A 288,358-nucleotide genomic window follows, 5' to 3' on the forward strand; every position below is an offset into this window, starting at 1 on the left:
ACACGTCCAAATCGTCCGCTTATAGCAACCTCTCAAAACTCTTGTCATCTCTCTCTCCACATCCACCACTGCTGGCGGCTCACCTCCAACTGCCCAACGCTACGCGCTGTTCACCTCCAACTGCCCAACACTACACAAGCGAATATTCCAGCAATGCGTCCAACCAGCCACAGGCTGCACATAGCACAGTCAGTGATTTTCATACAGAGCGCTAACTGGCGTTACCAACACAAAAACCTAAACAGCCTACTTACAAGAGAAATGATGGCTGATGATTCTAGCATTTCCGAACTCCCTCTGCAGCAGCCGCTTCGTCTTGCATAAAAATGATCCTACCCACCCATCTACGCTCTTGAAGGGTTGGAATGGCATTGGTGCGCAAAATACTCTCATAGTATTTACTGGTACAGGTAACAGGACGCGCAGAACTGACTCCTAGAAAAAATACGCTCCACAATAATGCAGTCATCCCGTACAACACAGTGATCTTTGTAGTATGAAGTCGTACCGGTTGACACTCGTGCGGGATTTCATTTGCCCGTGCTCTGCAGTTCTGCGTAACGACGTGTTGTTGGAGAGGTAAATGTGCTTTGTCTGTCCATAGAATGTTCCAGGTCACTCCTTGTCCACTTAAATGCGAGCGAGAAATTCCAGATCGAACGTTTGACTTGCTGTCAGGTCAGAAGGATGCAACTCCTGAAGAAAGGTGATTTGTGTAAATAGCCGTGAAGGATGTTTTGTAGTATTTTATGCACCGTGCTCGTAGGTATGACCAACGTCGGGGCAACTCTCCTAGGACTGCGTGTTTCCAAGCCACTGCTCCACCCCTGTGGCGACATCAACGACATATGTCCGACCAGCTGCTTTGCTCTCTCTGCTGCACTACAGCTTTTTCGAATTTTGTAATCATTTTCTCCGGACCCGTAGCATATATCGGACTAATGTCACTTTTCATATCCTTGAGTTCGGAACTTCTGCAGTGCTAATGACGTACAACCAGCGTCCTTGTAAAAGAACTTTACAAGAAGCGCGCGATCCATCATGGAGACAATCACTTTGGCCATCTCGAAAGCGAACTGAGGAACAGCCACGTGGCCAGCGTCTGTTGGTGTGATTAATCTGACGTCTATAGGGGCCATCTTTTGGTGAAATTTACGTTAAAAGTTCTTTTCTTCCATGACATCGTCTGCTACGTGAATAAGACGCAATCCAAATTTGACGACATTCTGAGTAATGGTTTTCTTTCCACATCGTTCTGAAATTGGAAATTTAACTCTGGCCATCATGTATAATTTGCTTGCTGCCTACTGATGAACTCTCTAATTTCAATGAATATAATAGCTGCCGCTTTTAAGCAACTGAATGTCAGTGGCAAGTCTTAAGAGAAGAAGACACAGGACAGTGCCACTGTAAGAAATTAATAAAACTAGACTTATTCCTCAATGATGGCTAGTCCACTAAGTTTTGCAGGAGAGCCCCTGAGAAATTTACAAAACGTGATCCTAAAAAGTTTGCTCAGAGAGAGCGATGGTGCATTGTGCCTGGAAAAGACAAATGGAGCTCGGTTTCCAGCTAGAAACATCAACATCTATCAAGAACTTCCAAGTTGCGCAACCTCGCTGCATAGTGTTAATGAATTTCCAAAATTAAACTTACAGTTACGGAAGTCACGTTAAAAACGGGTGAACGAAAGACGGTTAAACATTGTCCAGGTTCAGTCTTTCGTTCCTGAATACTACTTCAGAGGTGGAATGAAGAAGAGTCGGAATGTGAGAGGTAAAGGAGGCGATAAGCAATAGCAAGTGGTCTATAAATGATGGCCGTACGAGGTTTGAACCCTTTTACCTTGAACTGCCCTTCGAAATTCACTGCGTAAGTGGTAGCATTAAGATAACGACGGATTTTGGAAATTCCCTAAATTCGTTTTAAAAAAGTTGTCGCCATTACTCGCCGCGATGAAACAATTCTCCAAATATAGCTGCAACACATGTGAAACACACAAAAATTATTACAAGAATAATCAATGTATTAAACATTGAACGTAGCAGGGCTAGTTTCGTCATTTGCGGCAGCACGCATATTTTTGATTTTGACGATATGATGTTCCTTGTAAAATACACTACTGGCCATTAAAATTGCTACACCACGAAGATGACGAGCTACAGGCGCGAAATTTAATCGACAGGAAGATGATGCTGTGATATGCAAAAAGATTAGATTTTCAGAGCATTTACACAAGGTTGGCGCCGGTGGCGACACCTACAACGTGCTGCCATGAGGAAAGTTTCCAACCGATTTCTCATACACAAACAGCAGTTGACCGGCGTTGCCTGGTGAAACGCTGTTGTGATGCCTCGTGTAAGGAGGAGAAATGCGTACCATTACGTTTCCGACTTTGATAAAGGTCGGATTGTAGCCTACCGCGATTGCGGTTTATCGTATCGCGACATTGCTGCTCGCGTTGGTCGAGATCCAATGACTGTTAGCAGAATATGGAATCGGTGGGTTCAGGAGGGTAATATGGAATGCCGTGCAGGATCCCAACGGCCTCGTATCACTAGCAGTCGTGATGACAGGCATCTTATCCGCATGTCTGTAACTGATCGTGCAGCCACGTCTCGATCCCTGAGTCACCAGATAGGGATGTTTGCAAGACAACAACCATCTGCACGAACAGTTCGTCGACGTTTGCAGCAGCATGGACTATCAGCTCGAAGACCATGGCTGCGGTTACCCTTTACACTGCATCACAGACAGGAGCGCCTGCGATGGTGTACTCAACGACGAACATGGGTGCACGAATGGCAAAACGTCATTTTTTCGGATGAATCCAGGTTCTGTTTAGAGCATCATGATGGTCGTATCAGTGTTTGGCGATATCGCGGTGAACGCACATTGGAAGCGTGTATTCGTCGTCGCCCTACTGGCGTATCACCCGGCGTGATGGTATGGGGTGCCATTGGTTACACTTTGAACAGTGGACGTTCATTTCAGATGTGTTACGACCCGTGGCTCTACCCTTCATTCGATCCCTGCGAAACCCTACATTTCAGCAGGATAATGCACGAGCGCATATTGCAGGTCCTGTACGGGCCTTTCTTGATACAGAAAATGTTCGACTGCTGCTCTGGCCAGCACATTCTCCAGATCTCTCACCAATTGAAAACGTCTGGTCAATGGTGGCCGAGCAACTGGCTCGTCACAATACGCCAGTCACTACTCTTGATGAACTGTGGTATCGTGTTGAAGCTGCATGGGCAACTGTACCTAAACACGCCATCCAAGCTCTGTTTGACTCAATTCCCAGGCGTATCAAGGCCGCTATTACGGCCAGAGGTAGTTGTTCTGGGTACTGATTTCTCTGGATCTATGCACCCAAATTGCGTGAAAATGTAATCACATGTCAGTTGTAGTATAATATATTTGTCCAATGAATACCCGTTTATCACCCGTTTATCATCTGCATTTCTTCTTGGTGTAGCGATTTTAATGGCCACTAGTGTACGTGTGAAGAAATAAAAGACAACAAAAAATCTTCGTGGTGTTAAGCAAAGTGAGTACGTGTACAGAGGCGTGCTTGGTCGAGAAATGACACAGTTAATGGAACTCGTTGTGCTTACGTAGGCTTGTAGACCTGCTAGATCACATGATTGGCGATAAATCATTGGAAAATGTAAGAAACGTAAAATGTCTAGAATAACGCATTCTACAAAAAATTACTTATACACTATGTCATCAAAAGTTTCCGGACTCTTGTCTGAAAATGACTTACAAGTTCGTGGCGCCCTCCATCGGTAATAGAGGAATTCAATATGGTGTTGACAGCTTCCGCTCTCGCAGGCATACGGTCATTCAGGTGCTGGAAGGTTTCTTGGGGACTGGAAGCCCATTCTTCACGAGTGCTACATTGAGAAGAGTTATCGATATAATTTGGTGAGGCCTGGCACGCAGCCGGCATTCCAAAACATCCCAAAGGTTTTCCATAGGATTCAGGTCATGACTCTATGCAGGCCAGTCCAGTACAGGGATGTTACTGTCGTGTAACCACTCCACCACAGGCCGCACATTATGAACAGGTCCTCGATCGTGTTGAAAGATGCAATCGCCATCCCCGAATTGCTCTTCAACATTGGGAAGCAAGAAGGTGCTTAAAGCATCAATGTGATCTGTGCTATGATTATGCCACGCAAAACAACAAGGGATGCAAGCCTCCTCCATGATAAACACGACCACACCGTAATACCACAGCCTCCGAATTTTACTGTTGGCACTACACACGCTGGCAGATCGTCCAGTGTTTACGATCCTTAACACCAAGCGAGGCGTTGTTTGGCATTTACCGGCGTGGTGTGTGGCTTATCAGAAGCCGCTCGACCATGAAATCCAAATTTTCTCACCTCTCTCCTAACTGTCATAGTACTTGCAGTGGATCCTGATGCAGTTTGGAGTTCCTGTGTGATGATCTGGCGAGATGTCAGCCTATTACACATTACGACCGTCTTCAACTGTCGGCGGTCTCTGTCAGTCAAGATATGAGGTCGGACGGTACGTTTTAGTGCGTGTCCCTCCACGTTTCCACTTCACTATCACATCGCAAACGGTGGGCCTAGGTATGTTAAGGAGTGCGTAAATCTCGCGTACAGGCGTATGACACAAGTGACACCCAATCACCTGACCACGTTCGAAGTCCGTGAGCTCCGCGGAGCGCCCCATTCTGCTCTCTCACGATGTCTAATGAGTGCTGAGGTCGCTGATATGGAGTAACTGGTAGTAGGTGACAGCACAATGCACCTAATATGAAAAACAAATGTTTTGGGGTGTGTCCGGATGCTTTTGATCACACAGTGTAGTTATAGAGAAATAAGATCCCAGACTGATTGACATTCATATCGCTTATTCGCCGTCGCATGGTTACACTAAGTACTGCCAGATCCTTCGCGAGAGAAGCGCATCGGCATCGGTTATTATTGTCTTCCTTTTCTCATCCATCCCATCACACGAACAGCCTCACTCTACAGATCTGAGGAACACATTCATAGGTAGTATATTGTTACACATCAGACAGAGATACCAAAATACAAAAAAAGTGAGTTTACAATCTTTCACCAAGAATCATGTTAGTTCAAAAGGCTCTGAGCACTATGGGACTTAACTTCTGAGGTCATCAGTCGCCTGGAACTTAGAACTAATTAAACCTAACCAACCTAAGGACATAACACACATCCAAGACCGAGGCAGGATTCGAACCTGCGACCGTAGCGGTCGCTCGGCTCCAGACTGTGTAAGTAGGCTGTTTATGTTTTCTTATTGGCAACGTTACGTAGCGCTCTGTATGAAAATCACTGGCTGTGCTGTGTGCAGTCTGTGGCTAGTTAGCATTGTTGTCTGCCATTGTAGTGTTGGGCAGCGGCAGCTGGATGTGAACAGCGCGTAGCGTTGTGCAGTTGGAGGTGAGCCGCCAGCAGTGGTGGCTGTGGGGAGAGAGATGGCGGTGTTTTGAAAGTTTGTAAAAATGGTTGGCATGAACTGCTATATATATTATGATCATTAAGGTAAATACATTGTTTGTTCTCTATTAAAATCTTTCATTTGCTGACTATGCCTACTAGTAGTTAGTGCCTTCCGTAGTTTGAATCTGTTATTTAGCTGGCAGTAGTGGCGCTCGCTGTATTGCAGTAGCTTGAGTAACGAAGATTTTTGTGAGGTAAGAGATTTGTGAAAGGTATAGGTTAATGTTAGTCAGGGCCATTCTTTTGTAGGGATTTTTGAAAGTCAGATTGCGTTGCGCTAAAAATATTGTGTGTCAGTTTAAGCACAGTCATGTATAATTTTTCAAAGGGGACGTTTCAACTGTAGCGCCTAAAACCGCACGGCCATTCCGGCCGGCAATCATGTTAGTGTAAGTGAAATGCATACTTCTAATAACACGTACTGTTCTCTACTTGCTACTATTCTCGTCTCTCTCTAATTTCCTCATTTCTTCTTCGCTCTGTGATGGATATCCTGCCTTCCTCATTCCATCCGTCTGTTCTCTGCTTGTCTGCCGCTCCCACAAGGTCCATAATCCCGAGCCACATGTTAGTATACTTTCTAGTACTATTGCCCGGCTCCACAGAACTCCATTTAGCATTTTAATTATTCCTCTTTCCTGATGGATCCTGCGTTCCGTATCTGCTTCCAGCTTTGTTATGAATGAATGATCGATACTAAGTATTTAAATTGCTCTTCAATTCTAAGTATTTTAACTGCTCTACAGGTTTAATAGTTCCTTGCGGCAGTAACACATCCCTTCTGCCTCCTACCACCACTAGATAGCTGTTTTACTCATATTTATTCTTAGTATTCCTCGTTCAAATGCTTCCATTAACTTCCTTATCGTAAATTTGATATCCTCTCTACTTTGTGCTATCAGTACTTGATCATCGGCGAATAATAATGAGCAGATTGTACCGTACCGGAAAGGAATTGGTCTGCGACCTACTGCAGTTACGTCCGTCCAAGTCCTTGCGATATTTGGAGTGTCTTCCCATTTCACTTTTTCCCTACTTTTAACTATTTCGTTTTGCTGGCGGTATAGTCTCCGAATCTGGGATATTTGTTGTGCTTTTATACCAATATAATCCATCGCTTCCCACTGTGGCTTGAATCGTACAGAAACATACACTTCTTCTGAACCCACAGATATTAAGTGTACTTCTGACACCTATAATACGCCGTTTCACTTATCTATCTAAAGTTGAAAGTATGATCCATACAAGATAGTCCAGTAGTAACACATGCCTGTTCCTCACGCATCTTTCCTCAATCTCATTCCTCAAACATGCTGGAAAAACTGTTATGTTGTTCTGTTAAAATTCACCTTACTGACAATAGAAAATGTCTTACATTTGTTAGGAAACGGGAAGGAACCTTCTGACAATGTTACTGACATGTACTATAGCTTTAATTTGCTCATCACTTTCAATTTTTGACCACAATAGTTCACAGTCATTACTCAGTTAGTTGTGCATGTATATTGTTAGAGCAAGTTGTTGTACAAGAGTCTGAAGGCGAATCGTGGCAGTACAAAGCAGTCATAAATGAACAGACGAAGGGACTGAGTCTGGCAACAAAATTGCTGAAACATTAAGTCAGTTAAGGACTAAACATTTAAAAATGCTTATTTTTTCAGTGTTGTAGGCGTTAAATGTGAAGATCGAGTTCTATCAAGAAACTGTAAATGATCTGTTCTGAACATAAGAGTACAAAATGCATGATCGGTGCATTGAATGCCCTCGTACGATGTTTTAATGCCATCACATTATTAAGTCATGAGATGAAACGGGCGAAGGTGAAAGTTTCCCTCGACAGTACGTAAAATATCCAAGCGGCAAGATGGCGGCTTTATAGGGCGCTCTGTCGGTTCCACGAGACGACATCAGAGCCCTTAACTTAGTTCATTCCTCCTGCGATAACAGAACTGGATTCCAGTTCATTTATATGCTGAGTACGTTGCTGGAAGTTTGGCTGTACTGCGCGGGTCCGCCGTGCTCCATTAGGACGAGGATACTGCGAGGTCCGGATCGCGTGAAGAACAGCAGTAGCCCCCTTACGAGATTGCGTTCTGTGCTAACGTCGCATCGACACGGAGGTCATTACGAGCCACGTCTTGAACTTCTAACAAACTAGAAACCAGCTGTCATTGGATCTCACTAAACCAATGCTGGGCGATTTTAAAAGTTTGGAGAGACTCTGCGATGCACTGTTGAGCATTAATCAAGTTTTCTACCGCCCAGTGGCGAAAGGAAAAGTGGAAAAACCGGGACGCCACTGTGATGACAGTGTCCGCTACAAGAAACAGGTACTAAGAATAAATACGCCACACATGATAAACTATCGACAATATTTTGACTCGGGAACATTGGACAGTACTAAACGAAGAGCGTCCTTTCTAAAAGAAACCTTACGTTCTCAACGACGCTGAGTATGATTATTAGCCGGCCGGTGTGGTCAAGCGGTTCTAGGCGCTTCAGTCTGGAACCGAGGCTCGAATCCTGCCTCGGACATGGATGTGTGTGATGTCCTTAGGTTATTTAGGTTTAAGTACTAAGTTCTAGGGGACTGATGACCTCAGATGTTAAGTCCCATAGTGCTCAGAGCCATTTGAACCATTTTATGATTACTAAAATGAATGTGCGTACAAATACTGCTTTCAGTTACAAAATGAATTATATTTAAAATTATACACTGTAACATTTCAAAACATGTGGCTATATCGCATAAATTGCCTTGCACATCTACATGTTTTTGATGTGGTTGTTGTATCACTGGGTCAACATGAATTATTTTCAGAAACGAAGAAAATGGTACAGTGGAACTTATTTCTGAATCCAACACTTGAGCATGCTGCACAATAAGAAATAGTGCACTGTCAACTGAAAATAATATCATGGGTGTGGCTGATCGCGAAATAAACAGGTAATTTGTATATTCATATAACTACATTATTTTGAAATAAAAATAAACAATTTAAAAGAAGCTGCTCTTACTTGTCAGATGCTACTGACACAACACTACGAAACAAAATATTACGTCAAAAAAGGACGATTTTCTGACATTTAATTTATAATTCTCTGCAAAGTCTGTAATTTGCACACTTACAGATGCTAAAATATGATGTGTGCTGTGTGTGACTAGACATAACTGAAAATAATTTTTAACGAAAATCAGCTGCCGCGCTTAAATCCCAGATGGACGACTTTATTAGATTATGGCACGTATAAATCGTAATCACTTTGTTAGGCTTTTTATATGTAATGGGAAACAGTCGATGTTTCTGAATATGAAACAATTACACTCAAGAGTACTTTATGTAATATCTGACTCACTCAAAATATGACCAGATAAACTAAAAAAATTAACGAACTTCCAACATGCTGGAGTAGCTTTGGTCTGAACTTCTGTTAATCAGTAGAGGGGGAAACCAGTCCAAGTCGCAAATTACTACTTTTTATTCATTCGATGACTAGTTTCGGACCAAGATCCATTTTCAAATAATCATAACAAAGTTTAAAATGGCATTTCCGAAGACGTCAAAACCGTGCAGTAAACAGTTACAATCCATACAGATGACTGTTACCTGTATGGACTGTTATTGTTTATTGCACAGTTTTGACATCTTTCGAAATGGCATTTTCGACTTTGTTACGATGATTTTAAAATGGTTTTCGGCCCGAAACTAGTAATCGAATGAATAAAATGTAATAATTTGCAACTTGGACTGGTTTTGCATTCTACTACAAAAATTAATCCTAACTTCATTTCTGATGATTCCTGTTTCTTCTTGATACTGACAAGATCGTACTTCGTTGCTTAATTTCTCAGCCCTTGTGTGTGGTGATTTCTTCTTTTTTCTTTTTTTTCTTTACATGAATAGATCGGTTATTTCTGCTATGGAGAAAGATTCAGATGTATCCATGCACATTTTACTGAGAAATTCAGCAGGCAAGTATTAGTAAGTGTTTTAAATGATGAAGCACTCAAGAACTTTAGAAATAGGTACCAAAGAGCACACTGAAAGGATAGTGAAAAATAATTCCAGAATTCTGTTTCATCCATATCAAATTTCGTAGATAATACAGTATTTGACCTGTTGGTGGAAAAGGAAATAATGAAAATTCGGGAAACCTTAAGAATGGTAGCACTGAGATAGGACTCTGATGGAAAGAAAAAGAAAAGTTACACAAGTTTAATTGAATAGACAGTATACTCAAAACATAATATTGATCAAAGATAAATAAAGCAGGTGCTGAAATGAGGAAGAGATAGGGGAAACTGTCCCTCACTGAGCATAAAAAAATTGTTCCAATATATAATTCAATTATCTAAATATAATAGGGAAGCCTGGCGAAGAGTGAACATTAGAAGCTGACTACAATTGGAAATAAATGCTTCTGTAAACAAAACAGATCTGCTAGCGTCAGATGTGGAATAAAGAAAGAGCCCGAAGCAGGACTTTGTGTGGAGTGAAACAGAGGCTATGTGATATGTGTAAGAGCATAAATGGAAACCATGTGAAATATAATGTTCCAGAAAAATGATAAATGTTAAGGCCTGAGGAAACGGCTAACATCATGACAGTGACGCAGCATTAGACGTTAAACAGCTACTGAAATATGGTGCAAAACAGGTGGTCCAAGGTATTGACTGTATTAAATACGTAGAGACAGAGCACGGCACAGACACAAGACACAATCTTTTATGGTCATAGGGTTCTCTGTTCATAATGTGTGTTCTATAGTGAAAGAATTATAAATCGCTTTCCGATTCCCTTCTAGAGTTCATTTTTGTATGGGTTCGCTGTTCCGAATGAGGCGGAAATGGAGTGACCTCCTTAGGAGGGAGAAACCTCTTTGGGAGTGAACCCCATCCCCCAAGCTGCACAAGAACCTAAATGCCTCTACAAGTTAATCCCAACAACAGCGTCCTTGGTGGGTGGGAACGGTTCCTGCTACTGCCGCAAACAAACGTTATTGTGGCCGCGCGCCCCTCTGCGGCGCTTTTGTTATAAACATTTCATTTGAAAGTCAAATGTGTTAAGAATATCTAAGCTATGCAAATTATTTTCTTCCAGCGATGCTTGCGCAAGACAGCAGGAGAAGTTGGTTCGTAAGTGCCTTTTCTTCTTGTTCTTTTCTTAAATGTCTCTAACCTCCGCAGCAAGCGACGTAAGCACGTGTAACGCAGTAACGGAATTTCAAAATAAACAAGAGCTGAACCTGCACACAGAAACTTAATCATCACGTTCCGCGAAAAAACCACATGCCCGACTTTCTTTACAAAAGGGGCTGTGTCTGAAGTTGGCTGTTGGTCGCTGTATCAAATCATCGCCACGTGGCTTTTGTGATTTGAAAGGATCTAATCTGAAAATTTATCAGACTGCGGACTGTAGAGGGCAATCCAACTAACACTCCAGTGAAGCACTATTTAAATCCAAATTCATATTGACGCAATTCATAGTGCCGTTTACTACATGGGAGAGTTGATATCTTGTCTCCACAGACTACAAATAGTGTTTTTGCTGGGGTCACATTGTTGAAATCACGAAAGGAACATAGTTTGTAGAAGTGTCATGAATCTGTCCCAATATCAACGAAAAAGTCTTGGATTCGAAACAGTCCATCCTCCATATATCGCAACGCTCCCGCCAGTTCCATCTGAACAACTTCTGGGTGACGTAACCAGTAGCATAACAGACCTGAAAAATTACACGAAAAAATATCAAAACATTCTTGTCCTTAGACCTCTACCATACAGCCCATAACCACCGAAGTAATGAAAGCACTATTATTTCCTGGAGTGAAAAAAAATGTTCAAATGTGTGTGAAATCTTTTAGGACTTAATTGCTAAGGTCATCTTTCCCTAAGCTTACACACTACTTAACCTATATTATCCTAAGGCCAACACACACATCCACGCCCGAGGGAGGACTCTAACCTTCGCCGGGACCAGCCGCATCCTGGAGTGAAACTCGATCCGAAAGTAACGTGGAATCGTCACCCAATACAAAATAAAACCTGCATTAGAAAGACATCCGAACTCACATGGGGACTAAAACTTCACGACCTTCATAAATACTCCTATGTCGTACGGATTTCGCCATATCCTAGAAAGACGTGGACGTTGCCTCGCTTTCCATTTTCATCTACTTTCCCCCATTCGCATCCTGCGTCAGCTAATAAATTTCGCACACCTCAGGCATCGAGGATACCTTCATCTGTCCCAACACCTTGAATCTCCAATCACCGAAAAATCAGACTAGCCGCAGCGCCTTATCCACTCTCCCTCCATCTCCAAACCATATTCTCTTTTAGTTATATCTTTAATCAGCTCTGCTAGGATCATGAGATAATATGCTTCCCATCAGCCATTACTGATCTACTCTTTCCTCCCCAAATGAAGGCTCCTTCCCACCTCACCCTACATGAAGCACAATGTAAAAGCCGACCTAAATGAATGTTTACGGTAACTTCCTAAGATGTTACTAATGTTGAATATATTGCACAAGTGTTTTGACTTAAAAGCTCACTTAACTGTAGCCAGATGTTTCTAATTATTACGCCTCATATAATCATTAGTTTACGAAGTTTGGAATCGGGCTGTTTGCTTCATATTTCTAATCCATAGGCTGGATGATTCACCTAACCTTAAAAACATACAGGTGCACCAATGACACTCTCAAGGTGCCTCCCAAAACTGCATTGACCAAATTTCAGTCAAATGAAATCCTAAAAAATTAAAATGTATGTGGAATCTTATGGGACTTATCTGCTAAGGTCATCAGCCCCTAAGCTTACACACTACTTAACCTAAATTATCCTAAGGACAAACACACATACTCATGCCCGAGAGAGGACTCGAATCTCCGCCGGGACCAGCCGCACAGTCCATGACTGCAGCAACTTAGCCAGCTCGGCTAATCGCGCGCGGCAAATGAAATCAGACCACGGTATTAGGCAATCTTTGGATGGACAAACGAGTAATGGCTACCTTCATTTTAGCTGTTACTCTTCTTTTGTTTTACCAGTTCGCTGTCAACTGCTTCCTGAACATCGGTATGGGACTGCTTACTGCGGTACTCCCCGTCTGCACGATATTTACGTTTCTAGTTCATTTGTAATTCACTTCCATGCATTTTAGAGTGAAGTTTTACTCATGCCATCATGATTTTAGAATGTCTTGTCTTCCTATCTAACATTATATGTATGACTAATTTAGCTACTGAATTTCAGCAGCTGCTTTGGTTGTTTCTAACTGTAAGACTGAATGCTGCCGGATTTATCAAAAAACCTTCGTATTAACATTTTGGTAAGCTAGCCGGGATGCCCTGGCTTCGGGTGTCTGGAGTTGCTTTGGCAAGCTGTCAGGTACGTGAGCTCCGTACGCGCCGGTATTAAGACCATGCGCAACCGCAGTGCGGATAAAGGGGCTGAGCAGTACATGGGCAGACAGTCCGCTGGCAGAGGAGTACGTTAAGATTGCTCACCACAGTGATGAGTGCCAACTGGGAAAGTCTCAGGTCTTCCTGCTTGGAGTTGGCTATCTGTTGGGTGTACCTGTTGCTTAGAGAGTACTCTCTTCAGCGGTGTGTGTACTAAAACTGGAACGATAGAAGATTAGCATGGCCCCTGCGCAAGAATGACACGAGAAATCTTAAAGCTTTCCGCATTTTTACCACCGACATGATAGCTCAGCATGTTCGGTCAAAAAGCTGGCTGCATCTGTAATAAAAAAAAAAACAAATAAGAAATAAAAAACTGAATGAAGTATTCAATGATAAAGTTCAAGAGGTGTCATGTTGTAAGTAGGCTGTTTGTGTTTTCTTATTGGCAACGTTACGTAGCTCTCTGTATGAAAATCACTGGCTGTGCTGTGTACAGTCTGTGGCTAGTTTGCATTGTTGTCTGCCAATGTAGTGTTGGGCAGCGGCAGCTGGATGTGAACAGCGCGTAGCGTTGCGCAGTTGGAGGTGAGCCGCCAGCAGTGGTGGATGTGGAGAGAGAAATGGCGGAGTTTTGAAATTTGTAAAAATGGATGTCATGAACTGCTATATATATTATGATTATTAAGGTAAATAAATTGTTTGTTCTCTATTAAAATCTTTCATTTGCTAACTATGCCTATCAGTAGTTAGTGCCTTCAGTAGTTTGAATCTTTTATTTAGCTGGCAGTAGTGGCGCTCGCTGTATTGCAGTAGTTCGAGTAACGAAGATTTTTGGTGAGGTAAGTGATTTGTGAAAGGTGTAGGTTAATGTTAGTCAGGGCCATTCTTTTGTAGGGATTTTTGAAAGTCAGATTACGTTGCGCTAAAAATATTGTGTGTCAGTTTAAGCACAGTCGTGTATTATTTTTCTAAGGGGACGTTTCAATGTTACATTCACCCAGACCAAATGACGAACAAAATGAATATATAAACGGGTAATGTTTCCGAATACTAATCAAAAATCAGTTTCGTGTCCGAACTCTGCCAGTGCTTAAACTTTGAATAAAAATAATTGTCAATGACCAACGAAGACTTCCGGCATAAAGAAGTCAACTTCATTCTGCCAACGGCCTTTTCAAAGCGAGAAAAGGAGTGGACAGAGGCCCAGGCAACTCTCTTGTCCTTGGAGTGGTAAATTGCCCCTAAAAGTGTGAAGAATCAGCCATAATCAAAGACATGAGGACGCAGAAGACAATGGAAACCACTGTATTAAAGACATATAATGTATATTCACAGAAGTTGTGACCAGTAATTGAAAAAGTGTCATGATGACGTCTCAGATGGCAAAAATTCTGGTCCAGCCCTCCATTCGGATGTATGGGAGCTGACAGCCAAAGAGTAGGTGACCGTAAGAAAAATATCCAATAACCAACGATAGGAGAACATTCTACGATTCGAAGCTTGGAATGTCCCAAATTTGAACGTGGTAGGGAAACTAGAAAACCTGAAAAGGAAAATTCTGAGGCTCAGTCTAGAAATATTGGATGTTATTGAATTGAAATGGGAAGAAGACAAGGATTTCTAGTCAGAGGAATATAGTATAATATCAGCAGCAGCAGGAAATGGTACAACGAATAGGAAGGTAGGGTAAAGAGTGAGTTACTGTGTTCAGTGATGGGGCTGTTGTCATCAGAAATGACAGCACACCAAGGATAGTTCATATATACATGCCGAAGTCGGAAGTAGAAGATGAAGAGGCAGGCAAAATGTTGAGGATATTTAACGGGTAATTCGATACGTGAAGGGAGATTAAAGTCTAATAGTCATTGGTGACTGGAATTTGACTATAGGGGAAGGAGTAGAAGAAAGGTTTATGGGAGAATATGTGCTTGGTATTAAGAATTAGAGAGGAGACAGGTTTAAATTTAGTGCAATTGCTGCGAGAGCATTATGACATTACCATCATACGACGGAGGTTAATGATGAGCTCCCGTCTGCTGTACTTCGTCTTAATGGGGTCTTGTTGTGCGAAACGCGAATGACATATTACTCGCGTGAATCAGCCTTGATTGTGCATGTGGGAATTCTGGTGCCCTATGATTTTCATTTCTGTTAATATACAAGTCGTTGAGAAATTATGTATCAACACTTTAGTGCATACCGATAAGTTTCTGTACCCCTTTAATTAAGAATTCAAAGTGAGTGCATGGGGAACTTGTGTGTCTTCCTGTGACTCAGATTTAAGTTTAGTTATTTTACCTCCCGGGTGTTATACTGCCTTAAAGTACTTTATGTTGAACCACCTGAGTTGGAATTCAGTTTCGCCGTGTGCCACCCCGCCAAAGGGGCCGCTTATTTACCTGAGCACTGGAACATAGATTTTGACTCGTCTGCTCACACTAGATTACTAAAAATTGGTTTTAAGTACAAATTTAAAAGAATTAGTCGAAAGAAAGCTGTTAAAATTAACTGGAGCAGACGACCATTGTTGACGGTCGATGCATTTTTGTTAGTGGGCTAACGCACTTCTAGAGAAATACTGCCGAATTTAGAGAAGACTGCATCTTTTAATGCCACCATCAATTTTGCGGGGCCGGTATCTGCTATTTACGGTCGAAATGGAATCATAGCTTGAAGACTGTACACAGACCATTCTACGTTTGTATTCAAGTTTCCAAAATAGCTTCTTGATGATCGGCAGTTAATCTCAGGGACGCTGTAGCAAGTTGCAAATAATAAATTCCAGAATACTAATTGTATTCGGCCAACTCATCTCCAGGCCACGATCCGTTAACCTCGTAATGGTCGTTGGCTGTAACAATAAAACTTTTAAAATGAGAACTCATGAAACTTAACTTATTTACGTGGTTGTAAAGCTAATACCACACAGATTTGACCACACAAAAGAAAGATTAGTTACTGATATGCAAGGAACGCAGCTGTAGTGAGTCCTATGAGTACAAAGGCTAACAGACAAGAGAGACAGATACGAGCAGGAACGCCCTTCATTTACTTCCTAAAACAAAACAAAAAAAAGACATATTGTAACATATTGTAATTGGTCACACTGTCAACGGCTGACTGCTGCTGTATCTTTGAAAGGTTATTTATGATATAATTATATTTCAGAAAATTGATGTACTTAAGTTATTTAGATATGAAGTTATTTACAGTAAAAAATAGAATAGTGAGCATATTTGAGCTATCCGTCGTTTTTACGTTTTTACGACGTTCTATTTACATTAAATTACGTGATTCTGTCCATGTCATGCTTCGATTAGATAATCTCGCTAACGCTGCTGAATTGTGGAAAGGTGAAAAATTGGTACCCTTTGTTAAATTACATGTAATACGTTTTAGATATAATAGTATGTGTGTAATACTGTGGTCTGTTCAGTTTCAGGGCTCCAAAACCTAATTATTTTATTGTACATGAATCCGGTGGATTGGCTTGTTGGGACATGTGCATAATTGACGTATGCTCACTTTCTGCAATTTTTCTCTGCAGATCTACCAAATTTTATAACACTGTGTGTACATTAAAAAAATTGAAGTATCAGAGATAACAATCGCATAAGTGAACAATACTGATAAGAACGTGGCAAGCAACAAATTAAAAGTATCATTGTAGTAAATTAATGACACATTGTAGAAACTTCTTAAAAAGTTAAAAGTATAGTGTAACTAAATCTCTCTCATGTACTGTGCAGCAGGTACTGTATCTAAGTCCTACTGTGATGTATAACTAATATCAGGCTTAATTAATCTCTCACAAATTATTAATTGTGCATAACAATCTTGAATATGATTGACGTTCAGCAACCGTATTCCACTTTTAATTAAGGATGAAAACAATCCTAGGGTTGCACAGTTTTTATTGTACTGACACCGTTTCGATACCCAGTGATGATACATTTATCAGAATAAGTTACAATTACGTGAAGTCTTGCAACGCGCACCTATGTTGCTGTAGCTTATTTTAAGGACGATACCTGACTTAAGGTATCAAAACCAGATCAATGCAATAAAAACTGTACAACCGGTTGACTGTGCTTACAATTCACTGAAACCGTGCATAAATTATTTATCAGAAATAAAAGGAAAAGGGCTACAATTAAGAGTTGAGAAAACATCCCTTTCCGAAACTAGTGTTTTTGTTATAATTTACATTGAATTTTCGTGTACTGAACGAAGCAAACTCGTTTATTACGCCACTGACGTCAGATTCAGCAGCTGTGTCGTATTTCAATAACAAAATAGCGAAATTCAAATGGTTTCAAATGGCTCTGAGCACTATGGGATTTAACATCTATGGTCATCAGTCCTGTAGAACTTAGAACTACTTAAACCTAACTAACCTAAGAACATCACACAACACCCAGTCATCACGAGGCACAGAAAATCCCTGACCCCGCCGGGAATCGAGCCCGGGAACCCGGGCGCGTAGCGAAATTCGACAGTCTACTTTCACTTATAGTGGACGTGAAATAATTTTTCAACTGCATCTACAGCTACGTGAGTTCTCTGCAACTTTCACTTATGTGCCTCGCATAGGTTATTTCTCTACCGTTCCAGTCTATAACAACACGCGGGAAAAATGAACACTAAAATCTTTATGTAAGTCCTCTGATTTCTCATATTTTATTACGGCGATCGTTTCTCCCTTGTAGGTTGGCCACAATGAAGTAATTTCGTATTCAGAGGAAAACGTTGGTGTTTGAAATTTCGCGCAAAGATCTCGCAGCAATGCGAAACGCCTTTGTTTTAATGAGTGCCCCCAACTCGCCTGTCACATCGATAACACTCTCCCCCCTATTTCTAAATGATACAAAACTAGCTGCTCTCCCTTTGGACTTTCTCAGTGTCCTCCGTCAGTCACATCTGGTAACAATCCCGTACTGCACAGCAGTACTCTAGCAGAGTACGAACAACTATAGTGGAGGCCGTGTCTTTAGTAGTGAATTGATAGCCTTTAAATTCGTGTGATTTATCATGTAACCGAAACTTAACGGATTTCTTTTCGTATTCAAGTAGATAACCTCAAATTTTTCATTATTCTGAGACAAATGGCACTTTACGCACAGTACAAATATCTAATCACCGTCATTTTGCAATTATTTTTGATCGTCTGATGTCTTTACTAGGCGGTAGATGACATCATATGCAAATAATCTAAGGGGGCTGTTTAGATCATTCCCTAGATCGTTTATATAGATCAGGAAGAGTAGAGGGTCTATAATATTTCCTTGGGAAACACCGGGTATCACTTCTGCTTTACACGATGCTTTTCCATCAGTAAGTACTTACTGTGAACTTATCTTCAATTAGATGAATCTAGGATCAGAAGATGGTGTAGTCACTAACATTGTCATAAAAATCCTCAAAGTTATTTCTACGTTTCCATAAGTAACACTTATAGGGTTTTATTAGAACAAAAGCAGTATACAACATATCAGTAGGTATGATGAGAAACTGCCGTTGGGTATCATTTTTTAACGTCCCTAAGGAGATCACATGATCGCCGTAATCTTGTGACTTCAGGTAACCTCACAACAGTTAATCATACGGTTGAGATCCGGGAATTTGCGAAGCCAAGTATGACGGAAGTCACTGTTCAGCTCGCGATACTCACAAATGATGTACGGAAGAGGTCTTTCGCACGTAAGTTAAGGTATGGGGTGGAGCGCCATCTTGCATCAAAGTTGCATCTTCAATAAGGTTTTTATCAGCCAGGCTAGGGATTATGCGAATCTGTAACTTTGGCGACGCACCTCGCACCTGTCACGCTGACTGGAACGCAGCGCAACCCGCGTTGGGTTCAAATGGCGCTGAGCACTATGGGACTTAACACCTGAGGTCATCAGTCCCCTAGAACTTAGAACTACTTAAACCTAACTAACCTAAGGACATCACACACATCCATGCCGAGGCAGGATTCGAACCTGCGACCGTAGTGGTAGCGCGGTTTCAGACTGAAGCGCCTAGAACCGCTCGGCCGCAACGGCCGGCGGCCGACAGTTGACGATGAAACTGTATTTTTCACTAATAGCAGTAGACGCATGTGGCGTCAATGACGTGCTGCTGTCCAGCGCCATCTGTTTCTGCTCTCTTGTTTTGATTCAGTAGAACCCCATGTCATTTCACATGTGTGTGTCAGTTTTTACCGCTCTAACCTACATTTTTCCGTTTTCGATGTTGTAAGACTTTTGGATCCCCCTTTTCTTCAGCTCCTGCTGGTGGATCTTTGAAATCGTATGAACCCCCCAGGTAAGTAGTAACACGAAACGCACTGCTGAAGTAAGCTAACTGTGTAGGCCGCAGCTGCGTGAACTAAGCGATACAGCTGCGTGAACTAAGCGATACATACCGCTTCAGTAGTAGCCGTTGGTTCATTATGCTACTTAGATGAAATGACGCTGTGACAACAGCGTGCGTCCGAAGGAAAGGTCTCTTCTTGAATGTGGCAACATGGCTAGGGTAATCTGTGTACCGTTCCAGGTTAATCGATAAACCGTTTTCATTTTTAATCTTTTTTTCAGTTTTTTCGCCTCTTCTGTGGTTGCGCCCTTGCCGGGGATTGTCTCGCGTCTCCCCACCTCCGCAGTACGGCCAAGCTTCCAGTTAGACAATCAGAGCTCGCCCGATTGGCAGAGCGGTCTAACGCACGGGTTTCCGGGCGGGAAGGAGCGCCGGTACCCGGCACGAATCCGCCCGGCGGATTTGTGTCGAGGTCCGGTGAGCCGGATGGTTTTAAGGCGGTTTTCCTTCTGCCTCGGCAAACTCGAGCTGGTTCCTCTTATTCCGTCTCTGCTACACTATGTCGGTGATTGCTGAGGAAACAAGTTCTCCACGTACGCGTACACCACCATTACTCTACCACGCAAACATAGGGATTGCACTCGTCTGGTGTGAGACGTTCCCTGGGGGGGTCTACCGAGGGCCGAACCGTGCAATAACCCTGGGTTCGGTGTGGGGCGGCGGATGGGTGAGGTGGACTGCGGTAGTCGTCGTGGGGTTGCGGACCACTGCGGCAGCGGCGGGGACGGAGCCTCTCCATCGTTTCTAGGTCCCCGATTAACATAACATAACATAATATAACATACACAATCAGATCGTTGCTAATTACTGTAGCGTCCGACCTGAGTTTTCGTAAAGCGAAGAAACATCTGGTGACTCCGCGAACAGTGTCGGCTTGCCAGCGCTGGCCCTGCGGCAGAGAACTCCGCTCATACTGTTCGCTGCCGCACTAGCGCCCCGCGACTTGGACTGCGACTTGTGGCGCCGCCGGCAGCAGACAGCGAGCACTTGGGGGCGGCGCCACGCCAGCACGGCCCACCGTGGGCGGCGGCGACAGTCCGCGATGTATGGCCGAGGGAGGTGGCCGCGCCGCTGTTGTGGCCGCTCGCCTGATGCGAAATTTTCCACTCTACTTACCGCGAATGACTCCACGGGACCAGCCGTCGCTGCGCGCTGCTACGGTGACGGCAATCGGGCCCCTCCTGCACCGCCAAGTATAAGAGGCGTAAAAATATATGGCGCCCTGGGCCAACGGCCTGCGTCGATACCACTTCCTACCTCTGGGTTTCGTTTCAGTGCTTCTTGCCAGTATTTGGAAACTTCCTCTCACTAAACTGAAAAACTGACGTGTTCAAACATTCAGTTTCAGAGCTTGGAAGGAGCGAGCAGAACAAAAGGGAGTCACTGGAAACAGAAAAGAAAAAGAAACAGATAGCGAATATTCTACATCGAGCACACCGGCCATAGAAACAACATTCCCAAGGTTTCTATGTCACACAATCCTACAATAAGTTCCAGATTGTATCAGTACATCTTTCCAGAAGGAGATGTACGAGCACTGTTTTGAAAGTAGTGAACGATTGGTCGCGAAATGCAAACCACAGGGAGAGTCTGATGAAGTGTGCACAGATGTGCTGGACGTGTCTCTAGCGTGCCCGTAGATAACGTCTCGTTGCTCTCCTCAGTCCTGAGTGCACAGTAAGCACATAAACATGGCTGGATAATAATGTCCCCCGCCAAGTACGGAAGCCTGGCGTCAGACATCGCCTGAATTCGTGCAACCCCACTTAACTTAACTGTCAGGCATTTCCTTCTCCATGACAGTTCTCGGCGGCAGACTGCAGGCGTAATAAGGACGTTCCTGCAGCGTCTCCGATGTGAAGCGTTTGTTTAGCCACTGGACAGCTCCGACTTGACTCCCTCCGATTTTCATCTCTGTTCAGATGAACCGTTAGCTATGAAGACAACATCTTGACACGGACAACGAGCTCCAGTTCAGCGTAGAAAATTGCTGGAAAGCACAAGAGGCTGCTTTCGGTGACGAGGGCATTCGAACGTTGGTACAAGATTACGACAGATGTTTAAGTCGGAGCGGCGACTGTGTGGATCAGAAGCTGGAAAGTGATGCTAGCTGTTGCAAATAAAACAGTTTTGATTTTCACTGTTGTTTCTATTTCGCTACCTAACTTTCCTTACTTTGTGACAATCCCTCATTTCTTGCAAGAATTAGCACGCATTACGAAAATACCGCTCTTATATTCAGTTCCCTTGTTTTATTACACACAACATCTACGAAACAGAAGCTACAGGTCAGCTGGTAGATTACATTATCCTAGATACCAGGAAAGCAGTATCACATTTTCGGTTGGTAGCTGAGGTCATACGGTGCATCGACGCAGATACCAGAAAAAGGCAAGTACCTCATACAGGTTGGCGACTGCTCAACAGAAACCGAATAAATACTGGTAGTAGTACAGGTATCCACTCTCATTATTGGTGAATGGTTGGGAGGAGGAGTTAGCGAAAGAGACAAACAGGTTGAAAACGGTGCTGAGCTTATAGGTCATCCCCCCCCCCCCCCACACACACACACACACACACACACACACACACACACACAGCTTCATCCCAAGTACACTGTCCAGGTGTTGTAGCTCAGCTGAGTGTGTGTGTGTGATGTGTGTGTGTGTGTGTGTGAGAGAGAGAGAGAGAGAGAGAGAGAGAGAGAGAGTGTTTTATTATTGTCCGAAAGCTGATCAGAATGTTCAGTCTTGTTTATATGTGTTCTAACTGCGTTGATAGTGTCCATTAAGTTTCTCTAAGTCTTTGCATATGTTTTTGAGATTTGTTCAAATGTTCAAATGTGTGTGAATTCCTAAGGGACCAAATTACTGAGGTTATCGGTCCCTAGACTTACACACTACTTAAACTAACTTAATCCAACTTACGCTAAGAACAACATACACAACCATGCCCGTGGGAGGACTCGAAACTCCGGCGGGAGGGCCCGCACGATTCGTGACATGGTGCCCCTAACCGCACGACCACTCCGCGCGGCTGAGATTTGTGTTGCGCAAACTGTATAGTGTATCTTCAGGTCGCCACAAGCTCTACTCTTGCCTGATTCACTTCGACTTTTACTATAGCTGCAGCATTTAGTAGACCTCCAGACGCTGAGTCGAGTGCAGGTGCCAGTAGTAGCAGCAGTTCCTGTTGCTACGTCTGGAACCGCGCAACCTCTAGAGTCGCAGGTTCGAATCCTGCCTCGGGCATGGATGTGTGTGATGTACTTAGGTTAGTTAGGTTTAATTAGTTCTGAGTTCTAGGCGACTGATGACCTCAGAAGTTAAGTCGCATAGTGCTCAGAGCCATTTGAAACATTTTTTAGTTAAGTCCCATAGTGCTCAGAGCCATTTGAACCATTTTGAACCTATTTCTACCCAACACGCTGTTCTCATGTGCTTCTGTGAAAAATCTAATAGTCTATGTGTGTTTATCTGTGTTGACTAGCATCCATTGAATACTCCCGTTAGCATATTTTTCGAGATTATGTGTCGCGTAAGCTGACTTTATAATGTGCTGATATCCAGAAGCAGCGTAGCATCAGTAGTTAGACTGCAGCTACCGTCGTCTTTAATTAAGTGGTATATTCCCTCAGTAGACATAAACGTAAACTGAATATTGATACGTATGCACGGGGAATGGCTCCCATCCGGAAATAGTTGGAATTTGCGTTAGTCACACTCGGCACGCTTCATTCCACTGTCCTGGACCGCAGTGGCGTAGAGACTCGTCACACGAATGTTGTGGCACCTCTAGTGGCTGTAGTGTCATCTGCGATCAATGATGTCGCTGCTGCGGCTTCCATTGTGCTCGTTCGGGTCTGTCCACACTCACCAGGGTGTGAACAGTGGACAGTGCCTAGGTTGCGAATCTCTGGACGGAAGGTACAGCGTGCAATGGCTGCAAGGATGCCGCCATATTCCTTATAAACAGGTTTGATGTCTTGCTAGCCCCTGGAAGTAAAGGTCGTGGACAAAAATATGGAAACACCTCGTCTGATTCAGTGAAAGAAACTTTTTGGCATTTAAAACGGGTACCAGTCGTCTCGGAATGGATACATACGCGTCCTGTACAGTTTTCAATTGAATCTTGTATCATTTTCCTACAAAGAGTGACATGTTCCTCTAACTACGTTGGAGGTAGATAGCGAGCACTCACACGTAAAGTAAATCATAAAGGCTCAATAGTTTGGAGAAATGAGGGCTTTGGCTGGCAGGGGAGATGTGACAATTTAGCCTTATGCTCACAGACCTGGGTGATTCTGTAAGTAGGCTGTTTATGTTTTCTTATTGGCAACGTTACATAGCGCTCTGTATGAAAATCACTGGCTGTGCTGTGTGCAGTCTGTGGCTAGTTTGCATTGTTGTCTGCCATTGTAGTGTTGGGCAGCGGCAGCTGGATGTGAACAGCGCGTAGCGTTCCGCAGTTGGAGGTGAGCCGCCAGCAGTGGTGGATGTGGGGAGAGAGATGGCGGAGTTTGGAAATTTGTAAGACTGGATCTCATGAACATGTATATTATGGTTTTTCAACACTATTAAGGTAAATACATTGTTTGTTCTCTATTAAAATCGTTCATTTGCTAACTATGCCTATCAGTAGTTAGTGCCTTCCGTAGTTTGAATCTTTTATTTAGCTGGCAGTAGTGGCGCTCGCTGTTTTGCAGTAGTTCGAGTAACGAAGATTTTTGGTGAGGTAAGTGATTTGTGAAAGGTATAGGTTAATGTTAGTCAGGGCTATTCTTTTGTAGGGATTTTTGAAAGTCAGATTGCGTTGCGCTAAAAATATTGTGTGTCAGGTTAAGCACAGTCTCGTATACAATTCTTCAAAAGGGGACGTTTCAATTCGAGCTGTGTGAACAGGAGGCCTGTCGCCTTGAAACACTCTCCACATGGGAACAAACACTGCACAATGGGATGGACCTGACCAGCCAAAATGTTCGCATTATCCTTGGCAGTAATGCGATCTTGCAGACGCCCGCGGGGCTGCCCTAATAATCACCGAACGCCAGCCAGACTCCACTCTTGTGACGTAAACTTGGTCAGAACTTGTGACGCAAGACTCATTCGACGCCGGCCGCGGTGGTCTAGCGGTTCTGGCGCTGCAGTCCGGAACCGCGGGACTGCTACGGTCGCAGGTTCGAATCCTGCCTCGGGCATGGGTGTGTGTGATGTTGGTAGGTTAGTTAGGTTTAAGTAGTTCTAAGTTCTAGGGGACTTATGACCTAAGATGTTGAGTCCCATAGTGCTCAGAGCCATTTGAACCATTTGAACTCATTCGACGAAATTATTTTCCTCCATAGCTCCGTAGCCCAGATTTTACGGCTTCGGTTCCACGTTTTACTGTTATGATCGTTTGCGTCACTGGCGAATTGTTTTGTAATCCCAGCATGCAGTTGCTTATGGAGCTCTCTTCGCGTTGTTTTGATTCTGACAGGGCTAGCGAGAGCGACATTCAGCTACTACTGACTTTTCGAGTTTCGCACTCTTATTTTTCGCCACAGTCCTCTTCAGTGACATTTGTCACGATAACTTTCGTCCGTTTCGTCACTTATCAGATTATGTTTTTCCGCTCTCCCTGTATGCGGTATACATCTTCGAAACGGTGCCCTTTAAACACCGAACCATTTGGATCCACTATACGACCGCCAATAATGTGCCCAAGCTTGAATTCATTTCACTCCGACATAATGCGCTCACAATTACCTAGAACACTTTTTTGACCACGACCGACCCCTAACCGCACGACCTCTCCGCGCGGCTGAGATTTGTGTTGCGCAAACTGTATAGTGTGTCTTCAGGTCGCCACAAGCTCTACTCTTGCCTGATTCACTTCGACATTGAAAAAGAAGGACATGAACAGTTTAGAAGCTTTTGAAATGTGGGCATATAGAAGAATACTTGGAATTAGTTGGGTGTCGAGGATTACTAATCAAGATGTCCTAAGAAGAATGGGAAAGGAAAAAGAATTAATTAAAACTATTAAAGTAAGGAAGCTACAATATTTAGGCCATGTTATTAGGGGAGTAAATTACAAAATATTGCAAATAATACTAGAAGGGAAAATTTGTGGGAAGAGAACGAGGGGTAGAAGACGGACATCCTGGATTGACAATTTAAAAAATTGGTACAACTGCTCAACGTCAGAACTCCTTAGATCAGCCAAATCAAGATCAGAAATTGCCATGATGACAGCCAACCTTCTTAGAGGAGACGGCACATGAAGAAGAAGACCCTTTCGGCGTATGGAGGACATTTCACAGGAGCCGTTGGTAGTCAAATGTAACAGCGCTACCTTCAGGCTTGGCCAGCATATGTATTTATCTTCAAGCATGCTTTTCTGTCGGCATTTTCCATTTTATTTTTTCTCAAGCGCCTTTACGTTTCTTTGGATTGAGATTTACCTTTCAAAAAGGCCCTTATGTCGCAGGATATGCATTTTATCGTCATTTCGGGCTCAAATGGTAGATGAATGATGGAGCCCCATCGCGATCTAGCAAGTAGGTCGGGAAGGAAGATGATGATGATGATGATGTTTGATTTGTGGGGCGCTCAATTGCACTGTTACCAGCGCCGGTACAAATTCTCAATCTTTGCTCACTCCAATCTCGCCACTTTCTTGATTGATGATGAAATGATGAGGACAACATAAACACCCAGTCATCTCGAGGCAGGTGAAAATCCCTGAACGGCCGGGAATCGAACCCTGGACCCCGTGCTCGGGAAGCGAGACCGCGAGCGCGAGACCACGGGCTGCGGACTCGGGAAGGAGGGCCGGTGTCCACAGTGTGTGGTTGCTGACGGTCTCGTCCAAGATGAGGCGAAGGCTCTATCAGCACTGGGCTCACCAGGCTGAATATCATGACTGAAGAAGTGAAAAATTCTGTCTCGGATCAAGGGACATCCTCGGTTCTTACAGGCGACTGGAAATACCTTGAGGACCTCGCGCGCGGGGTAGCAGCTGAACTGACATTTAGCAGCATCGCTCCCGAAACTGCGGTCCTCTACTTTGGAGCCGAGGGGAAGGCTTAAATCAGCAGCCAAAATGATCCTTTCACGAACTTGGATGCAGATTTCTATACCTATCGGGTGCTCATAAGTCAAGCATGCACAACACATAGGAAACGGCTATTAAAAAAGCTGAGTACGTGCGACATACACATGTGTGCACTTCACTTACGAATCACACGTCTGATCTAAGAGCCATTTTTGCGTTTCTTTTTGTCGAATGCTCTGTTCATCCACTTGGTGTTAACTTTAATCCTAGCGGGATCCTCCCGGATGTTACTTCCTCACCTAATTCTGGACTTTCCTCTTCCTCTCAATCCACTGATTGTCCTGCAGAATGTTATTATAGATAGCGTATTCTGCATCTTTCCTGCTCTACGACCATATCAGTTCTATCTTTTCTTCTTTAGCATTTAGAGGACGTTACAGTGTTTGCGCAGCTCTCGTAACTCATTTCTTCTCATCCTACATAGTTTTTTCTTTTCATCTTATCCCGATCGAAAAATATATGTAAGTATTTTCTTCGAACATCAACAGTTGTTCTGCAACTCTGTTTCTAAAAACTAATGTCTCTCTTCTGTATGATATTGCTGGTGTAGTAATCGATTGAACAAGTGAATTTTAATGTCAATACCAAGCGATCTTCTTAAAATTCTTATAAAACTGAAAAGTGTTTTGTTTACTACGTAGGCAAGTCTAGTAACGTTCACCCACTGCAGCGGATTTCTTATGCTACAGAAACGTTCTGTTTTCAGAGAGGAAAAAATATAGCCCCATTAATTACGGACATTAGTGATTATGAAGGTAAATCGAAGAAGGAGATCATTAATATAATATCATGCAAATGTAGGAGCTACCATGGGTGAGTAGCCGCGAGGAGTGGCCGCGTGGTTTGAGGCGCCGTGTCCCGGATTGCGGGGCCCCTCCCGCCGGAGTTTAGAGTCCTCCCTCGGGCATGGGTTGTGTAAGTCCAGGGACCGATGACCTCCGCAGTATGGTCCCTTAGAAATTCACACACATCTGAACATGGATGAGTACCATAATTAGTCTCGTTTATAAGCGCTAATAATGTCACCTGGTACTAGAGACAGAAATCTGTCTGAAACTAACTATTTGTAGTATATAATTCTAAATTCTGGCTGGACACGGTTTGTGTAGTAGTGTTTATAGCCTAAAATAATAACAGCTAATGAGTGGTTCATGCCATTCATTAGATATGATTACATTATTTATGGGTCGGCACAGGCAAGGGCTGTCATTGGCAGACTTAAACCATCGTCTTACATCATAGTACGCACTATTACTCGAGTGTCAGCAATACATACAAGATATATTTAACAAACAAAGCATTAAGCACTAACTTGTTGTTAAGTCGACACAATATCAAGAGAACGTAGAGTACAAGCTGTTAAATGCCCAGACTCGGGTTGGTGTTATCGTTGTTACCTACGTCACTTAATTTTAGGAGCAGAGCGTAGTTGAGCGCTCATACAACAAAATAAACACGAAATAAGTAAAGGGAAATATGATAAGCATACAGAAGTCGAGGCTACCACACAATTAAATATTTGACTACCTTGCCGGACTTTAGAATCATAAGCATAATTCCAGGCTTTACGAAAACAATAATTACACAGCATGGTCACAAAGGTAAGAAGTACTGAGTTACGGCGACGACACCTCTTGCCTGATTGGGCAGTAATTAGCCTGAACGCTCAGTGCTCGGTGCCCGTGTTGGTGCCGATTTCGTTGCCTTCCGCAAGCCGTTCAACAGGTTACCGCACTGGTGTCTAGTGAGAATGTATACTAGCGTACAGGATATTAGACTAGCGTCCTGGCTGGATCGGAGGGGTTTCTAACAAACAGTATACAGTAGGTCAATCTTAAGGGAGAAATATCTCCTAACCCAAAAGTAACTTCTAGCCTATCCCAAGGGTGTGTTATGAGCTCATTACTTCCCACAATGTGTGTAAATGACGAAGTGGATTTAATAACATCAGAAATTTTGACATGTAACATGTCGTCCGATTACGTTAACGAAATGTTGGCATGGAGTTCGAAGATGACGGTATTATAACCTAAACCGTTTTATATCTGAAATGTAAAAGAAATCTGTGTGGCCAGCTCTTCAGAGTGAGGAAAAGCTAAGTAGTGCTCTGAACTATAAACCAGTCAAGAATGTTGGAGGTTAAAGAATACCATATGGCCATAAGGTCAAGGAGCCTTCGTAACCTCATTTCAAATAAGGAAGTTTGAAGGTGAAGAATTTTGCGAAGACTTTTGCATTCGTTATCTCTTTGGAAGTAGTATTTTCCAAATTACTGAATTTCCTCTTTACAAAATACATGTTATATTGACCTTGATTCGATACAAATGCCACTACAAAATTAACTAACTAAAATCCGTTCGAACAGGCTAGAGGTAAACATTTTGGTAAGTCTCTCTGAAGAGACACAATGGATTGTCAGTACGGCCCAGCTCACGTACTCGTGTGGCACTCTCTGAACAACAGTCTTCTGACTACAGGGACCCTCGAAAACGCAAGGCTAGTTGTATGAAAGAAATTTAAGTCGAATAATTGCATATTACTCTAATGCGGAATTCCGTACTATGTACTTAAACGCTACCTGTTTTTTTAAGAAGAAATGGACTGGAGAAACAATGCATCCCACGCTGAAGTATAGACTGCTATGTAGTAAAGAAATGACGACACTTAGGCAAATAACAATTTTACGAAGAGGTGTATGTCACTTGTCAACCATTTCCAGTAATAAAAGTTCATACATGTAAACATGCTAACAGGAAGTGTGCAACGGAGTTTTCAATTCAGTAAAACGCTGCTGTCAAAGAGCAAAACTACCTGTATCTTCGTGTGAACCACAGAGTTACTGCCCTGTCTCTGGTGAGAGAAACCACTCGATACGTCCACCAAGCAAAAATCAGTGCTTCACATGTTATTAATATTTAGAGAGAGAATAACTCGAAATTACCTAGAGTTAAGAAACGCTGAGACCCATCATGTAATCTCGCCACATACGAGCTCCGGAAGTAATACTCCTTACAGGATGTGTAATTGCACGCCACTCTTGTAATACCACTTTACTGTCAGTAACTTACTCTCTTCCTCTCCGTTCTGCTACTATTTGATATATTGGAGCTTGAATATGTTACTTAAGCATTTGGATAAGCAATCGACCTTCTTTTTACGTTAAGACAGAAACAGGTAATTCTCAGCACTTCTCTTCACTAGCCACAGTCTAAAGAAAGGTTATCGTGTAGTACAGTTTCAAATACACTCATCAAAAAAGTTACGTTTATTGCCACATCACCCATCAGTAGTCACTATTCACGTACCTTTTGTGTATAAGTAGGAAAGTGGTTATGAACATGATGCGAACTCGTTCGTCGTTATCGCTCTGTCTCATCAGGGGCCGTGCAGTCACTGCTTGCAAACAAACTCAGTACACCAGACAGTTGTAGTCAATGCACACTTGTCTATATGCCTCATAGTGCAGCACAATGCCTCGGAACAGCCCCTCCATAGCGGACCGTATCGAAATCATCACATTGGTGGGATGATGAGACAACTTGACGATGCGAATATTGTTCACGTTAATCAAAATACTGTCTCCTGATTGTAGAAAATGTTCGAGGAAACGCATCCAATAGCCGATCGGCATCGCGAAGGCAGTCCGCACAAAACTACAGTAGCTCAATACTGGTATCTGTATGGAGACGCCCTACATGGACAGCGACTATTCTGCGCTACGAGCTTCGAGAAGCGACAGGGGTTACTGTAAGTACCCAAACTGTGCGCAACAGTTTATGGGGTTTATACAGCTGAAGACCTTCCAAGATTCCACCACCCATCCGCATCGTAGGGGCTCTCCTGTAAGGTGTGCTAGGGTACATGAACGTTGCACTCGAGAAAAATGGCGACTTGCGAATTGGCTCCCACCCTGACGACAACTCTGTTCGAAAATACAAGTAAACAGTAGAAGGCAATCATCCCTCAATGACTGTGGAACGTCATCAATAATTCGGTGGCTCAATACTATTCTGAGGATGTATTATGTATGGTCGCCACACATCACTCGTACCAAGGCAACGTGGCTGCTACAGTGTCTGAAAACAAAATTCTCTGACCCGTGGTCAATGGTTTTGCAGAGACTGTAGGGGAAAGGTTCAATCTACAGGGTGATAACATCCGATCTCATCGTGTGTCGGTATCTGACCGGACATGGGATCAGAAGGATGGAGTGGTCAACATGCCCACCGGATATGAACTGATCATTCATGGCGCTTGCTCAAAAGAAGGATTTATAGTCGTCAATATTTTCCATTAACGATTGAAGCTCTCATGAATGCTGCCATGAAGAATGGGACAATATCTCACATGAGGCGTGCAATGAGTTGGTACTGAGCATGCCCCGTCGCATTCAAGAGCGCCTAAGGTTTCGTGGGGGACCTACACGTTATTGAACAGTGCACTGAACACATTATTTTCACATGGCGTGTAGAAATAATGATTGTCGCTAACCATCCGTATTAGATCTAATTAATCGGATTCCATCGTTATAGTTGTCTCGCAGGCCGTATTGGTATGGAGGAACTAATATGTTGGCCCAGCCTTCCTGGAATAGAATCTCTCGAAATTTCAGTTGTATACGTTGCCGGTCCCCTGACGAAACGCACTGCTCTTCTCCGCATCGTCTCTATGGCGTCTGTTAATTCAAACTGTAAAGGGTCTAATGGTCATCACCAATACACAATAATTTATCGAATAAAATTTCTTTTGACTCTTCTTTCTTTACAATGAAATGAACACCCTTAGCTGCTTACAGGCGATGACCTACGTCAACGGGGACAGATGAAAATGTGTGCCCCGACCGGGACTCGAAGCCGGGAACTCCTGCTTACATGGCAGACGCTCTATCCATCTGTTCTTTCGGACATGTCCAAAAGAACAGATACCATCTTAGTAAATATCTTCTTTCTTTGATGAATTACATTTCCTTAAGCTTCTTACTGTGAATGCTAGGCTGTTATCTGTTTCTCGTACAGTTCATTGTAAATGGTTATTCCATTCTCCGTCGTTCAGCAAGTTTACTGCTAACCATTTTACTGCCGTTGCTCTTTCCAGTAAAATGCTGCTAGTAGTATACTGGTACAGTAGTGGATGTTTTCGCCTGTTTGTACGCAAGACGTTACATATCTATACGTTCAGAATCAACTGCCAGTGTCTGAACCAATCATCGATCCACTGCAGTTATTCCTGAAATTCCCTACAGTCTCCTGGTGTTGTACCTTTTTATGGATAACCGCATCATCTGCGAAGAGGCTTATGGGGTTCCTGGCGTTATCCACTATATAAGTTACGTATACTGAACTACTGACGGCCTTATCACGTTTCCTTAGTACTCCTGAAATTCACATTACATCTCTCAATTTTGATCCATAAAAAGCGACTCATTGATTTCTAGACCGATACTTATTAAACTCCTATTTCGTCCACTAAACGACAGTACAGAACTGCGTGAATTGCTTTCCTAAAGGGACACGACGTCAACATTCGCGCTCTGTTTTTAGGTAACACTGAAAGCTGGTGTACATATTGCGCTTGTCATGTTCGTACAGGCTGCATAAATTGGCGTCTTCCCAGCACTGCAACTGAATGCCATACATGTGCTACACTAACAGGAATTTTTTAGGTTTGATATTTAATTTTTTTAATTCGGACATTTGTAAAGTATTGCAATTAGGAGCCCCACACTGTAGTGCCAAGACTAGCGTGCTAGCAAGACGTACGGCCACCGATTAGCTTAATGAAGTGAACTTGGGCAAACTGTCTCGGATGGCAATAATTTGAATCTCGCTCGTCAATAAGCGTGACACACAAGGCTCCACAGCAATACTGCTAGATGCTGAACCGAAAAGAAAATCTTAAATCCAATCAAAAGCAGTATGTGTGAGATGTTGTTGTTGTTGTTGTGGTCTTCAGTCCTGAGACTGGTTTGATGTACCTCTCCATGCTACTCTATCCTGTGCAAGATTCTTCATCTCCCAGTACCCACTGCAGCCTACATCCTTCTGAATCTGCTTAGTGTATTCGTCTCTTGGTCTCCTTCTGCGATTTTTACCCTCCACGCTGCCCTCCAATACTAAATTGGTGATCCCCTGATGCCTCAGAACATGTCCTACCAACCGGTCCCTTCTCTTGTCAAGTTGTGCCACAAAATCCTCTTCTCCCCAATTCTATTCAATACCTCCCAATTAGTTATGTGATCTACCCATCTAAACTTCAGTATTCTTCTGTAGCACCACATTTCAAAAGCTTCTATTCTCTTCTTGTCCAAACTATTTATCGCCCACGTTTCACTTCCATACATGGCTACACTCCATACAAATACTTTCAGAAACGACTTCCTAACACTTAAATTAACACTCGATGTTAACAAATTTCTCTTCTTCAGAAATGCTTTCCTTGCCATTGCCAGTCTACATTTTATATCCTTTCTACTTTGACCATCATCAGTTATTTTGCTCCCCAAATAGCAAAACTCCTTTACTACTTCAAGTGTCTCATTTCCTAATCTAATTCCCTCAGTATCACCCGACTTAATTCGACTGCATTCCATTATCCTCGTTTTGCTTTTGTTGATGTTCATCTTATATCCTCCTTTCAAGACACTGTCCATTCCGTTCAACTGCTCTTCCAAGTCCTTTGGTGTCTCTGACAGAATTACAATGTCATTGGCGAACCTCCATGGACTTTAATACTTACTCTGAATTTTTCTTTTGTTTCCTTTATCGCTTGCTCAATATACAGATTGAATAACATCGTGGAGAGGCTACAACCTTGTCTCACTCCCTTCCCAACCACTGCGTCACTTTCAAACCCCTCGACTCTTATAACTGCCATCTGGTTTCTGTACAAATTGTAAATAGCCTTTCGCTCCTTGTATTTTACCTCTGCCACCTTTAGAATTGGAAAGAGAGTATTGCATTCAACATCGTCAAAAGCTTTCTCTAAGACTACAAACGCTAGAAACATAGGTTTGCCTTTCCTTAATCTTTCTTCTAAGATAAGTCGTAGGGTCAGTATTGCCTCACGTGTTCCAACAATTCTACGGAATCCAAACTGATCTTCCCCGAGGTCGGCTTCTATCAGTTTTTCCATTCGTCTGTAAAGAATTCGTTTTATAATTTTGCAGCTGTGACTTATTAAATTGATAGTTCGGTAATTTTCACATCTGTCAACACCTGCTTTCTTTGGGATTGGAATTATTATATTCTCCTTGAAGGCTGAGGGTATTTCGCCTGTCTCATACATCTTGCTGACCATATGGTAGAGTTTTGTCAGGACTTGCTCTCCCCAGGCTGTCAGTAGTTCTAATGGAATGTTGTCTACTCTGGGGGCCTTGTTTCGACTCAGGTCTTTCAGTGCTCTGTCAAACTTTTCACTCAGTATCATATCTACCATTTCATCTACATCTACATCCTCTTCCATTTCCATGATATTGTCCTCAAGTACATCGCCCTTGTATGGACCCTCTATATACTCCTTCCACCTTCCTGCTTTCCCTTCTTTGCTTAGAACTGGGTTTCCATCAGAGCTCTTCATATTCATGCAAGTGGTTCTCCTTTCTTCAAAGGTCTCTTTAATTTTCCTGTACGCAGTATCTAACCTACCCCTGGTGAGATAAGCCTCTACGTCCTTACATTTGTCCTCTAGCCAACCCTGCTTAGCCATTTTGCACTTCCTGTCGATATCATTTTTGAGACGTTTGTATTCCTTTTTGCCTGCTTCATTTACTGCATAGTTATATTTTCTCCTTTCGTCAATTAAATTCAATATTTCTTCTGTTACCCAAGGGTTTCTACTAGCCCTCATCTTTTTACCTATTTGATCCTCTGCTGCCTTGACTATTTCATCCCTCAAAGTTACCCATTCTTCTTCTACTGTATTTCGTTCCCCCATTCCTGTCAATTATTCCCTTATGCTCTCCCTGAAACTCTGTACAACCACTGATTCTTTCAGATTATCCAGGTCCCATCTCCTTAAATTCCCACCTTTTTGCAAATTCTTCAGTTTTAATCTACAGTTCATAACCAACAGATTGTGGTCAGTGTCCACATCTGCCCCTGGAAATGTCTTACAATTTAAAACCTGGTTCCTAAATCTCTGTCTTACCGTTATATAATCTGATACCTTTTAGTATCTCCAGGGTTCTTCCATGTATACAACCTTCTTTCATGATTCTTAAACCCAATGTTAGCTATGATTAAGTTATGCTCTGCGCAGAGTTCTACCAGGCGGCTTCCTCTTTCATTTCTTAGCCCCAATCCATATTCACCTACTATGTTTCCTTCTCTCCCTTTTTCTACGCTTGAATTCTTGTCACCCATGACTATGAAAGTTTCGTCTCCCTTCACTACCTGAATAATTTCTTTTATAACATCATACATTTTATCAAATTGTTCGTCATCTGCAGAGCTAGTTGGCATATAAACTTGTACTACTGTAGTAGGCGTGGGCTTCGTGTCGATCTTGGCCACAATAATGCGTTCACTATGCTGTTTGTAGTAGCTTACCGGTACTCCTATTTTTTTATTCACTATGATACCTACTCCTGCATTACCCCTATTTGATTTTGTATTTATAACCCTGTCTTCACCTGACCAAAATTCTTGTTCTTCCTGCCACCGAACTCACTAATTCCCACTATATCTAACTTTAACCTATCCATTTCCCTTTTTAAATTTTCTAACCTACCTGCCCGATTAAGGGATCTGACATTCCACGCTCCGATCCGTAGGACGCCAGTTTTCTTTCTCCTGATAACAACGTCCTCCTGAGTATTCCCCGCCCGGAGATCCGAATGGGGGACTATGTTACCACCGGAATATTTTACCCAATAGGACGCCACCATCATTTAATCATACAGTAAAGCTGCATGCTCTCGGGAAAAATTACGGCTGTAGTTTCACCTTGCTTTCAGCCGTTCGCAGTACCAGAACAGCAAGGCTATTTTGGTTAGTGTTACAAGGCCAGATCGGTCAATCATCCAGACTGTTGCCCCCGCAACTACTGAAAAGGCTGCTGCCACTCTTCAGGAACCACACGTTTTTCTGGCCTCTCAACAGATACACCTCCGTTGTGGTTGCACCTACGGTACGGGTATCTGTATCGTTTAGGCACGCAAGCCTCCCCACCAACGCCAAGGTCCGTGGTTCATGGGGGGGCAATGTGTGAGTAATGTATAGAAATACTGCACGGACGATGAGAACAAAAATTATATCCTCGTCACTAGTTCACGCTGCTTCTAGGCAACTTATTCTACAAAGCTAAATAAGAATAGATCATTATGTATGTATGTGAAGTTTTAATTATGCATGCTTAAAATCTGTGACTATTCCATTTCACTTAACCTGGAATAATCTCCTTTTCTATATCTCATTAGTGAACCATGGAGCTTTTATGATATGAAAATGCAGGGCTGTCACCAGCTTAAGTTATTGCAGTCAAGTTAATGTTTCAATTTCTACTAGAATCATAAAGAATACTATGTTTTTGTCAATAACCTTGAGGCACATTCTTGAAATGTATTTGAGTGCGAGTTGTATGTGTCGTTTTGTTTATTGTTATTGCCTAGGTACCTGCTTTTTATGGGTGTTGTTCTGTTGTAATTATTTATTTGGTGTACTGTTAGGAGCTAGGAACTGTACTGCTATGCAGTGAAAGTTATTAAAAAGTGCGCATTACTATGAGGATACGGTTCATTAATGTTTGCATTTTCGGTTCAAATGGTCGATTAGATAAGACGGGCTTGCTGCCAAAACCAGATAAGTCAATTTCTAGTCAAAAATGAGATGTTATCGGCATGAGATACAGTATAACACCAGAACGTGCATCTTTTGGTGTGAGAACCAGACTTTCGTGGACTGTTATCCTCTGCAGGAAATGATGATGGTGAACAGAGCCCAAATGAAATAGAGTAAGAATATTTTAAAATGACTTTAACTGTAAATCAAGTAGGTCAACAAAATGTTCTGAGGCTTTAGATTTTATATTTAGTTAATGATAAGTCCTTAAAAAATTTACATAGGGACAGAATAGTTAAGGGTATAAGGCATGCAAAACTGTGTATAATTTTTCTGACAAAAGATATTAAAAAAGGCTGGTAATTAATAAAAAGTAAATTATGATTCATTATTTGTTGTTATTTTCTTTTCATGTTATTTATGTCCGATTTTGCATGCAGTATTTCAGATTTTAAAATCTTTGGTGCAAAAACCAGGTAAGTCCAAATATTTATAATTGCAATTTCGATTTATTTATGTGTATATTTTCAATTTCAAAAAATTATATATTGCACATAAAATACAGGGATATATGTCAGTAACATTGTCTTATATAATTTCTCAAAAATGCACACCTTCTGTAGATGTCAAGCTTTGTATTCCAGTTTTCTCACAATGTGTATTTTGTGACTTGCCTGGTTTTTGCAGTAAACCCTTCATTATATATCAATGAAGTTACTGTTCATTCTGTCTTACCATGTTCACTGGCAACAGATAAAAGCAATTAGATACATTTTACACTTTGCTCCACTTCCGTGAAACAAACACCAGCATTTGTCCAATTCGGAGTGGTCGTGTAAAACGCTTTTAGCCATACTATTCCCGCACTTCAAATACACGCACCAAAAAAAAGTTATGGGTATAACTGTTTGTCGTATCTTGAAATGAGGTAGATGTGTTGTACTGTATTTTTTGAAAATACAGAATGTCACGCAAAGTTTAAACTACACTATAAGCCCTCTTTGAACCGATTATGAAATGAAGAAACAACAAAAGTACAATGTCATACAACATCGTTCCATGAATGTAGCAGGGATGAGGGGATCAGATAGTGGTACCAAAGTACCTCCCCACAAACCGTAGTGGTGGTGCAGTATCGATGCGGATGTGCAGCTACCCGCTAGGAGTTTCGGCCCTCAGACACTGCCTCCTCCTCCTCATCCTTCTCCTCCTACTCCTCTCAGGACCCAGTTTGTACGCTGACCGCTCTGCCTCCCCCCCCCCCCCCCCATCCTCCGCTACCCTTTGCTGGATACAGAGGCATCCCTCCTGAGTAGCCCTGTGCTCACTCCCGAGTTCCTGCAGGGATCCTCTCCGTGCCGTGCCAAAGCCCGTATCGAAATTCGATGCACGGCGCAAGTACGGGGCTAGGTATCGTGTAGCTACTGCTGGGACACCGACAATGGCGCAGCTAAATACTGGTCGTTTTATCCTGATTACTTTGACCGACCCTTCACCTTGCTCAGACGCATCCTAGCCTTAAGAAGGTGAAACCGGCCTATATTTTCTTAGCAGTAAAAAACGAGCGTTGCACAACAAAGGCGACAAAAATAAGAAGTCAGTTAAAGACACAATTTCTCTCATTTACAAATTACCTACAATAAACAACACAGAGACAATCAAATCAAAATCAAGGAGAATATATAAAAAGCGAATTTTGTTCGAAATAGTTGTGTATTTTGTTGTTAATAACCTTTCATGGATAAATGAAATTGTACAACATACTTGTAACGTTTGCGGATCTCAGTAACTGAATTATACTGATCAATAGGAAGCTTCTAGATAATTTGCTAGTAAACGTAAATTTACAAATATAATCCACGTAAATCCAAAGCTTACCTCAATTTTAAAATCCTCCATACTGATGCTCCTCATGCTCCATGTTCCTCTTCTCTCCTCTTCGAATCTGTCTGGCTACTATTTGCATGTAAGATACTGATCTGTTAGCTTTCTTGACCCTGCTCTCGTCGATGGTGTAAAATGCTTCTGTTGTAAGCACACCACGATCTATACCAACTCTCTTCAGCACTTCAATTCTGCTATTATTTCCGTTATTGTAACGTAAAACTACATCAAAGACACCTATTTTTACTTAAAGTTCACAGAATGTCCTTTCTGATAATATAATCCAAATTAAATTATTGAGGCTTTCATTTACATTTGTCTTTCCGTTAAGAGAATTCCTCAAAAAATACGTTTGCAAGAAGCCTGAATGTGTGATTAATTGTTAAGGGGCTCCGGAAAGGCTCAAAATCATGAAAGTTCAATTTTTCCTTTTTTGCGTTTTCTGAATCTGCAGACTATTACCTTTTAATAGATATATAATTTATTCAATTCCTAAGACTACAACTATTTTTAAATTTTTTTTGAAATGTGTTCTACATGGGCGTGACTCACTGTGGCGCTGTTAAACTGCTGTCAAATGGTGTTGTTATTAACGTCCGTGTTCATCAGGTACATTTTAGTGATGTGAGATAAAGTATGTGTTGTGGCTAACCTGTGATGGTTCAATATATATCGCTGGTGTGATTGTCGATTGTTTCATGTTTATTTACTCTGTCGTTATCTCGAAAATATTCGTAATTAATTCCGTTTCTCGAGTCTCTGTTTAGTTGAAGTATAATAATGAGTAAAAGTAAAGTTATTAGAAATCCTCTGAAGGCTTTTAAGAAAAGGAGAAATGTTGGAAAGCCAAAGGTATGTGTTATTACTGTATATAATAACATTCTAACATGGTACGAGCGATGCTTGCTTTAGACAAGGAACGCCTTCGGGCTGCAGACAGGGCTGTAAAGAGTCTAGAAATACAAGCAAGAGTAAACAGGAGGAGGAACAAGAGGAAGCTGGAGGAGGAGTTTGCAGAGGATGAAGATAATCCATCCTATGGACCTGGAATGCACTAAAAAGTTAATCCAATCTTTGTCGCTCGATTCCCAAAACTTTTATTTTCTCATACTAATTACATGTTTTCTAAGGATCTTCCAAACATATTTGTTTCAAACTTTCAGTAAATGTTACACAGTACCTTCTGCATAATTTAACACAGCCTTTTTCCAAAAAACTGTATATTTTTGAATATATAAATAAAAAATTGCAAAAAAATGTTGTGAATTTTCATTACAATTGAAAAAAAATCATCTTTAATAACTGAACTAAAATTTTGTAAAATCCCTGCGTTAAGTTGTAGCTCATATTCCAATAAATAATCTGTAAAAAGTTCAACTTCCTACCTCAAATACTTTGTGAGGAAAGATGTAATTTATAAGCGTTATTTTAACATTGCAAGTATAGGGCGTTCCAGAGCCCCTTAATTGCATTCATAACAGGTTCTGGTAATGATTGTTTGTGTGAAAACGTATCATTCGAGTTGTATAACTTATACCAGTCGTCTTTCGGACACAGATTGTGCATTGGTGTTTGGTCAGTGGATGATTTGTGGAAAAAAAATTGCCCACACAGCACGCCTCCTTGCCTCTAAATTATGTGTGTTTTTCCTGATAGCCCATAAAATAACTGAAAAGAATCAATTTCTTTCAGAGTACGCCTACCTCTTCCTCCTAGTGGCTTTCCATTCACAAGTACATCACTTTCTTCCCTTTCAGGAAGCAACGAGGCCTACCATCAAGCCTCTTTTGGATGTGGCCAACACGTTCCAACTTTTCTATTGGTGCACTCTACGGATTTTTGTCTGTTACAGGTTTGTACGAAGAGGAGTCCATATCACCAATGTATTTAGTATATCTAACATCATACTGGTCCTCAAATACGGAGAACATCCTCACAACTGTAGCCCCCTCCATGCCCCCCCCCTCCTCCCCCGCCCCTTGAGCGACTATAATTTTCAGAGTATTCTACTGCATGTTATTCTTGTCACAGTTTCTCACTGTCTTCATTGTAGGCCATTTTCCTTGTTGCACACTGATGGCAGTATTTAGACATAATTTCTATATCTAAAACTCTGCCTTAGGCAATACTAATAACAGATGCAACTCCACATAGAGATGTGTGACCCTTTTTCATCCAGGTCTCATCTACAGACACACACAGGTCAGTAACATTTGCAGGAGATTCACTGTCAAGAACATCCACCCAAGGATCTATTCCTTTTCTGTTTATTTCCACCAGTTCCTCCACTGCTTTCTTCATAGAAACTTTGGCAGTATCGCACACAGCATCAGACATTTATTTATTTTCTCAAACCTTGCGCAAGGTGGAGGCATGTTCAAAACACCACACAATAAATTATCTACTTCCTTGCCCCGTCCAAGGCATCTCAGAGCAGATGTTAAACTTAAAATTGTCATAGATACCAGTGTCAGCTTTTTCGGAGGAGGAAAATGAAAATTCATAGTCATACGAATTTCAAATTAATTTAAAGTCAAAGCTATTCCCACTCTTCTTTCTTCAACAACAAATCATGTGATTCGTATTTTTACAGCTAAGACATAAATATGAAAACTCTGAATCCAGTGGAATCCATATCAACATCATTCACGCAACTGTACAATTCACCTGCCCCATGTTTCGATGTAGCATCCTCTTTTCTGTTGGTAAACCGATTTCCAAACCGGCGTTTCTTAAACACAGTTTTTCCACCACCCATTATGCATGAATCTTGACTTCGACGTAAAGGTTTGCGAATTCAATCTTCCACCTACTAATATGTGTTAGTATTGTCAAAACGTACATAAACCACCGGCAAGAAAGTTTTCAGGCAAAGATGTCAGCCAGAGATATAGGTGTCAGAAAAAGATATAAAAAGAAAATAGCCTTCACACTGACAAAAACTTAGCTGAAGCAAACAGTTTCCCAAATGTCGGAAAAGGTGGAAGTGGCCGCCAGACCGGAGCTATTCAGTTTAACAATTTCAAGGCATTTCTAAAGCAGCTATCACGATAAAACTCACACACAACATAGATTAAACTGTGTATATCAAAAAAATAACATTTTTGAAAAACAGACTTTTTGGATCAAAATCCATTACATCTCCCCTTCAGTTCAAATAAAACAGAAAGCATATATAACATTCACTCAACATTTCTAAAATTATTGGATGAAAGTGACAACAAAACGCCTATACACGTCGGTGTTTAGGAAGAATCAGTCTGGCAATGTACTATCAGACTTCCAGAAAAATATCATGCATACAACTACGAAGTATGCATGCAACTACGAAGTCTGCAAAAGCTAACATGTGCGAGAATTATCGCACAATCAGCTTAACAGCTGATGCAGCCCAGATGCTGACAAGAATAATATACAGCAGGATGGAAAAGAAAATTGAAGCTGTGTAAGATGACGAACAGTTTGGATTTAGGAGAGGTAAAGGCACCGGAGAGGCTGTTCTGTCGTTGTGGCTGACTGTGGAAACAAGGCTAAAGGAAAATCAAGACACCTCCATAGGATTTATCTGCCTGGAAGAAACGTTCGGCAATGTCAAATGGTGCAATATGTTCTAAATTCTGAGGAGATTGGAGATAAGCTATAGGGAAAGACTTGTACAAGAACCAATAAGCAAAAGGATGCTTCCAGGCCAAGAGAAGTCTACTAGTATCATACCATTCAGGATGAAATTTCTGAGAATGTGCGTTTGGAGCGTGGCGTTGTATAGTATTGACACATGGACTCTGAGGAAACCGGAACAGAAGAGAATCGAAGCATTTGAGATGTGGTGCTACAGAAAAATTAGGTGGGATTGATATTTTAAGTTATGAGGAGGTTCTACCCAGAATCGGCGAGGAAAGTAATATATGGATGACACTGACAAAGACATCAGAGAAAAACTTCCATGGTACTAGAGGAAGCTGTAGAATGTGAAAACTGTAGAGGAAGAGTGAAATTGGAATACGTCCAACAAATAACTGAGGACGAAGATTGCAAGTGGTACTCTGAGATGAAAAGGTTGGCGCAGCAGAGGAATTCGTGACGGACCGCATCAGACGAGTCAGAAGACTAATGAGTGAAGGGAAAAAAAAGGTAAAGAAAAGTTTCTCACTGACAACCGGCTTGTCGCAGTGGTAAGATCGGTTCCTTACGGGTCACAGAAGGTAAGCTCGGTCACGAAAACCGACAACGGCCGGGAGACCAGTGTGCTGACCACATGCCCCTCCATAATCGCTTCCAGTGACGCGAGGGTCCATCAGTACTGTTGGGCATTCCGAGTCCTGTTGGGACGGAAACAGAGAGACAGAGAGGTAGAGAGAGAGAGGGAGAGACAGAGAGAGAGAGACTATGTGTCGTACAATGATATAGTTTTGTAGCTATATTCAGTTGTATATATCGATACGGCTTGCAAATTGTGTCGGAAAGTAAAGAAGTATTAAATGAAGAAGTTGTATCTGATATTGAAGCGTTACTGCATGAGCAGCGGGATTTTAGTAAGCGAGAAACTTTTCTTTCGTCATTTTGGGGGCGGTGAGCTGGGGACGGGGGCGTTCAGCGAGAAAAATGTTTCGAAATGATTTGAAATTATGTGCGAAGTTCATTGGACGTAATTAAGTATTCACCGTTTCAAATACTGAACGTGCGAAATCTTTGTACCATGGGGGTCCTTAGTTGCGCAGTCTCACGATATAGTAGCAGTTTCTAACTACTACACTTGACTTACTATATTAAACCTTTAACGTAAGATTACACTTCTCAGTTAACAGATTATGACATCAGCTGTTAAATTCTGGAAATATTTGTACGACATACTGAAAAGGAAAGAATTTGTTTCCCGTTAGTCATACAACCTGCGACTGAAACCAGGTGCTGCAACAGGGTATGTCGTCTAGTAGTAAAAACGGATTGACAGACCTGGTATTGGCATCTGTGCTTTTCAACATTTCATAACATGTCTTCGACCAATACAAAGAGAATTATATATACTGCTGACTTATACTTGTCAAAAATGTATCAAAAGTTTTAAGTACACCACGATGGAGACTACCTTATTATTATTAGAATAAATTACACGAAACTCTCAAATTCGTATGCATTTGCTTTTCATACGAAAAACGCGGAGCTCGTAGGGATGCTAGAATCTGTCTCGGACGTGAAATGGAATATTGTTTACACTTAAATCCCTCAACCGGGCCGGCCAGAGTGGCCGAGCGGTTCTAGGCGCTACAGTCTGGAACCGCACGACCGCTACGGTCGCAGGTTCGAATCCTGCCTCGTGCATAGATGTTTGTGATGTCCTTAGGTTAGTTAGGTTTAAGTAGTTCTAAGTTCTAGGGGACTGATGACCTCAGAATTTAAGTCCCATAGTGCTCAGAGCCATTTGAACCATTTGAACCCTCAACCGGCCTATGGGACAACACAAGATTTCAGAGAGTAACAACGTTTTTCGCAACCTTTTAGAAGGCGTTGCTACCACAGCCCTTGGAATTTTGCTATGTTATAGGTGAATTCATCAGTCCTACCTGGTAACTAGGCTATATTAAGTCAGCCAGAATTATAACTTGATGTCTACTCTTACAACTATCTACAAGTTTTATTATCTTGAAGGTGCAACACCATTTTCCCCACGGAGTAATATAACAGCTCAATATTAATGAACTGACAGGCAAATCCCGTATTTTCATATGAACTCCCATGGTCGCTGCTAAATTCCCAGACGAGGTTTATATGAACTACTGAGTAACTACCTGTCAGCTAGTCTCGAGGTATGACAATCTAGACCACGGATTAAATGGACGAAGTTAAGGAACGTCTCCCTGCTGATCCGGATATAGACTGCAATATCTGTAGGGTTGTAAACATATCTGACAAGGCGATTAAAGTTGCCAGTCAAAATATTTCAAGTGGGAATCTTAGAAGAAGCTGAGTTCTGGGAATTCAGAAAAACCCAGATGACTGAAGACCTATACATGTACTAGCTACCATCGTCAATTGATACTGCGAAAGGTCTGACGCCACGTCGCAACAAAGCGGTAGCGTGTTACAGCGCCGATCGCATTTCAACCGTGATATTTTTAGTTGTTTACGAAGGCTGTCACAATTCTACAGTAGTTACACATTAAATTCTAGGCATTGAAGCACAATTTATATTTCTTCTCAGTTTAATATATAATTTATCTTAACATACTAGCTAATTTATTGTAAAATTGACAGTCTCTTTACAAAATTGTAATTTTAAGTTCTTCCCGTTATTTCTATTACTTTAATGTTTTTTTCAGTTATATATTTTCACTTGCATTGTTAAATATTTAAATGACATACAGACAGTACAATGTACCGCATGAAAGCCAATATCTATTTGCAAACACTTAGTTGACACTTGACAGAGCTGCACTATGAGGGAAATCATTTGTTGTTGAACAAGAAGACTAAGGGTCAGTAAGAAGTTGGCAGATTTTAATTTTCAAAATTAACTGTAGTATGTAATGGTAGTGTAACTCATAGTTTTAATAACAATTTTAATTGCTTTTTTATATTACTTCGGTGGTGACGTGTTAGAACTGAGAGGAAATATTTAACTGTTGCACTGAAATGCGTCATCTAAGATCATTAACGCTATATGATGCTAAAATATTTAAGAGAATGAGATTTCACTTCATGCAATAATTTTAACAGTACTTCATAATGAAAAGTCGTCAGGCCCACTTCGCTATATCATGATAGTAACATGTTATGCTAGAGGTTATGTTCTTATCAAAATTTCCATGCTGAATAATAAGTGTGCATGAGAGTATGTGCAAATTCTTTTTCGGTAGTTATGTCAAGGCTAATATGTCTTGCTATAAATCACTGACAGTTATTTACATAACATGATTTCATTTTGTTTATTTAATTTCAATAATTACACACTTATTATGCCTGCTTCAAGTTGGTTTCAGCTTCCAGAATTGTTTCAATGATCTAAAATAGATTTCTCTTATAGATTTGATTGGAAATGGCACAAATATAAACGTAGAATTCTGCGTAAGTCATCTGGAACCCCAATACTTGACTAGAGGCAATACCGCAGGAAAACGTAAGTTGCTGAAACACTAATTGTGTGAACACCCAGTAACAGAATAGTAAAAATATAAACTTTTGCATTGTGATGTTACTGGAGACTGCAAAGATTAGTTCAGTGAACTGATGAAGAGATACTGAATCTAATCACAGACAGATTAGTTTTATGGTACAACTTAACTGAAAGAAAGAACCTACTGGTTGGAAACATCCAGAAGCTTTAAGAAATAAGTACACTGGTAATAGCAGAACTTGTGGGTGTAAAAATCGTAGTGCAACACCAATTTTTCAATACAGTATGCAAGCTAGAATGAATACAGAGTGCAGTGGTTACGCAGCGATGCTTGACTTGCCAGCACAGACAGGTTGGAGAGCTGAATCAAACCAGTCTTCAAGTTGAGGTGGCGAAAACTCTCCATTATTGTGTTTACTGAGATTTCATTATGTTATTGCCTTTTGATATATAATGAGAATGTGTTAATATTTGTTATTTTTAGTATTTCTTATTTATATTCACGAATACGTATTGATCTTCGTTACCACATAACACTTTGCTCCAAATATGTATAAAAAATGTACTTTGGATCGGTAGATCTCAAATTGGTATAATTGTCCCCAGAGGGGTAAAATGAAGTTTTCTGAGGGTTAAAAACAAAAGGATTTAACTGAGTTGTAAAACAAATGTCCAACATCGTCTTCCTCATAATTGATCCACTACAACAAACGTACCTTGAACTTTGTACCACATACGTGTTACACTAATTTGAGACATAACATGACGTTTGACTAAATATGTCATGAAAATGTCTTCTCCAACTCCAACTCCTGCAGTGAACCAGAAATTGCTTGATTATTCACTTCACAACAGATAAATGAACTAACTGAAATCACATCATAACAGTAACTATGTAATGGCTTCTACAGTAGTGTATGGCCTACACAGTATTATTATTATTATTATTGTTATTATTAGCATTAAGGTTATTAGTAAGAGCGGTAACACACAAAGCATTAGCAGCCTGAAATCTTACAATTTCTGCCAGTTCAGAGCTACGTAAGGATTCCATCACTCATCTGCTTCACGAACAGTAAGTATAGCACACACATTAGCAACTTTGTTGATATTAAATGAGGTGCAGGAATGTTGGCGAAGCAAGTGTCGCTGAAAGAGGAACGGTGCAGAGAAAGTGTGTTTTTTAATAAGTGCCTACAGTACATGTAAAGCTAACTTTCTTTTCTGAGGACGAGTTGTGGATAGCACTTGCTCCGCTCTGAGATGCATGCTATAAAAATTGTTGCCAGGTATAAGCAGTACTAACTGTCTCATTGAGTCATTAGTTCGTGGTTTAATAAAACAGCTATAAAAACTAATACCATGCATGTTTCTCATTTAAAATTAAGATTCAAATGGAATTCTGAAGTTTAATTAGGTGCTAATGTCAACGATAATATGGGGGAGGGGGAGACGCAAAAGCTAATATCTGGTTTCACTCTGGGATAATGTGCAGAGAGAGGTTGTTTCGCGTACAACTCTCTCGCGGATTGTTAAATTGTTGCTCTTTGGTTTATTTATTCTCTTTGTAACAACACATTTACGAACAGAGTTACGTGAAATACTTTTAGCAATGCTGTGCTTTGCTTTTCTTTATCATCATTACCTTTTAGCGGAATAAAATGTATATATGGAAGTCTTATTGTTCTGTATCTGGCCTACAATTTAAGGAACGATTTTTCATAACTGCAACTAATGCTAAGAATCAATATATCTTCCCTACTTCATAGTGATTAAAAGTTGAAATTACTTTGTTATGAACACTGATGTTACAGTTCGTATGATCGTTCAAAAACACAAGTTCGCAGTGGATTTTATTTCTCGTTAAAATGCTATTTCATACCACGACTAGCCCAAGAACATGAGACTCTCATTAAAAAAAATACGTTGTCACTATAAAGTTTGCCAGATCAGAACGGAGCACAGCAAGATTCCTATCAGATTCTGAAGGCACATTAAATTATTTGCACTGTAAATTATATCCTATCAGCAGCCCGCGTCAACCTGCAACACATCATAAAATCTGCTGATCTTCACTGCCAGTCTGGGAGCTAAAAGAAATAATATTATTTTACTATTATTTTACCGCTTCCTTGCGGTATGCTCGACTATATTGTAAGTCGTTTAAATACGCCGCGGCAGCGGCTCTTCGTTCTCCACGCAGCTCAGCACCACAGATAATATTTATATAACTGAAAATGTCTCAACAGGATGGGATAATATGCAAGCAAGCTTAACAATAAATAATACAAGTTTTCATTTATACAACTCTATTAAAACCTTTAAATATCTCAGTGATTACAGACCTTTGTGAATTCACACGTAATGGCGTACATTGCTTAGTCTCGACAAAAGAGTGCTACATTGGCGTACTCTACGACAACAACAGGAGATCTTACTCGCACAGCTTCCAAATTAAGAAGACAAAGACATTCATATTCAACACGTATTATATACTAGTTCCTTTTTTAATCTCTGTCTAACATTTATCTTCTGTGTCGGTTTTATTACTCGCCGACGCGGACGTTTTCAAAAATAAATAATAAAAAAAAATACATAATTTTATGCAATGACACAATATGATACATCTAATTCTCTAATTACTACATAATATATTGTTTTTGTTTCTCTAGACGTTACAGTTGGCAACCACTGCTCTAGATTATTATCAGATAACGCTTCTTGAAAACGTTATCGAAGACTATCTCAGAATCTATAAACGTCAGTTACTGAATAGATATTGAGTTATAAAAAATGTAGAGCTCTGTGGGCGAGTGTACTTGTGGCTGGTTGTCCCTACTTGGTCCGTGACTTACTGTTGAAGGAAGCGGCCCAACTCGGCCAGAGCAAGTCGTAGCGCGGGCGAGCCTAGGTCGCAGGGGCAGCGCCGCGTGAACGCGATAGCCTGGGTTTCCGGGTCAGGACTAAGCCGGCGACGCTGCGGACTTTATCTGGGGCCCGGAGGCCGGGGGCCTTCCTCCGCCGCGGACAATGGGCTCGCCTGCCGGCAGCGCGTAGCGACACGAGGCGCTGCCGCAGCATTCACTGGCCAGCTCGTTTACTGCGCAATGCTAGGCCAGCTGAAACCTCTGGCATATATTTTCCCTCAGAGATATTAATAGTTTTAATTAATCCCACCCATCTCTTCCGAGGATATTGTAATCTGTTTTTCAGTTAATAACAACAGTCGAATCTCGATAATTCGGAAGGACCACCGCAAAATTTTGAGTAATTGAGAGATAGATGAGACGAATGTTTTACCCATTAAGAAAAAAATCAAAAAAATGTGAAACTGAGGTATCACCAAAAGTAAAATGTTCCATCTTACTATGCCGCGTCATATTCGTCTTCAATTTTTTCTTCCTTGACTGCCATAATCCCTCTACTGAGATCTTTAGGAGTTTCTACGGGATCTTCTGGTGCCCTGGTTAGCCGAAAAAGGACAACAGGAGCTCCTGAGCAAGATCGCAGCAAAAGAGTAGAAACGTAGATCGTGCATCAAGAAATTGATGAGGAACGGTATTCGGTATAGCAACATAGATGGTTTTAGCTTCAATGACGACTGCCACGAAAGCTTGCTGACTTACAAGAGGGAATTCCTTCTTAAATAATTTTTTACTTTAGTGTTTCAAACGAAAGGGACATATAAATTTCAGAAAATACAGAAAAACTTCCATTTTATTTCTGAAAAAATCATTGACACTTTGTCACTACCCTCCAGCATTTGCTAAAGTGCATTTTCTAATGTGACGACAGCCGAAAACTTATCACGTAGTTTCATTTTGAGGATGAAGGCACGTAAAGTTTCTAAAGACTACTTATCTTCTTTGGCATCAGAAACAATCGGTTGTGCTTTCCGTTCTCCTCCTGCTTCGTAAACAGCTATGTTCTTGTCTCCCTGGATAGCCAAAAGTTCAAAATCAGCAAACGCGGCGAACTACCACATCACTGTTAACATTTGCGAGACCATCAAATATAAAATATTTTTTACAAAATGGCTACAATCACTAGCAACGATTTTCGGGTTACCTATGTAACGGCTTCCAGGTGTACCAGTAATTTGACTTTCAGTATTTCAGACAATTTTCGAGCAATTTTAAAATGCTGTTGTAAAGTACCCATTACAATCACATTAAACGGTTAACTCAATAAGTCTGGTATCTAGAGGTCTTCAGGCAACATAACACACGCCGTCCAAATTACTCAACTACAGTTATGCAGTATTAGAAAATTAGAACACTTTACGACTTCCAACAACCTTTACACGTAATTTCAAACATTTTTGAAGCTTATTCGCTTTGACAAACCACTCCCCCCCCCCCTTTCACTCTCCATCCGTTCCCCAAAAAATAAAAATGTATAGCCTACTCCCTTTGCGCCATTCAAAAAGCAAAACTTCAGAATCAGAAATGACATTGCAATTTATTACTTCTTTACTCTTGATTCTATTCGCAATACATTTTGCTGACAGATTACAAATATATCATTGAACGTACCTAAAAAATTGTACCATTGTACGACACGTAGTGCACGAGATGTGATGTCGGAAACACTGAGATGCGTGAAAATCAAGTGTTCTTGTAGCGCAACTTACCGAGACTATACGCAGCCAGTGAAATATCCAAAACTAATAAATTCAACGTAATTAGAGGTTTTACGTCTTCAACGACACAGGTTTCACATGCTTAGCTTCGAACATTTAACATATTAAGTGATTTCTAAGGTAATCAAATGTCTGAAGCTGATTTATACAAGACAGTTCTAGTCTTTAAATATCTGGGACTAGGGTAGTCGTTGGTGGTGCCATGGAAATCCGAGTGCGTTTCACCGCTCTCTTGTTGCTGCATGTGATTCTGTGGCTCGTTAATGAATCTCTGTTTCTTGAAACAGCATAATTCACCGTTGAGGCAACTTTCTCCCATGCTTGATTAGCTTCGGTATCGCTGCCAGAACTACTATCCAAAACCACCATCAAATTCTTTGCGAAACATACTTCTGATATTATCATCAGGCTATTGATTTTCAGAGTGGAAAATAATGAAGTTTTATGCTGTCCAGAGGCAGCGGAGTATTTCGAAGTACGGAACTGTCCAGACCTATAGCCTATATTTGTCAAGGCTCAACTGCCACGCATTGAAAAATTCCACAATTCCACTGTTATCCACAGCGCTTTGCTGAAGCGGAAAAAGACTAGAAATGATTTACACCTGTCAAACATCTAGCAGTTTTTGGTATCAAAAGAGGTTTTAATTTCTGATACCAATACATGTTCACTGCAAGCATCGAAGTTTCTCCTTATTTGCTATATTTCCGCCACGATATTTTTCAACTTTGAAAGTCAATGTGTGGGCGGGAACACTCCAGAAAAATCGTCCTGGGTCGTCAGTACTGAACACGTCACGTGGATCCAAATCTTCCATTTGCTTCCTGACTCATTTTTCCACGACGAACAAACTATGTCTCTATTGCTCGGACTTCCTCCAAAAAAATATTCTTAAAAACGATGTTGTCGGATCCGCATCCTCCTACCTTATAATAACGTTTCCAGCAATCCGATCTCTCTGTTTCAGTCGTAACGAAAGCCTGGATAACGGAATTCAGAAATTTTTCGCTACATCCTTTCACTCCACATTCTCCGGCCTCAGTAACATGCTTTTTTTCTTTAAAGGTGGGACAGCAGTTGTGCTCCTTTCAAGTCATTTGTAGAACTAATTGTCGGTTAAACAAAGGGATGTCACGAAGAGTTTAACGAAAAGCATGGAAACAATTGACAAAAACTCCTGACTCGCGAGTATTAACAACTGTTGACTTGCAATTTCAAATTGCGGACGGTTTCTCATGAGAATCTCTTCGGTTTATCTAGTGTACCGAAACACATGTCCTCTCAGAGGTATAGCTGTTTTAATGGACTGTCACCTATTTCGATTTAGATTCGAATTAGCAGGTGTCTTCTGTAATCAGCAGGGGTCTTCTGTATATGGTTGTAGCCGCAAGCAGTCACGTGATATCGTTATTGCATATACACTGTTGCCCATTAAAATTGCAACATCATGAATGGGTCATGCAAAAAAAGTAAAATTAGAATTCAGTATACTGCACGGCTGGATTGGCAAATGGTCAGTAGTTTACTGCAAACGCATAAAATGAGATGGAATGACGCCTTCTACATTCTGTGTGTACGGGAAGTTAATTTCAGTATTGTTTGTGAGAAGATCGTGTTGCGTCACATGTAACAGAGAAACGCCTACCAACATGAGTCGAAAATACGACACCGTTTCGCGAAAGTTGGTATTATGGTTTACCATTCCGCAATGGTGTTTCTCGGAGTGGTTAGCAAGATCCCCCTCCACCCCCTCCCCCCCTCCCTCCTTCTACAACAGTCTTTCATCAACCGAAATGCTTCGTTTACCGTAACTCTTACATGGTGCTGTGTCTCATAACACTGAAGGTCATTCGACTTTAAAACAGTGATAAGGATACAAGTGCAAGAACCTCAACATGAAAGTGGGACTGAGTGGAAATCGCAGGGAAATATATCCTATTATTATTATTAATATTATTGTTATAAAGGTCAGATTAGTATGCATATTTTACCTTGCGTGTTCCTGATACGGCCTAAACAAACGTTCGTTTGCCCTGCGTGTAATAATTCTACTTCACTATTTCTATAATAGTGGAGATGTTATGACAGAATACTCTTCGTCATATTCCCAAGAAATTAATCATTACTGTGTGTTCATTATTCTATCAAGTAATTTAAATCTACTAACTAATGTAAACCATGTTCTATTGAATTTCGGGCTATCAGTTGGGTTCCGTAATTTTTCGGAGCACAGTATTCTGTCTGGCTTAGATGACCAGAGCACTCTGCGTTGAAATATCGTGACAGGAATGACGAACATGTCTCCTGAGTGACTCAACACTGTGGTTGTAAGTCTCTTCATTTCGAACCACAGGGAAGAGAAGGCTGTGAGAAGTTCGCCATTAGCATCCTGACCGACCTCCCTTCCAATACAACAACGCGACATCAGCTAACATTCGGTGAAGAGGACATAAGCTCCTCGCCCGATTGGTGATGGCCCACTTGGATAGCAGCGTCAACGTTATGCACTTCAATTGCTGCTTCAATGTTAGCGACTTGGATAACAGTGTCAACGACAGCGTCTTCGATACCAGTTCAGGAAAGACTTAAGTCAGTAAGAGATCAGCAGTCACTACGAAGACTGATTATTTCGTATGTCGTCCTTCGCTTGCGACACATCTGTGGAGTTGTCTTATTGAAATAAAACTCATTAATACGAGTTGTTCGTTTGTTTGTCTAGCGAACCGAGTAGGCAGGATTCCTAGACAGTACAAGGAGGCGACAAGGTGAACAAATACCGTAGCGATAACCAGTTAACCAGCTGCCACAGATTTGTTTTGTCGTGGGCTTTTGTGTTTTGCTAGCGCCTTAATTCTACCTCGCCTTTTCTTTGCAGGGGTACGTTTGCATTTTATAACAGTGTCTTTCATAGTGTTTTCTCAATTCAGTGTTTTCAGGTGGGCGTTGCAGAATTTTCTTTGCTTGTGTGCTTACTTTTGCCGGCTGCGGTGGCCGAGCGGTTCTAGGCGCTTCAGTCGGGAACCGCGCGACTGCTACGGGCGCAGGATCGAATCCTGCCTCGGGCATGGATGTGTGTGACATCCTTAGAATAGTTAGGTTTAATTAGTTCTAAGTTCTAGGGGACTGCTAACCTCAGATGTTAACTCCCATAGTGCTCAGAACCACTTGTGCTTATTTTTTTGCTTGAATTGTCCCTTTATAGCATTTGCCTATTCCAAAATGAGTAACCTACCTCTCGCATACGCTCAGGCGCTTCAACTGCAAGCGATAGGTGCAGTGCAGCTAACACAGATGTTTTGTTTTAGATGCAGCTGATTACAGTTCTTTTGTACATGTTGTATATTAGCCGACCGATGTGGCCAAGCGGTTCTAGGCGCTTCAGTCCGGAACCGCGCTGCTGTTACGGTCGCAGGTGCGAATCCTGCCTCGGGCATGGATCTCTGTGATATTCTTAGGTTAGTTAGGTTTAAGTTGTTCTAAGTCTAGGGAACTGATGACCTACGATGTTAAGTCCCATAGTGCTTAGAGCCATTTGAAACATTTTCTTGTATAACAGCCGTCTCTCCCTATTGTAGCCCCTATTTTCATCAGAATTTGGAACATCTTGCACCATGTGATATTGTCGAGCGCTTTTTCCAGGTCGATAAATCCTATGAACGTGTCTCGAATTTCCTAGAGTCTTACTTCTATTATCAACTGCAACGTCAGAACAGCTTCTCTGGTACATTTACCCTCCGAATCAACTACTAATACGGTAATGTAAGACTGACACACGAGCTGCTTTAGTTGTGTGGTCATCTAGGACTTGTAGCAAATGCTCGTCAAGAAGTGATTCTACTTCTGTGTTCCTGTAATAGTGGACGTGATATGACGTCGCTCAGGTGAGTCTGGACGTGCTTCAACGATGTGGCGGAGTACTTGTGTAAGTCACTCCGCAGATGCACTGAGAACCGTTCCTGTTCAGTAGTCGCATGTGAGTATGGGCGATATGAAGATGCAACATAGCACTTCATCTTCTCTTAGGGATAAACCAAGTTACATTCCCCACGTTCTCCAAAATCATTCACACTGGTCGTGTGCCATTCGTGGTGAAATACAGCAACGCAACTTGCAGCCTTGGTTAGTATTTGCATTTACGCTCAGGAAAGCTTTTCTCGCAGTATTTCCGTATTTATTTTCAACCACTGTGGCTTAATGCTCAATTCTCAATGTCATGGTACTCCTTTTAGATAGATATCTATTCTCTGGATTAAGCTGGGGAAGTAATAGCTCCGGTATCACACATTGTGGGTCTTGCTATGTCAGGGGGCTAAAGACAAGAAGATATAAGGCCCCCTTCACGTCGGATTGGCTACCGCCTTGCTGTTGGGCTGTAGTAGCTGTCCATGTACTAACGACAAGTAGGGTGTTGTTGCACGCCATGGGTAGGGAGTCATCTAAAGTGTCTTTCTCGAACAGCCCGAAATTCTGTCAAAAATTATTAAAAAGGAAAGTAGTGAGTCAAAGCTAAATGTTGGTGTTAGACTTTAACCTACCGAAAGCATAATCGAAGAAAGCAAAGTGAACAGTCCTATGCAGAAAAAGAATACTCAAGTCGGCAGGAAGACTAAACACTGGTTTAAATAGAATCTGAGAAAAGGTAAGAGGTCTGGGAGGGGAGGCAATTGTACTTTGGGAATTAAGATGAATTTGCTGTATTTGCTTGTGACATAATTCTCGCCACGTAAGCACCCACGAAAGTGGTGTCCCCCCCCCCCCCCCCTGTTATCGTGGCAGGAAGTTTATTTTTATTTTTCTGAATCATTAGTCTTCCGGTTGGTTTGATGCGGCACGCCAACAAATCCCCTCCTTTGCTAACCTCTTCATCTCACAGTAACGCTTGCAATCTACGTTCTCAGTTATTTGCTGGATGTGTTCTAACCTCCGGTTTATTCTACAATTTTTACTCTCTGCAACTTCCTCTAGTACCATGGAAGTTATTCGATGATGTCTTAATAGAGGTCCTACCACCATGTCCCTTCTTCTTCTTCTTCTTCTTCTTCTTCTTCTTCTTCTTCTCAGTGTCTTCCATACAGTCCTGCCATCGCCGATTCTGCGCAGAACACCCTCATGCCTTATCTTAACAGACTACCTAATTTTTAACAATCGTCTGTAGCACCACATGTCAAATTCATCGATTGTCTTCCGTTCCGGTTTTCTCAAAATCCATGTCTCATTACCGTGCAACGCTGTTCTCCAAACGTACATTCTCACAAAATTTAGTCCTCAAATTAGGCCTACAACTGATACTAGGGTTATCTTGGTTAGGAATGCCCTTTTGCCGGTGCTAGTCTGTTTTAGATGGCCTCCTTGCTCCGTCCGTCAACGGTCATTTAAGTGCCTAGATATCAGAATTGCTTACCTTCATCGGCTTCGTGATCACCAATACAAACGTTAAGATATTCGCTGTTTTCATTTCCGCTACGCCACATTACTTCCGTCTTTCTTCGGTTTACTCCCAATCCGTGATCTTTAACCATTAGACCGTTCATTCTACTCAGTAAGTCCCGTAATCCTTCTTCACTTTCACTGAGCATGTCATTAGCGAATCTTATCACTGATATCCTCTCACCTTGAATTTTAATTCCATTCTTGAACCTTTCTTTCATATCCGCCGTTGCTTCTTCGGTGTATAGATTGAACAGCAAGGGCGAAAGACTAATTCCATGGTATGGATAAAGTGCTGTAAGGCATAAGGTTGGAGCACATGTAGCATCATGTGTCATTTCCTGCTGCTACCTTATTTACATATAAGCCTCTGAAAGAGGTGCACTTTTGGCTGTCACAATTTCAGTTAATTACAACACAGAGTGAGACAATATATCTCAATAATACGGCAATAAAAATAGGTAGGGCTTAATTAGTAAAAGTTTCATCTAACCCAAATTATGAGGTAGCTCTTAATTTAACTAAAATGGAACAGCCAGACCTTTGATACTAACAGCTTCAGTTAAGTAAAATTACCAAATAGTAAACACGTAGGCCTGTTAAGTTAAATGACCAAATACAAAAAATGCAGGCTTTCAATGGTAACAGCCTCAGTTAATCAAAATTACCGAATGCAAAACAGGCAGGCCTTCAATAAATACAGCTTCAGTTAAGTAAAATTACCAAACAGAAAACAGGCAGATCTTCAATGGTAAGAGCTTCAGTTAAGTAAAATTATCAAGTAGAAAACAAGCATGCCTTCTTTAATAACGGCTTTAGTTAAGTAAGACTACCAAACAGAAAACAGATAGGCCTTGATGAATAACTGATTCAGTTAAGTAACCAAGAGTTTGAATTGGCTCCTCACAAGGGGTGCACATGAAGGCATATATGCAAGGATCACAACATTACACCAAATAGGAAGGCTAAGAAATGTTACAATGAGCGGACCGGCCTTCCAAGAACCTATTCGTTGGTTACAGACCAGTAAAAGGAATACTAACACGGTAAGGTTAATTACGTGAAAGCAACAATAACTAGCCAAATTGTATACCCACGTCACTGCAAGATACCGACTCTACAACGCAAGCGAAACGCTCGAAAGAAAACTAAGCTGCAAAATCCAATTACACAGCATCACCAATGGCAAAATTTTGAGACCCAGGCACCTCCTAAGCCAATAAAATTAACAAAGCGATGACGTCCTCTATACCCGAAGGTATCTCGAACGTGGCACCCTCCGTATTACAAGAGAGAGGTACTTATTTGGTGTACGAAGACGTTTGACAGGGAGGTGGGCTGATACCCGACTATCTAGTTACTGCGTGATGATGGGAGGGGGGGTGGGAGGGGGGGTGGGAAGGGCGGAGCATAAGAAAACATGGTACCGCTCTGGCTCAGGAAACACTATCGGCTCACACATTTAAAAGATATTCTGTTAACAAACAACCAAGGCCAGTACCGACTCAGGAAACGTAAACAACAGGCACAATTCAAGGAATCAACTGGTGGTGAAATAGATCAGATAAGAAATCGCAATGATCGCAACAGATCTATAGGTATCAATAAGAAAATAACAGTTCAGACCTCAAAATCCCAAACTGGCTTTGACTCTGTCATCGGTGTGCCACGTCCCAGAGCTGGCTGACCAGGCCAAGCACGAAGACGGCAATCGATGTCAGCCACGGATTCAAATCGGCCCACGGATAGGCCCAGCAACCACTCGCTGGAGTCCGAGCCCATGACTCTTGGCGCTAGTTAGTGCTCGCCTTAGTCGCCGGGCGGACCTCTCACACCGTCTTTCTCGCTTCATTACTGCCCTCCCCCCCTCCACAAACTCACCCCCCCACAACACGCCCTGTGCCCCAACAAGAGCCTCGAACAAAGATCTTAGTGGCCTCAAACCAGAGGGACATCACACGACAGATCTAGCTAGTGACGCCAGGAATTCGAAAGCGAACGCCAGCAACTTCGCCACGGCTCACCCGTCTTACACTCTTTTTAATCCGAGCTCTTCCTTCATGGTCTTACTCTTATTCTTCCCGCTTGGTTCTTGTACAAGTCGTAAGTTATACCTCTTTCCCTACAGCTTACCAAAATTTTTCTCAGAATTTCGAGCATCTAGCACCATTTGACACTGTCGAACGCTTTTCCCATGTCCACAAACCCAATGAACATGTCTTGATTTCTTTTTAGTCTTGCTTCCATTATCAACCGTAACGTCAGAACGGCCACTCTGGTGCCTTTACCTTTGCTAAAGCCAAACTGATCCCCATATAACATATCCTAAATTTTCTTTTCCATTCGTCTGTATATTAGTCTTGCCAGCAACTAGAACTCATCAGCAGTGAAGCTGACTGAGCGATAATTCGAGCATGCGTCGCCTCTTTCAGTCTTCGGAATTGTGTGGATGATGTTTCTCCGAAAGCCTGTCTTCCTCTTTACTGCTCTGGGATGTTACACCAGAGTGACGGGTAGCTGAAGTGTGGTTCACTAGTGCTTGAGCGACGTTGTTTGGAAGACACTGTCCTTGATCAGTATTTCAGAGACGTTTTTTGTAAATGTACATGAAGGATGTATGAGCGACGTCGTTTTAAGCTGTCTTTGTAGTATTACGGTGCTGTCCTCTTTTAGCTGGACTGGGCAGTTTTAATGTTGCCTCCTAGCAGGAGCTCGCTTTTCCTTTCACTAATGTGTTTGTCTCTAGTACAAGTGTGAGGAATTTGTTTAGGATAACAAGATTATTCCTCATTCCTCATACGCCTCCTATTTGAAATAAGTGTTAAATTTGGCTTTCCTTATCAATTACATCCGTTGTAGCAATGAGTCTTTTAAGTGATGTACAGAAATTTGACGTTTGACTGAATGTTTAATTTATGAAGGTAATCAGCATATGATTTATTTTAAACATTTATTGTCCTGGAAGAGACGAGACTGTATGAGAAATGGAAAATATGTAAGGGTTACTGATATAAGGTTGCCACCATTTCACTGTCTTAAAGTTTAGTGTGCTATTTTCGTTATGACTATGTAAATAGTTCAGCATAGCTGAAACCAACTGATGTAGAGTAAATCCGGGAAATCTGGGCCACCGAGTCAGTGGCATACTTCACAAATACGCCACTAGAAGAAGCTCCCGCTATTTGTGAGGAATCTCTCATGAAGTAACAAATGTGTGTGAATTTCTGAGGGACCAAACCGCTGAGATCATCGGTCCCTAGACTTACACACTACTTAAACTAACTTGGAGTAACTTATGCTAAGAACAACAGACATACACATACCCATGCCCGAGGGAGGACTCGAACCTTCGGCGGGAGGAGCCGCGCAGTCCGTGACATGGCGCCTCAAATGGCTCAGCCACTCCGCGCGGCTATAAAGTGATGAGAAATTATTGCTGTTCTTTTCGTGTTAGTTTTCGAGAAAAATCACATTGTCTATTCTGGTAAGTCGTAAAGTTTTATCGTGGGGTTATTTTGTTTTAGTATTAAAGGCTTAGTTTGCACGATATCGATGCCGCTTGTTATTGCGATCTTGAACAATGTGTAGGTACGAAACTAATCTAAAATGGTTACCGAGTTCGCTATCTGCGGATAGAAGTCGGGATGGTCCATCTCCCCCGGGCAATCGGGAAAGATTGACCAATGTTGTCTGGGACAAATACACCACGGGTTTTAATGCGGGAGAGATGGACCGCAATCAAAATTAGTTTCAAGGCACGGGAAATATTGCCACTGAATATGGCCGCTGTCCCAACCTATGCCTGCTTGTCTGAAGATACGTCTGTGCCAACAAATGTAAGAGCAGAATCTCACACACAGGCCAACCAACCACTTCAAAGCTCAACAAAAGGTCTAATAGTCCAAAGCACATCAAAAGAGGTTTACCTGCTCAAGTCAAATTTTTTCACTGATGCAACTTCGGTCTCCATTCCTACTAAACCTAAAACTTCCAAAACTTGCTACTAATACGCCAACACAGACAAAAAGTTTGGAAGAAATTTCTTTCTATTGATAAAACCATTCGGTTTAAGAAGGAGGCAGCAACTGTATCCAAATATCTAAACTCTACTCAAAATATTGGAACTGTAAAATAAAACGGATAGGAAAGGAAAAATGAAAAGGCACAAAAAATAAAGAGGAAAATACTAGTGAAGAGAAAAACGAACCAAAGAAGCTAAAACACTGAAGACATTGAAGAAGATTATGAAAGTAGCTTTGATGAATGGGATGAAGATGAATGTGTTGGGTGTGGTGAAACGAACTACGAAACTAGTGGAAAAGACAACTGGATTAAGCAAATTTCCCCCTCACGATGGCCACTTGAACATTATTCAACATTTGGTAAAAAGTGTAACTGCTGTCGTGAAAGAAACACTGAGCAAAATCAACAACTCATTAGAAGCGCATTGAAGATTTACAGTAAACTGATTAAACTATTTTGGCCTAAAATATTAAATAGCATAATTCTGTATTTATTACAAATTATTACAATTAAGAATATGTAATTTTAATTCAGTCTGTTCTTCATGTACAACCATTTTTGATATGGTCAGTCTCTCTCAGTACATTGGTTCACCTCACACATACACCTGCTTGTCAGATATACCACACAAAGATATTTTCATTTTATCATATCTATTGTATTTAAAGTGGCAATGCGCAATGTTTCAGTATTATATTGTATTTAATTTTATACTCCAGTCTATACGAAAATGATGTGAGAAGTCGAGAATTTGAAAACCACACGTATTTTACGCTGAAAAACATGTGGGCTCTCCCGGTCTTACTGTATGTTATGTATGGTTTTAGAGTTGTGTAGAAGAGTGGTTTTAAAAGAAATGAGGACCTATTTGTAACTGTTGTAAGATGTTGTGGTCTCCTGACCTTCACTGCTTACATTTTTCGCCCTCACAATCATATTCCGCACATAAAGATGCTTCATTCGAACCTGAACTCGAGAAGATAAAGTCAATTTTGTATGAATTCATGTAAACGATATGCAAATAACAAGCATGCACTGGGGTTGAAATAATCGAGGCTGGCGTACACACATACATTCCAGACACGATGGTCACAGGAGCTTTTAGTTCGAGAGAGGCAGACCACACACCGGGATGCCGGTCCCTTCAGAGGACGAGTCAACCTCGGCTGCCCATGGAGCAGACAGCATGTGCCTGAGTGAAAGGGGGAACGACCCTGTGTTCGGCTTAAAAGCAGATTCCGCTACATTGTGTGGGAGCGTCCAACCTATGCATTCTTTACACATAGCACGCAGTTTCAGAGATTTTCACAGGGAGGCAGCAAACGCCAAACGCCGATACTACAGATTTCCGGATTGGTCGCCTTAAACGAAACGTCATTCTGCCGTTTTAGAAGAGCAATGCTGATTGGCAGACGATATTTCTGACGCCTTGAGCTGAAGAAGTAATGGAAGAGACCGAAAGATACACCCCTTCGCGTCTGGCGTGGAGAGGCGCCGTTCTGTTGTCGCTTTTGGAGCAAGGAACAAGTCTCTCCTCAGTACTTCACTGGGAGAGCACCTCTGACGAGAGTGAATCGAAGTGCGACTCTATTAGAGTCCTTGCGATTAAGCGTTGTTCACTGTGTTGGCCGACACACTTATTGTGCTGTGTGAACGGACAGAGTTATATTTAAACGCCTGCGAGCGAATTTTTGAGTGGCATCGTGGTGGACTGGTTATCTGACTGGTGTACCACGCCAATAGTTAGACTAGGGACGAATAGGAATCCTTGACTTCATCAAGGCATAGGGAGAGTTTGATTGGCGAAGGTCAATCCAGATAGAAAGAGAGTTATCTTATTTGTCAGCAGCGACCGGCGCAGACAGCAGTCATCGCAGCTTACAGTATTGTGCGCTACAGCTATTGCGAGCCCCATATTTCCTCCACAACAGTACACTTCACTGCATTTCACACGCGACAGCCTCGACCGTACCTAGCAACATTCTAAAGGATAATCATTCAAGTTGAGTAGGCGCACCTCTCAGCCATTCTGCCAAGTCAATAACAATCTTAAACTTTGTATAGAAATTGCATTAGCGAATCCTATCCTTGAGAGGTAACTTCACATTCCGAAAAGAACCAGGATATAACTTGTTCAATTCATAACTACAAGTGCCATTGTGATTTCTCAGAATTTTTGCAAAATAAATAATAATTTTCATTAGTTTCATGTTTTTCTTACACTAACTAGCACTACTCCAGTACCCAAGTATCCCACTAGTTACGTAAGAAATTTTGTGAATTTTTGTGTCATTTCCTTACAGCGGACGACTCCAGAAGATATTTTTCTGAAAGTTTTTCTGGCATTTCTCTTTAGAACGTTAGGACCGTCTGTCTGACTTCTGTAGTAGTGTTGGAGTGGAAATTGCATCTTGCAGGAGCCACAGGGTAAAGGGTACATCTCAGCTCAATCCGTTGCGCAGAATAACACAATAGCAGATCAACTCCACGCGCACCACACTGCCTTTATTGATTTTCAAGGAAAATTACTTTTTTTTGATAAATGTGTTGAAAGATGGCTGTTAATCCGTGTTGTGATCGACACCGTGAAACTGCTCTTGCCGTGAAGTGTAGTAAGGCGAATGTGGGTTTATCAATAATGGGTAGCGAAACAACCAGCATCATCCATTCCTATAGGAGTATCACGGAGCAGCTTGTATCGTCATAATTAATTTTGCTGTATCAGAGCAGCTAGTCACGTTTTGAACTTTTGGGGTCGCTTGGATGCCAGAAGCGTCTACTTTGCTGCCGAGCTGTGCACTGAGATCCCGATAAGTGCAGATTCCGAACGGGCGCTGAAGTGGCTGGTGCGGCGCAGCCCGTTGGTGTCAGGGTGGGGGGGGGGCGGCTTATACGTCAGCGAGGGGCGCGGCGAGGCCCGACCGCGGCCGCGGGCCTGCCTTTCAGTTCGAGGGCGAAAGTACGAGAAAGTAAGGAAGTGAAGCAAAAATAAGTTCAGTCCAGAAAGCGGATTCCGGAAACCTCCAAAGAACTTGGAAACCATTCTGGAAACTTCTGTCAGTCGCGAGCACAAAAAATTACTTAGGGCTGGGGGGAACCCGGTCTCCTCCCACCAACTCTCTCCACCTCTGTCTCCATCTCTCATTCACCCACTAAACTTTCTCTTACCCACGCCGTGGCGATAATCGAATCATGACGCGAAAACACAAAACGTTCTCAAAGACTTAGCAGCCAAATTCTTAATCAGTCAAGAAGGAATTAAATAGTGGCAGTTTTTCCTTTATGAATTCAGCTGTATACCACATCTCGCATTCTCTGCTCCCTTGCAGAACATGAGGCCTAATGAGTCCTATCTGTCGAACGTTATGAGTGCCTGTAGCACTATCACGAATCTTGCTGCCTTTATTATTGGTAGTAGACACATCAAACTTACTTCGCCTATGAGTCTCTCAGCCGGCCGGTGTGGCCGAGCGGTTCTAGGCGCTTCAATCTGGAACCGCGCGACCGCTCCGGTCGCAGTTTCGAATCCTGCCTCGGGTATGGATGTGTCTGATGTCCTTAGGTCAGTTAGGTTTCAGTAATTCTAAATTGTACGAGACTGATGACCTCAGATGTTAAATCGCATAGTATTCAGAACCATTTGAACCATTTGAGTCTCTCAGACTGAGCCAAGCAACTTTCTGAAAAGCAAGTGCAGTAGCACTTGGCAACTTCAGCAGGTTCCGACCAGGCTCTGGGAGTAATATTAACTTGTATCACCTGTAGGAAGGACTGATCAACTAATTAGTAGAATTCAAAAGTACTGTCGTTACTGCACAAGCGTCTCTTCGCCATCTTAAAAACTTCTTATAATGATCATGGCTTATAGCTTCGAAGACAAACGCAAGAGCATTTCGCTAGTTTGGCTAATGTCATAGGTGAAATTTCCATATCTTTCTGTCCTCTTTACAGGAAGAGAAGGGATACAGCACCACTCAATTCTAAGTTTTGTATTAAATTTTAACGTGTTTTCGAATCTCTGTTTTAGCAAGTTATGCTGCGACTATATTGGGAAATGTCTTCCTAGTGCACCAGTTTGAAGATATATCGATAAACGTCGAACTTGGAACTATGACGCGCAAGGAGTGACCAATTTATCACACTCTGAAATACGGGATGAGGATAAAGTCTTTTCATGGTGACAAAAATCAATTCCTGAGGAACTTTTTAACTGTGCTGCATACAAGCCATGCCATTGGTAGCCTACTGATTGCGTATTAAGCTTAAATCTACCAAGAAGAGTGAAGAAAGACGGCTGAGACTCACAAACAATGAATCTGTTCTCAAATTTGGTGAACTTGTAAGACTAAAACTTCACAAGATCAGTTTTGATAGGAAGCACCAGCGTCACGAATATGGGACCGAATGAAGAATGTTGCTTCCTCGTCACTTAACTGTGGTATTGGACTGGTGACTGGAATTGCATCACACCATGAACACAACACTATCGACTCGGAACCATGATTAAGTAGGATGAAAAGAAACCTTATTGCTGAACTAGTTATTGCCACTGATTCAAAAATAAACTGTACGGTGCAACGATCCATTCCCGCATTTTACCAAACACCGAAGACTGGTAACGAACGCGTGCTGTTTTGGCCGGTCCATCACAAAGTTACCCATCTTGGTACGCTATGAACGTTCCTCGCTCTTGTAGAAGGTGGAAGCTGTTCAGGTCATAATCTTCCTAATTCACTGGTGGTCACTCAAACAACGATAACAGTGGACGCTCATTCGCACGGTCTTTACACGGCATCCGCGAGTTTGGATTTTTCGAATACAGAGAAAAACGCTGAAGTCCCTCTACGCCATTAGATTTTTCGGCTCGGTGGTTTATGCGAATTTGCTGAATTTGGGAGTCAATAAGTCTGTGGAGCTTCAGTTTTAATGTAGTAGAGTGCAGTATTTACTCCTGCAGCGCAATTAATAAATTATTTGGCCAGTATTAATCGTCTTGTCTCTAGTAGACAACTGACGTGTTGTGTTTGACGACTCATCCTTGTCGCAGCATGTCTTCGTCTGCTACCACTACATTTTAATTAGTGACTATTAACTTACGCACTTGGGAATGTCTCTAAACAATAAGGAAAGATCTCGTCTAAAGTAATGCGAAACAGGCTAAGAACATACTTTGTAAATATTATATCTGTAAGGGTGGTCGAAGCGTTGGTATATTTTACCCATAACGCGGTCGCCCAGGCAAAAAGAATTGTACTCTGGTGACGCTACTCGCGGAAGTCTACACGTATACGGTAATGCTTTAGCTGTCGATAATAGGTACAGGCTTTCTCAACATTTCGATATAAATGGAGACTGACATTTTCCATTTCCGTTTAAAGAATAACTGTAGTATTATTTTCGGAAAGTAAGACCGCAGACTTTCTGTCATAAGTTTTCTGAATGGTCTGATGTGGTCCACCACAGTTTCCTCTCTACTGCCAACCCCTTCATTTCAGAGTATCACCTGAATCCTACGCTATCAACTATCTGTTGGACATATTCCGTTTTATGTCCTACACTACAGTTTTCGCTCCATACAGATTCATCTACTACCAAGGAGGTTGTTCCCTGATGTCTTAACGCACATCACATGCGCCTGTTCTTTCTTATTCACAACGCTCTCCAGGTGTTCCTTTGTTCATTTCTAATCATTATACCCAGCTTTCAAAATCCTTCTATAGCACCACATCTCCATCATTTCCATTCTCTCCCCATCCGGTTTTCTCACAATCTATGATTCACATCCATGCAACATTGTGCTTCAAACGTACATTCCCAGAAATTTTTTCCTCTAATTAAGGTTTATTTTGGCCAGTAATAGCATTTATACCTGCTATTTTTGTTCCGCTTTCTCAGTCCCTAGCTTTTTTATGTAGCAGTATTCCTTCACATTGTTTACTTTGTGGTCTCGAAGTATATCGCTACTCCCATTTCTGCTTCTTCTCATTACTTTCGTATTTCCTTAGTTTCCCTTCAATACATATTCTTTACTCATTACACTGTTCATATAATTCAACGGTTCGTACAATTACTCCTCATTTTAACCGAGAGTAGGAACGTCATCACCGAATCTTGTTGGTGGTATCTTTTTCTCTCGAATTTTATCCGAGGCAATACAGACAATACACGCCATACGAAGCAGTAGAAGCTTACTAGAACTGCCAAGAGACATGGAAATTCATACATAAGAGTAAAACAGTCGTAAACCAGTGAGCATGTATATGACAAATGGTTCAAATGGCTCTGAGCACTATGGGACTTAACTGCTGAGGTCATCAGTCCCCTAGAACGTAGAACTACTAAAACCTAACTAACCTAAGGACATCACACACATCCATGCCCGAGGCAGGATTCGAACCTGCGACCGTAGCGGTCACGCGGTTCCAGACTGTAGCGCCCAGAACCGCTCGGCCACTCCGGCCGGCCAACAAATGGTATTGTTCAAGACAGTTCAGGGAAGCCACAATAAATAAATAAATAAATAAATTGACTGAATTACTAACAAGCGAGTTGCTTAGAGTCCAATATTTATGGAGAGGACATAATTTGTTCAAAAGTAAAGTCGATTTTTCATCTGTAACTACTGTAATCTGACCCAATGAAGGCAGCAAAAACAATTTCAAATACTTTTTTTTTTTCTTTTTGTACATAAAATAATTTATGGGCACACTCCTCAGTGCTGGGATATTTCAGCAATTACAAGTAAAGTAACTACTCTTAGACGTTGGCGCAGAAGTGTCGTGTACACGCATTGTGTCGTAAAGAAACTGAAATGCTATTTTAACTAGTCTCTCTACTACGAAACATACTGATGAAAATATTCAATGCAGGAAAAAAGTATAGAAACATAAGTAACATATGTAGCCAAGTATTTACCGAACACAGGTGAGAAGAGGCAGAACGTCCCTGCTAGAGTTATATTGAGAACCGCTTACCTGAAACAGAGAAAACACTTCATTTTATTTCAGACATTCGGGAAAAGCATCTCGTCGACAATAGTTCTAGGCTATGCATGAAGTATTTCATTTAGAACTTCGTCGATATAAAAGCAATTTGTGATGAAGTAATAGCTCAATTTCTGAAAAGGAAAGGGAATGTACCACCATTTGGAAGGAGGAGGAAATAATTTCTAAATGTATTCAGCCTAAACCACATTTCATTTTTCGAAGATTGCATAGTTCGTCCGTCATCTCCCGTTCGGTAGTTTTCTTTGGTGTCTTAGGAATCAAATCAGGCCAAAAAACTGTAATTCGAGTCACAGATATTCTCCAAAGTGTTTTATCTTAATAGTACCATTTCACTTTTCTTCAGCCGAAGAATATAGTTGATGACAGTATTGTTTTCACAAATTGTCTCTCCACGGTCTTTTACATGTCATGCGATGTTGTCAGTAATCCAGCGTGTAGTTATCCATTCGTCTTCAAAATAAACAACTGTAGCCCGTAAACAGGGGTGCTTCGACTACTACCGTCATTGTCCTTTCCTGTTCCTTTCGCAGATAGTGTGTAGGGTGAATGACTGTCACAAACTTTCGAATAACCTCAGTCTTTTTTAACTACCGCGTCATAGTCATTTGTTGATACGCACGTGGAGAAATAAAAATAATTGGTGCACCCCATCTAATTTGGAATTAGGGAGCAGCTCTATTGGGTGCAAAACAATTTCTTATACTAGTACTCCCAGTTAAACACACTCTGGTAACCAACATAAAAAGTCCAAGCCGATTGTGCCTTATCGCAAATTACCATATCATCAGTTCTTTGCTCATTCTGAATGGGGCAAACTGCCAGTAAACGTCCTAGGATATTACACCAGGATACATATGCATGTAATACCTTCACAGACACTGCCACTAACAGCGCACATCTCCGTTTCTTTCTCGCGTGTGGCACCGTAACAAACAAATCGCCACAAGAATCGCAAATACAGTTTCTCACGATCAGCACACAGGCAAAAATCTGTAACCGCCACTCGCCACAGGAGTGTAAAACGTTAACTGCGGAACACTTGTAACAATGAGCGCAAAGAGAGAGAGAGAGAGAGAGAGAGAGAGAGAGAATTAACGAGCCACGGCTTGCTATTACCCTCAGTATAGGCAAATACCATGCGACAATTCTGGAACCATCGACGTGAGCCGCACTCCACGGTAGCACGCATCATCAGACAGAGACAATTCTGACCTTGTTCCACGCATATTGATGATGCACGTATCCCACCACACAAAGACCGTAATTAATTAGTAGCGACCAGTAGCTGTCCAGGAGCTTTCACAGAATTCCGGTCCTGGTTGTTGCACTTGCTAGAGCACCTATTTTCACTATATTTTCTCTAGCCAACAGTCAACACTCCGTAAAGCAGCGAAGCCACGGAGATCGCAGTAAAAGCAACGCTAGAAAAAATCGAAACTGTATATACACTACTGGCCATTAAAATTGCTACACCACGAAGATGACGTGCAACAGACACGACAGGAAGAAGATGGTGTGATACGCAAATGATTACACTTTCAGAGCATTCACACAAGGTTGGCGCCGGGGGGCGACTCCTACAACGTGCCGACATGAGGAAAGTTTCCAACCGATTTCTCATACACAAACAGCTGTTGACCGGCGTTGCCTGGTGAAACGTTGTTGTGATGCCTGCTGTTAGGAGTAGAAATGCGTACCATCACGTTTCTGACTTTGATACAGGTCGGAGTGTAGCCTATGGCGATTGCGGTTTGTTGTATTGCGACATTGCTGCTCGCGTTGGTCGAGATCTAATGACTGTTAGCAGAATATGGAATCGGTGGCGTCAGGAGGGCAATACGGAACGCCGTGCTAGATCCCAACGGCCTCGTATCACTAGCAGTCGAGATGAAAGGCATCTTATCCGCATGGCTGTAACGGATGGTGCAGCCACGTGTCGATCCCTGAGTCAACAGATGGGAACGTTTGCAAGACAATAACCATCTGCACGAACAGTTCGACGACGTTTGCAGCAGCATGGACTATCAGCTCGGAGACTATGGCTGCTGTTACCCTTGACGCTACATCACAGACAGGAGCGTCTGTGATGGTGTACTCAACGACGAACCTGAGTGCACGAATGGAAAACGTCATTTTTAAGGATGAATCCAGGTTCTGTTTACAGCATCATGATGGTCGCATCCGTGTTTGGCGACATCGCGGTGAACGCACATTGGGAGCGTGTATTCGTCATCGCCATATTGGCGTATCACCCGGCGTGATGGTATGTGGTGCCATTGGTTACACGTCTCGGTAATCTCTTGTTCGCATTGACGGCACTTTGAACAGTGGACGTTACATTTCAGATGTGTTACGACCCGTGGCTCTACCCTTCATTCGATCTCTGCGAAATCCTACATTTTAACAGAAAAATGCACGACCGCATGTTGCAGGTCCTATACGGGCCTTTCTGGATACAGAAAATGTTCGACTGCTGCCCTGGCCAGCACATTCTCCAGATCTCTCACGAATTACGAATTGAAAACGTCTGGTCAATGGTGGCCGAGCAACTGGCTCGTCACAATACGCCAGACACTACTCTTGATGAGCTGTGGTATCGTATTGAAACTGCATGGGCAGCTGTACCTGTACACGCCATCCAAGCTCTGTTTGACTCAATGCCCAGGCGTATCAAGGCCGTTATTACGGCCAGAGGTGGTTGGTCTGGGTACCGATTTCACAGGATCTATGCACCCAAATTGCGTGAAAATGTAATCACATGTCAGTTATAGTGTAATATATTTGTCCAATGAATAGCCGTTTCTCATCTGCATTTCTTCTTGGTGTACCAATTTTAATGGCTAGTAGTGTAACTTACAATTTCGGCGAACAGAAAACTGCCTCCAACTATACGGACTATGCTGAAATAAAACAATGGTCTGCCCAAGATACGACGCAAGACAGTCAACTCAAGATAAATAAGCGGTCTCAGAGGCTGGATACGGACGCCGATTAAAACAGTGATCGAGGAAATGTAGACTAAATTTCTTATATACCCGCGAAAGGTGCTTAGACAAGTGGTGTGATCATTGGCGCAAATAAATTTATTATAATCGAACAGTGTTTATTCAATATCCAGATATCTGCCTTTGTCTTCAACGACCCCGTACGCTATTCTAATACCACTCATATCAAACTGATAACTGAAGCAAACCACGTGGAAAGCAAGATGCAAGAACGGCAGGTCAACGATATGGCCGCGGACACCAACCATTAACATCTTTCCCTGTCAGGACCAAGCCAGAGCACACTACTTCCAGGAAGAGCAGGAAAGGTCTTACCATGCCAACAGAGGGATCATTGCCTCGTCCGTGCACCGCGGGTGCGCCACAGAGGACGTTCTCTTGGCCTATAAGCTATTTGCCGCTCAACGCCCCTATACGCTGCAGTTCCCACGCAGTCGCGTGAACTGAAATCGCCGGACGGCGGATATCCAGCACTGGTTCACATTAAGTCGCTCCGGTCGGATACGCCTACATATTATTCAGTTGCTGTGGTTTCCAATCATTGCTCGTCAACAGAGTAACTCCTGTTTGTACGCAGTACGATACATGTATTTACACAGAAGATCAATTGCCAGTCTTTGCATTGTGAGTCAATCCTCTGCCGATCTTCCTATATCACATTTTCTTGCGATGAAACATTCCTATAAACAACATCTTCATCATACGCGACTAACCTTAGTGAGCTTCCAACAGTATCATTTACATAGATCGTTAGCAGTAACGTCACTAGAACATCTCTTGTAGTGCCTACGAAGTTACTTTTGCAGATGCTAATTTCGAATGACTTGTTAACTTACGTATATAAGGAAACCCTGAATCTAAGCACAACGCTGCTCCGATATTCCATAAGTTCATAGTTTGTTCATTACCCTACAATGCAGAACTTCAACGAACCCAAACAGTAAATCAAGACACAGAGCACAATAATGTACTATTTCCCCTTTGAACTAGTGTGTTTATTCATTATTTTTGTTACTTTGCAGCGTTCCACTGAATAATAAACAGAAGACGTGCATGTTGAGTATGTTTCGCCTTTTTTGTAGGCTTTGCATTCCGTGGGTAACACGGATATCTTGGTAACACGGATATATTGGAGGACAAAAAGATCACATATAATTGGTTTACATATGTACGTGGAAGGCGAACGAGATGTCTGTTAGGCTTTAAATAAAATATACTCAGAAATCTGCTTAACATAATCGGAAATAAATTGTTGTCACAGTCAAAAATTGCGTCCAGGTTACTACATTTTTGTCAAAAGCTACTGAAGCAAGTTTATGACAATATCGACGTATACGGGAAGCTTCCATTACTACATGAAGGCTAGAGGTATTTTACACTGACCTGTGATATAGGTATGAAAGTGTTTCAAGAGACAGATAATTTTAATAAAAAAATGGGTCGTCCTTAGTTTGTAGGGAAGAAAGAACGGCAATTGTGTATCATCGCCAACATAACCACAGAAGTTCCAATAAATTTCGTTACCGAAGAAAGTACAGATAATCTCTATCTTGGAACACCATTTTGTTATCTTAGAAGACATATCTCCGTAATTTCGTTGTAGAAATTAGAACAGGCGTTGATCGCAAAACTTTTCCTTTATTTTAAGTCCATCGGTTGAGGCGATCATATGTTCTGTAAGCCCTCGACACCGATTTTGTGCAGCCTCGTCGCCAGTTTTGTGAAGGCTTTGTCGCTACTGCTGTGGAGGCCGAGTTGCCACTGTTGTTCGGAGAGGCCGAGTTTGTGACTCCGTGAAACAGCTTCTGGTACAGTACACTGCTAAGACACTATTACACAGCTATGCCCCAGGGTCATGTAACGGGATAGGAGAACGAAGGTTCTACAATGGTTCAACAGATTAGTAACCAAGTCACACAAATGGGTAAAAAAGGTTTACTTAGCTTTGTGACTTATTGAATGATTACGTCTGCAACATTGCACATAAGATAAAACAAAAAAGGCCCTCAAGGGCTAAGTGCAAATAATCCTAAGTAAACTTCATAGTACATAAGAAATGCAATTTACAACAACTGTCTGTTCACTTCTAAGCGTTCACTGAACGACGTTCCTTGTGTAAGTCAGCCCCAGACGATGATCTATAACCAAGTGTGTGAGAGTTGCTCTTCTGCCTTCCGAGTAGTATTCTGTCCGTTGTCGTCCGGTCATTGGCGGATTGTACTTGGCCTGCAATTGGCCGAGGCGAAGTCGATATCTTTATCCTCAGCGCCGCCCGTGGCGCAGGTGGAACTCGCGCAAGTGGCGAGACTCTTTGGTACTTGCACCAGCTCGCATCTTTGAGCCTGTCGTGCTTTCGCCCTGGCTATATCTTTTTCGAAGGACACAGAAAGACGCACCTGTCTTCCTAAACTAGTAAACAAAACGTAAAAAACCCACATTGGAAAGATGTAAGAACATAAAACTACGATACATAAAATTGATCCTACTCTATGGGTCATGAAATAAAAATTTTGTTATCAAAGTCTGTTTTGACTTCGGCAGATGTTAAAAACTGGGCCAACGTGCGCTTCAATCTGATTGTGTCACACCTTATCTTTCCTCTTTTTCCGGTTCTTCATGACGTGATTTTCCATTGATAAAAGCTGTTTGAAGATGGAAATGTAGTCACCTTTTTGCTGGAAAATTGTTTTCGTAACTTATACGGCTACAGATTGGAATGGACGCTATCTGTATGTCTCCCTCAGCAGAGTAGCAGCAATCTTCTTCACAAAGTCTACGTACAGAAGCCTATTACATTTCGACCTCTTGGTAAACCACAACCAGCAAAGAAACAAGTACGAAAAATCTGTTGTATACACATGACACGTTGTAGAAGGGGACAAATAAAACAGAGGGGGTTTCATTTTGTATTACATTTGCCTCAGAATTATATATGCTTTAATCGTTTCTTTTGAATACAAAATTAAAATCTCTCTCATGTAGTAAAAAATAATGCCTATATCCTCAGAAATAATTAACACTGCAGCCTATCTAGGTCAACAAAAAAGAGCTCTCCGTTTCGTTCATCAAATGAGTAAAGTATCCTTAGCCTTTCAGAACATAGAATCATTAACATGAAGGTGTGACGAGGGCCCAGGCTGCTTTTATAACCGCTGTCTGCATCACCTTCGGACCGGGAGGTGGAATGGTGGGGGGCATATGTTCGTTCCTGCTTTCCACAAACTGTAGCTTCTAAAAAAACTCAGCGGAGTACTCTTAAGTGAACAATCTACGTCACGTAACACTTGTATTGTAACTTCGAGGCCGGTCTTCAAAATGGTTCAAATGGCTCTAAGCACTATAGGACTTAACATCTGAGGTCATCAGTCCCCTAGACTTAGAACTGCTTAAACCTAACTAACCTAAGGACATCACACACAACCATGCCCGGGGCCGGATTCGAACCTGCGGCCGTAGCATCAGCGCGGTTCCGGATTGAAGAGTTTAGAACCACTCGGCCACAGCGGCCGGCTCATGACGGGTCTATTTGTCTTCGGATACACTGCGAAATATCCCAATTTGTTGCATGATGCAGCCACTCTCTTGAAAGGAGCATCTCTCCTTCGAAGTCTACTTGCGCATTTAAGCCTGGTATGCGTAGGGGACTAAGAAAGTCACTTTTATGGGAAATGACCTTACTCTTCTTTACTGTTCATATGTCCATAGATTGACTGCGCTTTGAAATAGCGTAATAGGTGCTGGCAACACTACATGAAAAATGTGGAAAATAATAAACCTCGAAAATCAGATGTCCTGAGGGAAATGGAGGTCACACCGGACCTTATGAATTTGAACAATTGCAGCTATTAATTTAATTTCTTTTTTTTACTTCATAAGAGTAGTCATTATTACCAGTCCATCTGTCCACTAATACAAAGTTACTGTCCAGATGTGAGTCAATCAATCACACTTAATCCCATCTTCATAACTCCGCCATAATGGAAATATAAAGCACAGAGCATTTAAAGGGAGCGAGACCACAAATTCTAACAAATTGTAAGATACAATGGTTCCAAGTGCAGAATCAGATAAACTTGGAAGGCAAAGTAAATCACTTGATAATCGAGAAACACGGATTAACACCATTGTAATTCGATAAACTGTGCGACATCATTCTTTGAAGAGGTTTAAAGCAACAAGTGTGTCTGCGTTACCCAACTGTTCAGTGACCAGCAGAAATTAGTATTTTTTTTTTCATCTCAGAGTAGCACTTGCAACATACGTACTGAATTCTTTATTGGATGTACTCCAGTCTCTGCCTCTACAGTTTTTACCCTCTACAGCTCCCTCTAGTAGAATGGCAGTTATTCCCTGAGGTCTCTCCATATAAGTTACTGCTATTTTCCTCAGAATTACGAACAGTTTGCACCATTTGACATCGTAGTACGCATTTTCCCGGTCGCAAATCCTATGAAGGTGTATTGCTTCCATTATCAACCGCAACATCAGAACTGCCTCTTTGGCGCCTTTACCTTTTTCTATACCTCACGGTAACTTCCCAAGACATTCACATCTGCTTTGCCTTGTACTCCCAGGAAAAACTCTTATTTACGAGAATTGGAACACTATGTGTTCAACGGAAATCGTGGCTGCACATTACATGAGGACCATGACAAAGTAAAGGATACCTTAGAGGAGCCTGAGACTACACTGTCGGTACAGCGTCTGATGATCTGTCGCTAGTGATTTTTCTAAGTAAGAGATGTCACTAGACAAAGAGAGAGTACTATTGTAGGTAAAATACACGTATTAGAGACTGATGTGGAAGAGGCCCAAAGTTAGCGACTGATATAAACAAGTTGTCGTCTGTACGAATCTAAATGTTGATTCACAGAAACTAAGACTGACTATGTGGATGAATAATGTGCCTATCTCACACATAGCTTTCATGATTTTGGAAAAAAAATTGAACAGCATCTGTGCGCACCAGGCAACGGCATTATTCAATTTTAGTGTGGGCCACGAGGAGATATTCAGAGTTTTTTATGTGGTTGCCTACATGGGTAGTGGAATTTCAGAGAAGTCAGAAATTATACTACATCTGATGAAGTACTACTGCCCAATAGACACACACATAGATTGTAACGCTCCACAGGTATCGTTCCTTGGTCCAGAATAGTTCATTCCGTAAAAAAGTCGGTCTAGTTAGCTATGTACAGATAGTGGGAGCGCTCCTATACACTCATTACTGGGCAAAAACGGTGGCACGATGGCTATAGTGAATTAAAATGCTGCCAACTCGAAACCTATCACCAAATATTTCATTTCACATCCTTCTTGATTTCAACACTGGAGTACCATTTTTTGAAATAATATTATCATATGTTGCACGAAGTAACTGCCAAGATTCCTTATCAATATGTTGTTAATGGTACAGGTTTTCAGCTCTACAGATTTATCTTACAATATTCTGAAACTGTCAAGCTATTGTCTGTTCCACTGTACATTTCAAAATTACTTCCCGGTTGCTTTCAGTCAGCAATACTATAACGTATTTCAGAAAACTGGTAACATATTCGTTATCTTTATTAGATTAAACGAGAACTTAGGAGCGTGCGAAAATAGGAAATTTTCCTCTTGGAAATTTATTAAGCTGCAGTACAATAGAGACACTTGCGTGTCTTCGCAGAACTGATTGTTTCATATGTAACTGCCATGAAGAACAGTAAGGGAAACAATTACTCATCGCGTCAGGCTCTGTCAAGCTACTGAAAAGGCGAATACAGTCAAGCGATATTAAATATTGGATGGTGCAAGCCGTGCGATTTTTCCCGGTGCTCTTTAGTGGATGAAACGTTAAATTCCTTTGAAACTGATTCCCTTACGTAAACAAAACTGGAATTAATTTTACAGAAATATTTCCAACTTCATCTCGATATCTCTTAATAACGGAAATATTTACTTGCAAAGATCAAAGATTTCCAACGCTCCCGTCTACCATGAAAAAGAAAGCCAATGACGCGCTCTGTCTCTTTATACTCAGTCCTCAACCATTGCGATCATAGAGTAACTTGTTGCATTTGTCTACTTAGTGTAGTGGTGTTGACAACTGTCACTTTTCAGAAGATGGAAAAATTCTGTGGAGTATCAAATCGCAATAAGTCTACAAGCCAATAACGGGATACTGCAGTATATAAATGTGACTGCTCTTCATTGAATTCCGTGTCTATGATCGTGTAATTTACATATCCATCACATTGTTTAACCTAGCTGTGATATTATTGAGGAGATAGTGTACTCTGAAATATCACTGCAGTTAAATTGTCGAATCTTTATATCATTTCGTAACTGATCTACGGCTCTGCCATTACATTCTATGAAAGAAGAGAAGCAGCATATTTTATTACAGATCTCTGTAGTCAAGAGAAACACTTCACACGACGTCTGGTAGATCTTACAATATGCAAATTACGAATAAATTGAGTGCATACTTTACGCATGAGGAATAACGTAACATAGTGGATGGGATGTTTATAGAATAGTATGTTTGCAGTCTTGTTTGCAATAGGATTGCTAGTAATCCCACTAAAACTGTTACACAACCACGGAGGCAACAAATTTAATTGATTTTCCGTCTTGGATGTATGTATTACACAAAACTGTGAACAACTATCTAACATGGTGTAAGGCACATAGTGGCAGCCAAAACAGGGGATACATTTGCATGAAATATGAATGGTGACTTATAGGATTTACGTCGTTCCTCGCGAAGGAAACATTCCAGATCACAGAAAGATACTGCAAGTAAGTTAAGACCAGCTAATCATTTTCAGATACTACATTCTGCCGAATAATTAGGAGAAAGGTGGATAACGTGTAATTCTACTCTCATGTTGACGTAAGCAGCCTTCGGCGTTTCGAAGCGTGTTGGTATTTTCTTTGTGAAACCTGCACTCGCCTGTTGTGACTAAATCTAAGATAATTTCATACACTGCATACTCTTCGCTGCGACCAAGTACGCATTGAAAACCACGATATAATCGATCTAACTAGTAAACAACCACCGTTGTGATTCAGAATGTAAAGAAGACATTCTATGTTGTAGTCTGATCCTCTTACTCTTCGTCCAGTGACGATAGCAATGACCGGAATAGGGGCTATAATACTGCAAACTATGTGATTTAACTGGAACAGAACAACCTTCCCCATTCAAATCGGCATATATTCAGTAAACCTTGATTCTGAGTTACTCTACACGCTCGTTTTACTTGTTAAATACTTAGAGTAAAAAAAGAAAAAGGAAATAAAAAAATAGAACCTCCATGTTTCTAAAAGCCTTTGTTCCCAATTCCGCATCGACGGCTTTTAAAGGAACTACATTTCTTTTAATACATAATCAGGTTTGTTACTTGATCGAATGTTTTCAGAACAGCGGGACTCCACACATTTTCCGGATGGAGAGCCAACTATAGACGCTGAAGTAATATCTGATTCGCCCTACATGATGCAACAGGGTGGTTCCTGTTTATGTTACACATTATTGTCTTTGTGGATAGTGTTAATCGTTATCTCAGTCGTTTCACAGATGGTGCAGTACCCTGTCATAGAAAATCATCATGAACGATCTGTTAGAACTTGATAAACTATTAAGCAGATGGTAAGAGAGGCAGCAAGCTCTTAACGTAGAGAATACCATCACACTATTGGAGGTCATGTAAATTATTGCAGGAGCACTTCTCAGTGACAGGTGGAAAGACTACCAGAGTGCATTGGTGCTGTTAGTATTTAGTGCTGTTACTATGCCTAGGAATCTAGAAACTATGAAATGGGCAATGCTAAGGCTCAGTTTATACATACCGGGAGTCAGTTAAGTGAAATGGAAAGAAGACAAGGATTTCTCGTCGTATGAGTGTAGGGTAATATCAACAGAAGCAGAAAATGGTGTAAAGGTATTTGTTCTGAGTAGCAAAGTAGGGCTGAGAGTGAGTTACTGCTAACAGTTCACTGTCAAGGTTGTTCTCATTAGAATCGACCGCAAATAAACACCGACAACAATAGATGAGGTATAGATGCCGACGTCGGAAGGAGAAGATGAAGAAATAGAGAGGAGAAAGAGTAGACTAAAACGTTGTTTGAGTATATGAACTTAATACTATCATAATATATGACACTAGATCAACACAAGGATCACAAACGCACTGCGGCTCAGAATAATCCAAAATATCTATAGTGCAATTGGAAAATATAGAAGAACGGAAACTGGTTTTAGATATGTCGTAAGATTATGTCTTCGTTGTTGTGGTCTTCGGTGTCACAACTCCTTTCATAAAGTCTTCCCCGAGAGCCTCTTCGTATCTGCTTATCTGCCGCACCTTCAATCTGCCGCATACTCCTTTTACAATTTTCATACTCGCGCTCCTCTTTCATCATCAACTATTGACATGTGCTTCAGGAATTGTCCTGTCAACCTAGCCCTTCTTCTTGTCAAATTCTGCCACAAAGCCCTAAGCTCTACAATTCGCTGTAGAACCTCTTAATTAGCTACTCGCTCTATCCATGCAATCTTCAGCATTCTTCATTGGCACAACATTGAATTTCATTTGTTTCCTTTTTTGTTTTGATTGTTTATTCAACCTCCGTGTAAGATTAAATCTTGACAAAAGCTTTCAGAAGAAACTTTTAACGATAAAATTTTTATTAATTGCTAACTTCTTACATGAATATTTTTCATGCATACTCCTCCGTGTCAATGAGATTTACCTTTGGCCTTGCTTAGTCCTTAAAACTTTTTTTGTGGTTTAGCGTGTAGTTTAGGATCTAAGTGTGTGTATTAAAGGAGAGAATTAATTTTTATTTTCATAAAATTGCAAATGTATTCTGTGTGAAATATTTTCCAATCTGGTGCTGGAGACAGAGTAGCTCCACAATCTGCACACATATAGGACGTCTCTTTTCGAAGTCCTCTGCTTGTCAATCTTTACACGCTTCCATGTTTGTCTTTTCCTCTTTGGGTTTGGGAAAAATTCTGGAAAATTTCTGATAATAGGGTGAGCCAGTTTTGGTGTTCGATGAGGGCGTAATAACTATGGAGAGAACGGGGGCAATTTTTCCCTTAGGTTAATCATGAATTACGATCTACTTTCTTTACAGCCATATTTTTTCTACAGAACTTATACACTCAAGCATTCCAATGGCCAATAAATAGCGAACTATCTCTGTTATGAGCGTCTCATATCGTTATTATAATCTATGACGACACAGGGCCTTTGAATGATACAATTCTTTGAATTCATTTCTTGAACTTTATCGTCATGGAGCGTGCTGACCACCAAAACGTCTCTCTTATCTTACCATTTCAACTACATTTGCTCATTTCTGTACGCCGTTACGTATTCGCCCGCCTTAAGGTTTTCATTCTTCATGAGACAAAGAACGCCTTTCTGTTTCGCTGTAGTGTGCACACAACGTCGGTGTCCGTACTCAGTGGCGTGCAAATCGACCGCGGTCTAGTGTACTAGTTACAGAGCAACATGCTACGTCTCTTTCGAAGCAAATCACGAACAAGCTCCAAACCAATTCGACTGGTCAGGCTCGGCCACAGGTGCAGAAGTGGAGCGAGTAACAGGAAGGAGTCCGGGAGACTAGGACGACTGACAGTCGCTTAGCAGCGTGTGAAATGCATCAGCAATTGCGGACTTTGAGAAAATCCGACACATGTTCCAGTTATAGCTCTTAGAAATCCGACTATAAATCAAACTTACTTAAGAAATCAAGCCTGAATAAGTGTGCGATCTCAGATAAAAAAGGCACATCCAGTGCGTCAATGACATTTTCAATATCTTTAAAATTACACCGGCCGGCTGTTTAGGGAGCAACTACACCTCAAACATTAAGGTACCTCCTTTCATAATTGACTACTTTTCTTGCTGACTCTCTCAGTCAATCTCAGTCTGCTATACGCGTTTCCTCCCTTTGGTTTTATGTGGTCGTTTCGCTTTAATTTATTACGTACGCATACACTGTCATGACTATTTGAAAGATACACATGTTTATATTTCTTATTGTCAGTCTGGATTTTAGTCTGATAGCGTCAGTTACTTTGTCAGCCAACAATTTTAACGTATTTAGCAGAAGCGATGTAACTCCGGCGGCTCCTTTGTGGAGCCGCGTTGGCCAGGAGCAGAGACGGACTGCCGGCGTCTACCCCCACCCAGCTTGGGAACAAGTTTAGCTGCGGAGCGGCCGCAGCGCAGGCCTCGGGCGGTCGCAGCCTCATCCAAGATTGACGGCGGCCCCGAGTGGTCGCTGGGCTATTGATGGCCGCTTTATTAGGCGGCCGTGGCGGTGGCGGTTGCCGGCGGAGCGCAGACCGCTGCTAAGATACCGGAATCCAATACCAGCTGCGGCCGCCGTATCTGCGTGCCTCCGCGCCTTCTTACGGCCCAAGCTGCGGGCTTCCCCTCGTAGCTGTGCGGCGTAGGCAGCGCTGAATTCGTGTGCAACGCGATAGATAGTTTGTATTAAATTTTAAGTTTTGACTATCTGAAATTTGTTTCCAAAAAGGTACTGTTCTTGGCGTTCCTAAAGTAAGAACTAGCGAACAGTAAGTTCTGATTGCACAAGTTATAGAGACTGTGATCATCGGTACCTTAATATGTAGCCACTTTAGTGTATTAGATTTTTTTCTCTGCGTCCATCACTCTTCCGGCAAACACGTCACATAAATTGATACCTGATGTTCCCTGCACGATCGTAACTGCACCACTGATATTATAGACTAAGTGTTTTGCATCCGCACGTCCACACTTCAGCACCTGAATTGCGGCCCAGTGACAATAAAAATTAACGACTTGCTCTTGTCTCAGGTACTCGGTGGTACTAACAAACCTGACAGCTACAATTATTAATCTGAAAATGAAGTAAATACTGACGTAATGTTGTTCAGTAGACTATCCCCAGTCATCAATAAAGACGTCTGCACTTATACCGCTAGCACCGTGTTACAGTATTTGGACAGTCATAAAACAGCTCAGAACCTAAGACTACGGACCGCTACGGTCGCAGGATCGAATCCTGCCTCGGGCATGGATGTGTGTGATGTCCTTAGGTTAGTTTGGTTTAAGTAGTTCTAAGTTCTAAGGGACTGATGACCACCGCAGTTAAGTCCCGTAGTGCTCAGAGCCATTTGAACCATTTGAACCTAAGACTGTGGCACACTCCTTTTCTTTTTATGTTCCCAGAATTTCTTCACTTGTTGGCTGGCGGTTTCCAGTTTTGACCAGTGTTCTGAAATTTTTCCTGTCCTGTATGGCTTCTTCTGTGACGTTAAATTTTCTAAGATCCTTTCTTGTCTCTTCCAGTGATCCTTTGGATTATTCTAGTTAGGATTAATTTAGATTAATTTTAATTTGGAAACGAAATAAAAAAATTTCTCCGTCCCCCTATTTAGCCTCACTCTGTAAATATGACTGCAAAACCTTAATCTCTTCTTCCATATTGTGTCTGTGAATGTTTCTATGTTTCTCTATAAATCTTCATTTCTTCTCCTCGTCCAGTTGTTACCCTTGTCCTTTTGTGGTCCTAAAAATTTTCTCATTATGTTCCTCCCTTTCTCCCAATCCCTCTTTTTCACCTCTTTTATTCATTGTTAGGCATTCAGATCTGTATTAGATTCTAAATATAATTCTAATTGTCTACACTTGGAGCAGTTAGGCTATGTAGAAACTACTTTACAACCTGGTGCATTCGCCACAAACTGATATATGACAAATTGCTGTATGACGTTATTTTGTAATTTATAAAAGTCTGCAAATATGGCTGCAAAATTATTAAAATGTTTTGAATTATTAAAAGTTGTAGATTAAAAGTTACAAGGTGGGCTTCCGCTGTATCATTTGGACAGAAATCTACCCTGCGGATCACAACCTAAGTAACTATCAGTCATGAAAATAATAAAATAATTACAGTGATAGTGGATAACACATTTAATTCATGTAGTAACAATAGTCATACGATGTGACTGTCCATTCCAGAGTCACGATAGGTGTCCCATTGCGTTCCAGGCATATACTCTTAAAATATATGAACTCACCACGATGATATTAATGAGTAGGCTAAAGTTAGCAACACGTTAAATTAATATGAAGAACGTAAAAATCTCTAGGTAGTAAACAAAGTAAATTCACGAGATAAATGACACCCTTAAAAATGCTGCTCTGCTATGTTACGTTAAGGCTGACACCTCGTAAACTGTATGTATCTTCAATGATTGCAGTTATCATTTGTTGGTACAACCGAAAACGCAATGTCCGAAAAACGTTAGGTGTGGAATGGTGTGTTTCCCGGTGTCTATGTGTGTAAGAGTACCACACCACCTTATTAGAGCACGTTATCTTCATCAGTCAACAACTGACCAAAAATTAGTAGTAGTCGGAAAATATCAGCACCCTGGAATGGTCACAGCCAATAGTTTTGGAGAAGATGTCATCAATGACTAAACAGACTCCAGGACAAACTATAACGAATACAAAAGATAGCTCCTGTATAAAAGTAATGTGTAAGCCGCACTTACGACGCTATAATGTACACGCTTAGTTACATAATACTCAGATAAATAATTCAAAAGCTGGCAAATGGTAACATCATGTTATATGTGGTCCACTAATTTAAAAAAAGGTGCCATTTGAGGAGGGGGCTGACGATTACACATTACACATTTCAGACCTAGCTATCATATGCAGCAGGAGATATTTACTGTCATAATATGTATAGAGGGGAGTGACAACAGCGTGGCTCGAAGTCTACGTTAGGTAACAGGAGAAGGTGGCTAAATTATTGTAAGTACATACATACACCTGAAAGTATGAAATACAACTGCGGTAGGTAAATGTACTGAAACTGACCAATGTAGCCACAATCGTGACTCTGAAGTGGGCGGCCACATCATCTAACTGTTGTTACTACGTGAATTAAATGTGTTATCCTATAGGACTGTAATTATTTTATTATTTTCATACGTGGTAATTACCTAGGTTATTATCCACAGCGTAAATTGCTGTCAAAATAATTTTGTGAGGGCAACCCTTGTAACTTTACTTCTCCATATTTTTATACTTTTCATAATTTTAATAATTTTGCAGTTATTTTGCAGACTTTTATTAATGACAAAATATGTCATACAGCAATTTGTGTATCAGTTTGTAAAACCAGCTTCTACATAGGCCGCTTTGTGCCAGCATATGCAAATTCGGTGCTACAGAAGAATGCTGAAGATTAGATGGGTACATCACATAACTAATGAGGAAGTATTGAATAGAATTGGAGAGAAGAGAAATCTGTGGCACAACTTGACAAGAAGAAGGGATCGGCTGGTAGGGCATGTTCTGAGGCATCAAGGGTTCACCGATTTAGTATTGGAGGGCAGCGTGGAGGATAAAAATCGTAGAGGGAGACTAAGAGATGAACACACTAAACAGATTCAGAAGGATGTAGGTTTCAGTAGGTACTGGGAGTTGAAGAAGCTTGCACAGGGTAGAGTAGCATGGAGAGCTGCATCAAACCAGTCTCTGGACTGAAGACCACAACAACAACGTGCAATTAGAATTGTTTTCAGCTTCTGATTTAATAACTATTTTACAATATTTTTAAAAAATGTATTTCTATCGAAATGTAACTGGAAGTATGCTGTAATTAAAATGCATAAATAAGTTTAAGTAAGAAATACACGAGTGGACTAACGACAGCTATTGGTGCCCAAACTGAACTTTCTGGCCACTATTGACCACCAGCTGCCAGTCTGGCGGTTCCCCAGCGGTAGTGTGTGTTACGAGACAAGAGCATTTGGGAAAACACTCAGTATACTGTAATTCTAACCTGACTTGCCGATGCATCGTTCATCTCGTCTCTCGTGTCTCACAACGTCTCAGAAAGAGTACTTGTACGGGTGCTGTAGGACAAAAGCAACATCCTCTTATCGAAGTAATTCGTAACACTATGTTCCTATTAAAAAGAACTTACTCTTACATACTTAATTTTATCTTCGTGTATATTCAATTTGTATTCACAGATCTAAAGATGGTAACCTTGCTCAGCGAAACCGGCAATCGACAATACAGATCGACTGATGACCTCAGATGTTGAGTCCCATAGTGCTCAGAGCCATTTGACAATACAGATCATTTACAAGCGATCTTGCTCACGAAGTTCACCTTCTCCCAAGTAATTATTACAGATCTCCCCATGCCACCCAAGATGCATAAACTAACCTCCAGTTTAGTTTTTACGGTGAGTTACTTGAGTCTTCGCAAACAACTACCGCTCATCACGTCTTTCAAGCGACGCCCAGAGTCGATGGAAAACGTAGGTCCGTTTCCCGTTGCGAACAAAATCATTTTCAAACTGGAATTTTTCGTGCCCATTCGATGAAGCGCTCCAACATTAGTCTAATGCTATCTATACATGAGACATCAGAGAATGACGTCCGTGGTGCAAGTGGGAGTTGTAGAGGGTAAAAAATGTAGAGTAATTCATTGACTGGAATACATCCAACAAATAATTGTGGAAGTAGTGCGCAGGGGAATACATAATTGGAATAATCCAACAAATAATTGAGCAAGTAGCGTGCATATGCTATTCTGAGCCAAAGGGGATAGCGAAGGAGAAGAATTCGTGGAGAGCCGCATCGAAACTGTCAGCAGAAGACTGATGACACAAAGAAAAAAAAATATAAATAATGTAAATAAAAAAGGAGACTGTTAAAACACGGAGAATATTTGACACTCCTGCAACGACCGAGTTGGACTGCGGCAGAGCGCCAGTAGTCAGTATGGGTCAGCGCTCAATCGCTGCTGCAGTAATGGTTATTCTTCGTGTTTTACGGTCCCTGTTAAAACATACCGAGAAAACAAATAGTGTACTGAGCTAATTCAATCGGGCATGAAAAATTCTCCTTTAAAAATCCTTTTATTGGTAGTGGGAAAGAAACCCACGCTTTCCGTGGGCACTGGCCTTTGCCTGAAAGACGTGACAAGCAGTATCAGTTTGGTATGACTCAAGTTACACACTGCCAAAACGAAATTGCAAATCTCTGTCGAAACAGCAGAGAAAATGAGTCTGACGAGTATTAGAGGGACACCCTCTACATTTACCACCTGACAAAAGAACAGCAACGAAAAAACTGAAGCACTCAGAAGACTTGGTCAGATCTCTATGTAACTTTCTACACGCGCATGTTAGCGTGCATGTCAATCATTTGAGTTGCAAAAGCCGGAGTAGGGAGTTACTGCCCCATAGGTAGCATGCCGTTTGGAGTTGTGTCGTGTCCAAGAAGCGTGGAATGCTGACGAAATGTGTGGCATTATGTCCAGCGACGAATCATGGTTCTGCACTACGGTGGACGATCAACGTCGGTGAGTTTGTTGGTGATGTGGGGAGAGGTTCCCTTTCTTGCCATGTTTTTGAGAGGCACAGCGATGCTACTCCTGCCGTTATGGTGTGGGGTGCAATTGTATATTGTTTAGGACACGAGTGCTAGTGGCTGAAGAAACTTTGACTCCACAACGGTACGTGAGGTACAACCTGCGTCTTCATGTGCACCTCTCAAACTACAGTATCAGGCTGCCGTTTTCCAATAGGACGCAGAGAGCAGTTATCACTATTAACTGTCTGCATAATGTACTGATACTCCATTGGGCAGCAAGATCCCCACAAGTGTGAGATCAGCTCGGACGTCAACGTCCCAGTGCCAGTACACAGTATATCAAAACCAGTAAGAGTAGGTGTGGGCCATCTTGCCGCAGAAGAGGATATAACAATTGACATGCTTCCCAATCGAATTAGTGTATGCCCCTAGGCCAGAGGAGGCCCAACGGCATATTGTTAAAATGGTTCCCATTAGCGAGTTCGTTTTATTCCATCGCTCTTTCTGGGTACTTCATCTTTTTGGCAGCCAATTTATAAATCAGATCCCCTTCTCAGATTCAGAGTGCCACTGATACAATGAGTCACTCAAGATTACTACTTATGCTCACTCACATCAAGGCATATTTGACAAATACGAAAGAAAATCTAAAATATGTTCTTCTGCCTTGAAGAGGTGAGGGAATCTCTTAACACAAATTTGTGTTTGCAACCAGTTATCGTGTCTACAATATTAGCAGCACATTGAGATCTTAGTCCGAGCCGTAAGTCAGTTGAAAGGGGGAGGATCTGGATATGTGGGATCTATACCAATTCTCCATCTGCAGGTTTTGCAGAAACATATTTGAGCTGCTGTAGCGATCTTCGACAATAAAGCACTAAAGAGGAAAATGTTGAAACGTAATGGCTCTTATGCACATGAAGCCATCCTGAGGTAATGGTTACACTACTGGTATGTGCAATAATTATAAGGGGCAGATTATCATCCCTACACTCGTATTCTGTGAGATACGATACTCGTTCTTCATTTGTAGTATCTAAATGAAAGACAGAGAAAGAGAGATAGAGTTGGAGAAAAAGAGAGTTGATACATGTGTGTGGTTGCTTTTCGTGACAGAGACTGAAGTGAAATCCGTAGTTGGTGAATGACAGGTGAATGTAATAGGTGTAAAAATACTGCTATATGACTTGTCACTCACCTACGAAAGCCACCTCATAGTGTGTTTGTTCCAACACTTTAAACAAACTTAACAAAAGTGATGCAAAATGAGTGAAACGCTAAGTGAATACTTTAATAATGAATTTCGCTTTGTACGGCTAGTAGACTTACACTCATTAGCTGGGCTATGTTTACACGTCTTAGGGAACTATCACAGTGCAACGGAGCGCAGAGGCTATACTTTCGTATCAGACGCGAATCGAAATCTTTCAGATGCGGAATGTCCACGAGGGTCTGCAGAAACAGTAGACGTGTGTATCCGTCGTAGAGATTCTTGCACAGTGGCTGCAGACGATTGAACATTCTTGCAATATAGACATGTAACGACGTTTTCTAGCCGTCGTATCGTGAAGCTGCGTTGTTCACCATCGTAAAGTTCTTTTCCAGCAGACGAACAGAGTAATAGAACATCCTTGGAATTCAGCAGTTCCCTTCTAAGCTGCAGAGCAGAGTACAGCGTAACTGCACCGTAAAAAATTTCATTCAAGTCGTAAAAGACGCGCGTACGACCTAATGCAATCTTACAGATATGGAGGTCCACAATTTGTTTGAAGACGTCAAAAGGTGTGGGAATTACAGCTGTCATGGAGTGATGTTCCTTACAGATGAGGTCTGTGCTATCACTGGTTGATGTAGGCCGGCTATTAGGTCCACAAACAATGGATTGTGATTAAAGCTTGTAAGAGTTATGCGCTATATGCGCTGCCTGCAATAGGCAAGGCATAGGAGAGTCTCTGACCAGAGAGCAGTATGTAGTTAGTTGATGCCTGTCGCTAGTCGGCAGTAGTCGGCATTAGTCTTCAGTGGTCGGCAGTAGTCGGCGCGTGTCTGCGCGTGTCGGCAGTCTGCTCTGGTCGGGACTCTGGAGGATGGGTATTATTGTAGGAGGTAAAGAAGCAGCCTTGCGCATATCTAGTAACGTATGTTAACTGTCATCCGATTTCTTTCAAAAAATGCCCCAATAATAATTTTTATAATATAAAGTAATTTTTTTTAAAAAAAATACATTCATTTCAATTTAAAGATTTTATCCAATGAATAATTAATTCCTTTCACGAGTCACAAAGCATAGGCCACCAGCATTGCACGGAGCGGTGCCGAAAATTTTTTTAGGTAAGAGCAGATATATTCGCAGTTTTTATTGAGGTAAGAATTTTTTGCTTTTTTTATTCAGAATACAGGGCCGTGGCGCAGCGCTGCTGTCGTCATAAAATTTACCAGGTTACTGAATTTTCCTTTTTTATTATTTTTGGGTTTAGGAATTTTTCTGTTTCGAACTTAACATTAAATGGGAAAAGAATTTTGTGGGAACATTAAATGTGAATGCATTTCTGCGCAGAGATTATAAATGGGAGCCAATTTTGTTCCGAGGTTACAATATTTAAAATTCATTTAATTAATATTTCTGTGGGGAGGTTACAAGCTCTAGTGTGGAAGTGACTAGATACAACTATGCACCCACTCAGTTCACTTTTTTCTGCAAATTGGGGCTTCAAAACTCCCCATCAATTAGCAAACTTGCGTTGTAGTAACTCACAGGAGAAAATTTAGGCATAGGATCAGGAAGGTCCATGTGTTATCAGCGCAAATCATGTCATAGAGGGACTGGCTTGTGGTTGGAGTATGGCAGAGACGTTATTTCGACGGAAGTAAGTACAGCAAACGAGGGCTCTAAAATGCATACCACTTTGCTGCCTCCCCCCAAAATATGGGAAGCAAAGAGCTTGTACTAGAAGAAATTTGTTTAACAGTATCGGAGATAAGGTAGTGCTTATAGTTCTTAAGGCGTGCATTTGAGAGCCCATGTTAAATACATCTTTTGCTTCGAATGATCGTTCTTCTCCTATTCTCGTATATTTACCAGCCCGCAGGGGTCAGCATTGATTTTCTGGGTACGGGCTTGGCGACCCCGTGGTTCCTGAGGTGGGGAATGGTAAGCGCCGCCAGTCCTTTGTCATCGTAAGCTCTGGGCATGTCTCAGCATGCGGCGCGGCGTTAGAACGTAGTGTGTCTCGGGGAACGGGGATCATGGCTTGACCGTCCGGATCTCTAGGACGGACTAAACCTCTATAAAAACCCCTCAGTCTCAATGTGTGCTGCACACTGATTGGATGAGTGTTTGTTGAGGTGGAACAGTCGTTAGCGGGCAACCTCTGGGGTACCTGCCGCACCTCAGTTGTATAAGGCTTACCTATGCACGCGCGCCTCTGTCTAGGTGGACTTCTAGTTCCCTAGCTGCTCGTGGGACCGAGATGGATCCTTTGAAATCTTCTCTTCCTCCTCCCAGCCGAAAGGGTGGGCCGCTGCTAGGTACCAACACCCAAACAAACGAGAGGGCTCGTGTAGCCAGTCCTCCAGACTTGGAGCTTACACAGACTCTTTCAGGTATGAGTAACAGAACGCATGCTGGTGGCCAGGATGTGTTTCTTATAATTAAGTGGAAAGAGAGGAGCTTTGAGAAAGTTTCACCTTTTTACGTTCAAAAAGGGTTAGAGGGAATAACTGGAACTTTAAAAACTGTCAAGCGCTTGCGGAGTGGGACCCTGTTGATCGAAATGTCCAATTTTCAGCAGGTCAAGAACATCCAGAAAGCTCAATGCCTCGGGGAGTATGCAATCGAAACCACACAACACCTTAAACTACAGCAAAGGTGTTGTGACTTGCAGCGATCTGGTTGACATTCCCTGAGAAGAACAGAAAGCCGAGTGGTCCAGATCATTATGAGAAGCGTGGATGGTGACCTAGAGAAATCGGACTCATTTATACTAATTTTCAGCAGCACAAAACAGAGCACATTAAGGCTGGTTTCCTGAGCACATTAAGTCTGGTTTCCTGAGCACATTAAGGCTGGTTTCCTCCAAATGCGGCCTTATTTCACTCACCCGATGAGCTTTGGTCAAACCACCTCAGGTTGTAAGGGGCCTGCCATGTATGTCAAGTGTGGTAAGGCCGCCCATGATGCTGTTGGTTGTACTTCTCCTCGAAAGTGAATCAAAGCATTTGTGAAGTGAAAGAGAATCAAAGCATCTGAGATGTGGTGCTACAGGCGAATGATGAAAATTAGATGGACTGATAATTTAAGGAATGAGGAGGTTCTCAGAATCGGAGAGCAATATGTGGAAAACACTGACAAGGAGAAGGGACAAGATGATAGGATATTTGTTAAGACATCAGGGTATTACTTCCATGAAACTAGAGGGAGCTGTAGAGGGTAAAATCTGTAGAGGAAAGCAGAGATTGGAATGCATGAACCTGATAATTGTGGACGTAGGTTGCAAGTGCCACTCTGAGGGAAACAGGTTGACAAAGGAGACGAATTCGTGGCGGGCTGCATCAAACCAGTCAGAAGACTGATGACCCAAAAAAAGTATGGTCCAAAACAAGACAAAATTTGCTCTAAAAAGCATACCTTAAAAGTTATGCGCACTTGTTAATTGAAAGAGTTGTGTTTCAAAGTAGCGAAGATGAACATGTGCTCATAGCTCTTAAGGTATGCATTTTAGAACACATGTTGTAACCTCCCCACAAAAATCATAATAAAATAATGATAATGAACCATGAACCAGGTGTAACCTCCCCTCGGAAATAAGAATTAAATGAATTTTAAATATTGTAACCTCGAAACAAAATTGGCTCCCATTTATAATCTCTGTGCAGAAATGCATTCACATTTAATGTTCCCGCAAAATTCTTTTCTCATTTAATGTTAAGTTCGAAACAGAAAAATTCCTAAACCCAAAAATAACATAAAAAGGAAAATTCAGTAACCTGGTAAATTTTATGACGACAGCAGCGCTGCGCCACGGCCCTGTATTCTGAATAAAAAAAGCAAAAAATTCTTATCTCAATAAAAACTGCGAATATATCTGCTCTTACCTAAAAAATTTTCGGCACAGCTCCGTGCAGTGCTGGCCTATGCTTTGTGACTCGTGAAAGGAATTAATTATTCATTGGATAAAATCTTTAAATTGAAATGAATGCTTTTTTTTAAAAAAAAATTACTTTATATTATAAAAATTATTGTTGGGGCATTTTTTGAAAGAAATTGGATGACAGTTAACATACATTACTAGATATGCGCAAGGCTGCTTCTTTACCTCCTACAATAATACCCATCCTCCAGAGTCCCGACCAGAGCAGACTGCCGACACGCGCAGACACGCGCCGACTACTGCCGACTCACGCAGACTACTGTCGACTACTGCCGACTAATGCCGACTAGCAACAACTAACTACATACTGCTCTCTGGTCAGAGACTCTCCTAAGTCTTGCCTGTTGCAGGCAGCGCATACATCGCATACCTCTTACAATGTTTATTGGACTTTTTTTCTTGTTTCGGTCCTTAATACCACTTTCCAGAATATTAAAAGCAAAGTGCTTGCAGTAGAAGATATTTGTTTCACAGTATCGAAGATCAAGAATTGTTCATAGCTCTTAAGGTATGCGTGTTAGGGCCCATGTTTACTTGACATTTTTTTTTTTCAATGATCGTTCCTGTCACGTCCCTGAATATTGATCATCACTTCTGGAACACCCCTTACATGTGTGGTATCTGGTCTTGGTGTATACATTTGTATATGTGTGGTATCTGATCTTTGGAAAACGTCCGAAAGGACACCACAAATATATAAGTGTATCTACGGCTTGACTACCAACGTGACGCGTCGAGCAATGAGTGCGATGGACAGAGGGCGCTAAGTCCTTAGTATGCTACAAGACGGGAATTTGGGGCGGACATGGGTCGTATCCGGATTGCCGAGGCAGTCAAGGTAACCTTTCGAAAGAAGTTGGAAATCCGGGTTCGAGTCCCGTTACGATGCAAATTTTTACTTGTCTATTTTAAAATTATTTCAATGCGTAGCTATTGCCAAACGAGAAACTATTTCATTCTACTTCCTCATACTTATCTACGGCAGCAGTATTATGAATGCTGTCTCTTGTTTCGCACATGCAGTCATAATAAACTTAAGCTAAAATTCGTGAATGTGTTGTGTCTGTTATTTCGGACGTGCCCGAAAGAAGTCATCGCAGCTTTGGGGTGAAAACATATAAGTCACAGTTGTGGCTACGTGATTCTGAATGCTATTTCCACGTATTTAAGATCGATGACATTAAAATATTGTAGTCTGAATCACAGAACTTGAATTATAAGTTAGTATACGAATTATAAAATATTAACAAGCATTCCTTACAGAAGAATCCCACTTTCGAGAAGATCAGTTTGGATTTCTAAGAAATGTACGAACACGTCAGGCAATACTGAATCTATGACTTACTTTAGAAGATTATAGAATTTGTAGGCTTGGGAAAGCTTTAGACAATGTTTACTGGAATACTCTCTTTGACATTATGAAGGTAGCAGGGGTAAAACACAGATAGCGAACTGCTGTTTACAGTTGTGGAGACACCAGATGGCAGCTGTAATAGCCAACTGACTGAGAAAGCAATAAAGAAAACAAAGAGAAATTTGGAGAATAAATTAATGTTCAGGTAGAAGGGATGAAATCTTTGAAGTTGTCGATTACAGTGTAACTCTGGCAGAGATAAGCAAAGGACTACAGGAGCAGCTGAACGGAATAAACATCATCTTGAAATGAGGATATAAGACGAACATCAACAAAAGCAAAACAAGGCTAATGAAATGTGATACTGATAAAATTAGATTTGGAAATGAGACACTTAAGTACTAGATTAGTTTAGCTATTTGGCTAGTGAAATAGCTGATGGTCGCCAAAGTAGAAATGATATAAAATGTGGACAGGCAATGGCAAGCCAAGCATTTCTGAAGAAGAGAAATTCGTTAAATTCGAATGATTGTTCCTATCATGTCCCTGCATATTGACCATCACTTTAAGTGCTAGGAAGTCTTTTCTGAAAATATTTATCTGGAGTGTAGCCATGTATGGACGATTAACAGTTGAGAGAAGAAGAGCATCGAAACTTTTGAAATGTGGTGCTACAGAAGAATGTTGAAGCTCAGATGGATAGATTACGTAACTAATAAGGAGGAACTGGATGGAATTCGGGAGACAAGAAATTTGTGGCACAACTTGACTAAGAAGAGGGATCGATTGTAGGACACATTCTGAGATATCTGGGGATCACTAATTTTGTTTTGGAAGGAAGTGTGGTGCGTTAGAACTGTAGAGAGAGACCAAGAGATGAATACAGTAAGCAAATTCAAAAGCATGTAAGTGGCAGTAGTTATTCAGAGATAAAGAGACTTGCACAGGCTAGAGTAGCATGGATAACTGCATCACACCAGTCCTCGGACTGAAAACCACAACAACGACAAGAACGACAGGTTGAACTTCGCTACTAAATGTAAAGAAAATACGACTGACTTACAACTAGATAAATAAAAAGTTATGGGTTAGCGCCAAATGAAGATCTCGCATTCGCTTTAGAAATATGTTTGTACTACATTTACAAAGATCGTTAGTAAGCATATTATAGGTAGCTCTCGAAACAGCCACAGCTCCCACTCTGTTCGCTTTATAGGCACAGACGTATCACAGTGTCTCCCGCTTTGTATGACGGGAGCTGCTTCAGAAACCTCAGTGTCAGGCGAAAGAAAGACGCGCCGGCAACTTTTCACAAAAATTGGCTGAACTTTCCACAGGTCTCAAACTCCTACGAACCTGGTGATGTTATCTACCAGGTCGCCCAACTGCAGTTCTTTCTTTTATGAGTAGCGTCTCTGGCCGGCAAGTACTACACGGGCAGTCTGGTTGAATAGGTCAGCACGTGAGGAAATTAACAGGTTCCCTGCACTTCGAGCTATTCCTTTATTGCATTATTCTTAAATTTCACACTGTTGCATTCATTTTGTGTGGACCGTTTGTCAGAATTCCGACCAGTTTCCCCGAAAAAAATTTCTTGCCTCGCCAGAATCGCGCTCTGCACACGAAACTTAGCGGACGAATGGCCGATTACTGCTGCTAGTTCGATTGGAGAAGGGAGCTTCCTTCTGCCGTTGTAGAGTTAACTGCAGTCAACAGGTCACCCGACGATACGAAAGCTCACCAAGATTCTGCTAATTTACCGTGCGGCGGGTATATTGATAATTTATTCGCCTATTCGGGTATATCGCTAATTTATCCGCCTATTTCGACATAACCGCCGTAGCAAGTGTCTCTGACGACCGGGTGACTACAAGTGGTAGCGTCGGTGGCGAGGAGAGAGGTTCGAAGGCCCTGCGCGAGCAGCGTGGCGGGACGGTGTTTACAGGTTTTGATGAGTGAGCTGTGTGTGTGACGAGTAGCTCTCCTGGGCTGTTGTAATGAACTTGGCTGATGAGTGCTGGCGGCGGCTGCACTTGTAGTTCTGTTAGTATTTAGAGATCCTGTGGCACGTCTGGCTACTTACTACGGTACTTGTGGAATTGCAGGGTTTACGGGAAGCTCACTTTTAGAAATGCGTAGTTATGAAGCCCGTTGGATTTTCTCGCCTTCCTGTTCACCGCCAGTGTGACAGTAGTGAGGATTGCCTAGGGTAAGTGCGTCTGCCAGTGCGGTAATCTTGTGATGTATATTGCTTGAGCCTGTGTGTGTTGTCAGATATCCTGAGAAACACGTGTTATGTGCAAGTAGAGCCTCATTAATCTAGATGAATCAGATGTAGCTCGTGTACAAAATGGTTCAAATGGCTCTGAGCTCTATGGGACTTAACATCGGAGGTCATCAGTCCCCTAGAACTTAAAACTACTTAAACCTAACTAACCTAAGGACATCCACACATCCACACCCGAGGCAGGATTCGAACCTGCGACCGTAGTGGTCGCGCGGTTCCAGACAGAGACGCCTAGAACCGCTCGGTCACACCGGTCGGCAGCTCGTGTACAGCACTAGTCATTTCCAGTATGGAAATATGTTCGCATTTAATTGAGGCTTCAGCGGTTTTTCTTAATTGCCATTGTTTAGTGTTAAGATATTTTGTGACTGTGTTTGTCGTTATAAGTTTTAGGTGACGTTTACTTCATTTTATGAAAGTTTAAGAATTACTGATCTGGACAAGATTTATGTACCTGTCGTTTGTACGATAACTATTAACGTTCAGACGCAGTTGCAGTGAGTGTAAAGTCATGCACGACTGTTCCTACTGATGTCAACAAGTTGTTGCTAGGGTGACTGTATTCTGTTATTTCTGTTTTACTTAATTACTGAACTTTGATGTGTACTCCAATTTACGTACGGAAGCAGACTTGTGGGCTGATGGGAATCAGTTGAAGCCAAGCGATGATTGTTTCTTGGCTCAGTTTAAATTCGTGCGTCGCCCGCCTTGCGTGGTTGTTTCATCGCTGGTATTGATAACTTTAATTAATGTGCTTACATATCGGCTTGTTGAGCGTCGGGTCTAGTTGACTCGATACGTACTTTAGTTCCATTCAATAGCATTATCTTGGGATTGCAATGCTTGTTTCAAGACTAATTAGTATCATCTAAACAGTGGGCATTCTTACCGTCACAGGTTTGATAGCGCGCATTAATCAAAACCTGTTTTCTGTTATTTGATTACACTACTGAACTAATTGACATTACGATCTATTGCTAAGGCTCCAGTGTGAAGCAGTGATTGTTGTAAAACTTTCATATTGATGCTTTTGTATTAGTTTCGTATTGTACGGTTATCTTGGCGGGACGTAAAGATCCGTGTTTTAAAGCCAAACTTCGATGTAAAAATCTTCTTGTTCCATTCTACTGCGGTGCAGTCTGTGTTACATGATTTTTGCACTCCTGACACTGCTTTTAATTGTTTAAGCGAAAGAACACCTGTTTCATTTAAGGGTGCCGTACCTCACACCCAGCTAGTGTGTGATCTGGAATTGTTTTACTGAAGGTGTTGTGTTTTCTAAATCCTGGGTCACGTCACGTCTAAGCTATATGATAACTTTGGACTCTGGTCAGTAAAGTTCTGTTTTCTTAAATGTGACATACGTCACGTCTAAGCTGTATGTCTTTTGACTGTATTTAATACATTTCCGTTTATTTAAAAGTGGCATACGTCACTTGTAAGCTATATTATGTCTTTGGATTCACTTCAACAAATATCGGTTTTCTTATAGGTGGTATACGTCATGTTTAGCTATATTATATATTAGATTCTGTCTAACTAAATTTGTATCTACCTCCAGTTACGTCCGTGCTTCATTGTACTTTTTAATGTTGTTGGAGTAATCGCTCCATCTAATTAAGGTGACACACGTCACCTCTAAACTTTGGGATATTCATGCATGCTAGTCTTAGATGAATTTGAAGGTCAGTCGTCTGGACCTATTGTAATATAGTACTGTCTCCACGATTTAGTGTGATTAACGTTTTGACATTTTTAATTGTTTCATGAAGATTGCTTATACCATGTCGTTGCCATTTATGGACCAATACCTTACCATTCTCCTCACCAATTACCCTGTGCCATATCACAAATTAATCAAAATAATCCTATTAGCGGTAAATTATCGCCTCTGCAATTATTTGCGTAACAGTATGCACATTAAATCTTGTATTACTTCGCCGATGAAAAGAAAAACGAATATAATTATTGCATAATCGAAGAGATAACAGTACTAATAAAAGTGAAATGACGAAATAGTTCCAACCTGGCTCTTTACAACAAATTTCCGCTCCCGTAAGTATTTATAGTGCCTGACATGAACAAATCAGGAAATGACAACAAATATTAACGTAAGGAATAATGGTAGGAGTATTACAGGGGTGAATGCCGATGCTACATTCTTCCACCTGTCGACGGACAACACCTTGGAATGTGAGGAGCGAAAACAGTTGCTTTCTTCTCATTGCAACTACCCCTAAGAAGCATAGCAAAAACAGAGTATTGCAGTCCTCCCGAATGTGAATCCGGTGTCTTAACATTGTGCCAGTAATGGCAGGTTTCGATCCCAGGCCCTCTTTGAATTTTCAATTAAAATCTTCAGCATAGTCGACAAAGGCTTCCGGCATAAGCAGTCACCGTCGTTCGTCCAATGGCCTTGTCAAAGAGGGAGGAGCAGTGAACAGAGTTCCAAGAGAACCTTTACCTTTTGGGATCGAAAACACCACTAACACACGGAAAAATCAGCAGTGATAAATGGCATGAGGATACAGAAGGCAATGGAAAGCACTCCGTTGAATATATCTGTAATGGAAAAACTGTCACTATGATCTCGCCACCGGTTGAAGATTGTAAATTGAACACCCATTCTATTCTGTAGGGGAGGGATAGGTGTGAAAGAAAGGGGGGGACGGGAGAGTTAAGGGAAAGGTGACCTTGAAAGACGCACTGAATCATCAACGAAAGAGTAAAATTCTAAGAGTCGGAGCATGGGATGTCAGATGTCTGAACGTGTTAGAGTAGCTGGAAAATCTGTAAAAGGAAATGAAAAGGCTCAGTCTAGATACAATACAAGTCGGTTCGGCCCCCAGTGCCCCCCCCCCCCCCCCCCCCCCCCCAGGAACGTCTGAAACCAGACGAGTGTAACCCCAATGTTTGCATGATACAGTAATTATGGTGTACGCGTACGCAGAGAAAGTGTTTGCACAGCAATCGCCGACACAGTGTAAGTTAGACAGACTACGGGAACCAGCCTGCACTCACCGAGGCACATGGAAAACCGCCTTAAATACCATTCACAGACTGTCCGGCACACCGGACCTCGACATTAATCCGCCGAGCGGATTCATGCCGGGGACCGGCATGCATTCCCGCCCGGAAAGCAGTGCGTTAGACCGCACGGCTAACCGGGCGGGTTTGTAGCTGGGTACCCATAGTCCACATTGGTAACAACCAGCAACCCAAACACTGGACTTAAGAAGGGCGTACCACAATTCGACAGTAAGCCTCACAGGACCATCTTCACACTTCAAAACAAATTCGTCGCGTACCAGATCAACCCTCCTTGCAGAGTGGTTGATGCCTTCAGAAAATCTTTAAGTTACGAGGAAAGTTGTTCTTGGCGGAAGATGCTCAACAGGCTGCACTTTGGAGTTTCAGAACGAAAATCTACACGATAAACTGGAGCTGGCCTTGGTCACTCTAAATAATGTGATGAAGAAGAGCCACTGAATCATCTCACTGCCTGCACATACACTCTGTCCCCAGATGGCACAAAGGAAGCATGTGAGTTAGCTGCATACTGTCCTCCCCATACTTAATGTTATTTGTGTAGCATATAATTACTCAACGGCATTAACTGTTAACAGAAATGATCCCCCTTATTTCATCAGTCTGTTTGGACTATTTTTGCTGTTGTTTATGTTATCCTGTAAGTTAGAATATATGTTTCTGACAAGATAAGACAGTCATAGTTAAGTCCATTGTGTTATAGGCGCGGCAAACCAATCCATGTTACTTCTTTACCCGTCTGGATAAGGCTGACGCAGCTCCAACATTACAATAATCAAGCCCGTTATAGCGTGGCCGAATGAATCTTTCGCCACATCTGCGGAGAACATCTTCAAGAGGGTTTATGCCTCTTTAGAAGCTCAGACACACACCCCGGGTCTCTACTGACCGACGCATGTTTCCTGTCATAAAACTTTAAATTTTACAGTTGTAACATTTATGCCACTGCCAAAAATGTATTACCGCATCACATGAGTTGCACTGCTTTTTTTTTTTTCTTTGCCTCTCCGCCAGTGGTACTCCACGGCTCTGTTGGGCGGGAGATTCCAATGTGTACTGGTACTGCCGACCTGCACACATGTAGCTTCAAACAAAAAAACAAAAATTAATTACGTAACTTCAGCTTTTTGTTACACGCAATCGAGTAAAAGTTAATGGAATCGATGGATAATTGAAAACTGCGCTTTTTGCGTCATCATGAAGGATGTAAAGGGTATAAGCGAAGATTTTTTAATATGTGCGCGTTAATATGTATATACATCAGTGTGTTGCTCTTTCTTCTCTGCATCAAACCATCTTCCCACAAACTCGTCACAAACGTTACTATGTGACGTTTGCTGAACGGTCGTAACTGCACCACTAGGTGGAGTACACCTGTCAGTGTAGACTAACCGTTTTGCATTCACACGTCCACATTTCAACACCTGACCTCCTGCCCAGGGGAAAGTAATCATAAATGCTTGCTCCGGCCACTTGTGCCTGGAGATACTACCCAACCTAAAAACATACCACTTGCAATAGCTATAATTATTAATTGAAAATGACGTAAATACTGATGTAACCTTGTTCAGTACGTTGTCTTCAGTCGGCAAAGGAAATATCTACACTTATATTCGTAACACCTAGTATATGTATTCTGTAAATGAATATTTAGAGAAAAATAGAGAAAGGAAAGTTGTAAGACTGTTGCTTATGTAGATATCACATTATTTCTGCGTCGAAGACTGTGCGTTCTCCTTTATTACTGAACACATATACGATTTACTACAACAATTCACTGTGTGTGTGCTCGAGATCTGCAACAAACATTCCGGTTGTCATAGATATAGTTAATGCTGGAAACCATCACTCTCCAAGACGCACACGAGGAGGGAGTACAGTGTCACGACAGCATTGGCTGGTGAGTGTATCGTATTTAAAGATTTGGAGGTGAGTACGCTCACGCAACATTACACCTCCCCACACCATAGCACTTGTTCCACTCATATTACCAATGACCATGAGGGTAGGTAATGCGTGAAGGAATATTATTTTGGTGGTCCAGGTATGATGATGTTGGGAGCATACCGTTGCATGGACCTAATGGCCTCGAAATCTTTGAGTCCGTAGCTCGTGATCTCGCGATCGCTTTCTCACTTCCCGAGCACAAGGTCCCAGGTTCGATTCCCGGCGGGGTCAGGGATTTTCACCAGCCTCGAGTTGACTGGGTGTTTTTGTTGTTCTCATCATTTCATCATCATTCATGAAAGTGGCGAGATTGTAGTGAGCAAAGTTTGGGAATTTGTATGGCACGCATAACCGCGCAGTTGAGCGCAGCACGAACCAAACATCATCATCATCATCATCATCCAATTCTTTGAACGCGGCACATTCATTAGTTACAGTTATTCTGACACTTTACCCCTCCAACATGTGCGTCTTTTCAGGGATGCGTTGGGTTCTTACTTCATTTGTACGGTTGACAATGCGCAACCACGTGGAATGGAGCGGGTGGAGAAGCACCTGGAACGAGAGATTATTCCGTGAACGGACTGTCCTGCACGTTTCCTCGACTTATACCCCTTCGAGCAGGTGTGGAATGCGGTGGAGAAACGTATCACAACAGGTTCAAATGTACCAACGACTGTCCTGTGGTTGTTAACCGCTCTGGTAAAGGAATGGAATGCCTACCACAAAAGCTCTTTCTTGGCCGATGTGGCCGAGCGGTTCTGGGCGCTTCACTGCGGAGCCGCGCTGCTGCTGTGGTCGCAGGTTCGGGTCCTGCCTCGGGCATGGATGTGTGTGGTGTCCTTGGGTTAGTTGGGCTTAGGTAGTTCTGAGTCTAGGGGACTGATGACCTCAGATGTTAAGTCCCATAGTGCTCAGAGCCATTTGAACAAAAGCTCTTTACCAACACTGTGCCCAGCACGGGAGCTTGTATTGCTATCCGTGGTGATCACACACCCTATTACGAATCCTGTCCCGTCTTTTGTAATGTCCAGGGAACCATCACGAATCGAGGTAACTTCAGTGTAATTACTTGCCACGGAATAAAAGTGCCATTTCTGTTCGCCTCATTGCGTATTTCCTTTAGTTACCTTCTGTACTGCATTGTAACAGTTTTTTTTTCTACGTATTCATCGAGCTATGTTACTTGGCAGTGATATATCATAAAACTAATCTGATTAATAGCGTGTTTGTCCCTCTTTGGAGCGTAATACATCAGTGATTCTGCGTATGAGGGATCCGACAGCTTTTTGGTCGCATTTGAGGAAGCTTATGGCTGGGAAAATTTTTGTTTATTAAAACACGACCAGTTTCGCGGCTTCAAGCCAAATCATCAGGTGAACAACGTTAAAAGATCACAGGAATACCCATCGCTCCTAGTCAAAATTTACCATTATTTGCTATTCAGTGACTGTTGACTTTGAGCGGTTGGTATGCGTATGATCTTTTAACATTGTTCACCTTATGATGCAGCTTAAACCCGCGAAACAGCTCGTTTTAATAAACAACTATTTTATCAGCTGTAATAGGAGTCCTTCCTAAAATCATGCCTTTCAAGTCCTGCTGTTACTCGGAATATAAAATAGTTTGAGTTTGTTGGTAAGTTTGTGGATGTATGTGGCATTAGGGGTTTACGCATAGGTCGTGTAATTCGCGTAAATAACGATCCACTGATATGTGTACGTGATGATGGCGCCCGATAGCGACCCATATGACTTTCATACGATTTACATCAGGCGAATTTGGTCGCCGAGACATCAACGAGAGTTCACTATAATGCTCTTCAAACCACAGGAAAAATCACACGCTAAAACATATCGCCGTCGGGGAGACATCAAGCATGAAGACATGCAAGTCGTTAGGAGCTGTCTGAGTGTCTTAGATTACTACCACAGGTCCCTTGCAAACTCAGGGAAACACCTCCCGTAACATAGTACCTCTCCCAACAGTCTGCGCACCGCTGGCACGCAGCACGCTCGAGCCGCCGTTCACCTCGATGACGGCGTTCGCGGGGTCGACTAGCTACATAGTGTAGCAAGATGTGATTCACCCGAAGAGCCGACATGTTTCCACTAATCGATGGGTGAATCCCAATGGTCCAGGACCTACTGCTCTCGTAATCGATGATGTCGCTGAGTCAACATGTGAACACGTTTGGGTGGCCTACTACGGAGCTCCATTTTCGACAGTGTACGATGAACGGTGTGCTCCGAAGCACTTCTGCGTGGACCGACATTGTGCTTTTTCGGCAGAGATGCCACATATGACCACCTACTCGAAGTTACAGAGCAGACAAACCTCCTAACCCGACGTTTGGTGAAGAGTCGAGGACGTCAACGATCTAGCGCCGAGTTGTGGTTTCACTGTCCTACCTGTTTCCGTAGATGCTCACGACAGTAGCACGTGAACATTTGACCTGCTTCGCCGTTTTCGAGATACTCGTTCTGAGTGATAATAATCTGCCCTTTGTCAAAGTCGCTTATCTCGATGGGTTTTCCCTTTTGCAGTCCGTATCTTGTCAAGGGTAAACCGCTGTCCGTGTCTTCTCCGCTTACGTACTTCTTTTACCGCGTCACGTGCCTGCAACACCACCAGGCGACATCCACCGTCGTGTTGGGTGGTAGTCATAATGATCAGGCTTATCAGTGCATGTGTGTGTGTGTGTGTCTACATCTACATCTACATCTACATTTATACTCCGCAAGCCACCCAACGGTGTGTGGTGGAGGGCACTTTACGTGCCACTGTCATTACCTCCTTTTCCTGTTCCAGTCGCGTATGGTTCGCGGGAAGAACGACTGTCTGAAAGCCTCTGTGCGCGCTCTAATCTCTCTAATTTTACATTCGTGATCTCGGGAGGTATAAGTAGGGGGAAGCAATATATTCGATACCTCATCCAGAAACGCACCCTCTCGAAACCTGACGAGCAAGCTACACCGCGATGCAGAGCGCCTCTCTTGCAAAGTCTGCCACTTGAGTTTGTTAAACATCTCCGTAACGCTATCACGGTTACCAAATAACCCTGTTACGAAACGCGCCGCTCTTCTTTGGATCTTCTCTATCTCCTCCGTCAACCCGATCTGGTACGGATCCCACACTGATGATCAATACTCAATTATATGTCGAACGAGTGTTTTGTAAACCACCTCCTTTGTTGATGGACTACATTATCTAAGGACTCTCCCAATGAATCTCAACCTGGTACCCGCCTTACCAACAATTAATTTTATATGATCATTCCACTTCAAATCGTTCCGCACGCATACTCCCAGATATTTTACAGAAGTAACTGCTACCAGTGTTTGTTCTACTATCATATAACCATACAATAAAGGATCCTTCTTTCTATGTATTCGCAATACATTACATTTGTCTGTGTTAAGGGTCAGTTGCCACTCCCTGCACCAAGTGCCTATCCGCTGCAGATCTTCCTGCATTTCGCTACAATTTTCTAATGCTGCAACTTCTCTGTATACTACAGCATCATCCGCGAAAAGCCGCATGGAACTTCCGACACTATCTACTAGGTCATTTATATATATTGTGAAAAGCAATGGTCCCATAACACTCCCCTGTGGCACGCCAGAGGTTACTTTAAGGTCTGTAGACGTCTCTCCATTGATAACAACATGCTGTGTTCTGTTTGCTAAAAACTCTTCATTCCAGCCACACAGCTGGTCTGATATTCCGTAGGCTCTAATTTTGTTTATCAGGCGACAGTGCGGAACTGTATCGAATGTCTAATATTTTCTGGGTCTCATGAACAAATAAAGCGAGTGTGTGTGTGTGTGTGTGTGTGTGTGTGTGTGTGTGTAGTCACTACACTGTACTTCGCACTTCAGTGCCTGGCAGTATGTTAATTGACCACTTTCACATTTGAATAAATTTTTTCTGGGTTTGTGATCGCATTGTCAATATGTAAAAGCCGGCCGCTGTGGCCGAGCGATTCTAGGCTCTTCAGTCCGGAACCGCACTGCTGCTACGGTCGCAGATTCGAATCCTGCCTCTGGCATGGATGTCTCATAGTGCTTAGAGCCATTTGAACCATTTCAATATGTAAAACTACCGACGTTCCGATCACTGTTGCAAGTATTTACAGTAAACAAAAACGCTCTGAAGAAGATCATTTGCAACAGTGACCGAAACGTCGTTACATATTGACAATGCGGTCACAAACCGAGAAAAATTTTATTGACTGTGACAGTTTCCGAGGAAGCCCACGTTTAAACTTTCACAGTATATCCCTACCGTTCCATTCTCTAACAGAGCGCAGGAAATGTAACACTATCATTCCGTGCGCGCTCATATTTCTCTGATATCATTACAATGATCATTTGTCCCTTTGCAACTAAATATTGGAAGGAGAAGGATGCAAATTGTAATTTAGTGAAAAGATAAAAAAATTGTTCTGAGCACTATGGGACTTAACTTCTGAGATCATCAGTCCCCTAGAACTTAGAACTACTTAAACCTAACTAACCTAAGGACATCACACACATCCGTACCCGAGGCAGGATTAGAATCTGCGACCGTAGCGGTCGCGCCTAGAACCGCTCGGCCACCCCGGCCGGACGACAACGTAAAACCCCTTTGTTTTATTGATTGCCACCCCAAATCGCTGTGATATCCATGTTCTGCATACTAATATGGTTTGCAATAGTATACATTTAGGTATAGCACATGTCATGCAGAATATTTCTTGAGACTTTATCTCTCAAGTCTTCACACAAAATTGCGGAGCCCGTCTCCGATAAGGTAAAAAAAAAAACCTATGAGCAGAATCCCGAGTTCCACCGCCAGTAAGGATAAGGAGGTGCCGGGAAGCGCAGAGACGGGAAGTGAATTCGCCGACCTGCGGCAGGCGGCTGGCAGCTGTTCCCACGCAACTACCACTGCCGGCGTGCGAAAATCCTGTTCTGTATAGGCCACGCAGCAGCAGAAGGACGAGGAGGAGGAAAAAGGGAGGAGTAAACGAGACGGGGGTACAGAAGGAGAAAAAAAACGAAAGAAGGAAAGAAACTACACGAAATGGCCGGAGGAACCACGGCAGCTACTCCCAGATACCGTTCCATTTCTTGCAGAATTATGTTTATTAGCACTCGGCAGCAATCTGAGTGCGCAAATGGAGCGAGACAAGGAAGTGCGCACGCACCCGCAAGAATACACACACACACACACACACACACACACAAGGTGAGGGAGAGGGAAAGGGAGAGGGAGAGGGGGAGAGAGAGAGAGAGAGAGAGAGAGAGAGAGAGAGAGAGAGAGGGAGAGGGAGGGAGAGAGAGAGAGAGAGAGAATAACGACGGCCAAATAAAGGCCGCTGCGACGCCACAAGCACGGGCTGCAGGGCGGGCCGCTGAGTGGTTTGAGGCAGCGGGGACGACAACGTTTCAGGGAATTGCGCCTACAGCGTCCGCAGCTGCGACAAGCCGGCCAGTCGGGAGGGCCCTACAGGCCTGGCTCGGCCCCCTTCGGCTTTTTTCGCTTTTTTGTCGGCTAAAATACGCGCCCGGCCTGATACAGTGTGTCCGGCCCGGAGCGCTCGATGCGGGAATTTACGCGCCCGGCCTGGGGCGCGCTACGTTCCTCCCCTCTCCTCGCAAACTCCGCACAAAGTGAAATAAAGAAGCGACCTAAATACCATCCGATACCAAAGGTAGCGGCGCACGACGTCCTTCCGCCGGGACTACAGAGTAAAACAATCCTTCGATTTCTTTCTACTTTCTCTGCATCCCAGGTTTATAATCTGATAACGGAGTGAACTGTGTGCCAATCAATAGTTCATTTGCTCTCACTGACAATCGCTTGGTGAGCAAACTCTACTGCGGATATCTGCTCTTACTATACTGAGCTCTTACCTTAAAACTTCCTGCCCTGACCGTGGCACACACGTCACCTTCCTTTATACAGGGTGGTCCATTGATAGTGACCGGGCCAAATATCTCACGAAATAAGCGTCAAACGAAAAAACTACAACGAACGAAACTCGTCTAGCTTGAAGGAGGAAACCAGTGGTGCTGTGGTTGGCCCGCTAGATGGCGCTGCCATAGGTCAAACGGATATCAACGGTGTTTTTTTAAATAGAAACCCCCATATTTTAGTACATATTCGTGTAGTACGTAAAGAAATATGAATGTTTTAGTTGGACCACTTTTTTCGCTTTGTGATAGATGGCGCTGTAATACTCACAAACGTATAAGTACGTGGTATGACGTAACATTCCTCCAGTACGGACGGTATTTGCTTCGTGATACATTACCCGTGTTGAAATGGACTGTTTACCAATTGCGGAAAAGGTCGATGTCATGTCGATGAATGGCTATTGTGATCAAAATGCAAAATGCCCAACGGGCGTGTCCTATGGATGCTGCTCGGTATCCTGGACGACATCATCCAAGTGTCCGGACCGTTCGCCGTATAGTTACGTTTTTTAAGGAAACAGGAAGTGTTCAGCCACATGTGAAACGTCAACCACGACCTGCAACAAATGATGATGCCCAAGTAGGTGTTTTAGCTGCTGTCGCGGCTAATCCGTACATCAGTAGCAGACAAATTGCACAAGAATCAGGAATATCAAAAATGTCGGTGTTGAGAATGCTACATCAACATCGATTGCACCCGTACCATATTTCTATACACCAGAAATTGCGTGGCGACGACTTTCAACGTCGTGTACAGTTCTGACACTGGGCACAAGAGAAATTACGGGACGAAGACAGATTTTATGCACGCGTTCTATTTAGCGACGAAGCGTCATTCACCAAGAGCGGTAACTATTGGACAACGGAAAATCCACGATGGCTGCGACAAGTGGAACATCAGCGACCTTGGCGGGTTAATGTATGGTGCGGCATTATGGAAGGAAGGATAATTGGTCCCCATCTTATCGATGGCAATCTAAATGGTGCAATGTATGCTGATTTCCTACGTAATGTTCTGCCGATGTTACTACAAGATGTTTCACTGCATGACAGAATGGCGATGTACTTCCAACATGATGGATGTCCGGCACATAGCTCGCGGTATTGAATAGCATATTTCTTGACAGGTGGATTGGTAGTCGAAGCACCATACCATGACCCGCACGTTCACCGGATCTGACGTCCCCGCATTTCTTTCTGTGGGAAAGTTGAAGGATATTTGCTATCGTGATCCACTGACAACATGCGTCAGCGCATTGTCAATGCATGTGCGAACATTACGGAAGGCGAACTTCTCGCTGTTGAGAGGAATGTCGTTACACGTATTGCCAAATTCATTGAGGTTGACGGACATCATTTTGAGCATTTATTGAATTAATGTGGTATTTACAGGTAATCACGCTGTAACAGCATGCGCTCTCAGAAATGTTAAGTTCACAAAGGTACATGTATCACATTGGAACAACCGAAAAAAATGTTCAAACGTACCTACGTTCTGTATTTTAATTTAAAGAAAACCTACCTGTTACCAACTGTTCTTCTAAAATTGTGAACCATATCTTGGTGACTATTACAGCGCCATCTATCAAAAAGCCAAAAAGTGGTCCAACTAAGACATTCATATTTCTTTACATACTAAACGAATATGTAATAAAAAATGGAGGCTCCTATTTAAAATAAACGAACTTGATAACCGTTTGACCTATGGCAGCGCCATCTAGTGGGCCAACCATAGCGTCATCTGGTTTTCCTCTTCAAGCTACACATGTTTCGTTCTACGTAGCTTTTTCGGTTGACCCTTAAATCGTGAGATATTTGGCCCGGTCACGATCAATGGACCCCCCCTGTATATGCAAACATCTACATCTGCATCATACTTCGCATGCCACATAATGGTGTGTGGCGGAGGGTACTTCGGTACCAGTATCTGATCCCTCCAACCATGTTCCACTCGCGAATAGTGCACGGAAAGAATGATTATCAGTAAGCCTCTGGATTGGCTCTAATTTTCGAATTTTCTTCTCGTGATCAATACGCGAGATGTATGAAGGGGGAAGTAACATGTTCTCCTACTCCTCCTGGAAAGAGCTGTCCCGAAATTTCTATAGTAACTCTGTCCATGATGCACAACGCCTCTCCTGTAACGTCTGCCAGTGGAGAAAATTAAGCATCTCTGTTACGCTTTCTCGCCTGCTAAACGATCCCGTGACAAAAAACGCCGCTCTTCGTTGGATCTTCTCTATCTCCTCTATCAGTCCTTCCTGATAGGGATGCCAGACAGATGAACAATACTCAAGAATCGGGCGAACAAGCGCCTTACAAGCCATTCCTTTCGTGGATGAGTTACATTTCCTTACGATTCTTCAGATGAATATGAGTTTGGTGTCTGATTTTCCCACTGTCTGTTTTATATGGTCATTCGACTTGAGGTCTTTCTGCATAGTTCGCCTAGATATTTTACGGCAGACGCTTTCTCCAGTTGTTTCTCACAATGGTGTAGCTATCCAGCAGTGGATTTCTTTGCTATGTATGCGCAACATGTATCTAATAAACCTCAGCCTTTCGCCTAACATCCTAAGTGGGCATGACGGATACATTCGTCCATGGTTTGCTCGGTGTTAGTCCGACGGGTATATTTGTCTTCTACCTAACGGAAAGGCGGGTTCCGAGCAGCTAGATGTTATAGTATTTTTAGTTAATGCTTCCTCCATTAGACGGAAAATCTCGGCAAACTAGAACATATTTCATTGTTTTTACTAGTAAGACGAAAAATTATGGCAGTCATTATCCTGCAGAGAAAGTAGTTTCTTAAATTGTACTGGAGCATGCTCGTGATTTACTTGGACAAGGATTTTCTCTTTACCACGACGGCCGGTAGACTAGTAAACTTTTCGTTGACAAATTAACGAGTGACAACACCGATGTTGTCGCTACAATGCAGCCAAAAAGAAAGACGTTCCCTCATATAATGGAAAATGACTAACTGGTGAAGGACGAACGTGTAACACCGCACAGCAACCTGTACATGATGATGAAGTGGAAGGACAAGAGAGATGTCGTGATGGTCAAGGCGTCCAAGAATTCTAAGACTCGTGTCGTGCGAAACCATCCGTTGTCATGGATTACAACAAGAATATTGAAGACTTGGATACGATAGATACGCAGTTGCAAGGCTCCAAATGACGAGGAGCAGACTGAAAAACTATTATCAAATGATTTTTCACCTTGTATTGGACGATCTTTAATTCTTCATTTTAATGCATTTGATAGGTACTAATAACGATATGTCAAAAGATACACCATGAGCCTACTATTGGGTCACTGCTAGTATATCAGTCATGAGGTTGCAATTATCACATTAAGATTCCTGATGATGGAGGACAACACTTTAATAGAGAATACTATGACGTAACTGGATTTACTTTATTTATTTTCAAGTTCTAGAGCTGTCAATGGAATGTCAGTTACTAATAAAAGCTAAAACATCATTTCGTTTACAGAAAACGTACTGTCATCAGTTTTAGACAACACCCAATAAGGAAACTCAGCACTGCTGCTAGAGCATAAACGCGGAACGTAAACATGTTATACTAATGGACACGGCCGCCTAAACTTATGAATAATAACACGAATTAACTTTTTTTTCCCTTTCTTTAGTCATCAGTCTTCTGGTTTCATTTGGCTAACCACGAATTTCTTGTGCTAACCTCTTCACCTCATGATAGCACTTTAAATCTACGTCCTCAATTATTTGCTGGATGTATCTCAATCTCTGTCTTCTACAATTTTTACCCTCTACAGCTCCCTCTAGTGACGTTTCTAGACTCTGAGACGCTCATCTGCAGAAACCAGTACGGTTTTAGGAAACAGCGCTCATGTGAGACACAGCTGGCTCTCATTGTGTGTGTTATACAACAGGCTCTAAATACCGGCTCCCAGGGTGATGCCATATTCCTCGACTTTCGGGAGGCGTTCGACTCAGTTCCGCACTGTCGCTTGCTAAAAAAAGTGCGCTCTTACGGTCTATCCGATGACATATGCGGTTGGATAGGAAGTTTTCTAACAGACAGAGAGCAGTGTGTCGTCCTGAATTGGGAGACTTCAACAGAAACAAGCGTAACTTCAGGTATGCCCCAGGGCAGCGTAATAGGTCCGCTGCTTTTTACGATTTGCATAAACGATCTGGTTGTTGGTATTGACAGCGGCATTAGACTGTTTGCCAATGATTCTGCAGTCTACACCAAAGTAGTATGACATGAAAGTTGAGAACATAGCAATGATGATTTGTAGAAAATAATGCTGGCAGTTATCTCTCAATAGTAGTAAGTGTAACATACTGCGTAAAACAAAGCGAATATCCCCATTAATGTGCGAGTACAAAATAAATGTCAGTCTTTGGAAGTGGTAACATGCGTCAAGTATCTGGGTGTGACTATTCGAAATGATCTCAAATGGAACGATCAGATTACACAAGTAACGGGTAAGGCGAACTCTAGACTGCAGTTTATTAGTAGAATCCAGAAGCGATGACGTCCTTCAACAAAGGAAATTGCTTACAATACTTTAGTTCGTCCAGTCTTAGAGTATTGTTCGTCTGTGTGGCACCATTACCAGTTGGATCTGATTCAAGAGATTGAGAAGGTCCAAAGAAGAGTGGCAAGATTCGTAACTGGTACATTTAGCCATCGCGAGAGCGTTACAAATCTCATAGATAGTTTGAAGTGGGGCACACTTGCAGACAGACGACGTACTAAACGGAAGAGGCTGCTCACTAAATTCCAAAATCCAATCTTGGCCGAGGATGTAGAGCATGTATTATTACCATCAAATCGCTCAATGATCACCATTCAAAGGTAAGGGAAATTAGAGCTCGTACTGAGACATTCAGACAGTCGTTTTTCCCTCGCGTGATCCGCGAGTGGAACAGGGGGGGGGGGGGGAGGGGGGGATATGACTGGCGCAAATAGTACCCTCCTCCACACACATTTTGGTGGCTAGCGGAGTGTATATGTAGATGTAGATGTATCATGGAAGTTAATCCTTGACGCATTAACAGATGTCCTACAATCCCGTCCCTACTTCTTCTCACTGTTTCCCATACATTCCTGATCAAGATGCTACCCCTAGGCGACCGGTGCAAACAAGGAATTTCCTACCACTTGCATTAAAATAGAATTACGTTTATAAAAAAAAAAAACATATAGGGCGACAGTGAGAATTGTAATTACTGCAAGTACGATAAACGAGTCGGTAGTTTGTGATCTTTCACATAATGAAACATCTTCAGTCCTTATCACATAATGCGACATTTTTCTTCTTTAACCTTAGATCTATCAGAGGTCGAAAACCCAGGCCTTTTAATCTGAAATCTAATTCTTACCCACATAGCCACCTAGCCACAGCAGTTAGCACGATTAATTGTGGGGATTTTATAAGATACCGCAGGGTCTCTCACCTTCAAATAATTTTTGCAACACATCGAAACAGTGAAATGTTTTCGACTCAGACTTCATATCTGCCACAAGATTATTCAGTGCAGGACTGTCGTATCTTACTTAATATAGGTTGTTGCTGTATAAGTCCTTTATGTCAATAAACCAACTAAATATTACTATGCATCCTTTAGTTCAGTCTCTCTCTCTCTCTAAGCGGTAAATCTATGAGCCTTACTTATTTTATACGCAGTAAAATCACGCCTGTCCAGTAAATAAGAACAGAACTGAAAGTTATTAACTACATTTAAAGAAGTTGCTAACGTTAGACGATTCTCCACGTGTAAGACGCCAGAAAAGTCTGACAGCAAGAGGCCATCTGATAAAGGAAATACGCGCTCTCAGAATGCAGTCCCCTCGCTGCGCTGTTGTCACTGCGGAAGCGGCAGGACCCATAACTGTCAAGATGGAAAATCGGCTGCTGCCTACATGCGTTACACTGCTGTCTGAGGTACAACAGTATGCTGACTACGAATATAAGTCTTTGGAAAGCACGTTTTGGGTAGCAGACACACAATAATAATAAAAAAGTTCTAAAATTTTACAGCTCGGAATAACTGTCATCACTTTTCTGATTCGACTTGAGTAAATGTTGGATTTCATTGCTTCACTTAATTTTACAAGATATTAGTAAGTGACAATTCTTAGCAGAGCCATGCGGAAAGCATGCGACTCAGCTCCTCGAACAGACCTACGTTTTCCACGTTTTCTGTGTTGTTACCAGAAATGAAAGCCGTAGTTTCCCATCCCGATTTCGTCTGCTATGGCGCTGTGCCACGCATCTTATACGCCCGTTGTAAACGGTGCATTCGGAATCAATCTTCCATAGGAATTGAACAAAAATATATGAACATCATGAGAAATGAACAGAGATGCAATTTGCGCTGTTGTGTTTGACTACGAACGGCACCCGTGTAATGTCCTCAGTACGTTCCAAGACAACCGCGGTCAGAACCGTGTTCTGTATGGTTCTGATTCCGTTACGTCAGCGCTCAGTGAATTCTAACGTGGGCAAATTGTTTGTGTTCGTATGGCGCATGCTTCCGCAACCAACGTAGTAGTGGTGTTGAATGTTTCAAGGAATACTGTAGCGAAGATTTACACTGCAAACAGGGAAAACGGAGAAACATCATCCGCTAGGTCACAACGGAAAAGAAAGTATATGCTGAGTGATCGTGACTGCCGGTCATAGAAGAGGTTGTGACGAAAAATATGAGGGCGACAGCCGCCAAATTATCGGCAGAACTCGTGAATCCTGTCAGCACCTGCACAACACGAAGGGATCTCCATGAGCGGGGTGCTAGAGACTTGCAACCTAGACTATGCAGCAATGGAAGAATCTTAGTTGCGGATCAGTCTTGTTTCACACTCTTTCAAACTCTTGGCCCAGGTTACGTTCCAAGATTTGATGATGATCAGGACAGCCATATCGTGGTTTCCATGGACTCCATGGCTTCTCTGCAAGATCTCATTACTGTGACTTATCTAAAGCGTTTGATTGTGTGAACCATGACATTATGTTAGAGAAATTACAATTCAGTGGTATAAATGGAACGGCATATGAGTGGTTTAAGTCATATCTACAGAACAGGAAGCAAAAAGGCTCTTTATATGCTTCAAGTGATTCAAAGGAGTTTTCCACTTCACCTAACTGGGGTGAAATTACATTAGGTGTTCCACAAGGTTCGATCATGGGTCTCCTCCTGTTCTTGATATATGAGAATGACCTCCCTTCTTATGTGAAACAAGATGCTGAACTGACCCTTTTTGCTGATGATACAAGCTTAATTATTAATCCAGTAAAGGAAATTCCGATAGAAAATGATACAAATAAGGTCTTTGGAAAAGTTATTAATTGGTTTTCTGCGAATGGGCTTGCTCTGAACTTTGAAAAAACACTGTAAATCCAATTTTATGCTGCAAAAAGTACAATTCCTTCAATAAACATTATACATCAAAAGAAGCCAGTAGTCAGGGTAGAGCATACTAAGTTTTTGGGTGTACATATAGATGAGAATATTAATTGGAAAATTCAAATTTTGGATCTCCTAAAGCGACTAGGTTCAGCAACCTTTACAATCAGAATAATCGCCAATTTTGATGCTGTAGAAATTAGTAAGCTAACACACTTTGCATACTTCCACTCTCTGACGTCATACGGAATGATATTCTGGGGCACCTCAACACTTAGGCTAAAGGTATTCACTGCTGAAAAGAAAGTAGTTAGAATAATGTGTGGGGTTCGTAGTCGCACATCTTGTAGACATCTGTTTAAAAGGTTAGGAATTCTTACAACTGCTTCACAGTACATTTACTCAGTAATGAAATTTTTTCTCTACAACATGGACCAGTTTAAAATCAACAGCGACATTCATGATTACAATACCAGAAAAAAGAAATACCTATACTATCATTTACTTAACCTATTTTTGACACAGAATGGGCTAAAATATGCTGGTATAAAACTTTTCGATAAATTACCAGATGAGATGTCTGACAGACAGCAGTAATAGTTTCAAAAACAAAATGAAAACATACCTCCTTGACAACTCTTTGCATATGAGTAAATAAATCTGAAGATACAGTATGTGCATTTTGTGCCATTTAAGGGAATGGGATAGATAATAGAAATATTTAGTTATAACACTATAATGTGAAAAAAAAGAAACCACCTTGTTTCCTGTGCGCATTTCTTCCGTATTTGACACGTTCCACATCATAACGGTTTTTCCGTGATATTGATCAATAGAACACTTAACTAACTAAGTAACTAAGCCAAAGATAATTTAAGCATTTTGGTTCATCAGGTCCTTCCCACTGTATAGTGTCTTTTGCCCAATGGTAAAGCTGTGTTCCAACAAGAGGGGGGCCCTGTTCACACGACTGATTTTGTGACCACAAGGTGGAATTTTCGCGTCTTTACCGGTCACCAGTCACCAGATCTTACACTGAACCATGGGTCTAGTTTGGAGAGAAGGGCGCGTGATCGCTACCCAGCTACATGATCGTCACGTGGATTTAACAGTCTTCTGCAGGAACAGTAGTATACAGTTCCCTTGAAACCCGTGCAGGACGCGTAATTATCATATCCGAGACGACTGGAAGCTGCCCTGGATGCAATGGTTTTCTTACACCGTATGTGTTGTGCTTTGGGTGTTTTCGTACTTTCGTCTACCAAATGTACAGTCGTGGACAAAACGAGCGAGACCCCTCACCTTTTCGTTATGCTGATCCGCACAGCTTTAAAGTCTCCTTCACAGCATAAAGGGCAAGGCGACGAAGTGCTACCAACATACTATGCACAGGAGTGAAATTGACAAACTATCCGAACTTTGTCAGACTGTTTTCAATCATGTGTAAGACTATATGAATGCTTATTAGTGTGATACACACAACACGTATATATAAGATATAAATGAAAGAAGAAACGCTAACCAGTATGAACTTTACTAATATAAACGAAATTCAGCTTATCGAGGTAACACAACTGTTCTAATAAGACAAAATACCCCAGATCGTTTCGAATTAGCAAAATATTATGCGCATTCGGCCGCGAAACGGTTTGTGTGTACTTTCACACCAGTCATAGTGGATTACCTTTGCTGACCAGCCATGAAAGTGTGCAAATTTAGCAATGCGTGAAGATTCATAACGAAATTCAGTTAAAAATCATTCAGTGCCGCACGTAAGTCAATTCAATTATTGACAGAAGCGGAAAAAGGAAGGCAGTAACAAGTATGAAATTCTACAAGAGTTTCATATTGACATCCACAGGGCGCCAGTACAGAATAAATGTACAATAAAACGTATTGGGTGCGCGAGAATTTCTTAAAATTGCTTTACTGACAGTCTGCCTGCCTCCATCGAGATTAGAACCGAAAACAAACCAGACCTCCCTTGCAGTAGCAAACACCTTTCACTACGCTAACAGACAACCCAGGCAAACAGCGCTCTATTATTACCCCAGACATGAATAAGCCAGCAATTTCGCAATGAAAATGGCAAAATGATCTGCAGTTTCTGTTGCATAGAGCTTTCTGGACTCTAAAACATGAATTTTCTACCTTTATGTCACTGCTTATAGGACAATCATTCGGGATGTTAATCGAAATAACAAAATACTGATATTAGCGAGTAACGGCTACGGGTTCTACACAACGCTGGTGACTACTTTGAAGGACGGTAACAGGTGCAAACATGTCAACACTTTTGTATCGGTTGTGAATAAATAGTTGCCACTATTTAAGTTCCAACCCTCGTATAGTCTTACATAGGACTGAAAACAGTCTGACAAAGTTTGTATAGTTCGTCAATTTCACGCCTGTGAATAGTATGTTCGTAGCGCTTCGTCGCCTTACCTGTTATACTGTGTAGCAGATTTTAAAGTACTGTGTATCAGACTTTAAAGCTGTGCGGATCAGCATAACGAATAGGCGAGGGGTCTCGCTCGTTTTGTCCACGACTGTACGTGCGTAGTGGTCAGTAGGTCCAGTTATCTAGGGGAGGAGTCGTATTCCGTCCCTGGTACGGTCAGTGATATTTTTCATTGGTGGGAATTCTGGAATCGGCTACTCAGCCTTGTGATGCCAACAGAAAAGCTACATTACTACGGCCAGGGAAAATTGTGCTGATCAATAGTGCATGTGAATGACACCACTGTCAGGGGATAACTTGACGGTAGGTCGGTAGAGGTGCAGAATAATTTGGCACCTGTGTAGACATATATTCATCGTTTCAACTCTCGGTCTTAGTTTGCAATCGCCTGCTGAGGTCTTTGCTTCATCTATTAGAAGCGTATGTCTGAATTATTTATGCATAATTTTATTTGGTACTCTATTCAAAGACTGCTGACATACGGCATTATTATTCATTCTGTCAATACGGCTGTTTGTAGAATAACAAGGTGTACTTTTCAGCTTTTGGACTGTATCTAATGTACCGCACAAGAGTTACATGCTGCGTGCCACAGAGCCCCGCCCTCCCTTCAATCACAAATATTATCCTTTCCCTAACATACCGTCTGTGCAGGTACAGGAGAAATTATTTTGGACACACTCTACTGAGAGGCCCGCCAGTGTTGGAACATTGAGCTAGGTGCTAGATTCTGGCATTTTTGTCTGTGTATTCTAGTACTTCGCAACTGGACACTGAGGAACGGCACAAGAGACTTTCACAAAAATCAGGCATGGATGGATTACTTGAATCACTTGCCTCACTTGGGAAGGCCTGTCGCATGTAAAGTACAATGGACAGTAAGACTGGCGCTGCCAAGTGAGAAAACCACAGGCAGCCCTGTTACAAACACACAGCAGAAACAATTCAGTCACTGATGTTAAAAAATTGAAGAAGGCCTTATAGTACCTTGGCCTGGTGTAATTGTTCGGTAAGCAGAGAAAATGTCATTGCACAGGAAGAGTAGTGAGTCCCCGCAGTTGCTGTTCTAAGTTAACATTCTCATAAGACGGACGAATAGTTACTAAACCCCAGATCATACCACTCAAAGATTCTAGACCAATTCAGCTGGTAGGATTCCATGACAGACGGCAGAATTCTCTGGAAATAATTTTCTTTCTTATAATTACAGCAATCATGATTTCACAAGGACTAAATGACCAATGATGTACAAAGTCCTTGCTTTAACTAGTATGTACATAGTTCATGGCCTAGTGATTACCCTTCAGAATATGGATAGGGCGTTGCCCTCTAATTTGTGTCTCATTCAACGAGGTAGAAGAAATGAGGTATGGACTGACAGTAAGCTTAATTCACATTCCATGCCAACTAGTATGAAGGTCTCTTTCTCACCCAGGCTAGTGCTCTATTCACCTGTTCCAATATTTCTTTCAATACCTACAGGGATGGTTGGCTTTTCTTCAGCGCTTGATGTAATATTATATTCTGTCTCGTGTCAGCGACGTAGAAGATCCTTGCCAATTAATGAAATATAGTTTAAGCTTCTCGGAGAATACAGGAATACTGCTGTTAAGATTTCATATGTCTTTAGGAGAGGGGGGGGGGGGCGGAGAAAATACCCAAATCTCTATCCTGTAACAAGGAAACTCATATCCTTGAACCCATTACATGTGTGAATAGTTGGTCTTTCTTTTTTTAGGAGATACACGTAGTTTCTACGTGTATGTGTGTGTGTGTGTGTGTGTGTGTGTGTGTGTGTGTGTGTGTGTGAAAGATTTGAAATTCTATGAATTCTTTGCGATTATAGCAAAATAATTTAACCTTAAATTAATAATCTCATTGTTCGTGTACAAAGCCAGTTTTATACTAAACTCTTATTCATTTCGCTTGTTACAGAATTTATGTGGAGCATTATACCTTAGTCTCACATAAACTAAATGTAATAAGTAGTAGTTATTTTGTAATTCGTGTACTATTACTTTGTTTATCTCTATAATTTGGGCATCCACCTACAGAATGACAAATCAACTCTTTAATAAGCGGAAGTTTTAAATACGTGTAATTCACAAAAAATAGCCACTTTTTCAGCGAGTTTCCGGTCAAATTTTCTACATGCTGTGTGTTGAACCCCACATATGGGGGTAATGGGGCACAAGAAATAAGTTATATGACTCAACAGTACCAATAGTTGAATTTACCACTTTACAGGGAGGCCATAAACTTTTGACTAACACGTAGGAAAACGTAAACTTACGTAATTAATTCTGTGTTTGTTTACAGTTACGATATCCTCAGTCTCGGTATAGAGTGAAATCTGCAAAACACACTGCGGTGGCATACCAGTTGAGGAGCCAAGACAAAATGGCTTCGTACCTCTTCATATTATCTGTCGGACACGCCATCTTTTCTTTGCTCGTCTAGCAGCGTGTTATGGGACTCAGGCGTGCGGATTTTAGGTACAGTAATTATCATACGATTACTGCAGTCTGAACATTTGCGTTGAGACCATTATGCCCTGGTATTTTGCTATTACGTGGTAGTAAACAAACTTTGATGGTGAGAATCCTCTATGAACTTGGGTCTTTTCACTACCCACCGCCTTTATACCTGCTGACAAAATATTAAACTTATCAGTTAAGGAAATATATTATGGCACCATAGTGAGTCACTGGAACGAGGAGATGTACTCACACCATGATAGCGAATCTTGCTTGGCGATCGAAACGAAAGGAAACCACATGCATTCACGCGCATCGCCACAAACTCAGTATTTTCTTCATTGAACATTAGTTAACAAAGTCAGCTTTTTTCATAGGAAAAACTAGGAGGAGTTAATGTATCATAACAGATTTTATACTGCAGTACTACTACGCAGTAAGTCTGTTAAACCAGTAAACAAATGAACATGTTAAGTTACGGACGATGTACGGATGGCTATGAGGTTTCACGAAGTATGCAAGAAGTTTCGGTTGCGGGCCAGACAAGCCAGCTAAGGAGAGAAAGAGCTCACAGCCCTTTCTTCCATTATACTCACTGATGGGAAGGAGTCCGAATCTGTTCTTCTGTGATACTCGGTTTTACCATGCTCTCGAATTTCATTAAATTTTGGAGACGAATCGTTTCATACCGTTTAATTGTAACCGTTTCACGATGTTCGCCAATAAATGCAGCATAATGGTATCCTGGAATTCGTTTCAAGTTGATTGGCCCCCTACAACTTCACCTGAATATGTTTTCGAAACACATTCAACATACGTCCTCCTCCCCCCTCTCTATACCTACCTCACCCACCTCTATTTAGCATCTTTCCTCCCTCCCCCCCCTCTTTCTCTCTCTTCATCTCCTCCTCCACCTCTCTTTTTGTTCAATTTCTCCACCTCTCTTTTTAATAATATCTTTCTCCCCCATCCCTCTGACCATATACTCCTTCCCCTCTGGCTTTCCATCTCTGCCTCGCCCTCTTACTTTTCCATCTGCCCACTACTCCTCCACATCTTCCACCTGCCGCATGCTTCTCATCCTAACCCCTCTCTCTATCTATTTCCTCCTCCCCCTGGCTCTGTCCATTCCCGCTTTGAATGTGTAGCCCCTGCGATACAGTTCAATAAAGCATGCAGATACTACTCCCACATCAGACCTGTCATGCATGGCAGGCTACACATCAGAAGATTGAGCCGGCCAATGTGGCCGTGCGGTTCTAGGCGCTTCAGTCTGGAACCGCGTGACCTCTACGGCCTGACATACAGGCCACCATGCAGGGCAGGTCGACAAAGCAAGCAAAAAACACAGCCTGCATGTAATGCTGGATAGCCTGTATGTATGGGCCTGGGAAACCGTTTCCTGTCCTTGACATGAAGACTACCTTGCAAATCAAGTAGTTTTGGGAGGCTGATGCTGTTCTCACACAACATACCTCTTGTGCAGGGAAAAAGGGTTGGCTAAATTCGTTTTTGCCAGTATCTCCGCTTCTATTGGAGCTATGAGGTCATGAACCGCACAAAGCTGATACTTGTGATGCTAGTTTCTTTTTGGAATCGAATCGGGAGCTAGGAAGGAGATGCTGTACGTAAATATATATCAGAATAGCTACTCTCACTTTCATTTATAATGACAGGTCTCGTAATTGCATCTTACAGTGCTTCCAGAACTGTTTAGAGGGGCAGCAGCAACGAGAATTTCACAAAAAACAGGTAGGAGGAAATCCTACGTGTTGAATCATTAAGGTAATCCAGGGAAGGATTAACTTTACTCGTTCAGTCTCAAGTGGGAAGGTCTGCTATTCTTTCTAGACTGGTGACTAAACAGATAAAATTTTACAGAGGATTGTTTCACAAGGGAATCTTGCACATGCCGTTGGTATTCTGTTAATTAACAAATGGAACGAACGCTTAGAGAACATGTTTCACTGAATTTTCCATTTCGAGCGCAGTACCTGCAACGGAAAGCGTTGGACACGTCCCGTAGGCCGTGAGGCGGTGCGTGAGATGCCGGCTTGCCTACGCGCTGCCCCTGAGGCTGTTGCGCCGACTGCGCGGAGTTTCGCCGTCTGCCGGCCACACCCCATTTGCTGCGGATAGGTCGCCTGGGAACGACTCGGTGCGGGCACTGCGCGCGCGCGTGACCGCGTCTGTGTTTTCTTGTGCGGATGAATGCACGCGCGGCGCTACTGCCCGGATAAAATGGCTCTGGCAACTCTAAACTGAAAGAAACAGCGCGCAGACCATTACGTGGCTGCACTGATGCTCTGAACCTGCGAAAGCAGAACGACCTCTCAGCCGTTAACCGTACTCTCCGAATATTTATTCCTCCTTTCCGAAAATCTCTTGCGGTGTACGCAGAAGAAGTCGCTTTTTCAATGCCTTACGTAAAAGTTACTGAATCATGTCTTGTCCCGTTTGATAACCGTACACATATAAAACCTAAGAGCTGTATTATGAAATTTTAGGTCATCTGCTTCCGTACAGAATGATAACGAAAGCTTCTCGTTCGTTTCCCTCCGTTCTCTTCCATAATCATCCTTCCACGGCAGCTCAAACACAGCACTACCTCTCCCTAAATTACACAGACATAATGTACCGAACAACCCTAAGATTTGTGTTTGTTTTTAATTCTGTTACTACGTAATTTACGATATAGGATATTTTGACGTCCCTGGTGGCAATAAAACACTACGCGACGTTCGCATCTCGGTCCGGCCCATAGTTTTAATCTGTCAAAGCGTTTCTGAAGAAGAGAAATATGTTAACATCGAGTATAGATTTAAGTGTCAGGAAGTCGTTTCTGAAAGTATTTGTATGGAGCGTAACCATGTATGGAAGTGAAACATGGACGATAAATAGTTTGGACAAGAAGAGAATAGAAGCTTTCGAAATTTGGTGCTACAGAAGAATGCTGAAGCTTACATAACTAATGAGGAGGTATTGAATAGAATTGGAAAGAGGAGAAATTTGTGGCACAACTTGACTACAAGAAGGAATCGGTTGGTAGGGCATATTCTGAGGCATCAAGGGATCACCAACTTAGTACTGGAGGGCAGCGTGGAGGGTAAAAATCGTAGAGGGAGACCAAGAGATGAACACACTAAGCAGATTCAGAAGGATGTAGGCTGCAGTAGGTACTGGGAGTTGAAGAAGCTTGCACAAGATAGAGTAGCATGGAGAGCTGCATCAAAGCAGTCTCAGGACTGAAGACCACAACAACAACAACAAGAAGTTTAAGATACGTTGTCTGACAGTGTATGTAAACAGCACGAGAATCTGGTTGGAATGACTAACTAATTGGATGTTATCCGGAGAACTAGAAACACTGTGAGTTACGCTTAAATCTCATATACATGCAATTCGACGAACGAAAAGCGCGACACATCATTTGATCTTGAGTCAGTAGTCGTTAGGACGAGTGTCGCTTAAATAAAAGAAAGAAACCTTCTTTCCTTCCTTAGAGTTAGCAGTTTTTGACCTTTACAGGCCCTTTTTACCAGCCATTTCTGTATTCCATTGTTTCATGCATGTATTTTTCCCATCTAACCGCTGACCTTCCTAGCCTTCTTCTTCCGTGCAACTCCCAGCTTAAAAATCTCTCTTGGCCAACTTTGGCTGTGATCCCTCTGCACATGCTCGTACTATTGAAGCGCTCTATCCATTTGTTTTTACGTTGCTAAACATTAATCTTCACTAAATATCTGTGAAGCACAAGAGAACCGTAAATAAACAGTCCGGAAATGCCTTGCTTTATACTTCCCAGTGTCCTTAGAAAAGATAGCGAGAAATATTAAGTGCTCTTTTTGTTAAAGCTACAATTTCTTGCAATATGCATCTTACCTTTCGTAGAAATTACGTTACAAATAAATATAAGCGACACTGTTAGCATTCATCAGGTATCGTATTCAGTTTGGCGGCTTACAGTCCACTTGGAGCGCTCCTGTCGCAGTGCATAACGAAAATATTACATTAAAGAAAAGAATAGTACAGCTAAGATATGAACTACAGTACATTTAACTCCAAAGCGTAAGTAATTGAAACATCAGGAACGATAAGTTGAAAGTTAGCTCTTAAACTGCAGTTTTCTCTATTCAGTTCTATTACTCTGCAGCCCAATCACGTTCACATACTACTCAAAAATGGTTCAAATGGCTCTGAGCACTATGCGACTTAACTTCTGAGGTCATCAGTCGCCTAGAACTTAGAACTAATTAAACCTAACTAACCTAAGGACATCACACACATCCATGCCCGAGGCAGGATTCGAACCTGCGACCGTAGCGATCGCTCGGTTCCAGACTGCAGCACCTAGAACCGCACTGCCACTCCGGCCGGCAGAGTTTCATAAATTGAGACATTCAGCATGTGATGGTCCACTTCTGACCCGTATTCAAGCATTTATTCGGCTTGGAATTGATGACAGAGGTTTTGGCCAGCTCATACTACTCAACGCAGGTTACCGCCAAGATGAGATTCTGTACCGGGTATCGACTACAACTTCCGAGGTTCGTCTCAGAGAGGTTTACGGGAAGTATGCTTAGTGTTTCCGGGTGAATGGACCAATCGGAACTTTGTCTGCTTACAAGGAATGCTGTGGGTTGGTGTTGGACAGAATTTATGGTAAGAGGGTCTCATGTTGATGAGCTACGTATAGGTGATGCACATTTCCTATATGGTTTTATTAATCATGCACGTCGTGCATGTATGACATGGTTAGCTCTTCCGTAATTCGCACTGCGAAACTGTTACGACTTCAGCGTAAAGGATTCTTATCTCACAAGTGCTTACTGTTTCTTTGTGCCTTTGTGTACGCCTTTGGTACAGATTCTTCTTGAAATCAATTAATTCGAATGGTGGTACAGTCAGTTTGCTTGTATTGCTGTCAGTGAAACTCTCTAAATGCTTTGTGCCGTGCAGTGAACTTTATTAATTTGCAGTAATTACATAGTGGAAGTTGCTCATTTATTTGCTATTTAACCCATTGCCGTGACTTGAAAGATCGCACGATCTAAGACGTATTCTTTGCCTTGATCAGTTAGTAAAATTTCTTACTACATTTCCTATAAAAGCATCCATTACTATAATATTACATATCCCGTGCTTTGCAAGAATTTTCGCAGATAAGGTATGTCTTAATTCTAATATGCTTCACAGAAACGCTTGGTGTAGAAGTGAATACGTTCAGTCCAGCATACACTAGTCACATTGATGTCACCCTCTGTCGAAAGGAGGACAATCATTTTGTTATCACTCTGTAATGTTCAGTAGTTACAAAGAACAATTTTGTCTCTTTGTTGGACTTTTTACAATCGATATTATTTTTCAGTGATTTATTTCAGTTCACGCGAACAGCATTTTTGGGTAATATACACTCCTGGAAATCGAAATAAGAACACCGTGAATTCATTGTCCCAGGAAGGGGAAAGTTTATTGACACATTCCTGGGGTCAGATACATCACATGATCACACTGACAGAACCACAGGCACATAGACACAGGCAACAGAGCATGCACAATGTGGGCACTAGTACAGTGTATATCCACCTTTCGCAGCAATGCAGGCTGCTATTCTCCCATGGAGACGATCGTAGAGATGCTGGATGTAGTCCTGTGGAACGGCTTGCCATGCCATTTCCACCTGGCGCCTCAGTTGGACCAGCGTTCGTGCTGGACGTGCAGACCGCGTGAGACGACGCTTCATCCAGTCCCAAACATGCTCAATGGGGGACAGATCCGGAAATCTTGCTGGCCAGGGTAGTTGACTTACACCTTCTAGAGCACGTTGGGTGGCACGGGATACATGCGGACGTGCATTGTCCTGTTGGAACAGCAAGTTCCCTTGCCGGTCTAGGAATGGTAGAACGATGGGTTCGATGACGGTTTGGATGTACCGTGCACTATTCAGTGTCACCTCGACGATCACCAGTGGTGTACGGCCAGTGTAGGAGATCGCTCCCCACACCATGATGCCGGGAGTTGGCCCTGTGTGCCTCGGTCGTATGCAGTCCTGATTGTGGCGCTCACCTGCACGGCGCCAAACACGCATACGACCATCATTGGCACCAAGGCAGAAGCGACTCTCATCGCTGAAGACGACACGTCTCCATTCGTCCCTCCATTCACGCCTGTCGCGACACCATTGGAGGCGGGCTGCACGATGTTGGGGCGTGAGCGGAAGACGGCCTAACGGTGTGCGGGACCGTAGCCCAGCTTCATGGAGACGGTTGCGAATGGTCCTCGCCGATACCCTAGGAGCAACAGTGTCCCTAATTTGCTGGGAAGTGGCGGTGCGGTCCCCTACGGCACTGCGTAGGATCCTACGGTCTTGGCGTGCATCCGTGCGTCGCTGCGGTCCGGTCCCAGGTCGACGGGCACGTGCACCTTCCGCCGACCACTGGCGACAACATCGATGTACTGTGGAGACCTCACGCCCCACGTGTTGAGCAATTCGGCGGTACGTCCACCCGGCCTCCCGCATGCCCACTATACGCCCTCGCTCAAAGTCCGTCAACTGCACATACGGTTCACGTCCACGCTGTCGCGGCATGCTACCAGTGTTAAAGACTGCGATGGAGCTCCGTATGCCACGGCAAACTGGCTGACACTGACGGCGGCGGTGCACAAATGCTGCGCAGCTAGCGCCATTCGACGGCCAACACCGCAGTTCCTGGTGTGTCCGCTGTGCCGTGCGTGTGATCATTGCTTGTACAGCCCTCTCGCAGTGTCCGGAGCAAGTATGGTGGGTCTGACACACCGGTGTCAATGTGTTCTTTTTTCCATTTCCAGGAGTGTAGTTCACCAAGTTATTATTTTTCGAAGATACGTCATTTCTGTTAAGCCTTTTGACAAAATTTGCTAAATGAGACCGTGTGAGTCACGCCTCCATATCTCACACAGTAAGAGTGTTGTTAAAAAGTGATTCTTAAGTTACCATGACTTGCTCGTTATCCTACTCTTCGCACGCGTTAATTCTTGCGCATGTTTAACCACTCTTTAACACTATGCCGTCCCGCGATACCACAGTGGTGTCGTGCGCGAAATAGCGGTCAACGGCCAGCGACACCACAGTGGTTTCGTATGCATAGTATCGCTTAGTGGCCGCCGACAACACGGTGGTGTCGTGAGCAGAGTATCGCACAATGGGCGGCGACAGCACTATAGTATCTTTTGCGTTCTGTTGGTGTTTTGTTAAGGTAATAAGTTACACACGTCAACAAGATTTTTGTTTTTATAAGTACTTGTGCCCTTTCATCATGGCAGACGAAAGAGACGATAGGATTATTTACGATGAATGCGCGGACGTCTTGTCTGACGTTCCGGACGACTTGGTCGATTGGGAAGAAGACAATGAATATAAAACAAATGAAAGTGAAGCAGAATCGTCGGAAGATAGTGAACAACGTCCAAGAAAAATTTTGCGAAAGCTGCGGGTGCCAGCTGATTCGGATGAATCAGAAGAAGAAGAAACCATTGAACAGTGGTCAGACATTGATTTACCGAGGACCAACCATAAATTTGAAGGATCTCCGGGTCCAAACATATTTTCCAAAAATACACAGTGTGTCGAGGATATCGTAGAATTATATATTGGGAACGATCTGTTTGAATATATTAGCAACGAAACTAACAAGTACTACAGTCAAAATTGCAATAGAACGAAACTGGATAAAATATGCCAAATTTATCGACGTTACGCGACCCAAACTTAGAAAATGGTTTGGGCTTGCTATCCTTATGGGAACTGTAAAAATAAGTAAGGATCGATGAGTATTGGTCAACAAATCCGTTGACAGACACACCGATATTTCACAAAACGATGTCCTGCAACTGATTCAGACAAATATGATAATTTTTACATTTTCCCGACAACAACAATAAACCAGATAATGCCGACCGACTTTTCAAAGTGCAATTCGTAATTGATTATTTTTCAATTTAAAGAAACCTTTAATCCAAGTCAAAACATTTCAGTTGATGAAAGAATGATACCATGGTGTGGACGATTAAATTTTAAAGTTTACAATCCGTCGAAAATTGCAAAATATGGCATACTCATTAGAATGCTGTGTGATTCAAGTACGGGACACATTACCTCATTCAAGATATATTTCGGCGCTGGAAATCCTTTAGCAAAAACAGTGATGAAACTACTGACACCGTCTTATTGAAAGTGCCATCACCTCTACATGGATAATTATTATAACAGTCTAGAACTTACAGTTACTTGGAAAGAAAATTCCAGTTTGTGGAATGATACGGAAAAACAGAGGATTTCCGGAAAAATTAAAGCGCGCAAAAGTCAACGTGTTTTAAGCCTGTCATCAACGGAAAGGTGAAGTACTCGCACAGGTATGGAGAGCTTCGAAAACTAAAACGATACGATTGATCTCTACAATACATAATATCACTTTTACTGACACTCAAAGAAAATGTAGATAAACCAATTAAACAATAAAAAACCTGAAAGTGTATATAGGGCTACAACAAATACATGAAAGGAGTGGCTCGGGCACACCAATAAATGAGTTATTACCCTATATACAGAAAAACTATAAAATTGTCAAAAAAGGTTTGCATGTACCTCTTTAATTAAACATTATTTAATGCATTCGGTACATGGCAATATTTTAATACAGACCACAAGAGTCTCCGATTTCACGATTTTTTATTGAAAGTGTCTGTTTCGTGGATAAAAGACCACGTACGTGCTTTTGAGCAAAATTTGGAGGTTGCCACTACGTAGCGCACGTTTCATTATGATCCGGTTGACAGACTTTCCGGTGACATAAAGCAACACCAGCTAATACCTACTTCCGCAACGAGTTAACGAAAACGAAGGAACTGCCATGTATGTTCCAACAAAAAAAAATAATAAATAAAAAAAAAGAGAACAACAAACTTAATGTGCAAGTCTTGTGGAGTTGCGTTACATCTGGAGACAAGATAAGTAATCCGAATTAGCGCTGCCGGCTCCAAGCGAATACATTTGTATGAGACGTGCGGTCGGCAGAGTGTTAATACAATGGGGTAACGCAGTTATTTTTGACATATCATTTAAAGCCGGTTCAGTTGCGATCTCTTCTTTTGTACTGTTTCCCAGCACGTTGTGATCTCACCATAAATACATTACTTGTAACTGAGGCAGTTTAGTACTTCGTGGATTTCTTGTTAATTTTGTGGAAGACATTAGCCATATTTATTCTTTCCTATTTATGTAGTAGTTTCAGAATTCCTCTTGTTATAATTTAGATAATTAGTTGATCCCATGACACTTGAATATAAATGAGTTACGGCCATCAGCCACATACATGTAAGATGGATATTGTTCCTTATGACAATTTCGTGGTGCAGATCTTCTTTTAAAAACAGGAACAGTTCCTGATCAGCCTAAAGGCCCTCGGACATTTATTGTTGTACTAACCATTGATGCTCAGGCATCCGGTGACCGTTGAATTAAGTCATAAGTAAAATCAAACAGCAACAGCTTACTTAGTTCCTCCCCACGTATTCTTCAGTAATAGACGTCTTTCATTTAGCTCACCCCGAGTGCATATTATTCCTCACATCCTTCTCCGCATAAATCTTCTTTCAATTAGTTCACACCGCCAGTATGTTTAGTTTCACGCCACATATCCATATTGTAATAAACCTCTTTCAACATTTCCAGCCTACAACCCTCTTGTGATTATGCTTAAAACGTAATAATGGTGCATACATACTCTAAAGACATCCTGTACTTACATACAGCAATTTGTAGAGGAGAATGGGGGTGGGGGTAGGGGGGCAGTTCACATCTTTGGCAATTTTTTCAAAGCCACTGCATCACTTTAACGTAGTTCTGGAGAAATCATTTGGCTCAATTGTCGCCTTCCAGTCTTCACAGCTGTGCCTGCCTTGGTAAAATATTGTTTCCAGTCTTTTCTTTATTATTTTATTGACGTGTTTCAAAAAAAATTTTTTAATTTTAGAAAAATGAAAAGTCATCGGCAAATTTCATGGAAACGTAAACGCTGAGGAAAAGAAGTATTTTAAAATCAATGCAGTGAACTATCAAACTTTACTACATTCACACTCGTAATTGGGATTAGGTAGAGGTATAATTTTATTATTTGGCGGGTATGGGCAGGCGGTGGGCGTTGTGCAATAATAGGGTAATTTTTAGAGAAAGGCCATTTATTGGCTAAAGCATGTTGAAAGGGGCTGCATAGGCCTAGGGAGGTGAGGGTAAGCCAGAGCTTAGAAATTGGCAAACATTGTTCGCGAAGCTACCGGAAGTTGTTGTCTGCCAAAACTAAGTCCACAGTGCCGCAGCACCGGGAGAAGCGGGTGATGTTCACTGCTACAGGGCGCGCATCCGACTCGCGGGTGAGCAAGAATACAAGAGAGCGGGCCCGGCAACGGGTATATTCGATGCACCACGCGACTTCCTCCGCCCTGATTGGCCAGGACCGAGCAAACCGTGCGGGCGGCGTGGAACTTTCCAGAGCGTTGCCTGCTAAGCGACGCCTGGGGCGGCGTTACCTCGTCGGCACATGACAGAGGCGCGTGATCAAGGTGCCCTTCCTCGGTACTGACTTCCTGTTACTAGACAGTGGGACGAAAGAATTTACAGGCAGCTAACACTGCCGGCCGTGGCTTGGCCGCGATAGAAATATGAAGTTACGGTTTGGGTGCTCATATAATAAAGTAAAATCCCTTATTGTCTGGCTCATCCTTTATTTTTCTACAGACATGTAGCGTGAGTCTTTATTAAAATTAATACGTAGATAAGTATTTGATGACTCTTGAAATACTGCATTTAGAAGAAATGTGAACATGAACGTGTAATATTTTATGAGATTTATTACGAAATTGTAGAAAAACGAAATCGTTAGAACGTATCTTGCTACAAAGTGAGGCAGCAGTTAAAACTCTCTCACAGAGAAACAGTTGACTTCCTCAATACCGAATGACCCTCTTCCATTTTGTTAACTTATAGGACTTCAAAATCAGTACCCAGACATCAGTTTCCTAAATCAGTAAGACGCAGTTTTCATAGAACCTCGAAAAAATCACTTTGACGCTTAGAAGATTCCCGAGTGCTGTAAAATACATAACTTTGTAGCGGTTTCATCAGTACTGAGTCTCGCCAAACTCAAGGATGCGTATATGCAGCAACTTATCGACTGTCAAATATTGCAATATTAGATTCTTGTATTTCACTTAGGTGCCGAATATAAACGTTAAGTGCACAATTATCTGAACGTTGTGGCACCTCTTGATGAATCGCTTAGTATTGAAAGACAGAGTTTTCACTTTTTAGAGGAATTTTTACAGATATATAATGAAAGTGAATATATCTTGCAGTGATGGGTTTATGTACAGTTCCATGATCGTCTAAGAGTATCAGCAGGGTAATGAGATTTTTGTTTCATTTTTCATGTAATATTACAATGTACGACAATGAAGCGTTCACAGTTGCCTTTCTCCTGATTGAGAATGCCTGTGAGACACTTATGTACTAACAAATTTAAGTTTCTTGTTCTAACTGAAATAATAATAATAATTAAAGGAATTATTTAAATTTCTTTACCTAATTTTCCACCTTCTTATTAACATGAAAATCTGAAGTTAAAAGTGGCCACTGTGATTGTACTAGTGGTAGCTAGCGCGGATTTGCGTATTATTGCTAACTTCATTTCATTAGCATTTTCTTGTGCCTACCGTTTGTCAGAACCCGCACGTAGTTTCATTACTACGAAGTTCGATGAATTTATATGGTCACATGGTCCAGATAATTTTCAGTAAATTGACTTTTCAAACAAAACCGCACAAGCTGAAGCTACTAAGTAACTTTGGCTTGAGCATAAAACCAGCTTGTTTTGGGAGAAATGAATTACATCAAAATAGGAGTTAAAAAGTCTTTGGTACCAGTTTAGTGCTTCATTCAGAGATGCTATTTTCTCATATGATCATTTTATAAATAATAACGAATTTATAACTGATCCTCACGAAGTATTACTGCAACAAAATAATGATTTCATTACCTTCCTGTTGTAAGATAAACTCGGATATTAATAGAGGTCACTTATAGTGTGCTGAATTTGGTTATGAACGGAAAATCATGATGAATAGTATACATTCAAGTCAAATGCAATCTCATAATGACATAAGAGCGTTGATGACATCGTGAAGTCACGAAGATAATTGACATAAAATACAGACTGTTTAGACACTACACATCAGAAGGCATTAGAGACAAACCGATGTTTGGTGTACAGGTCTAAGAGGATAAAATGATATGTTTGAATTATAACTTCTAATTTTATAACAAAAAAGTGGATAAATCACTTTACCTACAAAGTTGGTCTAAATAGTATCATTCACACAAATTTGACGTACTCACTTTCACGTATCGCAAACGATTTTTTTAAGCGTACTTGCGCCGTACGAGCTAACATCCCACAGGAGTTCGGGCTGACATGCGGTTCCTCTTCGTCGAAATGCCTTGGCTCAAACTCATCTACGGGTTGAACTGCACGTATCACATTACACGCCCTAAATTAGACACTTTTGACTCTTTGGTTAAATTGTCTGACTGATGGCTAGTTCGCGAAATACAAAGTTAATATAACATATAATAACAATAATAATAATATCGGGAACTAAATTAACGACCCATAAATGATGAAGGCTACACAGTTGCGACTTGGTTAGAACAATGTTTATTCAGTAAGCAAACCAATAGCGAAAGTGGCCGTATTTAGAACTACTATTACATTCGAGCGCATATCCATTTGACGCAGTTCGATCATTCACAATCTCATCACGAAATACAAGTTATGTACGCGAAAAGTTAGAGTTCACACTAGGCGCGCGGCTGCTCACCGCTCAAAGATGAAGTGCCGCGATACCACACAAGGCGAAATTTTCTAAGTCATTTCACTTCCGAGCTGCCTAAAGACCGACTGTCCGGTTTCACTTCGCAATCCGAACTGTACCCTTTGGTGTTTCCAGCCGGACTGTCCGCTTTCGCGTCTGCACCAGCGCTGTCTCTCTGCCCGTCCCCGGCCGCGTTTCCCGCGCGCCGATTATCGCCCAACTGACTAGTGCAGTTCCCTCTCCTGAAGCCGTCCATCTGACTGGCTACAGCTTGTTCTACATTATTTTACATTTCAACATATTTAAATCATCAAAGCTTGACCTCCTTCGAGTTCTAAATAAAGTAACAATAATATCCATTACATAACAAACGTTAAATTCTTTTACATACCGCCAATATAATTTCCTTCTTAATTTTGAACGTCAAGGCCAGTAGTCTTGTACCAATGTGCTTTCTGATAAATAAATAATGAACAAAAGTAACTATTATGCACTAAAGTTTACAACAAATATTCTATTACCTAATTATTCAATTAGGTGTCACGCTGTTTTCGTTCAATGTGTTTTGTATGGAGGAAAAGATGATCAGATGCTTCACTGAAAATCCTGATAATTGAAATTTACTATATCTTTCAAACAAATAAAGTTACAGAGTTGATATTTGCAACATTTGTCATTTTAATGATGCTCTTCTATATGAAATGTCGATCGTTAAAATCGACTAGGGCGTTCAGATTTTAGCACTCAGGTCTTTGTTTCAAAACTTGTCAATTTCTCTGTAACAGTAAATCCTAAACTATTGTAGATGTGATCAATATGCAAGTTTTATTTGGCTCACCATGAAAATTTATGAAGTATGGTAGATTAAAACTACTGTGGCTTCATTCCCTGCATAACTACAGAATTAAATAGTTTCCATAAATGTTACCCTTTGTAGCCGATCTTAGGTCCGTCATATTGTACAGTACTACGTCTCTTCGGCCACAAACAGTTTCTACTGGGTTCTACTATGACGTACAAGGTGTTTCAAAAATGACCGGTATATTTGAAACGGCAATAAAAACTAAACGAGCAGCGATAGAAATACACCGTTTGTTGCAATATGCTTGGGACAACAGTACATTTTCAGGCGGACAAACTTTCGAAATTACAGTAGTTACAATTTTCAACAACAGATGGCGCTGCAAGTGATGTGAAAGATATAGAAGACAACGCAGTCTGTGGGTGCGCCATTCTGTACGTCGTCTTTCTGCTGTAAGCGTGTGCTGTTCACAACGTGCAAGTGTGCTGTAGACAACATGGTTTATTCCTTAGAACAGAGAATTTTTCTGGAGTTGGAATTCCACCGCCTAGAACACAGTGTTGTTGTAAGAAGACGAAGTTTTCAACGGAGGTTTAATGTAACCAAAGGACCGAAAATCGATACAATAAAGGATCTGTTTGAAAAATTTCAACGGACTGGGAATGTGACGGATGAACGTGCTGGAAAGGTAGGGCGACCGCGTACGGCAACCACAGAGGGCAACGCGCAGCTAGTGCAGCAGGTGATCCAACAGCGGCCTCGGGTTTCCGTTCGCCGTGTTGCAGCTGCGGTCCAAATGACGCCAACGTCCACGTATCGTCTCATGCGCCAGAGTTTACACCTCTATCCATACAAAATTCAATCGCGGCAACCCCTCAGCGCCGCTACCATTGCTGCACGAGAGACATTCGCTAACGATATAGTGCACAGGATTGATGACGGCGATATGCATGTGGGCAGCATTTGGTTTACTGACGAAGCTTATTTTTACCTGAACGGCTTCGTCAATAAACAGAACTGGCGCACATGGGGAACCGAAAAGCCCCATGTTGCAGTCCCATCGTCCCTGCATCCTCAAAAAGTACTGGTCTGGGCTGCCATTTCTTCCAAAGGAATCATTGGCCCATTTTTCAGATCCGAAACGATTACTGCATCACGCTATCTGGACATTCTTCGTGAATTTGTGGCGGTACAAACTGCCTTAGACGACACTGCGAACACCTCGTGGTTTATGCAAGATGGTGCCCGGCCACATCGCACGGCCGACGTCTTTAATTTCCTGAATGAATATTTCGATGATCGTGTGATTGCTTTGGGCTATCCGAAACATACAGGAGGCGGCGTGGATTGGCCTCCCTATTCGCCAGACATGAACCCCTGTGACTTCTTTCTGTGGGGACGCTTGAAAGACCAGGTGTACCGCCAGAATCCAGAAACAATTGAACAGCTGAAGCAGTACATCTCATCTGCATGTGAAGCCACTCCGCCAGACACGTTGTCAAAGGTTTCGGCTAATTTCATTCAGAGACTACGCCATATTATTGCTACGCATGGTGGATATGTGGAAAATATGGTACTATAGAGTTTCCCAGACCGCAGCGCCATCTGTTGTTGAAAATTGTAACTACTGTAATTTCGAAAGTTTGTCCGCTGCTCGTTTAGTTTTTATTACCGTTTCAAATATACCGGTCATTTTTGAAACACCCTGTAGGTTCTCGTCTGCCTCACTCGCACACTACAGCGCTTAGGACGCAATAGACAATAGACGTCTGTGGATTTCCCCATCTCGTGGTGAATCTGTGCACTATGTGGCACACGGTCAAAGACGACTGGTCCGTTTCACCATTCCTGAAGGCTGACTCTTTTGGCTATATATTTAAATGAGAGCGAAATGCTCGTTGACTCACGGCCGTCAGCTGTACATTTGTATTTTTATTATCTACCGGTTTCATTTTTAATGGCCATCTTCACAGGAAAAAAAAAATACTTGTCAACGTATCAAAAATACATTTTGATCAAATACGATACAACCAAACGAAGAACACAGATGTTATAAAAGCCTGTCGGAGTGAAATCCAAATAAACGCGCTGAACTTAGAACAATTACAGCAATGTGTACTTGGTAAAAACTTCACACTAAATAGTTTGACGTGTTGTTGTGTGTGAAGTTGACGTGTTATTAAATGTGAAGTTCTCACTGTTTATACATTAGTGTAATTCCTCTAATGTACAACACGTTCATATGGATTACTTTCAGACAGGCTGTTATGACATGAATATTCTACATTTGGTAGCGTCGTATATGATGAAAATGTATATTTGATCCATTGACAATATAGTTTTTTCCCTGTGAAGATGGTCATTATCAATGATACCGGTGGATAAAAAATATACACTTGTACAGCTGACGATGTAGATATACTATTTTCAAAATATTCAACAGCTGTAGAGAGTCAGGTAAGAAAATTGTATACTGATGAATTTGTTACTTTAGGAAAAAACTTATACCCTGCGACAATTGTTGCAATTGTGCCGTTTATTTTCTCTAATTTGAAAGCAATATATGGAGACTTTCCTACTGGCTTGCTAGGCCTAACGCAAGAAAGGAATTTCTGTTGGGGTTGTCTCCCTTAGCCTTTGGAGTTTCTCCTCCACCACACGGCAGTGGTTCCCTTCTCATTGATTCCGCAGAAAGGAGGGTTGCCTCATCTGCCAGCTAGGCCGTTCCGAAGTCTTCCCTCTCTGCCGTCGCTGCCATTAAGGTCTCCACCCATAACCTTGGCGTGGTTTCCGTGTTATACCCCACGGGATAGGTTCCCTGCCTGAACTCAGCCATCCTAGCACTCCAGCCTACTGAAGTGTAGGATGCCCACCCCCGCGACGTGGACGCGCCAGGCAGGAATTACCCCAGTGGAGGAATAGGAAACCGGGTTGATGATTGCGTGTGGTGCCACAATCAAGGAAGTATTCTATCTCCTGCACTTTTTAATGTTGTGATGGAGGGAATGATTAGAGCAGTTAAAGCAATAGTAAAAGAAAAAGACAAAAATATGATTTTTGCAAATGATATGGGAATATGGGGTAATAAAGAGGTAGATGTACAGTTACATCTTGAGGCGTGGAAGGAAATAATGAAAAGGTATGGATTAAAAATAAATAAAGATAAGAGTGAAGTGATGGTATTTGGAAGAGATGGATCAAATGGCTCTGTGCACTATGGGACTCAACATCTTAGGTCATAAGTCCCCTAGAACTTAGAACTACTTAAACCTAACTAACCTAAGGGCATCACACACACCCATGCGCGAGGCAGGATTCGAACCTGCGACCTTAGCAGTCCCGCGGTTCCGGACTGCAGCGCCAGAACCGCACGTCCACCGCGGCCGGCAATTTGGAAGAGAGAAATGGATCAACAGAAATATTACCTTGAATGGAGAACCCCTCAAAGTGGTAGAAAGTTTCACTTATTTAGGGAGTGAAATATCTAGGGATGGAAGAATAACTAACGAAATTGATAGGAGGTTACAGAAGTGAGGAAATTTCTCCCAAACAATAAAACACCTGATTTGGAATAAGGAAGTTTCAGAAAAAGCAAAACTCCTTATATATAAGAATTATTACTTCCCTATTGTCAGCTGTGGTGGAGAAACATGGACAACACACAAAGGGACTGGAGCAGACTGCAAGCAGGGGAAATGAAATTTCTCAGAGCAGTTAAGGGAGAAACAAGAATAGACAGAGTAAGGAATGTAGAGATTAGGAAGGACCGTAAACAAGTAAGTATGAGAGAAGAAATTGAATAAAAGAGATTAAGATGGTACGGGCATGTTAAGTGGATGCATGGGCAGAGACTCCTCAAAATTATGGAAGAACTAAAGATGGATGGAGAAAGACCTAGAGGGCGCCCAAGAACACGGTGGAAAATGGGAGTGAGAATATCTGTGGAAAGGATAGGTGTGAACTGGCAGCAAGTGGAGGAAGAAAAGTAGTGAGAGGACCGATCCAAATGGAGAGGACTCGTCAAAACCCAGACCCAGCAGTAGCTGGAGCGGGATCCGGATATAGACAGAGAGATTTTCTCTAATTTATATCTAAAAGTAGTTCAAACAGTATATCAACGTAGCATAAGTAAAATGTTCTGAAACAGAAAATTAAAACAAGTTTGTGTTGTTTACAAAATATATTGCTGAAGATACAAAATATGCTCACCTACAGGCTGCCTTTTTATTACTGTTATTAGTATTATTCTTAATTCCATGCTTAATGTAAGTAACTAGACGGGCACATTACTGTCTAAGCAGTTGACGTTCGTGGAGTTAAAACACCCGCTTGATTCACTACCACCGTCTACAATCATGGTATGAGGGTCTGAGGAAGGAAAAAAACTGACCGAAGCCGGTAACCATCAAAGTAAATGTTCTTGCTGTTGAGACTGTAGATGTCAACGATAAATAAACTCAAAAATCATTAAAAAATTACGGTACTGGCGAGATTCGAAACAGAAATTTTACGAATGCATCTCTGTTACTCTTCACATTTACCCAGTGGCAAATACATAAATAAGTCAAGAATATTTTTTACTGAACACAGATCACAAACCTAACTTCACCGACTTTACAATTTGAGAACTGTACTGCTTTAGGTCAGCTTCAAATCCTGTAAGTGAGAAGGTAATGAAAGAGTAAAGAGAGACCGTCATGTCCCCATGTTAGCTTTCAGGTGCGCTTCTTCTTTAATGCGACGTCAGTAGCACTGTGTAGCACCTTAGAAATCCGTAGCCGCAGCTGCTCTTGACACCAGAGCAAGTTCCGCGTCTCCCCTGTGTTTATCTTCCCCGTTCCACGGAGGATGCCGCGACACCTCGCTTGAGACCAAGACATCCGCAGCACGCGTCGAGCTGTGGCATCGTCCAGTGAAAGAGACGCGGACAAAAAGAGGAGAAAAGGGCGAGGAAAAGGGCGGAGCAGGGAAGGGGAGGCGAGGGCAAGCAGGCAGGCGAACGTCCGACTTCCTCGTGTGTGTCCTCCAGCCGGGCACTCTACACACACACCGCGGAGCGGTGCGCTGGAAAACTGGGAAAGCTACCGCAGCGCGGGCTGTTGGCTGCGATGGAATACAAACACCCGTGCTGGTGCCAGCAGGTAGCGCGCGCGACCGAAATTACATTACGCGGTCTGGAAATAAGAGCCGCCGTCAGAGTGGATTCTAGTCCGCACGAGCGCCACTCCGCAGGAGCTGCAAAAACTGCCGCGCTTGCTCGGGCGCCCGTTCTTTACCTGCTGCACTCCAGCGGAACAGCGGCGAGCGAAAACAAACGCGTTACGTCCGCTGCCCGCTGGTGGTTCCCACTTGCCGGTGGGCCAACAATTGTAGCGTCCGTTCAGTGTCAGGTACTGCGGTGGTGCCGTAATGACATTAAGAGTTGTTTAGATCCCTGTGCAACCTACTCGACCAGTATAATGTCTGGGATGACCACGGTAATAGATGCCCAATGCGATTACCTCTGGTGTGTATTCCGTCAATGTTATCTTTGCTCGAGCATGAAGTAATCCGCTCCACTCTTCTGCTTGTGAAATAATCACTGCCAGTGTACTGTATATGTAAAACGGCGATATGTTCTGTTGATTCGAAAATAAGGATTTTAAATTCCCTTTTTTCAACACCAACATCTACATGCATATACTCCGCAAGGCGCTGTACGGTGCCTGGAGGGTACTTTGTACAACTGCCAGTAATTCCCTTTCCTGTTCCACTCGCAAATAGAGTGACGAAAAAGTGACTATTTATATCGCTTCCTACGGTCCCTAATTTCTCTTACCTAATTTTCTCGGAACTTGGGCTGGATCTACACGGGTTGGACAAATATATGGAAACACCGCGAGAAAATCATGCTTAAATATACATGCAGATGCTAGCCACGTCTGCAGGACGCACTGCCGTCTTTGACCACGAATGCCACCTGTCCTATATTCTCAGTAAATTCCAAGTATCAGTCCTGGTCAGAACTGTGCTCTGTGTACCTGTGAATGCTTACATCAGTACTATGTCAATTCTAACACGGGCAAATCGTTCGCTTTTGTATGTTGGCTGCTCCAATAACCAAGGCAGCCGAAGTGTTTGAATTTTCAAGAGCCGTATACAACATACCGAGAAAGAGGAAAAATATCGACTGCTAAGTCACAACGCCGGTTAAAGTGTGCGTGCAGTGGTCATGACAGACATCCACCGGAGAGGGTTATGATGAAAATTAATAGTACGACAGCTACAAAAGTCACTGCAGAACTGAAAGTCACATTGGCGACTCCTGTCAGCACTAAAGCAACTTGAAGAGAACTAAAAATGGCTCTGAGAACTATGGGACTTATCACTGAGGTCATCAGTCTTCCAGACCTTAGAACTACTTAAATCTAACTAACCTAAGGACATCACACACATCCATGCCCGATGCAGGATTCGAACCTGCGACCGTAGCGGTTTCGCGGTTCCAGAATGAAGCGCCTAGAACCCCTCGGCCACATCGGTCGGCTGAAGAGATCTCCATAAGCAGGGAACTGCAGGGCGAATTGGGATTGTAAACCGCCGCATTAGTGATGCAAATACCGTAACATGACAAAGTGGAGCAGAAGGCATAAAACAAGGGTCATGGAGCAATGGGGGAATTTCATTTGATCGGAGGAGACGTTTCACACTGATTCCAAACTCTGGTCAAATTTGCGTCCCGAGAGTGAAACATGACAGTGATACTGTGATGATTTCGGTAGCCACGTTGTGGTAATCCATGGGCCCCATATAACGCGATGTTATGGTGCAATTGACTGTTTCTAGAGTAAAAATTTCAATGTTGTTTTCCGCCGTTAGTGCTGTGGATAAGATCTGGATATCTGCATGAACAAAGATAGCACTTCCATATCTATCATGTGGTCTTTCGATGGCGAGACGCATTTCGTCTGTTTATGGTCTGCACATGTCAAAACTTCTGTGTGTCTCCTGTATTCACAGTATATGGCACTGGTGCTGACTGCATAGTTTTCCTAGCAGGTATTCTTTGGCTGGTGTTATGCCTTCTATGTTAATAGACATAATCGTTAACTGTGGCCCTGAAAAGGGCTCAGGTATATATGTTTCTGGTGTGAATGCAATGGCACTATGCTATTCTGCGGCGGAGTATGCCTGTCGTGTTTGGTATAACTCAGCTCATGCCAAACTGGTGGATGTAGCTCTCAACTTACAGAATTGTACCAGGCTGCTTGAAATCCAGTCCAGTCGAATGGCTTTACAACCTCGCAGGAGTAGCACCACCACCTGTTCGAAGAGAGATAACTGCGAACAAGGAAGGAAAGGCAGTGGAATAGGAAATTATCCTTCTTCTGCATGGGCATGAACAGCATCTGCAACGACTGAAGTCAAGGGAGAGTTTCCTTAGGACATCAAAGGAACTTAGAACCACTTCTGGAAAAGCTAGGTTGCAACTATGGAGGTCTACGACCTACCTTCCCCCTGGTTGGAAAACAGTTGTTGAAGCTTTACCTCCAGGCTATGACGTGGAGTGGACAACTTGGAAGTCCCTGAATAGACTGAGATCCGGAGTTGGGAGATCAAAAGTTAAATTGGCAAGATGGGGATGCACTGATCCAAATGATGTTAGGTGTGACTGTGGAGAAGAACAGACAGTTCGGCACATGTTTCGGTGTCGATTGTGCCAAGTTTTCTGTACAGAAGATGATCTTCAACAGGCAACAGACAACGCACTGGGAGTGGCAGAGTTTTGGTCAAAAGTAATTTAACCATAACTGTGTAAAATGTATGTACATGTACCTGTATGTTTCTGACAAGAGAATAATAATAATAATAATAATAATAATAATAATAATAATGGGCCCCATGGTTACCCTTCAGGGTCAATGATTAGGTGACCATTTTGGCTGATGAGGCTCATCGCACAGTGAGTGTTCCCTAGTAGCATTACTGTGTTCCAAGACGACAGGGCTCCAGTTCAGACAACTCGTATCATACAGGACTGGTTTTGTCAGCACGAGGATGAACCGTCACGTCCCTACCAGCCACGCCAGTCTCCAGCCCTCAACATTATTCAGTCTTTGAAGTCTACTTTACACGGAAGGCCGCGAGATCACTGTCCACCTCTGTCATCGTTATCTGAACTTGACAGTATTTTGGAGGAAGAACAGTAGAAAAGTGTCTTGAACGACAGAAACGATACAGAACCTGTATTTATCCACTCCGAGACAAATGGTAGCTGGTTTGAATGTCAGCTGTCCTCCGACACCATATTGTGCACGGTAATATCTTGCTTTTTGGGCGTTTCTATATTTTTGTCCAACACCTACACCATGGTGGTTGCAAAATCGTTCTGCAGTCCGTAAAATCCAGGTTTTCAATTTTTTTCTGATTGTTTTCAACAGATTTTCATAAACTGTAGAAATGTCTTTGTGTAAAACGTTATGTTACTCTTCATTTTTTCTGTTTTCCGTCTTTCCCTCAGTTGCTCCAAAATTCGTGGCGGTATGCACCGTCTATGCAACTAATTGAAGGCAGTTTGTTTATTGTCATACGTATGGCAATAAACGAGCTGCCTTCAATTACTTGCGTAGATAGTACATACCTCCACGCATTATGTTACTGTTCAACTATTTTCTTAACAGCTGCTAAGATGTTACGCAACGTCACTTCCACAATATTTTGATAATGTTTCGCGAAAATAACGTCATCAACCCTCCGAGAACTCCCATTTCAGTTGAGCTACGAAATCTAGCAGCGACCGTCTGAGCTGTCTCGTTGCCTTCGCGGTCTGAGGCGTCTTGTCATGGTCGGCGCGGCTCCCCACGTCGGAGGTTCGAGTCCTCCCTCGGGCATGGGTGTGTGTGTTGTCCTTAGTGTAAGTTAGTTTAAGTTAAATTAAGTAGTGCGTAAGCTTAGGGACCGATGACCTCAGCAGTTTGGTCCGACAAGACCGTACCACAAATTTCCAAATTTCCAATTTCTCGTTGCCTTCATTTAATTCAGCGTGTTGGAAGTGGTGCCGAACACTCAGGCAGTATTCAATAACGGGTCGCACAAGCTTTTCCCACGTCATCTTTTTATAGATATGCTACTATGCCTCAGAATTCTCCCAATAACCCAAAGTTGACCATTCGCATTCCGTACAACCAACCTTAAATGCTTGTTCCATTTCGTGTCGCTTTGCAATGATATGCCTGGATGCTCATTTATCGTGACATTCTCGCGTAGGACACGACTAAAACTGTATTCGAACATTAGTGGACTGTTCTTCATATTCATCTGCATTAAATTTAAGTTTTCCCTAAAATTTCCAGGCTTAATGAGTATTTCATGACGTCTCGGGCTTGCAGCCGGATGACGTCGATAATCTGCCACGATATTTTCGGCTGACAACCATTGAGTCATCTTCAGGTGACTTTTGTGTTGAACTCAGCAGAGGACAGATGGTTGTCACCCAAGATGTGTTGGCTAGATCTCGACGTCATCCAACTGTAAGCACAAAACTTCATGGGATACTATTTTGTTTGTATTTTTTATTCTAGCATGTGGAATCGGCCTAACTATTGGTAACGTGTCAAATGGTATCTAGCTGTTAAATAAGAAAACTGCATCGCTGATAGACAAAAATGGGCTATTGAGAATCAGTGTCAGACCTGCCCTTGTTCGCTGTGTATTACTGTGAACAGCGGCGTTATATAATTGTGGAAGAAAGTTTTGTGCTGATGTTCTGATATATATTTGGAAAGATTATGACGAAATCGGTTTGGAAACAGGTCGCTAGTCAGCCTCGAGAACAGAAAGAAGATATACATTCAATGGCTTCGGTGTGAAAATCTTTCGTACTGTTTTCTCATTGGAAAAGTTCAGGTTCTCACTGGAATTGTACTATTCGAGTCAACTAAGGGGCAGTCACTGATGCTCCGAAGGAGGAAATATTACTATGAGGCAGAACTACATTTAGGATTCGCTCTGCCATTAAAAGAAACTGCTGCAAAGTTTTCGTCTCAGATTGACCAAGTCAAGCTTCAGTAGTTCCTCTCGCCTCGCAGCTTGAGGCGGACTATATACGGTAAAAATAAAAGAAAAATTCAAATTCGTGACATCCAACGTTAATTAAAATCGAACGGTGTCCGAAACAATACTCACTGCTTTCAAAACAAATGAGCCCCAAGCGATGCATTTACTAGTGAAAATTCACCATTTGAAACTTCTACACATTCAGTGTCAAACGTACTCTAATTTTTCCCTCTGCTCTTTACATAATCCGAGACAGACGTACTAATGACATAGATGGCACACCATCTCCATAACCACACGCTTTAGCAAGCTTACTCAGAATATTCTAGCTCGTCTGCCATATTTGGATGAATATGCTCAAAAGAAAATTTTTTATGACTGAAGACATATCGAACCACCTGTCTGACAAATTTTCTATAGGTACGATCAACAATGCTCCATGGGTAATTGTTTAAAATTATACAGACAAATCCGGTGACGCAGCCAGAAACCCGACTCAGGAAAGAAAGCCTTCTTAATGCTAATGATGGACCCTCTACATGTATATTCAACAGGGAATGATATTGTTGCAATTATATTGGATATAGGGCTAATAGGACCGTTCGACAACCTGTAGAGGCCTGCTGTGCTTCTGAAGTCTATATTACTGTGTCTTAGTTCGGTTCGTTACTGCAATAGAAATACTGGGAGCAACTACTGAAGGAACTCTCGTAGTTAAGGGGCACAGAAGTGTAAGCCGAAATGGAAATGGAAATGTCGTTGTGTAGGGCCGACCGTCGGGTATACCGGTCACCTCGTGGAAATGTTTCGAGTTGACGCCACTGCGGCGACTTGCGCGTCGATGGGGACGAGATGATGATGATGATGAAGACAACACAACACCCAGTCCGTGGGCGGAGAAAATCTCGGACCCACATCCGGGCCCCTTGGCATGACAGTCCGTTGCACTGACCACTCAACTATCGCGGCGGACAGTGTCAGCCGAAATCTTTTATTCCAGTGATAATATGATGAAGGATTCTCAAAGTTTCAAGATCACAGTTGTATGCCAAGTTTGAGGAAGTGCTATAGCAGGTGCAGAAGCTTATAAATCTGTCATTTAATAGATTACTTAAATTAAAACTCAATCTAAATTTTAAAGAAAAATAGTAACTTTTATTCACAACGGACACTATAGCATACATCGATACTTTCACTCGGAAGGGTACGAAAGCAATATACGAATATTTCATTGAAGGAACACCTTCCTAGCATTTGTGGACCGAGGAAAGCCAGTGACAAAGATACGTAAAACGATTAACAGCCCTTACAAAACGGAAATACGGACAAATATCCAAAATACAAATGGGAATAGTAAAAGTCGAAGGTTCCAGAACTAAATATTAATGTCAAGAATAGTGTATTGCGGGGTAGCAATTTACCACTACCGCTGTTAAACTTGTAAACAGAGGAAGCTATGAACGGAGCGAAAGAAAATTCAGGAAGAGGAACAGAAACCAAAGGTAAGGGTAGTAGCTACGTGCACTATCTGATGAAATGTACGGACATCCCCAAGCAGTGCAAAAATGACCACTAGTTGCCATACCAGCGTAAAAGAAGACGGAGAGTATTGTATTGTCAGTAGAGAATAAGGATAACTCTACGAATTAGAACGTGAACTACTCACTGGATTTCACACGAGTAACAAACTCATCATGAACATTTTGCCATTCTCAAGCTGCACAAGTCTTTCCTGGTGACCACATTGTGTTCCTCATAAACCACATTTCTGAAGTTAAGGATAAGCGATGTTTGTTGTAGTATAATTTGGAAATTTGTGGTAAGCTACTATGGGACCAAACTGCTGAGTTCATCGGTACCTAGGCTTACACACTACTTGATCTAACTGAAAGTAACTTACGCTAAGGACAACACACACACACACACACACACCCATGCCCAAGAGAGGACTCGAACCTCCGATGGGGGGAGCCGCGCGAACCGTGGCAAGGCGCCCTAGACCGCTCGGCTACCCGGCGCGACTGTGTAGTATAAAGAGTGACTTCACTCGGCAGAGGATGACTGGCAAGGAGTGATTTGGAGTTACACTATACACTGTAGCAATCCGATAGAAAACTTCGAGATTGTCGATTGTTTGGAGAAGGCTCACTGCCATCATGTGTAGTGAAGCAGGAAGGTTGTGATGTTTTCGTGGTTAAGTTTGGTCCCCTTACTGCGCTTCAGAAAACGCTGAATACCGAAGGATGTGAACACATTTTAGAGCACTGTATACTGCGTATAACAGGAGGGTCTGTGTGAAGACGATAATTGTTCGAGCCGTCATGACAGCGCAACTTATCTTAAATCAGCATTTGTTAGGCAACGGTTTGTGGACAATAACATCCGTCAAACGGATTGGCCTATCCAGACTCTCGAACTGACTCCAACGGGACGCCTTTGCGATGACCTAGCACGTTGATTTCACTCCAGACCCCAGTTCCCACTGGTTTCGACTCTTGACGAAGAATGGGCTACTATTGCTCCACAGGCATTCAGACCCCTCATTGACAGTGTCCCCAGCTGAGTACAAGCCGTCATAAAGGCAAAGAGTGGACACAACCTACGTTAATGTCCACTGATGCGTCTAAACATCCGCCAGATATTTTCGATCAGATAGTGCACTTCAAATACAGATGAGCAGTAGACGGTGCAGACAAAGACTGCAATATGTAAAACGTATGAGAAATGTTGTTAAATAATTACGTGAAGTAGTTATGTAGAGATGGAATAATTAGCAGAAGCCGGGAATGATTCACTGACGATATTACTCTGAGAGAATGAGGCTTGTTGAACGATAATTCGTTATTAATATAATGGGCATACACTGTGGATTAGACTAAACCTGAGAGTGACAAAAACAATGAATGAGTTCTGCTGCTGTGGAAGAAAAATTAGCCCTAACGACATAGGCAAAGGGGATATAAGAAGCCCAGGCTCAGACGGCATTCCTCTCTACAGAAAGTCTACTAATATCCAAAAAAGGCCTTATTATAAGGAAATACAATAATACAGGTTTGGAGCAAAGATATCAAAAACATGTTCAAATATGTGTGAAATCTTATGGGACTTAACTGCTAAGGTCATTAGTCCCTAAGCTTACACACTACTTAACCTAAATTATCCTAAGGACAAACACATACCCATGCCCGAGGGAGGACTCGAACCTCCGCCGGGACCAGCCGCACAGTCCGTGACTGCACAGCCTTAGACCGCTCGGCTTATCCTGCGCGGCACAATGATATCCATGGAAGTGAATTACGATCTGAAGGAAAATCAGGAAAGAAGAGAATTGAAGCGCTTGCAATGTGGTTCTATAGAATGACGTTTATATTAGGGGACTGATAAGAAATGAGAAGGCTATCCGCAGAATCAGCAGGGAAAGGAGAACTTGAAAAAGCTTGATAACGAGGGGATGATTCGAAATGGGAAAGACTTCAGGGAATAGAGTTATGTTAGTAACGGCTGCAGCAGGTGAAAATATAGAGGAAGACTGAGACTGGAATATACACTACTGGCCATTAAAATTGCTACACAACGAAAATGACGTGCTAAAGACGCGAAATTTAACCGACAGAAAGAAGATGCTGTGATATGCAAATGATTAGCTTTTCAGAGCATTCACACAAGGTTGGCGCCGGTGGCGACACCTACAACGTGCAGACATGAGGAAAGCTTCCAACCGATTTCTCACACACAAACAGCAATTGACCGGCGTTGCCTGGTGAAACGTTGTTGTGATGCCTCGTGTAAGGAGGAGAAACGCGTACCATCACGTTTCCGACTTTGATCAAGGTCGGATCGTAGCCTATCGCGATTGCGGTTTATCGTATCGCGACATTGCTGCTCGCGTTGGTCGAGATCCAATGACTGTTAGCAGAATATGGAATCGGTGGGTTCAGGAGGGTAATACGGAACGCCGTGCTGGATCCCAACGGTCTCGTATCACTAGCAGTCGAGATGACAGGCATCTTATCCGCGTGGCTGTAACGGATCATGCAGCCATGTCTCGATCCCTGAGTCAACAGATGGAGACGTTTGCAAGACAACAACCATCTGCAGGAACAGTTCGACGACGTTTGCAGCAGCATGGACTATCAGCTCGGAGACCATGGCTGCGGTTACCCTTGACGCTGCATCACAGACCGGAGCACCTGCCATGGTGTACTCAACGACGAACCTGGGTGCACGAATGGCAAAACGTCACTTTTTCGGTTGAATCCAGGTTCTGTTTACAGCATTATGATGGTCGCATCCATGTTTGGCGATATCGCGGTGAACGCACATTAGAAGCGTGTATTCGTCATCGCCATACTGGCGTATCACCCTGGGTGATGGTATGGGGTGCCATTGGTTACACTTTGAACAGTGGACGTTCATTTCAGATGTGTTACGACCCGTGGCTCTACCCTTCATTCGATCCCTGCGAAACCCTACATTTCAGCAGGATAATGCACGAGCGCATATTGCAGGTCCTGTATGGGCCTTTCTGGTTACAGAAAATGTTCGACTGTTGCCCTGGCCAGCACATTCTCCATATCTCTCACCAATTGAAAACGTCTGGTCAATGGTGGCCGAGCAACTGGCTCGTCACAATACACCAGTCACTACTCTTGATGAACTATGGTATCGTGTTGAAACTGCATGGGCAGCTGTACCTGTACACGCCATCCAAGCTCTGTTTGACTCAATGTCCAGGCGTATCAAGGCCGTTATTATGACCAGAGGTTGTTGTTCCGGATACTGATTTCTTAGGATCTATGCACCCAAATTGCGTGATAACGTAATCTCATGTCAGTTCTAGTATAATATATTTATAGTATAACATATTTGTCGAATGAATACTCGTTTATCATCTGCATTTCTTCTAGGTATAGCAATTTTAATGGCTAATAGTGTATCTAGCAAATAATTGAAAACTCTCAGTTCAAGTGCAGCTTTAATATGAAGAGTTTAGGAGAGGAAAGTAAGTCCTCATAAAACCAATCAGAAGTATGATGACAAAAAAGGAAGAAAGGAATGATCGACAAGATCTAAATTCTCTCTTGTGCCAACTTCTTCATCTTTGACTTGTACTTGTAACCTATGTTCTCAATTATTTGCTGGACATATTCCACTGTCTTCCACTACAGTTTTACCCTCTACAGCTCCCTCTATTACCGTGGAAGTTAGTCCCTGTGTCGTAACAGATATCCGAACATCCTGTTCCTTTTTCTTTTCAGTGTTTTCCACATTTTCCTTTTCTTTTCCTGTCGGGGCAGAACCTCCTCATTCCTTACTTTATCAGTCCACCTATTTTTCAACATGCATCTGTAGCACCACAACTCGAATGCTTCGATTCTCTTCTTTTTCTGTTTCTCCGCAGTCCATGTTTCACAACCATACAAAGCTGTGCTCCGAACATACATTCTCAGAAATTTCAAGTTAAGGCCTATGTTTGATACTAGTAGGCTTGTTTTGGCCAGAAATGTCTTTTTGCCAGAACTAATCTGGTTTTGACATGCTCCTTTTTCCCTCCGTCGTAAGTTATTTTGCTGCCCAGGTTAGCAGATTTCCTTAACTTCATCTACTTCATTACCATCAATCCCGGTGTTAAGTCTCTCGCTGTTCTCATTTGTGCTACTCTGCTACTTCTCATCACTTTCGTCTTTCTTCGATTTACTCTCACTCCGTATGTTGTACTCGTTTGACTGTTCGTTCCATTCGGCAGATCCTGTAACTCGTTTTCACTTTCCCTGCGGATAGCCATGTCATCAGCGAATCTTATCGATGAAATTCTTTTATCTTGTATTTTAATACTAATCTTGAACATTTCTGTTATTTCCGTCATTGTTCCCGCTATATACACACTGAACAGTAGGGGCGAAAGACTACTTCATTTCTAGTCGAGCACTTCATACATGGTCTTCCACTCATATTATTCAGTCTTGGTTCTTATACGTATTGTATACTACCCGTCTTTCCTTATAGTATACCCCTATTTTTCTCAGAATATCAAACATCTTGCACCATTTTAAAATGTCGAACCCTTTTTCGAAGTCTACAAATCCCATGGAAAAATGGAAATGTCGTGTGGCTAGGGCCTCCCGTCGGGTAGACCGTTCGCCTGGTGCAGGTCTTTCGATTTGACGCCACTTCGGCGACCTGCGCGTCGATGGGGATGAAATAATGATGATTAGGACAACACAACACCCAGTCCCTGAGCGGAGAAAATTTCCGACCCAGCCGGGAATCGAACCCAGGCCCGTAGGATTGACAGTCTGTCACGCTGACCACTCAGCTACCGGGGCGGACAATCCCATGAAAGTGCCTAGATTTTTTCTTAGTCTTGCTTCCATTATCAAGCGCTAAGTCAGAATTGCCACTCTGTGTCTTCGCGTTTCTTAAGGCCAAACTCATCATCATCTAACATATCCTCAATTCTCTTCTCGATTCTTCTGCTTATTTTTCTTGTCAGCAACGTCGATAAATAAACTGTTAAGCTGATTGTGAGAATTCTCGCACTTACCGGCTCTTGACAATCGTCGGAAATGTGTGGATAATATTTTTCCGGAAGTCAGGTGATATATTGCCCGTCTCATACGTTCTATACTCCAAAGTGAAAAGTCGTTTTGTTGCCACTTGTCCCAGTGATTTTAGAAATTCTAATGGAAAGTTATCTATCCCTGCTTCCAGAGCTGTTTTAAATTCTGATTCTAATACCAGATCCCATATCTCTTGTATATCGACTCCTGTTCCCTCTCGTGTCACGTCATCAGGCAAGACTTCCCCTCATAGAAGCCTCCAACGTATTCTTTCCACCCATCCGCTCTTTCCTCTGCTCTCGACAGTGTTATTCCGGTACTGAGTACATACAAAAAAATGGTTAAGATGTGAGGCAGTTCTGTTATAAAGGATTTTGTAGCAAGTATCATATACTGTCGACAAAATACTTCGTATGATAAAGGATGCCCACGAGAGAACAGATCACCCCTCCTGTTCGGTGACGTCGTCATACGCACAGTATTTGGTGATCGACGTAAAAAGCAAAAGTGCGTGTTTCGCCAGCGTAGAGTTCTGTGTTTCCCTTCTGACAGCGCTAAAAAAAAAAAAAAAAAAACTTTCGTCAGCTTGTGTGGAAAAGCTGCAGCTGACGAATCAATCAGCGAGAAGCCGCGACGCGCGCACCGTCCACAATCAGACTAACAGCGGGCGCCAGGGCGCCAGGGCGGCAGGGCGGCGCGGCGCCTGTGATCGGATGCCGTTACAAACGCGGCGGCCACGCTTTGTCTCAGCACGGCTCTCCGGCCGGCGCTTTGATCATTTGTCATCCACCTTCAATTTCACAAATCGCGGAGGCCCTTCGCGCTTTCCACGCGAATAAAAAAAGGCACAGGCGGCGATGACAGTCACATGCCAGGACCGAGGTACGGCCGCTCCCAAACATTTTTCAAACGCGCAACGCTGCTTTGACGTGGAATTAATTTGTGCCCGCTACCTGCGAAATATCGGCTTATGCTTTTGCGTAGCTGAACAAAAGCGAGATGTCGTTTCCTTTCAAGGCGCAACTGTGTAAATTTTTCGTGACTGTCATCAGTATTAGTGAATAGGAGTCTCGCACTATTTGGGAATGGAGCAAGAAAGTAGAGAAGCAATGTTAGTATATGACTTTCCTGCCACACACCGTAACACGCCCGTACCGACAGGAAGGCGAGAGGAGGAGCAAAAATTGGCCGAAAAAAAAAGCAGAGAGGTAGTTAGGAATTATACGCGTGTGGTGAGTATGAGACAGGATCAAAGTAAGGCACAATAATTTTTTTCACCCCTGGTATGGCAGCTAGAGTGTCGAATCTTCGCGACGATATAGTTTGAAGTTTGCGCTACGGAGGGTATTTTGTTTTCATGTGCAGCTCTAGCGAGAGAAGTTGGAACTACGAAACAAATGTAGCGCGCATAGTAGTGTCGTCAACTTGCAGCGAAGTGTCGCTCGATATATGTTGGCCAAAGCGCATAAGCCCAGCGAAATTCACAGGGAGATGCTTAGCGGGTACGAGGAAAAAAATGGTTCAAATGGCTCTGAGCACTATGGGACTTAACTTCTGAAGTCATCAGTCCCCAAGAACTTAGAACTACTTAAACCTAACTAACCGAAGGACATCACACACATCCATGCCCGAGGCAGGATTCGAACCTGCGACCGTAGCGGTCGCGCGGTTCCAGATTGTAGCGCCTATAACCGCTCGGCCACCTCGGCCGGCCGGGTACGAAGACGACTGCACGCAACTAAGCAGTGTCTCTAGGAGGTATGGACTCTCCCAAGATAGCCGGGTGAACCGTAGTGATTCGCCACGCTGCAGGCGGCTGGTGACAGCTGTAACCCCGCGGAACGTCTGAGCCATTGAGGCAGCAATTTCGAATGGCGGGCGTGTGCAACTGCAAACCTTATCGCAGCAGTTCTACATTTCCTGCGGGGCAGTGTACAAAATTGTTGATGACACTTTGAAATTTCTTAAAGATAGATTTCGCTGGGTGTCTAACAAACTGAAAGACAAGCAAAAGCGCCAGCGAATGATTACGAGCTTTTTTAACTCACTACGCTGCAGAAGAGCATGACTCCCTGGAAGTAACCGTCTCTGGTGATGAGTCATGGGCGTACCAGTACTCGCTCGAATCGCAGCACGCCTCTCCAAAGTGGAAACATGCTGATTCTCCAGCACGAATAAAAAAGGAAAAAAAATGAAAAATTCAGTCTGCTAGGAAAGCGCTTGTGAAAGTGTTCTGGGATATACATGGTGTGTCGACTATGCCGAACCTGGACCCCTGTGAATGGTGCTGCCTACATTAAAACTTCGGTTGAGTCGTGTCCTTCGTGGCGAACGCCACAATATCAGTGCTGACAGTATCAGCTTTCTTCGTGACAATTGTCACTCCGATGTTGCTCTCCTGTTCGTGAGAAAATCGTCAGATTTGGGTAGGATGTGCTTCAGCATCCATCACACACTCCGGACCTTGCACCATCAGACTTTCATCTGTTTGGTCACGCCTTCAACATGCTGATTACTGTAGTCGAGCGATGTCGTTATCCTGAAGGAAGTTATTCACAAGATGTCACAATGGGGACGAGAATTGTCGTCCATGAAGACGAATGCCTCGCCAATATGCTGCCGATATGGTTGCTTTATCGGTCGGAGGATGGCATTCCCGTATCGTGCAGCCGTTACAGCGCCTTCCATGACCATGACCCACTTAATGCCACCCCAAAACAGCAGGGAACCTCCACCTTGCTGCACTCGCTGAACAGTGTATCTAAGGCGTTCAGCCTGACCGGGTAGCCTCCAAACACGTCTCCGACGATTGTCTGGTTAAAGGCATATCCGACGCTCATCGGTGAAGAGAACGTAATGCCAATCCTGAGTGGTCCATTCGGCATGTCGTTGGGCCCTTTTGTACCGCGCTGCATGGTGTAGTGGTTGCCAAGATGGACCTCGCCACAGACGTCGGGAGTGAAGTTGCGCGTCATACAGCCTATTGTGAACAGTATGGGTGCACGAAAAGCATTATTCAACATGGTGGCGTTGTTGTCAGGGTTTCTCCGAGCTACGATCCGTAGGGAGACGTCATCGACTGCAGTAGTAGCCGTTGGGCTGCCTGAGCGAGGCACGTCATCCACAGTTTCTGTCTCTCTGTATCTCCTCCATGACCGAGCAACATCGCTTTGGTTCACTCCAAGACGCCTGGGCACTTCGCTTGTTGAGAACCTTTCCTGGCACAAAGTAACAATGCGGACGCGATCCAAACGCGGTATTGACCGTCTAGGCATGGCTGAACTAGACAAAACGAGCCGTGTATCTCCTTCCTGGTGGAATGACTGGAACTGATCGGCTGTCGGACCCTCTGTCTAATAAGCGCTGCTCATTCATGGTTGTTTACATCTTTTGCGGGTTTTGTGACATCTCTGAACAGTCAAAGGGACTGTTTCTGCGATACAATATCCACAATCAACATGTATCTTCAGGAGTTCTGGAGACCGGCATAATGGGAAACTATTTTTGGGGTGTGTAAAAAAAATATCATTTGACTACACAACAAGTTTTATTCCACAACCTAGATTTCGGCCTTGCGCCGTTAACAAGTGTTACACGTATCATCAATCGTTAAACTTACATAAAACACAAGTCATCAAAAAAACAATATTTTTTCCTTTATTGCGTTTCCCCCCCAGATGGAGGGCGGCCTGGCAGCAGCTTAGTACGCTGCTCTTCAGCCTACAGAACATTTAAAGACATAATAAGATGATAACGAACAATAAAAACATTGGATAAAAACGGTGACATTTTTAAAACTGTAAAATGGTGGAAAGTTGTGGAAGTCCAAATATAAAAACAAAGGGTTTCGCGAAGATAATTAAGACACACAGTAAATAGGCAGGTACAATAGTTGACAGACAATTAAGAACCGCGGCGACAGTCTAGTTTCTGTAGGCAAGAGATAAAAAATCACAACTAGTGACAGTATGGTTTCCCATCGTGACAGGTATCTTTGGTTGCATTAAAGCAATTCTGTCAATGGGAATTGCGAGAATATTTGTGTCACAGGCTAATTTACTAACAATTAGCATGACATCTTCACTTGATACGGTTGTGGAGTAAAATGGAAGACCAAATCACAGGTATAACTGCCGTTAGACTGTGTCTAAGAAGCCAATGATCGAACAGACATCAATCGGTAACATGATTCGCGTCATACATCGCCAGAGTACGCTTCGTTGGCACAGCTGCCGCATACAAACTCTCTCATGTCCAACAAGGGAGCTCTTGTCGCAACTTCGCTGAGGTATCGTAGGATATGGGAAGTCGGCTAGATGGTGCTGAGGCAGATATGCTAATTGACCGAAAGCTTTCGATTTTTTGCTATTTCTGTCGGCTGAGAACTGGTGCCGCACGCGATGGTGAGGGAACCTACGAATAGGGGTTGTTGGTTGTCCCTCCGGCCAGTACTTTTGCTATTTCGGTCTCGGTTGGCACGATCCGCCACGCACGTAAGAAATAAGTGATTGTGTTTTAAAAACAGCTATATCCTGCTCTAAGATGAACCGTACCCTAGAAAATCCTTTATAGTACTAGAAAAAAACACAATTTATGGAAAATAATATTTTCTCAGCTCTCAAATATGGAACTTTTTCGTTTCTTATAATCAATAATTTATAATCTATTAGTAATTTACGAAGGGCGTACACAGTATTCTCCCTTTTATACGTCAACTTAAAACCAGCAAAATGCAGATTTTGTTTTATTCTCGACAGTTTGTAGGAATGGATTGGATTGGATTGTTTGGGGGAGGAGACCAGACAGCGAAGTCATCAGTCTCATCGCATTAGGGAAGGGCAGGGAAGGAAATCGGCCGTTCCCTTTCGAAGGAACCATCCCGGCATTTGCCTGGAGCGATTTAGGGAATTCACGGAAAACCTAAATCAGGATGGCCGGGCGGGGGATTGAAACTTCGTCCTCCCGAATGCAAGTCCAATGTGCTAGCTGCTGCGCTACTTCACTCGGTCTCGACAGTTTATGTTTTATTTACTGCAATGATATATTTAATTTATCGTGTGAAATATTTTGCAACCATAAAGTTCTTTTCAAAATATTTTCCAATAGTGCTTCATTTTTATTACACCTCCGTTTAGTCGTGTAGTGCGCACAAGGGAAGGGAGGAGGGGGTGGGGTGGGAGACGCTGCTTTGGCAGTTCAGCCGTAGACACAGAATAATTTGGGTACTGACCTGTACTGTTATGTTCCTTGCGGAAGAAACCTGTAGACATATTCACACTCCCAAATTGAATGGTAGTTTAGGAGATATCTTTCTTGGTCTATCTAGTATCCACTCACCTAGTTATACACACTGCCATCTCAATTTTACTTTCATAATTTTTAAAATTATGCCATCCCCTTCGTACTTCTCCTTAATCAACATGTTGGTTTCCCAGTCTCCATTGGCAGCTCATCAAATGTTTGTACGCACTGTCATAGAGGAAGTCGGTACTGTTAACACAAGTTGTTTGTGAGCTTGCCTCCATGGAGACACAGGAAGTTAACTGCTGAAAAGCGTTATTCTGCTAATAATCACGTGAGGCTACTTCTACTCTTCTGTCTGTTTCTTTTGTATCATCCGATATCAGTATTAAGTTGCCGTAAATACAAAAAAAAAAACGTCAACTGGTTACATCCCTTTATTATGAACAAGAGACCTTCCCTAGATTCGCACAGGAAATCTACAGCTGGACGACTTGTCTTCTGCTGTAGCAGTAATCCTTTTTTTTTCTTTACAGGTCGCTGCGTAGTGGTTTGATTAAAGTTCAGGATACAACAATAGGTAACCAAGTATCATCATTTTCAAATAACATAAACGATTCAAACAGTGCACACCAGGTGACATTTCAGGATGTAAGAATTTTGTCTGTTTCATATTTAATTAGCGTTTGGAGGACATCCTATGGCAACGACGGGAACTCCGAGCTACAGTGCCGGCCGTGGTGCATGACTTCATATGGTAACCGACACGGCTTGCATCGCTGGCAGCTCACAACGGCCTTCCAACAGCAGTAGCTCGCATCGGCGTAGCGGTATAGATGGGTGGCCATACGCCTAATTGCTGTACCCACAAACCTACCTTTTAGCCAAAACCGTATCGGAATCGCGATAGTGGTTCCTGAGGTTAGCCTTCACATACAGACAGAAAAAATGAGGCGGCACACATTAATTTGTAACATGTATGAGTGTTTCCGAAGATTTCCGCCACTCACCACTAGACAGCAATGGCATAGTTTTCAGAGCAGCAGAGAACTTTAATTCGTAGTTCATCCAATTTGCATGAAATATCTATGAACTAGCCATTTCCTACGGCATCGTCTGTGGGTGCTTACCATATATAACTTAAGATCTAACGGTGCACAACTTTCGTTAGATCTCCATGGATTAGCATGTGAACACACACACACACACACACACACACACACACACACAAAATTGCATCACCCCAGTTCCAAGAACTCCTGTAAATAGACGTTGACTGTGGATATTGTATCACAGACAATATCCCTTTGACTGTTCAGAGATGTCAGTAAACCCGTTCTAGTCAATCCACCAGGAAGGAGGTATACGGCTTCGGTTTGTAATTCTACCATGCCTAGGCGGTCAATACCGCGGTTCGATCACGACCGCACTGTTACTTTCTGCCAGAAAGGGCTCTCTACAAGGGAAGTGTCCAGGCGTCTCGGAGTGAACCAAAACAATGTTGTTCGGTCATGGAGGAGATACAGAGAGACTGGAAGTGTCGATGACATGCCTCGCTCAGGCCGCCGTCCAAGATGTACCACTGCAGTGGATAACCTCTACCAACGGATTATGGCTCGGAGAAAGCCTGACAGCAACGCCACCATGTTGAATAGTGCTTTTAGTGCAGCTGATGAGTAGATGTCCAGGGATAAAAACAGAAATTTAATTATATTTTCTGTAGTACGTAAAAGACTGCCACTCTGCCTCCTTTCTCGTAATCTAAATCGCAACTTGCTTCGGAAACTGAAGTACCCGGAAAATGAATGGGATGTCAGTTGGAATAAAAGGTATATTACGAGAAATCAGGACTTCAGCCGCCTAAAGACACAGAAATAAATCAATGATGGAGTTTGAAAATTTGTGCTTGACCGCAACTCAAACTCGGATGCTTCACTTTTCTACATCGGTTGCCTTAACCTCCTCAGACATCTGGAGAGGCTTCCCTTCCATCCCAAAGTTTCACCATGTCACGCCCAACTTGTGGCCCCATCCACTAGGCCCACTGCTCGTAGCATTCGCTAAGTCCTACAGAGGTTCGGAAGATACTAAAGTTGACTCTTGTGTGAAATTTGTGACGCGTTACGGTTTTCGTATCAGGCCTTCAGCCCATTGAATTATTTCGGCATGCCGGTAGACTTTATACAGATTTCAAAAGCATTCCGGGAACAAGTACATCAACATACGGTATGTTGCAGCTGTTTTTATAGTGATGGTACCTGTGGACTTACCACATGATTTGAGATCTTCGCTTTCAGTGTAGACAACAATAACAATCATTCGCCATCTGTTGGCTGTGTTATGCATTCAGTGTCAGTTAACCAGTCAGAAAGAAGTGAGTACCGGTGTCCCAGCGTTCTCTAATCAGTGTCACAGATGGAAGTTGTCATTTGTGGACGTTGCATTGAACCAAGCACATGGATTGCGACGTGTTAATGCCTTGCAGGTTGCAACGGCGGTCTATTTGATAGATTGTTAGTCGGTCGTGATGCTGCAGGTGCAGGCTGTGAACACACTACATGGAGAAAGGTCAGTACACAAAGCAAGTTGAACAAGGTCGGCACTACATCTCCAAGGGACGAGCGATATCTGGTCACCTCTGCGTTGCGGCGTAGTGTGGATACCACCAGTACACTGCAAGACGGTATCAGTAGGGTCACTGGAGCTACTGTGTCCGACCAGACCGTAATAAACACCTTACAAGAAAGGACCTTAGGACCCGAACGCCCCGTACGAATACCCCAGTTGAACTGTGTCTTGCAGCTCGGTTTCTGTTCTTTTGTTCCCGTGTCAGCTACTATCTTAGTCAATGGCGAGAAGTGCTATTCACATACGAAACCAGATATCCTCAGACGATAAGCGATGGCCGTTTTCGTGAGCGGAGAACCGTTGTGAGCGGTGCCGGCCAAATTTTGTCCAGGAATTTGTGTGATGTTGTGGGGAAGCTTTTTGACAGTCATACGAATCTTGTCATTCTCTAGGTTCGTCTTACCGCCAGGCATTACGTCGAAGAGACTCTGTTGGACCATGTGGTGGCTCTTGTACACGGTGGTGGGCCTAAATTCCTTCCATTTCCAAGGCCTATGTGGCCTGTGTGGCGAGGCCTGAACATTGAAGTAACGGAATGGCTGGCAGTGAGTCCAGGCCTAAACTCCATAGTTTATATACTGAGCAGACAAAATTCATTGGATAGCGATACGCATATATACAGATGGCGGTGTTATCGCTTACAAAAGGGCTGTGGGTTGGGGCAGCTGCCACACTTATTCAGGTAATTGATTTCAAAGGTTTACGACGTGACTATAGCCGCATGACGGATTTACCAGACTCTGAACGCGGAATGGTAGTTAGAGTCAGATGCATAGGACACTTCATTTCGCACATTCTCTACGGAATTTAATATTCCAATACCCACAATATCAAGAATGTGCCACGAATACCAAATTTAAGGCATACCTGTTATCACAGACGACGCAGTGGCCAAAGGCATCCAATTAGCGAGCAAGAGCCGTTGTCAGTGCTAACAGACAAGCAACACCAAGCGAAATAAAATGTGGATCGTACGACGAACGGATGCGCTAGAACTGTGCGGCGAAATGTGGCGTTCATGGGCTGTGGCAGCAGATGGCCGACGCGGATGCCGTTGCCAACAGCACGAAATCACCAGCAGCGCCTCTCCTGAGTCATGACCGCATCGGTCGAACCTTAGACGACTGGAAAAGCTTGGCCCGGTCAGATGAGTCCCGACTGCACCTGATAAGAGCTGATGGTAGTGTTTGAGTGTGGTGCATACCTTCATGAAGCCATGGACCCAAAACGGCAACGAGCTGGTGGTGGCTCCATAATGGTGTAGGCTGTATTCACTTGGAATGGACTGGGTCCTCTGGGTTTTAGGGTACTTGAAGACCATTTGCAGTCATTCATGGAGTCTTGTTCCGAAACAACGATGGAATATCTATAAATGACTATGCGCATCATCACCGAGCTATAATTGTTCGCGATTGGTTTGAAGAACATTCAGAACAATTCCGCTGAATGGGTTGGCCACCCACATCGTCCATCACGAATCCTATCGAAAATTTGTGAGATATGACACTGGGGTCAAAAATGGCTCTGAGCACTATGGGACTTAACTTCAGAGGTCATCAGTCCCCTAGAACTTAGAACTACTTAAACCTAACTAACCTAAGGACATCACACACATCCATGCCCGAGGCAGGATTCGAACCTGCGACCGTAGCAGTCCCGCGGTTCCAGACTGCAGTGCCTAGAACCGCACGGCCACCGCGACCTGCTACAGTGGGGTCAGTTCGTGGACAAAATCCTGCACCGGAAACACTTTCGCAGTTATAGGCGGCTGTGGATATATAGGAGGCTCAGCATTTCTGCAGGAGACATCCCCGACTCGTTGAGTCCATGTCACGTAAATCTACTGCACTACGCTGAGCGAAAGAAGGTCCAATAGGATATTAAGATGCATCCCATGACTTTTGCTACCTCACTGTATGTGTTCGTGGTCAACCACTTCCACCACGGTCTCGCCAGGAGTTTTCATTGAAGAATGGGAGCGTATACCGATGGACGACCACGGCAGATTTATAAGGATCACGTCATGTAGGGGTCAGACAGTGATGCACCCTCATTGAGGGCGTACACGTAATATGATGATGATGATGATGATGTTTGGTTTGTGGGGCGCTCAACTGCGTGGTCATCAGCGCCCGTACAATTATCCAATCTTTGCTCAGTCCAATTTCGCCACTTTCCTGGATGATGATGAAATGATGAGGACAACACAAACACCCAGTCATCTCGAGGCAGGTGAAAATCCCTGACCCCGCCGGGAATCGAACCCGGGTTCCCGTGCCCGGGAAGCGAGAACGCTACCGCGAGACCACGAGCGGCGGACGCGTACACGTAATAGAAGCTCTCGAAATCCAATGGAAATCATCCAGGACAATGAATGTGTCCACCTTGTCTGCGACATTTCAGTTCTTTTTGTGCAGACGAAGAAAGATATATTGGTATTTTGTTATGCGCTTAATTTGTTAAAGATGAAGGTATAATTTGGTAAAATATCCAGTCCTCAGTTACTGTTTAGAGAAGTATGGCAGCCCCCCAGTTGCATTTTTTCCATAGTTCTTTTGAGCAGTGTACTACGTAACATTTTTTCATTTTACCTCCTTTCATAAATACTCACAACACTACTGCTACGTTTATTTCCTCTGGCTGAACCAGTACATTAATGCAGACAGATGGCGAGCAGACTTCATTTCTGGGCTACAGGACAGCGAGGCGCCCCTTCTAGGGGCAGTGCGGAAGGAAAGCCTGACCGGACGTAACCTGTGGGAAGGCCGGCCATTGTGTGGGCTTCCTTTATTGGGCAGCGATCACACGGCGCTCTCACCCCCGTCTCGCCCCCTGCAGCGCCACCCGCCCGCCGCTACTCGGTACCACCCTTCTCACGATCGGACCTCGATCAATCAGCTCGCTATCAGCGCAACTCTTCACTTCCATTAATCAACCTCTTTGTTTCTAGTGATCCAATTCCGGTCGGTCGTTCGCTCCCCTGAGTTCTCGACAACGCGTTTCTTGTGCCTCTGAAAAGGGAGGTCGATAGGCAGCATCTCGATCTGCACGGCGGTTGGTCAAGGGAAGGAGAAGAAAGACAGCGAGAGAAAAAAAGAAACGGCGAAAAGAGGGGATGGAAAGGGTAGCGGAGAGGTCCGGCAGTCTGTGTCTGTGTGTGTGTGTGTGTGTGTGTGGCCTCCGTTATCTGGCAGCCTTAATGCAACGCTTTCTGCACAAAGCTGAGAGATAAACGAGGAACACGTGTATCCAATTACTTGTTGCTCGCGGGCGCATTCCACTGCCTTTGATATTTGCGTGCACGGACACGAAAAATAAGGAGAGCGCCGAAAACGGAAAACTGCTACCAGCAGATGAGCGAGGCCCTCAAATCAGCTTTCACTCATTTTTGAAAATCGCTTTGTTCCCTCATCATTTCGGACTTTCTTTTTCATTCTGACGAAATTGTGCCGATTGTATATATCAACTCGAAAGAACATTTTACAACACACGATTCTTAGAAGCGAAATGTAATTTACCTTTGTAAACATCCGTGTGTACACCTACCTATAAATACCTCGCAGGATGAATGGCCGAATGTGGTTGATGAGAATATCAGCACATGCTTGAAAACGATGTATCTCACGAGCATTGATCGTTCTTCAGTTGCTACAGGACTAATAACTTAACAATAAGGTCTTGAGCGTAGATCTCTGATGTAATACACACACGTCGCTTGTCACCAGAAATGCGTAATCATCCTCAATTGATTTAACAGTTATCTAAAGCAGGTACTCATGTGGTTACTCAAGATGAACGAGTAAAATTCCTGGAAGAACTTCGGGTCTGGTATTGTTAATAATATGTAACTCCAGTTGTAACTCCAAGAAAATTTTACTTGTAGGTGCTGTAGCATACCAAGTAAATAGGCAACGAGAACTGCTACATTTAATTATTTATGTTCGTTAAAACTGAATTTTCACTGCTACCACTCTCAGAGGATGACGGGAATCTCTACATGGACTTTTCTTATCGGTTATGGCATATTATTTAAAATAACATTGTAGGAATTGCGTTACCAGATTTCATTAGTGTCGCAACAGCCTGTAACTGCTACGCCGATAGTTGTTCCTTTTCTAAGAGAACCCAGGGCACAGAATGAAGAAACATTATCCTTCTCTACCTTCTGCCCATTGATTCATTTTCTACTTTCGTAGATGAAATAATACTGACTAAATATGTACAGCACATAGAGCATCTCTTGCCTCTCCATTTCTATCCCTGATCAGCTACCAACGAGGTTTCGCTATACTTAATCCAACACACTATTATGCTTGCATGTGAAAACCGGATAGAAAGTAAACTGACATCGGTTTCTAACTGTCGTGTTACTTGTGCAAGACGTTTTTAATGTGGTAGCCGCTGTTTTTTGTCGCAAATTGAAATCGAGAAACAGCATGTTCCAAAATATATCGTAGTGTCTCGGGAGGTCACGTTCAGAATACGTTGTGCAATGGGCGCTTCAATTCAGCTACGTTCGTAGCTGAAGCACTGAACACAACATCTTTCAGATAATTCCACAGCCAGAAGTCACACGGCCTAAGGTCAGGTGATCTGGACGGCCAGGCTGTAAGGAAATGACGGCTAATAATTCTAGGATTTCCGAAATGCCTCTGCAGCAGCCACTTCATTGGCTGTGCAACGTTTGAAGGAACGCCATCTCGCATAAAAATTATCGTACCATACATTCACGCCTTTGAAGGTTGGAACGTCATTGATGCGGAAAGGCTCTCGTATGTTTATCAGAGACGGTGAAGTTAACAGGTCCCGTAGGACTCACCTCCTCGAAAAAAACGTGGCCCTACGATAAACGATACCGTCAAAGCGCACCACACACTCACTTTTGCAGAATGAAGTGGTACCAGTTAACGTACGTTCTGATTTTCCGTTGTTCTGCCTACTGATATGTCCAAGAATGTTCCATGGCCATTCATTATCCACTTGCATGCGAGCAAGAAATGCGAGAGCAAATCTTTGTTTTGCTGGCAGATAAAGGGAAGAAACTCCTGAACAAGGCCGATTTTGCATGGATAGCAATATAGGACGTGTTCGCAGGCATTTGAAACTATCGGGCAGTTCCCCGTGCCCTCTGTTTTTACGCGCCACCACTCCACCCCTCCTGCGATGCTGTGGCCTCATCTTCGACAGACGTAGGATCGACTGTTTTCTTTCCTTTACCACATAGCAATTAAAAAGAATCATTTTTCGCGAATTTTGTAATCACTTTCTCCTGATCCTTAGCCGAAATCGCACCAGTGACTTTTTTCATACCTCTGCGTATCCGGAACTTCTGCAAGGCTACTGGTCCACAGTTACCATTCTTGTACAAAACTTCAGGAGCAGCGTGCGATCCTTCATAGAAACAGTCATGTTGGGCGTCTCGGACGAGAACTGAGGAACATCCGCGAGCTGCGTGTCTATCGATGTGCATGTTCTGACGCTTACAGCGTCATGTATTCGTCACTGTTTTTTGTTGCATCACATTTCACCTTCGTCGATAATATGTTTTTCAATTTTGACGTCATTCTGAACCGTGGTTTCCTCTCTACAGCGTTTTCTAAGTGGCGTTTCAATTGAGGACACCCCGTACTACATGGCAGTTTATCTGAATCACGATTCCACTGAAGGCACAACGTCTTCAGTCAATTAAGCTCGCCCCAACTACGACTTTAAACAAGGCATAAGTAAGCACATGGGAGCTGACCATGTAAACAGCATTGGGAGGAAAAGTAATTCGGGAGGATCGTTGTTACTTTTCCCTATTATACGGGATATAAACAAGAAAATTTATGTAATTAAATTATCTCTTTCCTCCTCCGGGACCACGTGTAACGCAAGACCACAGTCCCTTAAAACAAAACATAAAGGAAGTTCTTATAATTAAAAAATGGTTCAAATGGCTCTGAGGTCATCAGTCCCCTAGAACTACTTAAACCCAACTAACCGAAGGACATCACACACATCCATGCCAGAGGCAGGATTCGAACCTGCGACCGTAGCGGTGGCGCGGTTCCAGACTGAAGCGCCTAGAACCGCTTGGCCACCCCGGCCTGCTCTTACAATTCTATAACCTCCGTAGTTATAAATAAACCACGACCCACATGCATGGAGAGATATAGATCCTTGAACGTGGAACAAAGCATCCCGTTCGTAAAAACAGATTTGAACCTTTGTTATCAAGGAACACAATACATAAAGCTGAAAACCATGTGCACAGGCTATCAAGCCAAAGTGAATAGCAAGGAACTTTCTCACCAAAATTTCTTGTATGTTGCAGGGTAGAAATTTCCACCGAAGTAAAACAACGAAACATTATCGAATTTCATTAAATGAGTTCTTAATTGAGAATGAGGACAACCATTTGCTGTGGAATGGAATGACTCGAACGCGGATTTCCCACTTATAGCGGGCGGTCGCCTTACCATTTGGCTATCCGCTCACGACTTACGACCACACCCAAACTTCCATACGTCGTCAACCATCCGTCTACGACCTGTACTCGTACACCCATTATGTTGTTCTTGGAAGCATGCTTGCATACATGTGTGCATGAATCTCCAAAGGAATTTTACATCGTAATCAGAATAACACAGGCACTGCAATATCATATTTATCTGCCGATACCGTGTAAGCGAGTTTCAAGTACAATGCCTGACCTGTAAGGAATATATACATAATGGGTGTGCGATTACAGGTCGTAGATGCATGGTTGACGACATATGGAGGTTTGGGTCTGGCTGTGAGCCGTGCACGGATAGCCAAATGGTAAGGCGACCGCTCACGATAAGCGGGAAAACCACTTTCGAGTCCTGGTCCTGCACAAATTTTCATTGTCGTCATTCCATTCTACAGCTGATGGTTGTCCTTATTCGCAATTGCGGATTCATTTAATGTCTTTCATAACGGCTGTAGTCGCTACACTTTACATCGTAATCAGAATAACAGAATTATCGACTTTGAACAACAAAACAATGAAGACAGCCGCGAAAACACCACATTGGCATGCTGATTTAAATCCCAACCGCTATGGTACCAGATTAGTCAGTCAGGTCTGCCCCCAAATTTCCGCTTACAGATATGGCTTAGCTATGCGGACAGAGATTGTGAGCTCTATAGTAGAACACACAAGGGCGTAGAGTACCTCTACACTATTCTGGCGACTAACAACAAACATAAAGGTAAGTGATGTGAAAGATGTTTCCCAACAGGAAATACAAAAAACGTATTTGGATGATCACTAACATAATAACGGATAAGCCAACCACCGCATACGCACTCTGAAATTGTCTGCCCATCAGCTTAGGTAGTGTGTCGGCAGAACACATAAGCGTAGAATGTGCACTACATGCATATCGTCATCATTTCAAACTGAGGGAAGGTTGTTAATAAACCAGCTTCCATTCTCTCGTCATACCATAAACTACACGTAATTAAATCGTTGCTAGCTGTAACCAGTACCTCACATACATCACAAACGGACGCTTCATCACACGTGAGACGGAAATCGTGGATCAGGGGCTGTGTGTTAATCTAATTTCACCACTCCTAACTAGGAGTAGATTGGAAAGAAAGACGATTGATACAGAATCTATATTTAGACCAGAATGTAACGATAAGAGTTGGAATTGAAAAGTCAGAAGGAAGCAGCATTGGACGAGGTGTTAGACAAGTTTGTTTCCTTTCCCCACTTTTGTTTAACGCATAGATTGAAGAGATTATTGCGAAAGGCTTAGATGGGAAAAGAGGAATGTTTATGGGTTGAAAGAGAATAGAATGTATAAGATTTCCTGAAGACATGGTAATAGTGGCAGAAAGTGAGCGGACGCTGAATAACATGCTGAAAGATCTGAATGAAGCTTGTGTGGAATATGGGATGCAAATAAACACAGCAAAAACAAAGAGTATGGTCATCAGTACAAGGCGCAGACTGTCCAATATTAAAATAGGGCAATCTACCATTAACCAAGAAAGTGCATTTAAATATCTTGGAAGTACAATAACTGAAGACTTGAGACGTCAACAGGAGGTGAAAACTCGAAATGCCATAGCGGAGAAGGCATTCAATAGAAAGAGGAGACTCTAAGTGGTAAATCAGGTAAAGGTCTAAGGAAAAGGCTTGGAAAATGTTTTGGCTGAAGTGTGGCTCTATATGGGGCAGAAACATGGACGCTGAGACGAGAGGATGAAAAAAGGTAAGAAGCATTTGAGATGTGGATGTGGAGGAGAATGGATAGAATAAGCTGGATGGAAAGAGTGAGTACTGAAAGAGTATTGGATAGGGTTGGGGAGAGAAGATGTCTGCTGAAGGTTGTAAGAGAAAGGAGAAAGAACTGGTTGGGACATTCATTGAGAAGGGAGTGCTTGCTAGCAGATGTTTTGGAAGGATTAGTTTGTGGGAGAAGACTGAGAGGAAGAAGGAGATACAGGTGATAGATGAAAAAAGGGAAGAGGAAATTATGCAGACCTGAAGAGGGGGCAGAAGACCGGACAACCTGGAGAACTACCATGTCAAAACCTGCCTTTTGGCAGAACACTAATGATGATGATGACTCCTAACTGGCGGGAAGGAGGTACGCCAAAGACGTACAGACCCTTTTATTGATCTTATTAAATACACTATCGTGAAAAGGCTGCAACACTCTCAATCACTAGTTCGTATTATTGACAAGTGAAGCGACAGATACTTCATCAGTTTAGGAGTGGATGTAACGAACTGAAACCAAATGAAAAACACAATCCACAGTAAGGTATGTCCAAATAGCCGCATTAGAACACGGCGGCAGCGCAGGCGTGTATTGTCGAATGAAAACGGTCATGACGAATTGGCTGTCCCAGACATCTGGCATCTTCGCTGCGGCCATGATCCTCAGATGTCCTGGGGAGCCGCTTCGTAATGTCCCATACGTGCCCAGTTGGTGAGAGCTGGTCAGCTTTCTGGACAGGACAGTTGTTACACACCACGAGAAGGGCGTTGCTTCGTAGTAACTTTATATGAGCGTGCGATGTCCTGTCGAAAAGATTCATCTCTCTCCTTAAGATTAAATTACAGTAGGACGGGATAACTTAACAATGTAGCAGCCACTGGTCACTTTACCCTGCGGAAACACCAAATGTGACTGCGAGTTGTAACTCTTCGCTTCCAACAAAATGACGTCAGAGACAGGATCCGTGTGTAGTGGTCGAATGCACTCTCCAGCAGGAAGATCACCAGGTCCACGACATATGTCCTCCACTCACATACAGACAGAGCCTGTTGTCAACGCTGAGGACAACAGAGTGCCAGTCCACTCCAGAAGACTCTTTCACATTACGAAAAGTATCCATGCTTGGCGTGCGGTGTCGTGGTGTCAAAGGTAGCCTTGTCAGACCCACACGTGAACTCAATCGTGCTGCAAGGAGACGGTTCCCACTTGTCGCTGACGACACAGCGGCACAACCCCTTCATCATGTGCCCGGATTTCGTGCATGGATGACGTTATAGTGGTCACTGATGCTCGCACGGTGTGCCGATGTTGTAGTGCCGCTTCCCTATGTAGGCACTTCAAACTTTGTCTACAGGCGAGGAAATGTTTCACAGACCACTGCTGAAAGCAGCGACACACCATCGACACATTGTGACCACTATATGCAGCAACCTGTTGATGCGTCCATCTACCCTCCAGCAGGCCCAAAACGCGATCCCGTTCAAATGGCTGAAGCTTCGGTGGGGCATGGTTGCACCTTAATATCAATGTTGCAAATACTGTTCACTGGTAACCTCACCACAGTTAATAAACTTGTTGTAGCTGGGATTCACAGTCATAAAAATGTTTTGAAGGACATCATCTTTACGCCATTGACTGTTATTAGCTTTTATTACACTATTGTAATTTTAGCTTTAGACCATTATCAAGTGCTTAAAGCCATAATCCAGCGGTTGATGAAGGCCTAAGGCTGAAACTGCAATAGTGTAATACTAAATTATGCCAACGGCCTTGTCGCAGTGGGTACACCGTTTGCCGTCAGATCACCGAGGTTAAGCGCTGTCTCGCGTGGTCGACACTTGGAAGGGTGACCGTCCGGGTCGCCATGCGCTGTTGCCATTTTTCGGGGTGCACTCAGCCTCGTGACGCCATTTGAGGAGCTACTCGACGGAATAGTTGCGGCTTCGGTCAAAGAAAACCATCTTGACGACCAGCAGAGCGGCGTGCTGACCACACGCCCCTCCTATCCGCATCCTCAGCTGAGGATGATGCAATGGTCAGATGGTCCCGATGGACCACTTGTGGCCTGACGACGGAGTGCTAATAAAAACTTATGCCACTGGCGTAAAGATGATGTCCTTCTCACCAGAGTTACTGCCTGCAGAGTCAAATCAAAGGGTTCACCGAAAGGTCTCCTGAGAGCCATCAGACCGGGACAGGTGAATCGCTAGCATTTCAACCCCTCAGTATGCACATGTTATATCCTTATCCCACTGAATACAGTACTTATGGACGTTTCGCATTTTTTTCTGGCAGTGTATCACGCCCAGCTGACCTCTTTCCAAAGAAGCTGAGAGAATACGATATACGACAAAAAATAAAGCCAGCCGGAGTGGCCGAGCGGTTCTAGGCGCTACAGTCTGGAACAGCGCGACCGCTACGGTCGCAGGTTCGAATCCTGCCTCGCGCATGGATGTGTGTGATGTCCTTAAGTTAGTTAGGTTTAAGTAGTTCTAAGTTCTAGGGGACTGATAACCTCAGAAATTAAGTCCCATAGTGCTCAGAGCCATTTGAAACATTTTTGAACAAAAAATAAATAAAGAAGTAAATAAGACACAACACGAAGGAATTATCCGAACCGGAGAGAAAATCTGTGATGTACATGTGCATTCAAACTAATTACTACAATTTCAAAAACAATTTGGATGATTTATTCAAGAAAAGGAGCCTCAAAAAAGGAGCAAACCATGAGTTGATCCATATTTGGCCCTGACGCAAGCAACTATTGACATTGAATGACAGAGTTGTTGGATGTACTTCTCACCCAAATTCTGTCTGTCCAACTTAGAGGGAGGGGGGGGGGGGTGCGGTCACCTTGCTGGCCTAGATAGGGTTTTGCCAGCACGAAGACAAGCAGTACAAACTCTGGCCGGGTGCGGTGGGCTTCATCTTACCGAAATATGGTCCCAAGATAGCTTGCCGTGAAGGACAACGAAACGGAGCATTGAATGTCGTCGACGTACTGTTGTGCTGTAAAGGTGCCACGAATGACAACCAGATTGGTCCTACTATTAAATTGGGTGGCGCTACAGACCATTACTTCTTATTTTTTGGGCCATAAGGGGAGCGTCAGTCACGTCAGTATCACACTGCTGTCCCGACGTCCCTACACACATCTTCGGCCTGGAATTTGATTCACTGGAGTAGAATTGTCTTCATTAATGAGTGCCTTAGAAGTGATCCCCTACGGCCAGCGAAGACAGAGGTGGACAGTAGTGGGACAAAAACCACACTGTCGTCTGCCACAGATTTTCTACTACCTGTGTTTGTGCTGGCCAAACCCAACCTTTGGCAGCGAGATCGCCGGATCTCTCCCCAATCGAGAACGTTCGAAGCATTATGGGTAGGGCATTCCAACCACATCGTGATTTTGACGATCTATGGCGCCATTTGGACCGATTTAGACAATATATTACTCATAAAGGTATCCAAAAGCTCTGTCAATCAATGACGAGCCGAATAAATGCTTGCATACGGGCCAAAGGTGGACCGTGCTATTGTTGAATTTCTCAATTTATGAAACCCTTTCTCTTGAGTAAATCATCCAGTTTTTATAAGAATATACAGCCTACAGTTGCAGGTTAACTTTATCGTTTACCTAGGTTTCAACGTTAGTAATAACGTCTTCTTCAGAGCCTGCAAAAAGTTAATATTATAATGTGCTAGTAAATTATATTAGATATGGTCGTCCTACAGGATACAACGTGTAATACTTACATAAAGTATTATTTAAATGTTAGCCTAAAATAAGCCATGTCCTAAGTAAACTTTATAAAACTTGATGCATAACCCTAAGGTTTTGTCACTTCTATTAAACAAGATGTAGCAAATTCACTTTAAGCCCGTTGTATGGGACTCGTCGTGTGACTAGAGACTGCGGACCGCGAGGGCTTCGCGGTCTGCTTCACAGAGGGCGGCGCGCATGCGCGAGACGTAAAGAATCAAACACTTATTACGCACGCGTCAGATAGCATTTTTGCTATAAATTAGTTTTCTACTTAACTGTTGTAAGTTAATTACAGTATCCAGCATGAATACGTTTTACATTCTACTACAGAGCCTTATAAACTGACCAACAAATCTGGCATGTACATCTGTAGAAAAGGTTCTAATATTACAGAAACTGTAATGGTCACATGCATTATGAATTATTGTGAACCTAATGTAGGCTGGAAGCCTTCGAAGTATGCCCTACGTTTTAGATACAGTTGATCGTTCAGTAATTGCCTCTATCTGTAATGATGTGTGCATAAATTTGTAGTTCCTCAAGTGTGTCGAGTCTATAACCGATAACTTCATGATGTAATAGCTCTATGTCACGTAAAGGTTTAGGTGTATGAGCCATTTGCACCAGATGTTCCGCAAAGGCTGACCCCCGTGTTCCTACGCCCTTTATTGGAAGATGTTCTTTAATCCTTACTGCTATAGCTCTGCCTGTTTGACCTATGTAATAACATGGGCAATCATCACACATAATCTTATATACGCCTGATTTCGCTGACTTATCACAGTCTTTCTCAAGGGTATGAACCAAATTTCGCTTTAAACTATTACTCGTCGAGAAGGAAATTTTAAAACCTGAATTTTTCAACAGGCGCCCTATCTTGTAGGAGACGTTACCTATATCAGGAACCGACAACCATTTCATGATCTGATCTTGGGTTTGAGTATTTGTGTTTACTAAAGTCGTTGTCCTTTTTCGCGTTTTCTTATGTTATAATTGCCTCACTATCTTTGTATCATAGCCATTATTCTGTGCAATACTCTCGACAATTTGTAAATCTTTTTCGAGGTTGACATCTGACAACTGGAGGCCCATACAATGGGCTTAAAGTGAATTTGCTACAGCTTGTTTAATAGAAGTACAAAACCTTATGGTTACACATCAAGTTTTATAAAGTTGACTTCGGACATGGCTTATTTTAGGCTAACATTTAAATAATACTTTATGTAAGTACTACACGTTGCATCCTGTAGGATGACCATATCTAATACAATTTACTACCACATTATAATATTAACTTTTTGCAGGTTCTGAAGAAGACGTCATTACTAACGTTGAAACCTTGGTAAACGATAAAGTTAACCTGCAACTGTAGGCTGTATGTTCTTGTTGTCTTGTTGTGGTCTTCAGTCCTGAGACTGGTTTGATGCAGCTCTCCATGCTACTCTATCCTGTGCAAGGTTCTTCATCTCCCAGTACCCACTGAAGCCTACATCCTTCTGAATCTGCTTAGTGTATTCATCTCTTGGTCTCCCTCTACGATTTTTACCCTCCACGCCGCCCTCCAATACTAAATTGGTGATCCCTTGATGCCTCGGAACATGTCCTACCAACCGATCTCTTCTTCTAGTCAAGTTGTGCCACAAAATCCTCTTCTCCCCAATTCTATTCAATACCTCCTCATTAGTTATGTGATCTACCCATCTAATCTTCAGCATTCTACTGTAGCACCACATTTCGAAAGCTTCTATTCTCTTCTTGTCCAAACTATTTACCGTCCATCTTTCACTTCCATACATGGCTGCACTCCATACAAATAGTTTCAGAAACGACTTCCTGACACTTAAATCTATACTCGATGTTAACAAATTCCTCTTCTTCAGAAACACTTTCCTTGCCATTGCCAGTCTCCTCTCTACTTCGACCATCATCAGTTACTATGCTCCCCAAATAGCAAAACTCCTTTACTACTTTAAGTGTCTCATTTCCTAATCTAATTCCCTCAGCATCACCCGACTTAATTCGACTACATTCCATATCCTCGTTTTGCTTAATCTAGCTTCTAAAATAAGTCGTAGAGTCAGTATTGCCTCACGTGTTCCCATATTTCATCGGAATCCAAACTGATCTTCCCCGAGGTTGGCTCCTACCAGTTTTTCCATTCGTCTGTAGAGAAGTCGCGTTAGTATTTTGCAGCTGTGACTTATTAAACTGATAGTTCGGTAATTTTCACATCTGTCAACGCCTGCTGTCTTTGGGATTGGAATTATTGTATTCTTCTTGAAGTAAGAGGGAATTTCGCCTGTCTCATACATCTTGCTCATTAGATGGTAGAGTTTTGTCAGGACTGGCTCTCCCAAGGCGGTCAGTAGGTCTAATGGAATGTTGTCTACTCCCGGGGCCTTGGTTCGACTTAGGTCTTTCAGTGCTTGTATTCTTATATAAACAATATCAGTTGCTGTCGCTGCATAAAAATTTTAAAAATTATGACATCCAGTTTTTCTGAAATAGTAGTTATTTGTTTGTCTGTACATTTTCGTCCCATTCAGGTAATTCCTTCGTGTTGCGTCGTTTTGTTTGTCTTGGACATCTCAAGTACTGACACAAAATGTTGTAGACCAAGGATGTGTGTGTGGGCGCTACGTGCCGCCCACGACAGCCACCGCCCCCGCGACCGCCGCAACAGCCGCCCCCAGACCTCCGCACCAGGGAGGCGGAGCCGGCGGCCGGGGGCGACGCAGCGGGCCGCCGCATTCCAGCGCCCGGCTTCGTTAAACTCACCAGCCCATTTACTCGAGAATTCCGGCGCTGGAATCCGCTGTAATTTGCAGTTAAACAGTCATGCATCCTTTCCCTCTCTCCGGCGGCCCTCTCACGTCTTCTCTCAGCCCACCGACGGCGCTGCCCAGCTCCGCTGCGCTGGTATACGGCTACACCGATGCGACGCTCTTTTTAGGGCTTTCTTTAGCATTTAGCTTCTCCGGGGAGAACTGCTTCTTTCAAAAACATTTAACACAATTTCTCACTCAACTAAATTTCGTGGCAGACAGCGGATAGCCTCTCTGAGTGCCGGAGAAGGACTGTCTCTCGAATGATCCTCTCTGTTCACTAATTTTACTGCCTTCTGTGCGGTGGTCATAATCAAGAACTAGAAATAAAAAGCAGTACTCTGCTAGTTCGTACATACTTGTACCGTCTCTTAGTGACATGAAATTCTTCAGCCGTAAATATGTACGTGCCAGCAAATGTAAAGATAATGAGGCGATTAGTGTCAGAAGTCACGCCTGTGAACTGCTAAGAGCAAGTATAAAATCAAGAATTGAACCTGTAATAGACGGAAGTCAATTTGTAGATTTCGAGAACATTTCTCCTGGAGAAACAACGGTCTGGCTTAAAGTACTTTAAAAATGGACACAAACAGCTGAGCGGGTGACATTCGTGGATTTTCAACACTCTCTGCATTCACCGTGTAAGGTGCCTCTTACGTGAGGAAGACATTTTGAAACGTCCCCTTAGAAAAATTATACATGACTGTGCTTAAACTGACACACAATATTTTTTCAACGCAATCTGACTTTCAATAATCCCTACAAGAGAATGGTCCTGAGTAAATTAACTTATACGTTTCACAAATGACTTACCTCACAAAAATCTTCGTTACTCGAGCTACTGCAATACAGCGAGCGCCACTACTGCCCGTGTTCAAAAGTCATAATATATATATATCAGTCCATGATATTCAATATTAAAAATTTACTCTTTCTGATGGACACACGTCCAGATCGTCCGCTCTCAAAATTCCGCCATCTCTCTCCCCACATCCACCACTGCTAGCGGCTCACCTCCAACCGCGCAACGCTACGCGCTGTTAAAATCCAGCTGCCCAACACTACAATAGCAAACAACAATGAAAACCAGCCACAGACTGCACACAGCACAGCCAGTGATTTTCATACAGAGCTCTACGTGGCATTACCAATAAAAAACCCTAAACAGCCTACTTACAGTTTTTACCAGTTGTAATAAATTATTGTCTTTTATTGATGTATTCACGATAGTTAGAAAGTCCTTTAGTCCGTAGCCGGCCATGAATCGGAGAGCATTTCCCACGCTGGCTGGCTAGGTGACGAAGCGACCGTATGTCGCGCGTAGTGGGGTGGGGCTCGGCGCTGGACCGTAGCAACAAGCGTCAGCCTGGGAAATATACATGACGGGAAGTAACGCCATCTTGGCGCCAAAGTCACCGATTTTGTTTATTTATATTTAATAATTAAAGTCATTTATGACAACATGAATACCAGGAGGAGCCTCTGGATGTTTAAAACTATTTCTCATAATTTTGCCTCGTTAAAATTCGCACCCGTTCATTAACAAATGCATATCCTAGCTAGTATGAACTTGATCGGAAATCTACGAACTGTGACGAAACAAGTAAGAGACTGCGCGCCAAAGTCGGCAGTCGGCGTTAAGAGCTCTTTCTGTCTTGTTCGATGGTAGCCATGCTCTCGGTTACGAGTAGTTTGTGACATGAGTGTTTTATTGTTGATCTAATAGGAATAAAAGCGATATTACGGCATTATAAATGTTAATTTCGAGTAAATAGATACCCGAAAGTTGATCGACAGCAATTTCAGATAATTAGCTTCCACCGACGGGGACATCCAATGCGCCAAAGAAGACTCTGCACGGGACGACATTTACGAGAGCTGTACCGCGCACAGGTAGGAGGAAATCCGATGACACGACCCACCAAGGCGGATCAAGAAAGGTCAGACTTACACTCGCAAAATTCCGAGTAGAAATGCTGACGAGTTATACTGTGCGTCACATATACTACCCTCTACAGACTCGCGGCTAAGCTGAGTAATAACAGTATCAATTTAGAAGCGAGAGGATCTTGCAACCGCCACCGACTCCCATCTTGATATGAGCGTCTGAGGATGGCCAAGCATTGACTGAAACCGATTACCATCGAAGTAAATGCTTTTGCGATCGAGATTGCTTGCGTCCATTTTTAAAGGAAATCAATTTGATTTCGAAGAAAAAGATATTAAAGATGTATGTCTGGCATTGTGCGTGGTAAGGGAAGGCAGGGTGAAGACAAATGATGGCATACTAGTACTAGGAGACTTACAGAGGTTTTGACGGTTTGTTTTAAGAGTGGAATGAGGCAGCGTTACAGGACTGGAAGACATCCAGACATCCCAGCAGAATTCATCGTGTGGAACAAGGAAATTATCAGAAGCCTTGTTGCATAAATAGATTTTTAATTGCCGATCCTGTACCACATGAGTGGAACAATGGCTGGGTATATTCCTTTTGTGAATAAAAAGGAATGAAACGGATTTAGCAAATTATAGAGTCATTCCACTGAAAAGTACAACGAGTCGTTTGTACAGAAGGCTTCACAGAAACCTAGTGGAGTCGGAATACGAACTTCATCTGGAAGGAGAGCAATCAGGCTTCAGAGTTGCTGGGACACAACCAATGGGATATCTTTGAAACAAGTGATAGGGAAAAGATCAAACACCAGCCAAGAAACATATATTTTGCTTAACACATAGTCGTAAGGCATATGATGCTGTACCTAAACAAAGGCTGTGGGAAGTGTTAAAGTACTCAAAGACGAACTATACATTAATAACGAATCTCCAAAATCTATATTACGGTTCAATATTAAGAATAAAACTTTGTAACAGACTATCTCGAAGATTTCCTGTCAACAAGCTTTTCCGTAAAGACACTTGTATGTCACCTAGACTGTCTAAAATGTGTGTAACCAAACCTCTAAATCGCTGGAAAAAGATGCAGAGGAGTCGTTGTAGATATGGATGAAACTTGCTTGTGATGCGCATGAACATGTCATGATTTCCAAGAAAAACGATGATCTGAAACATGTGGCGTAAAAACGAAGGGAAAGGTATAAACGATGGAGCTTTGAACTTAACGCTCAAAAATGGATGAATGATGATGATGTTTGGCTTGCGGACCGCTCAAATGCGCGGTCATCAGCGCCAGCACACATTCCCAATCTGTACAAAGTCCAATCTAGCCAGTTTCATCAATGATCATGGAATGATGAGGACAACACAAACAGCCAGTCCCGGGGCACAGAAAATCCCCACCCGGACGGGAATCGAGCCCGGGATCCCGTTATCCAGAAGAAGGAACGCCAGCCACTAGACCACGAGCTGCGGACTGGATGAATGAATTCGGGATACCAAGGAAGACTGTGCTGTGGATACCACCAAATGGAAGAAAACTGGAAAGCTGAGGTAATCTTGCAATGAGCGAATTGTAAAACCAATGAGATCGAAAGACCGAGGAGAAAACCAATGGAATAATAGAGAATCATGGAAACTGAACATAGCATAACGCCATGGGGTGTTCTAAACCAATATAATGACAAAAGTAGGGCACTGTTATAGCTTATCATCACCGTCATGGACGCAATTACGAAAGTAGAAGAAAATATGAGTACAGATACTAGTGTTCAGTTTATAATGACACATACTCTTTGCGAGAATGCAAGGAGGCCATAAAACTCTTGAAATATATTGCACATTTAGAAGAGAATGTGGCTTAAGGATACACAAAGAGAAGATGATAAACATAAAGAGTATTAAAAAGGAGAATAAAGACTTGCTGAACATGAAAAGTGATTACGCAGCGGTGGACCGAGCGAATTAGTGCGCAATTTTCGGAAGCAAGATTCCATAGGATGGCCGATGCCACTAGGATGTCACAAGAAATTTGACACTTTTCTTTAATAAAAGTTTCTTGTTGTTTGTTAATATTGATATGGAATCGAAGGAAGATATTCCTAACAGTGTACCTACGGAGTACAGCTTTTATGGTAGTGAATTTTTTGGATGTTAGGAATTGGATGGTATGAGATGTGAAGCCTTCGAAAAATGTTACATAGTAAAGGAGCACATTAAATACGGTACGAGGAAGCTCTAAAAAGAAGGAAAGAAATCTACGGAAGACCCTTACTAAAAGGTTACTGTGAAACCAGCAAAGGCTTCGCTGATTAGTGACCTCAGCGCTGCTTATGGCATTGATTTTTATGGCATTATTGGCATGTGTGTGAGAGTTCTGTATTTTTTGAAGAGTTGGTGATTATAATAAGTTTATGTACAGAGTGGTATCCTGAAAACGAAACAACCTAGACTCACAGCGTTCTAGAGAACTGAAAGAAATAATTCGATACAGGGCACATAGCATCTGGAAACTGATCTGAGTAAACCCTTACGTCTGTTAGACCTTGATATTTAGTTTTCGTCTTCATCTTCATCGTTTCTTCGTCTTCATCGTTTAAATTTTACTTCCGAAACAGTCCTCGGGAGAACATCAGGCATTTCAGTATTGTAGATAGTCACCCGACGAAATGGGAGCGTCCCCTTTTCGAAATTATTGTGTAGCTATCATCGGGCTCAGACACGTAGGCCATCGCTTTTCGTCACGGTCTGGCAGCCACTAGCACATGTGGAGACGAAAAAGATGATAAGGAACAAGTCAGAAGCAAAGTATTTTTGTTTATGAAGGAGCCGAGGCGACTTCCCGGGAACTGTTTGCGTTTCTCGCGAGTCGTGTACGGGTAGCGATTGCTAGAAGCCGCGAGGCAGGAATCCGGTAGTAGTAATATAATATATGTTGAAAGAGAGTTTATTTTACGCGATTTCTACTTTCTTCGTGACAGCCGTTACAGAAACGATGCATTCTTGTGCTGTATCTAATCCATGGGTGCTACAACTAATTTCGTTCTGTATTTTAAGCGTGTTACCTTTAATGATTTCATTCTCTCTGTAGTAGATTTCTGCGCTTCATACATTACATAAATGTGCTTTACACACCCAAATAACGCTTAACAAACTCCTGAAATCTGCAGATGACCAGTTGGTGAGAAATGCAGTCTTCATTATGAATACCTCAAGTTTTTTTTTTAACTTATGTACGCAAAGGCCGGCCACTGTGGCCGAGCGGCTCTAGGCGCTTCAGTCCGGAACCGCACTGCTGCTACGGTCGCAGGTTCGAATCCTGCCTCGGGCATGGAACCATTTGAATTTGTACGCAATGACGCCTGTAGGTGCAGTGACGATATCGTTTTCTGGTTTCAGCGTGAGAATGGCCGGTTGTCTCGTTTTAGGTGGAAGTCAGGAGCACTGTAAGATTGTATGTTGATTCATTGGATGTTTGTTTGGTCTTTAATAGTTTATCTCTTGATTCTATTAGGGTTGGTTGCGCTGTGTCATATGTGGAGATGTCATGTTTATTTGTAGGCCCCGTTCTTCGAGACGTTTTCCTTGTGGGCTAGGAATATAGGAGAAAGTTTTACTCCGAACATGCCATGGACCACAGAATCACAATACAAGAGATGACAAAAGTCATAGGATACCACATAATACCGTGGCGGACCTCATTTTTCCGGCAGTGTGTAGCAGATCGACGCCACAATGATTGAGCCATGTCCATCTATAGCCGTTCATAACTGCGAAAGTGCTGCCGGTGATTACGTCCTATAAATGTTCGATGAGATTCATGCCGAGCGATATGGGTGACCTGACAATTCATTCGAAATAACCAGAATGTTCTTCTAGCCATTCCCGCTCAATGATCCGTTGAATTGGATCACGGGGCCCAGGCCTGCGCTCCACTCTAATCTTACCATCAGCTCTTACTAGATGAAATCGGGACTCATGTGACCGGTATAAGGTTTACCAGTTGTCTAGGATCCAACCTATGTTGTCAAGAGTCCAGGAGTGGCGCTGCTGGCGATGTCCTGGAGTTGGATCACGCGACCCAGGCCTGCGCTCCACTCTAATCCTACCATCAGCTCTTACTAGAGGAAATCGGGACTCATGTGACCGGGATAAGGTTTTCCAGTTGTCTAGGATCCAACCTATGTTGTCAAGAGTCCAGGAGTGGCGCTGCTGGCGATGTCCTGGAGTTGGATCACTGGACCCAGGCCTGCGCTCCACTCTAATCCTACCATCAGCTCTTACTAGAGGAAATCGGGACTCATGTGACCGGGATAAGGTTTTCCAGTTGTCTAGGATCCAACCTATGTTGTCAAGAGTCCAGGAGTGGCGCTGCTGGCGATGTTCTGGAGTTGGATCACGCGACCCAGGCCTGCGCTCCACTCTAATCCTACCATCAGCTCTTACTAAATGAAATCGGGGCTCATGTGACCGGGATAAGGTTTTCCAGTTGTCTAAGATCCTACCTATGTTGTCAAGAGTCCAGGAGTGGCGCTGCTGGCGATGTCCTGCTGTTAGCAAAGGCACACGTGTCAGTCGTCTGCTACTCTAGCTTATTAATATCAAAACTGAGTGTGAAATATTATGGAACTTAACTGCTAAGTTCATCAGTCCCTAAGCTTACACACTACTTAACCTAAATTATCCTAAGGACAAACACACACATCCATGCCCGAGGAAGAACTCGAACATCCGCCGGGACCAGCCGCACAGTCCATGACTGCACCGCCTTAAACCGCTCGGCTAATCCCGCGTGGCATTAACATCTAATTTCGCCGCACTGTGGCAACGGATACGTTCGTCGAACGTACCACATTAATCTCTGTTGTTATTTCACGCAGTTCTGCTTGTCTGTTAGTACTAACAACTCTACCCAAACGCCGCTGCTCTCTGTCGTGAAGTGAATGCCGCCGGCCACTGCGTTCTCCGCGGTGATAGAAATGAATGAAATTTAGTGGTCTCGGGCACTCTTAACACTGTCGATCTAGGAATGTTGAATTCCCTGACGATTTTCGAAACAGGTTGTACCACGCATCCCACTCCAACTACTATTCTTCGTTCAAAATCTGTTAATTTCCGTCGTGCTGCCATAGTCACGTCGCCGGCCGGTGTGGCCGTGCGGTTCTAGGGGCTTCAGTCTGGCACCGCGTGACCACTACGGTCGCAGGTTCGAATCCTGCCTCGGGCATGGATGTGTGTGATGTCCTTAGGTTAGTTAGGTTTAAGTAGTTCCAAGTTCTAGGGGAGTGATGACCACAGATGTTAAGTCCCATAGTGTTCACAGCCATTTGTGCCATAGTCACGTCGGGAACCTATTCACATGGATCGCCCGAGTGCAAATGATAGCCGTATGATACCTTGTGTACGTCATAGTACCGCCAATTGAATATGTGCCTATCGCTATCCCATGACTTTCGTCTCCTCGGTGTAATAACCCTATTAGTAGACTCGTATGGACATTCTGTTAGTGTATGTGCTATTCTCTTTAGAATGTTACTGGTGGCATTTTGGATTTTAACAATATGTTTAATCGTCACATATGATTAGCAGTTTTTCAGGTACACCTGAAAATAGGATTGTTGTCCTGAAATCTGTCAGTGCTCTCCTTTTATTGGAAAATAACGTTTTCGCAACTGTAATGGATGTTTGCAGTTATGAGAAACAAATACGGCTTATGTGCTCTAAAAGTTTCTCAAGAATACTGCATTACATTGTGCGTTATAGTCTAATCCACAAACGATGGCTGTTACCAGAGATAGAGACAAGGACGGGGATTGCGTTCTTACCGTTTCAAGGGACAGTTGTGATACGCTCGTACTTGTGCATTGTGCTTGTTGATGAAAGCGTGTTTACCGCAAATTACGTTTCTTGCTTGCCCGTGTAGAATTTGTCGTTTACCACCTCCATCACCCATGAAGACTCGCAATAAATGGAATAAAAATTCACTAAACAACGCATTACCAGCATGTATAATGCTCACATTGCTTACAACATTACTAGCTGAGCGCTAACAAGACAACTGAACGTTCATTGGCTGTCAGAAAACGGGGACGTAGATGCGCAGAGTAAGCCCAAATCCGACCGCCATCGTTCGTGACACCAATCATAGCACCGTCAGCCTAGAGGTTTCTGTCAGAATTGTAACAATCTTGTTCATTTCGTATCGCTTCAGTGATACAGCCAAAGCAATACAGTTTCCCGACCCATGTAATCTAGGCCTCTGCAAGGAAGACGATGCCTCTGTCTACCGTAACAGCACCATTGTGGGCAAAAGAACCGTGTCGCGAACACCGTTTTGACTAGCGACCTATCGTCAGTGGTGACAGCAGCCACGTCTCATTCCTTTAGCACACAGTAAAATTTTAAAACCCCGCATACTAGAGTGAGGTAATTGTCTCATTTAAATTCCACCTGGCTTCTTGCAATTTCCTCAGTCTTAGATAGGATAAAGCACGGGGAAAATTGTTCTAAGCTTCTAAACGAGACATTACTTTATTCAGACTTAATGAAACTAGCGAAGTTTATTTCTTCAATGAACATCTCTTCCAGCTGAATATAAGCTTCGCGACTGAATGTAAGCACCCCGTCGTAAATTCTCGCGCCTGAAACTGACAAATGTAAAGCTGTGATGTTAGTAGCATAATGATCATTTGATGAACGTTATACAAGAAATATATTATGTGTTACCATTCGTACAGTGTCCTGTACAGTATACACCTCAAACACAATATTTCTGTACATTATTAATATACACTCAAGAGCCAAAGAAACTGGTACACCTGACTAATATCGTGTAGGGGCTCCTTGAGCACGCAGAAGTGCTTCAACACGTCGTGGGACTGACTCGACTAATGTCTCAAGTAGAGCTGGAGGGAAGTCTGCCGGGTTGTCCATAAATCCGTCAGAGCACGATGGGTGGAGATCTCTTCTGGACTACAGGTTGCAACGCAGCCAAGATAATCTCAATCATATTCATGTCTGGGGAGTCTGGTGGCCAGCGGAAGTGTTTAAACTCAGAAGAGTGTTCCTGGAGCCATTCTGTAGCAATTCTGGACGTGTGGCGTGTCACACCGTCCAGGTGGAATTTCCCAAATCCGTCGGAATGCACAATGGACATAATGGATGCAAGTGATCAGACAGGATTTTTACGTTCGTGTCACTTGTCAGAGTGGTATCAAGACGTATCAGGGGTCCCGTACCATTCCAACTTCACGCGCCCCACAGCATTACAGAGCATCCATCAGCTTGAACAGCCCCCAGCACATGCAGGGTCCGTGGATTCATGAGGTTGTCTCCACACCCGTACATGTCCAAACTCTCGATACAATTTGAAACGAGACTCGTCCGAGCAGGCAACATGTTTCTAGTCATCAACACTTCACTGTCGGTGTTGACTGGTGCAGGCGAGGCATAAAGCTTTGTGTCATGCAGTCATCGAAGGTACACAAATTGGCCTTCGGCTCCGAAAGCCCATGTTGATGGCCCAGCACTGAAATCTGCAGCAATTTGCTGAAGGGTTGCACTTCTGGGACGTTGAACCATGCTCTTCAGTCGTCGAAGGTCCAGTTCTTTCAGCATCTTTTTCTGGCCTCAACCATGTTGGAGATTTGGTGTCTTATCTGATTCCTGATATTCAATGTACGCTCGTAAAGGGTAGTACGGGAAAATCCCCACTTCATCGCTACCTCGTAGACGCTGTGTCCCATCGCTCGTGCGCCGACTATAACATCACGTTCAAACTCACTTAAATCTCGATAACTTGCCATTGTAGCAGCAGTAACCGATCTAACAACTGCGCCAGACACTTATCTTATATAGGCGTTGCCGACCGCAGCGCCGCATTCTGACTGTGTACATCTCTCTGTATTTAAATACGCATGCCTATACCAGTTTCTTTGACGCTTCAGTGTAATACGTTGTGTATGTGTGTGTGTTTGATAATTTAAAACCTACTCGCTCCACATCACAACTAAACTTACAAATGATGAATGGAATTTTATTTTATTCTAGATGCGTATGATACGTAAGAAATAAAGCGTTTCCGCTAAGATGCGATTTGAAAACATGCAGTTTACACTTCCTCTGGTCAAACATTGCCAGAATTGCTCAACGTAGAGTGCACAATTTCACGTTTGTGTTGAGACCTTAACGCCTGAACCACCACAAAAAATGGAGGTCTTTGTTCAGTAGAAAGCGAACTGACTAGATTTCATTTCCGAAGCCTTCGTGAGTTCGGCTTTTGGCACTTTCACTAAATAGTTTCAGGTTGTTGCCAGAATGGCTCCTTCAATAAGGTCACCAGCCAATCTTAAATGAACTCGACGTCTACGAGCCATTAGACTCGAACCCTCCGAAGAGGAAGAGTGTGGCTGCAATGGAGCGATATTTGCTAACTGGCAGTATTTGGGGATACAGCAGCTAATGTTGCAAGTTAGAAGAAAGGAAAAGAAAATTCCAAATGTAATTGGCGACAATGAATTGGAACACAATAATTTCTTGTAAACAATAATAACAACACAAAATAACAAACTGTAAAAACTAAATTTTTTAATAAACGTGTCCGATAAGGTATGAGAAAGTGCAATGAGAAGTTGTCAAATGGAACACTTGAAAGCAAGAGACTGTGAAGAAAATAGATTAGAATCTTATGTAAGTTACAAAACTGTTCATCAGCTAAGATGCTATGTGGCACCGATACTTATTGTAGAGATCAAAATGTAGATTCCTTTAAATGTTTGTATTGCTCAAAGGATGAATCACAAACACAAAAGGAAGCAATGATAACAATGACACTATAGGAGAAGAGTATAAGACGAGGCCAGCAACCCCGCGAGATATGAAGAAAGGTAAAGCGAAGAGAGACGTAAGTGTAGCAACACAAAAGATGAAAAAAAATACTAAACGATTTTGCAGCATTATCTATGGAATATCGGTGGCGGAAGACGATTCCTTTTAAGTACGAAAATACTGTAATTGCACGGCTTAACCAAAAAGAAGGTAAGACATGACATAATCAAAATCAAACTCTTCAGCCGTCCCTTTTTGTCACACACGATATTTACAAAAATCACTACCAACAGCATAGAGAAAAATGGATTTTAATCATTCCAAGGAAACAAACAGGCTTGGAAATTGAATAAGGAACTATGGAAAACTTGCAAGACGTGAATGGTATTATAGGATGGAGAATGAGTACGAATTGCCACCTTGTCTATGATTAATACGTTTCGAGACGGCTTTGGCCTCTGTTTCAGAAAATTAGCGCTAATGGGTTTGTTACTGACATATAGCGTACGATGTATGTACATTAGTACTACAAATTCCATTACACCCTATCAGAATAGTGAAAATTCCAACCTGTAAGTAGAGCCAGGAATTGAGGTGGTGCATCATCAAAACTATGCTAAATAGACCAATATTCTGATATTCTAAAAATGGATGGAAGAGAAATTAATGTGTGTTAACGGAATATATCTGAATAATTTACGTTCGACGGATGACATTGTACTATTTTCCTCCAGGGTAGATAAATTTCAAACGTGTACGGAAGAAATTAATAGTGTCAGTCTCAAGGTAACACTGAAAATCTGTAATGATAATAACGATAAAACTATGACTAGCCAACGTATGGAAAAGGCACCATAGAGTCAATATTTATAGAAATTTTTCAATACTGCGAAACAGCTGGAGGAGTGAAAATCTCCTGGAAGGATTCAGTTAAACTAAACTGTTTTCAAAACTGAAGTTCCGACGCGCCTCCAAAAGGAAGTTTGTAACTGGTGCATATCGCAATGAAACATAAGCACTGAAGGGATAACTATTAAAGAATCAGGGTTGCTCAGCGAGCACTGGCGTGGGCATGTTGGTAATTGCTAGGAGAAGCAGGAAAACTAACAGATGTCTATATTACTAAATGGCTATCCTCGTGCATGTTTCAAGTTGCGCAGTCCCAGTATTAGGTTGCTTATCTAACGGCTTTCAGGGGCAACAAAAATGAGATTTTCAGTATCTTTATATATGGGGGTTAGGGGTATAGGTACAGATATTGTGATAATTTGTACCTCAATATGTACCCACTTCAGTGAGTTACTTGCTTTTTTTCTGAGTCTGATAGTCTTCCTGCAAAGACATTGGATAATGTCGTAAGTTTCAGTGTAGATTATCCGTTTTGCGTACATGCGCCCACAATACAATACCTGATCTGCTATCTAAGGGACAGTAGATATCAGTTGCTTGCTTGTTCCACACATGCTTCGAGACCTTAACCAACTGAAAATCATGCTACTCGTAATATGTATTATTATTAGTCTGCAAATTAAATAAATACCGATGTATTGTTGTTTAGTACACTCTCCTCAGTCATCTACGGAATTATCTGCCGTTATGCCCTAACACATTGAATGGTAATGGGTGTTGGAATATCTGTCCGAGATTAATAGACTTCAACAACGTTTGACCGAAAACCATGAAAAATGGCACATGTAAGTAATTTTTTATGGACAAGGGTTTTATGCTATCCACTTTGCTCTAACTCGACACTAGACAGCGCTTCAGCACATTACCTTCCACGCTGTTCAACGATCGCCATAGAAATTTTTATACATATGTGTCTGAGCCGGAGAAGATTTTCGCGCTATCTATTACGTTATAAAACGCAATTAAATGGCGATGCAGCATATCAACTTCTATATCGCACAGACGATAGAGAAAATTACATCGACGTCTCAGTCCTCAACATTAATAATCATTGGTTGTGACTATGATTAGTAATTGATGATTCCGTTTCAAATGGAAAACCAATTTTGTTTTATTGAGTGTTGATCGTCAATAACAATAAATATTCTTCTTTTGTTTATAAACGAATGACATTACAGTCTTCATTTGTTTACAAACGAAAGAAAATTGTGTCACACACAATTAAACTACCTTTGTACGTCTCTTCTGCCACTAGACATTTAAGTACTGGAAATTATTTGAAATCCCACCCATAAAATCAAACACTATCAAGCAGAATTTCTCAGTTCGTTGGAGACTGTTGGAGTGCCACCGCACATACATTCAAACTTGGCTCATCAATACTGCTCCTTCGTAACCCCAATAAGCCAAAACTGTGCAGCGGAACCACACTTTCCGTGAAATAAATGATGCCGAAACTGACTGAAACAACAGTAATTAACGGCATATATAAAAAAAAAATGTACTGCTTCCACGATTTCGAGTGATTCCCCCTGATTAGCCCGTAACATTCAAATGACAGCATTTTCGTGTGCGTCTTCCTTTCACAACGACAAATAAAAAATCTCACGGACAGCTGCCGGATTAAATTCAGAAAAATCCTTTTTTTTTCATGATTAACTGTATGTTGCTTGCTCCAGAATAGGAACTCCAAAAGCTCTGTGCATCTATACGCCAAATCAGAAAACCCAAAAATATTGTCTATCCTCTCGCGTTCCACCAAATGTCAGTGTTACTTTATGTTAGTTTCATTATATACACTCTAACATTCTGCGTGGTGTCTGTGTTGTTCTATGTCGTGTCTCCCTACCACTTCCTCGCAACGACGCTCTGAGCGTGTTTTTTAGGGAATTGATTAATTTGAACCTGGGACCTGTTGCTGGTAAGGAGACGCCAGACCACACATGACATGTAGCGTTCAGAAGAGTTCAGTGACACTAGCGATGATATAAGCAAATACTTAATGATTTCAGCGTCAGCTCCACTGCACTCCCTGTACAAAAATTTTAATACTAACTAAATTTAGTGGAAGGGGTTCAAGGTATTCCTATTTTTAGTTAGCTGATAAAATAACGTCGAAAAAGCATTTAAGTTTACCATTGGAAATTTTATTCTGCTGACAAAACATTGTTTATAAATTGCACTATTGATAAAAGGAAATGTTTTAATACAGGATGATAAAAACCAACTGCGTTGAACAAAAATGTGAACGAATACTCCCTGAACGGAATTTCCAAGTTCTGCAATGGATCTAACGATGACCTATACCATATCACATCTATAATCTAGGTTTAAATTAAGTTTCACAAAAGAGAAAACTATCAAAATGGTCTACAGAGACCCTCAATTATCTTTAATTACTTATGTAACTTGTAAATTACAGTGGCTGATGTGGCTTCTCAATAATTATATAACAGAAAAATCATCACGTTTCAGATTTTTACTTCAAGTAGCAAATGTGAATACCATGAGCTTTAATTGACGATCGACACTAGTATTCCGCCAAACGGGGGTGTAACAGATGAGACTTCTGCAGTTCTGAGTGAAGCTTTATGCTCTGTTATGCGGCATCGTGTGCGTTCATTACCTTGTCGTTGGTTAGGCAGTGTCAGAGGGCGTCGGTCGGCACAGCTCCACGCACCTCGCCGACTCGCAAGCAACTCTCTCCGAAGTTAGGAGAGTTTACCGAAGTTGGTTTAAAAAAAAACTATCTGGCTGTGTTTTCATCTGACTAATCAGGGTCTCAATGTTAACCATAAGCTGCGTCTACAAAAATTCTGTCTACCCAATGAGAAACGTTATACTTTCCGTGGTTGGGCAATGTTTTTAAAGTTTGCAACGTAACAGAGACGCGAAAAAGTCTCCCTGTAAAACTTGCGGCTGGTGTGGCCCTCTTAGCGTTATCGTAAGATCTATACTGTTCTCCTGGAGGGGTCTAGCTTTTAACATGGGCTGGGGGGTGGTCCTGGTGGTTAGCTGGCGACGTGGGTGTCCGTCCCTTATCGTAGGGCCTTCTAGCTTAACACGGTTCTGCTCTCGGCTTCTGTTCTCGTTTCTCCCCTCGGAACTGCGTCTGTCTCACGGTGGGAAGGTATGACATCCATTTAGGAATTCTTGTGTTAGTCTGTGGTATTCCATTTGCTCACTCGTTACTCGTATTTCTTTGATTAATTTAATGTCACGATTTTTTCTGAGCTAAGTGACATACTACTGGATTTGCTTATCATGTCAGGGTTTTCATGGAAGGTGTTGGATTTGCCTGACACCTTACAACACTACTGGCCACTAAAATTGCTACACCACGAAGATGACGTGCTACAGACGCGAAATTTAACCGACAGAAAGAAGATGCTGTGATACGCAAATGATTAGCTTTTCAGAGCATTCACACAAGGTTGGCGCCGGTGGCGACACCTACAATGTGCTGACATGAGGAAAGTTTCCAACAGGAGCGCCTGCGATGGTGTAAACGACGGACCTGGTTGCGCGAATGGCAAAACGTTATTTTTTCGGATGAATCCAGGTTCTCTTTACAGCATCACGATCGTCGGATCCGTGTTTGGCGACATCGCGGTGAACGCACATTGGATGCGTGTATTCGTCAGGGCCATACTGGCATATCACCCGGCGTGATGGTATGAGGTGCCATTGGTTACACGTCTCGGTCACCTCTTGCTCGCATTGACGGGACTTTGAACAGTGGACGTTACATTTCAGATGAGTTACGACCCGTGGCTCTACCCTTCATTCGATCCCTGCAAAACCCTACATTTCAGTATGATACTGCACGATCGTATGTTGCAGGTCCTATACGGACGGGCCTTTCTGGATACAGGTAATGTTCGACCGCTGCCCTGGCCAGCACATTCTCCATATCTCTCGCCAATTGAAAACGTCTGATCAATGGTGGCCGAGCAACTGGCTCGTCACAATACGCCAGTCACTACTCTTGATGAATTGTGGTATCGTGTTGAAGCTGCATGGGCAGCTGTACCTGTACACGCCATCCAAGCTCTGTTTGACTCAATGCCCAGGGGTATCTAGGCCGTTATTACGGCCAGGGGTAGTTGTTCCGGATACTGATTTCTCAGGATCTATGCACCCAAATTGCGTGAAAATGTAATCTCATGTCAGTTCTTGTATAATATAACGTAATTGTCCAATGGATCATCTGCATTTCTTCTTGGTGTAGCAATTTTAATGCCCAGTAGTGCAGCTAATAGTCAATTATATTGCTCATTCACGTAATTTACTGATAATAAACGTTTATAGTTCATCATAAAGTGAATCGTATATCAAACTTCCTGCAAAATAGTAGCAAGCTCAGGTAACGATGATGGGTGTAGACAAGGCTCACACACCCTTCTCTCCAAAGTTGACCACAAATACGCAACAATTTTCCGACCTGTTGGTTATGTTGGCCAGTAGAGATGTGACATTTCATCTTCTTACTCACGATGCGAGCTGTGTGAAGAGGGTCTTCTCGTCTTGGAACACAGCATCACCATTTGGAAACAAATTTTGAGCGATGAGATGGATCTGGTCAGCCACGATGGTCAGATAAACCTTGACACTACTGCATCATTTCAGTGTACCCACGGCGACAATACGATACCCCGACTTGGCTGCCAAAATCATTACCGAACCCTCGCCGTTTTCACTTTTGGGACACAACTTGGTCAAAAATAAGTGTAAAAAAAAACTCATCCGGCCGGTCAAATGACTTTCTTCCATTGCCTTACAGTCCAGATTTTATGGCTTCATCACCAAGTATTTCTGTTTCTGAGTAGTTTTGTAATTCCAAATCTGCCCTAATTCCCAGGTAGTATAGAACTCTACATGTTGTTTTGGTGCTGATAGTGTTCGTGGGTGCTACATTCAGTTCTGCAGTGACTCTCGCAGCTGCCGTATTTTTATTTTTCGTCATGATCCCCTTCAGTAACCTACCGTCACAATCACTCAACACACATTTTCGTCCGCATTTTAACTTAGAAGATGATGTTTCTATGCTTTCCTTGTATGCGATATAAATCTTTGACACGGTGTCTCAAGGAACACTAACCACTTCAACTACTGTACCTTGGTTACTGAAACACCCACCATGCGAGCATCGACAATTTGTCTGTTTTCGACTTCACTTATCTCGACCATCACGCATTCATAGCTACACAGAAAAAGTGTTTTGACCATGACTGACATTTGCAGTATATTGAGGACGTTAAATAGGTGCCGTTCATGGTCAAATTGAACAGCATAACCTGCAGGCTTGGTTAGCATCTGGGTTTATGTTGAAGTGTGCATTTTTCGTGGTGTTTGCGTTTTTCCAGCCTGTGTGTAGTCTTATGTTAAAGATTTAACAATGATTCGAATTTAGTTATAAACTGTGTATATGTCTTGAGAAAACGTAACTCGAAGTGCACAGATTACCCAGAATTTATTCACTTCACTTCAGAATGAGACGTCTTAGGGAGTTACAACACACTTTTCATATAATTTCGCACCTCTGTGAAACTACTTCCCGCTAACATCTACCACAAAGAAAGGAAAAAAGTTATCCCTCAATTCATTTTCGCTGTTCATACACTAAAACTTCAGAGCCAGGCATGAAGATTTAATTTATTACTTCTTTTCTACTAACTCTAATCGCAACATATTTTACAAAGATTATTCGCGTTTACCACTGAAGGTAACTGTTGAATTATGTCACTGCACGACTAACAGTTCAGGAGATACTACCTCATAAACGTAAAGATGCGTGAAAAACTTTCTTTTGCTTAAAATGTAGCAGGCATTATCCAGAGTATATTCATCAATTGTTGGAGAATGAGACCACTTAGCGACTTCTAACAAACTTTATACATAATTTCGAACCTTTATTAATCTTTCCCTCGCTTACATTCTCACAGTGAAATAGTCAACACATTAATTTATTTTTGAGGTAATAGGACGCTTGTAGCTGTTGGATTCTTTAATTAATCGGGTATGGAGGGTTTACTGGCCTCTCTCTCTATTACAGCTGCATTTTAAAAACAAATAGGGATATATTAGAGCCAATAAAGAGTCTTTAATCGTTTTATCGAATGTAACTATCGACATGTCGTGGTGCCCAAAATTCTCCTTCGACAATTTTCCGAGTAAGAAAAAAATGGCACTGAGCACTATGGGACTTAACATCCGAGGTCATTCGTCCCCTAGAACTCAGAACTACCTAAACCTAACCAACCTAAGGACATCACACACATCCATGCCCGAGGCAGGATTCGAACCTGCTATAGTAGCGGTAGCGCGGTTCCAGACTGAAGCGCCTAGAACCGCTCGGCCACTCCGGCCGGCTCCGAGTAAGATAATTTTTCTTAAGATAGTATTTATGAGTAAAGTATGGATACTTTTCGTTCGATGCCGTGTCCCTAGTTAGTCGAATGGATGATTCATGGACATAGGGAGCTTATTTCATTATTTAGAAAGATAAGAAAACTTCTAGAAACGACCTAATGGAGGGTTAGTGGATGACTTTAAACACAACTTACAGCAGGAGACCAAAACGCGTCGAGATGTCTGAAGAGATCTTTATCCAACAGTGGATTCGGAATGCTTTTGATTAAGATGATCATTAATTATCACTATAAATCCAGAATGGTTTGTGTCGAGTGATGACTGTTTACATTTCTGAAATACAGAATTAAAGCAACAAACCACTATTTCCCCGTTCTGTGTCTAATTCACGAAATAATCATACAAACTGTCAACAGATGCCCGTAGATCACGTTCTCCACGGATGGTGGTATTCCGGTCAACGGAGAAGCAAGCCAACGATGATGTCAGGGCCCGTATCAAACGAAGTAGTGTTTGTCGGGTAGTCTCTCATCCGCAACTGCTGTGTACGCAGCCATGGACGGTGCAGTATGGTACAGAGAAGACGTCTACCAGACTCTCTGCGGTGGAGGACCATAGGAAGAATGGGAGCAGGACAGACGCAAACCGATTTGGCCTGATGACTTAATGTGAATTGTTCTGTTCTTTCTCGGATGTGACGACAGTTTATAGACACCGAAACTTGTGACATCAGAAAGAGAGGACCGTTATTTAGCCGTAAGGGTACGTCGGTATTGCCTTATTACTAAACGGCATCTGGCATCTGACCCAGCAGCAGCTACTGGGCGTGTTTTATCTAGGCAAACGATGTCGGTAGAGTAGCCTTTACTGTCGGAGACGTGCTGTACGTGTACCTCTAACGCGTCTTCACAGAAGGGAACGTCTGGAGTAGAGTCGAACAGTGAGACAATGTTCTTTTTACAGATGAGCCCAGATTTGATCTGGAGAGTAATTCTCGACGGATACGTATCTGGAGGGAAAGTGGAACTCGATTTGTGAACTCAAACAGTGTGGAAAGAGTCCGATATCGAGGAGGATTCCTAAGGGTGTGGGCAGGCATTACGTTAACCACACGAACACCTTTTCACGAAGTAGTACAGTAGGTCGGTAATGTTTATCTGCTGTCAGGTATTGTGAGTAGATCTCGGGACCTCATGTGCAATTGTTTCCAGGTGTTGTGGGCCCAGACATCAGTGTTAATGGACTATAATGCTTGACAATATTGAGCACGGGTGTTTGATGTTTTCTTGGAAACGGAAGATATTGAACGCATGGCGTGACCTGTTCGCATGGTGTGCTCCCATAGAGCACGCCTGGGATGCACTATGGAGATGGCTTGAATCACGTCGGCATCCACCAACCACTCTCCAAAACTGCAAGCAGCTGTGCAGGAAGAATAGGCGCTATTGCCTCAATATGAGAATGATGGCATGCCCTGTTGTTGTCATGCCTGTACTGCTGCCAGAGGTCGTAACATCCCATACTGATCACAATAACCAGTTGTCGGAATGTGTGTGCAAGTTAAGTTGGAGAACACGAAGAACATTTTTATTTATCGTTATGCATGTTGCAGTTGTTTAAGTTTCTGTATTCCTTACATTGTTTCTACTTTAATATCACCTGCGCATATTGTTTTGTGGCAAAATAAACGTAACCTTGCAAAATTCCCGTTTGTTGCTTTAATTTTGGACACCGCCGAATTTCCTTCTTCAAGGTATTGATGATTTTCTGACAATGAAGAAGACATGGTGAAGAATAAACAGGTAATTTTCACGAAGACACAGTTAAGGAAAAGATCTTTATTGTCAACAGCCGTGAAATTCGACAGCATCCAGCTGAAAACGACGAGGAATTTGTTAGATACAAATCACGACTGTTTCAAGTTCTTAACATGTCTCGTCATTTTGATATCAGTGATTAATTGACGAAAAAAATTAATGCTACTCGACAGCGGGCGTAGAGTCGTGCAGAAGAAAGACATGCGTTTAGCAGCAGCACAGTGCACGAAAATCTTTTAGCTGTCAATGTAAATTGAGAGCACCCTACTGAGAACAGGAATAGATTTTTCTCTGGACCTATTGTGTGGTATTTACTGCCACGTATTTTACCACCAGGATCATGTTCTGATTGGCTTCTTCCATAATTCCTTCAGTTACTTGTAGGTAACCATGAAGAATGGACGACGTTCCTCGAGGGCTAAAGAGGCTACTTTAGACCGGAGTCCGGTATTTCTGAGGTAGAATTACTCAAGTCAAAAGAAAAAGAAGTGGAATGTAACAATGAGTCTCCCAGATTAAAATGTTCCTTTATTCTTCCTTTCCTCTAAAATTATTCTCCTTTCTGCAAAAGATAATAAGGGAAAAAACTTGCCAACATCGTGAGGTAGGCACTACGGCTCGTTAAATACGGGCAATGCGTATCGGTTAAGCGCTTTAATATCAGAGAAGATATTTAGCATAGAATGAAAAATACCACTACTTCTATATCAAGTGTATATTCAACAACAAGAATTGCTATAAACTGTGCGATGAGCTTCACCTGCTTGCTGTAGCAATACGTGACCATAGCTGCAAATCACGGTATTGGTCATTCCGTTACAGTACGGTAATCACCGTGTTGAGCAAACACAATGGCTTTTTTATTTTTAGGAGTGAAAATATTGAAAGTCAAGAACTCAAATAAATCAATGATTTTGACTGCTAGTTTTAGTTACACAGGAGAAATCTCCATATCATAAGAAGCCGTTGAGTAGAAAAAAACTGTCATAACGAATTAACACATCATTAAAATTCCTTCTTAAAATGACAACATCCAAACATAAACTACAGGAAAAACAACTTTACATCAACTATAAACTAAGTCGTTATAATGTCAACATTAGTAAATGACACAACTGAATCAGTATTTGAGTAAGTAGTGATTATCAGGAGACATATAAATAAATGAAGACCTGCAGAACAAAGATGTAGATGTATATTACTCATCAAATTGTGGGACATGCTGACGTCATGTTGCTGACGTCGTGACACTTCGTCGACGAGGCTTGTTGCTCATTACATATCCATTTTCTTTTACGATTTTAATGGAATCAGTTTCATTTATATGGCCTAATTCAGTGCTCCTACTGCTAGGGTTTTTGCAGCCCACAACGCCTTCAAATACTACGCACAAAATTTTCATATTGTCTCTCTCACTACATGCAGTCTATAAGTGCTTCAGAATAAATCAACAGGAACTTTATGTAGGAAGTTTAATATAGTTAAATTTTGTACTCGGTTGTGTTTGGAGGACACTTTTGCACGTTTTTCTTGAATAATTCGAAAATTACAGTCTCTAGTGCAAATGCATTCCGGAACAAAACTTAACTACATTAAATTTCCTAGGATAAGTTCCTGTTCATTTTATCTGTGAAAATAATAGTTTGCACATAGTGAACGAAAGAATGTGAAAATCCCACATGTAGTGTTTCATGTCGTTGCAGGTTGCACAAAGCCCAGCGGTAGGGGCCGTTGAGTCACCTCGTACATGACCGTGGCGGTAAATCAAACGAACCTACAGATACCAGATGTCGGATTCGTCCCATGATGTTGTGGTCTTGTAGCATATGACGTCATACGTTTGTGAACAGAATGAGAACAAAACACTGTCGATAATTTTCTGCGTCTTTATTACTTTTGGCAAATACGTTGTGATAATAGATGTTGTAGGCGACAGTTTGGTTGTGAGTTGGCGACGCCAACGAATGTCAATACTTGGTTACATTACGTTCTGTACCGTTGCCCGATGACTAAGTTTTGTTGTGAAGCGGTATCGAAATGTTTAGTTATGAGAGGACGATGCTCGGCTTCCATGACCGGTATCTTTCTGATATTGGGTATACAAATCGCACTATGCTGTACCTCACATATGCAGAGTTCATATTTGGTTCGTCCATACTTTGCTGGTTTCAACAGTTTTAACCAAAAGGTAGAGAGTAATTAAGTTTCCTCATAACGTTAGGTCATTGTTCGTGTTTCTACACTTTTCTTCACTGCCTTTGAAGACGGCCGCAGCTGCCTTGTACAGGTGCGAGCGCGGGCCTTCTCCCGAGCAATAACAGGGGGAGCTCTCGCCCTGGCCCCTAATTACACGGGCCCAGAGTCCGCAGGCGCGCACGCCCACCCTCCAACGTAGCCGCCCACACACGCGCACAAACACACACGACCACGCCCACACCCACACATACGCGCACACGCACCCTGGCGGCGCTCCAATGCCATTCGTTCTCGATGTTAGTGGCGCCGCGACGCGCTGTGTACAGTGGTCGGCATCGGCGTCCCCAACAGCCTAATGCAATTTCACCGGAATGAAAAAAAAAAATTAGACCTGCAGTTAGAGGGGCTGTCGAGACCGTTTAGCTTGCGCATTTCGTAATAGCAGTTTTCTTTAATTACAAAAGTTCCCCTAGTTCCGTCCGTTCCTCCCTCTCCATTTCTTGCAGTTCCTCACTATATTGCCCAGTCGGAGAGGAGTTCAGTAATGAGTTACAAACTACTTTTGAATGTACAGCATTCGCTTTTTACGTATTTCCCATACAGCCGGCTTCTCAGTTTCTACATCTACATTTATATTTACATGATTCTCTGTAATTCACAATAATGTCCCTGGAAGAGCTACCTTCGAGTTATTTCTCTACCGTTCCGCTCTCGAAAGGAGCGCGGGAAAAATGAGCACTTACATCTTTCGTGCGAGCTTTGATTTCTCTTATTTTATTTTGATGATAATTTTTTCCTATGCAGGTGGGCACCAACAAAATATTTTCGCAATCGTAGGAGAAAGTTTGTGATTGAAATGTCATGATAAGGTTCTCCCGGAGCGAAAAATGGCTTTGTTTCAATGATTTTCGTACACAATTCTTGTATCAAACACGGATTAGCCAGAACATTACGACCACCTACGTACTATCGATATAAATCCGTCCAGGCGATAGCAGCGTCACGTGGCGAAGAATGACTGCTAGCCAGACATACGCACATTGCATGAAGTGTCAGAGCATGCTGTGCGCATTTAGGAGGAGGAAGGCGTGCGATGTATGTGGGCGAGGGCAGATTGTGATGGCCTGGGGGCTTGGCATTCAGGAAACTGCACGACTTGTCGGGTGTTCGAGGAGTGCTGTGGTGAGTGTCTTCAACACGTGGCGAAACCAAGGTGAAACCACGCGCAGACGCCATGGGTTTGGGCGAACACCCCTCATGAGAAATATCAGACGTCGTAGGCTGGGCAGACTAGTAAAATAGGACAGGCGGCGAACTGTTCGCGCTGCTCCCCCGGTCGGAGGTTCGAGTCCTCCCTCGGGCATGGGTGTGTGTGTTGACCCTATTAGTATTTTGGGCATTTCTAAGTTCACAATATTATTCTTATACGTAATTTTATTTTATGACGTCTGTTTGTGCAGGTATAATACCATGGACTGACGAACTATTGGGAACTGGCCAGTTTAATACTAAATATTGTAGAATATTGTACAAGTATCGTGTGTGCTTCATTCATAATCTGTATAATATTGTATCAGGAGCCAACAGAACAGTCAGTTAAAGTAGCGTCTAAAGTAACGATCGCGCCCTCAATGCATGTACTTCACCATAATCCATTGACAGAAATAAAAGCTGGGTCAATAGGTTTGGCTTTCCGCCTGCACACGTGGCCTATGGTACATATGGCGATTTTTTCGCGCCGTGTACAAACTCCAGGGATTTAATCGATAAGAGGATACGGAACCGTATGGCTTCCATGCAAGAGACCATTTATTCAATCGTACTTCGTTACAGTGACTGCGGTCTAATGCGCGCTGTACCATGCATCCATAGTTACAGTATGCATGGTTTCCTTCTAGAGGACGCTATTGTTTCTCACACGTCTACCCTAGTGCCCTCTCCTGCCATAGTAATTGGTAATGCCGTGTCCGATCCACATCTCTTCCTGACTCACCTTGTAGTTGATGCGATACAGCGTTTTACACAATGGTTCTGTATTCAAATCGGGAGCTTTCCGACATGGAGTTTACTTGCGCCAAGGCAAATGGCAACGGGTGGCCGGCAGCAAGGTTGTTATCAGGAGACCTATCTCCGGCGACAAAGAACGCCGCATTGAATGTTTGCAACAGTGTTTCGCCGTTTGTCTGAGACGGGGCCGTTTCAGAAAGCAAGAAATCTTGAAGGACGTACCAGAAATGTTCGGATACCTGACTTGGAGGAAAATGTGATCAACACTGTGGAAGGCGGCCGCCGTGTCTGCACGAGGCAGTTGGCCCACCAGTAAGTACATGGTAAGGCAGACGACCGTGTGGAACATTCCCCATGACTATTGTTGCTATCTTTATCACTTACAGCGTGTGCAGGGTTTATTAGCGACAGACGTTCCACATCTGGAGCAGTTTTGTCACTGGTTTCTTCACCAGGCAACCACAAATCCGGGATTTGTGTCATCCATCCTATTCACAGATGAGGCCAATTTTACGCGGAGTGGTATCTTACATTTCCATAACACTCATCTTTTGGATGGTATGGAGAGCCCCCAAGGTATGGTGACAGCGAATCATCAGCATCGGTGCAGCCGGAATGCGTGGACCGGGATAATTGGTGACCGTATTTTGACACCAATCTTCCTTCCATGTCACCTAACAGGTCGGAATATCGGCGTTTCTTTCTGGGGACTTTGCCTCCCCTTCTGGAAAAAGTGCCATTGATGATTCGAAGGGTTATGTGGCTCCTACATAATGGAGCTCCAGCTCCAGCTCCAGCGCCGTTAACGTCCGGACAAATCTCAAACGTCTCTTCCCTGGTCCAGTTGCATGTCCTGCTCGTTCACCGGATCTCAATCCGTGCGATTTCTGGTTATGGTGAGACGTGAGTTTCTCCAGGCGTATACAATTTTCAAGCAACTTACGGGACTTCAGCCAGGTAATATTTACAACGATCGCCGAAATATGTTCGGATGCAGCCTGGCCGATGCGTGCGTGTGAGACAGAACATATTACGGCGCGTAAACCCATGCGTTGAGGCACATGGAAACCATTTTCATCACAAACTGGAACTGCACGGTACAGCGCGTTTTAGACCGCAGTCTCTGTAACAATGTATGATTGCATAAGTGGTCTCTGGCATAGAAACCATGCATTTCCGTACATAATTTCATTAGACCTTGTTTGTTCCATACCCTCTCATCGATCAATCCCTAGAATTTCTACACGGTTTAGAAATCACCTTGTACATCTTACTAGCCTAGCGCCCGCCGCCTCGCTCACACAGACTGTATGGCAAGCAGAGATTTTTTTGTTTTTGTTTAATGGGAATTATATGTTGTTCACAAATTGCAACGCCCTCTAAACTTCCAACGCTGATTAACGGCATATAAGTAAAGTCTTTTCCAAATGCACTTCTATTCAAAAAGGGATTCTAATAGCAGGAGTCCAAAGTTTTTCTTACTCATGGCTTTTGCGTTCTTGGCGAGATATTTCCATATTAACTATCATCAGCAAACAAATATTTCTTCATATCTAACCGAGAAGTGAAATATCAATTTTAATAAATTTAGCTTTAAATTTGTTTAAAGTAACGAAATATTTTCATTAAAGTTTTCATCCCATATTGCGCTCCCTCAATGAATTTCCAGAAACACAGAAACACGTATTTTTTTGTATTTCTAAACAAGAAGTTAAATACCAGTTTCCTTAGATGTAGTCTTAAAAATCCTTTAGGAGTTCTCATGTAATTATTATCCCATAAAAAATCTTTCACCCAGTATTTTACCTCCTTAGTGGCTGAATATCCGAAGATGCTTAAACACCCATTGTCTATTTTTGTAGTTCTAGCTTCAAAAAATTCACTTAAAAGCATCATTTTTCAAACAACTGTTCATACCCTATTTCATCGCCCTTGGGTTGAAATTTCGAAAAATCGCTTCTTAAGTGATGCCTAATGTATAAGATCCACACTTTCTTCAAATTTCAAGTTTCTATCATTAGCGGTTTGTGCTGGGAGATGATGAATCAATCAATCAGACAGGGCATTGCCTTTTATAAATAGAAATAAATGCTCCATTCCGCTCTTCGGAGACTGCATTTCAAGGGCAAGTTGACGGCGTTAACTGATGGAATTATACCCACATGATCGAGCACCATCTCCTCAAAATCTACTGTGAGGCTAATTATTAATCGATAATCTTGGCCAGTTCTCCGTATTTTGAGTGACCAAGTTCCACACTGGAAACATTCTTCCAATTCTGACTACGCCTATAGTGACATCCTTCTCTGCACATCTGTTCACCTATCTGCGTACCACATTATGTTGACCGTACGAACAAGCTGAGTCTTCATGTGTCACCTCTCATGCGACTGCATCGTGATGAAGTTTTTCAACGCGACAACACTAATTCATACATATGTAGCACGTGTCTCTACGGAGTGTCTGCATTATTTCGAGGTACTCCCTTGGCCATCAAGATCCCCAGAACTCTCCCTGATGAAACATGTTTGGGTCCGCATCGGACGTCAACTCCGTCGCAGTGTCAGTATGTAGGACATCAAGGATTTCTTATATCAGCTGTGTGCGACGCTGCCTCAGGAGTGGATTCAACGGCTATAAGACACCCTTCGCCACCAAATCACGGCATGCATCTACCATAATGACTGTGCAACGTCATACTGATTAGTGGGTTCGTACTGCCAAGTTCTTTTCAAATTTGACATAATATTACAATCACTAAAGTAACATCACATACCATCTTAACCCATGAAGTTTTATTTCGTTTCCTCCTCCTCTTCTGGGAGCGTTACTTTCTTTTCAGGCAGTGTAGTTTCTCATCGAAACACCATCAACGTCGGTCCGCCCCCCGGTAGGGGAGTGGACAGCGCGACAGAATGTCAATCCTAAGGGCCCGGGTTCGATTCCCGGCTACGTCGGAGATTTTCTGCGCCCAGGGACTGGGTGTTCTGTTGTCATAATCATCATCATTTCATCCCCATTGAGTAGCCTAAGAGGCGTCAAATCGAAGGACTTGCACCCGGTGAACGGTCTACCCGACGGGAGGCCCTAGTCACACGACATTTACATTTACTAACAACGTCGTTCTGAGTGGCAGCTGTTTGTTATGAAACATCAGTAATTTACAACACATGCCTCCCATCGTTTTCTCATCACAAAATACGCAGGGTCCTCTACCGTCTGTATAATTTTGATCCCTAAAGTTTGGGATGCTCGGCATCGGGTAAAGTTCTTTGCTACGCGCCGGAAGGTTTATCATATGTTTGATACGTATGACACATACTTTGAAGGTGCTGCACCATATCTTGAGCTATGTCAGCTACAGCTTGTAACACAGCGATTTGCCAACTGTTGGTGCAATTCAGTCAAAATCAGCATTTGGTTTGGTCGTCTATTTAGAGGCATTCCTTGATCTTCATTCATGGACCAACTAGTAGTTTTCAAAAGCTTTCAGATGATAGATATTGGGGGTGAACATCGATTCTCTAATGATGGAGCCATTTGGGTTTCTATAAACGGAGGGGGTAAAATCACTAAGTAGTAGCAGCAATTTTTATCCCCCCCCCACCTCCCGAATTCACTATCATCAGAATTTACTCGAGGGAAATACAGTCTTGAGTAGCACATACAGGCAGATATGAATTCTATCACGCACTGTGTCGTGAAGGAGCTGAAATGAAACCTATGTATCCTACACTTAGTCTCTATCGTTGATTAGTATAATACGAAAGGCAGTGATGCGCAAATACAATGAAATAAAAAACTGTTTACTTATATCAGTAAAATCTGTTGTCAAGTATTTACCAGTTGCTGGTGAAAAGAGGCAGAACGTCTCCGCCAGAATTATACTGAGAACCGCTTACCTGTAACAGAGGAAATACATCATTCTAATTTAGACAATCGGAAAAATTCATCGAAGTTAATGCTAATGTAGGCAGAAAGGACTGAATTTAAAACTTTGTCAAGATTCTGGGCGTTGGTCATAGAGTAACAGCTCAAGAATATAATACAATCTTTGTTTTAAAGTGTAGTTGCATGAGTAAGAGCAAGAGAGTAATGATTCACTAATGTTAACGCTAATCATGTATACATATGCTATAAACAGACTCATTCGGCAACATTTATATAAAAGAACGTTCAAATGATCAATGGAACATGTAATTAAGTAGCTAGTCGAAGGGAGAAGAAAATAATTTCAAAGTTTTTCAGCCTACACGATTTCTCTTTTAATCTTCCGGGGCGTAACTAGTTCCGGTCACTCCTTTTTACTTTCGTCTTTCTTCGGTTTGCTCTGAGTCCATAGTCTGCGCTCATTCATTCCCGGTTCCACAACTGTAACTCACTTTTACTGAGGTTACCAATGTCATCACTTTATGTGAAATTTCTCTCTTAATACCAAAAGCAGAGGAACTTTGTACTATTGATGAGTCGTTAATCGAACGTTCCATTCCTAAAAAAAAAAAAAAAAAAAAAAAGTACTGTTTTCGGAGAACATAGTCAGCGAAGGATGGACAACATACCTATGTGAAACAACAGCGTGCAGTGTAGGACAGAAGAAATGGCTCTGAATGTGAATTAACAGCTAGTTAAAAGACTGAAAATGTCTCCATTTTTCTGTCTTGCAGTTAGACGATTCTACTGATATAGTTCAACAGTGTCAATTAACAATATGTCGCCAATTTGCGAAGGAGAAGAAAATAATTGAAGATATATTGCTTCTTAAAAACTGGGTAGCAACATCAAAATTTTCTGTGTGTTTTCTGCCGTTAACGGATTTTTGGTTGAAAATATTTGGTCTTGCGACAAAGTTATGGAAATTTGTAGTGACAGAGCACCAGCCATCTTACGTTCACGTTCTGGCTTCGTAAGTATTGCCAAACAATAAAATCCTTATCTTATTGGCTATCATTGTATGATCCTCAGGCAACTACTAGCTCCTAAAACTTTAACTTAGAAACTGAACACTGCATTTAACGTGGTTATCATTATAATTAATAAAATCAACAAAGGCTCTGAACATTCGTTTTCTCCGGCCCTATATTATGATCTCAGTGCTGAACACCAATCTTCTTTCATAGACAAGACCGGTAGTTATCAAAGGACAATATACTCATGAAGCTGTATGAATTGAAATCAGAGGCAGAACTAAGTTTTTGTGCCGATGGAAAGCTGAGCATCATTCATTCAGTGATGACAACTTTATATTTACCCTAGCATACTTTCCAAACCTCTTTGAAACCCAGTATAATCTGAATTTGAAACTACAGAGTAAAATGGCTCTGAGCACTATGGGACTTAACGTATATGGTTATCAGTCCCACTACAGAGTAGAAATACCAAAATAATGTATGGCAAAGACGCCATTAGGGCTTCTTGGAAGAGATAAAACTATTCAAGCGTCGCCTGCAGGCTCCCATTAACAATTTTCGTCCTTCCCTAGGTTCAATAAACTTCTGTATGGGCAACACAGCATTGTCAACAAGCGGAGAGTTATCATCAGTGAACGCCTCTAGCGGCTTCAAGAAGAATTCAAACTTCATTTTCCCCGTCTGTCTTCAGAAGACTGTGTGTGAAAATTAGCAAGATCGCCCTTCGCAGCTGTTGTGCATGCACTACCCGAACAAATGGGGTTCGAAGAACTTTGAGCCAGTTCCTATTTACGCCTTAAAAGTCTCAGGAGTATAATGTGCGCGTGTGACATAGTACTCGTTAAAGCCTGTACTATGGTAAGTGAGCGGGGTTCACCTTATGAGAAAGGATTTTTGTATAGATATCGACCGCGTGTGCCTGAATGGTGGCAAATCAGACTTACACCCACTCTGTAATAGCAATGATCCGTCAAGCAAGTTCGAAATGCAATTACAAGTCAGGATGACCAAAAGCAACACTGAAGATGCTACCAATTTGATAATAATATGGACGCCAGCCTAATTAGGCATTAACTGAGTGTCTTCCCTGTACAAGTTGGTACATATTCATTCAAAACAACAAGTAGTAACACTGCATAATATAGAAGAATTCTAGAACCAGAAAATCTATTGAACTGATAGCCTCACGTTCTGTACTGGTATGGAAAAACCATGAATACATAACACTACACTACAATGCATACTACAAAACTTTATACTGTCTATTAATCTGATTAAAATCGGGCATAGGTTACCCTAGAAATTGCACTTTCGTGCCACGCACAAAATGTCAATTTTGATAAAGGTAAAACACTGATAAATTTTGACTTTTATATTGACTTTAACTTTTGCTGGTCAAACCAATTTAGAACACTTCAGAATTCAAATGAATGAGGGGGGACCCTGAAACTGTTATTATCGCTGTATTAAAAAAGATTATTACTGAATTTATTATGCGTTCAAGATTTTCAGTATATGATTTACTACTCTTTTCATCTTATTTACTGCTCATTTAAATACCTTTATATCTGTCTCGAAATAGTTAAACTTCATCACTATATCAATATTAAAGTTACCTTTCAACTTCGTTAGACTTTCGTTATTCATTTACTGGTTCATTAACGAAACATTTCTTTAAACACCATTCTAACATAGCTAGGTTTGCAAATAATTATTATGAACACAAATTTTAAATTTTCATTTCGGGACACTCGGATTGCACAACATTTGGAAAGGACCCTGTCTTGGTTAGTTGTGAGGATAATTAAATGATAGGAAAGTTCTGGTAAAATTTAGGTTATTATTGCACAGTTCACTCTCTGATCCATACGAATACAGTACTAAAAATTTCAACCTGCTCGTATCGATGCGGCGGTTGGCGGGCGGCGAGATGACGAGGCACAAAGCACATATACAACCACAGCTATGGCTCTTGACGTATCGGCACTTTAATTCTTCTTAGCATCGCAATACTTTTCCATTTAGTGCCTATGGAATTTTGCCATGCTGTGAGGGCGTTGGAACGGCATACCCGAGGCTCAATGAAGCTACGTCTCCCAGGAGAGCCTCCTCGCTCCAGAAGGTGTTGCTCAAACCAGTGCCAAACTCCAACTACTGAGCCCGTTGTGCCGTGCAGTGCCCGCGCGCATTTTCCCGCGCTCGCCTGCCATCCACCTTTTACCGCTCACCCGAGGTTTTGCATTCTACATATCCTACGTATGGACCATACGCACAGTTACAATTTTAAACATCTTACAACAGTTTCAACATTTGTTACATTTCAATTCTATTACAATATTGCTTGACATTTGACATAAACATTAATATTCACATTGAAACTTATTTACAGTTTTCTTAACATAATGACATGAAACAAAAAAGAAATGAAATCAGAATATCAATTGCACAAGTTTATCGAAAAATCAGAAAAAAATCACTTATATGTACAATAGTACAGCGTCGTTGTTGTTACAGGCGCAAGTCTTTATAAACATTGTAGTTTTGTATTACTTTACATTTAATAACATTCTTTCATTAATAAGATGGCTAATCAGAAAGTGTTTGCCCCTATTTGCTTAGCCAGATTACGGCTGTAAATGCAAAGTCAACATATCCTTTCCCGGAGGTGGACCTTTCTCGGTTAGTGCCAGCCCTATCTGCCGTTAGCTCCGCCTGTTGTCAGTTGTTAAAGATGACGGTTGTGCTTCACACGTCCACTTCGTTAGAGCAACGACGTGTGATTCGTTTTCTGTGGACCAAGGCACGAACGTCTAACGATATCCGTAGGGAAATGCAGCCAACAAATGGGATAAACTGTGTCGTTTTGAGAACTGTGAGGTGGTGGTGCTTTGAGTTCGGCAAAGGCCGTGAAGTCTTGCATGGCAACGAGCAGTCGGGGAGGCCGCGTTCATCGCTGACTGATGACGTTTCCCGTAAGGATTCAAAAGTTTAAATAGATCGGCGTGTGCACATCACGGCCATTTCCCGGAAACTCGGCATATCGTATGGGAGTGCTTACGACATCATGGGTACCGAAAGGTTTCATGTCGGTGGGTGCCTAAGCAGTTGGACGGTATGATGAAAGGCAAGCGAATGATGTCTCCACTGAATCATCTCGAACGGACTCCGAGGAGAGTGAAGGTTTCCTGTACCGCATTGTTACTGGCGATGAAACGTGGATACTGCATTTCACTCCAGAATTCAAGCAGCAGGACTCTGTGTGGAAACATCTCGGTTCGCCAGTGAGAAAGAAGTTCCGTTCAGCGCCATCTGTTGGGAAAGTAATGTTAACGGCCTTCTGGGATAGCTGTGAACCACTCCTGCTGGATGTGGTGCTACCGTTACTGCCGACAGTTATTGTTCCACAATGTCTCGTCTGATGGGTGCCATCAGTTCGAAGGCGCTGAGGAATTCTCTATGTAGACAATTTGATTCTGCTCCACGACAATGCGTGATCGTATGTGGCAATCAGAACAGCCGAAAAGCTCCATGCATTTTGCTGAGAGATACTGGACCACCCATCATACAGTTCAGACCCCACCTCTAGTGATTTCCACGTTTTCAGACTGCTGAAGAAGTTCCTCACAGGACAGTGATTCACAAGTAAAGATGAAGCCTAAAGAGTAATCCGACGGTGGTTCCATAGTCAGCCACACGAATTCTACAGCAGGGTCATCTCAAATACAGTGCTGCGATGGGACAAATGAGTTAACAGGTGTGTGGATTATGTGAAAACTAGTGTAAGGTACGTAGAATACGGTGTATATTTGTCATTACCTGCATGTACCTTACTTTGGTTATTAAAAAAATAGGGACAAAGACTCTCTGATTTACCCTCGTACATGGATTGCAGAGTATTGTTAAATAAAGTTTTCTGAAAGAAGCAAAAAGAAAACAAATAAACGTGGGAGGTATGTGATGTTCTGGGGTTGTAAAGCGGCCTACTAGGCAGAAAAGGTTAGGAACCACTGCTCTATTCTCTGATCATAAGAATAAACATTACGTAAACAAACACAAACACCATGATTGATCAAAAGCCGTAACACACGTACACTGATGTTGTTACACTTTTGGATGTAGGTTCTGCTTATGTATTAGATGTATTGTCACTAATCTACGTTTCATGAAACTTTAAGAAAAACGTTGATGGCTGTTAATACATTAGAATATCTTAATCATGCTTTAGTTATGCAGTTTTCTTTTCAAAAATCCTGTAATGTCCCAGTCTCTGTACTGTCGTGCTACGACTGTCGCAGTGTTAGTACGTAATATGAAAATGCCTGAGGCTGTTTCCTGTTTCGTAGTGGAACAATCGTGTGGATCACGGTTAAAGAGTGCCTTGAAATAGATTGTTCTTCATAAATTTACAGAAAAAAATCGGTTTCGACCTTTTCCAAACATTGTATCTCATACATTTGAGACAAAATCTGTTTTTTTTTTTTAGTTCAATTTGAAATACCTACATCTCGCACTTGTAAAATTCATCATTATTTCTTATGAGTAGTGCACGTCTTTTTTTCTAATTGCTTACTGCACTCGAAATTCCTGTTTTCATTTCAAATATAGATTCTTAATTATCGATATTTTAGGAAAGATTGTTAGTAAAGGTCGCTTAAAATAAGAAAAAAATGGCTCTTAGCACTATGGGACTTAAGATCTGAGGTCATCAGTCTCCTAGACTTAGAACTACTTAAACCTTACTATCTTAAGGACATCACACACATCCATGCCCGAGGCAGGATTCGAACCTGCGACCGTAGCAGCCGCGTGATTCCCGAATGAAGCACCTAGAACCGCTCGGCCACAGCTAAAATTAGAAAACATTACAACTTGATTTTTTAGGGCAAAAATGGAAATCGCCACATCTTTATTTGGACTAAGTCAATTGTTTGTACCACAGTGATAAGTGTCGTAGAAACATGAAAAACAATAATTTTCACAGTGTCGTTCACACCACACCATACGTTTCCCACTGTACCATTACAGTACGAACCCAACAGAACAGATCTGGTGCCAAGTTAAGGGATTTGTCGCGAGAAATAACAAGACTGTTAAGCAGCCAGACTTACTCGAACTAATGGATGCAGCTGTTTCATATGTCACTGCTGACCGCTGGTGGGATATAGTACGGCACGTCATTAAAGAAGAGGAGAAAATGCGGCGCCTGTGTGGCTTGGTGGATTCTGTTGTTGATCGACTCGTTATCAACGTAGCAGATGATAGTTCCAGAACTGAAATATATTTCTCGGAGTTCGGATACGGAAGGACCTAAGAGATTACCAGATGTCTGACTGTAATTAATACCTTCAATGGCTTTAGTGTTCAACAGTACGGTGAAATCCCCGTAATACGATTTTACATCACACGTAGATCACTCAGAAATATTACCGTGTAAGTTACGAATTTTCATCACTCTTTTTTATAAGTAGATAACTATATTAGATGAGATCGAGAGCATTTTATACTTTTCGCCTGGGCACCTAAGAAGCATGCGGTAGTGCTGGAGTTTTGCGGAATATTATTTCATTCTCCTTAAAAATGAAATGGGATTGTAAGCTGTATTGTTTCTTTACTCGTCTTTTTTTACGTCTGTACTACAGCTGCTGTAATTATTGCATGTTAATTGGACCAGCTAGCTGACCAATGCTGTCCAACTCTAATGCGCCAGTTATGCTGTTGTCTCGCTTTACTGCTCAATCTACGTGCGTGTAACACAGCATAAAACGTATCCTTACGTTCGTACTTGTCTGTACTGGACACAGCTTGGCTTCCGCTCCACGTGAATCGAAAGGCAACAAGATTCAAGGAAACGCGGAAGAATACATAGCGTAATATTTACATCAGGTTTATTCTTATGATGAACAGAGTGTAGAGCCAATACTGACATTGTACGGCGGCACATCTGGCCCCATATGTGCCGCTCTTATTATTAATTGTTAACCTGTATTACATATGTTACGACTATACGGACTTGCTTTAGTAAGGTAGTGATAAGGTGGCCTCCGGCCCACGAGCACTGATCGTTAATAATTGACACAATTCAAAACACTTCATGGAGACTGTTCGCTGTTTCATATTGCTGCCACTCTTGGCGACCAAAATGTTGTGGTACTGCTATTGCGCAGTGAAGTGTTGGTTTGTTTTCTGTGTGAGTGGATAATGAATTCATAAATAGCAGTAACTGAACTAATGTTTAAATGCATTATGAAACACGATTACAATTTTTCCTAAATGTTCAGAATGTCACTTTTCTGCTATTCACTGCGGCACACTACAGTAGCCTTAACAAATATAATGTTACTACGTTTGAAGTAACGCGCATTCACGAATTCACAAACTCATGCTGCTGTATACCACAGCAGCTGATCTGTACGAATCGCGCCTTAACAAATATAATGTTACTACGTTTGAAGTAACGCGCATTCACGAATTCACAAACTCATGCTGCTGTATACCACAGCAGCTGATCTGTACGAATCGCGCACATCCGTGAGTTGTCAGTGCTGAGAGACAAACGATAAAACATTCCTCATGTCACATTCTCTGACCCTGTAGTGCCGCGCTACTTACCACACTTCCCCTGAGGTAGGCGGCCAACTTCACTTAACTCATGGCCTAGTTCTCTAACGTCATTTAAAATTAAGCACATCTTAGAATGTTAATGGCTCTGTAAGTAGCAACAAAACGAGTATTAACATTGGTGTGTACAATGTATGAATCTGGTCACATGCCATCGGACTTTCGCGAAAATATCAACCACAAAATTCCAAAGATGGTTGACAAGGCGAGAATGGTCGCAGAATCAGCTTAACTGCCATTGCATCCAAACTGCTGACAAGAATAATATACAGAAGAATGGAAAAGAAAATTGAGGCTGTGTTAGATGATATCAAACAGCTTTAGGAAAGGTAAATGTACCAGAGAAGCAGTTCTGACTTTGTGGCTGATGATGGAAGCAAGACTAAAGAAAAATCGAGACAACTTCATAGGATTGGTCGACCTGGTAAAGGGTTCGATAGTGTCAAATGGTGCAAGATGCACAAACTTCTGAAAAAACAGGAGGAAGCAATAGGGAAAGACGGGTAATGTACAATACTTACAAGAGCCAAGAGGCAACAATAAGAATGAAAAACCAAGAACGAAGTGCTCCGGTTAAAAAGGATGTAAGACAAGGATGTAGTCTTTCGCCATTAGTGTCCAATCTGCACATCGAATAAGGAATGACGAAAATAAAGGTTCTAGAGTGGAATTAAAATTCAAGGTGAAAGGATATCAATGATAAGATTCGTTGATGGCATTGCTATCTTCAGTGAAAGTGAAGAAGAATTACAGGTTCTGTTGAATGGAATTAACAGCCTATTAAGTACAGGATATGGACTGAGAGTAAATCTAAGGAAGACGGAGGTCGAAGTTAACGAAGTAGACGAAGTTAAGGAATTCTGATACGTATGCAACAGAATAAACCAAGACGGACGGACCAAGGAGGATTATGAGTAGCCGTCTAACACTGGCAGAAAGGGCATTCAGAGCCAAGAGTAATCTACTAATTTCTAACATAGCCCTTTAAAAGTTGAAGAAATTTCTGAATGTGCATTTGGATCACAGCATTGTATGATACGGAAACATGGACTATGGAAAAACCGGAACAGAAGAAAATCGAAGCATTTGAAATATTGTGCTACTGAATAATATTTAAAATAGTAGCATTGATAAGGAATACAATGAGGACGTTCTCCGCCGTGTCGGCGAGGAAAGGAATATATGGAAAACACTGAAAAGAAGAAAGGACAGGATGGTAGGACTCAAGGTATCACGGAGTAATTTGCATGGTACCAGTTGGAGCTGTAGAGGGTAAAAACTATAGACGAACACACACAATGGATTACATCCAGCAAATTATTGAGGATATAGGTTGCAAGTGATACTCTGAAATGAGGGGGTTCGCACAGGAGAGAAATTCGTGGCGGGCCACATCAAACCAGTGACAAGACTGATAAATCACAAAAAAGTATTTTTGTTTGTTGTGGATCAGGAGAACTAGGCTCTCAGGAAGCTCTTAACGTTAGCTGGTTTTGGTTCCGGCTGTTACTTGCCATATGCATATTTTTATAAAATATGGTTGGAAACCGCGAGCCGTACGGATAGGTTATTAGGGCACGTGCGGTACAGAGGCTAGAGTTTGATGACCACTGATATACATTATGAAGCAAAGACCAGCAACAGCAGCACAGCCGATTATTACACCCACTGCAAGAGCGACGCCAGACGATAGGCCCTGGTAATTCGATAAGCTACTTCCACAAAGTCAATTCTGAAGGGTAATAATTTGCTTCACTTGCTATCATGCATATACAGGGTGAGTCACCTAACGTTACCGCTGGATATATTTCGTAAACCACATCAAATACAGAAGAACCGATTCCACAGACCGAACGAGAGGAGAGGGGCTAGTGTAATTGTTTAATACAAACTATACAAAAATGCACGGAAGTATGTTTTTTAACACAAACCTACGTTTTTTTAAAATGGAACCACGTTAGTTGTGTTGGCACATCTGAACATATAAACAAATACGTAATCAGTGCCGTTTGTTGCATTGTAAAATGTTAATTACATCCGGAGATATTGTAACCTAAAGTTGACGCTTGAAACATTGTCCTCACTTCATTGCAGGGGCCCAAACAGCTGCAACATACACTCCTGGAAATGGAAAAAAGAACACATTGACACCAGTGTGTCAGACCCACCATACTTGCTCCGGACACTGCGAGAGGGCTGTACAAGCAATGATCACACGCACGGCACAGCGGACACACCAGGAACCGCGGTGTTGGCCGTCGAATGGCGCTAGCTGCGCAGCATTTGTGCACCGCCGCAGTCAGTGTCAGCCAGTTTGCCGTGGCATACGGAGCTCCATCGCAGTCTTTAACACTGGTAGCATGCCGCGACAGCGTGGACGTGAACCGTATGTGCAGTTGACGGACTTTGAGCGAGGGCGTATAGTGGGCATGCGGGAGGCCGGGTGGACGTACCGCCGAATTGCTCAACACGTGGGGCGTGAGGTCTCCACAGTACATCGATGTTGTCGCCAGTGGTCGGCGGAAGGTGCACGTGCCCGTCGACCTGGGACCGGACCACAGCGACGCACGGATGCACGCCAAGACCGTAGGATCCTACGCAGTGCCGTAGGGGACCGCACCGCCACTTCCCAGCAAATTAGGGACACTGTTGCTCCTGGGGTATCGGCGAGGACCATTCGCAACCGTCTCCATGAAGCTGGGCTACGGTCCCGCACACCGTTAGGCCGTCTTCCGCTCACGCCCCAACATCGTGCAGCCCGCCTCCAGTGGTGTCGCGACAGGCGTGAATGGAGGGACGAATGGAGACGTGTCGTCTTCAGCTATGAGAGTCGCTTCTGCCTTGGTGCCAATGATGGTCGTATGCGTGTTTGGCACCGTACAGGTGAGCGCCACAATCAGGACTGCATACGACCGAGGCACAGAGGGCCAACACCCGGCATCATGGTGTGGGGAGCGATCTCCTACACTGGCCGTACACCTCTGGTGATCGTCGAGGGGACACTGAATAGTGCACGGTACATCCAAACCGTCATCGAACCCATCGTTCTACCATTCCTAGACCGGCAAGGGAACTTGCTGTTCCAACAGGACAATGCACGTCCGCATGTATCCCGTGCCACCCAACGTGCTCTAGAAGGTGTAAGTCAACTACCCTGGCCAGCAAGATCTCCGGATCTGTCCCCCATTGAGCATGTTTGGGACTGGATGAAGCGTCGTCTCACGCGGTCTGCACGTCCAGCACGAACGCTGGTCCAACTGAGGCGCCAGGTGGAAATGGCACGGCAAGCTGTTCCACAGGACTACATCCAGCATCTCTACGATCGTCTCCATGGGAGAATAGCAGCCTGCATTGCTGCGAAAGGTGGAGATACACTGTACTAGTGCCGACATTGTGCATGCTCTGTTGCCTGTGTCTATGTGCCTGTGGTTCTGTCAGTGTGATCATGTGATGTATCTGACCCCAGGAATGTGTCAATAAAGTTTCCCCTTCCTGGGACAATGAATTCACGGTGTTCTTATTTCAATTTCCAGGAGTGTACATCGTGTTTCTACGGAATGATCTGCCAACGTTGCTCGAAAATGTCCCACTGGAAACGCGTCGACTTATGTGGTATCAGCATGATGGTGCACCTGCACATTCCGCAATTAACTCTAGGCTGACCCTTGACAGGATGTTCGACGGGCGTTTCATAGGACGTGGAAGACGCATAAATTGGCCAGCCCGTTCTCCTGATCTTACACCTCTGGACTTCTTTCTGTGGGGTACGTTAAAGGAGAATGTGTACCGTGATGTGTCTACAACCCCAAAGGATATGAAACAGCGTATTGTGGCAGCCTACAGCGACATTACACCAGATGTACTGCGGCGTGTACGATATTCATTACGCCAGAGATTGCATTTGTGTGCAGCAAATGATGGCCACCACATTGAACGTCTATTGGCCTGACATGTCGGGACATACTCCATTCCACTCCGTAATTGAAAACGGAAACCACGTGTGTACGTGTACCTCACCCCTCATGGTAATGTACATGTGCGTCAGTGAAAAAGACCAATAAAAAGGTGTTAGCATCTGGACGTAATGTGCTGTTCCAGTCTCTTCCGTACCTAAGGACCATCACCGTTCCCTTTGGATCCCTATGTAATTCGGTGCTCTCCGGTACACACGATCGAACAGCGGAGGAGTGATGCTCAAGCGTCAACTTTAGGTTACAATATCTCCGGATGTAATTAACATTTTACAACGCAACAAACGGCACTGATAACGTATTTGTTTATATGTTCAGATGTGCAAACAAAACTAACCGGGTTCCATTTAAAAAAACCAAGGTTTGTGTTAAAAAACATACTTCCGTGCATTTTCTTTTATGGTTTGTAGTAACCAATTACACTAGCCCCTCTCCTCACGTTCGGTCTGTGGAATCGATTCGTCAGTATTTGATGTAGTTTACGAAATATATCCAGCGGTAATGTTAGGTGACTCACCCTGTATATAGGTTTAAGCCAGATGATATTAAATTTTAAACATCTGCATTGGGAAACTACATTTTCATACCCTCGGTACATGCCAGCAGCGACCTGATGTCTTAACTCTTGATTCATTTTACAGTGAAACTCTACCGTGGATGCCGTTAACACCATACGGCGAAGCCACAACACTCATGTATCTCTCTCTCTCTCCTCTGACAGCGAGCATCCCAGAATTATTTTGTTTATATTTATTGTATTTTTTGTACTTGGTTAATATTTCAGTTTCCCCACAAAAGTAAATATCCACTAAGTCACATTAAATATTTGTGCAAGTGTTTCGATGAGATAGATCTGCAAATTATCAGCGCGTATTAAGCCTCAGCAGTAAGTATGCTAATTCTGGTTACTGATGGGGTTACTCCTGCGGTGGCGCGTACGAATAAGCGGTTTTCGTTTTGTGCTCCCAGAGACAAAAATCCGGAAATGTCGGCGAGGGGGGGAAAATCACAGATAAAAGCTTGAAGCCTACATCAACAACAGAAAAAGCGAGAACAAAGTCCGTGTATATGGTACTTCAGACAAAACGAAGGCAAAGGGGGCACCGCACAATGGGCCCCAGGAAACAATGGCACACGTTTTGAATACAGGTGCAGGCACTCAGCCGACAATCAGACAGAAATCGATGAATACGAATTTGTACTCACATTGTTCACCGTGTCTGCTGATACCTGCCGCTGCTATGAAGTGTGTTCGTTTGGCTTTCACCGTGACGGTATTGTAAAGCACGTTATTCATGAGCGCCTTACACAACCTGAAAGTTAAGCAAAGGCTGTTGCAAATCTGCACCGTTAGTAGTTTGTCTGAGTAGGGAAAATATGTCATAACAGACCGTGATGGTATTACCACAAAAAAATTGGATAAATGTAAACTGTTTATTTTTCCTCTGATAACAGATCACAAACGACGTATGACAGAAACGAGAAATATCCGGGCGACGAGAGTCGCCGGGCAAATATCCACTGTAACATCCGCAGAGCCACAAAGATGAGTAGCGAAATGTTTTGGTGGCCTCAGGCGTCCAGTTCTTTTACACACTAAAAATACGTAAAAATATGGGAATATAATCTATATACTGCATTTTTAGAGATTCTGTGGAAGTAAAGAGAAACACTGATTTCCAGATCTTCGCTATTTCTGTGTTGATCGTACAGGTTGCTTACACAAAATGTTCCAATACTGAGCAGAATTTTACTGTGAAGGAGGGAATTACAAAACATCAGAATGAAAGAAATCGAGGAAACAGCTACTAGCGTAAACAGCTATGAAGAACGAGAGAAATTAAAATAGCATCATTGTAAATAACACTGGTCCACAGAATTTCACGTTAGTTTTTACAGTAACAAAAATAGGTGAGCTTATTGAACACGATCATCAAGGCTAAAGTATATAAGTATATAAGGCGTTTACGTTTCAAAGTCACACATACGGGACATTATGAAAGGTACATGCGAAGGCATTGTGAGAACGGTTCCTCTGCCGTAAGTGAGTGAAGCAGACACTTCACTACAATCTGGCAACACTGGTTTACACCATGACGCATATGCGCTCCAATCTGTCGTGTGAGCATTTTCTAATGTAGAAACGAGACTCGATTTTAAGTGACGTTTGTCATGGGTGCGTGCTCTTGCGGAGCGTTAGTTCACTTGTTACTGGAACGAGTGCCGTGGAAGTTGGCAGTGAATACATCTGAGGTGAAGTACTGAAACTGAAGAATTGTGATACTGCGTATTTGTATGTTTTCACAAAATATTGCAGATTTTGATTTGTGGTTCAAGAAGGTTCAAATGGTTCAAATGGCTCTGAGCATTATGGGACTTAACATCTGTGGTCATCAGTCCCCTAGAACTACGTAAACCTAACTAACCTAAAGACATCACACACATCCATGCCCGAGGCAGGATTCGAACCTGCGACCGTAGCAGTCGCGCGGTTCCAGACTGCGTGCCTAGAACCGCTAGACCACCGCGGCCGGCAGGTTCAAGAAGGCAACCACTGACTAAACCACTGAGACAATCATATACGTCGAATTACACGTGTTGAATTGGGGACCAAAATAAATCGTGGGCATCACAGTGTGTTGCATCTATATTTGTCTACAATGAATTCTCAGATGGATAGTAAAAAGTCTCCATGAAGTTTGACGTGCCGGTTGTTTGGCATGAACCCACAAATCATGCATCAGAATCCTGTTCTTGTATTGCATCTGTCTTGAGGAAAGGAGTCAGTACCAAGAGGAATATTCAGTACCCTGACATCCCATCTGTCACTCTCCCTGTGTCTCGTGATGAAGAATTAGCAGTTCCTGCCCCCCCCCCCCCATGTAAAACCATACAGTTGGGACAGAAATGATGTTAAATCGACACACACCGCCGAGAAAGCACAATTATCAGCCTATGACACTAACACTATATTTTCACAAACATTGTTATCTTGGGAACCACAAAAGTCACACAGTGTGAACACAGCGATCTAATTAGGGATTTAGATGTTACATATAGCAAACCTGAACTCTTGGCCTCAAAGACTGCAGCAGTGGAATGTCCTCTTTGATACAGTACATGTGTCTGTGTTTCCAGAGGCTCAGAAAAATCTTAAGTGTCCTTTCAATAGTGAAGTCGACATTAGATTCTGTAGTGACACTGGTGGTTATGTGGAAAACCTGAACACTACTCACAAACCAGACGAGTGGAGACTTTAAACACACAACAAAAACAAGCATGAAGGCAATACTGCTGCATAAGCTGCCTTAGCCAAAGAAAATTTTGCCATTCTGAAATTTGTTGTGAACTGTGTTAAGTACGATTAACATGAAAGGCTGGTATGTGCATATTTCAAAGACACTGTGATTGTGTTGGGTTTTAAAGGGGAATACACAAAGTATCGCTCCTACCTGTGTGACTAAGACAGTCGTGCAAGAGAAAAACTCTGGCCACAGAAGCAATGGCCTCCATAAACAGCTGTGCTGCCTGGGACTAAAGGTATTGCGTAACAGTCTCTAGTGAATCTGACCTGAACTGTTCTCCCACCACTGCACATTAGTTGGGACTCCTGATAGCATTTGTTAAGGTTATGCACTGGGATGAAGCTCTATTTTAGTATTTTGGTAAGACATTTTTGCAGGACTCAGCACACAGAAGTTCACAAAAGCGTTGTCCGCTTGTCCACAGATACGCCATCTGTTGGGGAACAAACATTTTGAGCGCTCTAGCCATTTATCAGCTGCATGAACGGCACTGTTTTCGTAACGTTTCAGCTTTGTTCTTGGGAAATAGGAAGACTGAAAATTACAGGTCCCTTGTGGGCAACTTGATTCATGCTTGTAACGTCATTGGCTGCATCATGACCCTGTAGGTGCGCTTCCTTTACTCCCACCTCTATGAGTTCCCAGAGGATAGTGGTGTATTCAGTGATAGTGATGAGCAGAACAAGCCGTTCCACCAGGACATTTCTCTCAAGGAACAGCGATAGAAAGGACGTTGGACTACTATGTTAGCTGATTTCCGCTGGATATTGCAGAGCCGATCGTACCCACAGAAGAAAAAGAAACGGCCCGAATAAACTAGGTAACATCAACTTTTATATATATCCTATTGATTATGGTAGCGATATACGTGAAATGTTAAGGCCGAACTTACTGTACTTGTAACCCTGAGATGAGAGAATTTTAATCGTGTTATTAGTTCAACATAACGCAATCTATGAACACTAACTATTTTGATTTCTGCAAAAAATCCACTGTGGACCACTGTAATATGCAGGTTATTAATGGAAAGTGCTGGGTAATATGGTGAGACAGCGGAGCTGCGAGAAACTTTATATTGCTTCAGGCAAAATCAAAGCTACATGCACTTGAGCTGGGAGACTTTAGCATCGAGGAGAATGTAGTATGTGAAAAACATTGTCTGCAGCTTTGGTAGTGAATCTAATCTAAAAACATTAATTAAGGCCTAAATTCAGTGGTCCACTAATGTAAAATCATTTTGAGTTAGCAACATCACCCATTCCAATCCTACAACTCCCATTTAGTTCTGTAATAGGTAACTTACGTCCTCGGCATTCATGAAGGTGACAAATATTAAGTTGATAAGACAGCAGATTTCTGCGACGTCTGAAATCTAGAATCGTCTGGTGAAAATTTCTCGGTCTTGTTGAATGCCTGTCTTGTTTCTTATCTTTCACAATACTCGCCGTTTAGATCAATGTACGTCCTTCGATAATCTTTCTTTTCCACAGATGTTATTGTACGTACGACGCACAATGCAAAAAATGGTTGAAATTGCTCTAAGTACTATGGCACTTAACATCTGAGGTCATTAGTCCCCTAGAACTTAGAACTACTTAAACATAACCAACCTAAGGACATCACACACATCCATGCCCAAGGTAGGATTCGAACCTAAGACCGTAGCAGCAGCGCGGTTCCGCAGCGGCCGGCATGCACAATGCAGAAACGCCTTCGTTATCCATATACAACTGCCACAACATCTTACTTAGCTTCACAAATTTTTGTTACATTTTTATTTACACTCCGGGGTACATAGAATTCAGAGAGTTGGAAAACTACTGAGCAGAGTGGATATATAAACAATCCATATCTTCGTCTCACTGACGACGCCCCTTTATTGACTGCTAAATTCTCGTTTTGCAGTTCATTCCTCTGCTATCTTTTCCTTTTATTAATAGTAGCTCCGTTTAACAACTGGAGGTAACGTATAATCAGTCTCTCATTATTCGTTGACGCGCTTATAATTTACCTTGCCACATTCTGCTGTTTGAATTTAGTTTGAAGTGAAAGAAGTTGCATTAATGACTTGTTTTACAATGCTGCGACACACGAGATTATCGTCGTATCAATATGTGTCCCATGCACGTAGACTCGTATACTAAATAAGCTATGGTTCACTCTTTCAGTTATCGGGTTTAAGAATAGTTCTTTTAACATTCTAATAACTGTAACCCAGTTCTCTAAGAATAGCCAAATTCAAATTCATATCCACTAATCCTGATAATTTGATCCCTTTCCGTAAGCGTTCTGTCCTTTCCCTTCTTCTTAATATACGTTAAATAATGCATGATCAATTAAATTTGTATTCGTCTGATTAAAGGGGCCCCTGCTGTAAAGCAGTGTCTTCCCAGTTATAACTTCCATGTACAGTTCACGCGTTATCGATGCATTTTGACAATGACCAATATCATGAAAAATCCATAAATCAAAAGAAACCTGTGAATGGTAATGCCTTCCGGTAAAACTTCACTCTCCCAAGGAGTACCAGTGGTAGACATTTTTGTACTGTTAAGTGTCTCCCGCATATTATTTCATGCATATAGTTCAGACAGCTTACGTTGTTGTCGTCAGTTTTGATTTACCCAACACGAGTTAACCAATAGCAAGAATAGCTTTTATATCCTAATCCACAGCTTAAGGCTTCAAAATACTGATTTGATTACAATTACGTTCATGACGTTAAGTTTCTGTGACATATAACACACAAAATTATATGAAATGTTTTTGAACCCGTCGAAACATTTCTGAGAATTTCAGCTCTGCATTTTCTTTTCCATAATTACGGCATGTTACATGTGACGTACTCATTCTTCTGATACATACCTTTAAAGAGTCAATCATTTTGCGTACTTTTTAACAACTGAATGTCCAGAAATTGACTGTGCAGTTTCTCAATTTTAATCTGTGGCCGCAGTTCTTATCTTCCTGTGCATCATCTTTAAGACAGGGGTGGAACTCAGTTCCACATTTATTAAATATCTGAAATTACTCGAAGACGAATGATTCATGTAAACAATAAATTTTCCAAATCGATTATTTTGTAATGCTTTTCAGTTCGTCCATGTGAAAGAAACATTTTAATACCATTTTAAGAACTCGTATTATGATAGGACAATGGGTAAGTGTCAGACTAAAGATCCATATGTTTAGTATCGATCATTTGATGTCGTTTACTGTTTCGCTCACATCTGGAAATTTTTATGTGAGGAGTGTACCATGATGCATTGGGCTTTGCAGTCCACGTTAAAATGTAGATCCTCTTGATTCTGCCCAGGTAGGAAATCACCATATTCCATACGGTCATGCCTAGTTAAACGCTAAGGTTTCCAAATCTTTTTCTGAGGACAGCTTTGATAAAATCAATGTTACTCCTCAAAACAATCTCAAATTGGACTTGCGTTATACAGCAACACCTACGACAAAGTTTTAAACAATCTCTTATCGATGCCAACGCCCGTTCCTCAGCAGGGCAAGAGAATTTTACCTTGTTCTCGCACCATAACTATTTGTTAAATTAGTAACAAAGGCGGCTAACTTGTTTTGCAGTGACAGTTCAAGGTTTCAGGTTCATTTGGCCCTTTCTGTATTCTCGTTATATTTTTCTTGTAATAGATCAGCCTTGCTGTATTTTATGTGAACCTGCTGTAACAACTTTGCCAAGTTAGACTGGTATTGTTTATAAGGGATTCCTCTACGACCAGGCATGGACCGTGTCCTCAGACGCAGTAAGATGGATGTCCATCCTACCGCACAGATTTAGCAGAATGGAAGCTGATCATAACACAGTATATTATCTTTTGTCATCGTCGTGATGCAACCTCAAGGATTGTTACCTTCCCCTGATGCACAATATGATGTGTAGCTTGTTAAAGAACTACGAGATGCGAACGTGATATTTCGTTCGTCTGTCGCGGATAAGATTCTTAGATTTATGAGTTTGAATGCATATGCTGGTACATATATTTGCTTATTTGTGTAATTAGGTAATAAAAACCTACATTAATCTCTTTCTTTCAGATTTATTTGAATGCATGTGATTCCTGCCATAGCAGCCACTCTGTTATGTACAGTCGTGCTAAAAAGTATCCGAATGACCTGAATTGCATTTCGCCTGATTCGCATGCAGCCCACATAACGCAGCTGTCTAGCAGGTCCTCTAATCGCTCCTTGGTACAGTCGTTTGACTATTGAAAATGGTTCCAACAAGTCACCACTAGAAAACATTGCTCTGTATAGCAATAACTCAAGATGTAAAGTAATACCATGATACTAGAAATATCAGGGAACACCTTACCACAGATAAGACTGTCCTTAAGGCTTGTAAGCTCACATTTATTGCAATAAATGACATACCTGAAACGTTACCTCTCTCATTATTACGTCAGATAGGTAATGCACGTAATAAGTTCGACGTATTCATGATTTTCTCTTAAAAGTAACATACCGTACTTGTAATTAACACAAAACGACATTGAAAATTTAAGTTATTCACGAGCAACTAGTTGAGAATGTGTATGAACTTCAAATGACACGACAACCGTCTCATTCTGCATATGGATTCAAACCCAGGTGATGCAGACTAGGCATACAGAGAGTGATATACCTCGATTTTAGACAGTATCAGTTAGCAAATATCAACTTTAAATTACGCAACGTAAACATTTTTATCGGACGCGAATTCATACCCATCATCTATTGTCCCTGTTAACGAAGTTAATACATATTCTCAACTAGCTGCTCGTGAATAACTTAAATTTCAATGTCATTTTGTGTTAAATAACAAGTACGGCATGTTACTTTGAAGAGGAAATCATGAATACGACGAACTTATTACGTGCATTACCTATCTGACGTAATAATGAGAGAGGTAATATTTCAGGTATGTCATTTATTGCAATAAATGTCAGCTTACAAGCCTTAAGGACAGTCTTCTCTGTGATAAGGTGTTCCCTGATACTTCTAGTATCATGGTATTACTTTACATCTTGAGTTATTGCTATACAGAGCAATGTTTTCTAGTGGTGACTTGTTGGAACCATTTTCAATAGTGAAACGACTGTACCAAGGAGCGATTAGAGGACCTGCTAGACAGCTGCATTATGTGGGTTGCATGCGAATCAGGCGAAATGTAATTCAGGTCGTTCGGATACTTTTGAGCACGACTCTACGTGCTTTAACTACTCGTCTCACATGCACTCTGGAGGATAGGCAGTCACCTGTTAATCTACCACTAAGACATATTAGTACTAAGTAGTTCGTGTCTACATGTTATTGGATTTAAATGAAGTTAGGTGGACAAGTGCTAGTAGCTGACTGCTGTTGGTAAGACGTTTTGCTGTGTAATGTTGTTTAGTAATATGTTCTTACTTAAGGATACTCAGAATTTAGATACTTATTCAGAGAATATAACTGTTTTTGAATACCAAATGAATGTTCACGTAAATGGGGAGACAGCCTCATAGTATGACTCGACACTAGAATAACTTTGATTCGCCACTTTTTCACCTACTACTCGCTGGTTAACGTTCAATATATTAGCTAGTTAGGTCCATGTTTAGTACCTTCACGTTACTGCGAAAGTACATGTGTATATGACTATCATTTTCTATCAAACTTCACAATTCAGACAGCGTTTCCAAATTTTTTGCCTAGGTCATGAAAAATATATGGTTTGCATAGATTGAGGGTTTCAGGACTTAATCATCCCCACTTATGGGAGTAGTTCTTGCTTTTTTTAAAACAGACACACGTCATTCACAGTTTAACGCTGTTTTCGCGAACCAAGCATACAATGACCAATGTTAATTACCATACCTCTTATAACAACTCAATAGGTTAAGTGAAAATATACTGACTCCATGCTATGCGGGCTAATCTTGAATTCGAGTAAACTATAGCCTAATAATCTACGCTTCATTTCTGAGTCTTCTGCTCCTCTCCGTAATTCCTGAATAGTATAAAACTGAAAGAGGAGATGTTCTGAATATGCTACAACATCATCAAATACCCCTGATGATTCCATGAGTAGTCGAGGGTAAATTACGCAGGGCAACTTATACCCTGCTATTCAGCAGAGGTCCCTGTCTCTTGATAGCTTCACAACATTCCTACATTTCTGTCGTACGGATAGTTTTCGAGAAAAACATACCATACACCATTGCTCCGCCTCGCACCACTAACTTCCTTTTGAAATGAGATTCTTCTATGAAGCTTTCTCAGAGGCGAGCTTCTGTTCTGTTGGCATTATTCTTACGACACCGGAAGTTCGATTCTGATCTACTGTAAGCTTTCTATTAAATGTTCTCTGTATGTGAGAAAATTGCATATATTTATTTCAAAAACTTTCTCCTCATGTAACAAGTACTTCAGATAACACATTCAGTTGCTGAGCAAAACTGACTCGAGGTTGGGCCTATGTTGCGCATTTGAGCAATGTCGTAAAGTAAAGCTTTAACTTCGTGAAATGCCAAATTTGAAATATAGGAAATGAATATAATTAAGTGCCAAAATAAACTAATTGTATGCTGAATGAAAAACATATAACTAAAATTCAGTACCGAAGCACATTATAAACACTGCGTGATGTGAAGTGCAATGTTGGACTTAGAATATCCAAAATAAATTACTGCTCTGCTCGGAAGAAAATAACTGTTTGAAATTACCAACACTGTTCATTGAAAATTAATGTACTTGCTAGCACTGACCACAATTTCCTCAAGGATTAGTGTTTTATATCTGTACCCAGTGTATACAAGCTTCTCTGTAACATGTACAACATCTTTGAAACGACAATGTAAATGTAGTGTGCAGTGGAGAGGACACACATCGCACAAAATTAGGCAGACCTTTTACAAATCTACCATCCTTATAAGTACAATTCACTGTCAGAAATTAATGTTTTTTAACCTCTAACGTGCCTTTTCTAAATGAAAAATTTTTATCACTAGCAGAAGACGTAAAATAACCTACACTGCCCTTGGTCTGCGATTGTGAAGACGCCTGTGCTCTTCGCCAACCCCAGCCATGCAAATAAACCATTCTACACCTGAAGATGATTATGTGGACCACTGGAACGCGTAGCAGCAAAATAAACAAGTGACTGATGCAGAAACTGTTTTATTTGTATTGATGAACAGTCGCAGCCCCCATATCGTCGTCCCTTACGGACTAAATATTCACAGATCTCATTCTTTGAAAACTCAACTGCACGCTACGATGCCTTCAACATGAACATCTCGGCGCTGCACAACTGACAGACAAGCAAGTCAAGCACAGATAATACTAAACATAGAGTCAAGGTTCTTATTCTCGATTCCTACAGAGCGCTCATTCCTCTTTGTCCCACTACAGTAAAGGCGAATTTTTTAATGTAGCAGAAAACATATGAGACTGTTGTTGGACGGTCTTCAGTCCGAAGACTGGCTCGATGCAGCTCTTTGTGTTACTCTATCTTCGAGTAACTGCTGCAATTTAAATATTTCTGAATTTGTTTACTGTATTCATCTCTTAATCTCCGCCTACGATTTCTACACCCACATTTCGCTCCAATGCTAAAATGGTGATCGCCTGCCGTCTTAGAATGCGTCCTATCAACCGATCCGTTTGGTCAAGATGTTTCACAAATTTCTTGTTTCACCAATTCTGTTCAGTACATCTTCATTAGTTACGTCATCGACCCATCTAATCTTCAACATTCTTGTCTAGCATCACATTTCGAAAACTTTTATTCCGTTTTTGTGTAAACTGTTCATCACCCATATTTAACTTCTATACATGGCTACAATGCAGACAAATAACTCCGGAAAAAATTTCTAACACTTAAATATATATTCGATTTTAACAAATGTCTTTTCTTCAGAAATGCTTTTGTTGCCATTTCCAGTCTACATATTATATCTCCTCTATTTCGCCCATAACCAGTTATTTTGCTGCTCAAAGACCAAAACTCATCCACCAACTGTAAGTGCCTTATTACCTAATACAGTTCCTTGGCATCACCTGGTTTTTTCGACTATATTCCGTTATTCTTGCTTTGGTTTTGTTGATTTTCATCTTATATTCTCCTTTCAAGATACTGTCCTTTCCGTTCACCTACTCTTCCAAATCCTTTACTGTCTCTGACCAAATTACAATCTCACTGACAATCCTCAAAGTATTTATTCCTTCTCCCCGTACATTAATTTCTACTCTACATTTTTATTTGGTTTCCTTTAGTGCTTGTTCACTGTACAAATTGAACTAAATCGGGGATAGACTACAAACTTCTGTCACTCCCTCTCAACCACTACCTCCCTCTCATGCCTCTCGACTCGTATAACTGCCGTCTAGTTTCTGTAGAAGCTGTAAATAGTCCTTTGCTCCCTGTATTTTACCCCTGCTAACTTTAGCATTTCAAAGAGAGTATTACAGCCAACAGTGTCAAATGTTTTGTCTAAGCTTGCAAATGCTGTAAACATATGTTTCCCTTTCCTTAACATATCTTCTAAGATAAATCGTAGGATCAGTATTGTCTCGCGTTTTCCTACATTTTTCACAATCCAAACTGAGCTTCCACCGTCGTCGGTTTGATCAGTTTTTCCAATCATCTGTAAGTATTTTTGCAACCATGACTTATTAAACTGATTTCTCGATAATGATCATACCTATTAGCAGCTTTCTTTGGAATAAAATTACTAAATTTTTCTCGAGGTCTCAGGGTATTTCGCCTGTCTCGTACATCGTGTACCCAAAATGGAAGAGTTTTGTTATGGCTGACTCTCCCAAGGTTGTTAGTAATTCTGAACACGTTATTCAGTCAGTTGTCATACAGGACAAGGTAAACACTACCTTATAGCATTACTATAAAGCAGACGTAGTTTGATGAACCAGATGTGAGAATGTTATTATCCTTGTATACACAAGGAAAAACAAGTACCATACCAGTTAAACGCAAATTAAGCCTCTAACTTAGCAACATGAGTGATGGCTCTTAAGCAAACAGTACAGGGCGTTAGTCTGGCGTTCTGTTCGATTGTATTTACATAATGTGGCCTTCCATATCTCCAACAAAGAGCTGGTGGCGAAAGAAACTGAAAAAGACGTCAGAAACTTTTATTTCTGAGGCTGAGCGGCCTTTTAATTACACTTCCGTAATTCCGCGAAAGAGGAATTTACATTTATTAACGTCCAACACAGCAATTTGAGTCAATACATTTGCATGCTATTTTCATTTAGCTGCTTTCGATTCCACCCCTTTCAGGAACCAGAAATTTTAGTTCGTTACCAGTAGCTGGCAGTCTCACGAAACGGTTCGACTTTCTGGAATACGAATGCAGCGACGGTGACAGACTCGAATTCAGTACGTCTGACGCGAATGTTGTTTCTGATCAGTGAAATAGACAGCTGAGTTATACATTAAAAGTAACGTATATTTGCATATAAATCAATGTACTTCACTTAGACAGAGGTTGTTATCTACAGCAGAGGATGTTATCTACTGCACACGATGATTGAAGGAAATTCACCGTGACGGAGAATTATTATGGTATATAGCGAATCAATCTATATACGTACGATAAGTAGCAATTATTAGCTAATGGTTAATATAACACACGCCAATAGTTATTTATAGTTAATCTTTTTAACTACCGCTTTGGTACGCGGTTGTAAGGTGGACTGCTTACGGCACTGTGTCTTGCGTAAGCTGTACTATCTCTACAGAGCTACGACGTTAATATGATGATTATCGTAGTAATTATTTCTGGCCGTGTTGCGACATACTGTTACTGTGTCTCTCTGTTAAGTTACTCTGTCATTAATTTGCTCACATTTGCTATATTACTGACTCATCACACATCCTTTAAAACTACATTAATTACTGTCAAATGATCGCGTAAATTCTGCAATGGCTAAACCAGTTTCGACTAATTAATCAATTTCAATATGATATAAGCATTTCTTGGCCGATGGCTACGTCAGGACATTCTGGGAGTTCACTTTCCTGTGATACTCCTACTAGAGAACTGATGTTATAGTTTCACGCACTAGCTTTCGACTAATCTGAAATGAAAGTAACATCAGTTTTTTTCTAATCACCTGAATCGTTCACTACATGTACCAAGCAATGCACTCTATGGTTATGTCAATAACATTCGCATGAATTATTTTGATGTGCTTAAATTCAGAGCTTGGAACTGCTAAATAATTTTCGGAATTCTACTAATTAAAACTGTTCTAGAAAACAAGTTCGTTAGTTCTAATTCTCATTGTGCTCCTCACTAAGAGCGAAATGGGAACAATAATAAGTAACTCGATTCCTGTGTAAATGAAGCACATTTGCAAACACGACATTTTGATACTCTGAATCACTATTTGCGCTACAAAGGTACAGGGTAAAAGAAGAAATAGTTCGGTTGATCGACGAAAGAAGCCAGTACAGTAACAAAAATTTTCTCGGCAATTCAGAAATACAGAAATAAATGTCACTTAGGAGCGAAATAAAGAGGAAGTGCAAGGAAGCTAAGACGAAATGGCTACATCCAAAATAGGAAGAAAAAGAAAAAGAAATGATTGTGAGAAGGATTGACTCACCACACAACAAAGTCGAAACAACCTTGAGTGAAATTAAAAGCAAGGGTGGTAAAATTAAGAGTCCAATTGAAATTCCACTGTTAAATGCAGAGGACAGTGTGCCTAGGTGGTAAGAGTAAATGGAAGGCCTCATTAAGGGGGAAGACTTGTTTGATTATGTGATAGAACAAGAAACAGGAGTCCATAGGGAAGAGATCCAGTATTAGAATCGGAATTTGAAAGGGTTCAAATGGCTCTGAGCACTATGGGACTCAACTGCTGAGGTCATTAGTCCCCTAGAACTTAGAACTAGTTAAACCTAACTAACCTAAGGACATCACAAACATCCATGCCCGAGGCAGGATTCTAACCTGCGACCGTAGCGGTCTTGCGGTTCCAGACTGCAGCGCCTTTAACCGCACGGCCACTTCGGCCGGCATTTGAAAGGGAAACAAGACAGTAGAGATAAATAACATTCAATAAGAATTTTCAAAATCATTGCGAGAAGTGGAAACAAAACGACTATTTACGTTGGTGTGTCGACCGTATGAGTGAAAACATGGCACTAGGCTTTCGGAAAATTATCATCCACACAATTTCAAAGATACCAAGAGGTGGCAAGTGCCATGATTATGGTACAATCTGCTTAACAGCTCATGCATCCAAGTTGCTAACAAGAATAATATACAGGAAAATGCAAGAGAAACTTCAGGATCTGTTACATGACGCTCATTTTGTCTTTAGAAAAGGTAAAGGCACCACAGAGACTGTTCTCACGTTGCGGCAGATAAAGGAAGCAAGACTAAAGAAAAATTAAGACACATTCATTGGATCTGTCGACTGGTCTGCTAGTATCAAACATAGGCCTTAATTTAATACTCCGCCCCAACAGGTCAGGAAGGCCCCACGTTACCGACCAACCGACATGTCATTCTCAGCCCACAGGCGTCACTGGTTGCGTATATATAGGGGTATGTGGTCAACACACCGCTCTCCTGGCCGTATGTCAGTTTACGAGACCGGAGATGCCACTTCCCAATCAAGTAGCTCCTCAGTTTGCCTACAAGTGCTGAGTGCATCCCCGCTGTCAACTGGGGAGACCAGTTGGTCACTCACCCAAGTGCTACACTTAACTTTTTGATCTGACGGGAACCGGTATTACCACTGCGGTCGCAGGTTCGAATCCTGCCTCGGGCATGGCTGTGGTTAGTTAGGATTAAGTAGTTCTAAGTTCTAGGGGACTGATGTAAGTCCCACAGTGCTCAGAGCCATTTTATTACCACTGCGGTACGGCCGTTTGCAGCCCTTAACCGAGTTTCTGTTCTGGTTTTCCCACAGACCATGTTTCACAACTATATACATTCTATTGTAGTTAAACATTAACTGTGTTAAAACCAGAGTAGAAGAGAGTCGATACATTTGAGATGCACTGTCACAGAAGACTGTTGAAAATTAGGTATGATGAGGTAAGGAAAGACGTGGTTGTCCGCAGAATAGACGAGGAAAGGAATATATGGAAACACTGACTATGAGTAGGGACAGGATGGAAGGACATCTGTAAAGAAGGCAGAGAATAACTACCATGATACTAGAGGGAGCTGTATAGGGTAAAGACTGTAGAGGAAGACAGATATTGGAATACATCCTAATTGAGGACGTAGGTTGCAAATGGTACTCGGAGGTGAAAGACTTGGCACAGGAGATGAATTCGTGGTGGACCGCATCAAAACAGTGAGAAGACTGATAACCCCCCCCCCCCCCCAAAAAAAGAAAAAAAAACATGCTACCTAAAAAACCAACCTTTACACGTAAGACAGTTTCTACCATGCAATCTCGTTTCACAACACGACATTGCTGGCAGCAGAACGTCTTTGCCCCCGAAACTCGAAAAGTGCGGAAGGAAGGCAAGGTTCTAACATTCTGTCGACCTCATAAACGACGGGTGTAGTGCTGAAATTCTATCAAACCCGAGGTACTGGTACTTAGGGGCACCATCGATATTTCTAGCGAGATTGAAATCAGTACACTCATGCTAAACATATATGTACTGTTTATGCCTACAGAGAAGTAGCAAAGTAATTTGGAAATAGCTGCTGCTTCCCCAGTTGACAGCGGGGATGCACTCAGCACTTGTAGGCAAACTGAGGAGCTACTTGATTGGGAAGTGTAAGAGGTGGCATAGAAAGAACCCACGTTGAATTCTGTTACCATTATTGCCACTAATTCTCTCTAGCTATTTGAAACTTATTTAGCACAGGCTGTGACATGGTTTTCATTTGTTTATCATACAATTTTTGAGGTATTATGCGTAAAGTAAGTACGTAATTTCTTTCAAGGAACCTTACACTATATGAGAAAAATGTGGTGCTGGTAATATGAGCCGCTTTATGTGAAATTCCAAAAAACTGAAACAATAATTACAAAGATGACACCTTAATTGAATCAGTCCCCATACTTAAATCATAAAAACTATGTTATGAAGATTTAAATAGGTCTAATAGCCTGAAAAACTCTTTACATTGTTACAAAAGTCACACATGTGTCAGTTTCAAAAAGAGCAGATTCATTGTGGTCCTGCCAGTTCGTCTCTTCTCCTTGTCACCGTTCTCCATTCTTCAGTGATTCTGTGGAGGACATCTTTATTCCATATCACTGAAATCTGGTTTCGCAGGGTAGAGTGGATCAGGTTATGGTTGTGGAGGGGGCCGTAATCAGTAACTGTCAGTTGCACAAAACACACAAACTTTTATTTTCCTAAGAACCACTTAATTACACAGTGCCTTAAAAGAATCAAAATAAAACAATATGGCTGAAGGCCTAGTTAAGAAAACTTGAGATACCTCCTGGGCTGAAGGCCCAAAACTACACCAAAAACAAGAATGTCTGAATTCCTGAACAAAAGGTATAAAAAATTGCTTTAAAAAATACACGTGGATGAAGGCCTTACTTAAAAAAAATATTTCATGTAAATACTCGGCTGAAGGCCACACACAAGACATTGAAGAACTCAGGGCTTAGGGCCTGGATAACAAGAAATTCAGATAGAGTAAATCTTAAAAAAAATTCGTTTTAAACAAATGAGTCTTCAAATTTTAATTTAAGACAGCTGAAGGCCTTATCTCAAAAATGTTTCACGTAAAAGCTGGGCTGAAGGCCACATACTGGACATTGAACAACTCAGGTCTTAAGGCCTGGACAACAAGAATTTCAGATAGAACAAACTTTCAAAATTTAGTTTTTGAAAAATCAATCTTCAAACTTTAATTTAAGTCACCTGAAGGCCTTATTTTAAAATCAACTAAATTGGTAGATGGCTGAAGGCCTCACACAGTAATTCAGACTAAAATGAAAATCACAATCTAAAATCAACAGAACAGTGATGCTCAGAAGTGTTCCAAGGGTCGGCCTGAGGAGGTAGCTCTAACATAAAGTGAGGTGCGACAGGCAGCCAAGAGTAAGGTTGAATAATTGGATGGCAACCCGACCCAGGGACAGCTGAAGGACCGACCGACAACCTAATCAATTCCCTTCAGCCCGACCAACGGCACTACAATGGAATGTACCAGCCGAGGACGAAGATACCAGCAACCATATATCTTCAAAATTGGCGTCTAAAACCAGCCACGGCACAATAACCACTCTAAGAAAAAATATGAAGAAACAACTCAAAGGCTGTCGAACTACACGCCGTGCTGGACAGCAACAACACGTCGAGGAAAAACGCACTGCCGGAAAACTATGCTAACAACCAGGGCAGGTAACTGGGGCGTTAACGGCCACAAGGCAGAAAATACCGCTAGTGCACCAATTTAATAGTTAAAGTCCATACAGGAAGACAGCTGCAAAATTTCGCCACTCCAACACACCAAACGTTGCTGCTAGCCAGAACAACCCAAGAAGCTATAACTGTGAATGAACGAAGCGATGTCATAGCAGTTGAGGTTTCATACCAGGTTAACTGATCACTCAACTCCAGTGTCCAGGTTCGGTGGGAAACGAACTTTGTAGCTCTCGCAGCTAGCGCCTCACAATCTGACTGCACGTGCATGCTGCCAGTGGTCCCGACCTGACCTCGCACCGCAGCGACTTCCTCGCTGCTCTGTCCCAACCTCCCGGCTGGCAATGACAGTAGAGCAACAAGGACGAATCACAAGTCGACACACACGGAGAACCAAGAAGCGGTCAGCGACCAAATACACTTCGTTCGATGAGACGATCGACTGAACGACCAACCAAGGTCGTCCCCACTTGAGACGTGTGTCGGTAACGGTCAGGCGAGTCATGGCTGTCCGGACCTCACTACTGCTCTGTCCCGCCAGAACTCCCGACACACGACGACCCAGAAATACTAGCGGTCGCTTTAAAGTGCTCATATCGATAAGCGCTGCTGCTGCCACTCATGCACAGGCAAGCCAGCAACTTATTGACGCCAGTAAATCCAATAAGGAGCAGAACGGCAGCACCGCAAAGACAAGATGTCAAGCAATAAACGGCACAAACACGAGCCGCGCACTGCTTAATCAATTTACCTAAATTTCAACATCCTGCTATAGTACCACATCCCAAACATCTCGAATAATTCTTTTCCGGTTTTCCACAGTCCGTAATACACTACAATACATATCTGGGCTCAAGTCACGAACTTCTTTCTCAGTTTAAGACTGACCTTTGCTACTAGCCGACTTTTCTTGGCCAGGAACGCCTCCTGCGTCTGCTTTTATGTCCACCCTGTTTCGTCCGCCGTAAATTATTTTGCTTTCTCGGTAGTAGAATCCCTTACTTTTCACCTAGTTTGTATGCTTCAATTTTAACGTTATGTTTATCAATAAACTTTTTTCTGCAGCTTCTCGTTACTTCTGTTTATCTTTGGCTTACTCTCAATCCATATTATGTACTCTCGACTGCTGATTGAAATCAATAGGTTTTATAGTTCATCTACACTCACTCTGACGACAGCACTGCCCAAATCGAATATTATCATTAATATTCATTCACTCTTAATTTTAATCCCACTCGTAAACTTTTATTTTCGACATTGCTTCTTCGATGTACAGATTGAGCAGGAAATGCGAACTACTTCATCACTGCCTTGCAGCCCTTTTTCAATTGGAGCACTTCGTTCTTCCATAATGGCTGTTCAATCTTGATCCTTGTACATGTAGTACATTACCTATTTTATCCTTAATCTTATTCTTATTTTTCTCATAATTTATAACATCTTGCAGCGTTTCCTATTATCGTACGTTTTTTCCAGGGTGATAAATCCTATGAACATGTGTTGACTTCTATTACGTCTTGTTCCCAGAGTCAGATTGATGGTATGGGGTACCATTTAATCTCTTTGGTTTCCACATGCGGCAGCATTACAGAACGTTGGTCCGTCGACGACATTGTACGCCCCGTCTGTTGCCCTTTACGGCAAGCCATCTTGTACTTACATTTCAGCAAGATAATGGCCGCCCTCACACGACAAGAACTTGCACTGCTTGTCGTCGTGCTTACCAAACCCTACTTTGGACAGCAATTTCACCCCCAACTGAGAAAGTTTGGGTATTATGGGCGGGACCCTCCAAGCAACTCGGGATTTTGATGATCTAACGCCGCTATTGGACAGAATTTGGCATGATGTGCCTCAGGAGGACATCTAACAACTCTGTCAATCAATGCTAACCCGAATAACTGCTTTCATAAGGGCTAGAGGTATACCTACGCGTTTTTGATTTGCTCAATTTGTGGAGCTCTTTCTCTAGATTATATCAAGCCGTTTTACTGAAACTGTAATAATTTATTTGTCTGTACATGTACATCACATCTACTACTTTCCGCCCCATTCGGATAATCCCACCATGTTGCGTCTTTTCTCTATTTTAGGTTTATTTGATTTGTCATTCTTTTCAGTATCTCTTCTTTAGTTATCCTTCCTTCGTATGTAAACTTCAACATCTCCTCCTAAAGCACTGGAACAATTTCAACCAAACACGGTGCACAACAATCGCTGTCGGGATAAGAAGCACGCACCTGTTGTATTTCAAGGAGATGTGACGTCATAAAAACAGAGACGCGCGTAAAACTGCCTCAATCTGCATGACGTCTAAATTTATTACGTCTTTGCTACCAACTATATTCGCAACGTATTTCGTAGACAGTACCCACATATGACGCTGAATGTACCTACACAAATACGACAGATAGTTTAAAAGATTTTACATCACGAACACTGAGATGCGCCACATCAGTCACGAAGCTTTAATACTTTATTCTTTACTGCTAAAACGCTCCTACAATCGGGTTAACTTAAGAAAACCCGTAACACCTGCCAGAGCTTTTGACAGCTTCCAGCCTGTAGCCGCGCAGACGTATACAAAACGTGTCGCAGACACGCGAAGCAGCTGTGCGTATTTACTTGTAGATTATGCATATTTATTTGTAGGCCTGTTTCATAATTTCAGAGATGTTTTCACGAATACATGGAAACTGATTTTTTCGACATTGCGCAACGAATATTTTTGGTTTCCGTTTCTAATAGAAAACTTGCTAAATGAATACATGTGCAATGCTGGGACTGCTGGTTGGTAAATAAAAACACTGAAAATAATCCCAACAACTGTCATGTCGTTACAAAAGTTCTACAGCGCAACCTACTGTCCCTCACCATCGCAACTCAACATGACATGAATCAGTAGGACAGTGTTCGAGCACATGTGACGAGGAGTGTTTAGCTACTGATATTTTTGCGGCCTGCCTGTTCATCTCTCATGTCCGTCTTTTGACATATCTGGGTTGTTGACAATGACCTCTTCGTCAAGGGGCTACAGTAAATAATTTTTATACCTTATGGACTCGTTTTCAAAACTACATGGAGGGGAATTCTTCGTTAACACATACAGTTGCATCTTGTCAGACACTACCTCCAGACGACAGATACTGAATCTTCAAACTGAGAATACATGTGCACAGACGTAGTCGTAATCATCTGTGTATTGTAATACAGCTACGCTGAGGTAAGCACGTTCAGTTTCATTACCTTCCCTGTGTTACAGTTTAGTAATCTACCACCTGAGAAACTCGGCATTGCTCAGGTATTCGTTTTGCTAATTTTCTAGCAGAAACGAAATAAAAGTAATGAATTGAGTTTGAAGTGTAAGCAATAGGCGACTATTGGGAAGGTGTATCTAGATTTGGTTCTGCGTGAGGAGGCACTCTCCCAGTTCGCTCATTGCCAGTTTTCCTCGGAAGTATGGTAGTGACCTGCGCTCGCTTGTAGGTGCAGTGGAAGAATATTCAGAATTAGTTATTTCCAGGTGCTACAGTCTGGAACCGCGTGACCACTACGGTCGCAGGTTCAAATCCTGCCTCGGGCATGGATGTGTGTGATGTCCTTAGGTTAATTAGCTTTAAGTAGTTCTAAGTTCTAGGGGACTGATGACCTCAGAAGTTAAGTCCCATAGTGCTCAGAGCCATTTGAACTATTTAGTTATTTCTGTCAATAAAAACACAGGTAGCGTCTTGACTCATGTTTGGCATCGTGTGTCAATGCGCCCTGAGGAATCGCATCTTAAGCGGCGTTCAGTCCGCTCCAGGCAGCTGACGCCGTACGCTTTGTTCCAACCGGCTGCTGCGCTGGCGTTCGCCGCTTGCGGTGGCCCGTCACCGGCTGTACCGCGACGCCGCGGCAGTGAGCGATGGCGGTTCGTGTACTGAACTTACAGACGCCGACGTGGGAGGTGCTCTGTCCCCTCCCGCTCACCACCATTCTCCGTCGTCCGTTGCACCGCTACGACGGTAGCTGTGTAGCCGTCAAGTTCGACGATATTAGTCCGCCGTCCAGTTAGGACATAATCAGTCTGCTGGAACGTCAGGAACGCTAGTGTCCTGATCCAGGTAGGAAGGAAAGACCTCCAGGTCCTCCCGTCTGCGACAGAGCCAGACTGGTGTTGAACTCTGTGATCACGGCGAGGTAGCCATCACTCCGCGTAGCTGGTGTTTTTGTCCGCAGAGTGCAGGAAACCTACAAAAGAGTTAAGTCTGACGTTACTTCGCTGCAGTCAGGGGATCCGTCTGCCTTACGAGTTAAACAGCTGGAGAATCTATGGAGCGAAGTAGTGGCTAATGTCTACCCGACATCATTCGTCACGACCGCATTACGAAGGTATCAGCTGTTTTCCTCCTGTCATGCTTGCTTAACGAGTTTGTTGTAGTATAGCACTGGTTTGTGAAAGCTCTTGGTACCGCTTGTTGAACTCGCCTTAGTCTTTCTTTCGTCACATACCGACCCAGTACATTCTGCTGCCTAGTTCGCCAGAAACGCTAATGTATTTTGCCCTGACCCAGTTTTGCTGGCGACTGTTTCCATTGCGGCCATAATGACGTAATCTAGAAAGATAGCTTCGCCCAGAGACTTTGAAAATTTTACCCATCTTACTGTCCTATACAAGATTGGTATGCAACATGTAATATCGAAAAAAGTTCATTCCCATGTATTCGTAAAAACACATTTCGGATTATGGAACAATCGTACAAGGAAATGTCGTAACGTACAAATGTATAAGTACATTATTCCGTGAAGTTTCGTTACGCTAGGTGCAGCTGCTTCGCGTGTCTGCAACGCGCTATTGTAAAAGTCTGTATTGGTACGCCTCTTTATAGCTCTATAAACGGCTACTGTTTTCGTCTATAGCCGTTTGCTTTTCGAAATTGAAAAGCCGTCAAGAGCCCTGCCTAGTGACTGGGATTTCCTTAAGCTGACTTGACTGTAGGAATATCTTACAAGGGAAACCTCCAATCGCAACCTCCTCAGATGTAATGCTAAGAGGAGCCAGTGGACAGCCTGTCAAAAACTGAACACAGATCAGGAATGAAAATAGGAAGAAGATGCACTGACATTTGTAAGAAAAAGCAAAAAAAGTAAAATACAAACCAGTGAACGGTCCAAAGAAAAGCAGTGCAATATAGAGCAATCTGAAGAAGCAGCGGCGTCGTAGTCAGTTGGTTACGGCGTTGGACTGCCAGGCTGGCGAGCCGTGTGGAAACCTTCGTCGTGTAATTTTTTTTCTTTTTTTTTCTTGGCTTTTCGCTGTTTTCAAATTTGTGTCTGAGCCTTGGTGTAACGTCCGTTTGCAACAGTGAGGTGTAAGGAAGGGACCTATAACGACAATTGATTCTGCACAACTGCTATATTAGCAGCCCAAAGGAAGTGCTTTTCGAACGGTAACCGCAAAATGTTGATGACAGTGCGACAAGTCAACCGAATCCTCCACCGGAAAGCAGGTCTGGTCTGTCGTGTCATAGTCGGCGTTAGTGATACAGTACACGTGTCTTATGGTAGGAATCTCTACACACGCATCTAATTTGTGCGCCTGGTAAGTGAGTGAGATATGCCTCCTTGACCGATTTAGGTGTTCATGTGAATGTGAACGTGATTACTCCCAAGAAAATGATGGAAACATAATAGTTTGTCACATAAGCTCCAACAAATGATCGCTAACAGTTTCACGAGCACACGGTTTCTCTGTTTTTAACGTTTCTTTAAGCTGCGTTCCGTTTTGGAAGTTTTTACTCTTGAATTCCTTTCTTGTAACATAGTTCAAATCCGTTTATTTGTTATCTTAGTTTATGTGAGACGTTTATGTGATATTTCGCCTGCTCTCACTATTCATCACGTTTACTTGCGACGGTAAATTATTATTACTACATGACTCATATTTATAACCAATATGCAGTATGAGAACTGCCAACATTACAAAAAGGGAACAAACAATTCAGTGACCCGACGGACAGTTCATAATCTTCTTAAAAAAATAAAAAGAAAAAGAAAGGGCACGAAGCAGATTCGAATGTAGCTCGTCCCTTTTACAGTCCAACACCGTGACCACTAACGCACAACGTGGCGGCTGTACACCTTCCCTCAATATAGCACTTCTTAAGCTTGGGCCGTTTACTGTTTCTATTTTACTTTCTTTTCACAGTTCAGTACGCCTTCTTCCTGTTTTCATACTTGATCTGTATTCAGCTCTTGACGGGAAGTCCACTGGACCATTTCACCACCAAATAGGGTGGTGGGGAGAGGGGAGACGGGAGGAGGAAGAGAGGGTTGCAATGGGAGTATTTCTTGTTAGTATTAAGGAATAAATGTATTAAAACTTCAAATAAGATGTGGAATTATTTCGCGCTTCTCCGTGTTTACGTCGTCCTATCCGTTGAACTATGTGTCTCACAGTGGTATATCTTTGTAGGTATATTCAGCAGCATGTGTGGATACTGTCTGCGAAATATGTTGCGAATAAAGTTAATAGCAAAGAAGTAATAAATGTGAACCTACTCACGGGATGGAAGTTTTTCTTGCATCTCAATGCTTTGCGACATCGTCTCTCCTGAACTATGTGTGATACCATGGTACAATTTTGTAGCTGCATTCAGCGCCGTATGTGGATACTGCTGCGAAATTTACTGAGAATAGAGTTAGTAGCGCAGAGGTAGTAATTTTAAACATTATGCATGGAGCAGCATTTTTTCACGCATCTCACAGTTTATGACGTTGACTATCCTGAACTATGATAGGTCGGTTCTTACTCCGACAGCAATTCAAAAAAGTATTCAAAGGCGTGTTAAATCTTATGGGACTCAACTGCTAAGGTCATCAGTCCCTAAGCTTACACACTACTTAACCTAAATTATCCTAAGGACAACACACACACACCCGTGCCCGAGGGAGGACTCGAACCTCCCCCGGCACCAGCCGCACAGTCCACGACTGCAGCGCCTTGACCGCTCGGCTACCTACAGCAATTGTTGTCTGACAGTAACGGATATGTGTACCAACCGGTTGGCTACTCGGAAAAATGTCCCTTAGAATTCCAGGTGTGAGGAGGAAGATGCGTCAAGAAGCTCCTGATAACCAGATAAACATTGATAAATTAACGTTGAGGGGGGGTGATGTACCATAGTAATGACATTTTTCTTCTCAGCTCATTATACCAGCTTAAAGCAGAAGTTTAACCGCGGTTTTTAAACATCGATCTATATGGAATAATATTCATATAATTAAAACGCATTAAAATAGTAAGTATTTTAAAATCTGTGATTTACAAAACGTTTAAGAATTATAAGAATTTACTTCTTCAATAAAATTCTTCAGGGTATCAGACCCTGAAGAATTTTATTGAAGAAGACAACGGCCGCGGAAGCCTACGCTTATATTATAAGAATTTAGTTTCAGTGCTTGGTTAAAACTGTAGAATTCCATGACATTTTATGAAATTCCTGAATTTCCCTGAGATTTCCCAGATTTTTCGATGTAAAATGTAATCCGTGGGAATTTCAGCCTTTCCAGAATAATCGTAACCTTGACCACGTTTGACTGAAGCTGGTGTAGTGGTTTAGGAGGAGATGAGGAATAGAGGCACATACACATTAACATAAATTCTTTTTGTAGGATGTATGGATTTCAGTTGCAGTCACTCGCTTTCAGCCAACATAGCACGTTCCGAACGCCATCGCCATTCTGTAAAATTATCTGCTCTTGGAGACGTACTTCTTTAATGTTTAGGACACAATTAATTTCATTCTATTAGGCTACATTCTCATAATTTCAGTTATTCGTTGCACATTGTTCTTGTTCTTAACGTTCGAATTCATACTCTTTAACAGTCAGGGTGCGATTTGTGCTTTTACCAGTGGGGGGGGGGGGGGGGATGTCTTAGGGGGTTAGTATAATTATATTTGTAACTAGCTTGGACCGTGGTGTTACGCATGGTTAAACAGCTATTTATAAATAGATGTTAATGCCGAAACTCACTATTGACGCGTATGCACTATCAGAAAAGCCATCCCTTGTTATATCTTTAAAAGTACATTATAAGTAAAGCTTATTTACAAAATCATCTACATACGGGTACAGATATATGAGGGGAATTCAAAAAGTAGAGGCAAATTTGTGAAAAGTTGTACTTATTCTGATGATAGAAAACTGCAACATATTAATAGTATTAATAGTAAGACTTATTAAAAACTTTCAGTGTTCGGCTCCACAAATTTAAATTATATGTAAAGTTTTACTCCAGTGCGTGGGAAATAAACATCCCAGGTAGGGATGCATAAACTAAAACCAGAGGAGGGGATGGTCTGACGCAGAGGGGGGGAAATTTCCCCCACCCCCCTGCAAATCGCACACTGTTAGCAGTTTATCTAAGGAGGTATTAGTCGTTCAGAAATATCACTATTGGTCGTTTTCCAGTTTTTGATGAATGACGTATGCTCCAGAAAACACCCATCTGCAGTTCATCTATTTTAGCCGGAGCCGCAACGAGTACTAATGGGTATCCTTTGTCGTGTTCAATGTGGGAGAGGGTCCTAAGGTTTTCACGTGATTTCTGCCATTGTCAATAATACTGGGACAAAGACGCAGAGCGCGCTGCACGAGTAATGGGTAAAATGGTGACTGTGTTTAATGCAACCTGTGGTGCGGTTGCTTGACAGTCAGTTGTGCAGCACTGGGACATTCTTATTGGAGGCATAGTAGCAAGAAGTTGAGTTTTAGAGATAGAGATCTGATACGTATTTGTGAATCTGGGACAAACTATCCGAATACTTTATTATGGAGGTGAAAACATGTTTATTAATCTATGTTGTTTACTGTATTGATAGAAAAGATTGTTTGGAGGGATACTTCAAAGCAACCAACTCACGCGAAAGAATAAAATGTTTGTTTGTCAGAACTATCAGCTGGAGGCAATCTTTATCCCTTAGATAACTAAAAATGTTCGTGATCTTTGTTAATGTGATCGCTTTGTTTCCATTATGTCACAAACTACTCAATTACTTGAAATGCTAGTAATTTTTGTGTTGAGAGAGTTTTGTAATTGTATTCTTATATTGTACAGTCTTTTTTGATAACAAACAGAGCTTAAGTCTCTTTAAAGCAAAACCCTCCTCCATCATTCTTAATAAAGTTTTGAACATTTTGTCGTATGTTCATTGCATCTTACACCACACGCAGGTTGTCTCTGACAAGCAAACAAAACTTGAGTGTGGTTTATTTTGCTTAAGCTTCTACATTTCCTGATTTCAATTTGCTTTCGAGAAAGTCAGTGTACAAGACACGAAATAGCGCGCTGGGCGAGAGGCAAGTTAGTTTTATTTCAGGGCAGATTTAACTTTGCATTCCTGTGAATAAACACTATATAATCGAAATCTCCAGCGGTGTTGTGCTAAGTGAGCAGATTAGTTTACAGTAAACACTGTAGGTTGTCTCTAACAGTTATTTTCTACAATGTTGCGTAGTATTTTATCTTGTGGACCTTTCAAATGGGACATTGCACTTCATGTTACGTAACTACATCTAAAACTACATGGGTACTCTGCAAATCAGATTTAAGTGCGTGAGCCGTGTGTCGTCTCTCAACATATATCGCGCTGTAAAGATTGTTCTGAGTCCTTCCATTCCATGGTTAATTGATTTTTTCATATTTATCGTTATGCTGCGTACCATTCTGTTGAGATTCCCCCCTGGCGGCGTGTCTGGTCTTATCGATCTTCGAGTCGTTGCTTACTGTTAGCCTTGTGTAAGGGAATAAGATCTTTGGGGGGATGGCCGGTTGGTTGCCTACCGGTGACGAGTCGGTCGGTCTGTTTTTTAAAATCGGAAATTAGAGAATGTCGTACGATGAGACCGCGGCGTGGCGTGGAGGTGGAGAGTTGGCAGTTGTTCCGAGAAGCCGCGTGGTCTATCCTGGCGGTGCGAGACGAGTGGGACGAGTTGACGGGACAAGGCTGGAAGCTCTTGCTGTGAGCACCCGGGGGCCACGGCTATGGTTCCGAGTCACTACTTGGTGTGAGCGCCAACGGGTGTCTTTAAATTTTACGTCTGGAGGCGGGAATGATGGACTAGTAACTCGCCTAACATGAGGAGTGGTATTTCGCCGCCGTGGGTGCAGAGAAGACGAGGGCTCCGGTGACAGAGCACGTGGCTGCGTGACTGTGACCAGTTGGGTACGCTGGCGACGTGTACACGGTCGGGTGTGAGGAACCTTTCCGTCGGAGTTCACCTGCTGTTTCTCTGATAAACTGCAAGTTAAGTTGGTTAAAGGTTTAGATGTTAACTGAAGAGTTTTGGTTTGTGCAACCAGCGACTTTTCTGCCTTGTGGCCTCCTGCGTTCGGGTTTCCTGTCCCTGCGCTCGTCCGTATGACATCACTCTATTCGTTATTTAGGGTCAATTGCTAATTTTTGCACAGAACAGATATCTTTTCTAAATCGTTCTGATATTTTTTGATCTTCTGATGACTCCACTAGTCGACCTAAGATGGCTGCTCAGATTGACTCCTAAATCGGTTATATAGATAAGAAGCAGCAAAGAGCCTAAATAACTACCCTTGGGAACGCCAGAAATCACATTTGTCTCACTCGGTGACTTTCCGTCACTTCCTCTCTGACAGGAAATCACGAATCCAATCACATAACTCAGACGATTATCCACAAGCACGCAATTTCACTAAATGCCGCATGTGTGGTACAGTGCCAAAAGCCATTTGGAAATCTAGAATTACGGAATACTTGCATAACTTACTTCAATATTCAGTTTCAGGCAAATAGTTTCTGCTGAGCACACAGTTAGTTCCTTATGGCGTTTAATGAGATTGATTTTCATTATTTTCAATTCAGTGTTTGACTAAGATTGACATTTTGTTTCGCGCCACTGGTCATATGTGCAACATGGGGCAACCAACAGTCAATATTGCTCAGCCGCTGAATATGATATCTAAGGCACACGTTGCAAGAAGAGGAAGCTTCTGGAAAAAGAATATTTGGTAACTCTGAAACCTTCCCGTCTCCTCTATACCTCGTTTGTTATTGATAACCTTCCCTTTTACAATAAACTATGAAACCATTCCTTAGGATTACCATCTCTTGCTTAATAATAACAAATGAAATCTTCCCTTTGAAATTTATTCTCTTTCTCTATCTTCGCATATAAATTTAATTGCTGCTTATTAAAAGTGATTTTCTGATTATTTCGACGAAACATAGAATGTGTCGTCGTCGTGGCCCTCTGTCGCAATAACCCAAAACTGCTCCTTACCTTTTTTACTGTTACTGGATCGCCATCTGACTGCTACATCGAACTGCGACATGAATATACTTACTCTGTTTTACTATACTCTATTAGCTTCTGGTGGTCTTTCATAATAAGTGGCTGTATTTATTACCAAAGCTGACGTTATTCTTTAATTAATTTGACTGAAATTACGTAATTCATAGTTAAACTTTTTCTTGACAACAATAAAATTTTGCAAAGTTTTACGTTGATGGTTTTTGGGATGGATTATAATTAGAAATGCAATATTGCTGGCAAAAGTTAATTATATTCTGAATGAAATGATTTTACAAACGTTCAAATGGGACTTACTTTTTACAATAATCTTACAACTAGCATTGCGCAAACATACCTTCAGTAGTCTTGAGTTTCTCAAAAAATTAATTCAATAATATTAGTTCCTCTTATTATGATAGTTAGCTGATGTCTCTGTACATCCGTTTATAATCTCTTGTAAATCATAGCTAGTGGCTGGCGGGCACACCGCCCCTCTCAACCTCTCTCTTCTGACCTGCTACCGACTAGCTTCAATTCTCGCTTACTACTGACCTCCTACGAACGCTAAAGAGCGGTCTCTCCTGCCAAAAATGCTTTCTGGTGCAGACAATCCCTGCTACCATTACAAAATGTATCAATGCTCGGTCATTCCCGCTCTTTTCTTAAAATGTATCCATACGCGGTCTCTCCCGCCCTTTTTAAAATTATGTCAATTTGCGGTCTCTCTTGTCAACAATACTTTGGTGCAGACACTCCCTGCTATCACAATTATTTCCAACATGACAAATATTAATTATTCCTACTTAATCCTATTAATAAAATATAAACATCTTTGATAAATTGTGATTAGACAATAGAAATATACACGTCTTACAACTCGTACACAGATAAATCAGACAGAAAGCTTACAAGGTGTCCCTCCACTCTGCCTGTGTACGGCCACCGTCACCTGTACCCCTGTCGCTGCCATAAGATGCCGTGTGAAGCGGCATTAGCCCCCAGGCGCTCGCTACGGTACCTGCAAGAAGTGCCGCGGCAGCCGCTGGCACAGACAGAGCGGCAGGGGGGGGGGGGGGGGGGGGGGGGAACGGCGACTACTGTTACTGCTGCTGCCACTGCCGCTGCCGCTACGACGCTCTGGAGGCGACGCACGTCGCAGCCGTTCGTGGCGCCCTGGCGCGCCATTGCTTTCATCACCGGCGATTCCTTCTCATTCAACACGGGCGGCCCGCGAATACGGAATTCGTCCCCGCGCGCCAGACGAACCATTTCTCAAAGCGGCTGTCGTTTCGCTCGAGATGCCGCGAGCAGAGAGCGACTCGTATCGATTCGAATTAGCATCGCCAAACACGCCTGGCCTGGCCTTGTGAGGCGCACTGCCCTCCCTGGAGAGGGGCAGGCGACGCTGCGGAATTTGCAGGTCGACCTCGAGGAGCAAATTGCATGTGCGCTGCAGGGGAGGGGCTTTCAGACCTACTAACTACTGCAGTACTACATCGGTGCAGCACGATTCTGTTTGCATCGAAATCTAGGTAATAATACACTCCTGGAAATTGAAATAAGAACACCGTGAATTCATTGTCCCAGGAAGGGGAAACTTTATTGACACATTCCTGGGGTCAGATACATCACATGATCACACTGACAGAACCACAGGCACATAGACACAGGCAACAGAGCATGCACAATGTCGGCACTAGTACAGTGTATATCCACCTTTCGCAGCAATGCAGGCTGCTATTCTCCCATGGAGACGATCGTAGAGATGCTGGATGTAGTCCTGTGGAACGGCTTGCCATGCCATTTCCACCTGGCGCCTCAGTTGGACCAGCGTTCGTGATGGACGTGCAGACCGCGTGAGACGACGCTTCATCCAGTCCCAAACATGCTCAATGGGGGACAGATCCGGAGATCTTGCTGGCCAGGGTAGTTGACTTACACCTTCTAGAGCACGTTGGGTGGCACGGGATACATGCGGACGTGCATTGTCCTGTTGGAACAGCAAGTTCCCTTGCCGGTCTAGGAATGGTAGAACGATGGGTTCGATGACGGTTTGGATGTACCGTGCACTATTCAGTGTCCCCTCGACGATCACCAGTGGTGTACGGCCAGTGTAGTAGATCGCTCCCCACACCATGATGCCGGGTGTTGGCCCTGTGTGCCTCGGTCGTATGCAGTCCTGATTGTGGCGCTCACCTGCACGGCGCCAAACACGCATACGACCATCATTGGCACCAAGGCAGAAGCGACTCTCATCGCTGAAGACGACACGTCTCCATTCGTCCCTCCATTCACGCCTGTCGCGACACCACTGGAGGCGGGCTGCACGATGTTGGGGCGTGAGCGGAAGACGGCCGAACGGTGTGCGGGACCGTAGCCCAGCTGCATGGAGACGGTTGCGAATGGTCCTCGACGATACCCCAGGAGCAACAGTGTCCCTAATTTGCTGGGAAGTGGCGGTGCGGTCCCCTACGGCACTGCGTAGGATCCTACGGTCTTGGCGTGCATCCGTGCGTCGCTGCGGTCCGGTCCCAGGTCGACGGGCACGTGCACCTTCCGCCGACCACTGGCGACAACATCGATGTACTGTGGAGACCTCACGCCCCACGTGTTGAGCAATTCGGCGGTACGTCCACCCGGCCTCCCGCATGCCCACTATACGCCCTCGCTCAAAGTCCGTCAACTGCACATACGGTTCACGTCCACGCTGTCGCGGCATGCTACCAGTGTTAAATACTGCGATGGAGCTCCGTATGCCACGGCAAACTGGCTGACACTGACGGCGGCGGTGCACAAATGCTGCGCAGCTAGCGCCATTCGACGGCCAATACCGCGGTTCCTGGTGTGTCCGCTGTGCCGTGCGTGTGATCATTGCTTGTACAGCCCTCTCGCAGTGTCCGGAGCAAGTATGGTGGGTCTGCCACACCGGTCTCAATGTGTTCTTTTTTCCTTTTCCAGGAGTGTATTAGCCTACAGTGCACTTTTATATTCCTTTCTGGCTAACAGTACCATCATCCAGCCATCCTGCGGTCGAAGTATCATGGCATACAGTTAAAATAGTTCTTTAGAAAACATTTAAAAATTAGCTTATCTTCTATGACAGCACGCTCTTGGCATGGAATACAACATAAAATAAAGTCAGACACTTACCAAGTCGTCAGGCTCGCTTCCCAACGGGGTCCACGAGAAATAAAGGCCTTGCAAAGAATTTATATCACACCAGTCGGCTTGTCCGCCACACTTCAGGAATGATCGGCTCCATGCAGGACACACCGGAAATCATTATGTAATTATTAATTATCAGCTCCGCGGCTCGTGGTCTTGTGGTAGCGTTCTCGCTTCCCGCGCACGGGGTATCGGGTACGATTCTCCGCGATTCAAATGGCTTTGAGTACTTAACATCTATGGTCATCAGTCCCCTAGAACTTAGAACTACTTAAACCTAACTAACCTAAGGACAGCACACGACACCCAGTCATCACGAGGGAGAGAATATCCCTGAACCCGCCGGGAATCGAACCCGGGAACCCGGGCGTGGGAAGCGAGAACGCTACCGCACGACCACGAGCTGCGGACGATTCTCGACGGGGTCGGGGATTTTCTCTGCCTCGAGATGACTGGGTGTTGTGTGACTTTCATCATCATTTCATCCTCATTCACTCGCAAGTCGCCGTAGTGGCGCTAAGGAATTTGTGGAGCGGCGGCCGAACCGCCCCGCGAGGGGTCTCCAGGCCACCAATGCCATACGCTCATTATTATTATTATCAGTTGTTGTGTGCGACTTCATACACAACAGTGGGGAGAGGTGGGATTCGGAGTGAAGCGGCATCTGTAGTTGTAGGAAAGATGAACAGGAGTAGAAATGATAAGCGAACAATACAACACAAGCGGCAGATCATTGCAGACGCACTTCCAATGCAGTCCTACAACTGTAGGCACGAATAAGGGCATTCGCACTATTCAGCATGTCTGGAGCAGCGGCTGTGACAGGAAGTTCCGAGCGTAGCTGATCATGGAGCTTAGTTTCTGCATTTCCTGAGGCTGTTATTTTCTTTACCCATCGCCCAACTGTACTGTCAGCTGCAGCATCGCCATACACTGCACAAAAACGTTTGTGGATGTTCACCATTGTGTCTTTTTCTACACACAAGAATTCAATAACATCACGCTGCTTGTAACGTGAGTCGGATGAAGACACCATTTTGACGCTCTACTACGGCTCTACCATCTGCCAGAACATTCGAAACTTCACCAGCGCACAGAACCAACATCATATGTGAAGCACCAACAAGGAAGCTTGTCTATGTGTATTAATGGCATTTTTAAAAAATGTGGGGCATTACTTATTGAACGACCCTCGTATTACAACCCTTAGAAATAAAATAGTTTACAAATTATGTCCAAAACATAAATATTCCAGATGGAGCCACACTTGCTTTCGTTTGACAGACAGTTCCTATACTTTTCTGTACTAATAGATTCTTCACGGCAGATAATGTCAACCTACAAAAGTACAAAAAAAAAAAACGGTACCACATATATTACAGAACTAACAGACTTGCTAGAATACACTCTATCACGCAACTAGTTTAAATCTACATGCGCCGTGAATTAGAGGTCCACAGCACAGTTCTATTCCTCCTTTACTTGGCTGCCGGTGCCAGTGATGGTGTTGCCTTCCAACGCATCACAGCGCACTGGCTACAGCAAGATAACAGCTCACAGCATAGTGGGCATGCAGTGATGTGTGGCACACTGATCCGGCCGGGGTGGCCGAGCGGTTCTAGGCGCTACAGTCTGGAACCGCGTGACCGCTACGGTCGCAGGTTCGAATCCTGCCTCGGGCATGGATGTGTGTGATGTCCTTAGGTTAGTTAGGTTTAAGTAGTTCCAAGTTCTAGTTCTAGGGGACTGATGACTTCAGAAGTTAAGTCTCATAGTGCTCAGAGCCTTTTTTTTTTTTTTTTTTTTTTTTATACAGTGAGGTCTGAACTGGTAACATCAGCTTGGAGCCAGCACTGTGGGGGTCACGATCAGTGGCAGACAATACTTACTGTTCGCCTCTGGGTTACGCATGGAGCACTGGCGGAGTTAGTTTATATACTAGTATGGTTTGTCTAGGAGGTTGGTCGTGGTTGAAAACCGGCTGTTATCATCATCAGAGGGAGCCGCAGAAGAGAGGAGAATATCAAGACAGCCAGCTACAAGACAGCCTCAAGAGAGCAGCCAGTTCGACGTGGCAAAGCTGGACCTCAATTGCAAAGAGTGGGAGAGCCTGATGGACTTGCAGTCGGAGCTTGTGGTGGCTTGCTGTCTCCGTGGGACATAGTTCCGGTCTGTAACAGTGGACCGTGCTTGGCTTCATGCCTTCAGAGGACACAGTGCAGCCAGGAGGCTCGTGTTGTTAGCTGCAGTGTTGTCAGCTACGATAATTAAAGGAAATTGTGCCGATTGCAGTTACACTAGTATTGTAGTGCCGACGAATATGAAGTTCTCAAGGGACCATAATTTTCATCTATTTCTCCAAACGTATGAAGACTCATTACAAATGGAGCAGCAAGAAATAGAGTCCAGCTCATACAATAGCAAAGATGATAATGTTGGAGTTGCGACTAGCTGGCATCTGAGTGGGGTCCCATAGCAAAGTAGCTCCATGTGCGAGTGAAGTGAGCAGTTGCTCCCGACCATCACGTATTGCAGTGGCAGAAGGCACTCGTGGTATCGAGCCACTGGAGGTGTGGCTCAGTGCGTGTTCGTTATTGGCTCTGACAGATCCCGTTTCGATGACGCCTGCGTCCTGTGTTATGGCATGGATACATGATACCAAAAAATGTACCCACTAGAGGTTTTAACTTTGCCATATGCTATCGAGAGCTTCCATTCATTTAAATGTGCAGAGAAGAATTATAAGGGTGTCAAATTTAACACCTTTCAGTCACTTAGTTTCCAAACTAATTTTATTTGGCTACCAATTTCGGTGATTTACTACGACGAAACGGGTATAAAAATAAAATAAGTTAGGAAACTAGAACGGCTGAATCGCGTTTAATTTGACATCTTGTATCGAAAAGCCGAGTGTCTCAACCATATCTGAAAATGTGAACATACAAAGAATTATTAAACTTGTCTGAAACAGTTACTCGCTCCCTGCCTGAGATGGCTGCTAGGAACTCACAAGACCTGTAGTGTCATGAGCTGTGACGTATGCGACATGATCTGTCTTTTTCATAGGCCTTAATTCCCAAGTAGGTGTGTTGTATCCATATAGTGAATGACAATGCTTCACTTCAAATAGGTACAACTGGGGCCACAAGTGACACGAGAGCTTTGGTTTTCTTCTTACGAATGTGTATCATGTAAAAGAAATCTAAAAAATGAAAATATTACAAAATCTGAAATGTAAGAGGATAACTAATAAAATGGTAACAAAACAGTTCCGAATTGTATGAAACATTAAAAGCAAAATAACAAATCTGGGTTACTGTTTTCCATTCAGCTTTTGTATATGGTGTGCATCACTATAATAAATTTATGCACCCAATAAAGTTGTCCCCCAACAACAGCATAAAATACAAAAGAAAGCAAAAGTTTTTATATTGAAAACACGTCCAGCATCTTCAGGGAACAGTGGCACACTGTGGCTATACACCAAGGTGTCAAAAATCATGGGATATCGATATGCACATATACAGAATACGGCAGTATCACGTACACAAGGTATAAAAGGGCAGCACATTAGCGAAGCTGTCATTTGTTCTCGGGTGATTCACGTGAAAAGGTGTACGACGTGAACATGGCCGCACGACGCAAATTAACAGACTTTGGACGTTGAGTGGCAGTTGGAGTTAGACGCATGTGACATGTCATTTCAGGAAGACATTAGGGAATTCAGTAGTCCGAGATCCATAGTAACAAGAGTATGCCCGAATACCATATTACAGGCATCACGTCCCACTATGGACAACGCAGTGGCCGACGGCCTTCACTCAAAGACAGACAGCAGCGACATTTGTATAGTCAATGTTAACAGACAGACTACAGCACATAAATAAACGCAGAAATCAATTTGGGATGTGTTACGAACGTATCCGTTAGGACAGTACGGCGGCAAAATTTGGCGTTAATGAGCGATGGCAGTAGACAGCCGACGCGACTGCCTTTGCTGACAGCACGACGTCATCTCCAGAGCCTCTCCTGGGCTTGTGACCATATCGGCTGGACCCTAGAGGACTGTAAAATTGTCACCTGGTCAGATGAATCCTGATTTCACTCGGTAAGAGCTGATGACAGGGTTCGAGTGTGGTTCACACTCCACAAAACCGTGGACCCAAGTGACCAACAAGGCACTACTGTGCAAGTTGGTGGTGGTTCCATAATGGTGTGGGCTAGGCCTTCTGGTCCACTTGAACCGATCACTGACTAGAAATTGTTTTTTTTTCTTCATCTACTTCGAGACCATCTGCAGCCATTCATGGACTTCATGTTCCCAAACAACGATGGTATTTTTATGGATGACAATGTGTCATGTCACCGGGGTACAATTGTTCGCGACTGTTTACAAGAACATTATGAACACATCGAGGGAATTATTTGGCCACCCAGACTGCCCGACATGAATCCCACCGAACATTTGTGCGACATAATCGAGAGGTCATTTCCTTCAGAAAACCCTGCACCGATGGAACGATTGTAATTATGCACGGCTAAAGAGGCTGCGTGGTTCTATATTTCATATTTCTGCAGGGGCTCCCAACAACTTGTTGAGCCCTTGTCACGTCCAGTTGTTGCAGTGGGGTGGGCAAAAGGAGGTCTGAAACGATATTAAGAGGTATCCCGTGTTCTCTATCACTTTAGTGTATATTACTCAGCCACAATCTGTTGATGATGATTGCCCACATTTCCAGTTTCGTGTTTACCCAGCAGTGTCCATATGTACGACGGAGCTCTTTGCTGTGCGGTATCGCAATTCCTTCACGCCGTTCCGCAGTACGAGGTGCATTCAAGTTCTAAGGCCTCTGATTTTTTTTCTCCGGACTGGAAAGAGATAGAAACATGCGCATTGTTTTAAAATGAGGCCGCGTTCATTATCAATACGTCCCAGAGATGGCAGCACCGTACGGCAGATGGAATTTTACCACCATCGGCGAGAATGAGAACTGTTTTAAATACTTAAAATGGCGACGTTTTCCTTACTTTAACAGCGTGCAATCATTCGTTTTCTGAATTGGCGTGGTGTGAAACCAATTGAAATTCATCGATAGTTGAAGGAGACATGTGGTGATGGAGTTATGGATGTGTCGAAACTGCGTTCGTGGGTGTGACAGTTTAATTAAGGCAGAACATCGTGTGACAACAAACCGAAAGAACCTCGGGCTTACACAAGCCGGTCTGACGACATGATCGAGAAAGTGGAAAGAATTGTCTTGGGGGATCGCCGAATGACTGTTGAACAGATCGCCTCTAGAGTTGGAATTTCTGTGGGTTCTGTGCACACAATCATGCATGACGACCTGAAAATGCGAAAAGTGTCATCCAGGTGGGTGCCACGAATGCTGACGGACGACCACATGGCTGCCCGTGTGGCATGTTGCCAACCAATGTTGACGCGCAACGACAGCACGAATGGGATTTTCTTTTCGTCGGTTGTGACAATGGATGAGACATGGATGCCATTTTTCAATCCAGAAACAAAGCGCCAGTCAGCTCAATGGAAGCATACAGATTCACTGCCACCAAAAACATTTCGGGTAACCGCCAGTGCTGAAAAAATGATGGTGTCCATGTTCTGGGACAGCGAGGGCGTAATCCTTACCCATTGCGTTCCAAAGGGCACTACGGTAACAGGTGCATCCTACGAAAATGTTTTGAAGAACAAATTCCTTCCTGCACTGCAACAAAAACGTCCGGGAAGGGCTGCGCGTGTGCTGTTTCACCAAGACAACGCACCCCCACATTGAGCTAACGTTACGCTACAGTTTCTTCGTGATAACAACTTTGAAGTGATTCCTCATGCTCCCTACTCACCTGACCTGGCTCCTAGTGACTTTTGGCTTTTTCCAACAATGAAAGACACTCTCCATGGCCGCACATTCACCAGCCGTGCTGCTATTGCCTCCGCGATTTTCCAGTGGTCAAAACAGACTCCTAAAGAAGCCTTCGCCGCTGCCATGGAATCATGGCGTCAGCGTTATGAAAAATGTGTACGTCTGCAGGGCGATTACGTCGAGAAGTAACGCCAGTTTCATCGATTTCGGGTGAGTAGTTAATTAGAAAAAAAATCGGAGGCCTTAGAATTTGAATGCACCTCGTACCAACTCCAAACCTAAATTCCAGTTGCTGAGGAGACATACTATCGATAAGACCAATTTTCTTAACAACAAGGAATGAAAAAGACAGATTCAAAATGAAGATCTCACAGCTAATAACGCTGAAGATTCAGTTAAAGCTATATAAAAATAATATTCTGTATTGGAACAAATAAGCCCTCGGTCACAAATATTAAGTCAAAATTGACCAAGTTTCGACGCTACTATGAGCGCCGTCTTCAGAAGGCTTGTTTGTTCCAATATAATTCTGACACGGTCACTGGACCTTAGCAGCCATGTTCAAAGTTTTAGAATATTGTTTTGACTTGTAAAATATATCGCGTCCCCATCTTATAATTTGTGCCAGAAAACGGATATAATTCCCAGAGTCGTATACTGAGGAGCAAACATACACTGTAAAACATAAAGATGAATTTGAGCCTTCACTAGGGAATATTAAGACACCCGGAGGTACTACATAAGGGATTTTGGACACAAAAACCCCTTGTAAACGAAAATTTCCGTTGACGACATGATCTGTATTACAAAAAGGAACTTGTTAAAGTATAAAAAAAAACGGATATGGGTAAAATTATGGAGCTCACTACTACACAAGAACTACATATCAATTGGAAGATATGTCATCAAAACAATGCGTTTGGTAAGGATATCCCACTAGTTGGGACTGTTGGTGAAATTCTCAGGACGAAACTGAGTGCATATTTTATGAATTATTTCCTAGCTCAACGAATAAACTTACTGTAAAAAGTATGTCACTCATACGGTTTCTTATCCAAAAATTATTGTCTAGAAGTGGAATATACGGTGGCTAGTTTTAACATTCTGCATCCTAAATTATATTTCATAGCTGAGTATGAAGAAGCAAACCTTTTTTGAGTAACATCTAGAGAAGAAAAACAAAAGGCATGCATTCGCAATATATTGAAGATCAGCAACCAAGGCCTCAACAAGTTGAATTTTTCTCGTTATCTGTTCTCTTCAAATTTACTAAATTTTGTAATATTTATAGGTTCTACATGATTTATACCGTACCTTTCGATTAACTGTTTCACATATTTACCTTTAAAAATAATGTATTCATAATTATTGTCTTTCGAATATGGTAATTGCATGTTCGAATCATCCAAAGGAATAGAAATTAAAAGAGAATTTTCCCCAACTCTCTTCCACGGAGTTCTGAAATTATCGGTTCTTAATCACGAGAAAATGAAAGAGGTGAAATTAAAGAGGTGAACACTTTATACCAGACTGCAACAACCACTTCGTATAGGGTTTAGGAAACTGAACACTTACATAAAACAATGGAACGTAGGACTAACAAAGAATTACGTGCAAAACATAATTGAATATGCATAAGTATGACTATAGAAAGGCATCACAGACAAAATTGCGCGATTGTCCAGGAGAAATAAAAAATACTTTAAAATGCGGGTATTAACAGTTTTTTTTTGTAACGAGTGTAATGTAATTCTTACATTAGTGAATGTACGCTCTCACGGCGTATACTAATGGTTGAAAACTCTCGGTTTCCCTCCGAGTGGCAGTTTTAAAATATTGCGACGTTTCGACGAGTTTCATACTCCCCACTTGCTAGAGAAGTGTCTAGATATGCGGATGCTTTTACATTTATACTAGCGTTGCGCCTCATCTACGCATATTGTCTGGGTCGGCGGGCGAGGAGGTTGGGGTAGCGGGTGCACCGTGTGCATATCTGCATGGGCATTCCGACCGCGTCTTGTGAAATGGACGGTGCCGGCTGCGCTCTTGTCGTATTGCCACTAACATGGGATTTCACGCAGCACTTAGTTGCATTCATTCGCCTCCGATGACCAGATTCGCGTGAAGCCGTATTTCAGTGGATTCCTTTGTGACGATGTCCGTACAGCCAGTTGCTCGGCAAAGCATCTCGGTGCGTTGAAACACAAAGTTATGGCCGTTCCTGATGTTTTGCTCTACTATTCCCTATTTCCCAGTTGCACATGTCTGATGAGCTCCTTTAGATTTTAAACTGGTGTATATTGGCTGGAATGGTTTGTTGAAAACTGTGATCGTGACTGTGACTGTTAAAGCACAATCTTCAGTTTATCTCACGATCGATCTAAGTGGAGCTGTATGCTGGTGTCGAGTGTGATTTTTAAATTCGGTGATCCGACTGAATAGTAATTCCGCTTTCCACCAGTCAGAACTTTTCGAGGCGTTTCTTCAAAACATGTTTTCCAGGATGCCAAATTCGTGTGCACTGTTTCATTCTGTGACTTTCTAATATGAAGAACTATTAGAAACAGCGAAATGTGATGGAGATCACGGGTATGGATTCCACTGCGGAGTCCACTGAAGCGCCAAAGCAAATGGTATAGGCATACGTATTCAAATACACAGATATGTAAACGGGCAGAATACGGCGCTGCGGCCGGCAACACCTATGTAAGACAACTAGAGTCTGGCGCAGTTGTTAGATCGGTTACTGCTGCTACAATGCCAGTTATCAAGATTTGAGTTTGAACGTGGTGTTATAATCGGCCCACGAACGATGAGACACAGTTTCTCCGAGGTAGCGATGAAACGGAGATTTTCCCGTATGACCATTTCACGAATGTACCCGCCGGCCGGAGTGGCCGAGCGGTTAAAGGCGCTACAGTCTGAAACCGCACGACCGCTACGGTCGCAGGTTCGAATCCTGCCTCGGGCATGGATGTGTGTGATGTCCTTAGGTTAGTTAGGTTTAAGTAGTTCTAAGTTCTAGGGGACTTATGACCACAGCAGTTGAGTCCCATAGTGGTCAGAGCCATTTGAACCATTTTGAACGAATGTACCACGAACATCAGGCGTCCCGTGAAACATCAAATATTCGACGTTGCTGCGGGCGGAAAAAGATCCTGCAAGAACGGGACCAACAACGAATGAAAAGAATCGTTCAACGTAACAGAAATGCAACCCTTCCGCAAATTGCAGCAGATTTCAGTGCTGGACCATCAACAAGTGCCAGCGTGTGGAACATTCAACGAAACATCATCGATATGGTATTTCGGAGCCGAAGGTCCCCTCCCGTATCCTTGATGACTGCACAACGCTAAGCTTTAATCCTTGCCTAGGCTCGTCAACACCGACACTGGACTGTTAATGAGTGGAAACATGTTGCCTGGTCGGATACAAATAGTATCGAGTGGATGGACGTGCACTGGTATGGAGACAACCTCATGAATCCATGGACCCTGTATGTCAGCAGGGGACTCTTCGAGCTTGTGAAACCTCTGTAATGGTGCGGGGCGTGTACAGTTGGAGTGATATGGGGCCCCTGATACGTCTAGATACCACTCTGACAGGAGACACGCAGGTAAGCATCCTGTCTGATCACCTGCGTTCATTCAGGTCATCAGTCCCCTAGAACTTACTACTACTTAAACCTAACTAACCTAAGGACGTCACACACATCCAATTCATGCCCATTGCGCATTCCGACGGACCTGAGTCATTCAAGTAGAGCAATGTGACACCCCACGTGTCTAGAATTGCTACAGAGGGATTCCAAAACCACTCTTTTCAGTTTAAACGCTTCTACTGGCCACAAAAACTCCCGCGACGTGAACACTATTGAGCATATCTGGGAGCCTTGCAATGTGCTGTTCAGAAGATATCCCCACCCCATCGTGCTCTTACGGATTTATGGACAGCGCTGCAGGATTTGTGGTGTCAGTTCCCTCCAACACTATTTCAGACATCCCAAGTCGTGTTGCGACACTTCTGCATACTCGCGGAGCCCTACACGATATTAGGTGAGAGTACCAGTTTCTTTGGTTCTTCAGTGTATGTGATCAATTCATACAACTACAGGGTAACACTTATGAGGCAGATACATGAGACAAACAGGTAGAACATTTGATGTCAGATACAAAGAACAAAAGAGAGGCTGGAAATATGGGAAAAACCACTCCACATTTGCAGAACAGCTAAGAGAACACGATAACAAAACAACCACTAGAGAAGAAGACACGAAAAGGTTAGAATCAACAATAAAAAAACACCTCCTAACCCTGCAAGAAAATTACCACATACAGAAAACTAAAGCAGAAAGAAAAATCCTGTTGAATGATCGAGTACACATGCCATGCAATTCATTGTTTACGCTAATAGATAAAATAATAGGATAACGCTCCCAAAGAGGATTAATATAATAATACCATCCAATATAATAATAATACCCCCCAACAACTTTACACTCACTTATCCATGAACCCCTCCACAGAACATTGAAACGAAAAGTAAGGTCAGCTGTCAGCAAAGCTTTCAACAACTCGCTAACAGTTAGTACATTCAAATTCAACACCATACAGTTCGAAATACCAACCCCACCTCCCCACCCCCTCCCCTCCCCCCCTCCCCACCCGCAGCACAAAAAACACTCTTCAGCTCTCTCTCTCTCTCTCTCTCTCTCTCTCTCTCTCATACACACACACACGATATAAACATCATGAATAGAGACTGGTTTTGGAAATATACCTTGTTAGGTTGGAAACAAGTAGTTAAACAGACCAAAGAGGAGGAAACACGTAATGGAGTCGCAATATTTACGTTGTTAAAAGCAGTGTCCGAAGAAATAGTTACATCGAGTGGCGAAAGAACAATAGTACACCACAAAAAATAAGAAGAAACAAGGTGAACAGTGTGAAAAAGGTCAGAACTCAAAGTTGTGCTTTATGTCAGTAATAAAGTAGTAGTAAGACCTCCATACCATATGAGAGGAAACGCAGATCAGCAAATCATAAGTAATTACTTTTTTACATAAAAAATCGTGACGTGAACTTTTAGATTCTCTAAAAATAACAAAACTGTATCGTTATAGATCCCATTGATGATGCCTTAGGTCAAGAAAAAGGCGAAACACTTCCGGAAAAAATAAATTTAGTGGCAGCAGGAAAAGGCGATTTTATTAAAAAAAAGTATTTCTATGCTTGCTACGGGGAATGGCACACAAACAAACTTGTTTAACTTGAGATTCGTGTGGGAGAAATAAAAGCTCTTGTTGTCCAGCCGAGGTGCTCTAGTTTTTAAGGAACGTTATTTTTCATGCGTTGAACTGCTTCTGTTAGCAAGCGGTTTGAAATTCTGTTTACAAATTCCACTGGATGACTTACAGTGAGGACTTTACTTTAGAATCCTATTACAAAGATTGTAATGATATGTTTAATTCTAACTGTGTTTGTTAATGACCAAATACACCTATCCTACCACTTCATCTAAAGTGTAATCAGCTTTGACAGTATAGTTTCTGTTAAGTTTGTACATGTTAGTTTTCTGTCACTTTTACATGTTGGATTTTTCCACAAGTTTAATAAACACATAACACAGACTGGTCATCATTAATATAATCTCCTTCACTATTTTTAAAAGTCTGCCAGCGCTTGGGTAACTTTTCGATTCCGTGACCGTAGAAATCATGTGATTAAAAGGCGAAGACCTGATAGCGCCATGTTCGAAGAGCATTTTCTTCCAGAAAGGAGATTCGTTAAAGGTTATTCGATAGAGAACGGGAAAGGCGAAAATCCGACGGCGCAAGGGCAAGTGAATAAGATAGGTGCGGAATAACTTCCCAATACAGCTCCTGTGCAGCGTTTTTTTCAGTCTAGCAGAATGCGTGGGGGGTGGGGGTGGGGGGTGCTTATTATGGCGCAGCATCACTCCAAGAAGTCTTCCTTGTCGTGGTTATTGGACTGCGTCTGCTAGACTTCTGAGTTGTTGACAATAATTGTCGCCATTGATCGTTATACTCGGTGAATTATTTCGTAGGACACCACACCGTCGCTCTTAAATCAGATGCATAACATTATCGTTTGTGGAAGCGCGCAGGTCTTTGTAGGGGTGTTTCTGCTTTGTCAGGGCGTGTCCATTCCTTTCTGTTTCTTAAGATAAAGACACCACTTATCGTCACCAGTAACGATACAGAACAGGAATAGTCGGTGTTGTTCACGAACCAATTGATGACGAGCAGGCAGAGATGCACACATGGCAACCCGCTGAGTTTTGTAATTTCGGCTCAGAGCATGCGGTTCACACGGTTCACATACACCCGATTTTTGAACCCTGCACAGCGCATGCAGATGTCGCGCAGTGGTGGAATGGTCACAGCTTTTAACAATTTCAGTTCTAGAATAAACTGACGTGCGTCATTGTGGGATTAATGCAATTAAACGATCTTCGTAAGACCCTGAAGGTCTTCATTAATTTGGAGGGTCATTAACGACAAAACGATCTTCCTAAAAACGAGAAAACCAATTTCTTGCTCTGGTCTGTCCAGTGGCATCATCCCCTCTCCCGGCGCAAATGTTCCTCCATTTTCTAGCATCCACAGCTCCACTCCCTATCTCCAAATGATAAAATGACAGTATGTAAACTAAAACATGCACAATGAACTACAAACAAAGAATGATCACCAGCACGCAAAACAAAAACGCTGCGAATTTACGCATCAACCTAATAGAATTACGTGTTAAACTGACTTCTGTAAGTCTGTGATAGTAGCTGCTGATAAGAAATGAAGAATCGCAATTTGTAGGCACAGTACTACGGGAGGTGAAACCCAGACTCACGAGACGGTGTCAAATGCAAGTAGAGTAACTGCGTGTACCGAAAAGGTTTTGAGATTTCATGACAAACAGGTCTGCTTTCTACACAACATCCATTATATGTTTTACTTCCTTCAGTTCTTTGCTGAATTGATAGCTATAACCATGCGACGTGGGAGAGTGCATCTACGGTTTGTGAAGATCATGATTACATGTTTATAGGAGTGTAGGGAGTAATTTACCTTCCCTGCGTCCGTGTATGTACCATCTTGGAAATGTTGTAATTCGCTTCTCCGTTTAGAAACACTACGGTGTGTTTTTCAGATAATTCTGCTATTTTTTCCTCTATCCACTTTTGCAAACACACGTAATGTATGCTTCTAAAGGAGTACTACACACCGCGAAGTTCCGCTTATAATGTTTCTCGTGCTCTGTGGAGGACAACAGAGCTGAAGTAAGTTAGCGCTAGGAACGCCTTGTGTACAAGAGACCAGGGCCACGTTGTGGTTGCTTTTCATTAAGATATTGGCTGTTCAGCTAAAGTCTGAGGTGAGGCTTCCAGGCTGCGGTTTCCTTTGATCTGAGGGCGAGCTCTGAAACAAAGTTTACGCTTCCTGAGGTCGGATATCCGCCAGCTCTCCAACGTTCACGGGCCTCACCCAGAAAAGTTGTGGGACTGCTGCGGTTATAGTGTGCCATTTTTATCTACAAAAGCGTTCATTTACAGTACATAGCCAGAGTGTAATATTCGAGAACAAGTATCATCAATTTCCGATTGTTGCTGTCGCTAGGTTATGACTCCTTCGTATTTAATGGGTTGACATTGCATTACTTTATTCGAGCATTTCAGATTAAATCTAGAGCTCGTTTCGTTCTTTCCGTACCCTCAGTGACAAAGCTCATGGGATAGCATATCTATGAGAGTAAGTGCTATGTAGAGGCATGGTAATAGTAACATGTTGTTCAGTTTGATTCGTTAACGGAATGCCCAATGTTCTTTACATAATCATTCGATGGTTTTTCAGCTACTGGGTGACTGGACGAATGTATACACACTTTCACAGCTCATAGCCAAAATATTGTTTCCCTTTTTCAGTGTAACTGCTCCAAGGCAGGCTGAACTTTGAACAAAGGAGATTCGTTCTGAAGTGTTACTGGAAAACTCAGAATGCAAGTGAAGTGAAACGAAGTTCAGATTAAAGTTTCAAAGAGATATACCAATGCGAACCACAATTATTCGTCCGAGAGATAATTCTGGGGAAGAAAGAACTGTCCAGAATGCCCACAAGAACTTTCGGAAGAACACGATCATCCACTGGCCCTACAAGAGAAAGAGAAATCACGAGAAGGTTTCAGCACTCTCCTAGAAAGTCTGTGCGGTTAGTGGCTCGTGAGACAGCAGCTCCAATAACGAGCATCCATCGCATTCTGAAGCGAGTCCAATGGAAAAGTTTTATTCCTAGATTACTCCACTATCTGAATGAGGGTGATCAGTGGTATCCAGCAAGGCGCGCAAACAACGAACAATTCTGGTACAAGGTTGTTTGGAGTAATGTAACCAGTTTTAAGTTACATGTTGCATTCCATCGGTCCGTGTTATCAGCTGTATCTAGACCGCAATGGCCAACATTTGTGCACTTTCGATAAATGGCTGCTTTCCACATCTTTTAAATTACTCGTATTTCGAAATACGAAATTTTTTCATCTCTTAATAAATACTGGTTATACAGTCCTAAAGAGAGTGTTTACATTTTTGGGACACGCTGTGTATGGAGTAAACTAAATCGAATTCATTCTTGAAGATTTTTAACATATTGTTTCAATGAGAACGTCTTAAATACAATTTTAGTTTAACCGCAACTTTATTCGTGCAGTAGTCAGCTGTAATGGTATTTTCGCACTGCTTGAGTAAGCTGCCAGTTAGTTCTATCCTCCTATGTTTGCTTATACATAAGGATTGTAATCTGTTATCTAGAAGAGCGTATGATGTATTTGCTTTAAAGCTTGCCGCTGTTTCTTTGTTCATTACCTGTTTTCATTGCTTGTGAATTCTTTATCCCGTTGATAGATTTCTTAAAAGAGCTTTAAAGGTTTTGCCCACATCTGTATGGCTCACATGGATTTCAAAAGTGTTCATTGTGACCTTTTACTGTTTTGGTCCCTTATTTCTTATAGAGTTGTATGTTTATGCTCATAGTTTATGAAGGTGCATTATCACTTCATCTTGTCATTAGCTGTAAGTTCAGAACTGGGCGCTGCATCCACGTTTTCCACTTATATAACGTACCTAGCCTTGCATAAGATAGTTCATTCTTCAAGTATAATTCCTATGTTTGAGTATTTTAATTATTGTTTTACAGTTGTCAGCTAGTGCTCCTACGATGTGACATATTTTTGACATATATTGATCATTTCTATAGTAACAATTCATACTACGTTAATATTAGAAATACGACATCCGGACAAGTAATATATGTGCATATGGTGCACTCATATGAAGTTTTATCCCGGTGTATAACTTGGTGTACTTACCTCTTATTGTGATTCTTATGTCATTTTAGTAACAAAAATCTGGATAACTCGTCGACATACACGTAATTTGGAGATGCAGTAATTTTTTAATTTACTTTTGTTCTATTTTAGAACTGACTTGCAATTTTATTGTAACAGGTTCTATTTTCTAATTATATATGTCAAATTAAGAATCGAAATTGAGTTGTGTGAAGTAGCATGAGTTGTATCTCTGCTTCTTGGATCTCGAATATTAACCATGTTGGACTGCGACCCAGCATTATGTTTATACTACTTGACGATCATTTTTTGTCTTCTGTTTTAATGGGTTACGTTCTCTTCGCGGTCGTCGCCTTTCTGTATGTGTGTACAAGTGAAGATTCTGTGTGTATTTTACGGTCTTCCACCTATATGAAAATTACGTATTTTCACATAAATGAGGTGACAAAAGTAGAGGGATACCACCTAATATCGAGTCGGACCTCCTTTTGCTCGGCGTAGCGCAGGAACTCGAGGTGGCATGGGCTCAGAAAGTCACTGGATGTCCCGTACAGAAATCGTAAGCCACGCTGCCACTACAGCCGTCCATAATTATGGTTCAAATAGATCTGAGCACTATGAGACTTAACATCTGTGGTCATCAGTCCCCTATAACTTAGAACTACTTAAACCTAACTAACCTAAGGACATCACACACATCCAAGCCCGAGGCAGGATTCGAACCTGCGACCGTAGTGGTCACGCGGTTCCAGACTGAAGCGCCGTCCATAATCACAAAAGTGTTGCTGGTGCAGGATACTAACCTCTCGATTATTTCTCACAAATGTTCACGTAGGACGATCTGGGTGGCCAAATCGTTTGCTCAAATTGCCCAGAACGTTCTTCAAAGCAATGGCCAGCATTTGTGGCATCGCTGTTTGGGAACGTGAAGGTCATGAATGGCAGAAAAATCGTCTCCAAGCAGCCAAACATCACCATTTCCAGTCAATGAACGGTTCAATTGGGCCAGAGGACACAGTTCATTCCGCGAAGTCCACAAACATTGTGGAGCCACCGCAAGCTCGCACGGTGCCTTGTTGACAACTTTGGTCCATGGCTTCATGGGGTCTGCCCCACTCCGGAACCCTGCCATCAGACCTTACTAACTGAAATTGGGACTCATGTGACCAGGTCACAGTTTTCCAGTCGTCTAGGGTCCAACCGATATGTTCACGAGCCCAGGAGAGGCACTGCTGATGATCTTGTACTTCTAGCAAAGGCACTCGCGTAGGTAGTCTGCTGCCACAGCCCTTCAAGGCCATATTTCGTCAAGCTGTCCTAATTGATACGTTCAGCGTACGCTCCACATTGATTTCTGCGATTATTTCACGCGTTACTGCTCGTCTGTTAGCTCTGTCAACTCCATGCAAACGACGCTGCTCTTGGTCCTTAAGTGAAGGCCGTCGGCAACTGCGTTGTGCATTGTGAGAGGCTAATGCTTGAATTTGATATTCTCGGTGCATTTTGACGCTGTGGAACTCGGAATACTGAATTTCGTAACGATTTCCGAAATGGATCGTCCAATGCGTCTAGCACCAACCACCATTCCGCGTTCGAATCACCTGAGTACAAATGACAGCTCCGTCAATGCTATGCCGTTTTATGTCTTGTGTACGTGATACTACCACCATCTGTATCTTTAGCTTATCGCTGTCAGATGACTTTTGTAGTCGTTTTTGGTTTGTTTTGGTTGATGCAGATACCGAGAGGATGGTGCAATACCGAAACCGCCAGTAATGAACTATTTCTGCTTCAGCTCTGTGTCATGCATTTCAAAAAACACGTAGCTGCTATTGGAAGTCGACAGCAAAATACACTCAACGTAAAATATTTATCAATTTTCACTGTTATAACAGAGTGAGCAGGGAAAGAAAGGCTAGCTTTCTCCCCTAGGATGTCAAAATACCTAGATTTGCATCTATCAGCGCCTACCACCAGCAAACACCATTCCCAACTGTTATTTGTTTTGACTCTCTAATGTACCTCGACTTTTTAAATTATCGGTTTTTTGTCTGGCTTGAAGCTATCTTCTACTTGTTCCTGTCATGCACAAACGTTTTCATCTCTGGATAGTCACTAAATGAAACATCTCTTTACAATACTGTAGTGTTCTACTACCTTCACTGTTTCATGTTGGCCGGACGGTGTGGCCGAGCGGTTCTAGGCGCTTCAGTCAGGAACCGCGCGACCGCAGATCAACCATTATTATTTCCAACTGTGCCACTGCCTCCGCATGAGCAATTATACACTATTGGCCATTAAAATTACTACACCACGAAGATGATGTGTTACAGACGCGAAATTTAACCGACAGGAAGAAGATGCTGTGATATGCAAATGATTAGCTTTTCAGAGCATTCACACAAGGTTGGCGCTGGTGGCGACACCTACAACGTGCTGACACGGGGAAAGTTTCCAACCGATTTCTTATACACAAACAGCAGTTGACCGGCGTTGCCTGGTGAAACGTATGAAACGTCCCCTTTGAACAATTATACAAGACTGTGCTTAAACTGACACACAATGTTTTTAGCGCAACGCAATCTGACTATCAAAGATCCCTGCAAAAGAATGGCCCTGAGTAACATTAAACTATACCTTTCAGAAATCACTTACCTCACAAAAATCTTCATTACTCGAACTACTGCAATACAGCGAGCGCCACTACTGCCAGCTAAATAAAAGATTCAAACTACGGAAGGCACTAACTCCTGATAGGGATAGTTAGCAATAGCAATAAACAAAATCTACACTAATTACACAAACTACAAGAAAAAATCAGAAGATTCCAGTGAGGTATCCTCGGCTAAGGGTCGCCATATGTAACGTCCCCTTAGAACAATTATACAAGACTGTGCTTAAACTGACATACAATATTATTTAGCGCAACGCAATCTGACTTTCAAAAATCCCTACAAAAGAATAGCCCTGACTAACATTAACCTATACCTTTCACAAATCACTTACCTCACAAAAATCTTCATTACTCGAACTACTGCAATACAGCGAGCGCCACTACTGGATATGCAATGTTGTTATGTTTTACATCGTGTTCCTGGAGTAAGATGTCCCTAATGTCTACCATTTTTATGTAATTACAAGCTACGGCAGCTGCGTCGTCAGTTTCATAAGTACGTTTTGTGGCTGCCAGCGGTGTGAGTCATTGCCTATTGTCTCTTTGTTGGCGTGCGTCGTTATTGAGATTAGGAGACCTAACTCCCACAAATTCAAGTTGTCGAGAGTGCTCTGCTCTGTTTGAATCCCGCCAGTTCTGATGCAATTCAGGTCTGTCGTTACGATCATATCGTCTGTCGTCACGTCGGTAGATTCCATAGTTTCTTTCTTGTCGGTCACGTAGTGGAGAATTTCTCCCTGAATCGTAACTGCGTGCTGGACCGTTGCGTCTGAAGTTATTCTGTCTCTCGTGATAATAATAGTTCTGGTTGCCAAATTGTCTGTTTCTATGATTGTCTCTGTCATATTCATTACTACAGAAATGCGATCTTTCTCTATAACTATTACTCTGCCAGTGGTTGTCATACGGGTGGTGTCTGTTTTGGTCACGATTTACGTTGTAAGAATAGGCTTGTCGTGGCCATTTATTGTTTCTGTCGTCACGGAATTGTGACGGATGTGACCTGTAGTGATTGTTTTCCTGTTTTCCCATCCCGCGACTGTCTGTGTCAATTTCTAATTCTTGTAAGAGTCCCTGAAAAGCTTCAATGTCGTCTTTGCAACGTCCTGTCAAAATAATATGCCGTAAATGTTCAGGTAATTTGATTGAGCAAATGCGGATGAGTTCTGAGGGGCTGTATGGGTTTGACAGGTACTGATTCTTGTGCAACATGTCTTCAAAGTATTTGACAAGACTGGAAAATTCAGATTGTTCAAAGTGTTTCATCATCATGATGCTGTTTTACTCGGTCTTGTGTAGCTTGTGACCAATATGCTGAGAGGAACGCATGGTAAAATTCTCCTTCACTGTGACAATCGTGAATGACCGATCGCATTCTTACAGCTGGTTCATTCTCCAAGTAGCCACACATAAATTCTAACCTGTGCTCCAGTGACCAGTTGGGAGGAAAACAATGAGAGAATTGATGGAGCCACGCTTGTGGATGAATGTCGTTGGCAGAAATTCTTAAACGTTTTGAATTTACGTGTAGTAATGAACAGCTTATAGTCAAAATCATCGTGTCGGCGAGTAGCACATCGCTCATTGTTACTTCGTTTCGGCGGTTCCATCTCAAAATCCAATGCGCCTTGCCAATTTCTTTCATAATTTCCGAAGTGCCCTGAGTTATTATTTTGTGGCTGTTCCGTATTTCTATGTCCCCCTTCCCGTATTGGAGCGCGAGTGGCCTCTGAAATACGTAATTCTTGTATTACCTGTGTCAGCTGATCTTGTACTTCCCGGATTTCTCTTTGGTGTTGCGTATTAGTTTGATTCAGATTTTGTTTCAGTTTCCTAATTTGTTCGCACTCTTCTGTGTCATTAAAGACTACCGGTTTTGTGTCATTCAGATTATCATCTACCTTCGCAGATAAATTATTTAACTGATCCGAAAGTTCAACTACTTTCTCTGATAATGAACTAATTTCCTCCATGTGTCTTTCTGAACCAATTTTCAGAGTATCTACTGTGTCCTTTAAGTTTTCCTGAGTTTTTGAAAGTTGCGTAACCGAATCGGTAGATGCGACTGAGTCCATTTTAGCTTGCAAGGTCTCATGATTTTCATGAACAATAGTTTGCTGTTCTTTTATGGCTGCTTCGTGATTCTGTAATGCATTTTCATGATGCGAAAAAATAGGTTGGAAATGCTCACAAATTTGTGTTTTTACGTCATTACAGACTTTTTGACATTTCGATTCAACGTTATGTAACTCAGTAGTTAAATCTTCACGTGTTTGTTCAAGCGAGGTGTCTAATTTTTGAAGATTTTGTTCCATTGCGTCTAACTGTTGCTGTGTTTGTCTCTGGTGTTGTTCCATTGTGTCTAACTTTTGAAGATTTTGTTCCATTGTGTCTAACTTTTGAAGCTTTTGCTGTGTTTGTCTCTGATTTTGTTCCATTTGTTGCATTAGTTGTAATAACAATGCACTAGTGTCTGGAATCTGTTCCTCTACGCTTTTCGGCAGTGCATTTGCACCAGCAACATTCACATTTTGACAAGCTGAAAATGTGTTTTGACTTATTTGAGAAAACGGTGAGGACGCAAAACCTGAATCTACAGTATTTGTAAAATTGTGTCAGGTCATTTCGGATTCCTGAGGCGAGCTGTTGCCGACCGATCGATCGATAATGCTTCCCTGTTCACAACCTGTTTCACTGTCTGCACCATTCCGGTCGCGGTGGTCTAGCGGTTCTAGGCGCGCAGTCCGGAACCGCGCGACTGCTACGGTCGCAGGTTCGAATCCTGCCTCGGGCATGGATGTGTGTGATGTCCTTAGGTTAGTTAGGTTTAAGTAGTTCTAAGTTCTAGGGGACTAATGACCACAGATGTTAAGTCCCATAGTGCTCAGAGCCATTTGAACCATTTTTTTGTCTGCACCATTATTTGCCGCCCGCTCCATTTCCCTATGCACAATTACCAAATTACTACTTGGAATGTCTGTTAATTCACTACACAGTGGTGCTGATAAGCTACGCTCGTCGTCACTATTATTTCTCAGTTTACTTTGGAGCCTAGTGTTACGTTTTTCACACGCCATTATTGTGACAATATTTCACACGATAACACAGAAAAACACAATTTGAAGAGCGAAAATAAGAGAACACATTAACATAGCACTGAAAATAATATCTAGTTAATTGCAGCTGCGAAATACTTGGTGCAAATCTACATGCATGCCACAACTGTTTTACTGTGCAACAATGAAAAACCACAACTACCAAGGAAATTCTCTGTATAATTACGCGCTAGCAATAAACAAAAGCTACACTAATTACACAAACTACAAGAAAAAATCAGAAGATTCCAGTGAGGTATCCTGCTAAGGGTCGCCATATGAAACGTCCCCTTTGAACAATTATACAAGACTGTGCTTAAACTGACACACAATGTTTTTAGCGCATTGCAATCTGACTATCAAAGATCCCTGCAAAAGAATGGCCCTGAGTAACATTAAACTATACCTTTCAGAAATCAATTACCTCACAAAAATCTTCATTACTCGAACTACTGCAATACAGCGAGCGCCACTACTGCCAGCTAAATAAAAGATTCAAACTACGGAAGGCACTAACTACTGATAGGGATAGTTAGCAAATGAAAGATATTAATAGAGAACAAACAATGTATTTACCTTAATAGTCATAATATATATAGCAGTTCATGACAAATTACAAAACTCCGCCATCTCTCTCCCCACATCCACCACTGCTGGCGGCTCACCTCCAACTGCGCAACGCTACGCGCTGTTCACATCCAGCTGCCGCTGCCCAACACTACAATGGCAGACAACAATGCAAACTAGCCACAGACTGCACACAGCACAGCCAGTGATTTTCATACAGAGCGCCACGTAACGTTGCCAATATGAAAACCTAAACAGCCTACTTACAAACGTTGTTGTGATGCCTCGTGTAAGGAGGAGGAATGCGTACCATCACGTTTCCGACTTTGATCAGGGTCGGATTGTAGACTATCGCGATTGAACTTTATCGTATCGCGACATTGCTTCTCGTGTTGGTCGAGATCCAATGACTGTTAGCAGAATATGGAATCGGTGGGTTCAGGAGGGTAATACGGAACGCCGTGCTGGATCCCAACGGCCCCGTATCACTAACAGTCGAGATGAAAGTCATCTTATCCGCATGGCAGTAGCGGATCGTGCAGCCACGTCCCTGAGTCAACAGATGGGAACGTTTGCAAGACAACAACCATCTGTAGGAACAGTTCGACGACGTTTGCAGCAGCATGAACTATCAGCTGGGAGACCATGGCTGCGGTTACACTTGACGCTGCATCACAGACAGGAGCGCCTGTGATGGTGTACTCAGCGACGTACCTGGGTACACGAATGGCAAAACGTCATTTTTTCGGAAGAATCCAGGTTCTGCTTACAGCATCATGATGGTCGCATCCGTGTTTGGTGACATCGCGGTGAACGCACATTGGAAGCGGGTATTCGTCACCGCCATACTGGCGTATCACCCTGCGTGATGGTATGGGTTGCCATTGGTTACACGTCTCGGTCACCTCTTGTTCGCATTGGCGGCACTTTGAACAGTGGACGTTACATTTCAGATGTGTTACGACCCGTGGCTCTACCCTTCATTCGATCCCTGCGAAACGCTACATTTCAGCAGGATAATGCACGACCGCATATTGCAGGTCCCGTACGGGCCTTTTTGGATACAGAAAATGTTCGACTGCTGCCCTGGCCAGCACATTCTCCAGATCTCTCACCAATTGGAAACGTCTGCTCAATGGTGGCCGAGCAATTGGTTCTTCACAATACACCAGTCACTACTCTTGATGAACTGTGGTATCGTGTTGAAGCTGCATGGGCAGGTGTACCTGTACACGCCATCCAAGCTCTGTTTGACTCAATGCCCAGGCGTACCAAGCCCGTTATTACGGACAGAGGTTGTTGTTCTGGGCACTGACTTCTCAGGATCTATGCACCCAAACTGCGTGAAAATGTAATCACATGTCAGTTCTAGTATAAAATATTTGTCCAATGAATACGCGTTTATCATCTGCATTTCTTCTTGGTGTAGCAATTTTAATGGACAGTAGTGTACAAGCGCCGCGCCGGCTGGCAGCGGCCAGAATGGAAGACGAGCCGTCATACAAACGCTGTAGCAATGACTTATGAGCTGTATTGCTCTGCTTGCATCGAAATTATATTTACCGAAGGACATTGATTATTTGCATGTCACCAATTGCTTCCGAAACACCTTTATGAATTGTCAATTCAACTTACTGTAATAAACTACATTAATACGATTTGCTTGAATTGTTGTCTGGAGATCCGAGAAAACGGCTTCCTAGGCACCCCATATTAGACGAGTGGGCGGAACACGATAGGAACACATTATTTCTGTGATGCCATTGATTCATCTCATTCTGTGACGTCTGTTCTTCTAGTGCCTTCGATCTCCCCCTGCATTAGTGTTTTTTTTCCAGTGAAACATGTCTTCTCATGATGTGCCCAAAGTAGGTCACCTTTTGTTTTGGTATTAGATCTTCCAGGGAGCATTCTGGTTTTATTTGCTCTAATATTGACCTATTCGTTCTCTTTGCAGGCCACGTCCTCGTACTTGGCACAAAATCATCAAAAAACCAGCCTCAGTATATTCCATTTTCCATCCACGCATTAGTTTGTGATTCGTAGACAACTGGCGAACCGGACACATTAAAATGATTCAATGGACCGATGGTTTGACTTTTATTATCAGCAGGAGGAGGAATTTGTGTCTTCGGGATGAACTGCTACAAGTCTCAATGTCGTATGCCGCCATCTACGATATTTTGCAGTACGCTGTGTCTCTTTACGTACAACATGTGTAATTTTTTGGGTTCCGCACCTTGATCTTTAAAAACGGAACGCTTATAGTGTTGCTTTGTTGTCTTTCTACCTGCCTGCCTGCCTGCCTGCCTGCCTGCCTGCCTGTCTGTCTGTCTGTCCGACTGTTAACAACCCCTGTTTTCCAGGAACGAGTAGATGTACCAAGTTCAAATTTATGTCACGTATTAGGGTACATGGCCCCTTTGTGGTGTGAAAATGACAAACTTATAAATAAATGCAACCAAATGGTACGGTCATTTATGTCAGATATTCTGATATTCTTCAAAACATGTAGGGTACTTCCCGCTGACCTACAATCATGAAATTTGGTAAGGAGCAAGGTTTCATGGTACAAGTAGGGGAAAAATTCCAAAAAATTTCTAATTTGTAATTATGTAAACACGAAAATAATGTTTTTGTATTTTTTTATCGATCTGTCCGTCTGTAAATACCTAGTATGGCGTATCACGTTCAAATGTATGTCATATACTAAGATCGATGGTCCTTTAAGGTGTAAAAATTTTAAGCCTCTGCATCAGGTCAGTAAAAAGATATGGCCAAATAATTTTGTACTCGAAAAGTCAATCATCAAAACATATAGGGTATTTCCAGTTGACCTAGAATCATGAAACAGCAGGATCCGAGGTTTCACACTACAAATAAAGGAAAATAAATGTATAATTTGTTAATTTGTAATTATATCACACGAAAAAATACTTTTAGTCATGTGTTATCCGATGTCAAAATTGAAATTAAATATTCTTAAAAATCTTCGAATCCTTTGGAACGATATCTCGTAAATAACAAGTAAAAATCGTCAGTATCCTCGATTCCCGGAATGGATACTCTATGTACATAGTTAAGAAGGTACGCAACCCTCAGTGTGTGAGTCGCACTCGCACCTGGCCATTTTTAACATTAAATTACCATTGTTAATTCTATGTTATAGAAACATGGAACCCAATTGTATTTTTTTTACAGACGTCGCGCAGTGCGGATGCCATCTGATTTTACCCCTCAGCACTTAGCATCACCATTGTACTGTAGGTCTACTCGTCAGTTACTCTGTTGTAGCCACCATGGTATTAGACCATGAAACGACATGTATCTGTTCGTCCATAAGATACAGATTCTAAGCTGGAAGTACATTAGAGTGGCACGTCTGTCAAGTTATCGTAAAACCTCGATTTTTAATGGTACTTTTTTATTTAATTCAGTTGTTAGATTCATTTATTATTATACTTCGATTTTGGGTTGTATCCGTCTGTATGAACAGAATTTAACGTGACTTGTTATCTTACAGTTCACTGTATGTTCTCCTTGTGATAGAGTGGTTTAAATCACTGTACGTGTATGAAGTGACTACTAATGTCCTGTTTCATGAGTCATTGTGTTTTTGTATAAGCCCTTTTTTATTGAGTCATCGGTCTTGTGACTGGTTTGATGCGGCCCGCCACGAATTCCTCTCCTGTGCCAACTTGTCATCTGAGAGTAATACTTGCGACCTACGTTCTCAGTTATTTGCGGGATGCATTTCAATCTTTGTCTTCCCCTACTGTTTTTGCCGTCTACAGCTCCCTCTAGTACCATGGAAGTCATTCCCTGATGTCTTAACCAATGTCCTATCATACTGTCTCTTCTCCTTCTCAGTGTTTTCCACATATTCCTTTCCTCTCCGATTCTGCGCAGAACCTTCTCATTTTTTACGTTATGACTCCACCTAATTTTCAACATTCGTGTATAACACCACATCTCAAATCCTTCCCTTATCAGTCAGAATTGCCTCCCTGGCGCCTTTACCTCTCCTAAAGCCAAACTGATCGTCATCTAACACATCCCCAGTTTTCTTTTCTATTCTTCTGTACATCATTTTTGTCAGCAACTTGAATGCATGAGCTGTTAAGCTGACTTTGCGGTAATTCTACCACTTGTCAGCTTTTGCAGTCTTCGGAATTGTGTGGATGATGTTTTCTGAAAGTCAGACGGTATGTTGCCAGGCTCATACATTCTACACACTAACTTGAATGGTCGAATTTTAGAAATTCTGATATCCACCCCATTTTCTTTACTTGATCTTAGGTTCTCCAAAGGTCTCATAAACGCAGATTCTAATACTAGAGCCCTTATCTCCTCTTATTCGACTCCAGTATCTTCTTCTATCAAATCAGACCAATCTTCCCCCTTCGATGTACTCTTTCCACCTATCCTCTCTCTCCTCAGCATTTAACAGTGGAGATCCCGTTGCATTCTAAACGTTTTTACCGAAGGTTGTTTTGACTTTCCTATACGCTGAATCCTTCCTTCCGATAGTCATTGGCCGGCCGCGGTGGTCTAGCGGTTCTAGGCGCTCAGTCCGGAACCGCGCGACTGCTACGGTCGCAGGTTCGAATCCTGCCTCGGGCATGGATGTGTGTGATGTCCTTAGGTTCGTTAGGTTTAGGTAGTTCTATGTTATACGGGACTCATGACGACAGATGTTAAGTCCCATAGTGCTCAGAGACATTTTGAACCGACAGTCATTACTTTTTCTTTTTCTTCACATTTTTCATGCAGCCATTTCGTCTTAGCTTACCTGTACTTCCAATTTATTTCATTCCTCAGCGACTTAAATTTCTGAATTCCTGAATTTCCCAGAACACTTTCGTATTTCCTTCTTTCATCGGTCAACTGAAGTATTTCCTCTGTTACCTATGATTTCTTCGCGAGAAGTCCATTCCTCTTCAACTATACTGCCTACTGAGCTGTTACTTATTGCTGCATCTATAGCCTTAAAGAACTTCAAGCGCCTCTCATCATTCCTTAGTACTTCCGTATCCCACTTCCTTGCGTACTGATTCTTCACGTCTAATCTCTTGAACTTCAGCCTACCCTTCATCGCTACTACATTGTGATCAGAGTCTATATCTGCTCCTGGGTACACCTTACACTCCGGTCTGATTTCGGAATCTTTGCCTGAGTATTCGCTATTACTAACTGAAATTTACTACATAACTCAATTAGTCAATCTACTATCTCATTCCTTCTCCCAAGCCCATATTGTCCTGTTACCATCCCTTTTACTCATTCCCTACCGCGTTTTTTCATTGTTTTAAGTCTGTAACCTCGGTGTATTTTATGTTATAGATATGAAGATGACAATTTATATTGTCGAAACTAGTAATCCATTAATGTTTTTACGTAGCGATCTTGGAAAAATTTTCATAAGAAAAATACAGTACAAATTCATGGATCCCTTCCTGCACTGACTAATCATGCCAGATAACCACCATAACCGTAACTCGATGTATACACCTCTTACCAATCGTTGCCGAGTCGACTAATTCGGAAACAAGCGTCTTACTTGGTAGCATCAGAAAAATATCCAGATTAATTTGCATTATAAATCTGGTGTAGAGTAGAGTCTTCAAAGGAAGTAACTTCTTCGTTTTTGAAGTTTTCTGCAGCCACTTTATCCCCGAAAAACTTCCATCCGTCTCTGAAATCTTGCGTATGCCATGATGAGTTATCCATTTTTTCAACCAATCTTGATTGGTTATGAATTTAAGATTTCCAATCATGTAGCTTGGTGTAAGTTTAGTGACTTTTCCTGCAGGACAGAACCGGATATCGGACAATCATGCTCTCTTATAAAAATGGTTCAAATGGCTCTGAGCGCTATGGGACTTAACTTCTGAGGTCGTCACTTAGAACTTAGAACTACTTAAAACTAACTAACCTAAGGACATCACACACATACATGCCCGAGGCTGGATTCGAACCTGCGACCAGAGCGATCGCGCGGTTCCAGACTGAAGCGCCTAGAACCGCTCGGCTACCAGCGGCCGGCTATGCTCTCTTATAATTAAATGTTCACCTGGGACATATAAGTCTCTTTTTATTATCTACGATAATGGTCGAAGCACACGAAATGAATTAAAATTTGTACTGCGGCAGGTACTCGGATCCGGGTCTTTTTGCTTGCTAGGCAGAAATGCTAAGCATTACATCACCACAGTACGATGGTAAACATTGCTGCGCGAACTACCTAAGCGGAGTACCTCCCCAACACAAACTTCAATTCATTTTTCCCTTACATATAGTCACTACTGCCAGGGCTCTCCGATATTGGCAAGCACACCAGCATTGGAAGTAATGGGACGTCCTTGTACCGCTGGTGATCTTACAGATCTTACGTCCAAAACTGGGGTGCTTGCCAATATCGGAGAGCCCTGTCAGTAGTGACAATACGTAAGGGAAAAATGAATTGAAGTTTGTATTGGGGAGGTACTCAGCTTAGGTAGTTCGAGCAGCAATGTCAATCATCGTACTACAGTGGTGTAATGGTTAGCCTTTCTGCCTAGCGAGCAAGAAGACAGTTGTCTGCTTTCGGCCGGTGAGCGGAGAGGACGTCTTGTTTACGTCCCGTCCGCAGAGTCGCGAGCGCGGGTAGTTTGTTTACTTCCTCGCCGCAGCTGGTACTCGCGTCCGTTGACATTGAGTCGGTATGGCTCATTCGTACAGAAAAGCTACCATCAGGAACAGCTTCCAGCCCGACAATGCAAGACCACGAGCCTTTGAAATCGAACGATTCATCCGTGACGAAGTTCAAACACCAACACAGCACATCATCGGTATCCACCTATCCATCACAAGTAGCGTCGTTTACGTCAAGATGGTCGATGATGAGCTATGTCACGCAGTTGTGAACAGATGTGCGAACACTCTCAAGTTCTAACACTCCGATGGTCACATGAGAGAGGTTACCGTTGACTATGCTAGACTAGGATTACGCACACTAAGAGTTTCGAACTCCCGTTCGAAGTGCCACCGGACGTAGTTATCTCAGCTTTCCGCCATTATGGGACGGTAATTAGCCACGTGGCAGAAAAATGGTACACTTCGAGATATACGAGGTCCTCAACGGCGTCCGACAAGTCAAAATTAAATTGAAGAAACATGTGCCATCTTACTTAGTCGTAAGTGGCTGTCGCGCAATCGTAACGTACGATGGACAATCTCGTACTGGTTCTGGTTGCTGCCAGGAGGGTCATGTACGCTCGGCGTGTATACAACGTCGGGTTACACAAATTCCATTACATGACACGGCACTACCTCCTACGCTCACGGCCCTTCCCCGCAATTACGCAGGGGTGACACGATCGACCGTCATGAGAGACGAAAAACCACCTGGAAGACAGGAAGCGTTAGAATGCACACCTGTCGCCAGTCCCAGATTGACCAACAACATAACGGTGTCCGCAGAGATTGAAGAAAGCCACCCATCGACTCCACATGAAGATTCGGACGAGAGAATGGAACTCGACGCTAGGTTTGTACCGACCTCTGCTTTTCTCCCTGAGGGGGATGCGATACGCGAACCACAAACTCTTTCGGCCACAGAAACCCATGTCCGCAAACAAAGGTCACCGAGAAAACACAAAAAGCGAATTCGCACACATTCAGACGATTGCCTCCAGCGGACGTCTTCTCCAGTTGATGACCGGACGGCCTCCGAGACGAGAAAAATGGAAGATGCAGGATCGTCCTCACCTGTCATATTGTCTGATTTCGACAAACCCGATTCCGCTCTCTCGGGCAAACAAATCCAAGCACAGCGCCCGCCGTTGGTACACAACCAGAAACAAATGCGGATTCACCCTTAGTCACTCAACCCACTAGTGTTCTACCGCAGCCACCGGTAACTTACGGACCTTGGGCGGACGACATTGAAGACGATTCTACGCCCGCTGTGGTGGATGAGGAGAGGGGTCTCTCCTCCCACACCTCGGCCCCTCCTGAGTAGCAACAGATGACGGCGAGGACGCGGCCTGCAGACTACAGGCCGCACCTTTTACGGCGACGCTGACGGCAGCCCCCACCGCAGGAGACGATCTACAGACCTATCGCTTAACGACCATCAACATTAACACCATTCGGACACGTACGAAGTTGTCGCTGCTCCAAGATATGCTCAATGCAGCACATGTTAACATTGTCTTTCTCCAAGAAGTCTTCGTCGCCGATTTCCGGGGTATGTATGGTTATAAGGCTCATGTGTCCCACGCCTCACCAACTAACAGTGGAGTCGTGGTTCTCCTCAGAGAGGGCCTCGAGGCGGACGAAGTCTGATATCTCCCCGACTCTACAGGAATGGCCGTAACACTGCTAGGCGTCCAGTTTATCAATGTGTACACCCCTTCCGGAACGAATCGCCATCGCAACCGATCACTCTTCTTCGCAGAAGGAATAGCACCGCTTATTCAGGGTAGACATGATGATTTGATATTAGGGGGCGATTTTAATAGCACCCAAGCACCTAAATATCAGCTACCACGTCATTCACCGTGCCCCAAACTTGCGACACTATCTCCAGCCGGTAGAAAAAATGGGAACATGTCCGAGGAAATCGACCGGGATACACCCATTTCACGAGTCACTCGTCTAGTCGCATGGATGGAAATTATGTCTCCCGTTCTCTAGCGGAAACGGTGAGCGACGCGGAGGTGTTGCCAGTAGACTTTTCTGATGACGGGGCCTATATAGGTGCCGTCACACTTCGTCGCCAACGGGTGTGGCGTAGCCGATATCCCTGGAAATTAAACCTTGCTCATCTCGCTTCTCCGGATTGTCGACGCACCATCGAAGATACGTGGAGTTTGTGCGTCCGCCGCCTCCCGACGTATCCTACACCTATTATTTGGTGGTTAAACTGCGCCAAGCCGGCCCTACGAAGAACCTTTATTACGTATGGTCGTGAGACTGCTGCTTGGAGGCGGCAGTCCCTCAATTTTTATTTCACCATCCTTCGCGAATGCGCCTCCTTGCCACCCACACCGGAACCACAGATGACAGTACAGCGTGCGAAGGCACAGATCGTAGCCCATATGCGCCGACACCTCGAAGGGACGATCGTCCGAGCGCGAACACAAGACAGACTCGCAACAGAACGACCCACCATGTACCACGTCATCCGCGAACGTACACTGCGAAGACGGGCGCTGATATGTGCCATCACCACTGAGGACAGCCGTCATCACACCACACAACGTGATATAGCTGCAGCCTTCTTCGACCATTACGCACGACTTTATTCTGCTCAATGTTCCGACACGACGACGGTGACAGCAGTCTCACAACTGATTTACGGCATCGTCCCACAGCATTTACAAACTGAATTATTGAACGACATTACGAAAGACGAAATTACGACCCTCCGGCGAGTAAGTCTCCTGGCCCCGACGGGCTCCCTGTGGAGTTTTATAGAACTTTCCAGTATTTACTGGCTCACAAGTTGACAGACATCTGTTGGGAGCTTATGTCCCCCGCGGTGATGCTCCCGGCAATCTTCGTAGAGGAGTAATTATACCGGTTCACAAACCTAAAGGTTGGGCTCGAATACAAGATTACCGCCCGCTAACACTCGTCAACTGCGACATGAAGATATTCACCGGACTATTAGCAAACCGTCTACGACCGACCCTACCTTACGTCATCTCACCAGATCAGACTTCCCTTGGGGGTATCAACAACATCCACACAGCACTGTGTCGATACCGTTACTTTATAGCCCTAGCCAAGGCACGCCGCATCCCGGGAGCGCTGGCATCACTAGATTTTAGCCAACTTTTGATCGAGTGGATCACGCGTACCTTACGTCCGTTCTCCAGCACATGCAGTACCCACAGCAATTCACAGACGTCGTGATGCGCCTCCTCCGAGGGTCGACTTCCAAAGAGCTGGTTAATGGGCGTCTCTCGCAGTCCCTCCGATTTTCCGCTCCGTGCGTCAAGGCTGCCCCTTGTCGACGTTACTATATGCTCTGGCACTGGAACCGCTCCTCTGTGGCCTCCGTCAACGCCTCATCGGTCTTACCTTACGTGACGTCACATTTCGCTGTACAGCATATGCAGACGACCTGGTTCTCGCGTTCCGCAATCGCGACGATGTCATCAGAGCTTTAGAATGGATTACCACGTACGGTGTGGCTTCCGGGAGCTGTCTCAACGTCACCAAATCGGTCGCCATGGCCATAGGAGATGGGTTGACCCCATCGTGTGTCGAACCCCTACAGATTCGTGGCACTATCAGATGTCTCAGAGTAGAGTTTCATGATGACATACGGCGCACTACGGCTCTTAACTATCGCCGCTTATTACAACAAATTCGGGTCCAGATCTTCAACCTTCGTCTGCGGACCCTCGACATTCTACAAAGGACACACTTTGTCAATGTTTACCACGCACCGCGCCTTCCACACATAGCGCGTGTTCTTCCAATACCGTTACTGATGGCTCGACATCTATTAACGGCATTCGGAGCCTACGTCAGTACAGGCATGCTCTTCAAAGTCAGTTATGAGTCGCTGACCCTTCCCTCAGAAAGGGGAGGTCTTGGTCTAGTCCATGTCCACGACAGAGCTGTGGCCCTGTATGTCAGCTCACACATCAAGCTGTGGCGCCACCACCCGGAAAGTGTAACAGGTTTGCTGTTGGAGTCCTTAGCTCCGCCCTCCCTTATGCCCCATTGACGACGCAAGACATACCCCCAGCCTTCTACTACTTTGGGAACTTTTACATTGAATACAGCTATGTCCGTATCGCAGTACCACCGACGAAACAGGCGCCGGCGCGGGACGTATATCATGTCCTACAGCAGAGGCGCCCACCAAACATCGTGGAGACCAAAAGCCCTCAGGTTAATTGGAAGGTAGTGTGGAAGACGATTCAGGCGGTTACACTGGACACACACGTCCAATCCACATGGTACACCACAGTCAATGGTAAACGGATCACGCCTCCACAAGGTAAACATTGCGGAATCGCCTCTATGTGTAGGTAGACTGCGGGATGCCAGACACGAACGAACACCGTCTCACATGTGGCGCAGCATTAGACGTATGTCGTTGGTGCGACAAATTTTGTCGTATTTTCTGCGAGTGACTCCGGAACACATTACACCCCGGTTTCTACTATTTCCGGATAAACAGCATTTCCCGCGCACCAAGATCAACGTTGTCACGTGGATCCGTTCAAAAATGGCTCAAATGGCTCTGAGCACTATGGGACTTAACTTCTGAGGTCATCAGTCCCCTAGAACTTAGAACTACTTAAACCTAACTAACCTAAGGACATCACACACATCCATACCCGAGGCAGGATTCGAACCTGCGACCGTAGCGGTCGCGCGGTTCCAAACTGTAGCGCCTTTAACCGCGTGGCCACCCCGGCCGGTCGTGTATCCGTGCGCATGCGGTGTACTACTTACTTCTCGATGGATCTAAAGATGTATTAGACTTTTGGAACTATCTACAAGAACGTCATTGCAAGATCGTACGGAACCGAAAGTACAGACAGTATTTTTATAATTACTTAGGCAGTGCCCTACGCGACCCTCCACGCAGCTGGATCATCAACAGGTAGGAGAAGACACCCACTGAGTGAGCTGACAAGATTAAGTTCGATTCTCGATGGAATAACATACGACATACGTGAAGACATACCTGGATGATGAAGCGTAAGAAGAGTAGCGACACACCCTTCTGCTTCATGTACGCAGCACTTTTTTTTCGTTTTCCCTATATACATTACCTCGGTGTAGGTACGTGCCGAGATATTGTTTTCTTAACTCAGAGCACGATGCGGTGCTAGGTACATTTCTTTTTGTTGTGGTATAAAGTAAAACCAAATTAAGAATATATTAAAAACAGTAAATAAAAAAAGATGGATAGAGCGTCTGCCATGTAAGCAGGAGATCACGGGTTCGAGTCCCGGTCGGGGCATACATTTTCATCTGCCCCGTTGATATACATCAACGCTCGTCAGCAGCAGATGCCATCATCATATTTTAAATTTTAGGTTAGATCAGGACCGTTTTAAAACTTGTAATAAAGGACAAACGAAAAAACTTTGAGAGCTGATAGACATTTTTTAGCAGGTGAGATTTTCTACCTCTAATAGTTTCCAAGTAATGATTTTGTAAATATTAGAGGTATTTCATGGACAACTTGTGGTCCACTATTTATGTGTGTGAAATCTGTCCGATGCACGTGTTTATCTGATGCAGATTCCTGGGGGAAAAAGGTTTCATTTATACTTCCTCGCACCTGCAAATAAACTCTTTATCCCACTGGAGTAATGTTAGGTTAGGTTAGTGTTTTTAACGTCCTGTCGACAACGAGGTTATTAGAGACGGAGCACAAGCTCGGGTTAGGGAAGGATGGGGAAGGAAATCGGCCGTGCCCTTTCCAAGGAACCATCCCGGCATCTGCCTGAAACGATTTAGGGAAATCACGGAAAACCTAAATCAGGATGGCTGGAGACGGGATTGAACCGTCGTCCTCCCGAATGCGAGTTCAGTGTGCTAACCACTGCGCCACCTCGCTCGGTCTGGAGTAATGGGGACAGCTCCAAAAAGGATATTGTTTTGGTATAACCCTGCGGATTATAAGTCTCACTAAATATCATTTTATCGATATTACACACGGTATGAAGGATACAAATACATTATATCTCTTATCCCTGTATTTCAGTTAATTAGAGCCTCGTTTATTTTCTTGTTGCTAATAGAAAGCGAAATCTCGTAATCCTGTTATAATGGAACGCCGAAAATTTTGCCAGTTATGATTCCCAATTAAATTTTTCGTCAGAGATTATTAACCGGTTTTGTCACGTATTATTTGCTACATTGGAAATCCCGGTGAACATTTTCTCTTCATTTACTCGCTTCCAACCCGTCCAACACAGATATGTTGCACATTTTTTTTAAATTTTATCCTTCCATTAATGAGAGCTTGTGTATCTCTTACCGTTATGCCACAAATTAACACGTTTTATTCTACACGTTTCATCACGGCATGGCAAGGAGAACAGTATGTTCAGGCTTGCACTAGTTGACATCCCAACTGTTCCTTGGTAATAAAACTACAGAGTTTTATACGTGTTTTGCTGTATTTTGCAATACCTTTCCACTGCAGCGAAATTGTACATGTTTTCGTAAAGTAATGACCGTTTCACGAAAGACAAGGCTTCAGTTTTAGTATTTTCCCCTTTCTATTACTTTTTATTGATGTAACTATCTATATGTTGAAATAAGAAACTCTGGATATGTGTGGACTAGTTTATTACATTTTGTTATAGTTCACATTAGTGATTATATTTTCTATTTAATGTAATTTATTTCATATTAATCAAAACTGGCGAAAGTCCCGAGTTCAGTAACTACGCAACACTAAGTTATTTTTGAACAGAAACTCCAACATCTTTCATCCATTGTGTTTTTGTTAATGCAATATTTTAGGAATTAAAAAATTACTGATGCCTCCGACTTACTCTTAATATGTGATAATGAAATCGTATTGCATGATACGTTTCTACCGAGTGAGGATCCAACAGCGGTTTAAAGGACTGATAATATGTTCATAATTCGAAGACAATGCTTTCGAATAATAAGTCTGATATCGGCCAGGTGTATCTGTAGTACTGTGGAAAGAAAGAATCGTCGAAACTGTATTTTTAACACGGAATCTCAGTATCGTCGTCTGTTACAATGAAACGAGTAGGTGTGTGTTTTCCGCTTGTGCTATATTTTTAAGTGATAGTACAGGATTTTTATGGTTGCTGGGTTGAATTTGTTCTCTCAGTGCTATGTCTGTTGGCGTAGCGCTGCGAAATTTACAATTCGTATACGAGTGAACAGAAATCTTCCTGGATTTTTCTTCTTGTGGTGGCTTTTAGTGCGGAGACTGGTTTGATGCAGCTCTCCATGCCATTCTATCCCGGGAAAGCCTCTTCATCTCCGAATAACTACTGCAAATCTATATCCTTCCGAACTTGCTTACAGTATCATCTCCTAATCTCTCAACAATTTTTACCTCACACGCTTCCTCCAGTACTAAATTGGTGATCCATTGGCGTCTTAGAATGTACACTATCAACCTTTCCCTTCTTTTGTTTAAGTTATGTCAAAAGTTACTTTTCAGTCTGATTCTATTTAGTACCTCCTCATCGGTAACAGGATGTACCCATCTAATCTTCAGCACTCTTCTGTGTCACCGCATTGTATTATGCGAGCGTATTTATTCTGTCGGTCGATGCATTACCAAATTTTATACAGTGATCAACGGCCAATTCAAGTGACTAAAACCATTCGACGTAGCGGACATAATGAGAATTAACTCGGAATGCCGTCAGCAGTCTGAAGTCAGTTGCACACACTAGCGATTTTCCATATGCTGTTTATAATTGGAGTAAGCTCATAAAGTGATAACTTCAAAACATGAGGAACTAATCGTACTCTATTGAAAGCTAGTGGAAAATACTGTAGAACAGTCAGTGGAAAAATTTATGGCAAAAAATACATTGTACTGTGGGTTTGTTGACGCCATTAAAATCTTACTAGCCAAGTTACACCGTTCACATCTCAAGCTAAGCTAAAACAAAAACAGAACTAAAGTTAAAAAAAATCAAAGAAAAAGGGATAGACATTTGATGGTGACATCAACATAGGACACAGTTGAGAGACTTTTGAAACTTGAGTAGTGGAATAGCAAAACTAAAGGTGCTGTAATGGATATGAACAAATACTGTAGCCAAACTAACCTCTTGAAAGCAATTATTAAGAGACGACGATCTTAATGTAGAAAAGTACAAGGAAGAATTTGATCTGGACCTTATAAGTTGAATCGTACGTTGTGGGAAACAGTACAAGTAAAACGACATAAGGTTAGAAATGTGCATGTTGTGGAGAATTCGAAAATGTCATGGATTGGAAGATAATTCAAAGGCAATTACTAGAAGCAATTACAGAAAAATGTTCGTAAGCATCATAGATAAATGGAAAAAAGTAATTTGAGCAGCGTATTCGGCTTCATGAAGAACGTATAGAATGGGAAGCACTCATGAGGTCAGCTCAGAAGACTCAAGCTACAAGCATGATCAGTAGAATGAAGAGCAACTGCATCGACATAACAGTATTGATGGTGAGAGACAGAGGGGAGTGACAACATAAAAATAATTTGCATTAGTGACGACGGATGAAAGCAGTAATATATCTCTGCACAAAGTCTTATCAACTATGACTTATTTTTAGCTTCCTCGCGAAAGGTCTTCTCTAATGTGCCAAGGCTGAAGTCCTAAGTGAAATCTGGCGATTTATTAAAGTTCCGCACAAGACGGCTTGGTGCGTAGTACGTAATATCACCTAAGCGATTACTTGTTAATGATAGAGGCTATTCCTCGTTAACTGATAAATATAACTGGAAGGATCTGGAAAAAAAAGCAGAAACTAATGTTGAGAGTTCATTACTGTTGACTTCTCTTCATATGAGAGACATGCATTAGCATATTTACATATTTCGTGGATGAGAGCGCCAAAGAGTGCAATGTTTGTTATGACAAGCATGTCCTGCAGAGGTAGTCTTTTTAATTTTCAAGAGGACGACAACCGAATTACTGTGTTCGGTGCACTGTAACTTTGCAGAGTCGACTGGTTCTCTTCTGACAGACTTTCTACTCGAAAGTTCCTAATGACATAACGTGTTTACTCATATTTTCTGATTTCAGAAAAGGAAAGAAAAAGTAAATGTTGATCTTGCAACACCAGAGTTTACTTAACATTTATATAGGCGATATGGACAAGCACTAGATTTCTAGGCTAAGTAAGGAACTAATATTTGAACGCGAAGCTACTTGATGACGATAATACCAGAAAAAGGATGCAATTTCTGAAAGGAACCAATTTCGTGTTTCACACAAAAGATCAGCGAAGGTTCAGTTTCATGAAGAGCGTAACATGTGTATAACACAGTATACCTAGCGTATTAAAAAGTCTTTGCGACTGACGTATAGGGGTAATAGGTCATGGCAGGGGAAACAGCTTTTGTTAGACACAAAACGTTCGGTGACGTTTCCCAATGACGCTAGTCATCCTTCAGTATTCGCCAGCCCTCGAAAGAAGAGAGTTCATCGAACTAGCAGGGTCCCATGAAAATAAATGGATTAATTTTCATCCACAAAACCACACCAATGAGTGTCTATAGGCGGAAAAAATTGTTTAGAAGTATACAAGGAATATTAATTTTGCTGGGCCAACGCCTTTTCAGACGGGACTGATGACTAGATGATAGGGAATACACATTTCACATGAACGCCACAGAGTTCATACCACCTGAAATCTCTTAGTAGCATCCTAATAACAAAACACATGTAGCCTTGGAACCATCAGCGAACGTATAGTGTCTAACAACAGTTGTTCGCAGTGCCATGATGTATCACACCCACAAGTCTGTCGCAAGGGCTATGAAGGCACTTTATACCTAGTAGTTATGTAGTGTACAACATACAGTTGAGGTGTGGACTATACCGAGGTGACAAAAGACATGACGTATCTCCAAATATTTTTTGCCTGGCAAGTGCAGCTACTCGACGTGCTCAAGTCGTTGGAAGTCTCCGACAGATATACTGAGCCATGCTCCCTCCATAGCCATCCATAATTGGGAAACATGCTGGTGCAGGATTTTGTGGACGAATTGACTCTCTATTATTTTTATAAATGTCCAGTGGAATTGGTGTCGGACGAGCTGGGTGGAAGAATCATTCGCTCGAACTGTACGGAATGTCCGTCATAGTAATAGAGAATCGCTGAGGTTCGGCGACATGGTGTATCGTTATCTACAATCATTCCATCGTTGTCTGGGAATATGAAGTCCATTAATGGATGCAAATGATCTCCGGGTAGCCGAACATAACCGTTTCCAGTCAATGATCGGTTCAGTTGTACCAGAGGTTCAAATGGTTCAAATGGCTCTGAGCACTATGGGACTCAACATCTATGGTCATATGTCCCCTAGAACTTAGAACTGCTTAAACCTAACTAACCTAAGGACGTCACACAACACCCAGTCATCACCAGGCAGAGAAAATCCCTGACCCCGCCGGGAATCGAACTGTACCAGAGGACCCAGACCATTCCATGTAAACACGGCCCACAAACATTACGGCGCCAGCACCAGCTTAGAAAGTGCCTTGTTGAAAACTTGGGTCCACGGCTTCGTAGAGTCTGCACCACACTTAAAGACCGAAATCGGGACTCATCTGACTAAGAGACGGTTTTCCAGTTGTCTAGCGTCCAACTGATATGGCCACGAGCCCAGGAGAGGCGTTGCAGGTGATGTGCTGTTAGCAAAGGCACTCGCGTTGCTCATCTGTTACCATAGCCGATTAACGCCAAATTTCGCAGCACTGTCCTAACGGACACGTTCGTCAAAAGTCCCACATTAATTTCTACGATTATCGCACGTAGTGTTGTTTGTCTGTTAGCACTGACACCTCTACGCAAACGACGCTGCTCACGGTCGGTAAGTGAATGACGTCGGCCACTGCGTTCTACTCGGTGAGACGTAATACCTGAAATTTGATATTCTCGGCACACTTTTGACACTGTGGGTCTCCGACTATTGAATTCCCTAAAGATTTCCGAAATTGGATGTCCAATGCGTCTAGCTCAAAGTACTAATCCGCTTTCAAAGTCGCTGAATTAACGTGGTACGGCCGTAATCGTGTCCCAACCCTTTTCACGTGAGTCCTCTGACTACCAACAACAGCTCCGTGAATGAAACGTTCTTTTATATCTTTTGTGCACGATACTATCACCATCCTACATGTAGCCACACCTTATCCCATGACATTTGTCACCTCAGTGTGGCACGGATATAGCACCTCGTTTCCGTGAATATGCGATATTACGCAAATATGAGGAAATTATAGAACGCTCTTACATGCTGATATATTCTAAACTGATGATATATCCTAAGCTGATGACAAATGATCGATTGTGACATATTTCTTGCTGTGATGTTGCTTAATAACGCCTAAGAGAATCGAAAATAGGTAAGTGACTATGACCTACGATGTTCGTTTAAAATATAAAGAAAATACAGGAAAATGACAACTTTCACGAAAATTTCAGAGAATAATTGTAGAAGAAAATGAAAGCGCCTAGAGACAGCAGCGGGGTGACTAACTAAAGAAGTGACGTTTTTACCGCCCAGAGTACTGAAGTAGATCCAGTAGAACATGGATGTTACAGTAAAGTCGGAGTGTGTGAACAACAAGAGAACTTCAAGGAGCAACTTGTGTTGTCAGTCATCAGTACAGTTTCTGATGCGTACACCAGCAATGCGAAACAGAGGTGGGTCAACGAGTTATTTACATTGTGTGAGGGCACCAGGGCACTATTTGCACTAGTAATTACATTAATTTAGGTACGCATGTGTATTTCATTTGGACGGAATTGGTGTCGTTTTACTTATTACATGCAGGGTAACACGATGCTTTGAAATTTCGCCGACGTGGAGCATCTGTTGCCGCCTGTGTAGGGCGCTGCCTCTATCAACTAAGATATTAAATACCATGGGCAGAGGTCTTCCTTACTCCGCAAGTCTCAGGTTATCAACAGGGTAGGCTTTGCTGCAGCTAATTGAAGCATAATTGGATTTCAGGAATTATTATGTCTGAGTTATAAAGAGAGGGAGCAACGCGAGCGGGCCTACATTAAAGATCGCGGCTTAGGAGCTGCAATTGTTCCACCTACCGCATTGTGTCTTGTAATTGCAGGCTAAATTATATCGAGCGGCTGCAGCCAAGACGGCGCGGAGCGAACAAAGCGAGCAGATGTGAAGAACAATATGTTCCATTAAGCCAGGCGGCGTTCCTTTCTCGCTCTAATTAGTTGCTACTGCTGCGAGTTTCGTAGAGCTGCTGCGATTGTTCCTCGGGTCTCTGCTCGGTGCTGGAAATAGTTACACCGAGGCCAACACGGCTCCGGGCGCTCTTTCTTGCGCAGTTTAAACAAGACTTTGCATAATTAGCGACGAATTAAGCGTGGACGTCCAGGAATGATTACAACCACCACAATAAAAGATCTCAGCGACATACAGAAGCTTTTGTTTTTGAGTCCTGTCGCAAATTCTTTAATAACGGTCAGTAGTTCCTGGATGTCCGTCGTTGCTATTAGCTGAGCTACACGTCGTGGCAGAACCTCGCACTACCTCTCTATGTTGTTGCTGAAAATAACTGAAACCGTTTCCACGCCAGATGACAAAGTTCTTAAGACGAGGTTTTGGTAGTTGGGTTGGTAGTTGATTTGTCCTTCAACTTTCATGCTTAATATATGCCTACAATTACAGGCCGTGTCAGGAGGAAGTGATCACCAGGCGCGAGCATAATTCTATCGCCCGCCCCCACCCCCTCCTTCCCTCCTTCTCTAAATCTCCAGAAACACATATAGTAATGCAACACAGGATGTGAATTATAAGTTGACAAACAAGAATAACTCGAAAAATAAGCTTCACGAGAAGAAATGTGTAGAATCCAAAGATTATTATTTATTTATTTATTTATTATATTTATTTATTATATTATATTATATTATATTATATTATTTACTTATTTTCGAGGGGGACATTTGCTGGTGCTATAATTATCCCGGCACCACAGCCTTTAAAATTTCAAACTGGAATCCTTGCAGAATCAGATTCTACATAAAAAACTACGTACATTTTGTCTTAAACATTTGCTTGATTCTTGGTGGTTGTTGTGGTAATTCTAGAAAATCCATGTTCTCATCTTTACGTGGACCATGGTTACGGATGAATAAAAATACTTATTTACTTCGTAAATTGTGATTCGCTAACACTATAAAATGGTTCAAATGGCTCTGAGCACTATGGGACTTGACATCTGAGGTCATCAGTCCCCTATAACTACTTAAACCTAACTAACCTAAGGACATCACACACATCCATGCCCGAGGCAGGATTCGAACCTGCGACCGTAGCGGTCACGCGGTTCCAGACTGTAGCGCCTAGAACCGCTCGGCCACCCCGGCCGGCCGCTAAAACTAAAACCCTCCCTCTGTCCTCATAGGGTGGGGTTTGAGAGAGAACAATTATAGTTTTACAAATGTTGACCCAAATATTAATTTTTTCCGCAGATTCGGATGTGTTTCGTTTGTTTCGTGGTCATTAGGACACACAACTTACAATTATCAAACAAATCATCTGACTTGCTAACTACCTAACCACACATCCTACTTACTATCGAGAGATCTCATTTTTTTTATTTATCCGCAACCTTTTTCCAAGCAGAAATGAGGACACGGATTTTCTTAAATTACAGCGCCAACAACCAAGAATCAAAATAAATGTTTACGACAAAATGTACGTAGTTTTTTTATGTAGAATATAATTTTGCAGCAAAAATTGGGGTTCCCATTTTAAATTTTAAAGTTGCCTCCCGCCCCACCACAGGGGGCTGTGGTAGCGGGATAATTTTTGCACCAGCAGATGTCCCCCTCGAAAATAATCAACTTTGTATTCTACACATTTTTTCGTGTGAAGATTATTTTTCAAGTTAGTCTGGTTTGTCAAATTAAAATTTACAACCTGTATATAGCATTTACTCTAATAACATATTTTCCTGAAAATCTGTCTTGGATACCTTTCGGCGCCCCTCTACAAAGGGCGCCCGCTGCATAATAGGCTCCCTTACACCTTCTTCCCTATTCCTCTGCACGAGGGTCACTGTGACCCTGAAGTTTTTTGTTCTTTACTGTACATGCACCGCTACATATACACAGTCCACGACCACCAATGCCAGTTCGGCGTTGAGTGTGACCTAGTAGACGACGGACGTTAGAAGGAGTGAGTCTTTGTTGTTTGACTAATTTGACAGAGATATTTTTGGTGGGTCAGTTGGCCCTAGAGTACAGTTCGTGAAACTACTCTATCGTCTACGGGTGAAGTACATTACTGTGAAAATGACGCGCAAGAATGGCATTTTACTAATGGATGATGTTATACGGGAAGCAGTGTTGGAAAAACTCAATCGTGAAAGTGACGTAAGTGACTTTCGTCATCAAAGTGATTCTGAAGCTGCTGTTCCTGCAGCAGTTATGGATAACGGCGAAACTAATGAGTCTGCCGAATTTTAGACAGCGATGATGAAACTACAGTCGTCCCCGGTAAGAATGGTCATTGTTGGAAAACAGGTGTCCCTCATGAAAAGAGGCCTGTCAGTTGCCTGTAACATTGTAGTCCATATTCCAAGAATGTTGAAATACTGAATGAATCGATTTATGAAAAATTGAGAATACTTCAAAATACTTGTGTAATACATGCAAGTTACTAAACGAACAGCAACTTCATCTAATTAAACTGAGGATACAGTCTTTAATCCCGATCACTTTCAAGTTTCGTCATTGGAAGCTTCCATAGTAGTTTTTTCATAGTCTCGAATTTTGGGTTTATTAATACTAATATTCCCTGAAAAAATATATGACAGAGCTGCAATAAAATGTGTTCTGTGCACGAGAGTCCTATTTCATAATAAAATATTACACATTCAGGCAGTTTCTCCAGCAAATAATTGAGGCTCACTGTTACCTTGGTGCACAGTTCGTAGTTCGTATCACGATTTCCGAGGTGTACAGTACTACGCTTAAGGCGATAGTAGTATAGGAAAATACGAATAAAACATTCTATAAAACTTGTTTCCAACTCTCATTGTTAACAGAGATACAGCAGTTAGTATTTAATCTAAATATATGCCCACAGAACGTCTTAAGCAAAGGTAAATCCTTAACTTCAAAGTTGATTTTGAGAAATTCCACATCCGACTTCAATACACTTCCGAATTCTCTTGACAACACCAATTGGAGTTCTTTTGAGGTCGTTCCTTCAGAGAGAAAATTTTTCCATATTCTGGCTAACTCGTGTCTCGTGGCTACTTCTTTGAATTATAATGAGGCTTTAATATTTCCTACTGAATTTTAAATTTAACCGCTGTTTAAACGCATTTTTTCCCACACAAGGGAAGTGTAACACCATCCCAGCAGAGAGGGGAATGAATTTTCGAAACAGCGTCTGCCACAGTATGTACACGGGGACGCACAGTGATGCTATGTGTGATTTAGAAATGGAAGTCGCCGGCAGCTGTGACCGAGCGGTTCTAGGCGCTTCAGTCCGGAACCGCTCTGCTGCTGCGGTCGCAGGTTCGAATCCTGCCTTGTGCGCGTGTGTGTGTGATGTCCTTAGGTTAGTTACGTTAAAGTAGTTCTAAGTCTAGGGTACTGATGACCTCAGATGTTACATCCTATACTGCTTAGAGCCATTTGAACGATTTGAAGAAATGGAAGTTAAATGTGTCCGCCTCCTGCTTCCCGCAACTGAATCGCAGCCAACTTCCTTACCTCGCGTCTCTTAGATGTTGCCGCAACTGGTTCCTTGTCTGTCGGTCGCGAGCTCTAAACACCTGTGCAATAAACAATGCATAATAACGTGACAACATAATTATAATAGCAAAATGTTAGGATGCCAACTAATTTTGTTTTATTTTCATCAATTGTAAAATTAGTAAAACGAATTCTAGAGCTAGTCTATCATTAATATTGATAACAATATTCTCGACCATTAATCATTTGCTCCCGAGCACCAAGCAAAAGTCGCAAAAATGCTTGACAACATAACATCGCTCAAATATGTTTTCCGAGGCAACTTTAACAATTAATTCCGTATTTGCACGGAGATGCACTTTACACACTACTTCGCGTGTTGACACCATGAAAACCGGTAGTGGACTGCCTTGGATTAACACAACGTTGCACAAATACGTCGACCAAGGCGTTTTTTTCCCACAAACTGTTCCGTCTTCACACGATTTTATTCTATACATGGGTTCTAGTTTTAACTCCTCGAAAACCGATCGCAGACTAGTAGTGAAATCTCTTAGTAGTTTGGCGCCATCCATCTTATGGTCCACCTGTGATTGGTCCTTCCTTTTGATCAATAAGCACTGACAGTAATTATATAAGGTGCAATATTTTTGGTTTATTTATTCTAGGATTGAATCTGAAATGACATGTTTAATGTCGCAATATTAGCACAAAAATACACGCTTTTACACAGTTTTCAATGTGACAACGAAAAACAGTTGTCAGGATAACGCATCTCATCAACATCGAAAAGTGAAGTAATCCTAAACACAATAATATTAAATATTAACTCTTAGAAGGTTAAATTATCCTAAACACAACAATATTAAAGTTTAACTATGTTTCTTTACAAAATTATTCCTACACTTACGTTATGATGTTGGTCAGTACTACGAAAATCGTCCGATTTCAGTTCAAAATCTGGTACTATATTTAGCATGACAATCAAGTCTACAGTGGATGGTTAGTTATGTGACAAATTGAGCAAAATATTACCTAAGGTCACTCGAGTTTACAGTGGACGCAAGCTGTTGAACCAACAAGTTTACGCCTCTGAACACGGTATTTACAAATGCTGCGATGAGCTGTTGTCAGCTGGGCCGCTCTCTTCCACTGAAATTCCTGTAAGACTGATTACCCTTTGCTGCATTTTCCAGCAGATACTTTCCCTAAGTTTCTCGTTATGCGAGAGAACATGTACTCATCCCTAGTCGTAGAATGTGGGGTTATACATCTACATCCATACTCCGCAAGCCACCTGATGGTGTGTGGCGGAGGGTACCTTGAGTACCTCTATCGGTTCTGCCTTCTATTCCAGTCTCGTACTGTTGTGCAAAGAAGGACTGTCGGTATGCCTCTGTGTGGGCTCTAATCTCTCTGATTTTATCGTCATGGTCTCTTCGCGAGGTATACGTAGGAGGGAGCAATATACTGCTTAACTCCTCGGTGAAGGTATGTTCTTAAAACTTCAACAAAAGCAACGCGCATGGTTGGAGCAGTGTGCATATTATAATGCCCTCTCAGTTCTAGCAAGAAGAATTAACTACTTGGCTGGTTCGTTTCTCCACACTTAGAGGTAAAAGATGCTACAGCTAATTTATAGCTGGATACTGGCCGCTGTGAATGCAGTGTTCACACATCGCAGTAAACTAATGGGACAGTGATTCATTGGTAGTGTTCCCTCCAGACTTTGGTGTGGACAAAATCTTCACTGTCTTCGAAGCCGATAGGAGGTAAGCATGAACCAGGCAAGCGTTGATAATTCGTATCAGCAGGACCACGGCTGTTCTTGGAAGGTATTTCAGTTCCGCGCTGTGTATGTAATCGATACCAGGAGCCCAGTTCGTCGTCTCACGAATCAACTTGGCCACCTCTCACCGTGTGTGGTTGGTCCTGAATTGGCGTTAAACGGAACAGCATCACAAGGTCTCTTATATGCTCATCCTTCATATCGTCATTCCCACCGGGTACCTGGCCGACACGGTTGGGCCCGTCATTTGCCTTACGTAGGCAATGGTAAACAATTATGCTTGCTGCAGGGCATCAAAAATAGGTACATCTGGACTGTTGATTGGTCTTTTCGCCGGTTGCCTCTGTTCGACATGTTTAACCAGCTGCCATTCGTCCCGTGTTTGCAGCACTGACTGCAACATTCTAATTTCCCAAGCCTGTTGACGCTATCCAGTAACATGACTCCGTAATTCACGCGGCAGCCGCTTAACTTCGCGTCTGTTCTTCGGATAGCCGAACATTTGACATCGTTTGTGGAGGCGACTCCGGAGCGTTTTGAGGTCTCGCGGTGGTTGTGGGAAGAAGCACATTGTCCTTCTAGGAGGACAACGACGTCGGTTGCGCGCTTGGTGGCCTGTTGAAATTTTGCAGTCAAGACATCGACGATGTAGCGGGTGGTGGTTTTGTGACACCAGTGACAGAGGGGAGGAAATGTCATTACTTTCTCAGCGATGGGGAGGGACAGAGACACCTTTTGGGCGGTGGAATGGATTCTTTTTAGCTCAGTGGATGAGGTGTGAGACAAACAAAGATGGTTTCGGTATCAGTCATTTATTGACACCTAAGACCATTTAAGCAAAGAGAGTAATACATAGAGTTTCAACTCGCTCAGTTCCTCGCGGCAACGGTGCGGTGCGGAGCTGTAGCGTGCAGATTCAATTGACCGCTGATGTGGCGACGGCTCTTGTTGCAGCGGAGCGCCAGCCGGTGTATTCTCCCATTCAGTAGCGTACCCGTGACCCGCTGTGGCGGCGTCGCGACCTTCTCCTTGTGAATTCGCTCGTTGCGTTATTAACAAGCGACTACGGTGTGGCACGGAGTGCTCCGTCCCGTAATCGAACCAGCGACCTTCATGTTCGGCGTCTTCCGGCGGAGTTCATCAACCTGTAGTTTCACAGGCCCATTTGGT

The 288,358-nt window shown here is 42.6% G+C and overlaps 1 pseudogene; it reads left to right on the plus strand.

Moving 5' to 3' along the window:
- Nucleotides 1-13,111: 13,111 nt before the first annotated feature.
- LOC126093527 (U6 spliceosomal RNA) lies at nucleotides 13,112-13,212 on the plus strand (annotated as a pseudogene).
- The last annotated feature ends 275,146 nt before the right edge of the window (nucleotides 13,213-288,358 follow it).

Source organism: Schistocerca cancellata, chromosome 7 (genome assembly GCF_023864275.1).
Source record: "Schistocerca cancellata isolate TAMUIC-IGC-003103 chromosome 7, iqSchCanc2.1, whole genome shotgun sequence".
NCBI lineage: Eukaryota > Metazoa > Arthropoda > Insecta > Orthoptera > Acrididae > Schistocerca > Schistocerca cancellata.